This window comes from Lagenorhynchus albirostris, chromosome 11 (genome assembly GCF_949774975.1).
Source record: "Lagenorhynchus albirostris chromosome 11, mLagAlb1.1, whole genome shotgun sequence".
NCBI lineage: Eukaryota > Metazoa > Chordata > Mammalia > Artiodactyla > Delphinidae > Lagenorhynchus > Lagenorhynchus albirostris.
In genome coordinates this window covers 60,512,856-60,791,293 of record NC_083105.1, presented here as the reverse complement: position 1 = coordinate 60,791,293, position 278,438 = coordinate 60,512,856, and the positions used below count along the sequence as shown (strand labels likewise).

At 48.4% G+C, this 278,438-nt stretch overlaps 14 protein-coding genes, 1 non-coding gene and 1 pseudogene across 46 annotated transcripts; 11 read left to right on the top strand and 5 right to left on the bottom strand.

The window, feature by feature from the left end:
• Positions 1-9,280: 9,280 nt before the first annotated feature.
• Positions 9,281-35,820, bottom strand: CSAD (cysteine sulfinic acid decarboxylase). Its single transcript, XM_060166106.1, has 15 exons — positions 35,387-35,820; positions 18,240-18,376; positions 17,830-17,956; positions 17,660-17,750; positions 17,212-17,318; positions 16,630-16,745; positions 16,080-16,159; positions 15,714-15,768; positions 12,068-12,184; positions 11,921-11,985; positions 11,554-11,635; positions 10,934-11,133; positions 10,727-10,778; positions 10,476-10,565; positions 9,281-9,688 (listed from the first exon to the last, which is right to left on the bottom strand). Exons 2-15 carry the CDS (start codon positions 18,363-18,365, stop codon positions 9,515-9,517), a joined length of 1,482 nt encoding a protein of 493 aa, XP_060022089.1. The 5' UTR covers positions 18,366-18,376; positions 35,387-35,820; the 3' UTR covers positions 9,281-9,514.
• Positions 35,821-36,525: 705 nt separating this feature from the next.
• On the top strand, positions 36,526-81,504 carry ZNF740 (zinc finger protein 740). Of its 18 annotated transcripts, XR_009543488.1 has the most exons (8): positions 36,526-36,664; positions 38,628-38,777; positions 39,139-39,228; positions 39,817-39,940; positions 40,246-40,364; positions 42,061-42,120; positions 46,260-46,430; positions 47,002-47,385. XR_009543488.1 is itself a non-coding variant. In XM_060166119.1 (7 exons), exons 1-6 carry the CDS (start codon positions 36,656-36,658, stop codon positions 73,683-73,685), a joined length of 513 nt encoding a protein of 170 aa, XP_060022102.1. In that variant the 5' UTR covers positions 36,526-36,655; the 3' UTR covers positions 73,686-73,725; positions 80,371-80,425. The 18 variants fall into 18 exon arrangements, 14 of the variants coding, with proteins under 14 accessions (XP_060022102.1, XP_060022103.1, XP_060022101.1 ...); XR_009543487.1 differs by lacking the exons at positions 46,260-46,430; positions 47,002-47,385 and adding an exon at positions 63,327-65,829 and having other exon boundaries at positions 40,921-42,120; XR_009543486.1 differs by lacking the exons at positions 46,260-46,430; positions 47,002-47,385 and adding an exon at positions 42,387-44,663 and having other exon boundaries at positions 40,921-42,120.
• On the bottom strand, positions 45,141-56,802 carry ITGB7 (integrin subunit beta 7). Its single transcript, XM_060166105.1, has 15 exons — positions 56,340-56,802; positions 54,580-54,783; positions 52,071-52,272; positions 51,811-51,981; positions 50,646-50,887; positions 49,905-50,063; positions 49,502-49,597; positions 49,272-49,361; positions 48,076-48,228; positions 47,589-47,782; positions 47,013-47,236; positions 46,547-46,766; positions 46,205-46,413; positions 45,729-45,889; positions 45,141-45,450 (listed from the first exon to the last, which is right to left on the bottom strand). Exons 2-15 carry the CDS (start codon positions 54,778-54,780, stop codon positions 45,370-45,372), a joined length of 2,403 nt encoding a protein of 800 aa, XP_060022088.1. The 5' UTR covers positions 54,781-54,783; positions 56,340-56,802; the 3' UTR covers positions 45,141-45,369.
• RARG (retinoic acid receptor gamma) lies at positions 61,240-81,566 on the bottom strand. 4 transcript variants are annotated; one of them, XM_060166107.1, is made up of 9 exons: positions 81,421-81,561; positions 77,060-77,391; positions 66,090-66,238; positions 65,732-65,873; positions 64,903-65,063; positions 64,525-64,701; positions 63,929-64,133; positions 63,376-63,534; positions 61,240-62,528 (listed from the first exon to the last, which is right to left on the bottom strand). In XM_060166107.1, exons 2-9 carry the CDS (start codon positions 77,241-77,243, stop codon positions 62,329-62,331), a joined length of 1,377 nt encoding a protein of 458 aa, XP_060022090.1. In that variant the 5' UTR covers positions 77,244-77,391; positions 81,421-81,561; the 3' UTR covers positions 61,240-62,328. The 4 variants fall into 4 exon arrangements, with proteins under 4 accessions (XP_060022090.1, XP_060022093.1, XP_060022091.1 ...); XM_060166109.1 differs by having other exon boundaries at positions 62,364-62,560; positions 81,421-81,566; XM_060166110.1 differs by lacking the exon at positions 64,525-64,701 and having other exon boundaries at positions 81,421-81,565.
• On the top strand, positions 73,696-94,154 carry LOC132529524 (sperm mitochondrial-associated cysteine-rich protein). 3 transcript variants are annotated; one of them, XM_060166126.1, is made up of 4 exons: positions 73,696-73,725; positions 80,371-80,425; positions 89,358-90,178; positions 91,904-94,154. In XM_060166126.1, exon 3 carries the CDS (start codon positions 89,379-89,381, stop codon positions 89,889-89,891), a length of 513 nt encoding a protein of 170 aa, XP_060022109.1. In that variant the 5' UTR covers positions 73,696-73,725; positions 80,371-80,425; positions 89,358-89,378; the 3' UTR covers positions 89,892-90,178; positions 91,904-94,154. The 3 variants fall into 3 exon arrangements, with proteins under 3 accessions (XP_060022109.1, XP_060022111.1, XP_060022110.1); XM_060166128.1 differs by lacking the exons at positions 73,696-73,725; positions 80,371-80,425 and adding an exon at positions 81,938-82,315; XM_060166127.1 differs by lacking the exons at positions 73,696-73,725; positions 80,371-80,425 and adding an exon at positions 89,066-89,171.
• A 1,236-nt stretch (positions 94,155-95,390) lies between these two features.
• MFSD5 (major facilitator superfamily domain containing 5) lies at positions 95,391-97,804 on the top strand. 3 transcript variants are annotated; one of them, XM_060166101.1, is made up of 2 exons: positions 95,391-95,498; positions 96,198-97,804. In XM_060166101.1, the coding sequence occupies exon 2, from the start codon at positions 96,216-96,218 to the stop codon at positions 97,566-97,568; it is 1,353 nt and encodes a 450-aa protein (XP_060022084.1). In that variant the 5' UTR covers positions 95,391-95,498; positions 96,198-96,215; the 3' UTR covers positions 97,569-97,804. The 3 variants fall into 3 exon arrangements, with proteins under 3 accessions (XP_060022084.1, XP_060022087.1, XP_060022085.1); XM_060166104.1 differs by lacking the exon at positions 95,391-95,498 and adding an exon at positions 95,518-95,598; XM_060166102.1 differs by lacking the exon at positions 95,391-95,498 and adding an exon at positions 95,633-95,826.
• Positions 97,805-104,137: 6,333 nt separating this feature from the next.
• ESPL1 (extra spindle pole bodies like 1, separase) lies at positions 104,138-124,333 on the top strand. Its single transcript, XM_060166097.1, has 30 exons — positions 104,138-104,218; positions 104,401-105,459; positions 105,741-105,845; positions 106,004-106,124; positions 108,087-108,223; positions 109,572-109,765; positions 110,069-110,308; positions 110,532-110,676; positions 110,785-110,923; positions 111,117-111,256; positions 112,202-112,336; positions 113,382-113,501; positions 113,997-114,168; positions 114,561-114,689; positions 114,822-114,978; positions 115,878-115,987; positions 117,050-118,038; positions 118,481-118,862; positions 119,032-119,184; positions 119,557-119,770; positions 119,872-120,062; positions 120,947-121,074; positions 121,199-121,321; positions 122,199-122,354; positions 122,463-122,633; positions 122,759-122,863; positions 123,047-123,162; positions 123,324-123,407; positions 123,576-123,740; positions 124,039-124,333. The coding sequence occupies exons 1-30, from the start codon at positions 104,138-104,140 to the stop codon at positions 124,238-124,240; spliced, it is 6,363 nt and encodes a 2,120-aa protein (XP_060022080.1). The 3' UTR covers positions 124,241-124,333.
• A 1,256-nt stretch (positions 124,334-125,589) lies between these two features.
• PFDN5 (prefoldin subunit 5) lies at positions 125,590-128,940 on the top strand. The gene is made up of 6 exons (XM_060166100.1): positions 125,590-125,746; positions 125,954-126,056; positions 126,368-126,399; positions 127,459-127,533; positions 127,632-127,737; positions 128,737-128,940. Exons 1-6 carry the CDS (start codon positions 125,675-125,677, stop codon positions 128,811-128,813), a joined length of 465 nt encoding a protein of 154 aa, XP_060022083.1. The 5' UTR covers positions 125,590-125,674; the 3' UTR covers positions 128,814-128,940.
• Positions 128,941-129,177: 237 nt separating this feature from the next.
• Positions 129,178-134,956, top strand: MYG1 (MYG1 exonuclease). Of its 2 annotated transcripts, XM_060166098.1 has the most exons (7): positions 129,184-129,448; positions 129,626-129,738; positions 131,742-131,901; positions 133,878-134,030; positions 134,166-134,288; positions 134,406-134,587; positions 134,740-134,956. In XM_060166098.1, the coding sequence occupies exons 1-7, from the start codon at positions 129,227-129,229 to the stop codon at positions 134,936-134,938; spliced, it is 1,152 nt and encodes a 383-aa protein (XP_060022081.1). In that variant the 5' UTR covers positions 129,184-129,226; the 3' UTR covers positions 134,939-134,956. The 2 variants fall into 2 exon arrangements, with proteins under 2 accessions (XP_060022082.1, XP_060022081.1); XM_060166099.1 differs by lacking the exon at positions 134,740-134,956 and having other exon boundaries at positions 129,178-129,448; positions 134,166-134,320; positions 134,406-134,560.
• A 283-nt stretch (positions 134,957-135,239) lies between these two features.
• On the bottom strand, positions 135,240-154,806 carry AAAS (aladin WD repeat nucleoporin). 2 transcript variants are annotated; one of them, XM_060166095.1, is made up of 16 exons: positions 154,589-154,806; positions 146,123-146,250; positions 143,291-143,346; positions 142,887-142,978; positions 142,645-142,691; positions 142,291-142,389; positions 141,826-141,969; positions 137,492-137,612; positions 137,026-137,150; positions 136,778-136,838; positions 136,534-136,624; positions 136,212-136,305; positions 136,057-136,124; positions 135,820-135,901; positions 135,622-135,706; positions 135,240-135,492 (listed from the first exon to the last, which is right to left on the bottom strand). In XM_060166095.1, the coding sequence occupies exons 1-16, from the start codon at positions 154,709-154,711 to the stop codon at positions 135,265-135,267; spliced, it is 1,644 nt and encodes a 547-aa protein (XP_060022078.1). In that variant the 5' UTR covers positions 154,712-154,806; the 3' UTR covers positions 135,240-135,264. The 2 variants fall into 2 exon arrangements, with proteins under 2 accessions (XP_060022078.1, XP_060022079.1); XM_060166096.1 differs by lacking the exon at positions 146,123-146,250 and having other exon boundaries at positions 154,589-154,755.
• Positions 154,807-158,433: 3,627 nt separating this feature from the next.
• Positions 158,434-166,644, bottom strand: SP7 (Sp7 transcription factor). The gene is made up of 3 exons (XM_060165048.1): positions 166,520-166,644; positions 166,005-166,072; positions 158,434-161,314 (listed from the first exon to the last, which is right to left on the bottom strand). Exons 2-3 carry the CDS (start codon positions 166,023-166,025, stop codon positions 160,040-160,042), a joined length of 1,296 nt encoding a protein of 431 aa, XP_060021031.1. The 5' UTR covers positions 166,026-166,072; positions 166,520-166,644; the 3' UTR covers positions 158,434-160,039.
• Positions 166,645-195,858: 29,214 nt separating this feature from the next.
• SP1 (Sp1 transcription factor) lies at positions 195,859-242,569 on the top strand. The gene is made up of 7 exons (XM_060166038.1): positions 195,859-195,874; positions 199,676-199,714; positions 200,783-200,940; positions 201,254-202,769; positions 234,325-234,493; positions 237,272-237,471; positions 238,738-242,569. Exons 2-7 carry the CDS (start codon positions 199,708-199,710, stop codon positions 239,049-239,051), a joined length of 2,364 nt encoding a protein of 787 aa, XP_060022021.1. The 5' UTR covers positions 195,859-195,874; positions 199,676-199,707; the 3' UTR covers positions 239,052-242,569.
• On the top strand, positions 228,784-228,890 carry LOC132530117 (U6 spliceosomal RNA). The gene has a single exon (XR_009543676.1). It is a non-coding gene; the product is annotated as a U6 spliceosomal RNA (small nuclear RNA).
• Positions 242,570-249,724: 7,155 nt separating the features above from the next.
• Positions 249,725-269,726, top strand: AMHR2 (anti-Mullerian hormone receptor type 2). Of its 5 annotated transcripts, none has more exons than XM_060166041.1 (11): positions 249,725-250,484; positions 250,786-250,968; positions 251,273-251,464; positions 251,736-251,810; positions 251,947-252,077; positions 252,193-252,423; positions 253,940-254,054; positions 254,198-254,370; positions 254,560-254,707; positions 254,870-255,006; positions 269,687-269,726. In XM_060166041.1, the coding sequence occupies exons 1-11, from the start codon at positions 250,412-250,414 to the stop codon at positions 269,702-269,704; spliced, it is 1,476 nt and encodes a 491-aa protein (XP_060022024.1). In that variant the 5' UTR covers positions 249,725-250,411; the 3' UTR covers positions 269,705-269,726. The 5 variants fall into 5 exon arrangements, with proteins under 5 accessions (XP_060022024.1, XP_060022025.1, XP_060022022.1 ...); XM_060166042.1 differs by lacking the exon at positions 269,687-269,726 and adding an exon at positions 257,843-260,832; XM_060166039.1 differs by lacking the exon at positions 269,687-269,726 and adding an exon at positions 255,905-257,394.
• LOC132529502 (3-hydroxyisobutyrate dehydrogenase, mitochondrial-like) lies at positions 262,996-264,307 on the top strand (annotated as a pseudogene).
• Positions 269,027-272,640, top strand: PRR13 (proline rich 13). 2 transcript variants are annotated; one of them, XM_060166088.1, is made up of 4 exons: positions 269,027-269,126; positions 269,687-269,725; positions 270,097-270,458; positions 271,966-272,640. In XM_060166088.1, exons 2-4 carry the CDS (start codon positions 269,707-269,709, stop codon positions 272,005-272,007), a joined length of 423 nt encoding a protein of 140 aa, XP_060022071.1. In that variant the 5' UTR covers positions 269,027-269,126; positions 269,687-269,706; the 3' UTR covers positions 272,008-272,640. The 2 variants fall into 2 exon arrangements, with proteins under 2 accessions (XP_060022071.1, XP_060022072.1); XM_060166089.1 differs by having other exon boundaries at positions 269,125-269,204.
• Positions 272,641-278,438: the final 5,798 nt, after the last annotated feature.

Genomic DNA, 278,438 nt, shown 5'->3' with positions numbered 1-278,438 from the left:
GCAACTTGGTTGAAAACCAATTCATCATATATGTATGGATCTATTTATGAACTCTAATTTCTTTTCCATTGATCTATAATTATGCTAATACCACACTGTCTGTTTTTTTTTAAAGGAAGTGGGAAGGAGAAAGGATTATTTATTTATTTATTTATTTATTTTTGGCTGCATTGGGTCTTCGTTGTCGTGTGCGGGCTTTCTCTGGTTGCGGTGCGCGGGCTTCTCATTGCGGTGGCTTCTCTTGTTGCGGAGCACAGGCTCTAGACGCGGGGGCTTCAGTAGTTGTGGCACACGCGCTCAGTAGTTGTGGCGCATGGGCTTAGTTGCTCCGAGGCATGTGGGATCTTCCTGGACCAGGGATCGAACCCGTGTCCCTGCATTGACAGGCGGATTCTTAACCACTGCGCCATAAGGGAAGTCCCACTCTGTCTTGATTACTGCTTGTTATTAAGTCTTGAAATTAGGTAGTATAAGTCCTATTTTTTCTTTTTCAAAGTTGGTTTTGGCTATTCTAGATCACTTGCGTTTCCACATGAATTTTAGAATCAACTGTTAATTTCTACAAAAATCATACTGGGATTTTGATTGAGATTACATTGACTTTCTAGATCAGTTTGGGGAGAACTGACATCTCAGCAATACTGTGTCTTTCAATCCATAAACACGGTATACCTCTCCATTTAAGTCTCGTTTAATTTCTCTTAGCAATGTTTCTAGTTTTCAGTGTATAGAATTTGCACATCGTTCATCAGAGTTGGCCCTAAACATTTCATTTTTTGATGATATTGTAAATGATATTGTCTTTTAATTTCAACTTCCAATAGTTTGTTGCTAGTATATAGAAATACAATTGTTTTCTGCATTTTATATCTTGTGTCTTATAACCTTGCTAAACTAGTTCTAGTAACATTTTTGTAGCTTCATCAGAATGTTCTAAACAGATGATTGTATCACCTGCAAATAAAGACAATTTTACTTTTTCCTTTGCAATCATTATGTCTTTTATTTATTTTTCTTGCCTTATTGCCTGGGTAGAACCTCTAGTACAACTTTAAATAGAATGGGTGAGTGTGGACATCTTTGCCTTGTTCCTGATTTAGAGGGAAAGATGTGTATAGATACATATATACATATATATGAGCTATTTTATCAGCTTTATTCAAATATAATTCACATACCATTCAATGTATCCACATTAAAAGGGTACAAGTTAATAGTTTTAGTACATTCACAGATCTGTGCTACCATCTCCAGAATCCATTAATTTTAGTACATTTTCACCACTGTCTCAAAAAATCCTGTACCCATTCCCCCAATCCCTCCAGCTTTGGGCAGCTGTTTCTAAAGTGACTGCACCAGGTTACAACCCCACCAGAAGTGTATGAGGTTCCAATTTCTCCATACCCTCACCAACACTTGCTATTTCTCTTTTTAATTATAGCCATCTTATTGGGTATGAAGTGGTATCTTGTTGTGGTTTTTATTTGCATTTCCCTGATAATAATGATGTTGAGCATTTTGTCAGTTGCTTATTGGCCATTTATATATCTTCTCTGGAGAAATGTCTATTCAGATCCCTTGCCCATTTTTTAACTGGGTTATTTGTCTTTTATTGCTGAGTTGTAAGAGTTCTTCATCTACTCTAGATATAAGTCCCTTATCAGAGCTGTGACAAAGCGAGAGAGAGGCATGGACATATATACACTACCAAACGTAAGGTAGATAGCTAGTGGGAAGCAGCCACCTAGCACAGGGAGATCAGCTCGGTGCTTTGTGACAGCCTGGAGGGGTGGGATAGGGAGGGTGGGAGGGAGGGAGATGCAAGAGGGAAGAGATATGGGAACATATGTGTATATATATAACTGATTCATTTTGTTGTAAAGCAGAAACTAACACACCATTGTAAAGCAATTATACTCCAATAAAGATTTTTTTTTAAAAAGTCCCTTATCAGATATATGATTTGCAAATATCTTCTTCCATTCTTTGGTTTTCTTTTCACCTTGATGCACAAACTTTGAAGCACAAAAGTTTTAAATTTTGATGAGATTCAATTTAGCTATTCTTTTCTTTGGTTGTGTGTGCTTTGGTGTCATTTGTAAGAAGTATTTGCCTGACCCAACCTCACAAAGATTTACTCCTCTATTTTGTTCCAAGAGTTTTATAGTTTTAGTTCTTACATTTAGTTCCATGATCTATTATGAGTTAATTTTTGTGTATAATGTGACAAAGGGTTTCGACTTTGCATGAGGCTATCCAGTTGTCCCAGAATCGTTTGTTGAAAAGACTATTCTTTCCTCTAATGAATTGTCTTGGCATCCTTGTTGAAAAGCAATTAAGTGGAAATGTGAGCGTTTACTTCTGGATTCTCAGTCTATTCCGTTGACCTGCATGTGTATCCTGTAAACCACATTGTCTTGATTACTATAGCTTTGTAGTAGTCAAAGCTTCCATTGTAATCAAAGTTCCATTCAGGACACGGTACTGTCTCATTGATGTGAGACAGTACTGATGTGTGATGTGAGACAGTACTGACAGTACTGATGTGCCACATACTGATGACAGTATGTGGCAGAAGGGAATAGCACCACAACACCTCCAGTTGACAGTAAAAACATTTAAACCTCTGAGCCAACTTTAAAATGTATGCGATTATAAGTAAAAACTAAAAATATCATGCTACAAACTAAGGAAATGTGCAAGCTCATTATACTGGCACCAGATAATTTGCTAAAAATGAACTTCAGGAATTTTTCAAAACTAGGCCATCAGACTACTGGATTCCTCTAACATGTGGAAACTGGATCTCAAGAACCAAAAAAGTATCAGTCTAGAAAAGAAAGAACAGAATTATTGCATTTGGGGTATAAAATTAAAGAGATGCTGGCGTGTACAAACAAAAGATATTCCTCATTAGAATAAAATACATCTTCTGCTTAAGAGACAGACACTTTTGTGGCCTTGTCAAGAACCTGAGCTTTGCCCAGCCTCAGCTGCCTTATTTGTAAAATACGGCTTTAAAAAATCTACCTAAAGGCCAAGGTTGTACAGATGAGTACCTGTTCTAGCCTTTTACTTGCAAGACCAAAAATTCTATGAAACTTGGAATGCTAATGCTAAACCAGGGTCTGCAAGAGCATTGCCATCTTCATACAATACCCAATCTGCAAGCATCCCAACTCTGTACCTCACCCCCCACCTACCATCCTAGTTTATCAACCCATTCTCTCTGCTGCCCCTGTGCTAGCTCTCAGAGGAGCCGCATTTCCCCCTTTAGAACTCTGGCTTTTTGTTTCCCTTAGCACAGTTATGATGGGTTAGGAGATCCAAAAGGATGTTAGTTTAAATTTTTTAATTACATGAATAGGGACTTCCCTGGTGGCACAGTGGTTAAGAATCCACCTGCCAATGCAAGGGACACGGGTTCGAGCCCTGGTCCGGGAAGATCCCACATGCCGCGGAGCAACTACGCCTGTGCACCACAACTACTGAGCCTGCACTCTAGAGCCCGCGAGCCACAACTACTGAGCTGACGTGCCACAACTACTGAAGCCCGCACTCTTAGAGCCTGTGCTCCACAACGAGAGAAGTCACCGCAATGAGAAGCCTGCGCACTGCAACGAAGAGTAGCTCCCCTCGCTGCAACTAGAGAAAAGCCCGCGCGCAGCACCAAAGACCCGACCCAGCCAAAAATAAATAAATAAATAAAGTACATGAATATATCCAGTACCTATGAACATACCTGGTGCCTAGATTGTGGTTTCTAAACGCCATTCTCCACTAAAAGGAATCAGGGCTCCTTGCTGATTGCAAGAGTGGGCAAAGAAGGGACAAGATTTTTGCTGTGCCAGGAAAAAAGGCAGTGTTTTTTAAAAAAGTCATGTTAAAAGGACATGGGAGTCAGATTAAAGCAGCTCTCTATGGTCAAAACTGGGACAATCTGAGCATTAAAAATAAGTAAGGTTAGAAATGGATTATAAGTTACTTAATAAAACAAGGGTCTGGGACTTCCCCGGTGGTCCAGTGGTTAAGACTCCGCGCTCCCAGTGCAGGGGGTCTGGGTTGGATCCCTGGTTGGGGAACTAAGATCCCACATACCGCAACTAAGCCCGTGCGCCGCAACTAGAGAAGCCCGCGCACTCCAATGAAGACCCCCCGCAGCCAGAAAAGAAGGGTCCATATTGAAAAATATATATGACTAAATGAATAAGGGGAAAGGAGGGCTCTTCTTTATAGTCAAATGCCAAATTATAAAAGTGGAGGGAATGTTGGAGTTAGAAAACCACCATTTGGCAATCGTTATGATAAAAGTTGGTTTGGCAAGCATCGTGAATGGATACTAAGTCTAGATGGGGAAAATATGAAGAGGAACAGGGTATCTGCAAAATCTCAAACTGTCTCCTTACAGATTATTAGCTGCAAAGGGCACAATAATAACCATGCCTTGGAGAAACCAGACACCACCTTGACCACTTTTGACTTTGATCAAAGTTACATCACCAGTAAGGAACAGATGGCCATTGTGGCCGTTGTGATGTGCTTCTCTGAAAAGGATACACGTGACAAGTCATATTGCAGCTTAGAATGCTAACCTGAATCCAGTCGTGAGGAAGCCTCAGGAAAAAACAAACTGATGACCATTCTATAATATAACTGGCTTGTATTCTTTTAAAATGTCAATGTTAATGATAAAGAAAGGCTGAGGAACTATTTTAGAGTAAATAAGACAAGAAGACATGACAACTAAATGCAATACATGATCCTGGACTGGGATCTTGTACTGGAAGGGGAAAATGCCATAAAGAGCATTGTTGGGACAATCAACAACTCTGGAATATAGACTTTATCTATCTACCTATCAATTTATTTATTTATTTAGGCTGCGTCGGGTCTTAGTTGCGGCATGAGGGCTCTTTGTTGTGGCACGGGCTTCTCTCTAGTTGTGGCATGTGGATTTTCTCTCTCTAGTTGTGGTGTGCAGGCTCCAGAGGGTGTGGGCTCTGTAGTTTGCGGCATGCAGGCCCTCTCGTTGAGGCGTGGGAGCTCAGTAGCTGTGGCGCACGGGCTGCCCCGCGGATCTTAGTTCCCCGACCAGGGATCGAACCCGCGTTCCCTGCATTGGAAGGCGGATTCATTACCACTGGACCACCAGGGAAGTCCCTGGAATATGGACTTTAGATGAAAGTATGGTGTCACTGTTAAATTTCCTGAATTTGATCATCATATCATGGTTAAAATAATATTCTTGTCCTTGGGAAATATGCACTAGAGTATTAAGAAATAAAGAGGCATATTGTTTATATCCGACTCTCAAATAGTTCTGAAAAAAATAAGTTATAGTACATACATAATGATAAAGAAAATTTGTCAAAATGTGAAAATTGATAAATTCAGGTAAAGAGTATATAGAAGTTCTTGCAACTTTTCTGTAAGTTTCAAATTATTTCAAAATAAAAAGATTTTTAAAAGGTATATAAAGAGGAGAAATAGCCAACTTAGGACCTAGGGCGCATAAGAACAGTTCCAGGTGTCCAAATTCTGACTTTACTGTTGTTTGCACCCTTTCATCCACTCTCCTAAAAAGACTCTTACCCCAACCTTGCCATACCCAAGGTGCCCCACCCGGCTTTTAGCTTCCCAGCCCTTGGCCTACCACCCTGTGAAGTCACCATTTTCCTTCCCCTGTCATGGGGAGGCTAGCCTCTTGAATACTTTGACCCCTTTAAACAAAAGAAAAAACCCACTCAAACATTGTAATTCACCCAGGTGTTCCCAACGAACTTGCTTCCTGTTTGATGGTAATATGATTTCTCCAGGCCAAGGGCAAGATGGGTGACCGAACCTGTGAATGCCTTCATTCTTCCCGCAAGCAACAGATCCACAGCATACGGTTAATAAAATGGCCCTGATACCCACACACTATGAACTATGTACACCTGTCAACAGAAGCAGACTAGACCCATGGTTAAGAGCCAGAGGAAGATGGTCTGAATTTGGCTTTGACTCACCACTTAAAAGTTGTGTGACTGGGCTTCCCTAGTGGCGCAGTGGTTGAGAGTCCGCCTGCCGATACGGGGGCATGGGTTCGTGCCCTGGTCCGGGAAGATCCCACATGCCGCGGAGCGGCTGGGCCCGTGAGCCATGGCCGCTGAGCCTGCGCGTCCGGAGCCTGTGCTCCGCAACGGGAGAGGCCACAACAGTGAGAGGCCCACGCACCGAGAAAAAAAAAAAAAAAAAGTTGTGTGACTGAGAGCAAGTCAACTAGTACCTGGAGCTCATTAACCATTCACTTAACATTACCCACCTTGTAAGTACAAGACTCCACTTTGGGAAGCAATGATACAAAATCTCTGCTCCCAGAGCTTACATTCTAGCTGAGTGAGACCGGGGCAAGCAGGTGCAGGGGAAGTAAGTAAGTAAGTAAATAAATAAATAAATTATAGTGTATGCCAGATGCTTATACATGCCATGGAGAAAAAAAAGGCAGATGTAACAACAGAGGGTGAAAATGTAATTTTAGATCAACAATTCAAGGAAGGCTTCAATAAGTCAGTGACATCTGAACAAAAATCTAAAGGCAATGAGGGAGCGAATCATGTAGATGGGTGAACACTCAGGCCAAAGGGGCAGCAGGTGCAAAGGGCCTGGAGCAGGGACAGACCTCAGTTGAGGGATGATTGCTTTAGTCTTAGGTGGGCTCTTGGAAGGCAAGACAAGGAATTACGCACAGCAGGAGCTCAGTATATGTTGATGGGAGAGAAAAAGGAAGAGAGAGACTACCATACTATAACCAGAGATTTTGAGATTGAATTTTGGGAATGGAGGAAAAGAAGAATCCGTTTCATAAAGCTGGAGAAAAATAGGTGATTCACTGATTTTACGTCCTGTCTTTCTAGCCTTCTCTTTTTTTAAAAAAAATTTATTTAGTTTTGGCTGCGTTGGGTTTTCATTGCTGCGTGCAGGCTTTGTCTAGTTGCGGCGAGTGGGGGCTACTCTTCGTTGTGGTGCACGGGCTTCTCATTGTGGTGGTTTCTCTTGTTGTGGAGCACGGGATCTAGGTGTGTGGGATTCAGTAGTTGTGGCGCGTGGGCTCAGTAGTTGTGACGCATGGGCTTAGCTGCTCCATGGCATGTGGGATCTTCCCCAACCAGGGATCAAACCCGTGTTTCCTGCATTGGCAGGCGGATTCTTAACCACTGTGCCACCAGGGAAGTCCTCTAGCCTTCTCTCTTTTTTTTTTTTTTTTTTTTGCGTTATGCGGGCCTCTCACTGTTGTGGCCTCTCCCATTGCGGAGCACAGGCTCCGGACGCGCAGGCTCAGCGGCCATGGCTCACGGGCCCAGCCGCTCCGCGGCATGTGGGACCCTCCTGGACCAGGGCACGAACCCATGTCCCCTGCATCGGCAGGCGGACTCTCAACCACTGCGCCACCAGGGAAGCCCCTCTAGCCTTCTCTTAAACATACTTCAGAGATGGAGATGATTCAAGGAATTTGAAGATTTCATTTTTGTTTTGCTTTCTGGCTTTGCTTTGAGCTGAAAAATAAGGACTTTTTTAGTTTGCTTTTACTATGTTTAAGACATTTTTCAGATAAATAGAACTCTTTAAGATTAGGGCTTGGAGCTCAAATTATTAGTACTCTTAAAACAAATTTATTATTTGGAAGAAATTAGATACGATTTATTGCAAGAATAACAAGTTTACAGGGAAATTATTAGTAATTTATGAATAGAAAATATTTTTTCCCCCAAATGGTCAAGAGAATTGGGTTTGAGATTTGGATGTTCTTTTGCTATGGTTTGTATGGTCTGTATTTGCTTCTTCAAATAACTTTGGATGACTCTTACACGACCACGTTATTGTTTTCATAAATGGTATTTTTAGGAATTGGAAATAACAGAAAGTTCTGGTAGACTTGCCACTTGTCCTAAATAACTTGTGTAGCTAAATGCCTCTTTCCCAAAAAGTGACTGAAAAGCAACATCAGACCAGGATTTTAAGTGTTAAATGGATGTTTTTATGTAAGACAGTAGCAATAACAGAAGACATAACAGTGGTTGGTTCCGTTGCTGGGCTTTTTTTTTCAACTTGGTTTCTGTTGTTTAAATTACAGAAGGAACATTCTTACTTTTTTGGTGTGTGTGAAGATTTTTCAAGAGTGATAAGTGGACAAGGTTCTCGTCTCAAGATACAACAAGTGCCCATTTCGTTTTCAGTGTCATTAAAGTATAATTAACTTTTTAAAATTAATTAATTAATTAATTTGGCTGCATCAGGTCTCAGTTGCGGCAGGCGGGCTCCGTAGTTGCGGCTCACCAGCTCTGTAGTTGTGGCAATGTGGGCTCCTTAGTTGTGGCATGTGAACACTTAGTTGCAGCACATATGTGGGATCTAGTTCCCAGGCCTGGGACCAAACCCGGGCCCCCTGCTTTGGGAGCACAGAGTCTTATCCGCTGCACCACCAGGGAAGTCCCAAAGTACAATTAATTTTAGAATAACTCCACTTTTGATCTTTTCTCTCCCACTCAAGATTTTTGGGAAAATTTTTTCCTATTTTTATCCTCTCTTATACCTTTAATTTTTTACAAATTTGCATTCTCCACTATTTTGTTGAAAGATAACAAACTTCACAATATACCAAAATAATACAGCTGAAAATTTAACTTTACTATTTTCCTATTTAAAAGTAATAGAGGGGGGCTTCCCTGGTGGCACAGTGGTTAAGAGTCCGCCCACCAATGCAGAGGACACGGGTTCGAGCCGTGGTCCGGGAAGATCCCACATGCCGTGGAGCAACTAAGCCCGTGCACCACAATTACTGAGCCTGCGATCTAGAGCCCACAAGCCACAACTACTGAGCCCGTATGCCACAACTAGTGAAGCCCGCACGCCTAGAGCCCGTGCTCCGCAACAAGAGAAGCCACCGCAATGAGAAGCCCACGCACCGTAACAAAGAGGGGCCCCCGCTCCCTGCAACTAGAGAAAGCCCGCGCACAGCAACAAAGACCCAACGCAGCCAAAAATAAATTTATAAAATAAAAAGCAATAGATACTCCTTATATCATAAAAGGGGCGCACAAAAGGTATAAAGAAGTTAATTTTCAAATTACCTGTAATCCCATCCCAGAGAAAACTATTAACATTTTGGCATATTACATCTCATCAGTCTTTTCCTATGTATTTTTGAATGCAGCTCAGATATTACCATATATAAAGTCTTATATCCAGCTTTTTCACATAACATTATATTAAAATTATTTTTCTCTTATCTATAAAAATCCTCTTTGTAAACATAATTTTAATGGCAGAGTAATATTCCATCATATGGATATACTATCATTTATTTAAACATTCTCTTAATATCAAATACTTAAAGGAGAGTTAGTGGGTCAAAGCACATAAAAATTAAGACAGCTTTGTTTCCTGGAGAGGTTGTTCTTGAGAACACGGGGAGGGGATACAGGGAGATGGTAAGGGTTGGGGGAGGGGTCCAGGCCAGCAGAGAAGGAGCGGCTCAGAGGTCCTGGCCCAGCCGTTCCAGTTCATTCAGCAGGAAGTCCATATCCGCCCGCGTCAGCGCAGGGTTGGCCACGACCACGCGGAAGAAGTTGCCCCGGGTACCATGGGGCTGGTAGCCAATCATCATGGAGCCCTTCCTCACCATGCGCTCCTTGAGGATTGGGGCCACCTGTGGGAGGAGTGGAGCAACCTTCCAGCTGCAGCCTGGGGTCAGGTGAGGGGCTGGGCTCCCCAACTTGCACCTCCCTCCACCCAGACACCTTCCAGAGACAGCAACTCGTGGCTCGGATCCTGACGTGGCCCCAGTTTACCCTTGCCATCACATCCAGCCCACTGGACCTTCTCTACCTCCTGCATTCTTTCATGTCTCACCATTCTCCACGTTACCACATGGGCCATTTTCTGCTAAATCCTGACTTTTCACTGAATCTCAACACTGCTTTTTCAGTCTAACTTCAAGCCTTCATCATCCTCGACACCTTCTTCTCCCCTCTCTGAATTCCTATAACATTTTTGATGTTTCGTATCATCTGCAGCACCTAGTACCGATCTATCCTTAGCGACCAGGACATACCTCCTGGCCTGACAGGGTTGCTCTGTCCCCAGCATTAGTGAGCAAAACTCCAAGATCTTTCTGCCTCACATCTCTGTCCTGAGCCTGAGCTCCCAGCAGAATGCCCCACACCATGGATCTATGTACTTCACACTGGTGACTTTTCTTGTAATGCCCCTCTCCGTCTTCTTCTTACTTTCCAGAAGCATACCTTATCCCCCATTCCCAGCCTCACAGAAATGAGGACAAGTGGGTGTCGTCTTCCAGTTCACGGTCCCCACCTCAGGAGCAAAGGAACTAGCCAAGGGAACTGCCATGCCACTTACAGCCAGCAGGGGGCGGAAACACACCAGCTGCATCGGTTCCCTAATGGGTTAACCAGAGCAGGGAGGAGGCTGCCTACCGTAGCCAGCCTTTCACCGTAATCCGGACTCCCCTTCTTCTCCCGCAGACTGGGGGGCACGAACCAGAAACACACGTTGACAAATTCAGGCTGGGAGGAATGAGGAAGAGGAAGGTGTGAGCTGAGGAAGGGGGACCGTTCCCCTCTCACTGCCCCTCTTCCCCAACCAGGGCTCTGCTGGGGAAGAGGGGCAGTGAGAGGGGAACGGTGGGGGGGACGGGGGATGAAAAAGAGCACAAGGTCGGTCGTACCTCCATGACCAACTCAAAAGTTTCCCGCTTCTTCAATTCCTCCACCAGGTACCTGTGAACACAGAGTGAGACATCATGGGTGGAGGAGGAAAGGCAGAGATACAGAAACAAAAGCAACCCAGAGAGTGAGTCAAGAGACACTAAGAGCAGGAAAGGGGTGCAGGGCTGGAGCCCAGAGAGGGGAAACGGGACTGCCCCCACTCCTACCGGGCAAGGGCAAAGGCCTGGTCCACACGCCGCTCCAGCCCCTGCCCGCCCTGTGCCTTCCACATGAGCCACAGCTTCAGACAGTCCACGCGGCGGCCACACTGCACCACCTTGTCTCCAGTGTCCAGAGCCACATCGTAGAACTTGTCCTGCTGGAACAGGTAGCTGGCCTGGGACCCGTGGCAGCGCTTGAGCAGGTTCTGTGGAGGGTGAGGAGACAGTCAGACCCACCCTCCCCGCCGAGGTTTCCTCCAGAGCTGCACTGGGCCATTTCTTAGCTCAGTCCACATGCTTCTTTCCCTGGAACCAGGCGGCACTGATGGGACGGCTGCCAGCTGACTGAAACCCTCTCTCTGGGTTTTCTTCCAACACTCAGAGTTCTTCCCAAATGACCCAGGATCCCTCCGATTACGACTTAAGCCGGGAACTTTTTCCTTTGCACGAAGACAGGGGAGTGAGGGAGCCCACTACAGGGGATTAGGGTGGTCACAGATATTCAGCTTCAGATGGCATGGCAAGGAGAACGTGGTAAGGCCAGGAGCTCCTCTCAGGTGGGATAGAAAAGAAGACAAAGGTCCAGGGTGGGAGGTGGCGCCAGGGCGGGGGAGGGGCAGACCCACCGAGGTGTCCCGGAGAAGAAGAGCTGAGCACTGCAGGCCTGCGGAGAGGAGCTTGTGGGGATTCCAGGCCACGGAGTCAGCCCTGGGGTGGGCACAGCAAAGCAGGGTCAGCTGGCTCCCCCTCAAGCTGCCCAACCAGAGCCCCAACCTTTCCAGATCTCCAGTAAGAGGGGCTTCGGTCTAACCCCGGCCCAGCAGAAGAATTTCCAGGTCTGACGTCTGACCTCCCAGCCCCAATCAACCATCTCTCCAATCTCCCTCCTACCAGCCTCCTTCCCCTACCCCCATCTGAGCTCCCTGGTCCAAGACTACTCTCTGGATCAAGGATTTGAAGGGTGAGATTCAGGGCATAGGGGGCTGTATGCACCTCTGGATCCCATTCAGGAGATGTCTATGTGTCTGTGACAGCAGGACACTCCCTCCCCAGGCGGCCTGTGGAGCAAAAGGAACAATGTGGGCTTTGGCCTTGGCCTCAGTTCAGCCCACCCCATCCTCAGGCCTGAGTACCACTCACGTCCACGTGCAGCCATAGTCCATGACGCTGGCTCACGTCTGCAACTGCCTCCAGAGGGTCAAAGGCCCCCAGCACGGTAGTGCCAGAGGTGACACTGACCAGGAATGGCACAGCACCCTGTGGCAAAAATGCAGAGGGAGAAAGAGGCTGTGAAGTCATCTCAAGAGCTACCCAGAGCCTGGTGCTGAGATCCAGCTCTATAAATTCTTCACATGCCTGACCTGGGCCCTTGCAACCTTACGACGTGTTACTGTCCCCTTTAATTTGCAAGTGAGGACACTGAGATTCAGAGGAGTTAAGAAACCTGCCCCCAAGCTGAAACCCAGAGATGGAGTTCAAACCTAGGTCTGTCTGATGGTCTATTTCCAAAGTTCATACTCTTTCAACAAAGTTGAATGTCTTACTGGAAGATCAAAATGCTATTTTAAATATCCTAATAGTACAAAAGTTTATGAGGAACTTGAATTAGTATTCAAAATACTACAACAAAGAAAAGCGCAGGCCCAGATGGCTTCACTGATGAGTTGTACAAAACATTAAAAAAAGAACTGATACCAGCTAGGGCTTCCCTGGTGGCGCAGTGGTTAAGAGTCCGCCTGCCAATGCAGGGGACATGGGTTCGAGCCCTGGTCTGGGAAGATCCCACATGCCGCGGAGCAACTAAGCCTGTGTGCCACAACTACTGAGCTTGCACTCTAGAGCCCGCGAGCCACAACTACTGAAACCCGCGTGCCTAGAGCCCGTGCTCCGCAAGAAGAGAAGCCACCGCAATGAGAAGCCTGCACTGCAGTGAAGAGCAGACCCTGCTTGCCGCAGCTAGAGAAAGCCCGCGGGCAGCAACGAAGACCCAACGCAGCCAAAAATAAACAAATTTAAAATTAATGAATTAAAAAAAAAAAGAATTGATACCAGCTCTTCATCAGCTTCCAAAAAAAAAAAAAAAGAAGAGGAGGGAACACTTCTGAATTCATCCTATGAAGTGATTATACCGATACCAAAACCAGACAAAATATCACAAGAAAACTACAGAATATATCTCTTCTAAATATAGACATAAAAATCTACAAAACACTAGCAAAATAAAATCCGCAACATATAAAAATAATGATACGCCATGACAAAGGGGGATTTGTCCTAAGAGTGCAAGCTTGGTTTAACATCCCAAAATCAATTAATGTAATACATCCTATCAATAGAATGAACGAAAAAAACCCACATCTCAATGTGGTTTATTGATCATCTCAGTAGACACAGAAAAACAGTTGACAAAATCCAACACTCCTTCATGATATAAACACTCAAAAAACTAGGATTTGAAGGGAACTTCCTTAACCTGATAAAGGGCAACTACAAAAACACCCACAGCTAACATCATACTCAATGGCGAAAGACTGAAAGCCTTCCCCCTAAGATCAGGAACAAGACATGGATGTTCACGCTCCTCATTTCTATTCAACATTGTGCTGAGGTTCTAGCAGGGCAATTAGGTAAAAAAAAATAAGAGCCATCCAGATTGGAAAGGAAAAGAGCAAAATTATCTGTATTTACAGATAACATTATATTATACCGAGTAAATCCTAAGGAATCCACTAAAAAAAAACTATTAGAATTAATAAATGAGTTCAGCAAGTTCGCAGGGTACAAGATCAATATTCAAAAATCAGTTGTATTTCTACACATTAGCAGTGAACAATCCAAAAATGGAATTAAGAAAACAATTTCATTTATAAGAACATCAAAAAACAATAAAATACTTAGGAATAAATTCAACAAAAGAAGTGCGAAACATACACTCCGAAAACTACAAAGCACTGTTGAAAGAAATCAAAGAAGACCTAAATAAATGGAGGCATTCCATGTTCATGGATCTACAGATTGAACACATCCCTATCAAAATCCCAGTTGGCTTCTCTGCAGAAATTGACAAGCTGATCCTAAAATTCAAATGGAAATTTAAGGGACCCAGAAAGCCAAAACCATCCTGAAAAAGAACAAAGTTGGAGGACTCACACATCTGATTTCAAAATTTACTACAAAGCTATATGAAGACAATGTGGTCTATAGGATAGACATGCAGATCAATGGAATAGACCGAGAGTCCAGAAATAAATCCTCATGCTTACACTCAATGGATTTTAACAAGGATGCCAAGACAATTCACTGGGGAAAGAACAGTCTTCTCAAAAACCGATGCTGCAACCATTTGCATGTGGAGATATATACATATTTTTTAAATTTATACTTAAATACATAGTTGAGGTATTTTCATGTTAACATATATATTCCCATCTTATTCTTTTAAATGGCTGCATACTACTCCAACAATAACAACAATGGTAGCTAATATTTATATACTGCTTCACTGTTCTAAGTGCTTTACACATAATTTATTTAAGCCTTACAACAACCCTATAAGTTCTATATTATGCTCATTTTACAAAGGAAGAAACTGACACAGATACATCATAATTTATCTATTGATGGATATTTAAATTTTTTTTTTTAATTTTACACTTCGCTCCAGTGCACACAATGCTAAGCACTTGTGATGATGATTTATACACTAATCCTAGCAGCAGGAGACAGAGTCAGTGGATAGATACATTTAAAATGGTATAGGACTTCTCTGGTGGTCCAGTGGCTAAGACTCCGTGCTCCCAATGCAGGGGGCTCGGGTTTGATCTCTGGTCAGGGAACTAGATCCCACATGCCACAACTAAGAGTTCACATGGGACTTCCCTGGTGGCACAGTGGTTAAGAATCTGCCCGCTAATGCGGGGGACATGGGTTCGAGCCCCGGTCCGGGAAGATTCCACATGCCGTGGAGCAACTAAGCCCATGCGCCACAACTACTGAGCCTGCGCTCTAGAGCCCGCGAGGGGGAACCCCATGCCACAACTAGTGAAGACCGCGCGCCTAGAGCCTGTGCTCCACAACGAGAGAAGCCACCACAATGAGAAGCCCGCACACCTCAAAGAAAAGTAGCCCCCTCTCAAAGCAACTAGAGAAAAGCCCGCACGCAGCAACGAAGACCCAATGCAGCCAAAAATACATAAATAAATTTATTTTTTAAAAAAAAGAGTTCACACGCCACAACTAAAAGATCCTGCATGCCACAACTAAGACCCGCAGCAGCCAAATAAATAAATAAATATTTGTAAATAAATAAATAAGTAAATAAAAATGGTATAGATAGTGCTGAAACGCCCTCCAAGACGGCTGCAGCAGCTCCCATGTCCCCTAGTGCGGAGGGGCGTGCAGGGGTCTCCACATCTCCCATTGCTCCAAGTCTGCATTGCTCACCACTGGCCCGCACATCTTCCTGAACCTCCTGCACAGACCCTGCCAGCTCACAGAAACCTTCTGGGCTACACCTCAGGTCCCCAACATCCTCCCTGCGGTGCCCCTTGGGACTCCACTGAGTGACTCAGTCCTACCCCTGCCCTGCGACCCGATACTGCCCATGGGTCTCAGCAGGACTACAGTGCCCTTGCTCCCCAGGCATCCCTTCAGCCCACCAGGGAAACGGGCACAGAGATCAAGGGGAGGGATGAGGGGAGCCTTGAGTAGGCACAGGCCAAAGAACCCTCCAAGAAAGGAACAGAAGGGTCCTGTTCCACTGCCTCAGCACCCCTCACTCACTCACCTCGGCCTCAGCCAGACCGATCTGCCTCTCCAGATCCTCAGGGATCATTTTCCCTCTGGAAAAGAAAACTTAGTGGGTAGGGGAGTAATAGGTTCTCTAGGCTGGGCAGCAGAACTCGAGAGCAGGGTAATGTGCAGTTAGCAATGCAGAGGCCACAGTGTTGATTTTTCCCTAAGAGGGGTAAACAGATCTCAGGGGACAGGGCGGAGACTCTAGCAGGCACTGGTAGACAGCAGAGGCAATTCGGTGGGAACAGCGCAGGGAGAGAAGTCCGCCGGGGTGTGCGCCAGAGGCCAGAGCCCCTGGCAATGAGAAGGCACACGGCGCCAGGCTGGGTCTGAGACATGCAGACAGAAGGACCTTCACCTCTCATCTGCCTTGACCATTCGGACGCTGTCGGTGCCAAGTCCCAGAAAAGCAGCTCCTTTCTTGACAGAGTAATGACACTGTGGAGGAAGGCAGAGGGCAGAGAGGGTGGGGAGGAGAGAGACTGGTCAAACAGATGAGACCCTGTAGGCCAGGGCTTCTGAAATACTCATGGGCCTACAAATCACCAGTGTGTCTGGTTAAAATGCAGATTCATCTTCAGTAGGTCTGGGCTGGGGCCCGAGATTCTGCATTTCTAACAAGCTCCCAGGTGATACTGATGCTGCTGGCCCATGGCCCATACTCTTAGCAGAAAGGGTGTGGACTGTGTACACTGCACTGGATGCCCCTCTGCTACCCCCACACAGAAGGCAAGGTGAACGGGGAGTGTTTACACAGCCCCCTTGGTTGGAAGGAAGCACATCCGCCTGGGGGCAGGCTGGTCTCGGAAGAGATGGGTCTGAGCAGGCAGAGGATCTCACAGGTCTCGGACTCAGCTGGCTGGAGATTAGAATCGGGGAGCCCAGGGTAGGCCTGTGCCTCTTCCCACCTCCTCTGATGTGAAAAGGGCCAGGGGCGGCAGTGCCCTGAGGCCCCTCTGTTTGCAATCCGGGTAGCGCTGATAGCGGGCCAGGTTCACAGCATACATGTTGGAGATGGAGCCACCTGTCACAGGGAAGGGGTGGTGGCAAGAGGGAGGGGCAGTGGGTCAAAACTGGAGCTTGGCTCTCTTGACCTCTCCACCCAGAATAACTGATCAAAGAAGCACAAGTGATTGGCTACCAGGCCACGAGTTCTGAGGGCTCGACAAATGGCACGCTGGTAACCCAGACAGCGGGATCTGCAGATCCCGACTCCCCCTCCTTATCCGGGGCTGATCCCAGGATCCACCACCCCACCCCACCCCACCCCACCCCACCCCCCCGCCAGGACAGCAGGCACTGATGCCATGTATTATTTGGCAAACATGAGGATACGGGGGACTGGGCAGCTTCTCTCTGGTTTGGCCGGAGCCCAGCTGGAGAAGAAACAAAGAAGAATCACCCCTCCCTGCCAGCTTACAGCAAGAGAACAGTGGGGAAGGAGGAACCCTTGAAAAGGCCAAAGAAAGGCCCCCCTCCTGTTTACATACCAGGGCAGAAGACGCCGTCCCCAGAGCTCCAGCCCACCAGGGCCCGGAGTTTCTTCAACACCTCTTCTTCCATGAGGACAAACACGGGGGCGATCTCATATGTGTACCTGCCAGGAGAGGGAATGATGAGAATGGGAAAGAGACAGGGAGAGACTCTGCGAGGAGTTGGAGAGAGGAGGTGGACAGAGTGAGTGAGAGAGGGTCCAAAGAGAGGACTGAGTTGGTGAAAAAGAACAAGGGAGGAAAAGATGAGAAAAAACTGGAGCTGGGAGGCATGAGAAAGCTTGAGAAAGGAAGCCCAAAGGGTACGAGGGGAAAGACTCTGCCAGCAGAGATTCCCAGAAAAGACAGGGGGGCAAGCACCATTCTCCTCTCCTACCCACCGAGTGTATCTCCCACAAACCCAAATCCTTTCGGGGAGGTGCAAGGGGGCCCAGGGATGGCTCACTGGCTGGTGTTGAGGCTCTCAGTGACAATGCGTCCAGCCAGGGCATGAGGGTCCAACCCTGAGAAGAGCTGGTTGAAGAAACGAGGGTGACCTGGAGAAGGGGGACGAGGGCTCAGTGTGGAGCTGGGTACAAATTCTAGACGCGCCTCCCCGCAGGACCCAGGACCTACAGGTCTTCACACTGTAGCGGATCACAACCCGGCAGCGCTCCAGGATCTGCTCCTGTGACTCCCCCTCATTCCGCAGCTCCAGATCCAGAAGCTGCTTCAGCTCCTCTGGCTCCCTCCACTCGCAGACCTAGGAGGAGAAGCGGGAGATTCTGGGGGCGCTGAGGCACCCCGCTGACTGGCTGCCCAAACCACATCTCAGCAGACAGAAGACACCACCAAGCTGCACTTACAGCAAATTAGGAATATTTTCCAAGCAACACATGAACAAGGGTAAATAAACACAGTCTGGCCCAGTATGTAATCCCTGAGGCACGCAGCGAGAGTGATGAATTCTGGGGAGAAGCCTGCACAGAGGAGGAAAGTTCTCAGCCAGGTTTGACGGGCAGGAGGAGGGGGGAGAAAAGACCCACCTTCTCGGAGGCACTGGTCCCTTTCCGAATGACCTCATCCACCACAATCCCAAACACGTCCCGGAGCAAGGCGTCTGCAGCCACGGCGTCCCCATCAAGGGAGAGGAGTGGTTGAGAGTCAGCCATCAGGAGGAAATCTGTGAGCAGAGCAGGAGTTATTCCCTACTCAGTCTGGGGACCCCACCTGGACCCAACCAGCAAGAACTTCAACTCCGTAATGGGCCTAAGGCCTAGCCCCAGGCTTCACTGTACAGATAAGGCAAGTGAGAGCGCCCAGGGAGAGAGCCAGCAGAAACAGGTGGGAAAGAAGTGCTGAGCAGGTAGAAACCAGTGGCCACTGCTCACCAAAGGCACAGGTGAGAAGCTTACCTTTCTGCTCAGGCCTTCGTCCAGGTGAGCTGGAAGCAGGGGACACAACTGGCTTTTTAGAGTGTTAGGACTAGGGCAGCAGAGGGAGCAAGGTATAGGCAGCAGTCACATGGCCATGACATCATTCTCATGACCCATGCCCTGAAGATTTGGGCCAGCAGGTTGAGATAAGTTTCCTGAATAACCATTAGCTGACATGAAGAAGCGGGGAGATGAGATGTAAGGCAAAAACACATGCCACCTTCACTTAGACTGGAGAAGAACAGAGTAATGGTTTAGGCAGGCCTGAGAGGCCGATCTCTTTGCATCCCAACCCCCAGAGTCTTCTCAGAACTGTCCTGATTTCTAAAGCCCTCTTCTCTGAAGAGCAGGAAGAAAAGGAGGCCACACTGAGGAGGCAGACCGTTAAGTATAATCCTGTGCCTTGCAGGTTGAGAGTGCTCAAGAAACAGGGAGTGGCTGTTTGTTTTTCTTTTTGTTTTGTTTTTTTGCAGTACGAGGGCCTCTCACTGTTGTGGCCTCTCCCGCTGCAGAGCACAGGCTCCGGACGCGCAGGCTCAGCGGCCATGGCTCACGGGCCCAGCCTCTCCGCGGCATGTGGGATCTTCCCGGACCGGGGCACGAACCCGTGTCCCCTGCATCGGCAGGCGGACTCTCAACCACTGCGCCACCAGGGAAGCCCGGGAGTGGCTGTTTGAAGTGAGCACCAACTGTGTTCACACCAGGGTGCTGGGGTTGGTGGGTGGGGAGGGGGGATACTGATGCACGTGCAACAGTTACAGCCCAGGGCGCTGGCGAGATGCTGATCCCAAGTGCTATTCAGGAGAAGAGATGGATGAAGGCTGAAGCCTGAGAAGGATCTGCAGTGGGACTGGGGCTGCAACTTGAAAGCAGGCAGGAGAAACAGGACTGGAGAAAGGGAGGAAGAGAGGCATTCAGGGACAGGGGGGAATGCCATGAGCTTACATCAGGAATGAGTATGGCTGATTCTCAGGTCAGCGAAGGTGCCTGGCCGGCTGGAGAGAAGGTCTGCAAGGACGACACGGGAGCAGAGGCAGGGTGGGCAGAGCTGCAGGAGAGATTATGGACAGCCTTGAGTGCCAGCCAGGCCAAGAATCTAGATTTTATCCTGCAGAAAATGGAAAGCCACTGAAAGATTCTGTGGCAAGGATTAATGTGATGAAAACAATGCTCTCAGAAGACCAGTGTATAGCAGATGGATGCAGAAGAATGAACAGGCCATTGCTGTAAACCAGGAAAGAGGTGAGCCACACGTGAATAAGGGTGGTGTCGCTGGGGAAGGACAGGTAGGGGAATATGCAGGCTTAACCACTTGCTGGATTATACTCAATTCAACACTTACGGAATCTACATTGGAGGGGAAGGAAGGGTCAAGGACGACCCTGGGGTTTCAACCCTGGGTGACTGGAAAAATAATGGTGCCCATAAAAGAAATAGGGATGCAGAAAGTGGAGGCTGGATGGAAAGTAGATTGTTATTTCTTGGAAATACTCATCTAAGTGGAGATGTCCAGGGCTACAAATACGCATATGGGAGGAAGTCAGGTCCAGAGCTCTGCTGAGATGCAGGAATGAGAAGCAGACTCGAGAGGTGGGGCACAGCTGAAGCCTTGTGATGGGCTCCATTCCCCAGGGGAGAGAATGCTCACAGAGATGGCCAGGGAGAGAGGGGCAAACACCAAGGCCTGGGGAACCCGCCAAATGTGGGGGTAAGAGGATCCAGGAAACATGGAACGGAAGGAATCTTCCTCTGGTATAATCCACTGTCAGCAGCCACTGGACCCCAAGCTAGTTGAAAACACAGGTCCAAGGGACCCCAGTGGTCCTATCCTTAAACTTCTCCTCAGTAGATTGGGTTTTGGGAAACTAGGGGAACTGACTCAGCCTTGAGAATAAGACTCAATCCTTCATCGGTGCTCACTCTGGCTCCCCTGACAGGTGGCAGCAGTGGGGCGTTTTAGGTGGAAAGGCTAGAAGGAGAGACGCTAATAAAAATAGGCACCATGGAAGTACCTACCACACGCCTCATTCTGTACTTAACATGCATTATTCTCATCTTCACAACGACTGAAGTTAAGTTTATGACACACATTTAAAGATGAGGAAACAGATTTCAGAGACACTACGTATGTAACGTGTCCAGGTCATGCAGCCAGTATGTGGCTGAGCTGGGTCTGGACAAGGGTGTGTGGAGCTCTGAAGACCCCGCCTAAACATCAGGCTCCACCGCCTCATGCGGGCCTCCCTCAGCCTCTGAGCTTGCTTTGGCACAAAGGCTTCTGGGCCAGGAGTGAGTACACCTCAGGGCCTCAGTTTCTGTAAAATAAGGGATTTAAAGAGAGAACCTCCAAGGTATCTGTGGGTGTTCATCAGCTCAGGCTGTTAGATAGGGCAAGCAGGCCAGGGGAGTGGAAAACAGGCTGCAAGGAGGGAACGACTGGTGAAGAAAGAGAGACCCCAGGCTGGAGGAAGGCTTTTCCCAAAGCTCTGAAAAGAGGTCTGCAGGGAAGACTTGGCTCTGTCCACCCGGTCCCTTCTGTATCCATTCCACCAAAGTCACCACTCAGAAATGAAAGGTGGGGACTTCCCTGGTGGCGCAGTGGTTATGAATCTGCCTGCCAATGCAGGGAACACGGGTTCGAGCCCTGGTCTGGGGCTCCACATGCCATGGAGCAACTAAGCCCGCGAGCCACAACTACCGAGCCTGCGTGCCACAACTACTGAAGACCGCGTGCCTAGAGCCCGTGCTCTGCAACAAGAGAAGCCACTGCAATGAGAAGCCCGCGCACCACAACGAAGAGTAGCCCCGCTCACCGCAACTAGACAAAGCCTGCGCATAGCAACAAAGACCCAGTGCAGCCAAAAATAAATAAATTTAATAAATTAAAAAAAAAAAAGGGCTTCCCTGGTGGCGCAGTGGTTGAGAGTCCGCCTGCTGATACAGGGGACACGGGTTCGTGCCCCGGTCCAGGAAGGTCCCACATGCCACGGCGCGGCTGGGCCCGTGAGCCATGGCCGCTGAACCTGCGCATCCGGAGCCTGTGCTCCACAACGGGAGAGGCCACAACAGTGAGAGGCCCGTGTACCGCAAAGAAAAAAAAAAGAAAGAAAGGTGGAGGCAAGGGCTCTGAACACCCCCAGTTTCCTCCAGGGTAAACAAGGAGGTGAGGCATCCCTACCCTCACGCCCCACACAGAATCCTGTCTGGGGACCTGAGAGAGTTTTCCTTTTACAAAGCAAGAAGGACATTAACCCCCAAGATAGAATAATAAAGCAAAGAAACATAAATAAACTTAGGAATACCACTTTCGTCCCTGGCTGAGAAGATGCTGGAAGGACCAAGTAGGGTTTGTTTAAAAATTGACAAGTTTTGTATGGACAGCAAGGGAGGAAAGTGGCAGGGGTGGATGGTGGGATGAACTGGGAGATTGGGATTGACATATATACACTAATATGTATAAAATAGACAACTAATAAGAACCTGCTATATAAAAAAATACATAAAATAAAATTCAAAAATTCAAAAAAAAAATTGACAAGTTTTTCTTACTTCATGGGATCTTTAGTTCATAAACTCCTCCAGCCATCAACTCCCTTGTATCTTTCTTTCCTTCACTTACACAACCTAGATTGTACGGTCTGTTGTTTCAACCACTCTTTGTCCAAAATCCTCAACTCCCTGGCCCTAATGTCCTTCCACCAAATCCACCTGGCAAAACCCCAATCCAACTGGCCAGTCCTTCTCTTACCAAATCCACCAGGACTGCTGAATTCTGCTAGTGAAAACCACCTAACCATTCAAATTGGTTTTGCTATAAATTCATGGTCTCTGTGCTCATTCCAATAAAACACACCAGATTAAATGCATATGTTTACCAATACTCCTTCCTGAAACCCCACTAAATTATATCAGTGGAATTTTAAATTCAGAAGAATAAAGCAGGGCTTCCCTGGTGCCTCAGTGGTTGAGAGTCCACCTGCCGATGCAGGGGACACGGGTTCGTGCCCTGGTCCGGGAAGATCCCACATGCCGCAGAGCGGCTGGGCCCGAGAGCCACGGCCACTGAGCCTGCGCGTCCGGAGCCTGTGCTCCGCAACGGGAGAGGCCACAACAGTGAGAGGCCCGCGTACTGCAAAAAAAAAAAAAAAAAAAAAAAAAAAGAAGAAGAAAGCAGATGGGAGACAAGAGGTGAGAGATGTGAATAACTGTAGAAGATAGAAAGCAGATGAGAAGTGGTAACTGGTTCAGCAAATGCAAAAAGTTAAAGCCACTCTGTCTGCAGAGGGTTATGCCAACAGGATATAAGCTTCTTCTTAGGGCAGAAGCCCAGAAAGGCTCAGGAATTTACAACAGTAGCTACCTGGGAAGCCAGGAGGAAGAAGCACAGCTAAAAACGTGGAAATTAGATGAAAATTTATACAAGGAACATTTAGGCCCTCACTCTTCTCCCCCTGCCCATTCAGCGAGGCAACTCCCCTCTCCTCCACCTAATTCCAAAGAAGCAGGAAGTCTGTTTTCTAGAGAAACTGAAATGGAGCAGCTGGGACTTAGGGATGCCAAGCACAGCAGAAGTTGAGGAGGAGGCACTGTACTGAATACAAGAGGATTAGCGGGAGGTATCCAGTCAAGTCCTTTCTCCCGATCAGTGTTCAGAACCAGTGGCCTGGGGTAAACCTTCCAGGGTCAGGAGACTGGAGGATTCCTCTCTGAAGAAACTGACCTCAATAGCCCTAGAGAAAAGACCTGACACTTATTTCAGTCCTCGCCCAATCACCTAGTCAGTGATGCCCACAAGTCAATAAATACATCCTTTCTATGCACTTGGGCCTTCCAATATGCCTTAGCGCCTCACTCTTCAATGTGAGCAGACAGACAGCCAGGGACTACCCGACACCTGAGGAAAGCCCCTAGTGTGAACCACAGAGGTGAAAACAGACACACTGAAAAAAGGTATTTGGTAAAAGAGGAGAAATGCAAGGAGCAGAAGAAAGCTTCAAAAATTCAGGAAGATGCTGCACTCATAACAAAAAAAAAAGGGGGGGTTTGCTCTCAAAAAGGAACACTCAGAGAACAATGAGAAGCTCTAGGGTTTTAAACATATGACAACTGAAATGGCAGTCAAGAAAATCACACAGGGGCTTCCCTGGTGGCGCAATGGTTGGGAGTCCACCTGCTGATGTGGTTGATGCAGGTTCGTGCCCCAGTCTGGGAGGATCCCACGTACCGCGGAGCGGCACGGCAGTGAGAGGCCCGCGTACCGCAAAAAAAAAAAAAAAAAAGAAAAAAGAAAATCACACAGAAAGAAAAATATAAAGAGATGGGCAACAAAACATAAAAGAACTATAGAAGATCGATCCAAAAGGCCCAAGAGTCAACTAATAGAAGTTTCAGAAAGAGAAGAGGAAAAAGGTGGAAAGAAATAAAAAAAAAAAAAAGCTTTATAGAACAGGATAGATCAAATGGATCCACTGAATGACCAACAGGAAGACAGATGATAATATTGTTTCAGAACAATGGAGGATCCAAAGACTTCCAGAGACAAAACCCAAACCAGATCACAGACAAAGGACAGAGAATCAGACCACATCATATTTCGCCCAACACAGGAGAGAGGTGAAGGGAATTCCCAGGACTGTGATGAAGGTAGTAACCATCTTCAGAGGCAAAAAGCAGCAATGACTCTCTCAACTGGACACACAACACTGCCTGGCAACATTACTATGCTTCTATTGTCGGCTCTATCTCCAACTCTCTGGAAAAATTATTTCAAAAATTTCCCACACCTCTCAAATTATTGACCTATCAACCTTCTCCCTGTTTCCCTCTCATTTCAAATTTCTTATAGAAAATAAAAACCATCCAAACTCACTCAACTTTTTGTCACCTGCACTCTGGATCCCTCTCTGCCTTACTTCAGTATTTATTCATTATCTGGTATATATGTGCCAAGCACTTTGGTGACCACTAGAGGTCACAATGGAGAGCAAAAGACCACAGCCCTGCCCTCCTGAGGTTCACAGTCTAAAGCACAGGTCACAAACTGGAAGACGGAGGGCCAACTGCTACCCATAGACATGGTTTTGTTTGGCTTGCATAGTACATTTTAAAACTTTAAAAAACAATTGTCAATGCCGAAACTTCCAGCTTCTTGTGAAAAAAATCAGAAGATCTAGCAACACTGGGCCTGAATTTTAAGGAGCAACAACCCTGTAGTTGGAGTTCCCCCTTTATTATTGTTATAGTTGTGCATTCATTGGGTTTTCTTTTCAATTTTTAGATTTTTGATTAAGCAACATATTCAGGTAGTTCAAAACCAAAATATATGAAAATATTAATAGTGAAAAGTCTAATTTCTACCCCATTCCATATGCCCCATTCCAGGTAACTATTTTTATTAGTGTCTCAGATAATCTTTCAGAGTTTTTAATGCAAATACTAACAAATGTAAATATATATTATTTTCTCCTTTTTCACATAAAAGCATATAATCCCTGTTGTGCACCTTGCTTTTTTTCAGTTAACAGTATATGAGTGATCATATAGAACGTATAGAACTTCCTCATTCTTATTTTTTAATATAACAGCTTTATTGAGATAACTTACATACTCTAAAACATATCGTTTTAAATTGTACAATTCAGTCCCACCTGGAGTACCAAAAAAATTTTAAATAAAAAATAAATAAATTGTACAATTCAGTGGTTGTTCATGTAGTAACAAAATTGTGCCACCATCATCACTAATTCCAGAACGTTCTCATCCTCACAAAAAGGAACTCCCCATTCTCCCCTCCCCCCACCACTGACAACCACTCATCTTTTTTCTGCCTCTAAAGATCTGCCTATTCTGGACACTTTCACATAAATGGAAACAAACAGTATGTTATCTTCTGTGACTGGCTTCTTTTACTTAGCATAATGTTTTCAAGGTTCATCCATGTTGTAGCATGTATCAGAACTGCATTCCCTTTTATGATCAGATAATATTCCATTGTATGGATATACCACATTTCAAGTATCCATCAATTGATGGACATTTAGGTTGCTTCCACAATTAAGCTATTGTGAATAATGCTGCTATGAACATTAATATACAATTTTTTGTGTGGACATGTTTTCAATTCTCTTGGGTACATACCTGGTAGTGGAATTGCTAGCTCATAAAGTAACTTTACGTTTGACTTTTTGTTGTTGTTGCGCCAGGCCTTAGTAGCAGCTCACAGACTCCTTAGTTGCAGCAGGAGGCCTCCTTAGTTGTGGCATGCGAACTCTTAGTTGCGGCATGTATGTGGGATCTAGTTCCCTGACCAGGGATCGAACCCAGGCCCCCTGCATTGGGAGCGAGGAGTCTTAACCACTGCACCACCAGGGAAGTCCCACATTTAACTCTTTGAGGAACTGCCGAACTGCTTTCCAAAGTGACTACACTATTTTACATTCCCATGAGGGTTCCCATTTCTCCACATCCTTGACAGACTTGTTATTGTCTGTCTTTCTGATTACAGCCATCTGCATTTGTAACTTTGATAAGGATTGCCAACATCCATAGAGGTGACACCAATGTATGAAAGCATCTGTGTTCTCAGCCTCAGTAACAGAGCATGCTGTCAAACTTCTGAATCTTTTTAATTCGAGGAGTAAAAAATATCTTAGTATAGCTTTATTTTGGTTGAACTCCAGTATTAGTCAGTTTTGCTGTGGTAACTAATGACTTCAAAACCCCACCGTCTTGGGACTTCCCTGGTGGTCCAGTGGTTAAGACTCCGTGCTTACACCGCAGGGGGCAAGGGTTCGATCTCTGGTTGGGGAACTAAGATCCTGCAAGCCGTGCACGGTTGGGGGGCAGGGGGGACCACTGCCTTACAACAGAGATTTATTGCTCTTTCAAGGTTTATATTGGTGGTAGGGTTGGCTATAGCTCTGATTCATATGCCTTTATTCCAAGACCCAGGCTGAAGGAATAGCCCCTACTTGGGACACAATGTTCTCACAGAAGAGAAAACCATGCACCAGCTCCTAAAACTTCTGCTCAGACCTAGCATGGAATATCTGGTCAGATCCAGTTGACCAAAGCAAGCCCTGGGGCAGTGGGGTGAGGATGTATATTCCTCCCACAAGGGGGCACTGTAAAGTGCATGACAATGGATGATGATTGGATGACAATCCTCAGAAGAGGACTGGCCACAGGCCCTTAGAATTTTGCATTCTGTTTCACCTCAGTCCACACTAGTCCACCTCACTCATCTGCTTTACCTGCCTGGCCCTGTAGACATCTGAGTTGGACCCATTGGTCTAAGGGGTTCCTCTCCTTCTCCTTCAGGGATACCCTCTTGATTACCCCCGCCCCCCATTTCTCCAACTCTTCTTCCCACTACCTCTTTCTCACAGCATTTTATTTTTTATTTTATTATTTTTTTTGCGGTACGCGGGCCTCTCACTGTTGTGGCCTCTCCCGTTGCGGAGCACAGACTCCTGACGCGCAGGCTCAGCGGCCATGGCTCACGGGCCCAGCCGCTCCGCGGCATGTGGGATCCCCCTGGACCGGTGCACGAACCCGTGTCCCCTGCATCGGCAGGTGGACTCTCAACCACTGCGCCACCAGGGAAGCCCTCTCACAGCATTTTAAATTGTCTAAACCTCTCACAACACATTCCCACTCCAGCCACCTCCTCTTCTCAGCCAACCTTCTTAAAAGAGTTGTCTCCACTCCATCTTCATTTCCTCTCCTCTCACACTTTCCTGAGCCCACCACCATGTAGCTTACACCTTCAATGCCACCAAGAACATCCCTGCCTCCAAATCCAATGGACACATATCATCTTTATCCTACTTGACCCCTCTGGAGCCAACAGACATAGTTTGCCATCCCATCTTGAAACATTTTCTTTCACTGGCTTCCATATGACTACCCCTGACCATTTCTTAGTTCCCTTTGCCTTTTCACCTTCTTCTGGCCCTCCCTCAGGGTTCTATCCCATGGCCTCTTTCATCTGTGTTCTGCACCTCTCCCTGGACAATCTACTCTGTTTCCAGGGCTACATGCTGGTGACTCCTCCATCCCAGACATCTCTCCCCAGCCAAGATCCATGATGTCACCTGCCTAATTTGGAAGTCTCACAGGACTTCACACTCAACAGGTCCAAAAGTGGACTCATTATGAGCCTTTTTCTTGAGGCTCTTTTTCTTGAGTTCCCTGGTTAAGTGAATGGTACCATCTTCTGAAACCTAGATTCTAACTGAGCTCCTGCCTCCTCATCCTTGGCTGATTTTTTTCCTTTTTATTTAGTCTTCAAATGTTATATCTTTATTTCTCATTCAAAACATCAGCAGAAAAAAAAACACAAAACCATCAGCAGAGGGGCTTCCCTGGTGGCACAGTGGTTGAGAGTCCGCCTGCCGATGCAGGGGACACGGGTTCATGCCCCGGTCCGGGAAGATCCCACATGCCGCGGAGAGTCTGGGCCCGTGAGCCATGGCCGCTGAGCCTGCACGTCCGGAGCCTGTGCTCCGCAACGGGAGAGGCCACAACAGTGAGAGGCCCGCGTACAGCACAAAAAAAAAAAAAAAAATCAGAACACTAAAACCTGGATAAAGCTTTTTCTTCTGTGTTATGCTGTAAAATTCTTTTCCTTAAAAGCACTTTAAAGGGAAGTGGTAACTTTACAGTGGAGAAATCTGGTGGACACCACCTTACCCAAGTGATCAAGGCTAACATCACCAGTAATGGGTTGGATGGACATCGTGGGCCTTCCGACGTGAGGTATGGAAAAATGGCAAAAACGCACAACCTGAATTTAAACATGAGGAAACAGATGTTTCTAAATTGACGATCATCCTACAAAACAATGTAGCCTGTAATCTTCAAAACTGTCAATATCATGAAAATCAAAGAAAGATTGAGGAACTGTTCCAGATTGAAGGAAACTAGAGACATTACAACCAAAAGGAATATGTGATCTTAAATAGGCTCCTGGATAAGGAAGAAAAAAACCTGCTGTGAAGAAAGTTACTGGAAGAACTGGTGGAATCTGACAATGAAAGACCTCATAACTATTAGAATTCTTCTATCAGTGCTCCATTTCCTGAACTTGATCATTGCATCGTAGTTATGTAAAAGAATGTTCTTATTCTTAGGAAACGTGCTAAATCATTTAGCAGCAAAGAAGCACTGTATATGCACTTTCAGTTCAGAAAACAATACTGTGTGTATGTACCTACAAGCATTTTAAATTTATTTATTTTATTTATCTTATTTTTGGCTGCATTGGGTCTTTGCTGCTGTGTGCGGGCTTTCTCTACTTGCGGGGAGCGGGGGCTACTCTTCATTGCAGTGTGCGGGCTTCTCATTGCTGTGGCTTCTCTTGTTGCGGAGCATGGGCTCTAGGCACGCATGCTCAGTAGTTGTGGCATGCAGACTCTAGAGCACAGGCTCAGTAGTTGTGGCGCATGGACTTATTGCTCCGCGGCACGTGAGATCTTCCCAGACCAGGGCTCGAACCCGTGTCTCCTGCATTGGCAGGTGGATTCTTAACCCTTACAAGCATTAAAAGAAAGAAACAAAAAACAGCTTTATTGAGATACGATTCACAAACCACAAAACTCACCCTTTTAAAGTGTACAATTCAGTGGTTTTTAGTATATTCACAAAGTTGTGCATCGATCACACTGTCCAGAACATTTTCATCATCCCAAAAAGAAACCCCATAACTGTTAGCAGTCACTCCCCATGCACTTTTTTTAAAAACTGGAAAAGATGGGAAAAGTCTTCAAAATACTAACTGCGGTTATTTCTCAGTATCGGGATTATAGATGATTTTCATTTTCTTATTTACACACTTCTATATTTTTATAATTTTATATGATAATTCCATTGACTTATGTAATTAAAATAAATATTATTTTTAAGCAACGTAAAAGATTAAGGAGGAATGAAGGGGCAACAAGAATTCCAAACTATACAAATTGCCAGGCTCATAAAAAGAAACGAAATTGAGCTACCTGTAATGAGGTGGATAGACCTAGAGTCTGTCATACAGAGCGAAGTAAGTCAGAAAGAGGAAGACAAATACCGTATGCTAACACATATATATGGAATTTTTTAAAAAATGTCATGAAAAACCTAGGGGTAAGACAGGAATAAAGACACAGACCTACTAGAGAATGGACTTGAGGATATGGGGAGGGGGAAGGGTAAGCTGTGACAAAGAGAGAGAGGCATGGACATATATACACTACCAAACGTAAAATAGATAGCTAGTGGGAAGCAGCCACATAGCACAGGGAGATCAGCTCGGTGCTTTGTGACCGCCTGGAGGGGTGGGATAGGGAGGGTGGGAGAGAGGGAGACGCAAGAGGGAAGAGATATGGGAACATATGTATATGTATAACTGATTCACTTTGTTATAAAGCAGAAACTAACACACCATTGTAAAGCAATTATACTCCAATAAAGATGTAAAAAAAAAAAAAAAAAACAAATTGCCAGGCTCAAGGAATGACCCCATTACACCACGTGGTTTCCCAACTCTCCTCAATCAACTCTCATCTAAAAGGTCTACCAGGTGACAAAGGTAGCCACATACTGCTCATTTCTACTATGCAGCCTAACTGGCTCTCAGAGAGAGGAATGAGTTCAGGTAGTTCAACAAACACTGACTATCTAATGCCTGGCACTGCCCCAGGTGTTGTGTCTGCCTTGTTTGCTCCAGCTAACAGGCCAGGAGGGAAGCCAGCACATAAAATAAAGGCTTGCTCCTCACTAAAGAAAGGGAGGGCTGGTTAACTCTGCTCAATTGGCCCAGGGCAACCTTCAAAGAGAAAACATTCCGGCTGTCCTTAAGGCAATAGAGATCTGGTACAGGAAAAGACTAATCGGTAATCATTACAATACTACCTGAAAAAGAGATGGGGTGGGCCTGAGGGGACAGTGTACCAGAGAAGGTGGGGAAGGTCGCCCAGGAGGAGGCCTGCCTGAGGGCAAAGGGATTAGGGCAGTTGCTTCTTAAAGCACTTTCAGCCAGGCTTATTGTGAGAAAGTGAAAACACTGACCTAGCTGTCTACCTATTAACAAACCCCACCGACTCAACACCCACGTTAACAGTGGCTCCAATTCTTATGTGTACAGTGTTTTCCCCTCTTCTAGACTGTAAACTCCTGGGAAGAGAGGTCTAAGTCTTATCTTTCCTTAAGTAAAGCACCAAATATGAAATAGGCATTCAGAAAAATGTTAGTTTTCATCTTTCCCACTCTCCTCTCCCTTCCCCCAAAGTCTTCCACAAACTTGAATAAACTATTTCCAGGTACTGAAAAATGATGCTGCACTACACTTACATTGATATGCATAAACCAAAAATCAGTATTAAAGATAACTTAGAAGATTTGCAAAGGGGTTTTTTTTCTTCGTAAAGCCTTCTCACCTATGATCTCATTTGAGCCTCACAGTACTGCTAGAAATTTGCCTGAAAAAGTATTTATTCACCCTCATTTTCGAGTCAAGGGCTCTTGAGACAAAAAAAAAAGTGAGATTAATTTGTCCAAAATTACAAAGGTGACATGGGAGGAAGCCTAGATCACTGATTTTCTGGCATCTAGGCTAGTACCTCTCCCATTACATTATTGGTCCCTTTTAAGTCTGGCACTACTCACCACACACACACACAAATAAACTGCAGGGACTTCCCTGATGGTGCGGTGGTTAAGAATCCGCCTGCCAATGCAGGGAACACGGGTTCGAGCCCTGGTCCGGGAAGATCCCACATGCCGCGGTGCAACTAAGCCCGTGCGCCACAACTACTGAGCCTGCGCTCTACAGCCCACGAGCCACAACTACTAAGCCCACATGCTGCAACTACTGAAGCCCGCACTCCTAGAGCCCGTGCTCCACAACAAGAGAAGCCATCGCAATGAGAAGCCTGCGTACCACAACAAAGAACAGCCCCCACTGACCACAACTAGAGAAAGCCCGCACACAGCAACGAAGACCCAACCCAGCCAAAAATTAATTAATTTAAAAATAAATAAAGAAAATAAAAATTAAAGAAAATAAACTGCAGCTGAGATAAAGACATAAAACTGAAAACATACAACCATAAAAATACCAGAAGGAGGGCTTCCCTGGTGGCGCAGTGGTTGAGAGTCCGCCTGCCGATGCATGGGACACGGGTTCGTGCCCCGGTCCGGGAAGATCCCACATGCCGCGGAGCAGCTGGGCCCGTGAGCCATGGCCCCTGAGCCTGCACGTCCGGAGCCTGTGCTCCGCAACAGGAGAGGCTCGCATACCGCAAAAAAAAAAAAAAAAACCCCAAAAAAAAAATACCAGAAGGAAGGACAGGGAAATATTTCTATAATCTTGAGGTAGCATATCACAAAAACCCAAAAGCCACAGGCAGATCTGACTACATAAAACTTTTAAAATTCTGTGTAAAGAAAGACACCATTAAAGTGGTTAGGGACTTCCCTGGTGCTCCAGTGGCTAAGACTCTGCGCTCCCAATGCAGCGGGCTGGGGTTCAATCCCTGGTCAGGGAACTAGATCTCGCATGCCACAACTAAAGATCCCGCACGTGGCAACGAAGATCCCACGTGCCACAACTATGACCCAATGCAGCTACATAAATAAATATTTTTTAAATAAATAAAGTGGTTAAAGATGATTTATGGCTTTATTTCCCCTCCCCCACCATTATTTTACCTACTCATTGCTTTCCAAAAACGGTTTTTGTTTTCCTTGCAATTTTTCCTTTCCATGCAGATTTAAAAGTCAGCTTAAGTTCCATGCAAAGTCCTGTTTTAATAAGAATTTAACCTAAAGTAAAAACTGTGTCTCTGCAATATTAAGTCTTCCTATTCACGGACATGGTAAAACTCTCCATCTAATCAAGCCTTTTGGGAATTCTCTGGCAGTCCAGTGGTTAGGACTCAGTGCTTTCACTGCCTTGGCCCAGGTTCGATCCCCGGTCGGGGAACTAAGATCCCGCAAGCCGCGTGGTGCAGCCAAAAATAATAATCAGACCTTTTTTTCTTCCACTAAAATAATCTGATTTTCTTAATGCATAATTTGCAATTTCCTGTTAAATTTACGTCTATAATGTAATATTTTTATTGTGAATGAGAACCTTCTATGACATTTTTATGGTTGATTATTGTTCTCATATCTTTATATAATTTTTGTTTGTTAATCGTATATCTGGCGATGCTGCTGAACTCACTGGTTTTAGTATCTTGTCAACTGATTCTCTTTGTGGATGGATATATCAGGTGAAAATAATGAGTATAAAAATATGAAAATAATAATGACTTTTGAGTGGCCAGTAGCTTTAATAGAATATTAGTTTTGATTGTAAACATTCTTGTTTTGCTCCTATTTTCATAGGAATGTTTCAAATATTTTCCCATAAAGCATAACTTTCACTCTAAGAAAAGTTCAAAGATAAATGAAAAACTAAGAGAAAATATTTTAAAAGCATATGACAAATGAAAAGTTAATATAACATAGAGATTACTACCAATCAATACGAAATAGACAAATGACCTTTTTTTCCTTAACAGGCAAAAGATGTGAACAGGCAGTTTACGAAAACAATTAAAATGGTCAAAAAGCAACAAGAGGGGCTTCCCTGGTGGCGCAGTGGTTGAGAGTCCGCCTGCCGATGCAGGGGACACGGGTTCATGCCCCGGTCCGGGAAGATCCCACATGCCGGCGGAGCGGCTGGGCCCGTGAGCCATGGCCGCTGAGCCTGCGCGTCCGGAGCCTGTGCTCCGCAACGGGAGAGGCCACAACAGTGAGAGGCCCGCGTATTGCAAAAAAAAAAAAAAAAGCAACAAGAGATGCTCAACTTCACTATTAACGACATGCAACTTAAAATAATGAAATTACTATTTTTCACCTATCAAGTTGGCAACTGTACAAAAATTCATAGCATCCAGTATTGCCAAGGTTGTAGGAAATGGGGACATTCACACGTGGCTCTGAGTGTGTAAATTGTTACAAACTTCTGAAATTCAATTTCACAGAATCTATTAAAATTTAAAATGCACATATCCTACCTACGAATCTATCTAGAAAAACAAAAAGAAACTATACTTATACAAAAAAGCTATAAGTAACCTAAATGTTCATCAGGATGGGTCTAGACAAATTAAAATAGTTGGAATACTATGCAACAATTTTTAAAATGTGAAATGACTTAGAAAATGTCTAAAATACACTTGTGTGGTCCATTGTAGGTGCTCAAAAATATGTTTTGGATGAAATAACAAATTTATGAACATAGAAAAAAGCTTGGATGTATATACACCAAACTTGTAAAAGTGACTACCTTCAGGAGCATGGAATAGTAAATGGCAAAATATTTTTTGCCTTTTAATTCTTTTTTTTTTTGTGGGGGGGGGTGGTGCGCGGGCCTCTCACTGCTGTGGCCTCTCCCGTTGCGGAGCACAGGCTCCGGACGCGCAGGCTCAGCGGCCATGGCTCACGGGCCCAGCCGCTCCGCCGGCATGTGGGATCTTCCCGGACCGGGGCACGAACCCGCGTCCCCTGCATCGGCAGGCGGACTCTCAACCACTGCACCACCAGGGAAGCCCATGCCTTTTAATTCTTTTGTGCCATGTGGACTTATTAAAATAAGCATGAGCTAATTTTTTTAAATTAAAGATTTATTTCTGATGATCTCGCTCCATTTTATCTGTTCTATGATGATCCTAAGAGCACAAGGATTTGCTGTCAAAAACTCAAAAAATGGAGCGCTCAGGGAAATTAAATCTGTGTACAAAAGGTAGCTGGCAATTCTTCTTTCATAAATATTTTTTTTCTTTTGGCATCTCTGTTAATTCTCCTAAACTCACAATCTGACACACCTAAATAGAATCGACATTTCCTTCCATCAAGTGCACTAAATGCATAGCCCATCTTTAGCAGAACCCCTCCCTAAAGTTGGGAATAGAATTTAAAGAAAGTCTCAAGTTTTCCTAATGTAGCCGGTCCCACGGGCACCCTGCATCGCTAAGTCTCCAAAGAGATTACATTCTCCTACTGAGGGGAGTCCTATGGCTTTTTCCAGGCGAGGAGGGCAATGTTAGATTGTGGACGGTCTGGAATAAAGGCGGAAGCGATATAGGGAAATCAGAGGCTTCGGGGTGCGCAGACCATGCCAGGGCATCCGTTCTCAGATTGGAGTCGAGTGTACTCGGCAGGAGCGTGCAAAAAAAGTTAACTCCCCTCCCAGCTGACGCGGCGGCCCTCAGAATCTGCAGATCTGGGCCTGATGGAAAGGTCGGGTAAAGATGACCTCGACCGAATTACATGAAAAAGCCTGGTACGAAGTATTCTGGCTTTATTTGGGGCTCCAGGCTCAGAAGCGACAGGGAGAACATCTGGGAGGAAGGGAGAGTGATGGCGGTTCTTCAAGGAGTCCTAAGCAGCTCACCTGGCAAAACCGCTCAACTAACACTCAGCGTACCAACACTTCAGGGCCCTCGTTCCTTCCCTGAATCAACATGGCCGCCGGGGCGCGCCCCTACAACGGCGCAAGCGCCGTACCTCCGATCCTCCCTCTTCCCGTCCTTCCGCGCGCCGGCACCGCCCACTCGCCAGCTGCACTCCCTCGGTGAGCCCTCAGCCTCACCCCCTTTCTGTCTGCCCCCGCCCGTCCAGGGTCGCGAGCCCGGAAGTGGATAATGCTGCTCAGGGGGGAGAGGACGAGGGGGGAAGGAGAAGTGCTTCCGGGGAAACGGGTCCCGGGTTGGTGTTTGTAAACTTGCCTCGGTTCCGGCGGGGGCAGCGGTGGCCACGGGGTTGGCACGGCGTGCTGCGGCCTGGAGGAGGGGCCGCGCGGCCGGGGAGACAGCAGGAGGCCGCGCCTGGCAGGTAGGAGCACGCCCCAGGGAGCGCAGCGTCGTCTGGGCAGACGGCAGCGCTTCAGCAGTTCGCAGGCCGTGGGGCGCCCCGCGGGAAGGGGGAGGGGAGGGGAGGAGGGGCGCGTGGCGAAGGGAGGGCGCTCCCGGGGAGGGGTAGGGGCCGCGCGCACATCACCGTCCGGCCGCGTCACCGGCTGGGCTGAGGGGGCTTGCTCTGAAGGGACGCGGGCGCGAGCACGCACCTTGCGTGCTCCTCGGCTCTCTCCGGGTGCGTGCGGCGGGCGCAGCGGCTGGCTGGCTGGCTGGCTGGCTGGCTGGCTGGCTGGCTGGCGCGAGGGAGGGAAGATGGGAGGGAATGCACAGAGCTGGGCTTCGCCTCCCTGCCTTCCACCTCCGCAGCGAGTTTACGTACCTTCGGGCTGACTCGGAGAATGCGCACGTGTGGGCCGGCCCGGGCACGTACTGCCGGTTCGATTTCTGCCTGCTGCCCAAGCGCCCAGCGATAGCCCCTGAGCTTTTCTCTACCACACTTCTGGTCGCCTTAATAGAGTGCGAGCTTCGCGGGCCGGCCCACTGTACACAAAAGCCCCAGACGACCTCCGCCCCCTTCTTCCAGTTCTAAGATGGCAAAGCCAAGCAGTTGGCCTGCTGCAGTTCCTCCACCAGAGGCCCCAGTTACTTTTGCTCCTGTTAGCTGCCCGGAGACCAGTTTCAACTCATGACCTAGAAAGAAAACTCTGCTTGACTGATGTCTTCTTTTGGAGTTGCACAGAGAGCGCCTGGCAAAAAAAGAGTTCACCTCACTGCAGGTTGTATGGCCTGAGGATGTTGCACCTAACAGCCCCATCTCCCTTTCTGGTTTCAGGTTTCTGAAACAGATCGTGAACTTCATCTAGAGAATTCAGCTGGAAAACCAAGACTGGAAGACTCTTTTTCTTCAGATAGTAAGCAGGAACCAGGCAGAGACCAGGGATTCTTGGAACATCTATCTTCCTTTTGGAGGACACTAAGTTCTGTTTGAAGACAAAGGCAGTTCAGTATGGCAGCAGGACTGAAGGGACACGAAGGAGTTGTTACAGTGATTTGGTGACAGTTCTTCAAACAACAGTGTCTTAAGAAAAGGTGGATCGAGAAACTCGTGAACTTTTGGGTTGCATTAAGTGAGAAATCAGCATGGCTCAGGTAAAAAGCTCTCGAGTCCTCCTCCTTCAAGATCACTGGGAGGCGTGTTTGCAGTTTCACTCTTGAATGCTGCCTTAGTCAACATATTGACCAACCCAGTGAGCGAAGCTCTGTATTAAGCACCAGGGGGAGATCTAGAGGAAGGAAAGGAGACAGGCCACAGCCCCTGCCTTCAGGGAGCTTCCAGTCAAATGAAGGAGGTAGGCTATACTGCATCACAGGCCCTGATGGGACATTTGCAAAGCAACATGTACTCAGTTTACACTTGGTACATTAACTGCTGAGGGGCACGAGGGAGTGAACAGTCTGGTGAATGCTTCATTTGTTTTTTTCAACGGGAATTTAGTGAGCTCCTGTTACATGCAAGGCATTGTGCTGGGAATACAAAGATGAATAAAATTGTCCCTGTCCCCAACAAGCTTCCAGGCTAGTTGGGTTGGGGCAGGGGGAGATGAAGAGACACTCTATTGTTTATCTTTATATTCACAACACCTTGCCTAGTGGCTGGCTAGTAGTAGAGACATAGTGAATCTGTTGATTGAAGGAATGTGCAATAATAGAGGTATGTACACTGAAGGAGAGGAATGATCCTTCTGCTTGGATGAAAAAAGTTGAAGCTGGAAGGATGCATAGGATTTTGCTAGATAAACAAGCAGAACAGGGCATTCAGACAAGGAGAACTGCATGGGCAGAGGCTCAGAGACATGGAAGGATGTGGTGATGTTAGGAGTACGGCAGGTAGTTTGCTAGTTAAGGAGGAAAGGATTTAAGTGGGGCATGGTTAGAGGAATGTGGTAGATAGTGATAGATGGGAACGTTAGGGAAAGGGAGTTGTTTCCTGGGGAAACAAGCAGAGTGACTGAAGGGCCTTTTATGCCTTGCTGAGGAATTAGTCTTTATTCTGTAAGGAATGGGAACTCTCTGAAGAATGCTAAGCAGCAGAGTGACGTCACATCAGTGTATTTGGAAGGTAATTGTCATTGCGGGGATACAGGATGGATTGGAGAGACAGGATGATTTGATAGGTTATTGTAGTTATCTGGGTAGAAAAGCTATATGCAGGCAACCCCAGAGCTGCTCCCAGCTTCCTTCCAGGGACCCTCCCCTACCAGTCTCACCAGGATGGCAGCCTGATTACAGTATAATTGGCTTTCTTCCAGCTGCATGCATAGCTTCCTCCTTTCCATGCAGAGTAGGAGCCCTTCAGTTTCTTCTTCCTTTGTTTGCAGCCCACTTCACAGCATCGTGTTCACTCTTGCTTAAGTCATTTTTAAACTGTATGTATAGCAGGGAATGTGAAAAAATATGGATATGCACACATATAAATGGTGGGCCGGGGTGGAGGAGAGAAATTGTATATTCAACTCCAAAATCCTTCCAAGTGTTTTAATTTTATATCTGTTGTAATTGGCAACATCTAGGGAATTTAAAATCTAAAGGGAGAAATTAATCTAACTTTACTGATAAACATGTTTGTAGGACCCGATAGAATGTACATTTGGCACCAGTGAGGTCTGCCAATCGTAAGTGGGCTCTGTGAAGCTGAGTGTCATCGAGGGAGGAAGAAGGAAGTTCCCCTAGAAATCTCCCGTGTCAGTGGGTCAACAGGAGAGACCCTCATGCCCACACACAAGGCTTAGAAATACTTCAGAGTAATACATAGACACATGCTTTACCCAGCACAGTGCTAATGACACAAGTGTCAATGACAGAAGTGTCAATGACATTGATTATTCACTTGGTCTGTATCTAAATGCTGACAGATGACAAAGTGAGTAGTTCCTGGTGAGGTGAGTTAGGGAGGACTCTTGAAGGAAGCAGGGTTTTGTGGTGAGGAGGGACGCTCCCTAGAGAGAAGCAGCATGTTAGTAGCTGGGTGTGAAAGGTAGTTCTTTAGAAGTTGGCAGTCTGTTTTTGCCCTGCCCTGCCAGGTGACCTGACACCTCATCTCCTTTCAACTTAGGCAAGTCTCCTGGCTTGTGAAGGCCTAGCAGGTGTGAGTTTGGTTCCCACTGCAGCCAGCAAGAAGATGATGCTGAGCCAGATTGCCAGCAAGCAGGCCGAGAATGGAGAGCGGGCAGGTAGCCCTGATATGCTGAGGTGCTCGAGTCAGGTACAGCACTTGAGTCCATTGCGGCACCTGGGGGTCGGGTGGCCCGAGCTCTCTGCCAGAAGATGCCCAGCTTTGATTCCTTAGTGCTTCTATTTAGGGAAGTGGGAAAGGGGATCCAGCTGGGGAATGAATGAATGTGGGTATTTTAGAGGATACAGAAAAGGGTACAGAAAAGGAAGGTCTTTTCTGTACAACAGCTCCTTAAAACCAGGGTACTTGGCGAGGAAATGAATGCGTACTTTCTCTAAACCTTCGGGGCAGGTGATTTACTCTCATTTATAAGTTGTCTCAAAGCAGCTTTTGGCCTCCTGTCTTGTGTTCTGAGATGGACTATAAATTTAGATTTGATTTGTATTCAAAGAGCCACCGAAAAGACAGCGATAAGTCCCGGAGCCGCAAAGACGATGACAGCTTGGCTGAGGCCTCTCATTCAAAAAAGACTGTTAAAAAGGCAGGTAATGGGGAGTTCCCAGCGGTCCGGCGGTTAGGACTGGGCGCTCTCACTGCCGAGGGCGGTCCCTGGTCAGAGACTAAGATCCAAAAGCAGCACGGCCAAAAAAAACAGAAAAGAAAAAGGCAGGTAATGGGGTAACTCCCAAACTGGTCCAGCTTGGGAATAGGGCAGTCCTCCTGTTTCTTCCCTCTCTGGCTCAACCCGGAGCTCTCCCTAGATGTTTTGCTCCCTCATAGCCAGTGAGTGTGTCACCCCGATTCCATCCAGGGACCACTTTGGTAATTGATCTCTGCCCTCTCTGAAACATCCTTGGTAAGGGAAGGAGGGTCAGGGGAGCATGAAATTCTGTGGCAAAGGGGCAGGCCGACTCCCCCTCAGGTCAATTCAGAGTGTTGGGTTTGACGAGGCAGATAGCTTGCACACCCTACCTCCTTCCTTAGAAGGTCTTTTAACTCTAAGGAATATGGGAGATGACAGCATCAGAGAGGTTACTTTGTCCAGCAGTTGGAAATAGACCCAGAGCAGAATGGGGGCAAGAAGAGGGCAGAGGGATAGCCTCATGACATACCTGACTCTTGCCCCCAGGTGGTGGTAGTGGAACAAAATGGTTCTTTTCAAGTAAAGATTCCCAAAAATTTTGTTTGTGAACACTGCTTTGGAGCCTTTAGGAGCAGTTACCACCTCAAGAGGCACATCCTTATTCATACTGGTAAGTCTCTTGCTCACATTCAAAGGGGGAGAATAGTCCATAGTTTGTATTATATTTGCGTGTAGCTCTTGTGGGGTTTATTTTAAGGAATAAGTATTAGAAATACTAATAGAGAAAGAAAGTAAGTGAATGAGGCAGAGACATTGTATGTATCTAGTGTCACTGAGACCAGCAGCTTTGGGGCCCCTTCCCCATTAGGTGTCTGCATATTACTAACAGTTAAAGATTTCTGGGAAAATACCTGGAATGAGGTCCCTGCCATGTATACCTCCTGATGTTCGCTTCTCTCTCTCCACCTGGGCCAGGTGAGAAGCCATTTGAGTGTGACATATGTGATATGCGCTTCATCCAGAAGTACCACCTGGAGCGTCACAAGCGTGTACACAGTGGGGAAAAGCCTTACCAGTGTGAACGGTGTCATCAGGTAAGCTCACGTGTCATCCATTCACGCCCACACACAGACTTTCTTCCCTAAGAACCAGGGCTTGCCGCCATTCCCTGCCTGACAAGGGGCCACCTAGCATTCCTGGCCATGTTAGAGTTAGTACCTCAGGGTGATGTATATCTCTCTGGCCTTATGCAGCTGATCATGGGTAGGGGCCATTAGAATAATTGTAATAATAATAATAGCATTTCTTGGATACTTACTCTGTGCTAGGCACTGTGAGAGCATATCTGACATTACTTTGTTTAACCTTCACATTAACTCCGTGAGGAAGCTGTGTTGTCCTGATTTCACCCATGGGGAAATTGAGGTTTAGAGAGGTTGAGTTTCCCAAGGACACAGCAGATCCAGGACAAGAGACAAACTGAATCGAACTTCAGAGCAGGTGCACTTTGGAGAAAGAGATAAAATCTCTGCCCTGGGAGGTCAATATCTGATCTGTAGAGAATGTAAGAGCCAGGACCAAAATAAGACAAGAACAAGAGATGAGAAACGATAACAACTAACACTTCCTGGATGCTTTGCTGGGTCTCAGGCTTTGCTCCGTGCTCTTAGGTTGAATCTGCAGAACACTAGAATGAAAGCTCCAGGAGGCAGAGACCTTGTCCCTCTGGTTCTCCACTCTGTCCTCAGCCCCAAGAACTGTACCTGCCTTGAGATAGATACTCAATAAATATGTGATAAATGAAGCAGCCACTCTGTGAGTAGGTACCTTTAGCCCATTTTACAGATGAGTGTACAGATTCAGGGCTGTTAGATAACTTGCCCACGGTCACATGGCTACTAAGCACTAGGCCAGAATTGAGACTTCAGAGCTTGCATTCTTAACCACTGTGCACTCATGCCGTCTATGTACGTGCCAAGGGGGTGTAGAATGGGATGTGTGCCTCTCCCGTGTGGGGAAGGCAGCTCTAGCCAATAGTAACTGAGTGAGTTTCTCCTCTCAGGCACTTAACCCTCCCTTTCTTCTCAGTGTTTTTCTCGGACAGATCGATTACTCAGACACAAACGGATGTGCCAAGGGTGCCAGTCCAAGACTTCCGACGGGCAGTTTTCTCTATAGGCGCAAGGGGCCCCGGGTGGTGGGAGTGATCAGAAGATTCTACCGAAGAGCGCACCCCTCTGGTCTGATGGTCCCACCACCACCCCGTCTGTACCTGTCCCCCTCCTGGAGGAGTGGACCCAGGAGACCAGAAGAGTGCATCGGGGACAGCAGGCCCCAGAGCTTCAGCTCTGTAAATAATCTGAGACTATGAGTATCTCGGGGAAGTTCCTTCAGCATTCCTGGGTAGGGAAGCTAGTCCCTGGACCCTTGTCTGAGGTCTTAGGTGGGGACTAAAGGTACAGGACCAAGACTGAAGTGTGGCTCCCACAACCTTGGACTCCAGCTGGCAGCTGAAGTGGAAAAGATCGGGGAGAGGGATTTGTTTGTTCTGTTCTTGTTTTTGTTTATCCAAAAACGATTTCAGCAGGTGCACTGTGGAAACAGGTAATATGGAGGTATAGAGTCCTGGTCAAAGTAGGGACTGTGGCTGGTCCAGCCCTCCCCCAAAATTGAGTTTTTAGTTGCAGTTGATCCTCAATGTTCCACAGCCCTGTACCTCATCTCCTGTTTGAAGGAGAATAGGATCAGGGATGGCAGCTGAGCTTACTTTGGTCTCCTTATACACTGTAGGGACAAAAGGAAGAACAGTGACAGGAGCAGACAAGGGCTGGATCCAAGAAGAGTGGACAGGTACCTCTCATTTCCTTCGGGGAAGAGCAAGAGTTGTGGCCATGGCTGTTGTAATGGCCCATGCCACACTGGTACCTAATGGGGTCAGTTCAAGTGCCTTCTGGAGGAAACTTGGGTGAGAGTGGCCCCTTTCCTTTCTCTCTTTGGGCAGTTGGTCTTGGAGACAGTTTTTGGCTACCTCGCTGATATTGACTCCTAAGCCAGACAGATGTTGAGCAGGAAGTCATGGATGTCAAAGTGGGATCTCTCTCCTTGTGCCCTCTTAGGAGCAACCCAAGACTAGCCCCAAGTTGGGTAACAGCTGTTGAAGAAATGAAAGGAATTTGGTGTCCCCTGACATGACTGTTGGGCAGTGTGAGCTCTTCTCCCTGCCCAAGTCCTATCACTGTATTCAGGTAGAGGAGATAGGGGTCTGGCCTTCAGTCCCAAAGAACAAGGTCTTGGCTTCCTTCTTGATGGCCGTCCCTACCCAACCAAGAACTGCAGGGCGTGGGGATGCTGCGGAGAAAAAACTGAGGAGGAAACCTAACGTAGGTTTTACTCTTAACTGTACTCTTTGCTCCTCTCTGCTCCGACCCCACCACCCTGTCCACCCCCCAAAAAGCGATCGGGGGTGCGGGGTGTGGGTGTGTGGGTGTGTGTGTGGTATGTGAGTGGTTTTGTATGCTTGGAGATGGCATATTATTGAGCCAAACCCTTCTCTAGCCCTCAGCTCAGGGGAGGATGAGCGTAAAGCAGCCTCTCCTGACCACCTCCCCCACCCCAGCAAATCTGAAGGGTGCTTGAGGTCCCAAGAGAAGCTGAAGAACTCAACGTAGGGGACTGGAGGGCTTTGTTCTGGAGGGGTTTTTTAAGATTGATTCCACAGACTGGTGGTTAGGGTGTTTCTAACCCAAATCAGGGCTTGTGAATATGAATTTTCTGAAGTGAAATAAAAACCCTCTTCCTGCTAAGGAAAGGATCCTTATGGGAGGTTCTGGGGTTTGGTTGACTCCCAGGCTGCGGCCTGCCCTGACCTGTGGGGAGGAGGGGTGAGTAATTACGGAAGAATCATGGAGACTTGACTTGGTGAACCTGACCAAGCTGTCTGTGGGGATCTGAGATGGCAATCTCCAGGAAGTGATTTCATTTCCCAGAAAAATGTAGGCAGTAGCAGCAGCAGACTCCTGGCTGTTACCTATTCTGGAGGAAATGGCGGGGTGGGGGTCTCCATACCCCTGAGGTGTGAGGATTTCAGGGAAAAAGAAAGGAGGCGTGACACCCTTTAGATCTTCCCTGACAGCATCCGAGATCCTGTGGGGGAGACGCTGGGGAATGTGTTTGCTACCTGCGCTCTTCTAGCTCTGTGCTGGCACTCCCATTTAATGTGGGCCAGAAACTAGACGCGAGTCCTTGGACCTGCCCTTGGTCCCTGCAAGTAGGGCATCTTTCTGCATGTGAGCCAGCCCCCTCCCTGTTAGAGGGCTCTGCTGGGGGCTGGGATTTGTCTAGGATACATTTAGAAAATTCTGTCCTTCCAAACGCGCTTTTGAAAGTGGGAGGCTTTGCTTCCTGTCACCTGCGGCTAATCTGTTTATGGTTGGGGTGAGTTGGGGTATGTGTGGAGAGAATCACACGAGTGATCTGTGCCCCTGAGTGTGCGAATGTGTGTTTAGGTCCAGATGTGCCCTGGCCCTTTGCAGACCTTGGCTTCCTGCCTGGGTGGGCGGGAGAGAGGGAACTTCTAAGCGAATGTGCAAAGAGCCATACCAGAACCACCCCTGCCGAGGACTGGGTGAGGGGAAACACAGGAGCAGGTGGTCAGCTCAGTTGTCCAGGTGCTGTTGTTCTGGGGCCATGGATGCGTGAGGAGAGAGGAGCTGAGAGTCCAAAGGAGCGATTTAGCGCCCAGGGAGCCCAGGAGTCCCACTTACACCCCAGGGAAATCACAGACCAAGACCGCTGCAAAGGCTCCTGGGCCCAATGTTCCACCCCACTGCTGGGTGGGGTCTAGCACTGGAAAGCCGCCTCAGGTGTGTCTGGAGTGAAGGGAGAGGGAGGTAGGGCCGGCTCTCAGAGACCAGGACACGGGATTCAGGGACCTGGGAAAGAGTAGCGCCAGTTCCTAGGTGGGCTCCTGTACCAGGTCCCACCAGCCCTGCCCTTCCCAGCACCCCAAGTCTTTTCCGTCCACCCCCCCAATAGCCTCTTGTCATCACTTAGCTACTGATTGTGCCCCCATGGCTTGACATTGGAGGGTTAAATGAGGTGTGGAGTCCGCCACAACTTTTAACCCTCTCCCCAGATGTTCTTTGCCTCTATGTGGCCCTGGGGCTTTTATCTTAATCCCTCCTACCCTACCTTTCCTCTCCATCCTCTTTTTTTTTTTTTAATATACTTATTTTGCTATTGGGGGAGGGGAATATCAAATGAACAAGATCACTTTTAAATGGTAGTTTTTATAAAATGTTATAAACTTGTATCTTTTTACCATTAAAGTGCAGTGTATGTTCCTTCGTGATATATTTAGGATATTTAAATAAAAAGAAAATGGGGCTTTTGTACATACTATCTCCTCTTTGGGAAGAATATCCTTGGGAGAAGCTTTTTCACTGGGGCCGAAGTAGTTTTCTTTTTTTCCACCAAGTGTAACCAACCACCCCACGACTTCCAGCACCCTGTAAGCTCCCCTTTGCAGAGAGCAACAAGTAGAATAAATACAGGATATCAGTTCAGAATAAGGAAAAAAAAAAAAACATGCACAGCAGGACAGAATGAGGCCAGACACTAGCAAAGGCAGCGGTTCTCCAAGCATGGTCTCTAGGCCTCCTACGTCAGCATTACTTGAGGATTCAGTAGCCCACCCCAGCCCACTGCTGCTTCTCCCCAGGCAACCCATATCGTGCAGTCTGCTCTGCACTTTAAGTTTGAGAACCTCTCCTTGCCCTCAGTGGCAGGAGGAGGAATGCACAAGAGCCTTCCTGAGGCCCAGGCTCTACAGCCTGCACTGGCCTTGGGGTAAAGCAAACTGACACGTGTGCTCTGAGGTAAGACTCTTTATTGTATACGTGGGGGGTAGCCCCCACTTCTGAGGTAGGGAAGCAAGGTTGCCACAGAAGGTAGTCCCCTCTCGGGTGTCACTCTAAGAATGAAGTATGGGTGACCACTCAGCAGTGGATTAGCCCCCTACCAAGCTGCTGACTGCGAGACCCCATGCCCCAATTCCCTCCACGCCAGAGAAGAGCCCTGCAGTGAGTGTCCCTCCCCACTTCAGAGAGGGGCGCCTTCTGCCTCTTGAAAGCGGGGGTTGACAGTAGTCGTGATGGCGCTCTTGTAGAGAGGATTGTTGTCCTGGGGAAAGAAGTTGGAAGTGATGAGGAAAAGTCCCAGGACTCCGATTTTATCTAGTCCTAAGAGGCCAGCCTAGAACTTGGGCAGGAGGACCCCAGGAGCTGATGGGAATTAGCAGAGGAACCAGAGTAAGCCCACAGAGGGGGGCTAGGCCGGCAGCGGGGCGGCTAAGTAGAACGAGTCAGGGTGGAGGGTGCGACGGTGAGGCAGAAAGCAAAGCCCACCTAACCAGGGGAAGCAAGGAAAACCCCACCCAGTGGGGTAGCGGGCAGCCTCACCTGCTTCCAGTGGAGCTGCTGCTGCTCCTTTTCAAAACGGCTGTATTCTCGGCGGTCGTAGATTTCCACTGAGAGCCGATAAGCCAGGACCAGTCCCAGTCCCACGACCACGATGCCCCCCACACAGCTCAGCACGATGATTTGGGTGTGGTCTGACCCCTCTATGGGAAAGAAACAAGAGACGGCCTAGGAATTGAACACCAGTTACCCACAGCGTGTCCAGCCTCATCCAGCCTCCCCAGACCTGCCTGTCATTGAAAACAAAGGGAACCTCCACAGGGTCCAAGGTTATCTCAGTGCTCAGGGCCTTAGCCTTGTTCGTTTGGTCCAGCACCTGCACTTCTGCCTGGATTCATTAGCTCTGCTTCAACCCCCAGCCTGACTTCCCGTTGTCTTTACCTCCAGAGTTCTGAGGCCCTACCCATTAAACTTCCAGGGTCCCATCTGGCATGTCCACAGCATCCCTGCCCACTTACTTTCCGGGGGTCTCACTCTCAGCATGACCCTGCCTCCGGCTTCATCCTCTGCCAGGAAGAAGAAGAGCTGGTTGTCGTGGGTCCTCTCTTTGCACCAGCCATCATCCAGGATAGGGGCCAAAGCCAGAGTCACGTTGGCATGGGCACACGCCAGGCTGCAATTCACGGCCAGAGGACCAGTCCCAAAGGCGCCACACTCCGCGCAGTCCCTGTCCAGCGGGTGCCAGTAAGTTACCAGCTGGACAGATGTCACCCAAACCACATGCAGAAAGAGCAGGTGGGTGGGAGGGGCTCAACGAGCCCTGTGGCCCTGTTCCCAAGGCGCGAGGCCTGAGGGCTCACCTGTGTCTCTCGCATGGCGTCTTGCAGCCTGAGCACTGATCACATAGGGCACCGTAATAGCCGTCCAAGCACTGGCAGCGGTTGCAGTTGCAGTATCCATGCCCATTGCACAGCCCTCCCTCGGGACTGACACAGTTGTCTGTGTCTCCGCTGCATTCGCATGCTCTGCCCGTGCGATTGGCGTGACAGTGACACACTCCACATTGGCAGCGGCCAAAGCCTGAGGCAGAGCCACGCGCAGGGTGACAGTCATACTCCCCACAGGCATTGGACATCACGTGCCGCCACAGGCTGCCTAGAGCTGACCTGTTCCTGTGCATCCAGATCCCTCTCAAGTGTGCAGGATACCCTCCAACCCCTACACCAGAATCTGATTCCTCCCCTTAGTGCAGAGAAGTTCCCAGAGCCTAAACGCCCTTGGGGAAGCCACTCTGACCCCGTCCTTCTCCCCAAAGTCTCCAGGTACCTCCACAGAGGATTCCCTCATGTCGCTCACAGCTGGCATCATCACATTCGCACAGACGTCCAGAGCTCTGTCCACTGCAGGTGCAGCGTCCACACTGGCACCGTCCCCTCCCACTGCACAGGGGCCCTGTGCCATTGGGGGCTCGGCACCCAGATTCCAGATCCAAGGAGGACAGCTCAGCCTCAGAGCACTCACAGAGTCGACCCAGGTGGCCAGGGACACAGCTGGGAGGGGAAGGCAGGGGAGGGAAAGGGGAGTCATAGATTTTGACCATGCCTTGACCTGCCTTTCCCAGAATCCTCTAAACCCAAGATCTCAAGATAGTTGGAGAGCCGCCAGTGGCTGACAGGAGGCCAGAATATAATGGAGCACCAAGGAGTATAGAGGGGGTCGGGGGGGTGGTTCTGGTGGAGGGGAGGGTTTGGCATTTCTGAGAAGCTTCAGGAGGTGAAAATCAGGGTGGAGTCTTGGGATGTCTAAGAAAAAGATGTCTAGAGACGCCAGTGGGAGGAGGGAAGGCAAGGGAGGAGGAATACAGGGGAGCCATATAGGTGAAGGGAAGCAGGAGGCCCTCACCTGCACACCCCGCATTGTAGGTGCCCCTTGCCGTCACTGCAGTGAGGAGCCTGGAGCTGGGTGTCACTGCAGTTACAGTCACACAGTGTATGCAACTCCACAGTCAGCTCCTCTGAGAAGCCGCGGGCTCGGAACCTCAGCACATGGGGCTCTGGGAGGCAGTGGGTAGCTTGGAGAGTAACCAAAAAATTCACCTGAGGACGGGGCAGGCGGAAATCAAACTAAGATCACGTGCGCTCCTGTATGTGCACGGGCACACACCAAACACACTGGTCATCCAGAGCCCCACTTCCTAGTAAATGAAGGGATAGGGTCGCGCTAACACCCATCTCCTAGAAACACTCCTGAGCAGGCTGCTCGTTAAAGCTCCTCAGAAAGGATGGGTGGAAGGCCACCCCATGCTTTTTGCTTTGCTTCCTGGGCCTGTCCTCCGTCTCTCCCTGCCTGCTCAATTTCCCACTCCCAGCCCCACGCCCTTCCTTCTCACTGTCTGGTTGATTCGGACGTGGTTGCATTGGCCCCTGTCACCAGCCTCATCCTGTCTCTTCTCAGGACCCCCACACTGAGAATCGTAAGAGATGTGGACCCCAGGAGGGAGTAGAGAGCGTTCATGTTCAAGGGTCACAGTGGATGACAGGCTCTGTGGAAAGGGAGAGAGAGAGAGTAACCATGTGAAGGCAGGATTCCAACCCCACCTCATGCCCTCTCCTGCTGTTCCAAATCCTGCCAGAAGCCTGCCCTCAGCCCACCTGGGCACTCCTTCCATTCTGCCCAGTCAGGAGGAGTTTCTGCAGGAAGGACCCGTGATAACCTTGAGTGAGAACACAGAATCCAGAGGCTTCTGAAGCAGCATTTCAGTGCAGCTGCAGCGAAGGCCTGCTGGGGGTCGGGCTGGCCAGCACTGTCAACATGCAGTGGCTGTGTTTTTCAAACCCCAGATCAGGACACATAACCGGTGTGCATCCAAGGTCTAAAGGGCAGATTCTTTCAATTGAGTTTGTCCTGGGAAATTTGATATTGTCTCAGATTTTCTTGCCATGGGTTTGGAACATGGTCCGTCTTATCAAGAAAGCTACAGTCTAGTTGCAGAGATAAGACCTAAACCCAAGAAACCAATTTTTATGGTTCCTTCTACCTGTAAAATTCTATGGTTCCTGTGAAGAGTATCTCCGAATTCTTTATAAGCTTAGTGAAGGCAGTCTCCAGATGTCACATTCTTTATGTACAGACTGACTGGGGGACAAGTGCCAGCCGTTCCATCTGTTATCTCTGTGACCTTGGGCAAGTCACTTAGCCTCTCTGTGTCTGTATCCCCATCGATAAAATTGGAACACTAGTTTCCAAGCAGGGGTTTTAGTGGGATAAATAAGAGAGCAAACAGTGTGTGTACTTGGGACAGTGCTCGGCATGAAATAAAAGCTCAATCAATGTTAATTCCCTTCCTTGCCCAGAGCAGGGCTCCATGCTCTGCACAAATCAGGCACTTAAGGTTTATGAATGCAAGACTGACTGAGTGAATGAGCTATTAATGACAGCCACATGCAAACTGTAGGTAGGAGCTGTGGAGTGTTACACAAAAAGTGATCGTCCCCTTTTAGTTCTGCCACCCCACCTGAGGGTCCCTTTCCATCTTTCCCCAGTGCCCACCCTCCCCCTCCCCCTCCCCCCACGCTGGCCGCTCACATTGTAAGCATCCATGATGAGCTGTACCACATTGCTGGAGTCCTCACTCAGCTCCCCCACTGCGGACTTGGGAATCAGCTTACTCAGCTCCTGCAGCGTGAGGAGTTGAGGGAAATGGTGGGTCACAGCTCTAGGGAAATAAGCTTCTGGGGGTCTGGAAGGAGAATGGGCCTGTGAGGGAAGTGAGAAAGGCTGGGAGTGGGAGGGTTTGGCATTCAGACAGCTCTCACCTGGTAGACAGGCAGTGTGGCACCGGTGACAGCAAAGATGGGCTGGATGTTTGCCGCAGAGAGGGCCTGGGCTACCTGACCCACGGAGGGGTAGTCCTGGAGCAGGGAGTCAGGGCAAGGTGAGCACCCCAAGTCCCCCTCACAACACGCAAGGTACCCTCAACCCAGGAAATGCAGGGTTCCACCAGCTAGAAGAGCCCTGGAGGCTTGGCAAGGAGGGAAGGGCCAGGGAGTGGAGTGACTTGGGTTTGTCTGAGCAGTGGGGGACATGGAGAGAAGGAACTTCTGGGGAAGATGGCAGGGTGGTCATCACCCGTAAGGACAGTGAGGCTGGAGGGTGGGTTCCTGGGAGGAGAGGAGGTGTGGCTCTGCTGGAGCGGGGCAGGTGAGGGTGGCAACTCACAAACTCTGGGCTGCGACTGTAGAGGCCATTGCTGTCCAAGTGGCAGTGCCCGTCGCTGGGCATGAAAATGCCACCTAACTTGCCATCCCCAGCTGTGTGGAATGTGTCATCTGAAGTGAACACCAGTAGCCGGGACACATTTCTCCAGCCAATCTGCTCCTGGAGTGGGGTTGGGGGGTAGGCTGTGCACTTGGGCATGGATGGCCCTTGAGCCACCCCCGCCTGCTCTAGGAGCAAGGATTTGGCCAGCCTTGTTCTGGTCAGTTTGTCCAGCCCCCTGTCTCCAGCTCCCTGCTTCTCCCCAGCCCCTCAAACAGGGTTGCTGCTAGTGGAGGCCGTCTTGTGAATTAGTAAAACACGCCTTGGGACTTCCCTGGCGCTCCAGTGGTTAAGACTTTGCCTTCCAGTGCAGGGGGGTGCAGGTTCCATCCCTGGTTGGGGAGCTAAGATCCCACATGCCTCGTGGCCAAAAAAACCAAAACATAAAACAGAAGCAATATTGTAACAAATTCAAAAAAGACTTTAAAAACGGTCCACATCAAAAAAAAAAAAAAAAGGAAAACATGCCTCTTCCTCAAGACATTTTACTCCAATCCACCAGCAAATTGTCAAAATAGATATGGAAACTACAGAGACTATAATACAAAGACCACCCCCTAGAATTGTGAACTGCATAACCATAGGTGGCCATCTTGGCCCCAAGCAGCCCTTCAGACTCAGGGCCCTTCCCCGTCCCCTCACCTGGCAGAGGGCAGCCTGCAGAATGGCATCAAAGCCACCTTCAGGCGAGTCCAGGTTGCCGGACACGCTCTGGCGTCCCACCTCCCGTTCGAAGGCCTTAGCATCCCGGGTGAGGGGTAGCACATGGTGAAAGCTGAAGGGCGGCTGGCAGCGCTCCAGTCGGGTGGGGCAGGGGTGGCGAAGCTTGGAGGGTACTGTGCTCACGAAGGGCAGCACCATTTTGTCCACGAAGGAACCAAAGCCTGCGAGGAGGAGTCATGAAGACAGTGCCAGAAGTCACTGGACAGCAACAGGATGCGGGGGGGGGGCACTGCTGAGGACTCAGGAGGGGAGTCCCTGGGAAGTGGGGGGCGGGGGGGACAGTCATAGCGGAGGTGATGGGAGAGGGTGCTCCTAGAGGGCCGGGACCCAGAACCCAGCAGGGGCAAAGGGGTGAGAGCACATGTTCAGGGAAGTGGAGGATAGAGATGAGGGCACAGCAGTGGGCAGGCAGGGGGTTGGTTAAAGCTGGGGAAGAATGGACGGGTGTGCGGTGTAGCAGCAGCATAAGATGAAGGAGGGGATCTTGAACAGGAGAGGGATGAGTGCAGAATGCAGAATGTACAGCAGGGATAATGGCATTTAGACCTTGTCCAGGAGACACGGGCCTGAGAAGTGGCACCAGGGCAGTGTCCAGGTGGGTGCGTCTAGGGCACTGTCTGACCCTGGGAGCTGTGTGAACACAGTCTCTCCAAACTGAAGGCCTCAGTTACCCTTCCAGTAAAATGAGGGGTCCTATTGGACAGTCTCTCAAACCCCCTCTAGCTCTGACCTAGAAGATAGATGTCTTTGGGGAGAGATGTCAGGAACCCGTGGCCTGGCCAGGTCCATTAAAAACCGGGAGAGGGCACAGTGAATATTCTGCCCCTTCATTTCTATGCCCCACATAACCGGCTGGCAAAAAAAACTCAGGACAGATACTCACCTGAGTCTCCCTGCTCTTCCCTTGAGAGCATACTTTCACTTAAGTAAACCCTTGCCTTACTTTCTTGAAAAAAACAAAAACAAAAAAACAGGAGAGAGCAGGTGGGGCCCTTGTGTGCCCTAGACATTGGCAGAAGCTAGGGTGGCGGTTGGTTAGAGGCAGAGGGCCGGCAGGTGCGGGGCAGGGCTCCGCTGGGCTCACCAATGCGCACGGAGTGGGTGACTTCCTGCAACCTCACCAGCAGCGCGTGCCCAAGCTGGCGCACGCGCTCCAGGTCGTCCTTCATGGAGTAGCTCAGGTCCATAAGGTAGTACAGGTCCACAGGGTATCCCTCGGCTCGAAGGAAGCGGACCCGGAGCTGCTGGGGCTCTCCTGGGGGTGGAGGTAGTGGGGAGGTAGGTGGGGCGCGGTGGAATCCCAGCCCAGCCCCGGGCCCGGCGGCCCACCACCCCCTAACTCACCTGGCCGCAGCGTGACCCGGACCCGCTGTGGTGCCAGCTGGGTGGCCCCCTCGCCGCGGGTGCCCTGGCTGAGCGGCTCGTCCTGCAGCACCTCCTGCCGGCCGCGGGGCTCCTCCAGCTCCTCCGGGGGGCAGCCCCGGGCCAGCAGCTCCTCTCGAAGGGCACAGCGCCGCACCTCCGCCTCCCCGGACGCCGTGAAGTTCTGCGCCGCAAGGGGAAGCGCGTCGGGACCCTAGTCCCCTGGACCCCTCAGCCCTGCTCCCAGAACCACCCTGGCATCCCGGCCACTTCCAAGCCCTCCCCTGTCAGGCAACTCCCTGGGCCCCCCCCATTCCCTCCCCTCCCTTCCTTCCACAGCTACCCTTTTTTTTGTTTGTTTGTTTTTTGCGGTAAGCGGGCCTCTCCCTGTTGTGGCCTCTCCCGTTGCGGAGCAACAGGCTCCGGACGCACAGGCTCAGCGTCCATGGCTCACGGGCCTAGTCGCTCCGCGGCATGTGGGATCTTCCCGGACCGGGGCACGAACCCATGTCCCCTGCATCGGCAGGCGGACTCTCAACCACTGCGCCACCAGGGAAGCCCCCACAGCTACCCTTGAACGCCGTCCTTTCTTCCTTGTCAGACCCCACTTCCTACAGCACCGCTCCTTCTCCTACCCTTATCTGGATGCCCCCTTTCCCCAGACACCCTACCTCTCCACTCCCCCAGTGCCACAGACTTCCTGTTGAGATCTCAGGGACCTCACTGCCATTAAAAAAGGAGGAGCCTGACCTCCTAGTCCAACCTCCCCTGAATGCTCAGGCCAAAATGGGAAGGGGGTCAGACTAAGACCCACAGTCCCTGGGAAGGGGAAGGATAGGGACAGGAGAGAACCCCCCGCTCCCCCTCAATGTGTCTGGTACCCCTGGCACTGGCTGGGAAGCCACAGGGGAAGGAAATGGTTAGAGTGGCTTCTCAGCTGATCCGGGTGCCAGCCTCTGGTCGGGGGATTGGAGGAGACAGACGTATACCCAGCTGTCCCAAGAGTCCCTGCCTGGCACCTCTGGCCTCTGCCTCCCACTGACTCTGAGTCTTCCCCTTCCCGGCCTCCCAGATTCACTATGTGCCTTTCCCCTGGACCCACTCAGTTTTGTAGCTCTGCCTCCTAGTGACTGCCCCCTCATTTCTTATCTCATCTAACTCTCCATCTTCCTGTGAGAGAGACAGTTCTTCCCCACCCTCCAGTTCAGGCGCCCCTCATGCTCTGCTACACCATGAGCCCTGTCTCTTTAAGGCATAAACAAAAGAACAGCCTGGGGCTTCCTTGGTGGCACAGTGGTTGAGAGTCCGCCTGGCCTGCCGATGCAGGGAACACGGGTTCGTGCCCCGGTCCGGGAAGATCCCACATGCCGCGGAGCGACTGGGCCCATGAGCCATGGCCGCTGAGCCTGCGCGTCCGGAGCCTGTGCGAGAGACCACAACAGTGAGAGGCCCGCGTACCGAAAAGAAAAAAAAAAAAAAAAAGAACAGCCTGGGACTTCCCTGGTGGTCAAGACTCCCTACTTCCAATGGAGGGGGGTGGCACTGGTTTGATCCCTGGTCGGGGAGCTAAGATCCCACGTGCATTGCATGGCCAAAAATAAATTAATTAATTAAAATTTCCCAAAAAATTAAAAAAAAAAAAACAAGAACAGTCTTGTTTGACCAGCCAGGGAGACACCCTCTCCCCAGCATCCTTCTTGTCACTTAGGTAGCTCAAGCCTTTCCCCCAAAGCCCACAGGCTTCCAGCTCCTTCCTTTCTACCCTCCCAGTCACAGGCTGCTACATACCTAGGAACATGCCCCACCCCCAACACAGATCCAGAGACCCAGTCACATACTTTCTGCAGTGGACTGACCCCCAACATGATGATATTTGGAGATGGGGCCTTTGAGAAGGAATTAGGGTTAGATGAGGTCATGAGGGTAGAACCCTCATGATGGGATTAGATCCCTATAAGAAGAGACACCAGAGAGCTTGTCCGCAGCCCATCTGCAAGCCAGAAAGAGAGTTATCACCAGGAACTGAATCAGCTACCACCTTGATCTTGGATTTCACATCCTCCAGAACTGTGAGAAATAAATTTCTGTTGCTTAAGCCCCCTAGTCTGTGGTATTTTGCTATGACAGCCCAAGCTGACAAATACACGTTCTCACATGTACACCCACAAAAGATCCCTCTCCCTATACACAAGCGTGAGTTCCAGCAGGAACATTTGCTTCCTCCAAATTTATGGTCACAAGTGTTCTCCACATATACACAGATACATAGATACAGACATAAACATACATGCGCAGGAACCTCGAGTGCATGTGTATGCACACACACACACTCACACGATCACAGACAGGAGTCCTATGTGCACAAACTCAGTCACACACAGAACTACAGAGTGCACCCAGAAAGTCACACACGTACCCACACAATCACACTCGTGTATCCAGGCTGTACACACACATACACTTGGTTCAAAGGCCACAGGCCCATCTTTACCAGTTGCTTGCACCATGCACAGCTCGGGTGTGAGAGGATGCACTTTTGACAGGAGGGAGCTGGCTGGCAGGACCCTGGTAGGGACAGCCCAGGATCCCCCCATTCGGTGGTCTCCTGTGGGGATGAGATCTTGACGTCCAGTTCACTTTCACCTCTGCTCAGGGCCAGCAGGAAAACAAGGACCATTGACAAAGCCACCATGGTCTGTAATAGGATATAAAGGGGGACATGTGGGTCCTCAGCGAGGGCCCCCAAGCTCTCAGCCCTCTAAACTTAGCCTGTGGTCGTCCCTCTCAAAACTCTACCCCAACTCTTTATCTGTCCCCATAGTTTCACTTCCCCCTGTGGATTCAGCAGTTTCTTCAAAATGGCAGGAAGGGGCAGATCCCAGGCTAGGGTAGGAGCCTTGGAAAAGACCCAACCCTCCTGCATGCAGACTTCATGAGGCCAGAGTGGGCAAAATAGCCTAACTAAGAGTCTGGAGAGTGGACCTGGAGGCACTAAGGTCTGCACACAGGTCTGTTCACCAAGATTCCAAGCCATAGTGGAAAGAGAACCAAACAGGAAACAGACCAAGTCTGGTCCTGCCTCAGTCACTCACTGGCTGGTGTCAAGTCAGATTTTCTCTCTGAGCCTTAGTTTCCACAACCGTAAAGTAAGGGAGTTGAAAAAATAATCTGACAGCCCTTCTAGCTTTCATAACCTTGGATTCTAAAGGAAGAAGGTCAGGGGCTCTAAATAAGGGGGAAAAGTCAGGGATTAGGAATGAGAGGAAATGAAGCTGGAGCAGATGAGGGAGTACGTGCAAGAGGCAGGGAAAGTCAGCTGTAATTAACTGACACGGTAGCAAGAGGAATAAAGATTAGACCATAAGAAGAACTGTCTAAAGGTCTGGGATAATGGAGGAAGGAAGGCCAGGTTTGATAAAAATTTCTCTTTCCTGTACATTGCACAAAGGGGATCTAGGTTAAAAATTTGGATAGGCAATTTATTACCATGCTTCAAAAATCAAAAAGTTAAATCCCAATGGCCGTTTTTATAGAAATGGAAAATCCTAAAATTCACATGGAATTGCATGAATAGCCAAAACAATCTTGAAAAAGAACAAAGTCGGAGGACTCACACTTCTCACTTTGAAAACTTACTACAAAGCCCCAATAATCAAGACAGTGTGGTGTTGGCATAAGGATAGGCAAATAGATCAATGGAATAGAACTGAGAGTTCAGAAATAAATCCATCCCTTATGGTCAGTTGATTTTCAACAAAGATGCCAAACCATTCAATACAGAAAGAATAGTCTTCAACAAATGGTACTGGGATGACCGGATATCCACATGTAAGAGAATGAAGTTGGACTCCTACCTCACAACATATACAAAAATTAACTGAAAATGGACCAAAGACCTAAGTATAAGTTCTTAAAACTATGAAACTCTTAGAAGAAAATATAGGGATAAATCATCATGATTTTGGACTTGACAATGGATTCTTAGCTATGACATCAAAAGCACAAGCAATGAAGGAAAAAATAGATAAATTGGACTTCATCAAAATTTAAAACTTTTATGCATTAAAGGACGCTATCAAGAGAGTGATAAGACAGGCCACAGGATGGGAGAAAATATTTTCAAATCACATATCTGTTAAGTGTTCAGAATATATTAAAGAACTCTAACAACAACAAAGAGAAAAACAACCCAGTTTTAAAATGTGCAAAGGACTTCGATGTTTCTTTAAAGAAGATAGACAAGTGACTAACCACAGATAAAAAGATGCTCAAAACGATTAGTCGTCAGGGGAATGCAAATCAAAACCACGAGATACCACTTCACACCCACTAGAATGGCTGTAATAAAAAAAAATAGAAAATAAGTGTTGAGGACGTGGAGAAAATGGAGCCTTCATACGTTATTGGTGGGAATGTAAAACGGTACAACTGTGGAAGACAGTTTGTTGATTCTTCAAGAAGTTAAAACACAGAATCACCCTAGCACTTGACAATTCCACCCCTAAGGATATCCCTAAAAGAATTGAAGACGGGTGTTTAAACAAACACAAACTTGTGCAATAATGTTCATCGCAGTACCATTCACAGTAGCTAAAAGGTAGAAACAACCCAAATGCCCATCACCTGATCAATGGATGAATAAAATGTGGTATATCCATACAATGAAATATTATTTGGCCATAAAAAGGAATGAAGGACTGATACATGCTACAGCGTTGATGAACCTTGAAAACATTATGTTAAATGAACAAAGGCAGTCATGAACAACCACATATTGTACAACTCCATTGATATGAAATAGCCCGCCTAGACAACTCCATAGAGACAGAAAGTAGCCTAGTGGTTGCCAGGGGTTGGGGAGGAGGGGCGGATGGGGAGTGACTGCTTAATGGGCAGTTTCCTTTTGGAGTGAAGAAAAAGTTCTGGAACTAGATAGCGGTTACGGTTGCACAACACTGTGAATGTACTTAATGCCCCTGAATTGTAACCTAAAATGGTTAAAATTATAAATTTGATGTGTATTTTCCCACAATTTAAAAAACCAAAAAGTTAAGATGATAGAAATCTCCCACTCCTATCCCCCATCCACCCCAGTTTCCACACTTAACTTCAAATAAATAACCATCATTTATTATTATCTTTTGTTGCCTATAATCTTTCTAGAGACTTTTAGTGTATATACAGACTAACATAAACACATATATACTCTTCAAATGATAGAATCAAACAATAGAATTCAACAAATGCTAGAATACTCTACACCCAGTTTTGCATCTTACTTGGTTGGACTAGTTTTCTTGGAGTTCCTGCAACCCAAGAAAATAAAGAACTCCCTTGTTCATTTTTACAGCTATATAGATTTCCATCGCATGGATATGTCATGTTGTATTTAGTCTCTTGTAATGGGAATTTATGTTGTTTCTAATTGTTCACTATTATAAACAACGCTGCAGTGAAAATTCATGGATTTATCATTTCACGTGTGCATGTTGTAGGATAAACCCCTGGAAGAGGATTTGTAGGGTTAATAAATAGGTATCATTTGTAATGCTGGTGAGTAGTGCCAACATAACTGACATGAGCTCCTGAAGGGCTGTGCCCGTTCATGTCCCCATCGACAGTGCATTTGAAAGGCCAGCTAACTCCTTGTCGGGAAGCATCTGCATCCTTCTCAGCCTGGGCCCAGACTTGGTACCAGATGATCTGCACGGGCTGTGGCGAAGGGGTGTGGTGCCAAGTTGCTGACCTCCCCCGTCTTGCTCCCCACCACCTGTGACCTCAGGCGTAGTAGATATATATTTAACAGAGCCTCCACCCTCCTGTGAGAGGCTAGCCCAGGGCTCAGCCTCAGCGTAACCTCAGCCTTGTTGGCTCTGCACGCCTGTGGTCGGCGAGGCTGGGGATGCTGCAGCCCAGTTTTGACTCATCTCTCACAGGTGGGGCTCCGGGCCACACTGTCCCCCAGGATAAGAAAGTCCCAGAGAGTTCAAAGGAGTCACTCATCTCCCCTAAAGGGGGCCCTTGGACTCCCCCCCCCAACCCCCTTCTCCCCTCCCCAGGATACGTGACCTGCCACCTGCTTCTCTTAATCTGTCTCTCCCTTTCTCTGTCTCCCCTTCCTAGTCAGAGATCTGATTCCATCTTGCAGCTACTTTTCTCTTCTCCACTTCTTCACAGTTCTTTGTTTTACTTCCTTTCCCACTCTGATCCTAACCGTAGAATGGCAGAATCTTCTATTTCAACCCCCTCTTTTTACAGATGGAAACCTGAATCCCAGAGTGGTGAGTGACTTGCCCAAGGTCCCCCAGCGAACTACAGCAGAGCAGGGACTGACACAGGCCAGGCCTCCCGCTTTGTTTGCTGCTTTCCTCCCCTCCAACCCGGGCACCATCTTCATGGAAAGTTGTGCCTTCTCCCCACCAGCCCCAATGGGCTCTATCTGATCCCCTTTCTCTTTCCTTCTGGCCTTCCTGTATCTTCGCTTCTCTCCCTCTGGGGTTATCCATTCTCCTGGACTTAATTCTGACTCCAATACATACCCCACTGCCCCCTGAGCAGCTGAGAAAGAGAGCATCTCCCCAACCCATCCAGATCTCCCAAGTCAGGAGGAACCCTCTGCTGCCCACTCAGTGTCACAAGGAGGGGACAGAACTGAGCCGCTGAGCCACAGTCTTCCAGGAGTGTGGGATCTGTGGCCAAGGTACCAACCGGGAGGAGGCCCGAGCCGAGCACAAGGCATCAGGCAGCAGGGATGGCAGCTGGGGAGTAATATTGGGAGAAACTTACCTCGTCATAATCCGTAACACATAGCCGGCAAGCAAATGATAGCACTCATGCATCCCCTACCTCCTTTTTCTCTCTCCAGTCCCACTCTTGGGAAACCAACACAAGAGGGATGGGTGGGGGCAGGGAGGGCTTGTGAGACTGGAGGAGGAAACAGGAACAGGAGATCTTGGGAATGCAGAGGGGTCTTCAGAGCCTTTCTCAAGACTCAGCTGAACCCTGGGTGTCTTCAGGTCAGAGCCCTCTTCCCAGGAGGTTAGGACCAGGTGGGGCCTGGGCGGGTAGGAGAGGAGGCAGGAGAGCTGCTGCCCTGGTACTCACAGGTGCGCGGAGCAGCCCTTCCTCCCTCCGGTGGTAGCAGCAGCCTTTGTGTGCTGATCTGGGAGGCTGCAGAGGAGGAAGTGACACGCCCCAGGGTGGGGGAGACTTGGGGCTGGTGGGGTGACTGACCTAGGAGAAGGTGGAGCAGATAAGGGTGAAATTGGGCCAAGGGAGTTGATGATACAGGGATCTGGACGAAGGAAGCAAGGAAGCTCATCTGTTGAGCACCCATTAGGTACTGGATGTATCATAACGTTACAATTCATTCTCACAGCAGCAACCTCATGACATAGGTGTTAACCTCCCTCCAGCCCCCTAATTTTACAGATATAGAGGCTTAGAAGTACAAAGTATTTTGCCCGAGGTCACATAGTTAGCAACTAGATGGTCTGGATTTAAATCCAGGTCTGCCTGCCTCCCAGATTGATGTTCTATTTTCTCATATAGGAACATGACAGGAAGGAAGAAATATGGAGGCAATAAGTACTGTCGGAGGGGGAAATTAGTGACTATTGTTCATTCTGAAAACCTGGTGCCCACTGTCTTACAGTGTGTGCTTAACTACACGGGCTCTGGAGCCAAACTGCCCAAGTTCAAATCCTAGCTCTGTCACTTACTGGTAGTGGGACCCCAGGTAAATTACTTACCCTTCCTGTGGCTGTTTTCTCATCTGTCAAGTGGAACTCATAGCATTATTGTGAGAATTAAGTGAGATTATTCGTATCAGTTGCTTAGAGGAGAACATGGCACTTACTAAGGGCTCAATAAGAGAGAGAATCGGTGGATGAGAAGTAATGGGGGTGGGAGGCTTTGAAAAATTCAAGGACCAGGCAGCTGGGAAGTCGGAGAGACAGGCACAAGGCCAGGCTCGGAGAATGAAGTTGGGGGGCCAAGGAGCCAAATGGTGCCGGGGCCCGGGACGTGGGTGGGGGAGGCGAACTGCGCAAAGCTGAGCACGGGCATGGCAGCTGGAGCCAGGCAAGGACGAGGCTGCAGGGACAAGAGGCTGAGGCCCACACTTGACCACAGGGAGTTTTGAGAAGGAACTGGATGTGACGTCTGTTCACAGGTCTGTCTCCTCCACCGGCAAGGGACTGACTGAGGGCGTCCTCCTCTGGGTGGGCTCCAGCCACTGGCTCAGACCTCTTGCCCTTCCCCCACAACCAGGGTTGCCATGGCAATGACCCCTCCTTCCCCACAGGCCCTGTGGTTTCCTCTAGAGTTTCTTTCACTTTCTTCTTCTGCTTTCCCCCCTCTCCTCTCCTCCACCACTCCCACATCCTCAACCTCTCTCTCCCACATGCACCGGTCGGGTCATCGGTGAAGACAGCCAGGCGCAGGTAGGCAAGGCACTGTCCCAGGGAAGAAGGTGGGTGGGGGTGGGTGTTAATGGGGAGTCACAGGGGGCAGGGGAAGAGCCCAGGGGCGCAGTGGCAGAGGCCAAAGTCAATGGGGCTGAGGTTGGGGTGTTGCAGAGGTTAAGGCATGCAGGGGCAGGGAGAGGTATTAGGACAGAAGGTAACAGTGGGGTCGTGGAGGGCAAGCAGGGTCACAGGGAGAAGGGTGGGGGCAGAAGGAGTGACTCAGAAGGTGATAGTGGGGTCACAGTGTAGGCGGCTTATGGGGCGAGGGGCTGGCATAAAGCAGAAACACTGTAACTTAGATGTACACCGTGGTTCTTTTCTTCTGGGGCCAGGGACCCTCATGACAACCAATTGAAACTGCATCAACCTCCTCCCCAGAGAAGGGCAGATGTGCATGTATACAGAACTGGGGGTGGGGATAGCCTAAAGACCTCTGAGGCCCAGGATCTTACTAGAGGTTCACAGAGCCCAATCAAAGCTCCAACACCTGGTGATCACGGAGGCCCAGACACTCAGGACAGGGCCCTGTGGACTCCCTTTCCGCCACCTTCCCACCACACCCAACCAGATACATTTCATCCTATTTCTTTAGTTCCCCTAAGAAAGCTGCAAAATCCACCCTCCCCACCCAGTCCCTCTGCAGATCAGCTCATTGCTTCCCCCCTAGAGGGAGCCACATCCCATGAGTTTCCATCACTTTATTTGCAAAAATAGAAAACTCAGCAATATGCGACACAGCGGGGTGGAGGGGAGATGTAAACAGGGGAGGGGACAGCACCCTGACCCCCCCAGAGAAAAAGGGGAGCCAGTGGAAATCTTATTTGGCAGCTAAATACAAACTGGGGATTGGAGGAAGAAGGGAGGGGTCACAGGGGCCCTGGGCTCCCCCTCCCAAGACCCCTGGAGGAAGGGGTCAATTCCAGGGTGTAAACAAAAGCTAATAAATAAATAGAGGCTTCCTCGGGGTCAGGGTGGGATCAGCTAAGCAGTGCCCACCCCCCCCTCCCTGGGCCAAGCTGCTCTGGGGGTCACGGGGGGAAGGCACCAGGGGGAGAGGGATCCCCTGGCCCCTCTGTAGTGTAGGAGGGTTCCTGCCCCATGGCTGAGATGGGGGGCAGGGGGAGCCCAAGGCACATGACAGGACTGGGGGAGGGGCTTGTAACTGAGGGCATAAGGTAAACTCTGGGCCCAAGCAAAGAGGTGCAGAATGGACCTGCCTCTGTCCCTTTCACCCTCTGGCCCCCCACAGAAATGCAGGGCCCGACCGGGCACGAGGACGGGGGCACAGCGGGCAGCGTGCACCCAGCAGGTGCCTTATGCAGCATTAGGCACCAAGGACTGGGGCAAGAGGGTGGGCTCAGCCCTCCCCCTACGCCCCCCCACCTTTGGTCTCTAGTGTTCCTATTTGCTCCCAGAGGCCTAAGCACCCGGCAGAGGAAGGGGCTGTGGAATGGCAGGGTCTTCCTCCTGCCCTGGGGAGCCTGGGACCCTGGTGTCTGAGGGGCAGTGCTGAGATTTTAGAGTCCAAACTCAGGCTCACCCCTCTGCCCTCTCTCCTGGAGGGAACAGGGCAGGCTCCCAAGACTGGAGAGGGAGCCGGTTAGAGCAGGAAGGGGATGAACACGGAGGCACCCCTGGAAACTTTGGCAAAAACAAGGAGCTCAGTGGAAGGGGTGGGGAGAGGGCAGAGCAGGTCCTCCCTCAGTCACTGGTGGTGTCTGGGAGATGGTCAGTCTGCTGCCTGGAGCCCCCAACCCCTGAGACAGGGGAAGTCAGGGGCCCTGGTCAGGGTGGGGGCTGCGGCCCCCTCTGCCCTGGCCCCCAGGAACCTCATCCTCGCTGGAGGCCTTGGGGTGGGGGCCAGGCTGCGAGGACTCGTCCTCAAACATTTCGGGGTTCTCCAGCATTTCTCGGATCAGGGGAGGCATCGGGCCCGGAATCTCCATCTTCAGGGTAATGGCCCTTTCTGCTCCTGCAATGGAGGGACAAGGAGGTTCGGGGGGGCTGAGGTACAGCCCCTAAGGCTGACACCTTAACCTTGCTGGACTGCCCTCTAGCTCCCCTCTGGGGGCTCCCAGCACCGGCCTGCCACCTCTGTCACCCTCTCCCTATTCTAGGGTTCCCGGGGACTGCTCCTCTGCCTGGAGCCTCTGCCTGTCTTCTCTGCCAAGCCTGTTGCCCATCTGTCCCATCCTTTCAGGCTGTCTCCTCAAAAATCACGTGGTGCCCAATTCCAGCCCCACTCCCTGGACCCTGGACCCCCGCCCCCATTGTCCATAGCTTGCCAGTTGTTCCTAGGGCTGTTCTTTTTTTTTTTTTTTTTTTAGGTCTGTTCTTAATAACATTTATAATTAGAACTAATATTTATCAAACACTATCTTCCAGGCATCCTCCTAAACCAGTGTTGTCCAATAGAACTTTCTGTGATGAAGGAAATACCTCCTCTGTCCAGCGCAGGAGTACCTGGCTGCACAGTGTTACTGAGCACTGGAAATGTGGCTACTGCAACGGAGGAACTGAATTTGTAACTCAGTGCAGTTCTAAGCCCATTGTGTGTTAACTCGTTTCATCCTCACAGAACTTAGGAGGTAGCTGTAAGTCTAGCCCAGTTTACAAGCAGAAAAACAATAAAAGAAAAGCACTTGCCCAAGTGTCCCCACTAGCAAGTGGCTGAGCTAGGATGCGGCTGAGCTAGGATGCGGCTGAGCTAGGATGCTCGTGTAGGCTGCCTGGTTCTCACCCACTCTGTTCTTGTCTCTGCCTGACCCAGGAGACCAGCAGCTCCGGGAAGAGAGAGGGGAGGCTCGCGCCCGACTAACCCTTGGTGCTGATGCCCCGGAGGTCAGTGATCTTCATGAGCATCCTCGGGAACATGTAGGGCTGGCTGGGCCGTCGCCGCCGGGCATAGAGCCTCAGGGCTTCCAGCAGCGGCTCCTGAAGCTTGTCCACTTTCTCAGGCTCCTCCAGGTCCATGCGGTCTGGGGGGACAAGCACAGGGGAGTGAGAGAGGAAGAGATGGGGAAGACAGTGACAAGTGGCCCTGCCCTATGGCCCTCCAGGCCCCAAACTTTGACCATGAGCCCCACCCAGGACATCTCCCCTGTTCCAATCCCTTCCCCGCCTCTGGCAAGAGGTTTTCTCTGGTAAATCACTCCTGCCCAGACCTCTATGTCAGCACTGGTATCGGGGGTCTCCTCAGCTCCCCCTGGCTCTTCCCCTCTTCTTGTCCTTTGTTGCAGGCTGCCGGGGAGTCTGTACTGGAGCTGAGGAGTCTGTGGATGGGACCAAGGTCTCCCGCCAGGTGGGAGATCAATCGGGTGTAGGGTGTGGTGGGAAAGCAGTCCGAGCAAACGCCAGGGGGCGCCCCCGCACCTCCGCAGATGAGGCAGATGGCACTGAGCAGCCCTGTCTCTGTATCATCCATCTCCAGTGGCAGGAGCTGCCCAGCAAAGGCAAAGACGAGGTCTGTGAGGGGCCCGAAGCCAGCATTGTGCATCTGGGTCCGGTTCAGGGTCAGCCCGTCAGAGAAGGTCATGGTGTCCTGCTCGGGGGTGTACCTTGTGCAGATCCGCAGCATCTGGAGGTAGGCAGGGGGCAGGGTTAGTGCTGTCTCTGGGAAGGAGCGCTATGGGGACGGGGAAAAGAGGGAATGAGGTGCAGGTGGAAAGTGAGGAGGTTGGGTCCTGAAGGAGGGCCACCTGAAGCTGGCAGGGGGAGCGAGGCAGAGAGATGGAGGGTCTGAAGTTGGGGGAGGGAAGAGAAGTCAGAAGGAGGCAGGGCACCCAGAAGTCTAGGGTCAGATCTCAGGGGCAGAGATTAAGACAAAAAGAGCTTGGGTTTCAAGGAGATCTGGGGAGTCCCAGATTGGAGGGGGGAAGAGAGATAATGAAATCTCTGTGTGGACCAGCTCCTTGGTCTCATATGAGGGTCAGGCTGTGGCAGAAGACAGGCCACGGGTCTTAACTTACTAGGATGTCCAGGCAGGCAGCCTTGAGCAGAGTGATCTGGTCAGCAATGCTGAGCCCCGTAAAGCCGGGCAGCCGTTTGGCAAACTCCACAATCTTGATGATGCACTTGGTGGCTAGCTCGCTGAACTTATCCCACAGCCCCAGATCCAGCTGCACCCGGTGGTCTGCACTGGAGTTCTGCAGGAAGGTCCGGTTAGAACACAAACGAAGGCCTATCCTGGGCGCTGTCTTCTTTCTGCCAATACCCCAGGCTCTCCCTTCTGCATTCGGATGCCCTCCTTGTTTGTCAGCACCGGACCATGGCCTCCAACACAACCCCTACCCGTTCTCCAAAGTCAATGTTCCCCTGCCCTCACTGGGGCCCTGCCCACTCCTCACCGTGGTGTATTTGCCCAGCTGGCAGAGCGAGGGGAAGGTCTCCTGATGGGCTTTGCTGACCTTGGTGATGAGCTCTTCTAACTGGGGGCTCAGCTCATAGCTGTCAAGTGACCCTTCCTCCTTCACCTCTTTCTTCTTCTTGTTCCGATCATTCCGCACAGCTGGGGGGTGGAGGTGCAAGGAGAGGATCAAGACCCTCAGAACCTCCCTCTGGGTATCCCCTCTTACCCTAACTTAATGTGCTCCGGAGCATCCCTTCCCTGGGACCCTGGGCGGGGCCTCAGTTTCCCTGTCTCCTGCACTAGCTCCCATTCCCAGGCTGGCTCTCCCCAGCCCCACCCAGGGCCTGCAGGCCCTGCTCCCTCCCCAGGCCCTTCGGCTCCATCCTGCCCTTCCTGTCACCCTGCAGGAGCTGGGGAGGGGGGGCAGGATATGCAGGCAGCAGGATATCCACTTATAGCCTTGGCAGCACAATGGTGCAGGGGAGGGGGGGCACCCCAGATCCACCTCAGGCTCAGTCCTGGGAGCAGGGGAGGGGACTGGCAAGCCCCCCTAACTTCCCCATGAAACAGGGAATGTGCACCGGTAACCCCCATTCACTCATTCAGAGGAAGGGTTAAGCTCTGAGAAGGGAGAATGGGAAGGGGTGGGGTCTCCTGGGTGAATGGAGCTAATCAAATAGGACTGGCCAGGGAGGAGGCACAGCACTCCAGGGCGGCTGGAGGCTGGACTTGCAGAGGTCAGGAAAGTGGGGGTGGCCAGTGGGAAGAGGGTGGCAACCACAGGCTAGGACAGGAGCACCCCTGCCCAGGCAGGCCTGAGGGCCTACCTTCCTTGGACATGCCGACTTCAAAGCACTTCTGTAGCCGGCAGTACTGGCAACGATTCCGGGTCACCTTGTTGATGATACAGTTTTTGTCGCGGTGACATGTGTACACCATGTTCTTCTGGATGCTGCGGCGGAAGAAGCCCTGGAGTTGGGGGTAAGGGAGGAGGGTCAGTGAAGCAGGATGTTGGGAGTACCAGCCTCTCACAGGCCTTGCAGGCCTGAGCCAATCTATTAACCACCTCTGTGCAAAGCAGCCAGTCCCTCCCACCTCAGAGGGATACCCACCCACACCCAGTGAGTCTCTGATCTCACGCAGGTAACTGGATGCCCAGTGCGCCCGCCTCCAGCACGTACACACCTTGCAGCCTTCACAAGAGCTGACCCCGTAGTGGTAGCCAGAGGACTTGTCATTGCACACGAAGCACGGCTTGTAGACCCGGGGAGGTGGAGGGGGTGAGGGCGAGCTGGGCACCATCTCCTCTGAGCTAGTGCTCTGCGTCTCCACCGCTGTGGGGAAGCAGTGATGTGAGGGTCAGGGAAGAAGGACCCCTCAGATCTCTAGGCATCCTCATCAGATACACACTGCCCCCCCCATTCCCACTTCTTCCTCTGGCTCAGCGGTGACAACACTATCGCCACCACAGTGATTTAAAGTCCCAACAACCCATATACAGCCCCATAGTAAACACGTCCAGAAACCCCTAAACAACCACTACGACCTCCCGGTCTGGCCATCTCCCCCTACAATAATGCCCTACGGGACACTGCTCAATTCTCCAAATTCTAGGTCGAGGCCATCCCAGAAGTTAAATTCTCTGGGCCTCAGTTTCCCCAGCTACAAAGTAGGTGTGTTACGGCCCGTGGCTCTTAACTCTCTAGTCACTCCCTCTCATATCGGGTCCCTGCCGGGTAGTCTCCCTCCTACCCTTCTCCTCCTCACGAGGCCATAGATCTGGGTGTGAGGAGGCCAATTCCAGACCACCTGTGGCTAGCACCTGGCTAAATGGCCAGGAGGTTCAGGAGGCAGAACAGAACCTCGTTTTCTCTCAAGCAGTACAGGGTAGACAATCCTTGAGCTTCTCCCCCTCATATCACCCCCCAAACAATCGCCAGTGTCCTTTTCCCCAGAAACCACGGAGACAGTGGAGGAAATGGGACACAGGTATTGGGAAGGTAGGTTAGGGCACATGCAACAGCCTTATTTTACACCCAAAGAAACTGAGGCCAAGAGAGAGAAGCGACCAGCCCAGTGCCACACTGCCAGTTATGGTGGAGCCAAGGCTCTCAGGTCTTCTAACTAGATCTACGTGACCTGGCCAGGAGTTAGAGAAGTTGGGAAAGGGAGACAGGTATTTGCTCAGATTCTCAGGTCTAGAAGCTGCTGGGGGTGTAGCAAAGCAGAGAAGTCAGGCGACAGTGGGTAAACAGGGCTGATGGGGGAGGGGAGCCATCTCTGGACCCTCTCTGAGCCGTGTCTTCACTCCTAAACTTCCCCTGCAAATACCCAAACACAGCTCAAAAGAGATCTCCGCCCATGCCACGCACAGTGCGGGGGGGGGGGGGGAGGACGCCCTCTGTTTGGCAGGCTGCTGAGTAAACCTCTTCTGGGTGTGTGGCTGATCTTCAGAAGCTTGAAAAAAATCTATAAATTATTCAACCTGTAGGACCAGTTGCCCAAACCTGGAGGGCCTAAGTTAATGCAAGAAAACCCTAAGACCCTCCCTAAGGAGCGTCCCTTGCTTGCACCCACCTCATGAACACCTTCTTCCTTCTAACCTGCTGTAGCCCACCTGGTCAGAAGTCCACCCAGGCCACCCGAAGGACAGAAGGAAGGCCCGGACGCAGGGGTTCCAGGCTAGCTCCACCCTCCCCACAGGAGGAAAGCCCTCCCCACCCCCCGGCACACACAGACACTCAATTAGCATAAGAATCCAGCTGGAGTGAGATTCCCCAATGAAAAAGGAGAGAGGAGGGGAGGAAAGGAGGGTGCCTGGAGTCTATTCAGGACTTGGTGGGAAATCCGGGGTCGGGCCCCGGGGAGGCGGTTGGTGCTGAGAGATGGGGGGTGGGCTGGAATGCCTTTCAGGATGGTCCCGGTGTCCTCTGAGGGCACATGTGCTGCCCACAGGCCAGTGCGTGGGGTGGTGCTCACTCGGCGCTGACGCCCTCCCTGCCCGCAGAGCGCTGCCTCATTTCCTCTCTTGCAAAAGGGCCTGGGTGTGGTCAGACTGGCATGGGCCACTGCCAGCCAATTATTATGAGACTGGGGGTGGCAGGGAGACAGGCCCAGGGGCAGCTTTTCTCATATGTGCGGTACTGCCACCCCTTCTCGGAACCCCTCTGGCGCACTCCCGTCCCTGAACCCTAAAGCGCAGCCCAGTAGCTCTGGTCAGTCTGGGAGCAAAGGGCACAGGAAGGCTAATCGTTGTCACTCCACTGAGATTCCCTTCTCAGCCCTGGGCAGAGACCCCAGCACCGGGGGGATGCTGCTCCTGGCTAAGCAGGGGCCCCTGCAGGGGAGGAGGGGGGTGGCTCTGGGGTTTTCTCCTTTTAAAGCCCAAATTGCTGAAATTGAGGAAATTCCTGGCCAGGCTGTGCGGAGCTTCAAACAAACTCTTTATAACCGGCTGTAAACACTCCCAGCTGCGAGGCCCAGGGCCGAGAAGCCTGGACTCACAATCTGACACACACCTCCTTGGAGACACTCTCACACGTCAACAACACACTGGGCACAAAAGCAGGCACTTTACCAGTGGGCTCCTATACCCCAGCGGGACCCTGGCACAAAAGAACACCCAGGCAGGCGGGCACAGAGGCACACTCACTCCAGCCACACCGTGGAGCTGGATGCACAAGTCATAAGGAGGACACACAACACCCAGCGCTCGCTTCACCGTTGCAAGCGAGAAGCTCTGCCCCCAAACACCCACGGCCTGCCAACGCAGCACCAGGACACCGACGCTGCCAGATACAAACACACCAAAGGACCTCTTTCCTTCCCTGGATTAGACACACAGGTCTAAACTACTTTCTCTCTGAAAGTGTGTGGAGCAGGCCCGAGGCCCACCAAGACCCTAGAGGCCAAAATTGTTGGTCCAAACTGAAATGCAAAAACATACTGCCAGCCAAGTCCCACAGGCTTCCCTGGGCCTGAAAAAGATGGGGTTCCTGCCCAGCCCCCGCAAAAACCCTTCCTGGGAGATTCTCTCCATCTCAGCACCCCTCCCAACATACCCCACGTCCCCATTCTATTGGGCCATGAGAGAAGGTTAAGAATTCACAAGGATTTGGTGCAAGGCAATAGTTCACACTTTCCCCGCCCTTTAAATGCTACGCTTTTCATTCTTGCCCCACCCCACCTCACGGTACTGTTTGCCACCTCCCTCTTCCAGTCTCCCAGTTGTTAAATCTGAGCAGCTCTGCCCTGCAACCAAAAGACCAAAAAAAAAAAAAAAAAAAAGCTTATCTCGTAAACAGCGCTGCCGAGTGCCAAGGAGCGAGGCGCGTTGGCGGGGGCTCAGTGACCCCGCGCGCGCACTCCCAGGGCGCCCGCCGCCCGCCCCTTCCCAGCGTGCCCCCCAGCCCCGCGTCCCCGGGCTCCGAGCGCCGTCCCAGGCCCGGGGAAATTCGGGGGTGTTCCAGGCTCCCCTCCCCACCCCCCCCCACCCCCGCCAGGCACTTCAGCCCGGGCTTCAAAGCCGCCTCTCATCTGGACTTCATTTTTACTGCCTCTCAATCCCCGGCTTTTTATTACCGCTCTGGAAAGGGGTTCCAGGGCCCCAGGCCTGGCATCTCCCATTTCACAGAAAAGGGAAGGTGGATATTTGGGGACCCAGGAGTCCCGCTCCCCCCGCCGCTGCCACCTCCAGGCCACTCCTCACCGTAAGCCCAACTTTTATTGAAACTTTTCGTTTCCTACTGAAGTTGTGGGCTCGAGCCATAGGAAAAAGTGCACACAACCCTATACACATTTCCTAAAATTTCTTTTCTCAATGGGGGAGGGGGACGCCAGAACCCAGCCTGGCCCCGCTTGCGTGCACAACCCCTTACACCCCGCACGCAGCACACACAGAGGGTGCACGCTCGAACACAGCACTTTCCAAAACCGCCCCCGCAGCCACGCAGGGCACACGCCCTCCCGGCCTCAAGTCACAAACATCCCCACACGGGGCCATGCGGACCTGCCAACGCTGGCGGAGGGCGACGCTGCTTGGAGAGACCCTTACGCCCACACCCGCACCGCCTAAGCGAGGCGTTGCACACTCCAGGGATGCACACGCTCTGCAAATAATATTTTTACACTCGCGACTTCCCACATGGACTTTACGAACTCCACTCACGGTCCTGGGTGCCATAACCCTCCCGGGCCACGGACCTGCCGGCACAAACTACCAACGCACCTCGGCCTCTCCCTATCCCCGGGAACTCTGGAGGGTCACCAACCACAGGTCCTAGCTATACACCCACCATAAAAAACACACACACACTCCAAACACTACTGCACACACCCAAAGGAGTCGCTGAGGCCCCCACGTTTAAAGGGCCAGTACCTCTTTCCTACACACCCGGCCCTCACATGGAAAGGGTCAGAATCTCCGCTTGCAACCCAAGTCCACCTTTTACACACGGAACGAGAGAGCCGCTGCCTGTCCCGCACCCCGCACCCCACCCCCAATGTAGGGCTCGGGTACCTACACTGCAGACTGGCGGGTTGCGGCCAGGCAAAAGACTCGAGTCCGGCGAAACAGGAGCTGCCGGTGGCTCTGCGCAGCAAGCCGGCCCCGGGTCCGGCTGCCCCGTACAGCCGTCGCGGACCCGGGGCAAACGTTTCCATGCAGTCGTACATCGCGACCCGGCTTGGAGGGAAGCTGGGTGCTAGAAACACCGAGGACCCGCAGCCGATTCCCCCTCCTCCCCCGGCGGCGCCCCGCTCCTGGAGGGGGGGAGGGGGAGGGCTAGCATAGGGCGCCGGGCTGCATAGGGGGTAAGGGGTGGGCGGGGAAGAAGGGGATCCCCAGCAGGGGAAAGGGACTGGGCGGGGCGCAGAGCCGGGGCTGCCGCTCCAGCCGCTGTCCGCCTCACTCTGGGCGCCTCGGCGGCTAGCACTGGGGAGACGTTTTGTAAAAGCGAAGCCCGGCGGGGTGGGGGGTGGGGCTTGGACCGCTAAGGGGGCCGGGCACCAAGATGAGCAGAGCTGGGAGTGGAAGACACGCACTCGCACCGTGGCGCGCTTGCTTGCTTAGACACACATCCGAGCATGCATTTATCTTGGCAGGCACCACCCATCTGCAAATAGGCAATAGTGCACATGCATGTCTGCACGCGCATAAAATTAGAGGTGTACACACGTTTTTGCAAACACACCTGGCTCGGGAGAACGCTTGCAAGGATTCTCTCTCCACTGCTCGGAGGCTTTGCAAGCTTTTGCACTTAGGCGCGTGCCAAGGTCGGGGATGGGGGAAAGAGTGGAGAAACCGAGCACACTCATTTCCTTTCGAGTTTCCCCTCCCCCCAGCGCTCCTTTTTTTACACAAGTCAGTACAGGCAGGGGTGTCAAGGAGGACTGGGGAGAGGAAACATGTAAGTTCCCTGCGCGCGGCACTTCTCCAGAGCCCAGGGACCTGCACTACCTCCACCCGCTCATTCCCAGGCCTGGCTCCTCCCTCTCCCTCCGCGCGCGCGCTGCAGGGCCGAACATTACATTCCTGCGGCTCGGCGCGCGCGGCCTGCTCCTTCCTTCCCGTCCTCCCACCCCCGGTCGGAGGGCCGGAGCGCGCTCCCGCCGTGAACTCTCCGGGAACCCCCCTCGGGGCGGGTGGCCGGGCGCGCTCACCTCCTCCTGACCCGGCCCCGCCCCACCCCGCCCAGGCCGTAGCCCGCGCCGCCGCGGAGCCCCCCCCCCGCCCCTCCTGCGCAGCCGGAGTCTACCCTTCTTAGGCCGAGGAGTGCTCCCTCCGCCGCGGCCCGGGCCGCCTCCCTCCGAGTCCCCCAAACCCCATCCTGCGGCTGACACTCCCGGAGCTCATCCAATGCCCCTTCCTCGAACCTGACTTCAGCACAAGACTCCCACCCCAAACTGCTCCCGCCGTGCCAGCTGCGCCTCGGACGACACTGCCTTCCTGAGTGCCAGCTCCCCTCCCCCAGAGTCGCTACCGCGCCAGTCGCCCCCAAGTGCCAAGTGCCTCTTCGGCAATAACTGCGCGTCTGGTCGGTAACCGTTCTCAGAGTCATTAAATACCCCCACCAGTGGCAAACTGCCCCTTCTCCCCTTCAGCGCCACACTTAGTGCCCTTCGGATCTCCGAGGGCCGCCCCACTCCTCCCTCGCGGGCCCCTTCCGGGCACTGAGTGCCCTCGACCGGCGGAGAAGGGGGTGGGGGGGGCGGGAGTTGGGCCACGTCAAGAGTTTGCCCTCGCCGAGCCGGGCCGAGTCGGGGACCCTGGCCCCGGGACAGCGCCAGCGGCGGCGACTCCCGGAAACCGCCCCCTTCCCCGCGCCCCGCCCGCCGCCCGGCCGCCCGGCCGCCCGGCGGGCCGGCCCAGCCGGCTCTGTCAGCGCCGCTCACAAGGGGAGTGCCGGGGGAGCGGGAGAGGCGCCCGGCCCGGCCCCTTCCCCCTCCCGGCGGCGGTGGCTGGGCCAGGGCGGGGCGCGCTTTTCTAAGAATCTGTTGTACCGGGTGGGGGGCGCACTGGGGTGCCGCAGGAGTGGGGCGCCAGTTTGGAAGAATAAAGAGCAGGAAGGGGTGCCAGAGTAGGCGAGGGAAGGGAAGGCAGGCGCGGAGGAGGGGCCGGGGTGGCTGCCGGGGACTGAAAGGGGCAGGGCTGGGAAGGAGGGCCTGGTTGGCGGATGGGGGGCCGCGGGGTGGCAGGGCCGACTCGGGGGACTCGTAGCAGGGATGAAGAGGGAATGCATTGCTCTTTCCAGTCCAGCCTGAGCTCCCTGTTCTTGCCCCCAACCCCAAATACCCCATTTCTGACTCCAGCCATCCCCCACAAAAAGAAAAAAGGGGTGACAGACTTCTGAATCAGAACATGGCCAGTGGCAAAAAAAAGTCAATTAAGTGCAAAGTGGGGAGTACCCCCAAAACAAGGGGAGAAGACAGCCCTGATTAGTCAACTGTAGGCTGTCAGTCCCCCCCACCCTTCCCCCTCCGAAATCTGAAAGGTCCCAATTAAGTCAGGCCTGCCTGGTTGGTAATTAGAACCAGAAGTGGCCAGGCCACGGGGAGGGGGGTTGGGAGTGGGGCACAGGAGGAGTGGGGGGAGGGCTCCAGGAAGTCATGAGTTCTCAATAGCCCCCTTTTCTCTCCACCAGATGCACCCCACTCCTCATCACCCCATCTGGGTGTGCTTCCCAGGCATTGCAGGGAGAGGGGGCCTTAGGAGGGACCAGGCATTGGGGTGTCAGGCCCACCCTAACCTCCAACCCCGACCCCCCATTCTAGACAGTCTTAGCCTTGAGGAGAAGGTAAGAGGATGGGGGAATCTAGTGCCCCCTCTTTTCCCCAAAGTCCCCCCAGCCCTTATTGCAGCAATTAGACCCATTAGCCTTCTAGCATTTCATGGGAACCAGATGTTCTCCACCAGCCTGGTGGGAGTATGAGGGGGGGCTGCTGCCTGACTCACCCCCTTCCCTGTGATCCCCACCACCAAGGCGCACCCCTCCCAGCTAGAGCCCCACAAAGTCATGGCCCCAGAGGCAAGGAGAAATGTACCCCTCCCCCACTAATGAAGCCCTTCTCACTGAATCTGGTGTGGTCACCCCTCAGAGCCTCTACCACCCTGGCAAGGATGAATTTGGCCAACAAGAGGCTGTGCGGGGAGGAACAGCTAACCCCTTCATCCCTCCTTTCCTCCCCTCCTGCCACCTTCTGGAAGGGGCTTGAGGATAACTGGCTCTGAATTCCTCAAGCTAAATTCTCCTTTTCTTCCAGAACCTTCCCTCAAAAAACTGAAGTTGGGGCATTTCAAAGCAAAGGAGGCCCCACCCCAAGGGTAAGTCCTAACTTAGGAGTCCCACCTGAAGGGCAATAGGAGGGGTCTCTGGAGGAGGGGGCAGCAGTGGAGCGAAGGAATAGGGAGGTGTGAATGAGGGACGGGCCCCAAAGCAGGAGTGCTGGGCAGGATGGGGGCTGGGACCGGGGAGGGGGCCAGGAGAGGGGGGTGCAGCCTGGGCCCCAGCGGCGGCGGCTTGCCCAGCTCCCCCCGCCAGAGAGGTTTCCTGTTGCAATCAAAGCCCCGTTTGTGTCGGCCTGGAGCTGGAGCCCGAGCCTGAGCAGGAGAGACCAGGGAGGGGAGGGGAAGGAGGCAGTCGGCTGGGTTTTTTTCCTGGAGGAGGCCTCGCTGCCGCCTGCTCACCACCGGTACCGCCTGCTTAACAAGGCCCTTTGCCTCTCCCGGAGTCTGGGTTCTCTCTGTGTCTGCGCCTTTCAGCCTGTGTTATTTCCCTCTCATCTCGTTTAGGTCTCTGAGTCTCTCTTTTTCAGTTTCTTTTAAGTAGAACTCTTTTTCTTCCTGTGCCAGCCTGCTCTCAGTTTCTCCATGTGACTTAGTATATGGTGCAGCCTGGGCTCCTTTGCCCAGAGACACTGTCACCAAGTTCAGAGGACAAGCAGAGCTAGGTCCTCAGGACACCAGCTATCTCCTCAAGAGGGGGAGGAGGGCAAGGCTTCCCTTCCCTCCCATCACACTCTGTTCCCTGCAGTCCCGATAAAACAAACATACAACTCACCAGTGTTCATAAACATGCAGATACACGAGGACACAGATAGCAGGGTTTTATGCATGTGTGTGAGCAAGCACACCCAAACCTGTGTGCGTGTGTGTACAAACACACACAGAGACACACACACACCCCTCCGCTTTCCCACGCACACAGGCCTGTGCTGCCCCGGCGGCCATAGGTGCTCCCCTTCCCACTCCCCTCCTCCACCATGAGGTTCTGAGACGCCTGCCTTAACCACTCAGGCCCCTAGAGCACCCCAACAGATGGAGCAAGGCTGCCCTTCTCAACATGGATGTCTCCAAGGTGCTAGGGACCCAGCAGTAGGATTCAGGAGCCAGCCCCAGGGAGAAGTTCCAGACTCCTTCAGGGACCACCCCCACTCCCTCCCACAGATCAGGGGAGAGAGGCTGAAGAGAGAGACCCAGACTGCAGGTGAGTGTGGCTTTGGCATCAGAGTTAGGCCTCCAATCCCCCTCCATTAGATGTCCCAGCCAAAAAGGGACAGCAGGGCAGAGAAGTGAGAGAATACGCTTTCCCCCTTCAGCCACTGTCCCACTGCGGGAGGCCTCCCAGACTCCAGGATCCCCTCCTCTCCCCACTGGTCCCTCTTATTCACCACTAGGTGCTGCGTGCCCCACTCCCATGCAAGCTGTCTGGACCCAGGCCTTCCCCTCCTCCCCACTCCACTGCCCCCTCTCTGCCCAGGCCTGTCCCCCTGCTGCCAGCCGCACCCTCCCCAGCTACCTGCCCTGGTTCTGGCTCCTCCCTGGGATTTCTTCTTTCAGCCCCTCCTCCTGCAGGGCGACCTTTGGGGATGCAGCCTAGTCTGACCGCTTCCCCTACCTTGACCTCACTTTGAACCCTGACCTTGGTCTCAGTGTGTCCAGGGCACAGGGGCACATGGAGAACTTCACTGGGGACTGGCTGCTGGCTCTCGGCATTCTCCCCGCCACCACTCTCTCTACTCTGCCTCCTCACTCACGCTCCCTTAGCTGCCTCAGGAACTCTGGAAAATCAAGTCCCAAGATATTGAGTTGTACTGCCCTCTGCAAGAAGTACATTCATGTGGGGAGAGTGGTTCCCTCCCACCCCACAGACCCTGGGACAGATTCTTGGGGTGCAAATGAGGTAGGGGAAGCCCAGCTGAGGTTTCCAGAAAGGGGGGCTTTGTGCTCTCTCGTTCACCTGCGTGCCACCCAAATAACCCCTGTTGGACTACAGACAGGCCACCGGCCGGCCTCACCAAACCCCAGACACACCGTCAGCAGCCCTATGAAATACTGCCTCACTCTTCACACTGACTCTTTGTTGCAACCCTGGAATTCTGTATGTGAGCAGCGTCTCAGGGCCATGCTGTGCACACACAACTGCATATGGCCTCTCACACACGCACACACCTTCTCTAGATGAGCAAGCTCTTTCCAGCAGAGCTGCCAGCCAGGCCTAGTCACCCCTTCACACACACACACACACACACACACACACACACACACACACACACACACACACACACACACACACACACACACACACACACACACACACACACACACTCTGAGTGCTCCTAAAGGCAGGCCCCTTCTCTCCACCTCTCTCTCTCTCTCTCAGCTTATGGAGCTATAAAGGATGTCTTTATCTTCTGGTCTTTTCTTTTCCCTCTCTCTTTCTCTCTCTCTGGAACTGCCCCTCTCTCTATCACCTCCCCTTCTATCCAGGTGGAGGCTTCTCTGTACCAGCTCCCACATTGAGGCCAGCATCCCAGCCTTCCAGCTCATGGGCACCCACGCCTGTAATGGCCTAGCGAGGAGGAACAGCTACCAAGTGGAAGGAGAGGGGATCCAGAGGGATGAAGGGAGGCCTAAGGCTTGCTGCTGTCAGCACTCAAAGGCTTCACCCAAAGAGGGCAGGCCTGAGGGACAAGTAGGGATCTGCACAGCATGTGGGTACCGTGCCAGACCTAGAGAGAGGGGAGGAGTCCACAACCCACATGGCTGGAGGAGAGGATGCTTCTGGAACACCCCCTGCACCTCCCCGGATTACTTATGGTACAAGAGCTACCTTCTTTGCGGCTGTTTCCACCCTCCCCAGAACCAAGAGGGAAGTTTCCTGACCCTACACATCTTTGGGCACCTGGCACTAGGCTCCATTCCTCTTTTTGCAGGCTCCCCCTAATTCAGAACAATTTTACCTCTTGATCACAGAGTTGGGTATTGGCCTCCCAGACTCCTCCACTTCACAGCCTGGCTCCCCACACCCCGCACTGCAGGCAGGCAGCAGCCTCAGACTTCACCAGACCCACCCTTGGCTGCCCATACAAAGGGGTTCTCCCTGCTAGTTGAGTCATTCGGGAGGCAACTGCAGAGCCCCAAATTTTAGGCGTTCTACTTTCCCATTCTAGTTGCACAGGAGAACTCTCATTTGCAAGCACGTCCATTGGCTCCACATCCAAACCCCCTCGTGGCTACCCCTGTCGCCTCCTCCATTAGATCAAACCCCCAGCCCTGCCTGTCTTCCTAACTGGGACACCAATTTTCTCTATCATCCACCCACGAAATGCCCTCCTGTTTCCACTTGCCCTCATCCCCCAAGATCCCTGAGACTCACACAGAGAGGCCATCTCCTTGGGGAGGTCAGGCTGGCCCAAGCCCCGGAAGCTAGGACTCAGCATCTCGAAAGGTGGAGACCCCCTGAGTGCCCCTGGGAAGGCGAAGGGGAAGCCAGCCCCTGGGTAGCCAGAGCCAGGCCCCAGGGCACCAGGCGTAAAGAGTCGCTCCTTATTGGTGGCCATGGCAGCTGCAGTGTGGGAGGCTGAATCCCCTGGGGTCTGCAGTGGGCGGGGTACTTCTTCAGCCACAGCCCCCGCCCATGCCCACTGCCCTGGCCTGGGAGGCTCCGTGCCCGCCCTGCTTGGCCTGCTCACTGGGTCTCCAAGGCTCCTAAGGAGAAAGAAAGGAAAAGGAGGGATGAGAGAATGATCGCTCTGAGGTTCCAAGCCCCATGGCCCTCTCCCAGCTGGAGTCTTTTCCCTCCTTGCTGCCCTCTGCCACACAGTAGGGGAGGCAGGGCAGGTGCTGATGCAGGCTCAGAGAAACTCTCCTGGAAGGGTAACTTGACTTTCCAAGGTGAATCACGGTCTTCAAACTCCTGGCAGAGAGGACTCCTAGGCTAAGAAGTGACCATTACACACCACCATGGGCTGGACACTAGATTTAACCCTCACATCAACCCTGTGACGTAGGAATTAAGATTCCCATTTCACAGATGAGGAAACTGAGGTTTAGGGACTAGTTTAAGGTCACATGGCTGTAAAGAGTAGAGCCAAGATTCAAACTCTCTACCATCCTGGAGAAAGCAAACATATCTGTTTTAACATTTTTGTTAAAAAATGTTACACCTCTCTGGAACACAGACTCTGGAGCCAGACTACCTGAATTGATCCCCACCACTTGCCAGCTGCAGGACCTTGGATGTATTAGTGTTACTTAATCTCTCTGGGCCTCAGTTCCCTCCTTTGTCAATTGGGAATCATAATAAGCCTCACTTCATAAGGTTATTAGGAGGCTTAAATAATTTACCATATGTAAAGTGTCTAGAATAATATAGGGCATATACTAAATGCTATATAAATGTCTCCGGTTCTTTCTCTTTGTACCTTCTCTTCCTCCATACCTCTCTTTTAATTTGCATTTCCTTTCTTTCCACCTTCCTCAATACTCCCTCTCCCGGTTTCCCCTTGCAATTCTGTCTCTGTCTCCAATTATCCCTCACTCCCTAACCTTTCCTCAAATCCACAGAGGTTAATGGAAGCCCCGCTGTGTCCCAGGTATGATGCTAAGAAGCTCCTCTCCCTGTCCTTAGTTTACTTTGCTTCTCCATCTCTTCTCTCTCTTTCCTGAGCCCTCTGCTTATAGGAAGCCCTCCCTACATCCTCCCCTCCCTCAAATGTAACCTGACCTCAGAGGTTTTTAACCTGAGCCCAAGGGAGGGGGAGGGGAAGGAGGGAAAGAGGAAGTGGGAATCCCAGGGCCAGGCAGGTGGTTCCTCTCCTGATGCTCTGACATGGGAAAGGTAGGATTTCCCAGGAGCCTCAGAACTACCCACCTGTCTAGGGAGTTAGGGGCTGGGGAAGGAGAGTCACCCCAGCCTGGAGGCCTCCTCTACCAGCCAGAACCATAATGGACTAGATGAAGAAGGACAGAGAAGGACCGAGAGAGAGTGAAACACAGAGTCCTTGGGGTGGGCAGGCCCAGAAGTAGGTGACGGGTATTTTGCATCTCTTTCCATCAGTCTTTGCTTCTAAGATCAATATCGCTCCGTCTTTGTACCTCTGCTTTTTTTCTTCCTTCCTTTTCTATCTCTCATCTGCCTTGGCCTTCAAGCTCCTGAGGGTAAACTGGATGGAGGTTACAGGAACTCAGACCCCAAGCCACCACCCTTCACTCAGTCCCTCACTAGCCACCACCCAGCTCCCCAGCACCCTGACTCTTCAGCCCAGTGTCTCCCCAAGCCCTAAAAGTCTGAGCTATGAGCCCCCAGGATCCCCCTCCTTTACCTTCCCCTATTCCCTGAAGTCCTTGTCCCAGGTTAAGCCCAGGTAGAGCCAGGCGTCCGGGCCCCTGAGGCCCCTGGGCCATAGCTCAACAGGCTGGGCCACATTCCAGGTGGATTAACCCCTCCAATGCTAAGGATGAGAAGCTACTAGAGGTCCCCCCCACCCCATCTTCCCCAGACTGGCTTAGACTGAGAACCCGGCTCTGGGCTCCAGCACTCACTACCTTTGCTTCTCACCTGCGGGTGGGAAACAGAGACCTGGGGGTGGGGCAGGAGGACTTCGAGGGTCCCGGAGAGGGATGCTCGGGCTCCTGGTCCTTACGGAGGAATGAAGCTGTGAGGGAGCCAAGCTCTCCCTGGCCTTCCTCTTATTTTGCCTCAGAGAAGGAACTTGAGAGTTGAGTGAACAGAGGAAGGGGACAGAGACGCATCCCACTTCTGAGCCTTGGTTTTCTGCCTTGGCTAGGAAGGGAAGGGGAGGGTCCTAAGTCCTGGGTAGAGGAAGGGACCAAGGAATTGAAGACAGTGGTACACAGTGTAAAAGGAAATCCTGAACTAGGGACCCAGAGGTCTTGGTACTTTGGGGGACCTGAGGGAGGGAGAATGTACTTCTTTCCTCCCAAGATGCCACCTCAGACTGAGGGGGGCTGACCAGGGGAAAGGGGCCCTTGAGAAGTTGCTTCTCTTCGAGCTGAGGTGGAGTTGAGGGGAGGGCATGGATGAAGGGGGATGCTGGATGGAGGCGGTGGGAGTGGGGGGGCGTCTCTCTGCCGTCCTGCCCGCTCCAGAGCCTGGAACAAAGCTGCCCTTGTCGGCTGCACTCCACCCGCTGCCCCCCTCCCCTCTGTATAAACACGACCACCTTTTTCCATGACCCCATCCCCAGCCTGGGCAGAGAACCCGGGCATCCTCTGCTCTAGCCTGGGCCCCCAGCCTGCTCCCCGGGAGGCAACAGTGGGCTGGGTTTCCCTGGCCTCGTGCCACCCTTGGGGGAGTCCAGACCCTTGAGTCTCCACCTCCCATTACCAGGTGCCTTCCCTCTACCTCACTGGCCCCAGGGAGGGGCAGTACCCAGGAGGCAGGCAGGCAAGGCCGGTGGAATGTGTGTGGGCATCAGAGGGCATGGGTAGGGTGGGGCAGAGGGGGGAACTGGAGGTGCCAGTTGGGTGGCTTTCTGAGCCAGGGGGTGGGGGTGTGCCGGGACGGGGGTGTGTGCCCTGTGCTGCCTATTAGGCTCTAAGCCACGGCGTGTGTGTACATGTGTGTGTGAGTGTGTGTTTCCCTATTTGGGATACCCAAGCTCCAGACACCCTTCACACACTGCCTCCTGCCCCCTTCCCTGTCCTCTATCTTCTCGCCTCCAGGATATGGGACACTGCCTGTGGTCCTCAACCCCCAGTCAGCATCTGAGGAGTGATGGTAAGGGGTAAGGGCAGGAGCCTCAGACCTGAGGACTCGGACGGCAGAGGACTCCCTCTGCCCTGGATGTGGGCCCTGAAGGGGCACAGTCATCTCAGGTTCTTGCCCTACGGGCCCCTCCTCGGGCTCCCTTGCCCACCACCCCACCTCACCCCCTGCCCAACCCTGCATACTCTTACTCTCTGGCCACCTGCAGAGATTCCCTCCTACAAACTGGGTCAGGTTGAGGGAACTGGGCTGTAAGTGCTAGAGACAGTGAGGCAGCGTCAGTGAGGCTCCAGGACTGGAACTCCCAGGTCCCTGCCCCAGTCTCCCTGTTCTTCCTTTGTACCATTCGGGCTCCCCTCAAGAATACTCCAGAGGAGCCCCCGACCTTGGCTGGAGGGAGCCCGGACTCACACCCAAGGTTGCGGATATGAGAGGGAATCCTGCACTGCGGTTCAAGGCAACTTCACAGACCCCTATCCCATCCATTTGTCTCTCCAAACTGCTGGACCCAGACGGCCAGAATCACTTGCCTCTGGACCTTTTCCTCGCCCTTCTGTTGTCCAAGCTGTGGCATTCCACTAGGGAAGGATCAGCGCGGACCAGAAATCCTCCCCTCGGATTCCCCAGGGAAAGCCTCAGGGGAGGCGGATGGTGGACCTTCCCCGCAGGAGGGGACCCTATCTGCCCTCACACTCCAGGCACAAACATAGGATAGAAGGCCCCTGGCTGAAGACTCTTCCCTCAAAGCTCTCCCCGACTACTCACCGCAGTGAAGGGTGGATAAAGCCCAGCCCAGCCCAGCCTGTCTAAAATCTTCCCCATTCCCTTCCCACATCAGGGCTGACCCCCAAGTCGGGGCAGGAAGTCCCCCTCCACCCCTGCGGATAGCCGGACCAGCGCGGGGAGGAACTGAGCCGGCGTGGCTCCCGGCGCCCCCGCCCCCGGCCCACCTCGCCGGAGGACCCGGGCGTCCGCGGCGGCCGAGCCTGCTTCCCCGCCTGACTCACCTGGAGGGGGAGGGAGGGGGAAGGGAGGCCGCCGAGCCCCGAGGTCCCGGCGTCGGGCGGTCGCGGGGATAGAGCGTCGCAGTGGCAGGGGCTCTCGGTGATGGGGGGCTCTGGGGGGGCACAGACTCTAGGCTGGGACGGTCCCGGGGCCTCTCGGAGCCCGCCCGCCCACGTGACCGCCCCAAAATATCCGACACATTTTCTCCCAAACCGCACACTGACTCTGCAGGCGGGGACACGGAAAATATTTTCTTTCTTTTTCTCCCTCCCCACCCCCCCACATCCCTCCCAGCCTGGCTCCCTCCTCCCTCTCCCGCCCTCGCTCCTCCCTCCCCTGCCGCCTGCCCCTGCCCGGCTCCCTCCTCGGTGCCCTGGGGCTGGGGGGCGGGGGGGGGCGGCGGGGTGGGTGGGAGGGGGGCTGGGCGGGGCGGGCCAGGACGCCTGGGTCTCTGTCCCGCCCATTTGCTGGGCTACTTTGGCTCCGTCCCCGGGAGGCCGGGCAAGGCTGGCAGAAGAGGTCAGTGTCCTGGGCCCATGATGCTACCCTTTCTCTCTGGCACTTTTCCCCTTCCTGCCATTTGGGGGGACTGGTTGAGTCCTCTGGCCGGGCTGTGGTTCACGGAAGCCAGTTTCCGTACCTCTGCTGGGTAGGCAGTGGGGGGCTGTATCCACGTCCCCCCCAAGGGGTGGAGTGACCGCGCAGGGATATGCCAGAGCGGATGCCACTGTCTTTACCCTTCGCTTAGCCTTCACCTGCAGGTCAAAGTAGGCTCCACTTCCGCTTGCCTACCCCAGCCTGTCCTTTGGTCCCAAGAGCAAACTGGTTGAACTAGTGGAGGTTGTGCGGATGCTAAGTCCCGGGCTTCAAGACCTCTTCCCTGTCACCCTGCCTTGAGTAAGCTTGGGCTAGGGCTTCTGGGTCCCTGGCTGCCTACATTTAGGCTGGGGTGGAGGGCAAGGGGAACTGTAGCTGGGAGTGGAAGGAGCCTGGGGCTGGGTGTGAGGGGGAAAGCCCAAGTCGGGGGGTGTGTCTGCCTTACCTAGAGCCTGCCTGCCTGCCTGCCTGCTGGATGCACCACAGATGTTGTTGACTCCAGCCGCGCGCGCGTGTGCGTGTGCGTGTGCGTGTGCGTGTGTGTGTGCAGGCACGCGCAACCAGTGTCAGTGTCAGGGTCTGATGGGGACATTTCTCTGACTTCAATGTGACCACCACAGACTCTCAGTCCTAGAGTAGGAACCCCGGGGCGTCAGCGTCCATTCTACTGAGGGCAGAGCAAGAGAAGAGTCCAAGCTCTATACATGGAGCTCCAACATTCCTACAGGAGCTAGGGTGGGAGAGAGAAAGTGGAGAAGGGCAGCAGTAGCAGTGGGGGCTGGACTCGGCTGGAGAGATGCGCCCAAGGGACCTTCCCCAGCAACAGTTCTGGGGTGGCCAGCACTGGGGACACTGAGTCTTGGTCATGTCACGTTTCCCATACCGGAATCACTTTGCTCTGTCCTCACTGCCACCCTAGGGACCAGGTAGCCTCCCTCCGGGGAAAGGGAAAGGCCACTTCTGGTAGCCAGAGTCAGGCGAAGGGGAGAGGAAAGAGGGGCCTGCTGTGGCTCTCTCAGGAGAACAGGAGCCGTTGATGGGGTGCAGACAAGGCCCTCCCTTTCACACTGGGGGTGGGAAGAGCCGGGAACAGGTACTCCAGGGTCCCGTCCCCAGGTGGCCTGGCTGCTGTTGACTTTGCTTGGTTACCCTGGGAGCAGCTCTCAGCACTGTGAGAGGGGCGGGTGTCGGAGAGTTGGACCGAGGCGTTCAGGCTGGGGTGGGATGGCACTCAGCCTTTGTGGCAGGGATCCCTGTCAGGAGCCTGCGAAGTTAACCCCTCCTGCCCTGGTGGTGGTGGTAGCTGGCGGAAGGAGGGCGGGCCTAGCTGCGGTTCGTGAGTGTGGCCCTAATTCCCCTTCCCTCTCCCAGCACATCTGCACTTGGTTTACAGTGAATGAGTCTCCTGTCCTCATGAACCGGGTGAGAGCACCACTCCCTCCCTGGCCCCTGGCCGGGCATCCTGACACAGAACCAGACACCACCCACCCCTGGAACGCTCTCCCTGCTGGGTAGCCCTTTCTCAACTCTTCCCCTTCTCCTTCTTAGAGGGGCTCAGGGTCTGGTCCCCCAGAGCTAGAGCTCTGAGACTATGCAGCCGGGGTAGCAAACGGGGCCCGGGAAGCTAACGGGGGACAAAACTCTTGGGTAGCCTGGAAAGAGAGAGCGGGTCTGGAATTCCATCTGTCTCTGCCTTCCTCTTTGTCTTGGTTTGTCTGTCTGTCTGCCTCTGTCTTTGTCTCTGGTGGGTGTTTGTCCATCTGTCTTGGTAACTGTGGCTCCGCCCTTCTGGCAGCCTGTACGGTCCCCAGCCAACGACAGCAGCCAGGGGGCGATGCCCAGGAAGACCCGCCCTGTGCCGGCCCCTCCCCTCGGGATTGCCTCGCCTCCGCCCCCGCCTCTCCCCAGGACCCAATGACTGGGGTCTGTGGGCTGCAGCGGTTTGGAAGTCAAACCAAACAGGCAGACTGGGGAGCAGAGAAGAGGGGCATTGTGAGGGGTTCAGATTCTTCTCTCCATCTTGCATTGCCGCCTGTGCTCTGTCCAGGGATTCTCGGAGGAAGCTGGAGAAGGGGGTCTCCCACTCTGGAAACTGGTAGCGAGAGCTCCCCTCATTTCTCTTTCTCTTGGGTCATCCCCAGTTCTAGGCTTTGCTCTGTTTGTGGTTGCTTCACTTGGTCACCCTGGCAACTTGGAGAAAATGATATCTTGGGGGCCCTAGGACCAGGCTTCCTTTGCTCCCTTCATCACGAAGACCAAAAGGAGAGATTGTGAGGAGAGGAAAAGGATCCACACATCTGTCCCAGCTGCCCTGATTTACCGTATTGCCCGCCCCTAGTTTTCACCCTTGCCGGCTCCCCATCAGCATCAGGACGCTGAACAGGCAACTTCCCCATGCCCAGGCTGGTACTGGGAGGATGTCCTAGGCCACGCTCAGAGGTGGCTGGCAGATGTCTTTGGGAGGTGGGGGGAGCTATGTTACAACCCCCAAGGACATCATTACGGCACAGAAGTACCATCGGGGCTTGGAGACCAGAGGCACCCAGGGAGAGCGTGAGGAAAACATGTACAACATGTGTCTTCTTTCCCTTCCTCCCCTCCTCTCCCACCTCCTCCCCCTAGGCCTGCTCCGTGCCGAGGCTGGTGCCAGCCTTGCCCTGGGTGCTTGCTCAGTTCCACCCCTTGTATCAGGCCTATGTTGCTGCTTGCCAGTTTGTTGGTTCTCCTGGTGAATGAGTTTGTGTGTGGAAGATACTTACCAGCCTCAGAGCTGCCCAGATCCCCACATAGAATAAGGCCTTGATTTTGAAACACAGCATTTTAGGACTGGCCTAAACAACTCTAGGAATTTCTTCCCTGAACATGCACCATTCATTAATTCAACGAATCTTCATTAAGCATCCGCTATATGCCAAGCACTGTGCTAGGCCCTGGGTATGGTCTCTGCCCTTGCGGGCTTATAGTCTGGTAGAGGAGTCAGACATGAAATAAATCACCCACAAAATTGCAAGTGACAACCAGCGTGGAGAGGTATAAGGTGCTGTGAGAATGGATAGTAGAAGAGTCTTTTCCCCCAGCCAAGGAGATTAGAAAAGAGTTTTGCGGGGGGGTGGGGAGGCAGTAGAGAGAAGGGAGGGCAGCAGAAGAGTATGTGCAAAGGCCCTGGAATCAGGGTCCTGGCTCCCAGCCACCCTGCTCCCCCAGAAAGAAGAAGGTCCCTCCTCAACTGGATTTTGATATGCTACAAGGGAGGGATGGTAAGCACCTCCTAATGGCCAAAGCAGGCCCCTGGGACACCTGGTGATCCTGCCCTGGAATGATTCCACCCATTCCTTCATCTCTTCCTCCAGAAAGGGAAACAGAGGCACAGATAGGGAGGAGGAATCCACACGCATAGGCCCGAGATTACATAGAGAAAACAAGGCCGCACATTGTTGGCAAATCCCTCAGGGTGAGGGATTCCTGAGTTTGCCTGGCTGGAGCCTCACCAGATAGAAAACCCTTCTACTCTGATCTGTTTGACCGTGCACCCTCCCCCTCTGGGATACAGCCCTGACCTGCTCCACTCCCTGGAATGAGGAGCATGTCTGCTTCCACAGTTGCCCGGAGTTTGTGAGCTGACTGCTCCAGGTGGCGGCCAGGCCCGGTGTGGGTGGGTGCAGCAGTCCGTTTTGTACAGAACCTCCATCCCGGGTTATGGGGTTATCTCTCCTCTGTCCACTGGGAGGCTTCCAGCCCCTCCTGCCCAGACACGGAGGTTCCAAGCTTCTTCCTTTCTGAAGAAAAGGGATGGAGGGTCCTTTGGAGGAGGGAGCAGGCTTCTTGTGGCCATGCCTCCTCCGGAGCTGGCAAAGAGGTCATGGGACCAATGGGGTTAAGTTCCAGCCCTGCTCTGACCCGTTTTCCTCCCTGTGCCCACATGCCCTGGGGCCAGGGTGTTGGGTGGGGCGGGCCTGGCACCCCTGCACCCACACCTGGGACTTCTCCTGGATGGAAACTCCCAGAACCCTGGTGTCCTACCTCCTCTGCCAGCTCCCACCAACAGCCTGGGTTCTGTTCACTTACAGTGGGATCTCCCTGTCTGCCAGCTCTCCTCCAGACTACATCTCCGCCTTAGCCCTGAGGGGCCCTGAGGATGTGGGCCCACTTTCTGGGACCATATTTGATGTCTGGCTGCCCTTTCTAGTGAACCCCTTCGAAGAAAAGATGTGGGGCTGGGGGGAGGGTGTTGGGAAGCTATCCTTCGTTGACCATCTCTATGTGCCAGGCGTTGTGCTAGGGCATGTACGTTACTCATTTAATCCACAAAGCGGTCCAGAGAAGTAGCAGTTATTATCAACCCCATCACAGGGGAGGGAGCTGAGAACCAGAGAGGTTAAGCAGCTTGCCCAATAGCATCACACAGCTAGCACATAGCAGAGCTAAGATGGGAACCTAGGTCTTGGTGGTCCTGAGGTCTCTTCACCACGACAGGCTTCCTCCTCTTCTGCAGCTGCCCACCTCTCCATGAGATGAGAGACTTGGAAAAAATCAGTTCAGTTCAATCCAACTCAGAAAACAGTTATTGAGCATCTGCTGTATGCCAGGCCCGGACAGGTGCCAGACCAGTGACAGGGAAGGTTGCTGACTCGAGGTCTAGTGGGAAAGATAGGTGTATGAACTCGGCAGTATCTAACTTCAGCATAATGATTTGAATGAGGCGGCATGGAGTGGAGAAAGAAACAGTACTTCTATTTTCTCTTTCTGAAAGAGTAAAGAAATATATTATGAACAGGGTACAGAATAAATTGGAATAAAGCGAATACCTACTCAGCTGGCATCCAGGTCAAGAAATAGAGTACTTCCTGCTCCAGAAGTTCCCATGTGACTCTCCCATCATCCCCTCCCTCCCTTAAGAAGTAACCACCATCCTGACTTTTGTGATAATTATTTCCTTCTTTTTCTTTATAGGATTAGCACCTATGTATGCATCCCTAATCAATATTACTTAATTTTGCCTGTTTTTGAGGTTTATATAAACGGAATGACACTGTATTACCCTTTTGTGTCGTACTTATTTTGCTCAACTTCTTGTTTGTGAGAGAGATCCAAACTGTTGCACATAACTGTCTTTTTTATTGTTACAGAGCATTCAGTTGCTTGAATATACCACAGTTAATTGTTTTATTCTACTGTTGGTGAAAGTTTGAGTTGTTTCCAGTCTGGGCTATCATAATGCCACTAAGAACATTCTTGTGTGTGTTTCCCAGTACATACATGCAAGAGTTTTTCTAGGCCGTAAAACTAAGAGTCAAAATGTATGTACAGGAAATCTCAATTTTTACCAGATAATGCCAAACTGTTTTCCAAAATGGTTGTATCAGTTACACAGGAAGCAGAACGTTCTAACCAGGGGCAGGTGGAGGATCAAGAAGACCCATACACCTTTCTTACCTAAAACTCTCAGTGGTCTTCTCTTTTCCTTGGAATAAGATCCAAGTCACTGCCGTGGCTCCCAGGGCCTCTACCTGGCTCTCTGCCTGTGCCATCTGACTCTCCCCTTTGCTCTTTGTACTTGCTGTCCCCCGTCTCTGGAATGTTCTTCCACTAGCTATCTCCATGGCTCTCTCCCTCACTTTCTTCAGGTCCTTGCTAAAATGTCACTTCTCACTGGCGCTTTCCCCGACCACTGAATCTTCTATTGCAACCTCCAGCCCTCCTTATACCCTTCTCAGCTTTAGTTTTCTTCGTAGTCCAGCCACCTGGGTTCCATTCAGCCTCAAGCAGCTCTCCCCTGGTCGGCCAGCATTTTTTTTTTTTTTTTTTTTTTGCCACGTGGCATGCAGGTTGGAAACTCAGAGTCTTAACCACTGGACTACCAGGGAAGTTCCTGCCAGTGCTTTTAGCTCCTCCCAAACCCTTAAGGGCCATCATAGTTGACTGTTTGGGTGCTGTCTAGCTGCCCCTCCTGAAGGGTCCACCTCTCTGAGTCATCACATCACCCTGTTTTCTTGTTGTTGTTGTTTTGTTTTTGCAGTACACGGGCCTCTCACTGTTGTGGCCTCTCCCGTTGCGGAGCACAGGCTCCGGACGCGCAGGCTCTGTGGCCATGGCTCACGGGCCCAGCCGCTCCGCGGCACGTGGGATCTTCCCGGACCGGGGCAGGAACCTGTGTCCCCTGCATCAGCAGGCGGACTCTCAACCACTGCGCCACCAGGGAAGCCCCCACCCTGTTGTTTTTCATAGCCGTTCCCTTGCTCTGAAGTAAGCTAATGTATTTGTTTGTTTACCTGTTTGGTTTTTGTCTCCACCCTGCCCCACCCCTCACTTTAAAGTAAGCTGTCTTGCTCTGTCCCATGGCCAGTGCCTGCTGCATGTCAGGCCCTCAAATAATAATTGTCCAGGCTGGTTGTCAGGCTCCCAGAGACAGCCAGCCCCTCCCCCAACCCTCACACCTGGGATTTGCCCTGTCTGGAAACTCCCAGAACCTAGGCTTCCTCCCTCCCCTGCCAGCTCCCACCAACATCCTGGCTCAGTCTCAGAGTCTCAGAGCATCTGCCGGTGCTGTTGCTGCTTCCGGACGGCTCCTCTAGGGACCATATGGGAGCCTGAAGCAGCCGTTCTGGCCTTCAGGGCTGGAGAGTGATGGGCAGGTGTCAGGTGCCTGGAGGTCAAGAAATACTTTTTTTTTTATTTTAATTAATTAATTTATTTATTTTTGGCTGCATTGGGTCTTCGTTGCAGTGCGCGGGCTTCTCATTGTGGTGGTTTCTCTTGTTGCAGAGCATGGGCTCTATGCGCACGGGCTTCAGTAGTTGTGGTATGCAGGCTCTAGAGTACAGGCTCAGTAGTTGTGGCTCGCGGGCTCTAGAGCGCAGGCTCAGTAGTTGTGGCACATGGGCTTGGTTGCTCCGCAGCATGTGGGATCCTCCCGGACCAGGGCTCGAACCCGTGTCCCCTGCATTGGCAGGCGGATTCTTAACCACTGTGCCACCAGGGAAGTTCCCAAGAAATACTTTCTGATTGAATAAAGGGGAAGACTTCAGAGATGATGGGACCTCGCCAGGTGGAGAAAAGAGAAAGGGCACTGGGAGCAGAAGGAAGAGTGGAAACAAAGGACTGGAGGCATGAAAGTGCACATGCTATTTGGAGGATGTGCTCTGGTCTGGTGCCCTTGGTAGGTTCTCAGTGGAGGGGAGGGGAGCAGGCAGGCCGGGAAGTGGAGGGCTAGCTGGGGAAGTCTGAGCTGCTGCAGGCTCAGAGAGGCTCAGCAGTGGCTTAAGTTTAATCCTGCCCACACCCCTGCTCCCCACTGTCCCCCCTCTGACACCACCCCTGCCCTCCCCTTCACCCAACCCCCCAGCCTGGCCGCTCCTGCAGCTGAATGGACTTCTCTCTGGGCCTACGTTTGGGGCCTCGGAACAAGAAGGCCAGCCACCAACATCCCCCTCCACCCTCCGGGCACGGCCCACCAGCTGCCTCCCCTTGTCTGTCCTGCCCCCCCTCTCCCTGTGCCTGCCCCTGCCCTGGCTGTCCGCCTCCCACCTGCTCCTGCACTACCTATCCCTATTATGCAGCTCCCTGCCCCTCCTGTCCCGGCCTCCCTGGCCCACCCTGTACCTGCCCCTGCCCTCCCTGCCCTGCCTGTCCGCCCTTGACTTGTCCCCTCAGTTCCTGCAGCCCCTGCTCTGCTCCGCATTTGACCTGCTGCCACCCCTCTCCCTGCCCCATGTACCCTTGCTCCAGGGGTCAAGCCGCCTGTTCCAGCTCCTGCTTGGGCTGCAGTGACAGCTGTGGCCGTGGCCGGGGGGCTGCCCGGGGACCTCCAGGCTCCGCCGGCCGCTGCAGCTGCTGCTTCAGGGGACACCGCACCTCTCGACACTGTCTGATAGTCTAGCTGGGCTGTTGCCCCTTGAGAGATTGCCAGTCTTCCAGGACACTTCTGCAGCTGCTTCCTCAGGGAGGAGGCAGAAGCTCTGGAGGACGGAGAAGGATCAGCTGGACCCCTCACCCAGGCAGGGAGAGGAGGCTGGCTGCTGAGATCCCCCGGCCTCCTCCTCAGTCCCGGGACGTCTGCTTTGAAGCTAGTTTCTGGGCGTGCTCTCACTGGTTCCAGAACCTCCTCTTCCGCAACTTCTGGAATGGAAAGTGTTCTTCTCAGAGCCTCTCCCACGGCCCCTGAAGGTGAGCAAGTTGGCCATTTTCCCCTCTGGTCACCCTCCCCTGGAGACCCGTCCTGGCTCATCTTCTCTGCAGTTTGCGTGGATGAGATGGATTCTTCCTCTAGAGGCGACAGGGGATCCTTTGTCCAGGGACCACTTTTCTTGCCCTGTGGACCTCCACCCATATCCCTAAATGACCCAAGAATCTCTGAATCCCTTACCTCTCATCATGAGCCTGGTAAGGAAGGTCAACGGCTCTTGGACCAGAAGAAGAGGCTGAGCAGAGAATTCTTGGTTCCTCCCTCCCCTTGGATATCATGACATCCTTCATGGTCCTTTGCTTCTAGGAACCTGGCGCTCTCACCTGGATGTCTTATCTCTCAAATCTCTGAGTGCTCGCCCAGCCCGCATGACCTCAATCTTCCAGCAATAATCCCACCTGTTACATCCATGCTCATCTGGCAGGGGGATGATGGAAGCTGGGAACCCTTGACTCAGGTTCCCAGTGATCCCGTTCACACATAGCTAGTCATAAGTCCCCTGTCCCTGCGGGTGGGGTTGGGGCTGGGGGTTTGGAGAAGCCACCAAGAGGAAGCTGGAAGTGATAGACCTTGGCATCTGCGTGGGACTGGATCTTAAGCTGAGAGCCCCTAAGCACCCCTCCACATTCCCCAAGTTCTCTGACGCTGGTCTGTTTCAGTCTTCTCTTTCTCAACCTCCTTCTCTGGAACCCTTTGTTCTTTCCTTTCTATCTCTGTTTATCCTTCTGCTTATCTTTCCTTCTAGCTTTCTACACCACTCTCTCCATTTTTGTTTCCTTGTTTCTATCACCTGGACTTTCTGCCTTCACCTAACTTGTATCTCTACATCTGTTTCCCCCACTCGTCCCTCCCTTTCCCCATCCAATTTAAAATCTTGTTTTCTTCCTTTTTTTTTTTAAATAAATTTTTTTTTGGCTGCGTTGGATCTTCGTTGTGGGCTTTCTCTAGTTGTGGAGAGCAGGGGCTACTCTTCGTTGCAGTGCGTGGGCTCTAGGCACAGGGGCTTCAGTAGTTGTGGCTCGGGCTCTAGAGCTCAGGCTCAATAGTTGAGCTCAGGCTTTAGAGCGCAGGCTCAGTAGTTTCAGCACATGGGCTTAGTTGCTACACCGCATGTGGGATCTTCCTGGACTAGGGATCAAACCCACGTCCCCTGCATTGGGACCACTGCGGTACCAGGGAAGTTCCTCTTCCTTGGTCTTTTGATTCACCTCCTGCCTCTCTCCTTTGTCCTATTCTGCTTCTGGGTGCAAGTCATTCTCGATCTCTTCCATTTCTATTTCCCTTTCTGTCTTTGTTCCTGTCTTCTGGGTCCAGCTGTTTTTCAATTCCTACCTCTCTTTCTGCCTCCCCAAAATCTGGTTTTTTTTCTCTCTCTCTCTCTCTCTCTGGGTCCTGCAGCTGCCTGCACACCAGGCCTATGTCATGCCCATCTCATTGCTGCCCAAGGGCCAGGACACCAAGTCCTCCATTGTCCAGCTGTCCCCCAAACACCCCATGCCCTGGAATGAGTGAGGGCTGGACAGAGCTACCAGAATAGACCCTTCTTCCCCTGCCCACTGTCCAGGCCATCCATCCCTACTCAGCTCTAAGCCCAAAACTTTTAAAAAATGAAGTTTTTCTCCCAGCTTCATATTCTGAAAATTGGCAACCAGAAAGAAAAAGAATTATGCATTTATGCTGCCTGTCCTGTGTAACTTATATTTCAGGGTGGCCAAATAGCTCTAAGTGGTGGAGAAAACTTCTTACTTACAGAAGAACTCCAGCTAATGTAGAAGGAATATGGAATTAGAAAAATCACCATTTTGCAACCCCTTAATGAAATAATTGATCAAAGCAAGAATCGTCAATGGATGAAACCAAGGATGGTGGTTGATGGAGAACTTTACAATGGAGGAATAAGGCTGTCACTACCTGACCCCACTGATGAATCTTAGCATCGCTAAAAATGGCACAACCACATGCCGTGTACCTCCTGATGTGATGCAATCTGAAGCACTCAGCACCACCTGTGAAGGACTCTTGCCAAACAAAGAAACAAACAAAAAAACTGAACATGATTCTAATCAAACCTCTAGAGCTAACCTCCATTTAATGAGAAATATGGGGGGTGGAGGAACAAATTAAATGACAAAACAAGGAAGTGAGAAAACATATCCAGAACGTGGGACATTCTAAAGGAGATCTGACTGGATTTCTTCAACTAGTCAATGGCTGGTGGTGGTGGTGGGGAGACCTTGTTTGGTTCCTGATTGGGACCACCCAATTGTAAAGAGACATTTTTAGACTGCTGGAAACATTTAATTATGAACTGAGTACTTACAATGCCAAGGAATCTGTGTTGATTTTGTTAAATGTGAAAATGGCTTTGAGGTTATGTAGGAAAAGGTCCGTATTTCAGATGCACACCGAGTATGGAGTGAAGTGATGTATTTAATTTTAAGTATTTTGGCAAACGAAAAAAGAAAGAAAGGAGGAGAAGAAACAAAGGGACAAAAATCAATATTGTTGAATTAAGTATATAGGGTTTCATAGAACTATGCTCTCTACCTTTATGTATGTTTGAACATTTTCATAACAGAGGTTTTAAATGATGCTCCTCTGGTAAGCATGGTTCCTAGTAATTCCCAGAGCATCCTCCCCACCTGCCCTGAAAGCCAGACTTCCCCTGTGACTCCCCACACAGAGACCCCAGCCCTCCTTGCCCTCTACTAGGAGTGTGTCCTAGAGATGGAATTGCACTCCCAGGCTGTCCTTTATCCCCTTCAGTCCCCTGCTGCTCAGCTGACACATTTCCCAGCTGTGCTTCACAGCCTCGAGGGGCCAGGGGAACCTTAAAGAGTTAACATATTTTGAATAGGTCCTACAATAAAAGTAATCCAAAATAATGTAATCTTCCTTAAAGTCTCTCTTTGTCAGGTGCTTCTGAGCAAAATGCACCTCAATAATGGAGAGCACTGGCCTCCATCCTGGAAAGCAGAAGACAAAGCACGTAAGGCCATCCTGTCCCACTCCCTGACTTCATTCAGGATGACCTCCTCCCTCAAAGAAAAGACCACCAGGAACTGAGAGACTGGGTGTCAGGAGTTCGAGGGGTTTCAGTCCAGGATCAGAATAGAAGGCCATTTCGATCCCTTATGCCCTCACTCACTGAATGACCTTGGGAAATGATGATTTTTGAGTCTTCGTGTTTCTAGACAAATGCATGGGAACCAATACCTTTTCTACTCTCTAGAAGTTTGCCAGTTAGGGATAAAGGCAACTTGGAACTTGTAGGATATAAATCTCAGCTGTTTACTTTATCATAAGAAAGTATTTCTCAAGTTATAATTCCAGATCCTCCCACCCTCTACCCTCCAAACTTTAGTATAAAGAAAAACCAACAGGGGCTTCCCTGGTGGCGCAGTGGTTGAGAATCTGCCTGCCAATGCAGGGTACACGGGTTTGAGCCCTGGTCTGGGAGGATCCCACGTGCCGTGGAGCAACTAGGCCCATGAGCCACAACTGCTGAGCCTGCGCGTCTGGAACTTCTGCTGTGCAACGAGAGAGGCCGCGACAGTGAGAGGCCTGCGCACCGCGATGAAGGGTGGCCCCCGCTTGCTGCAACTACAGAAAGTCCACGCACAGAAACGAAGACCCAACGCAGCCAAAAATAAATAAATTTTTTTTAAAAAGAAAACCAACATTTGCTAATCACCTGTGCAGGTGGGTGAACCCATTTAATCTTCTTAGAAATCATGAGTGTGGAACTGGAAAGATCTGGGTCCCAGTTCTGACTCTACCTCTTACCATGTGACTCTAGTCATGTTACTTAACCTTTCCAATTCTGAAGGATAATCACAGTAACTACCTAAAGGGTTGTTGTGACAGTTAAACAATTCATCTACAGCAGTTGGCCCAGGACTTCTTAAGACAGAACTTAGGTACATAATAACTGTTTGATAAGTGTTAGCAGCTAATAAAGACCAGCACTTTTTAGAGTAGTTTACACGTATTGACTTATTCATTCATTTATTCATCAAATATTTATTGAATGTTTTTATGTACCATTAACCATTTTAAGTACTGGGAATACAAGTGAACAAAACAGATGAAAATCTGTAGGGAGAAGAAATAGTAACTAAGCAAAATATATAGCGTGCCAGATGGTGTTAAGTGCTATGGAGAAAATGCAGCAAAGGAGAATAGAGAGTTGGTAGGGAAGCAGGTAGATTACTGTGGCAGAGGTGGTGGTGTTTTTTCAAACAGGTTGGCCAAGCAAGGCCTCTCTGATAAGGTGACACTTGAAGACAGAACTGCAGGGGCTGAGGGAGGGAACCATGTGGATATCTGGGAGAAGAACCAGAACTTTACAGGGTACAGTGTGCAAAGGCCCTGGCGGTAGACAGTATAGATGGAGAAGGCGTAGGAAGGAGAATGGTAGGAGATAAGGTCAGAGATGTAGCAGTGGAACAGGGGACAGAGGGTTTTGTAGGCCATTATAGTGATTTTGGATTTTATGCTTTGTGAGATGGGAAGCCATTGGAGGGTTTTGAGGAGATAATACTAGGCTGGAAAGAGTTTAAATAACCTTTCCAAGGTAACACAGCTGGTAAGTGGCAGAGGGTGGGCATCCGGCTCCAAGGCTGAAATTCTTAACCCTTAACTGCCACTGAACTTCAGCCTTTTTTCTTTGGGCGCTGCCCTCCTATGACTGCCGACCAAGAAACTGGGACACTGAGAAGTCATATGGCTTGCCCGAGGCCACAGGGCTGGGATTTGAGCCTTGGCCGTCTGCAAACCAAAGTCCAAGTCCTTTACACCACACTGCCTCCCTCAGGTGTCTGGGCCATACTGACTTCTGGCCTGGAGGTCACTACTCTGGGAGAGGAGGGAAGCGAGGAGCCTGTCTCGGCTTGGGGCGGCGATGTTCCTCAAGAAGCTCGAGCGCCAGCTCTGCGGTACTGCTGGCATTTTCCCAGACACAGCTGCGCTCCCTAACCCAGGGCACGGACGAAGAGACAGAAACTGTGTCTTTACTTCCAGGGGGCCCCGTAGGTATCCAGGAGTCGAAGGAGCGGGTGTCACGGGAGGGCAGCGGACAGGGCCAAACCCGGAGCAGCGACCACCACCGCCTCCCGTTGAGCCCCAGCAGGCGTCCGGAGCTCAGCGCCCCGGTTGGGGCAAGAGGGCGGAGTAGGGGCGGGGTTTGAGCGCCGCGCCCCCGTCACGTGACGGGACCCATCATGGCTGCGGCCAGAGGGCTCCCAGGCTCCCGGAAGCAGGCTGTGAGGGGCGGGCGCGCTGGGGGAACCCGAGCCGGAGGTAGAGCGGGCAGAGCGGGCAGAGCGGGCAGGGCGGGCAGGGCGGCCGGGCGGCCTGGAGCCGGGCGTGTCCGGAGCGTCCCCGCAGACCGGGGCAGCAGGTGAAATGGTGTCTGGGCGAGGCGCGAGCGGATGTGGCGGCGCTGGGCAGGGACTAGGGGGCGCATTGTGTGTGTGTGGGGGGGGTGCCCTGACCTGGAGGAGGGAGAATCTGAGATGCACGCGCGTGACCCAGAAGCAACTCGAGAGGCCCGCGCGGGCGGTGGGGATGCCCGGGACAGATGACGAGACATTGAGGGCAAAAACGGGCTCCCCAAAGAGGATGGGAGGTAACAGAAGCAAGTATTGTATGCATAAGCTACTGTGGGAGAGGGCAGCAGCCCCTTAACTGCAGGGCTGGGATTAGTGAAGGAACTCCCTCTCTGCTATACCAGGCAAGGATGGGGCGAATGCTCAATCTTCTCCCCTCTCCCACCCCTTCCCTGCCGCACAGTGTCCTTGGAGACCGCGCTGGTGGGCCACTCCTGCCACCCACCCAGCTGGTCCTTCTGGTCTGAGCTCCGGGGGAGTGGAGTTGAGGGGTGGGGAAGTGCAGGTGGCAGTGGGGGTTGGGTGGAGCTGCCTTCTGCTTAGACACGCAGCTCCTTGACGGCGCTATCCGGGCAATGGATGTGACTCTGAAGCCCCGTTCTCTCCCTAGGTCTTCCGGGGGCCGGCCATGCTGGTGACTGCCTACCTTGCCTTTGTGGTCCTCCTGGCCTCCTGCCTGGGGTTGGAGCTGTCAAGATGCCGGGCTAAGCCCTCTGGAAGAGCCTGCAGCAATCCCTCCTTCCTTCGGTTTCAACTGGACTTCTATCAGGTCTACTTCCTGGCCCTGGCGGCTGACTGGCTCCAGGCCCCCTACCTCTATAAACTCTATCAACATTACCACTTCCTGGAGGGACAAATCGCCATCCTCTATGTCTGCGGCCTTGCCTCCACAGTCCTTTTTGGACTGGTGGCCTCCTCCCTTGTGGATTGGCTGGGTCGCAAGAAGTCTTGTGTCCTCTTCTCCCTCACTTACTCTCTCTGCTGCCTAACCAAACTCTCTCAGGACTACTTTGTGCTGCTGGTGGGCCGAGCACTTGGTGGGCTGTCCACAGCCCTGCTCTTCTCGGCCTTTGAGGCCTGGTACATCCACGAGCATGTGGAACGGCATGACTTCCCCGCAGAGTGGATCCCGGCTACCTTTGCCCGAGCTGCCTTCTGGAATCACGTGCTGGCTGTAGTGGCAGGTGTGGCAGCTGAGGCCGTGGCCTGCTGGATGGGCCTGGGGCCTGTGGCACCCTTTGTGGCTGCCATCCCTCTCTTGGCTCTGGCTGGGGCCTTGGCCCTCCGTAACTGGGGAGAGAACTATGGTCGGCAGCGTGCCTTCCCCAGGACCTGTGCTGGGGGTCTGCGCTGTCTCCTGTCGGACCGTCGTGTGCTGCTGCTAGGCACCATTCAGGCCCTGTTTGAGAGTGTCATCTTCATCTTTGTCTTCCTCTGGACGCCTGTGCTGGACCCACATGGGGCCCCGCTGGGCATCATCTTCTCCAGCTTCATGGCAGCCAGCCTGCTCGGCTCTTCTCTGTACCGCATCGCTACCTCCAAGAGGTACCACCTTCAGCCCATGCACCTAGTCTCCCTCGCTGTCCTCATCGTCGTCTTCTCCCTCTTCATGTTGACCTTCTCTACCAGCCCAGGTCAGGAAAGTCCAGTGGAGTCCTTTATAGCCTTCCTCCTTATCGAGTTAGCCTGTGGGCTGTACTTTCCCAGCATGGGCTTCCTGCGGAGAAAAGTGATCCCTGAGACAGAGCAAGCTGGTGTCCTCAACTGGTTCCGGGTGCCCCTGCACTTACTGGCCTGCTTGGGGCTTCTGGTCCTCCATGACAGCGATCGCAAAACGGGCACTCGGAACATGTTCAGCATCTGCTCCGCCGTTATGGTGATGGCTTTGCTGGCGGTGGTGGGGCTCTTCACCGTGGTCAGGCATGATGCTGAGCTGCGGGTGCCCTCACCCACCGGGGAGCCCTATGCCCCTGAGCTCTAATCCTGTTCCAGGACGAGGGAGCTGGGATGGACCCTTGAATCTCACCTCTCCAGGGCTGTACAGATCTCTCTGTGACTTTGCGACTGTCTGGCCCCTCATCCTGTCCTGGGGCCCCTCCTGCCAGTGCTTTGGGTTGGGAAGCACATGGGGGTGATGGCCCAGAAAGAAGATGCCAAAAGTTGCCTCTGTGTCACTCTCTTCCCCCTTTCTACTTAAAAATAAACACTTTTAATTGATCATCGATTTGATTTACTCATCCTCACCTGTACCCACCTCAGTAGTTCTGATGAGACGGCAGCTGGAGGTTGTGAGGTGAGAGGTGGGGTTACCAGCAGAAGGTTTGTAGTTCTAGCCTCTCTAAGACTGCCTCCAGGGCTGCCCTGGTGGCGCAGTGGTTGAGAGTCCGCCTGCTGATGCAGGGGACGCGGGTTCGTGCCCCGGTCTGGGAAGATCCCACATGCCGCGGAGCGGCTGGGCCCGTGAGCCATGGCCGCTGAGCCTGCGCATCTGGAGCCTGTGCTCCGCAACGGGAGAGGCCACAACAGTGAGAGGCCCGCGTACCGCAAAAAAAAAAAGAAAAAAGAGCCTAAGACTGCCTCCAGCTTAAACTGAGAGCTGTGGAATTGCCTCTCAACAGAAATGGGTGGGAAATGCCTGAGGCCCCTAGATCCTCTATATCTTGTTACTCTGGGGTCAGGCACCCTCCCCGGTTGCCAAGCAAACACCTTGCTCCACATCCAGGGTGAGGTAGTCTCTGGAGCCTATGGGGTGGATGCCCATGCCACTGAGCAAAGATTCCAGGGGCTTGAGCTGCGTCTGTGACCACCCCTTGGGGCAAATCCGGAGGCTTCCTTCAGGAGCAAGCTTGCAGCTCAGCACATGTGTGCTGTCTGCCTTCTGCCTCTGCGGCTGTAGAGGCACCATTTGTCCAGCGTCACCGGGGTCCACCAGCTCCTGTATCCTTGCATGAAACCCAAGTGAAGGGCTGCCAGGGAGAGAGAGCAGTGAATGGATGAGGGACTGGGATCTTGTCTGTACCTGACTCTTCCCCACCCAGAGTGAGTGAGGGTGAGGGAGCCATCAGGGCAGGAAACAGTACCAGTGGGAACACCAGTTCTGTGAGCCCCTCCCTGCCTCACCTCCGATTGTATCTGCCTTTCCTCCTCCCACCCAAACCTGGGCTTCTCAGGGGAAGCAGAGCCAGCAGTTAAGAAGGGTGGGGATGGAGGGAGGGTAGGCCCAAGGGTGTGTCCTGGAATGTGCTTGAGGTGGGCATGAGGGACCTACCTGTCTGGAAAAAAGGTTGATGACCTTTCCGTGGGTCCTAGACTACTTCCCAGACAGGAAGACGCAAGACTTTCCAAGAGCTGCAGGTCCAAACCTGTGTGGCGAGATAGTATCACCTGGTGTAGGAGGAATGTGGGGTGGATGTGCTCCTGCAGGGTGAGGCCAAGGGGGAGGGAAGAGTGGTGGTCTCAGGTCCCTAGTCAGACAAGGGAAAAAACACATTCCCCCACCCAGCCTGTAGGGAATAGAAGTTGAGGTTAAGTATGAAAAAACAGATATCTTTTCCTTCCCCCATCTTGAGGCTAAAACAGAGTCTGCTGCAGTGACTCCACTTCCCCTTTCTGCCCTGTGGAGCTGGACCTCGATGTACTTTAGTTATTTGTAGACTTTCCGTCTCTCTCTACCACAGTATGATCTCCTTGAAGACAGGAGGAAATTGTGTCCTATTTGCCCTTGCCTCCCCCATATATACACACAAGTGGGGGCTTGGCCCGTGGCTGTGCTCAGTAAATGTCTGGAGAGGAGACAGGCTAGCTCACACGTGGCTTTTCAAGAGCCGCCCATTTGGGAAATCTATTAGACTAGAATCCAGAGCCTAGTTAATGATTTGTTGTTTTGGATGACAGTAATTGTTTACTGATGGAAGCATGAGGGGGCCCCATATTCCTAAGTGATAGGGAAATGGGGGGGTAGAGGAGACAGACTAATGAGTTTCCCTTAGCTTTGTCCCTGCTGAGCTTTCTTCAAAGGAGCTGGTAGCAGATAGAGTGGGGAGGGTTCTTCTTGTCAAGACTCATCGGGTGTGAAGAGCTCACAGGCATCTTAGAGATTGTCCAGTCAGCCTTAAACATATTTTTATTGAGCACCTACTATATGCCATGCACTGTATTGCTAGGTGCTGGTGAAATTTTTTACCCAAGAGGAAAACCCACTTAAAGGGCATGTAGCAAGTGGATGGCAAAGCCAAGGCCAAACCTTGCCTCCTGCTGTCTGCGCAGTACCCCTTCTATATGGCATGTACTGACTCTGTCCCCTGGGTCTTCACCTACCTGCCTTTCCCCCTCTAGCCCTCTTCCCTCCTCCTGAGCCCTGTCCCTGGAGAAGGGCAAGAGTGTGGGAGCACTTAGCCGTGGCCACCTGGCCCACCTTTGGATATTTACCCATATGGGGCAAATGAGGGATTGCTTCACCAGGCGCATGCTGCCTGCAAAACGCCGCTTGTGATGCCTTGCTGAGAGGCAGCAGAGGGAACTGGTGAAGAGCATGGAGTCAGAGCCTGACTGCCTGGGTTCAACTTTGTGCCTCAGTTTCCTCATCTATAAAATGGGGATGATGGTGTAGTTTCTACTCCTAGGGCTCATGTGAGGATTAAATTAAGCACTTAGAGCAGCAGTTGGCCCCCAGTGTAAGTACTATATAAGTGTTTGCTTTCATATTTTATTGTTTAACTTTTTCAATCCAGCTGAGCCTAGCCAGATTTGGGTGTGAGAATGAGTGGATGGGACTGTAATGGGGTGTAGGACTTTCCAACCCATCCCAGTGGTTGGGTGATTCCCAGCAGTGTTTATCCTTGGTCCCGGCCCAGAGAGCAGGATCAAGCTATCTGAGAAGCCTTCTACTTTGGGGTATGTGAGCAGCTGAGGAGGGTGTCAGTGTGTTCCACTTGAACTCATTTCCTCTTCCTCAAGTGGGAAGGTCAGCTTGGTGTCAGACTTGATACACACCACCATCTTTCACTAAGAGAGGCTCCTGATTTTCTGACTTTCCATCCAGCTGGATATATAATTATTTTATTTGGAGCATTTAAGTGATCCTGAGGAGAACAGAAACAGCCCAAGGAACCAGGAGCCAATGGACAAGAAGGCAGGAGGACTGGGTCATGAGGACAGTACTGCGTTCTGAGGCTGGAGAATGACCTCTTCCTGGAAATTCAGTCCCTGCTCAGGGAGGGGAATGGCTACCCCCAGTGAATAGCCATGACCCTTTGGCTGGGTCTAGGTTCCACTCCCCAACACACTTTCCCTAACCCCAATCCTGTGGTTCTCCTTGTTGCTTTTATTATTTTTTGCCACCACTTCCCCACAGAACCACAGAATAGAATTATTAGACAAACAAAAGTTTGTCATGCTTGGGATCAGACCTAATGTTATAAAAATACGTCACGTTTGCTTTAATAATTTTTTTTTTTTTGCGATATGCGGGCCTCTCACTGTTGCGGCCTCTCCCGTTGTGGAGCACAGGCTCCAGACGCGCAGGCTTAGCGGCCATGGCTCATGGGTCCAGCCGCTCCGCGGCATGTGGGATCTTCCCGGACCAGGGCACGAACCCGTGTCCCCTGCATCGGCAGGGGGACTCTCAACCACTGTGCCACCAGGGAAGCCCAATAATTATTTTTAACAATAAAGTAATATGGGCTCATTGTAAAAGAGTCAAATGCAAATACAGAAATATATATTTAATATAAATATGTGAATGTAAATACATGTGTATATAATGTTAAAATACATATATTTATATTGATGTATAAATATATTACAAATATAAATACATATAGAAATATAAAATGTAAAAAATGATAGGCTCCCTTAAGCCTGCTCTTCATACCACTGTTAAATGTTTATAGTCTAGTGCATAGAATGCTTTTTAATAAAAATGAATCATAGCTTTCATGTTGCAACTTGTTTGTTTTTTACATAAAAGTATATCTTGTTTTTTACATAAAAGTATATCTTGGTTTTCTCTTTTTAAAACGATTGAAATCCATAGGAAGACTATAACAATCACTCATGTATCTCTGGCATCTTCATATGTCATTATATATAAAACACGCCTTTTAACGGCTGCGAAGCCTCATTGGGCCTTTGGAAAGCATTTCATATCTGTTCTAGTTGAGGCTGGCAGAATCGCTGGCAGGGAGCGAGGCTAGATGTTACTACCCCATTTCACAGATTAATAATAAATTCAGCTGGGACTAGAACCTGGCTCCTCTGTCCAAACTCAAGTTGAAAGCTCTTTTCACTGTCCCGTACTGTCTCTGTAAACATCAGGGATTCAAGTGAGGGATTGAATTATGTGACTCAAATTCACATTGGTCAGCACTTTTTTTTTTCAGTTTTATCATAGTTCTTTTTTTTTTTTTAATGTGGACCGTTTAATTAATTAATTTTGGCTGCACCGGGTCTTAGTTGTGGCATATCTTTGCTGCCGCATGCGGGATCTTTAGTTGCCTTATGCAGACTCTTAGTCGCAGCATGCATGCGGGATCTAGTTCCCCCATCAGGGATCGAACCTGGGCACCCTGCATTGGGAGTGAGGAGTCTTACCCACTGGTCCACCAGGGAAGTCCCTTGTCAGCACTTTTTGATCTCTATAGAACTTCCTTCTTGTTAGAAGTAGAAGACGCATAAAAAAAGGATGTTTTAGGGCTTCCCTGGTGGCGCAGTGGTTGAGAATATGCCTGCTAATGCAGGGGACACGGGTTCGAGCCCTGGTCTGGGAGGATCCCACATGGCGCGGAGCAACTAGGCCCGTGAGCCACAACTACTAAGCCTGCGCATCTGGAGCCTGTGCTCTGCAACAAGAGAGGCTGCGATAGTGAGAGTCCCGCGCACCGCGATGAAGAGTGGCCCTCGCTTGCCACAACTAGAGAAACCTCTCGCACAGAAACAAAGATCCAACACAGCAAAAATAAATAATTAAATTAATAAACTCCTACCCCCAACATCTTCTTTAAAAAAAAAAAAAAAGGATGTTTTCTGCCCTTGAGGAGAATCAAGTAGATATACATAGGGAAAAAGTCCTAGAACACTGTCAAAGCACTGACTGCTAAGGAGTAAGCAAGATGAAATGAGTACTGAGAGAACTGATGTATCATACACATTTAGCCCCTGCAGCAATATTACCATTACAACGCTGAGATTCTTCGTCATTGCTTTTTTTTGTTGTTTGTTTTTAAATAGTCTTCCCTGCTAGATTCTCAGCTCCTAAAAGAGGTTGATGATGATGAAGAAAACCAATAATAGAGAAGGATGAGTTAATAGAGTTCATCAGGGAAAAGCTAACTGGAAGACCCAAAGTTCTGAACTGAATTCTTTGGAGGAAGGGAAGAGAAGCAGAGCCAAGTGAACGTGTATCTTTGGGGAAGTAGTAGTACTTACCGAATATAAGCCATTAAAAACTGCGAAATATCCCAGTGAATGAGTTTCCCGTCGTAACTCACAGCTTCCACCCCACCCCTCTACCCTCCATCCCCCATCAAGAAGATCCTCTGTCTTCCTCAAACAATCCAACTGATGCAAGGAGCAAGGCTGGAAGGCAGAGAGAGCTGGAAGTCGCCACAGTACTCATGTCAGTGGCCCCGGAAAACTATATTTTTAAAGAATTCCATGAAAGGGTATACCCTTTTCTCCTAGTAACCCAAACCGCGAGTTTCCAAGTAAGTTCTTTTTGTTATCTAACCTATTTCCCTTGTCTGCAAATTTAAACTCTTTCCGAGCTCTGAAGATAAAGGGGAGGAGAAGGAGGCAGGGGACTGGCCTTCACAATAGCAGCTAAGCTACACGTAGCTGAGGAAGTCGGCCCCGACTAGAAAATGTGGAAAAACCCGCATTCCCGAAAGGCTTTCGCCCTCATAGCGGCTAAACCCCGCCGGCCGGCGTCACGTGAGGACGCAGCGCGGCGAGTAAACTACAACTCCCAGCGCGCCTCGCGGCCCGCCGACGTTACGTATCTCTCGCTGATTGGTCGCTGGGCATATTTGAAAGGAGGGGCTGGCGCGGAAAACGAAGGATACATTTTGGATCCTTGCGGAGTACTCAGTCTAGTGGGTAAGTCCTGCCTCTGGGAAGAAGCACTATCTCTGGGACGGAAGGCCTGGAGGTACTCGTGAACGCATGTATGCGCCGAGGTGAATGGGGCCCCAGCGCTGACTTGAGGAAGAGGCCGGGCGTCTCTACGAGGTAGGGTCGGGAGACCTCGGGACGTCCTGGTGGTTCTGAAGAGCTCGGTGGAGGCCTCCGGTGTGGGGCGTTGGTTGGTGGGACGGGTAGTGAGGCTGGGGATAGGCTGGGAGGAAGGAATAGCAGAAGCGTCGGTTTATAACGGGAGCCCGGCGTCTTGGCATGTATGTTTTTCCAATAGGATTTCTGATGGGATTTTTTGCCCCCACCCCCACCCCCCGCCTTCCGCGGCCTTCAAGCCCTTCTCCCGCCCTTCATTTAGCTCCTTTACAAATCTTCTCCGCCTTCCCTAATCCGTTTTCCTTCCCCTAGTCCCGCGGCACCATGAGGAGCTTCAAAGGAGTCAACTTTGGGACTCTGCTAAGAAGTCCAAAGGAGGCTGAAGAGCTGCTGCCTGACTTGAAGGTGGGAGTGCTGTCTGGCTGTGGATACACCTGGCTTACCAAGCTGAGCTGTTTTGTTTTTTGACTTATTTGAAGAGACAGATTAGTAGGAGATCCACTCTTGAGCCATCTCATTTCTAGTTTCTTTCCCTATCTTTTTTTTTCTCCTTTGGTAGCCTCATTCACATCTTCTTCTCCTCCTAGGAGTTCCTGTCCAAGCTTCCACCTGATTCTCCCAGCTGCCGATCTGATGCCGAGAGGAGGCAAGCTTGTGATGCCATCCTGAGGGCTTGCAACCAGCAGCTGACTGTCAAGCTGGCTTGCCCTAGGCACCTGGGGAGCCTGCTGGAGCTGGCAGAGGTGGCTTGCGATGGCTACTTGATGTCTACACCCCAGCGCCCACCCCTCTACCTGGAACGAATTCTCTTCATCTTTCTGCGGAACACTGCTGCACAGGGAATCCCAGAGGCCACACTCCGAGTCGCTCAGCCCCTCCATACCTGCTTGGTGCAGTGTTCTCGACAAGCTGCTCCCCAGGACTATGAGGCTGTGGCTCGGGGCAGCTTTTCTCTGCTTTGGAAGGGGGCAGAAGCCCTGGTGGAGCGGCAGGCTGCATTGTCAGCTCGGCTAAAGGCCTTGAGCTTTCTAGTACTCTTGGAGGATGAAAGTACCCCTTGTGAGGTTCCCCACTTTGCTTCTCCCACAGCCTGTCGAGTGGTAGCTGCCAATCAGCTATTTGAAGGCAGTGGGCATGGTCTGAATGAAGCAGATGCTGATTTCCTAGGTGACCTGCTCTCCAGGCATGTGATCAGAGCTTTGGTGGGAGAGGGAGGGGGCTCTCCTGGTCCTCTTTCCCCGCAGAGGGCCCTCTGTCTCTTGGAGCTCACCCTGGAACACTGCCGTCGCCTCTGCTGGGGCCACCACCACGCCAGAGCCACGAGGGCAGTGGAGAAGGCCTACGATTACCTGAGGAGCACCAGTCTGGCCCCCAGCCTCCAGCTTTGCCAGCTGGCAGTTGAACTTCAGCAGGTTGGCGAGGGAGGACCCCAGGCGGTGGCCAAGCTTCTGCTCAAGGCATCAGCTGTCCTGAAGAACAGCATGGAGGCGCCGTCACCCGCACTGCGGGCATTGTGTGACAGCTGCCAGTTCTTCCTCTCAGTCCTGGAGCGAGGCACCAAGGGGCACTATGGACCTGATGCCATTCTGGGCCTCTTTGCTTTTCTTGGAAGCTACTGTTGCCTCATCCGGCAGCTGCAGGATGGCGTGAGTTAAGGACCTAGAGGTAGGGTGGGAATGTGGTTCTGTGGACTCCATCGGGCTAGGGTCTTGGGTAAGATCTGGAAGCCCTGGCTCCCGCCTTGGTAAGCTGCTCTCTGGACCATGCCTGCCAGCCAGCAAGCAGCCTCGTATACGCTGAGAGGGCAGTGGCCCATCCTGATGTCCTTCTTCCTACTCCCCGGCTGTCTCAGCTCTCCAGGGCTCTGGGCCAGTCTTCAGCTTGGAGCTCCCTGTCCCTCAAACCAAGCTCCCCCTTCCTTCCTTAGGTCTGTGGGGACTCCGCCAAGCAACTGCAGGCTTTGGTTCAGATGCACTTTCAGGGACTTCACCTCTACACTACGGTGGTTTATGACTTTGCCCAAGGCTGTCAGGTACCATCTGGAATCAAAAAACCTGGACAGGTCCTAGGGTCTGGAGTTGCTTGACTGCCCTCAGTAGAGCTTTGGGGTTGCTTTGGCTTTGGACACGAGGTGGGGTGGACATCACCTTAGACCTATTATGTTTCCTCTCACCTTTTTTGTCCCTTCAGGAAGGTGATTTGGCTGACCTGGCCCAGCTAGTGGAAAGTTGCAAATCTACTGTTGTCTGGATGATGGAGGCCTTACAGGGCCTGTCAGGCCGAGAGCTGACTGACTACCTGGGGATGACTGGTTAGTGTCCTAGGGCCCAGATACAGGGTTCTTGGGAGGGTCATCGCTTGTTAGGCAGGCAAGTAGCAGTAGCTGGATAGTTCTGTGGGACCTCCCTATGGCTTAGGGAGGCAGTGAGAAAGATATTTATAAGGATCTCTGTATTTAACAGCAGGAGAGAAGTGATGAGGCTCATTTATCATAGCAGATGTGAATTTTTTTCTCATTGGCTTTGAAATCTGACTTGGTATTTGTTTCATGAAAATGTAGAACATTTATAACTTAATTTTTTTAAAACCAGGTAGAACATTCACATGATTCAAAATACAAATTGCACAAAAGGGCGTACAGCGAAAAGTCCCTCTACTGTGCTTAATCCTAGTCACCCAAGTCCCACTCTGCAGAGGCAGCTAATATGGTCAATTCTTATGTATCCCTCTAGAGATATACTGTGTATATCTACTATATGTATATATACTATGTATATGTATATATTAACCAACAGGCATGAATATTTCTCCCCACTCTTTTTATTGAAATATACATACAGGAAAATACAAAGATCATAAGCAGACAGCTTGATGGATTTTTACAAAGTGAGCTTGGTTTGTAACCAACATCTAGGTCAAGTAACAGAGCATGACATAGACACCTGAGAAAACCCCTCTTTGTGCCCCCTTCTGGTCCCCACACCCCAACAGTAACCACTAACTATCCTAACAGCATCAATTAGTTTTACCTGTTTTGTATTTCATAATAAATTTCCCCCTCAGTTTTACAAAAAGCATAACCCTTTAGTTTGAATCATATAAATCTAATGAGTTCAGTCACTAGAAGGTTTTGGAGCGTTTTTCATATTCATATTATCAGGTTGAACCTGGCCACAGGTCATCAGGAGTCACAAAAATTAATAGTATGAAAATTCTTCCCACAGAGTATTGATATTGAAGACCTTTATTTTCTCCCAGCCATCTACATCGATAGCCAAGAAGCTGCCTAAACTAGAACTTAGGAAAATTGTATTCATTCAGTGAATATTTATTGAGTACCTACTATGTGCTAAGCACTGTTCTGAGTACTTAGATATGTCAGTAAATAAAACAAAGATCTCTGCTCTCATGAAGCCACATTCTGGTTGGGGGAGAAAGACCATAAACAGTAGAATAATTGAAGTACAACATGTTAGAAAGTGATCAGAAATATGGAGGGAAAGGAAAAGTAGAGCAGGAAAAGAAAGGGAATTAGGAGGTCAGGGCAGGTGAGGGGGGGCAAATTACCATTTAAACAGGTGGTCAGGGACTTCCCTGGCGGTCCAGTCGTTGGAACTCCACACTTCCAGTGCAGGGGGTGTGGGTTCAAATCCCCGGTTGGGGAACTAAGATCCCACATGCCACGTGGCCAAAAAAAAAAAAAAAAAAAAAGGTGGTCCGAGTAGGCCTCTTGGAGAGGGTGACATGAGCACAGCCTGGAGGGTGTGAGGGAATTGACCATGTGGAAAACTGGGAAAGGACGTCCCCTGGCAGAGGAAACAGCCAGTGTCAAGGCCCTACAGCAGGAGAGGGGCTGGCGTGTTCAAGGACTAGCAGGGAGGCTACTGTGGCTTCAGTAGAATGAGGGAAGGAGAGGGAAGTAAAGGATAGGCCAGAGCGTTTCCCCCAAAATGCTGACCTTTGGAGCAAGATGAGGACAGAGATTGGCATGTGAGGAGAGACAGGCCCTGTGTGGGGATGAGGACTTGGCTCTTGTAAAACAAGTGCAGAGAGGCTGGCTGGTGTGGGGTTACCTTCCTGGAATGGAGGGCATGGGCTGACTTGGAGCATGAAGGGGAGAGCTGTCACGTTCTCATTCCCTAGCGATGGGGGTGCCTGGCTGATCTGGGGACTGCTGAGCTGACCACAGGTTTAGCATCTCTCTGCTGCCCCTCCAACAGCAGAGGGCTGTGGAACCATTCCTGCGGTCAGCTGTCGTCTCTCTCCCCTGCAGCCTCTTACACCAGTAACCTGGCCTACAACTTCTATAGTCACAAGCTTTATGCCGAGGCCTGTGCCATCTCCGAGCCCCTCTGTCAGCACCTGGGCTTGGCAAAGCCAGACACCTATCCTGAGGTGCCTCCTGAGAAGGTATGAGGGCAGGAGGGAGGTTATATTGAAGGGAGGAGGGGCTCGAGTAGCGTGAAAGGGCCTGGCCAGGACCCTGCCTTGGAATAAAGAGTTAGGAGCTGCATGTTGGCAGCAGTACCTGGGGCAGTGTTTCCCGGACCTCACCTGTACTGTTATTTAATTTTTTTGATTCATTCACTTTTTTTTTTTTAATCTCACCACGCCTTCATGTTTACTTTTTTTTTTTTTTTTTGATTCACTTTTTATATTTAGCCTTGTCCTGGGCCAGTGGTTTTCAACCTGACTAGACATTAGAATCACCTGAGTGAACCAAAAAAAAAAAATTCTAAAGCCTGTCCCAAGCTAATTGCTTCAGAATCTCTGGCACTGGAGCCCAGGCATCTGGATATTTTTCTTAAAGTTCCTCTACGTGGTCCTTTGGGCAACCAGAGTGAGAACCACTGTCATAAAGCAGGAATACCCATGAAATGATGGGTTGGCAAGACGGGTCAGAGAGCGCCTTGGGTTTCGTTTGATGAGCCTCTCGATTTAAGTGGAGGCCTGGTATCGGATTGGTATCTTGGGCTTCTCGGCATCACTGTGGCGAATAAACAGAAGGAAAGGACAACACCAGGCACCCAGGCGGCTCTAGCAGCCCAGGCAGGAAAGGGTGGGTGTCTGAACTGAAACAGCTTCCCAAGGGATGGAAAGAAGTGGGTGAGTGCAAGAAGTCAAGGATTAACCTGGAAAGTGACTGGTGTGAGCGAGGGAGAAGGAAGAGGCCAAGATGGTCTCGCCTTTCCAACTCAGGAGAAGGTGGTGATTTGCTGAGAAGGGTCAGGAGGGGCTTCCCTGGTGGCACAGTGGTTGAGAGTCTGCCTGCTAATGCAGGGGACACGGGTTCGAGCCCCGGTCTGGGAAGATCCCACGTGCCGCGGAGCAACTGGGCCCGTGAACCACAACTACTGAGCCTGCGCGTCTGGAGCCTGTGCTCCGCAACAAGAGAGGCCGCGATAGTGAGAGGCCCGCGCACCGCGATGAAGAGTGGCCCCCGCTTGGCACAACTAGAGAAAGCCCTCGCACAAGAAACGAAGACCCAACACAGCATAAATAAATAAATTAATAAACTCCTAACCCCCAACATCTTCTAATAAAAAAAAAAAAAGGCGCAGGTTTGCAGGGGTGTGGGTGACGGATATATGGGTGGGATGGGTCGAAGCCTCAGGTTGAGAGCACCCAGATATTTAGTTGTTAGGTGTCTGTGGGGCGGGCTTGGGGGCAGGAGGACCCTGAGCACACACATCCTCCCCCATGGTACAGACTCCTTGCTTCCTCTCTCCAGTTTGGTCTGTTTTCTTCCTCTGGTCAGTTGCACAGATGCTTCCGGCTGCACGTAGAGAGTTTGAAGAAACTGGGTAAACAGGCCCAGGGCTGCAAGATGGTGACTTTGTGGCTGGCAGCCCTGCAGCCCTGTGGCCCCAAACACATGACTGAGCCAGTCACCTTCTGGGTCCGGGTCAAGATGGATGCAGCCAGAGCCGGAGACAAGGAGCTACAGCTGAAGTGAGTTGGTGGGGAGGGGACAACCATTTTTATCCCCTGGAGAGGGCTGCTTTGGCACTCATGGTCACATTCATCCTCATGTCTGAAAAAGGCACTGTTTCCTCCATTCATCATTATGGATTGAGTGCCGACTGTGTGCCAGCCACTGTGCTGGGTAGCTGGGGGGACAGCGGTGACAGGCAATTGCTCTTGCTTTCCCCACTGGAAACTGAGCTCTCAGCAAGCTGAGGCGGGGACTCCTTGGCCTGGGGCAGAGGCGCCGTGCTTCATGGGCTCCCCGGTGCTGAGCCTGCCCTCTCTCAGGACGCTGCGAGACAGCCTGAGTGGCTGGGACCCAGAGACCCTGGCCGTCCTGCTCAGGGAGGAGCTGCGGACCTACAAGGCGGTGCGGGCCAACACGGGGCAGGAACGTTTCAATGTCATCTGCGACCTGCTAGAGCTGAGCCCCGAGGAAACTCCGGCCGGGGCCTGGGCCCGAGCCACCCACCTGGTGGAACTGGCTCAGGTGCTCTGCTATCACGACTTTGCCCAGCAGACCGACTGGTGAGGAGGAAGGCCTGGGAAGGCCACTCTTGCTTCTTGCCCTAGCTCCTCTTACCCTTCCTGCAGCCCGTTTCCCTCTCCACGTCCCTGAGCACTCCCTTGAGTCTGTGGTCATGGGAACTCAATTCAAAGGATGAGGCCAGCTGTGCTGCAGAAGGCCCTTCCCAGGACAGCGTGGCAGGCACTCACAGTAGCCTGGCTTAAGTGCGTCTTCTCCCTGTAGCTCTGCCTTGGATGCCATCCGGGAAGCCCTGCAGCTTCTGGAGTCTGTGAGGCCCGAGGCCCAGGCCGAGGATCGGCTTCTGGATGATAAAGCACAGGCCCTGCTGTGGCTCTACATCTGTACCCTGGAGGCCAAAATGCAGGAGGTGAGCATGGCTGCTGTGGGGTTGAGCAGGACTGGATACAGGGCTTATTTTCCCTGGGCCCCAGTAGGCTCGTGACAACCGTGTTTTCACCCTGGTCGCCCCATCCAGGGTATTGAGCGGGATCGGAGGGCCCAGGCCCCTCGTAACCTGGAGGAGTTTGAAGTCAATGACCTGAACTATGAAGATAAACTCCAGGAAGATCGTTTCCTATACAGTAACATTGCCTTCAACCTGGCTGCAGATGCTGGTGAGGACCGTGAACGTAGTGTGGTGGGATGGGGCCTCCTCTGTGGCTTCCTGTGGGTGCCCCAGGTGTGAGGGAGGCTGCCCTGTGGAGTGGAAGGCGGGCACAAGGGCAGAGGCCATTATGGGGAAGAGGACCACCTTTCCCCAGATGCCCACACTGAGAGAATGGCTGGTCCCTTTCTTCTGACTTACAGCTCAGTCCACATGCCTGGACCAAGCCCTGGCCCTGTGGAAGGAGGTGCTTACAAAGGGGCAGGCCCCCGCTGTGCGGTGTCTGCAGCAGACAGCAGCCTCCCTACAGATCCTAGCGGCCCTCTATCAGCTGGTGGCAAAGGTAACGGGGCAGGGCATTGACACGGGCCAGAAACCCAGCTCCTTCACCTTCTTTGGCCTGTGTCCTTGCTGAGAAGTCATGTCATCCAGTGTGGGCTGTGTCACCAGTCTCCCTGAGTTAAATCCAGGCTCCAGCGTTTACTAGTACATGACCTTAAACAAGTTGCTTAACCTTCCAAGCCCATTTCCTTATTTCTAAAATGAGGGTAATAATACTACTAACTCATAGCCTTGTTAGCATTCAGTGAGATAATGCGTGAAAGATGGTGTGTGTAAACGGAATACTCAAACGGTAGCCATAATTATTGGTAATTGTCAGATAATTTGAGACCTGTATACTCAGAAAAAATACATAAATGCCTACAGATACAATTTTACATTTTTACATGCAATGTCAGGTTTCAAGGACTCCCTGAAGCTCTTCCCTGGACCCCATGTTAGGAACCTCTGAAAAAGGACGTTGCACATAGAGGATCTTTGTCACTGTGGGCATTAGCTCATATTCCTAGCAGGAGGAGCCTGGGAAGCTGCCTGAGCCCTAGATTTGAGTCTCGGCTCTACCACATACGTGTTATGTGAACTTAGACAGGCAGCTTAACATATGTTAACCTATTAGTTTCCTCGTCTGTAAGATTAGGGTTAGGGTTGCTCTGAAAATAAAGTGAGCTGGCACGGTGCCTGGCACGTAGCAAACGCTCAGGAAATCCTGGCTATTGAAGACAACTGGCGTGTGGGCTTTCAAACAAGTGAGGGGGTAGGAGGGTTTGCAGACGCCCTCGCTGCTCTCCTCTCCGGCTCCCTGAGGATGGCCAGTGGTTGCTCCGTCTGGTGGCCACATTCCAGCCAGGCCCTCAGGTCAGACCAAGGTCCCAAAGGGCTGGAGAGGAGGGGCTAGAAATGAAGGCTGAGCACGAGCTGGGTAAATGTGCTGCTCCTGGCCTCCCAGCCCCTGCGAGCTCTGGAGGTCTTCCTGCTCATACGGATCGTCTCCCAGAGACTGGAGGACCACGCGAAGGCAGCCGGCTCCTCCTGCCACGTCACCCAGCTCCTCCTGACACTCGGCTGTCCCAGCTACGCCCAGGTGAGTGCCCAGCCGCGCTAGCCTGGGGCTGCAGGGGGACCTGGCTTCGGTGACCCAGCTGTCCTCTGAGAAGGTAGGCTACTGAAGGAGTGGCTTCTCTGCCTTCCGTGCCACATTTGGCTGAAGGATGGTAAAGTGTGGAGTGGTTGGGACGCAGCTGGGGGAGAGGAGGCATCTTTCTCCATCCCACTGCCAAACCAACTGTTCATTCAGTCTTACCTAGTCTGCACTGGCAATACGCTGCTAATCCGGGGTTTCCCAGCCATTTCTGTTGTCCCAGTTGATGCTTCTTGTTCACTTAGGGCTGTTAACAATGTATTCTAACTGGTCTCCTGGCCTCCAGTTCCTCCCTTTTCCACTCCGGCTACTAGCGGCATCATGTTAGGCACAGATCTGATCTTATCTCTTTTCCTGCTTAAAGGATTACATTGGCTTCTCCGCTACCTGAGGGATACTGTCCAGATCCTTTACTCTGGATTGCACACCTTCTATATTCTGGTTCACTCTTTGTCTCGCCGCTCCACACCATGAACTTTATGCTAATCTGTACCACTTACTTTATATTCCTCATACGTACCCCGCTGTCTTTGGTTGTGGTAGACCCTTCACCCTAAATGCACCCTCGCCCCAACTTTATTTTCCTTCAGCAAACCCATACTTCCTTTTCAAGGTCTAGCTCAGTTGTCTCCTTCATAAAGCATTTTATATGTCCCCTTCTTCAAGGGTAAAATCAACCACTTTCCCTGGGTCCTGGGTGCCCACGCCCCCCCCCCCGCCCCCGCATTGCAAGCTATTGCATGGAAGGGCCTGCTTACAGCTTATCCAGCTTTGTCTCTCTGGCTTAGTGGTTAACAGAAAGGTACTAAATGAGCATTTTAGTGAGTGAGAGAATAATTCCTACGTAGACTACAATATTTGAAATAATTTAATATTTAATTGGACACGGTCAACATTTTGCTTGCAGATGCTTTAATCTGCTTTAATTTGGAGAGTCCGGCTGCCTCTCCTCACCAGCATGCTCACGCACCCCCGATTGCTTCCTCAGTTGTACCTGGAAGAGGCAGAATCAAGTCTGAAGCTTCTGGATCGCACCACAGATACATGCCTGCTCCTTTCCCTGACCTGTGACCTCCTGCGAAGTCAACTCTACTGTGCTTGCCAGAAGGTGCTTCTCACTTTCTTGATCCCCGAAGGTCTTGGGTATGGGAAGGATTTTAGGATTCTCCAGATAACCTGTCTGGCTCCTGAGGCTTCCCTGGAGCTGGGGAGAATGTTCATGGCCCCGAGGAGCAGAAACATCTCGCCTTGCCCTCTCCCGTGGATCGTCCACGTGTGCTTCTCTAGGAGCCATTCCATCCTTTTCATCCTTTTCCAGCTCCCTCTGGGGCCAGGGGGAAAGTCTGTCCCGTGACTAGAAACTGGGATGACACTGGCGCCCTCGACTGGATATCCAGTGGGATCCAAAAGGCTGGGCTTCCTCACACACTAGCTGTGTGACTTGGCTGAGTCTCCTGCCCTTTCAGGCTCTGGTTTGCTCTCCAGCTTTTATCATCTGAAAAGCAGGGGTTTGGGCTACGTGATCCGTAGGGGCACCTTGAGCTCTGAATTGCCGATCCTGCCTCACTCACTGCTCTCCTCCGCCCCTGCCCCCTCCCCCCAGGTGGCTGAGGGTGCCTCTCTGCTGCTGTCTGTGCTTCGGGACCCTGCCCTCCAGAGGCCATCCAAGGCCTGGTACCTGCTGCGCGTCCAGGCCTTGCAGCTTGTGGCAGTCTACCTGAGCCTCTCATCAGGCAGCCTCTCGGCCTCCCTGTGGGAGCAGCTCTGTGCCCAAGGTGAAAGAAGAGGGTGGATGGCCCTCCTTGTGTGGTTTGTCTGCTGTCAGCTCTTCTCTGCCCTCGTCCCCTCTGCTGTCCAGCTGCGTGGATGAGCCTAACTAGAAGCTGCCCAGAGCAGGCCTGGGATAGCAGATGAGTTTCAGTTTGCTTGCTGACTCTAACTGACTGCTCAGTGACTGCCCTGAACACGACACTGACAAGGGTTCTGAGACTCCATGTGGCCTCGGGGGAGAGAGTTCTGTGATTGATTAGCTCTGTCTGCCTTGAGTGTGGAGGGAGAGGGTGAGAGCATGCTTCGCATTTGCTTTCTTACTGTTTGAAGGTGGTGGAAGTTCTGGCCACATCATCTCCCTTCTTGTCACTCCCCCCTTCCCCCCACGCTTGCGCAGGCTGGCAGACACCTGAGATAGCGCTCATCGACGCCCACAAGCTCCTCCGAAGCATCATCCTCCTGCTCATGGGCAGCGATGTGCTCTCGGCTCAGAAGACAGCTGTGGAGACACCATTTCTGGACTACGGTAAGTCCGAGGGGAGAGCTAAGGTGGAAGGAACAGGCTAGATGGCGGGGCTGGCAGTTATGTCTGCAGAGGATCCAGGCTGCGGGTCCTGGTTCCACATGATGATGGTCTCGTCTCTCTCCTTTGCTACAGGTGAAAATCTGGTACAAAAATGGCAGGTTCTTACTGAGGTGCTAAGCTGCTCGGAGAAGCTGGTCTCCCGCCTGGTCCACCTGGGTAGTGTGAGCGAAGCCAAAGCCTTTTGCTTGGAGGCCCTGAAACTTACAACAAAGCTGCAGATACCGCGCCAGTGAGTACAGGGCCCAAGAGGATGCCGATTCCCAAACCTGAGTGCCTACGACCTTGACCGTGGGTTCCCAAACTGTTCCACAGATTAACATGTTATATTTGGACGGGTTGGTGGAAGAATGCATTCCATGGCGAACAAGTGGGAAATGCTGAGTTAATCAAGATTAGATGTTTTCATTTCCTGTAGGACTTACCATGTCCTCCAGTATGCTAACACACATTATCAATCTCCAGAAGGGAGATCTAGTATACAATGTTTCCCTAAATCTCTTCGCCTGGAGGATCCTTTTGGTGAGGAGTTCGGTCTGGGAAATCCTGTCCTCAGGCACGAGGGTGAGTTGGTTTGAGAGATGAGTGTAGAGGGTTTTTGTCAGGGAGTGCCTGAAGTCAGCCTTAGGAATTAAAGGCCTTCTGGACACTGGAAAAGACTGTGATGGCTCTGCCTGGGAAAGGGGCAGAAAGACTCTCTAGGAGGGCTCCCTTGGTGGTGCAGTGGTTAAGAATCTGCCTGCCACTACAAGGGACATGGGTTCGAGCCCTGGTCCAGGAAGATCCCACATGCCGCGGGGCAACTAAGCCCGTGCGTCACAACCACTGAGCCTGTGCTCTAGAGCCCGCGAGCCACAGCTACTGAGCCCACATACCACAACTACTGAAGCCTGTGTGCCTAGAGCCCGTGCTCCGCAACAAGAGAAGCCATGACAATGAGAAGCCCGTGCACCGCAATGAAGAGTAGCCCCCGCTCACTGCAACTAGAGAAAGCCGGCGCATGGCAACAAAGACCCAACACAGCCAAAAATACAAACAAACAAATAAATAAATAAATTTATTTTTTAAAAAAAGACTCTCCAGGAAAACAAAGGATTCCACTAATGGGTCGTCATCTTCTCTCCCAACCAGGTGTGCCCTGTTCCTGGTGCTGAAGGGGGAGCTGGAGCTGGCGCGCAATGACATCGACCTCTGTCAGTCGGACCTGCAGCAGGTTCTGTTCTTGCTCGAGTCTTGCACAGGTGAGCAGCCCGGCCCCTATGCCCGTGGGTGGTGGTGAGAGTGATGCACGCACCGCAACACAGCTTTACATGTCAAGGTTAGGTTCTCTTCTAAATCAGACTGACTTCTGTCCCAGGGCAAAGCTCCCTTCACTTCAGTCAGACCATTGGTGTCCCTCCTTCAGATGGGCTGTCCAGGACTACCTTACCTGCTTCTAGTTTTCAGTGCTTTTATATATATATATATATATATATATACATACATACACACACACACACACACACACACACGTATAGATACATACATATGTATATATATTTTTGTTGTTGTTGTTGTTTTTCTGGGGTTTTTTTTGTTTTTTTTGCCTGTGCCATGCAGCTTGCGGGATCTTAGTTCCTGGAGCAGGGATTGAACCCGGGCCCCTGCAGTGAAAGCACTGAGTCCTAACCACTGGACTGCCAGGGAATTCCCAGTACTAATATATTTTAATTTAAATAAAATTGAATATTCAGTGCCTTAGGTACTCGCCACACTTCCTGTGTTCAGTAGCCGCACATGTGGCTACTGTATGGGGCAGCACAAATGTAGCATCCTCAGAAGGACTTAAGCTAATAATAAAATATTGTATCTATGGTGCTTTTTTTTTTCCTTATCAACCACTTTTACCTGTAGTATTTCACTGGACCCACACAAAATCCTGGAAAGTTGAGTTGGGAACATAGAGTTTTTTCATTTGTAAACTCAGAAAATTGAGAAATTCAATGTTTGAGGCCAGGATCATGGGGCTAGTCAGGGGCCAGAGACAGGATTAAGACTTGGGCCTCGGGGTGCCGGCCTTCTGGCCTGAGCCATGCAGCCTTCTGAGCTGCAGATACGGGGGCTCTGTGGGCTGTGCTGATGCATTGTTAGAAGGGCAGAAAATGTTAGGATTTTATTGAAAAAATAGCAAGGATGCTAATATTTAGTATGTTAGTACAGTAACGTATATGAACAGTTAGTAGGTCGTTGGCCGCTGAGGTAGCTCAGGACACACTGGTATCATTTCTCCCAGTTTTGTAATTCTTTTTCCACTCTTCCCTCAGAGTTTGTCGGACTAGCGCAACACCCAGACTCTGTGAAGAAGGTCCACTTGCAGAAGGGGAAGCAGCGGGCCTGGGTGCCCCATCCTCCAGAGCTTCCAGAGGAAGAGCTTGTTCTAAGAGGCCCTGACCTGGAGCTGGTGGCCACCGTGGCCAAGGAGCCTGGCCCTGTAGCACCTTCTACTAACTCCTCCCCAATCCTGAAAACAAAGCCCCAGCCCAGCCCTGGCTTCCTGACCCATTTGCCCACTTGTGACTGCTCCCTCTGTGCCTGCCCTGTCCTCTCAGCAGTCTGTCTGCGCTGGGTGTTGATCACAGCGGGCGCGAGGCTGGCCATGGGCCATCAGGCCCAGGGCCTGGATCTGCTGCAGGTTGTGCTGAAGTGTTGCCCCGCAGCCAGTGAGCGCCTCACCCAAGCTCTACAAGCTTCCCTGAATCACAAAGCACCCCCCTCTCCTGTCCTGGGCCTCTTCGATGAGATCTCGGCTCAGGCATACGCACAGCTGACACTGGAGGGGCTGAGCCAGCCGTCAAACAAGAGCCTGGGGAAGATCCTGGAGTTGGGGCTAAAGTTTGTGGTGGCTCGGATACCCCACCTGGAGCCCTGGCGAGCCCACCTGCTCTTGGTTCAGGCCCTTGCAAAGCTGGCTAGCCTCAGCTGCTGCACTCCTCGACTTTTTGCGAGCTCCTGGGGCTGGCAGCCACCATCAGTAAAGACCCCTGCAGGCTCAGAACACTCTAAGCCTTGGAGCCAAAAACATTGTGGACGAAGACGCCAGCAAGAGGTCTCTGCTACCCTGCCGCTCTCAAATACCTCTCTGAAAGGTCTGGAAGGTGGAGGACCACCCTGTACACCTAAGCCCCCAGGCCGGGTCAGGCAGGGTGGCCCTCGTGTCCCCTTCACTGTGTTTGAGGAAGTCCTCCTTACAAAGAGCAAGCCTGAGGTTCCCAAGGCCCCCAGGGTACAACAGAGGTCCCAGACACGCCTCAAGGTGAGATGGGACTGTGGCTAGGTGGTACTGGTGTTGAGTGGGGGTGATCCTGCAGAAGAGTTCTGCAGAGCAGGTGTCTCTGGAATAGCTTCCTAGGGCTGGCGGGGGTTGGGGTGGGGAACCTTAAGCTCTCCTGTTACTGCAGGACCCCTACATCTTCCACAGCAAGACCTAGTTCAAGTCCATCTTTGTTTCAGACAGAAGGGACTTTTCTTCACTCTATACGGTTCCTTTCCCTTTTCATCCTCCTTATCTTCTCTTCCTTCCTCCTCTCCCTCCTTCCACAACCCAGGGTTACTGCCCCTGGTTGAGTGTGGCCTAATACCTGGGAGGTTGATTCTTAAATCTTCCCCAAGGGCCTCTATGATGGCGCTTCCACAGCGCCACCTGCTGGCGGACAATGTCTTGTCATTTGGCCCTTCTCCCTTTCCCACCATCCTAGGTGAACTTCAGTGATGACAGTGACCTGGAAGACCCTGTCTCAGTTGGGGCACGGCTTGCAGAGGGACCCAAGGGACGGGGCACTGCTTCCCGGGGCTGCGGCCGGGGCCGGGGCCGGGGCCGGGCCAGGAAGGGCCCGAGCGTGAAGACAAACTCGGTGGCCGCCCAAGGCAGTGCCCCTGGGCACCCTGGCCTCAGTGGTAGAAGCCGGAGGGTCAAGAAGCTGGCATCAGGACATTGTGAGGAGCTGGGCCCCGAGATGATGAGGACCATCCTTGAGGAGGAACTGACTGACAAGCAGATGGAAATGAGCTTTGAGATCCTCAGGGGCCCTGATGGGGAAGACTCAGCCTCAGGTATGATGGCAAGGGTGGAAAATAGAGGTCCATGATTTTTTGGGGTTGCCCTGGGGCCAAAACATGAGAAATAACTGGTGCCAAAGATGGAACAGGAAGAAAGTTCTTTTGCTGGCTCTGGGACCAGACCCTAGAAGGGAGAGCAAAGGGGATGGCAGGAAGAGGGAACTCTACAGGAAAGTCGTGTTGTCACGAGCCCCAGCTCCAGGGCTCGATTCATCCATAGGAGAATGTGAGGTGTTGAGACGGGATGCCAGCAAAGAAGAGCTGCCCGTCCGGGGCCCAGACAAGGAGAGAGACAAGGATCTTGGTCCTCTGCTCCGACTCCCCTCGGCCCCCGTAGCCGTCAGTAAGTATGCTGACCACAAAGGTGTGATCACTTGATCCCAGTGCCTTTCCATTACTGTCCTTGGTTCTGGTTTTGGACCATCTGGATCTGGCAGCCTTTGAACCTGGGTTTGAATCCTAGCACTCTTTGTCTACTAGCTGAACTCTAGTCACTCCACCTCTCTGAGCTTCAATTTACTTAACCGTAAGGTGGAATTTGGGGAGGATGGAGAGAGTTGATGCATGTAAACTGCGTAGCTCCCCACTTGGCACACTGCCCTTCATAAGTGGTAGCTGCTGTTTTCCACGTGGGAGAGGAGACAGACACTCATTCTTGGAAAGTTCCTATCAGTTAGGAAGTCGGGGATTCATCGGTGTCTTGACCTTCCTCTAGGTCTCTCTATCCTGGATTCCATCTGTGACTCACTAAGCATTGCTTTCCGTGGGGTCAGTCACTGCCCTCCTAGTGGGCTCTACGCTCACCTCTGCCGCCTCCTGGCCTTGTGCCTGGGCCACCGGGATCCCTACGCCACTGCCTGCCTTGTCACCGAGTCTGTCTCCATCACCTGTCGCCACCAGCTGCTCATCCACCTCCACAGGCAGCTCAGGTGAGTGCCCACCATCCCTAAGGCTTGTGCTGGGACAGACTGGGGGGAGTGGTCCAGACTTTGAAGGAGGCAGAACTCACCCCCTCTTGTGTTGCCTGCAGCAAGGCCCAGAAGCACCGAGGATCGCTTGAAATAGCAGAGCAGCTGCAGGGGCTGAACCTCCAGGAGAGACCTGGAGACATACCCCTGGCCCGCATCCAGCGCCTCTTTTCCTTCAGAGCATCGGGATCTGGCCACTTCCCCCAGCCTGAGAAGGAGAGTTTCCAGGAGCGCCTGGCTCTGATCCCCAGTGGTATGGCGGCAGGCATCAGTGCCTCTGCTGTTCTTTTATTCATCTTCTTAGGGAAGAGTTGGGTGAAGGAGTTTAAGGCATTAGTTAGTTCACACACACGTTTATGATCCTTACGGAAGGATCATAAATTTTCCATTGATTAGACATTTTGTACCTCTCACCAAACAGACATACCTTAAATCTAGAAGTCTTTCTTTTTTCTAATTTATTTATTTATTTATTTATTTATTTATTTATTTTTGGCTGTGTTGGGTCTTCGTTTCTGTGCGAGGGCTTTCTCCAGTTGCGGCGAGCGGGGGCCACTCTTCATCGCGGTGCGCGGGCCTCTCACTGTCGCGGCCTCTCCCGTTGTGGAGCACAGGCTCCAGACGCGCAGGCTCAGTAGTTGTGGCTCACGGGCCTAGTTGCTCCACGGCATGTGGGATCTTCCCAGACCAAGGCTCGAACCCGTGTCCCCTGCATTGGCAGGCAGATTCCGAACCACTGCGCCACGGGGAAGCCCCTCTTTTTTTTTTTTTTTGAATCTCAATTTGAGTTACCAGCAAATTCAGTGTTTTTCTTTCTTTAGGGGTAAGTTGGTTCAAGTGTCATGGGTCTTCCTATGCTAACACGAAACATGTTCACGGATGATTTGAGTGCCTCACTGTATGTGGGGAGTGGTGGGGGGTAGTGGTTGTTAGTTTCTGTAGGGACACAAATAAATACAAAACATGGTCTCTGACTACAGGGAGCTGTTAGGGTAAGGGAGAGCACCTTTGAACTCCAGTGGCCAGGGAAATCTTCTAGGAGTTGTCTTGAGTGATGGACAGGGATTGCATGCAGAAGACAGGGAAGGGAATTCTTTGTAACAGCTGAAATAACTCTGGGCACGTCCTGTGTGTCAGGGGTGACCGTGTGTGTGTTGGCCCTGGCCACCCTCCAGCCTGGAACCATGGGTGACACCCTCCTGCTGACCCGGCTGGAAAAAGACAATCCCCCAGTCACTGTGCAGATCCCCACTGCCCAGAACAAGGTAGGTTTTCTGGGCTGGGGAGCAAAGTTGGGCTGGGGCAGGCTTCTGGTCAAGCTGTGGCTGGGGGATGGAGAGATGGTGGTCACGTGGACAAGCAGAACTCTTACAACCCCATCTCCCTCAGCTTTCTGTGAGTTCAGCCCTGAAAGAGTTTGATGCCATCCAGAAGGAACAGAAAGAGAACAGCAGCTGTACTGACAAGCGGGAATGGTGGACGGGGCGGCTGGAACTGGACCGCAGGATGGAGGTGTGTGTCCCCAGCGTGGGGTGGGATCGGCCTGCCCTAGGAATATCTTCTCTCTCAGGGGTCCCAGGTTCTTGCTGAGCCACCTCAAGTCCTTTCTGGAAGTGTAGGCCTAAATAAAAAGTTATGTCACTTGGGAAGCACTTTAAACAAGAGTCTGAGACTGGAAGGGGTTATGGCAATGGAATGTTTAAAGATAAGTACAAAAAAAGAAGTTAAGCCCAAGTATCAGCCTCCCGACCACAGCTTTCATTTCACTTCCTGGCTTTAGCTTTTGCCCACCTGTTCGTATTTGTCAAAACGTAGTGTGATTTATTACAAATCATCTTTTTTTTAAAGATATATAGATATATATATATATATTTTTTTTTTTTTGGCTGTGTTGGGTCTTCATTGCTGCACGCGGGCTTTCTCTAGTTGCTGCAAGCGGGGGCTACTCTTTGTTGTGCTGCGCGGGCTTCTCGTTGCGGTGGCTTCTCTTGTTGCGGAGCATGGGCTCTAGGCGCACAGGCTTCAGTAGTTGTGGCTCGTGGGCTCTGGAGCGCAGGCCCAGTAGTTTTGGCGCACGGGCTTAGTTCCTCCACGGCATGTGGGATCTTCCCAGACCAGGGCTCGAACCCGTGTCCCCTGCATTGTCAGGCAGATTCTTAACTGTTGCACCACCAGGGAAGTCCCCCTACAAATCGTCTTATCTATACTCCCCCAGAGTCTCAACAAATGAAAAAATGTTTCTCGCTTCTTGCCTTTTATGACTGGCAGTAGGATAAGTTAAGGCACATCCACTTATTGGAAGACCCATTTCCTCGTCTCCAACATGTCGGTGCCTGTGGGGAAAGAAACTCAGCTTCCTTTCTGACTGACAGCTCTGTTCTGCATTCAGGTTCTCACCACTTCCCTAGAGAAGTATGTGCTGGGCTGCTGGCGGAGGCTGTTGCTGCCATCCAGTGAGGACCCCGGCCCTGCCCAGGAGGCCTCCCGTCTACAAGAATTGCTGCAGGAATGTGGCTGGAAGTATCCTGACCCCACTCTGCTGAAAGTGAGTTGAGCAATCAGGGAAGGGGAAGAAGGTAGCCTTAACTTTCCCACCTGCCACTGAGGGTGGAGATGGGAGCTATGGTACTCAATGACCACTGTTCCCCTGCAGATCATGCTCAGCGGTGCCAGTACCCTCACCCCACAGGACGTTCAGGCCCTGGCTTATGGGCTGTGCCCAGCCCTGCCAGAACGAGCCCAAGAGCTCCTGAGTGAGGCAGTAGAGCGTCTACAGGGTCAGACGGTACCAAGCAGTAGGCATCTTGTCTTGGTGCTGGACAAGGTAAGGAGCCAGGGGCCGGAGGGGCAGCGCCTGGTGGGCAGTGGGTAGCTACTCGCCGCCATGCCCTTTCTGACTCCTGTGTACCCCTGGCTCAGGACAGTAACCTCTGAGTGCTCTTTGCCCAGGACCTACAGAAGCTCCCATGGGAGAGCATGCCCAGCCTCCGGGCCCTGCCTGTCACTCGGCTGCCCTCCTTCCGATTCCTACTCAGCTACTCCATCATCAAAGAGGTGCGGGGTTCAGGGAGTGGGGACTGGGGGTGATTGGGGACTGGGCAAGAAAAGGTAGAGAAACCTGGGAAGAGAAGAAGGAGGTCTTAGGAATGGATCAGCTGTGGAAAGGGGCTTGGGGTTTGTGGGAGCTTGGGCCCTTGGGCCAGACCAGGATTCTGATCACCACTGTCTCCCCATCAGTCCGGGGCCTCGTCGGTGCTGAGCCAAGGTGTGGATCCTCGCAGTACCTTCTACGTCCTGAATCCCCACAATAACCTGTCAAGCACAGAGGAGCAATTCCGAGCTCATTTTAGCAGGTCAGCGGGAGAAGAGTAAGAAGCAGGGTGGGGAGGGGTAGCACAACACAGGGGCAAATGTCCTTTTCTCCAGAATCAAATGTTGCAGCCCACGTTCTCCCTACTGTTCCTTCTGCCCTCTTTGCCCCATAACCCTTCTTACTCCTACCTTTTCCCTGTAGTGAAGCTGGCTGGAAAGGGGTGGTCGGGGAGGTGCCGAGCCCAGAACAGGTGCAGGCGGCCCTGGCGGAGCGTGACTTGTACATGTGAGTGCTCAGGGCAGGGAGGTGGGGGGAGGGACAGTCCCACAGGGTGGGTATCACCACGGTTTGCTCTGGGGCTTTGGAGCCCCTGACTGGCTCAGGACACCTCTGGAGACACAGCAGAGGCCTGGCCCTGCTAGGTCAGGCTCATCTCGCCTCCTTCTGCCTCAGCTATGCAGGGCATGGGGCTGGTGCCCGCTTCCTGGATGGGCAGGCTGTCCTGCGGCTGAGCTGCCGGGCGGTGGCCCTGCTGTTCGGCTGCAGCAGTGCAGCCCTGGCTGTGCACGGAAACCTGGAGGGGGCTGGCATCGTGCTCAAGTATATCATGGCTGGCTGGTGAGTCTCGAGGGGCAAAGTCCATCCTAGGTCCCCATCCCAAGTGCTTTCCCAGGTCTGAACCCTAAATCCTTCCTCTTTTGTGCCCCACCTCCTTCCTCCCACCCTACTTCCCTGGCATACCTGGGCCCTTAACCCTTTGCCATCCTCTATCCTCCTCCTGGAACTATGGGTCGATTTCCTCATTGGCTTAATCCCTCTCAACTCACTCACCACCACCACCACCACCACCAGTCGTGTTTTCCTAGGTGTTCTGTTTTAGACCCTTACTTTGTATTTCTTCCTTCTCTTTTCCCAGCCCCCTGTTTCTAGGTAACCTCTGGGATGTGACTGACCGTGACATTGACCGCTACACAGAGGCTTTGCTGCAGGGCTGGCTTGGAGCAGGCCCAGGAGCCCCACTTCTGTACTATGTCAGCCAGGCCCGCCAGGCTCCCCGACTCAAGTATCTTATTGGGGCTGCACCTGTAGCCTATGGCTTGCCTGTCTCCCTGCAGTGACCCCCTTGGAGCTCTCCTGTTGCTGATAGAAGCCATGTGACTGTTCTACCTCCAAACTTAGATTTGGCCCTTACGATAAATATTTTAAATGATTTTCCCCAGTGTTTTATATGCAACATTTCCTTTTGATTTAATTTTTAATATAATAAAGATACATCACTTAAACCCTGTTTTGTGTAGTTCCTCTGAGAACATTTGAAGATAAGACTATTGCTGGCTTCCTACTGTGTAGTACTATAAATAGATAAGAATAGCTTGCAGGAGTTCAAGTCTGAGAGTCTTGGGAAGAAAGGCAAAACCAACAGACAAAGCTGGGCCTGTCTTGGCCTCAGCAGACAAAGCTGAAGGAGAGAGGGGCATCAAAATGCTATTAAGTGGGGACAAAGGCCCAAGGAAAGGTAGAGACAGATCCATTGAGAGTGTCTTGGCCAGGTACCCTCATGTCTATCCTGTCTTCCTGCCCTCAGGTATCCTGGGAGTGACACAAGTTTAATGCCTCAGTTGCTTTGCCCCCCTCCTAAGCGGATGTTATAGGCTGCTGTCCTTTCCCCACAAACAGCTGTTACACTTGTTAGTGCCATGCACTTTAGCAGCAGATTCTGGGGGGTTCTGATGCTGATGTACGGTTTATCTCTCCAACTAGATTAAGTTCAGAAGTACGTATCTTTTTTTTTTTTTTTTTTTTTTTTGGCGGTACGCGGGCCTCTCACTGCTGTGGCCCCTCCCGTTGCGGAGCACAGGCTCCGGATGCGCAGGCTCAGCGGCCATGGCTCACGGGCCCAGCCGCTCCGCGGCACGTGGGATCTTCCTGGTCCGGGGCACGAACCCGTGTCCCCTACATCGGCAGGCGGACCCTCAACCACTGCGCCACCAGGGAAGCCCCCAGAAGTACGTATCTTAACACTCTTATGTATCCCTCACTTCTAGCACATGGTAATTTAGCACACTGCACTGATTAATAAACCCACTGCTGTACTTTTTAGTTGATAACGGGCCTCCTTTGTGTTCTCTCCACCGCCAGACTCCCGCTTCATCTGCCCAAAGCATTCCTTTCACAGTGCTACTCCCCCCGACTCGGAGAACTTCACAGGCTTCCTCCTTGCCTGTTGTCACTAGATTTATACCACCTACGTGGAGTAGCATACATTGCTTTACAACGCTGTGGTTATGGTTAGGTTCCTTGAGCGTAGTTCCTGTTTGCTACAACTTGACTACGCTAGGCTTGGGACGTTGTGAGAAAATAAAGTGCCTCCACCCTTTCTCTTCCAATGGGAGTCACAGAGACTAACCAGCCTTTCCTTCCCTTCCGGGACGGAGGACCATAGAGACGTCTGGCGCAGCGAGGCCTCCCGACGCAGCCATCGAGATGCACAGAGGATGGCTAGAGCGTTGCTCGCCCGGCCGGCTTCAGCTTCATAAGTCGTCCTTCCCAGCATGGCGCAGTCGGTTAATATCACCGAGCTGACTCTGCCGCAGCTAGAAATGCTCAAGAACCAGCTGGACCAGGTGGGGATGGGCCCCAGAGACACCGCTTTGCCGCGTCACATCCCTCCCCACCACGGGTACTCCCTCGCCCCACTCCATTCCTCCCCAGCTGGGGAGGCTTCCCTTCCCAGGCGAAACCGCCACGCGGTGCCAGGACCCGCCCCTTCTCCGGCTGTGCCCCCTTCTCCCGCCAGCCCTCACACTGACCCTTATTCTCATCCTCTGTAGGAAGTGGAGTTCTTGTCCACGTCCATTGCCCAGCTCAAGGTGGTACAGACCAAGTATGTGGAAGCCAAGGACTGTCTGAACGTGCTGAACAAAAGCAACGAGGGTACGGGGTAGGCGTGTGAAGGCAACCTGGGGGATGTTGCGAGCCGGCTTCTCTCTTCCCGCCTCCTAATTCAGTTTTCCTTACCTGAGACGAGAGAGCAGTCCATCATGTATTGTATACTAGCTACGGGAGCCCTTTGCATGTTGCTTACCTAGAATTGAAATGTCCAGGACATTCTTCTGCTCCTGTTGTCCCTATTTCCGTCCTTTTTGTACAGTCTCTAGGTGCTGTGCCGTGTTGAAACTCCCTTTAATGTCTAAACGTTGGAGCTGCCAACCTCCCCCATTTGTTTGTCTTAATTGCTTTCACAGGGAAAGAATTACTGGTCCCACTGACGAGTTCTGTATCCTTTCTGCAGGAACTGCTACCCTGCCCTCGCCTTTTCTCCTCACACCTAACCTGCCAAGAAGGACGGGAGGTTTTAATTACTCCAGAGTGCTCGGATGGTTCTGAGAGTACTATTATACACGCTTCCTAGCTCTGCTCTCTAACCCGGAGCCAACATCCAGCTAATGCTTTGTGAGCACCCAGGTGTATGTAGAATTGAGGTGTGATTATTTCCCTTTGCTGTTTGAGGATATAACCTAATAGGGAAGTAAAACTGGTGGTTTACAGTTCTACTAATAACTTAGAAAACATAAGCAATTAGAAGAGAGGATACAGAAACAAGGGTGTTGGTTCTGTTTATTAATCCTCAATTTTAGTTCAACTGTGGCTCTTATTCCTAAACTGTTGTTACTAAGAAACCTGGATTGTGTCTACCTGTTGAATGTTTTACTTGAGTGAGCAAGTTATGACAATAGGCACCTGTAAACTGTACCAGAGAACTGACAGGCTGAAAGGGAAACACAGGAATAGCAGTGTAGTAGGGATTGCTTAAATAATGAACATTAAATTCATCAGGAATTAGCTAATTCATGTTTGGGAGTGTTAAAGGGAAAGTGAGGCTGCCTTTTCACTCAACTACTCAACAGCAACAGGAAAAAAATCACTCTAGTCTTTCTGGAAGGGCTAATGGGAAGAACTGCAAGAACTGCTTGGAAGGTGGCAGATGGGATGAGGGCAGGATCAGCATATGTGATTTTCTCCATAAGGAACCAACTTCCCTGTCTCTCTGCATTTGGAGTTTGTAGGCCTCCAGATTATTTGGTCCTTGGGCCATATAGCTTTTTATTTTTAAATTTTTGTGGCTGCACCCCGAGGCTTGCCGGATCTTAGTTCCCCAACCAGGAATCAAACCTGGGCCCCGGCAGTGAAAGTGCCAAGTCCTAACCACTGGACCGCCAGGGAATTCCTGCCTTCTAGCTTTTTAGAAAGAAGGGCCTTAGGAGGTCAAGCACACTAGCTGACAGGGAATCATGACTCATGCTGGGCTAGTTTTCCCTTAATCCTTGCTTCTCAGATGTATGTCCCTGGGAAGCTGCATGATGTGGAACACGTGCTCATCGATGTGGGAACTGGCTACTATGTAGAGAAGGTGAGTGGAAGGAAGCATATGGATGCCTCTCTGAAGGGGAGTTCTAGAGTGCAGAATGGGGTCTCCTCTTAACCCCTCATTCACCTCTGACCTTGCAGACGGCTGAGGATGCTAGGGACTTCTTCAAGAGGAAGATAGACTTTCTCACCAAGCAAATGGAGAAAATCCAGCCAGCTCTGCAGGAGAAGCATGCCATGAAACAGGGTAAGCTTGGCCTTGGGCACCTCTTTGAACCCTTTCTACAGCCATAATAAACAGGGATTGCACTGTGATCCATGGGGATGTCCCCTTTGCTGGATTAAAACCATGGTTTTCTCTTTGGCGTCTTGATGTGTTATTCTTTAGATTCTGTGCAATATATACCCACTATTTATAGATTCCTGGATTCCGTGCTTGAGAAATTTACAGAAAGGGAATCATGTCTTTGTTTTTGTGTTTGAGTTCCTATTTAGTGTGGATGGGATGAGGGAGAAGATGCATGTAAATGAACACCCGGCAAAGAAATATAGCCCTAACTAGCTAACTGCTAGCAATTACAGCCCTGGCTGCACATTAAGAATCACCCAGAGAGTTTAAAAAGAGAACCTGGGCCCACTCCAAACCAACTGCAGTTGACCCTTGAACAGTGTGCGGGTTAGGGGTGCCAACCCTTGGTGAAGTAGAAGGAAATCGGCATATAACTTTACAGTCTGCCGTCCATATCCTCCGTTCCGCATTGCACATTCAACCAGTCGTGGATCATGTAGTACTGTAGAATTTACCATTGAAAAAAAAAAAACCCCGAATAAGTGGACCTGCACAGTTCAAACCCCTGTTGTTCAAGGATCAACCGTAAGTCAATGGGGGGGCGGGGGTGGCAGGGATTCCAGGGAACAATGTTTTTTTAAAAGCTCCCCAGGTGATTCTGTTATACAGTCAGGATTGAGAACCACTGTTCTAAAGGCAGACATCTTTTCCACGTTATTTTCTGGTTATATCTGACTCATTTGAATACTGTATTTTGTTCGTTTTTATATCCCAGTGGTTTTCATATTTACTGACACATTTTAGACTCTAAATTTGTGTTGTGTGTGCCCTCCACAGTGGATCACTGTGTTAAAAGTTTTATTAACTGTAGTTGGTTGTCTCCCTGTCACTTTTCCTTAACTCTGGGTTCTCCCCTTTAGTTCCTGACCAGGGTCTGACTCTTCTTTTTTCCCACAGCTGTCATGGAGATGATGAGCCAGAAAATTCAGCAGCTCACAGCCCTGGGAGCACCTCAGGCTACCGCCAAGGCCTGAGAGCTTGTTTCAGAAATCGGACATAGGGCGCCTGCTTCAGGGGCCTGGGACTTTGTGGGCGTGGTTTCCTGCAATGCGGGAAGAGGAGGGTCTTGTGTTTAATGCTAATAAATGCGCCAGCTGGGCAGAGTGTTGGTCTTTTCTTGCATTAGGCAAGGGACTGGTGATGAGATGGGAGGGCGGTGGTGAGAGGGTTTGCCCCTCCCGGAGCCTGATAAGCAGGGGTGATACAGTGCTCATCTTGGAGGCTCCACCCGGGGCCCTTCGAGGAGCGGGGGTCGAAATTCTGTGCCGGGCGGCGCGCCCTCCCTTTGCGGCCGGTTGTCGTGGAAACGGCCGGCAAGAGGAAGTGGGGGCTGCCCGGGCGCTTTCTCTTCCGGGTCGGCCTCCTGCCTCCCCACAGGGGAAGCTGCATGGGTCACCGCTTCCTGCGCGGTTGTCTACCTCTGCTGCTGCTGCTGCTGCCGCCACCCCGCCGAAGCCCGCATCTCAAGCGCAGCCTGGAGTCCGTCCCACTCTCCAAACGACCCCGCAGCCACCTCATGGCCCCGCCCCGAATCGGGACGCACAACGGCACTTTCCACTGCGATGAGACGCTGGCGTGCGCGTTGCTGCGCCTCCTGCCCGAGTACCGGGTACGGGCAGCGCAAACTGACCGGGGGGCTGCCGGCGAGTCTCCGGGGCAAATCGCGTCCCCCTAACGGGGTCCCGCCCGAGAAACCCTCCTCCCCTCCCCGGCTCCCTGGAAGCCCAACATTAATCCCCTACCCGTGCGACCCCGGCAGCCTCTTCACCTCCTGTGTCCCCTGCAGGATGCAGAGATTGTGCGGACCCGGGACCCCGAGAAACTGGCTTCTTGTGACATCGTGGTAGACGTGGGTGGCGAGTACGACCCTCAGAGACACCGATATGACCATCACCAGAGGTGGGTTCCCACTACCATTTCTTTAAGTTTCCTTGACTCTTCTCAGTGCTCCAGTCTACTGCCGTGGTCCGCGTCAGCGAAGGGAACCGCCTCATCCTGGAAAGCAAACTCTTGAGCCCCATGGGACTACCGTCTTCCGTGCTTCCAGCTCTCCACCTGCTCTGCACCCATCTAGCTGGCCTTGGGCCTCCCTTGGCCCAGGTCAGTCCCTGGGCCCCTTCCAACTCACCTCCTTCTTTGGCTCAGTCAGGCTTTTCTCCCACCAGCCCCATCGTCACCCCAGTGAATACCCCAGCTGGGATTAATCCAGTCATGTGCCCTTGCTGCCCCACCTCAGACTGCTGGGCCCACACGATTGTGGTGGGTGGTGATAGTTGAGGTGTGTGTTGTCTTCCTTTGTCGTTGACACTCTTCCACTGGGAAATCAGTCTTAATCCGAGGGTAGCCCATTATCCACAGTACCATTCCAGTCCTTCTCCCCTCTCCTCAAGCCCCTGCCTCATCAAACTACCTTAGTGAGTGATCCTGTCTCTTCCCTTTAAAGAAAGTCGAGCTTTTCCTGCATGGACAGCCTCAGTTTCTCACTCCTGAACAGCTCCCTTCTCCCAACTCAGGAGACATTGTTTCCTTCTGCTTGCCCCTTTTCCAGTGTATCATTTTATGCTCTGGGGCTTCACATGGCAGGGTTTCTAGTTCTTGCCTACAGCAAGGAACTCTGCTTAAGCATCTCCCATCTTGAAAACAAAGAAGGGAAAAAAAACCCAAACCCTACCTCATATACACCACGCTGTATAAAGTGGTTATTTCCGAGGTTTTATATTGTTTTAAGTCTGTTTCTCTCCCTCTCTCTCTCTCCTTCCCTCGCTATTTCTCTCCCTTTTTTTCCAAATACACGTATTACTTTCATAAATGATGTCGGGAGGGAATGCTCCCGGTATTTACAGCCTAATCTCTCACCCTTACTTCTCAGCCACTCTTCAGAAGAAGAGCTGACCCTGGCTGCACATTCCATTCATCCATCCTTTCATTTATTCATTCATTCAGCCAGTTCTCTCCCAGTCTCTCTACTGGAAATGCTTGTGGAAAGGGCACCAGTGACCTCAACACCAAGCTAAGGTTGCTGGTTGAGGGTCTCACCTTAACCTCTTTGTGGCACTTGACATTATTTAGGTTTTTTTTTTTTTTGGCTGCACTGGGTCTTCGTTGCTGCACGCGGGCTTTCTCTAGTTGCAATGAGCAGGGGCTACTCTTCGTTGCGGTGCATGGGCTTCTCATTGCGGTGGCTTCTCTTGTTGAGGAGCACGGGCTCTAGGTGTGCAGGCTTCATTAGTTGTGGCTCGTGGGCTCTAGAGTGCAGGCTTAGTAGTTGTGGCGCATGGGCTTAGTTGCTCTGTGGCATGTGGGATCTTCCCGGACCAGGGCTCGAACCCGTGTCTCCTGCATTGGCAGGCGGACTCTTAACCACTGCACCACCAGGGAAGCCCCATGGGTGTTCATTTTATGTTTTATATTCCAGAAATGTTAAATATATTCTTTTATGTGTCAAACACTGCATAATTTTTTTAAAAAGTATATAAAATAGGCATTTCTTTCAGAAATGACCTGAATGCTCTCTTCCTGAACCCTTTCCTCCCTCTTGCCTTTTCCTGGTTTATAACTCGCTAGAGCATTCCCTTGGTTGTTTGTGCGTGTGTGTCCACCTTAGGTGGATGAACTTGAAGGCAGGGACAGGTCTTAGTTTTTTCATCTCTAATGTCTACAACACAAAGCCTGACTTGTGGTAAGCATTTAGTTAACCATTGTCGAATGAATGCATGAATGGAGACTCCAAACTCAAGTCCATGTTGACCCCAGAGGACAAGCCAAAGCCTTCCCAGCTGGGCTTTCTCCCGACTCCCATAGCGTTCCCCAGCCGCCCCACCCCACTGTGCCTGCACGTGCACACGACACTGGGGGTGAGCCGGGGCAGCTCTGCCTCAGCCCCACCTCCCTGTGCTCCTCAGGTCTTTCACGGAGACCATGAGCTCCCTGTCCCCTGGGAAGCCGTGGCAGACCAAGCTGAGCAGTGCGGGACTCATCTATCTGCACTTCGGGCACAAGCTGCTGGCCCAGTTGCTGGTTACTAGCGAAGAGGACAGCGTGGTGGGCACCCTCTATGACAAGGTGGGGACTCGAGGACAGAGATGCCCCCCACATGCGTCTCCACCAGGCGGGCCGGAGTGGCACTCAGGATTGGGCTCGGGTCGGGGTTCCTGACCTGTGCTGGCCCACTGCTCTCTCCCTCAGCCAGGCCCACCTTCTCACAGGGGAATGGTTAATCTCTTCCTGCCTCCATCCTGGGGTGCTTGTGAGAAGTGGATGAGGTAATGTATGGGGAAGGGCTTTCTTTGCATGACCTGACATACGTACGTTCTTCAACAAATTGGTAATAGAGGAGGCTGCTTATGTTTGGAAGCATATGGCTGAGGTTCTGGCTGCCCTGAAGGTGGAGGGCAGCATATCTCGGGCACCACTGTATTCACTGGAGGCACACTGAGTTGGGAAACTGGGAAGGGATTGATTATGAAAACCTCTTCAGGTTCCACCAGCGCCCCCTGCAGGCAGCTCAGCAGGTGCCTGTGGTTGGCGAGCGTCCCTGGTGTGCATGTTGGATCGATGATTCTGAGGACTCCTACTTGACCCCACTAATGTGAAGTTCACAGCAAGTCAAACTGCAGGTGCAGTCAACTCTGTTTTTTGCAGATAGGCTGTTGAGTTCAGTTCTCTGATCCAAAACTGAAGAAATATGAACGATAAATTGGAGCTTCTGGAATACTAAGGTTTTAGACTGCCTGGGTCAATTTTCCCTTCTACTGCTAAGGGTTTTCTAAGCAATTGAACTAAATTATGCCCAAGGTTTTTTTGTTTTATTTATTTTTATTGAGGATAGTTGACGTACAATATTGTATGTTTCGGGTATAACTACATAGTGATTCACAATTTTTGAAGATTGTATTCCATTTATAGTTATTATAAAATATTGGCTGTATTCCCCGTGCCATACAGTATAGTATGTCCTTATAGCTTTTTTTTTTTTTTTTTTTTTTTTGCGGTACACAGGCCCCTCACTATCGTGGCCTCTCTGGTTGCGGAGCACAGGCTCTAGACGCGCAGGCTCAGCGGCCATGGCTCACGGGCCCAGACGCTCCGCGGCATGTGGGATCTTCCCAGACCGGGGCATGAACCCGTGTCCCCTGCATCGGCAGGCGGACTCTCAACCACTGCGCCACCAAGGAAGCCCCATCCTACCATTTCTTTAGCCTCAGGAGATGCAGCAGCTGCTGATGCCACGTGGCACATCATGGGCTTCCCTGGGACCACATCCCAGCCCTGATGTCTAGTCCAGTACTCATCTTCTTTGGCTGCGTTGGGTCTTTGTTGCTGCACACAGGCTTTCTCTAGTTGCAGCAAGCAGGGGCTACTCTTCGTTGCAGTGCACGGGCTTCTCAGTGCGGTAGCTTCTGTTGTTGTGGAGCACAGGCTCTAGGCACGCGGGCTTCAGTAGTTGTGGCACATGGGCTCAGTAGTTGTGGCTCGCAGGCTCTAGAGCGCAGGCGCAGTAGTTGTGGATCGTGGGCTTAGTTGCTCTACGGCATGTGGGATCCTCCCAGACCAGGGCTTGAACCTTGTCCCCTGCACTGGCAGGCGGATTCTTAACCACTGCACCACCAGGGGAGCCCTCCTCCTGTACCTCTTAACTGGATCAGTGAATAGCCTGCTCAGCTCACCTGGCGCTTTACACCCCCAGGCCATGAGGATCCACTCCCACAGAACCCCTCGTGGAACTCTAGACTTTTCCTTGTTCAGAAGGCAGCAGCCCCCTCCCCACACAGGCTGGCCTTGGCTCAGGCTTTGAGCGGTAGTAGAGCACTGGATTAGAAATCAGGTGATCTGAATTCCAGCCCCAGCACTGTATGCGCTCTGACCTTTAGCCAGCTGCTGAACTCCCCAATTCCCCCCTTCCTCATCCAGTTAATGTTGGGAGATCCTTGCAGGGCTGTAGTGAAGATTAAAGACTGTGTATGCACAAACTTTGAGGCCTGTGAAGCTTTATGCAAATGGTAGGCGCCCTCCAGAGCATTTCTCCTGTGCTGCCTTAGATGTACGAGAACTTCGTGGAGGAGGTGGATGCGGTGGACAACGGCATCTCTCAGTGGGAGGAGGGAGAGCCTCGGTACGCGGTGACCACTACGCTGAGCGCCCGGGTTGCTCGGCTTAATCCCACCTGGAACCAGCCCAACCAAGACACTGAGGTGAGGACGACCGTGGGGAAGAAACGGTGAGGCTCGTGAGAACCTCGGGAAAATGAGAGAGGCTGTCCCGTCAGGCCCTAGCAGAGTTAGCAGTTTGGGCCAGCACTGTGGTTCTAATTCCCATGTGATTCCCAGGCCGGATTCAAGCGTGCAATGGACCTGGTTCGAGAGGAGTTTCTGCAGAGACTAGACTTCTACCAGCACAGCTGGCTGCCAGCCCGGGCCCTGGTGGAAGAGGCCCTGGCCCAGCGGTTCCAGGTACTGGCCTGGGAGGAGGCACTGTGGCTCAGGTTAGTGATTCCTGGTGGGCTGCTGGCCAACAGGGGCTCCCACTCCTACCCTAAACCTTCTATCCCTGCTCCACTTCCTTTTCAGGTGGACCCAAGTGGGGAGATAATAGAACTGGTGAAGGGTGGATGCCCCTGGAAGGAGCACCTCTACCACCTGGAATCGGGGCTGTCCCCCCCGGGGACCATCGCCTTTGTTATCTACACGGACCAGGCTGGACAGTGGCGGGTACAGTGTGTGCCTAAGGAGCTGCATTCATTCCAGAGCAGGTGAGGCCCTAGGGGACCGCCCTGCAGCCCTTCAGGCCTGTTTCAACCCTATCAGAGGAGGAGGCCACTAACCTAGGCTTCTGCTCCCCCTCTCCCAGTTCCTCAAGGCCTCCATTTGCTCCCACCAACTCCCTCTTTCTGCTTTCTCATAGGCTGCCCCTGCCAGAGCCATGGCGGGGTCTTCGGGATGCGGCCCTGGACCAGGTCAGTGGCATTCCTGGCTGTGTCTTTGTCCACACCAGTGGCTTCATTGGTGGGCACCGTACCCGAGAGGGTGCCCTGAGCATGGCCCGTGCCACCTTGGCCCAGCGCCCAGCACCTACGCCTCCCACAAATTCCCTAGTCCAATAAAATCTCTTCTGTCTCATACTGACGAAGTATTTCTCCATTACTGCCCTGTATCATTCTGGGAACTTGCTGAAACTTGGGAAAAGTACATCTGTGATGTGCCAGAGCCTGTGCTAGGTATTTTCGCAGCTTTGCTTTCCAAATCGTTTGGAAACTCTCCAGTTTCTAAGGGTAAGTAACTTGACCAAATTCACAAGAAATGACTAAAAAGTGAAAGAGCCAAGATCTTAACCCAAAGTCCACGGCTTCTTCTTCTTCAGTATACCCCAATGTTGGGTAAAGATAAGAGTCTCATAATCGAATGGAAAACAAAAAAAGGACACTTTTTATTATTGAATGCGGGAGTGAGGGGAGTGGGGCCGACCAAGGGGTGGCCCTGGGAGAGGGTCCCAAGGGGCAGAGGTTGGGGACGTCTCAGTAAAGAGGGGCAGATCATGAATAGAGCCTCCGCCCCCAGCTGGGGGCTCTTGAGTTCGGCCAAGCACTGGGCTAAAACGTGGAAACTGGGCATTGACAAAGTACAGAGGGATGTGGGCGATCCGGCCCGTGGACCAGCACTGCAGAGAGAGGGGAAAGCAAAGTCTGACCAGTCTGAGCCCAAAGAAGGCCATACAGCAGAGCCACACAGCAGCTGCAGCCCTTGCTCCTCAGCCCACTCCTGCAACCACAGCAGCTGGCCTACTCACCACGCTGAGCAGAGCTCCTTTGTTGAAGGAAGGATGGAAAGTGATGAGCTGGGCCTGGGCTCCTGGTTCCCCCTGGACAGCGCCACTAGGGGCAGAAGGAAAGGTGAGCAGGCTGCTGGAGGCAGAAGGCAGGTGTAGAGGGTATGGGTTTGGTATGGGAGGCCGGGGGGGGGGGGACCACACCTGCCCAGCACCTACCAAGGAAGTAGCTCAAACACAGGGCTGTTTCGAGTGCGAAAAAGGAGGATGACTGGTTTACCATTCTGGACCCGTGGATTTCCTGTAAGAAGTGGATACAGGGATAGGAAGGAACTCTGGAGGCAGAATCCCAGGGCAGGGGCAGGGGCAGAGAAGAACTGCAGCCAGGGCCTGGAAACAGTCAATTAATGGGAAGATGGTGCGGCCGGAGCAAAGGCCTCCCTCCCCTCCTCTTACCTTTCATGAGCACAGCCAGCCGCTCCCCACTTGGGTCCCAGACCATGGAGTGAGCCTCTCCCCCAAGCCTATGGGTCAGAACAGCAGGTTGGGAGGGCTCAGCGTGGTCCCTCCCAGCTTTGTCTCACTGCCCCTCCCTCGCCCACCCAGCTCACCTTTCCTCTCCATCTGGTGTCTGTACTGTCGTCTCAGACAGATCTGCCACAATCGTAGCTGACTTCGCGCCTCCAACGCACCCCTTTCGCTCACCTGCGGATCAGGGCAGAGGCTCTTAAGGACAAGAAAGGGGCCTCCCACTGGCCCCTGCCTCCTCTCCGTCACAGGCATCAACACCTCTCAAGGCTCCCAAGCTTATTCCTTTTTTTTTTTCCCCAAGTTTCTTCCCTTTATCCTTCAGAGCAGCATATTCCAGATGGTTCCTGTCTCCCTCCGACTACCCCAGATGTTGTGCATCCAGAAGTGTTTCCCTGGACTCACCACAACGTTCTGGGAACGACAAGGAGTAAATCAATGGTTCCCCCAACACAGTGAACAGCAGGCGGTTTCCATCAGGACTCCAGCAGCCAGTCTGGGGTCAGGGAGCAAAAGGCAGGGAAAGAGTGGTCTATGGGAATACAGGAGGGAAGCACACGAGGAAGAGAAGTAGAGGAGGTGGGGGGACACGCCTGGGGGAGCAGGGCCCACCTCCGCCCCCGCTCCTGAGACGCACAGTCCCTCCTACCTGACATCGCCCTGATAGGGTAGGCCACCGCTCACAAGTCCACATCTGGGCCTCCCAGACTCTGTGCCAAAGAGAGGCAGGTCACAGCTTAGGAACTCTAGGTGTCACAGCCTGGACTTCCCTTCCTGTCAGTCCCACATTCAGGTGAATGGGAACGCGGACAGAAGGTTGTGGCACTCACAGTTCCAGGAGCCTAGTGCCTTTCTCTAGGTCGTTCCTGCCCCCCTCCCCGCCCTCCCCCTACTCACCGAAAGAGAGCTGAAGGAGTGGTAGCCAGGACTTTGCTGCCATCCGGGGACCAGAGCAGGTTGGTAACCCCACCTCCCCGAAACCAGGGAAGGGGAACACAGGTCTCTGTTGAGACATCCCATACCTAGGAGAAAGGGGAAGAGAGTGAGACGGGGGAGACTCAAGCATCCCTACCATCCCACGGGGGGCCGCCCTTCCTTAAGGTACAAAGAACCAGAGGGGAGGACGTGGGAAAGGGACAGTTAAAACAGGAGGAAATAGGGTTATGTCTATACTGACAGCAGGCAGAAATCTACATCTGAGGAGTCAGGCTGGTGCAGCGCCTTCCCCTGGATATGTTTAAGATTGAATGGACAGCTGTTCCTCTCCTTCCCCCAGGGTATTTCCCACCACCAGGCAAAGAAAGCTCTCTCGTCAAGTCTGGGGTGGCTGAAATGACCAGAAGAGGCGTGGGGACCAACTCACCAGGATGGCAGCGTCCACAGGTGAAGCTGAGAGTAGCCGACCCCCACTGGGGGCCCAGGCCAAGCTGGTGACAGGCGTGTGCCCAGGGTGAGAGAGCACTTGGGCACAGCCGGAAGAGGGTCTGCCGAGGGGAAACGGGGTGTGGAGTTAGAAGACAACAGGAAGGAAGCCCATGATTCTATTCCCCTGCCTCCTCCTGCTAAAACTTCCCAATCCCAATGGCCCCTCTGAGTTCAAATCCAGGTTGGGGAAAATGAATAAGGATCATGGAAGTTAAAGAAAAAGAAGGAAGGAAGGGCAGTCACTATCAGGAGGTCCAGAAAGGAAAACAGGTGAAAGGGACAAAAAAGCCTGAACGAGACAAAAACTTTTGACCAGTAAAGCTAGAAGGTACTGGGCTGGGGAGATGCATGTTCTGCTCTAGATGAGAGCCCTCTCCCCACAGGACCATCCTGCCTGGAGCATGGGATAATCCATGCCATCACTTCAAGGTTCCAATCTCTTCTCTTCCTACAGTTATCCACCACTCTCCAGGATTCAGCCTGTGCTCCTAACTCTGTCTTTCTGCCTTCCCTTGTCAGAATCAGCTTCCCTCCCCGGCGCTCCCACATCATTTTCTCCTCATCAAAGACGGCGCACGTGGCAAACCCCCCCCCCCACTAAACTGGGAACTAGTTGAGGGGCCCCGGCTGTGTCCGTCAGCTCTGTATCTCCAGAGCCACATTCTTGGCCTGACAGGTACAGGCTACTAGCCAAATTAATGCCACCTTGTCCTTTCTCCTCCCAACTATACCCCCCTTAAGCTCTAATGAGATCTTAGGTCACCAGTCTACAACTAACTCTCTTAACTTTACAATACATCAGTTTACAGAGATCCATCTCATTCTTTTCAGTGGCCCCACTGCATTCCACTGAATAGATGAACTACAATTTACTCAGGCCACCACAAATGGATATTTCAGCTGTTACAAACGGTACTGCAAAAAATATTCCCTATATCTTTATGTACTCGTCATTATTTGTGTAGAATAGAGTATTAAAGTGGAATTGCAGGTAAAAAAAGGCTTGAACCTTTCAAAAGATAAATATGCCAACAAATATATTCTGAAAAGTTTGTACCACAATATACTCTACCTGTAGTTTTCCTAGTCTTGCTAGTATTGGATATTATCAAACATTTCAACTTTAATAATACTAGCATACTGGGAACTCCCTGGTGGTCCAGTGGTCAGGACTCCACGCTCTCACTGCTGAGGGCCAGGGTTCAATCCCCAGTCAGGGAACTAAGACCCCACAAGCCTGACGGTGCAGCCAAAAAAATAATACTTATCATACTATAATTCTGAATGGGCCAAAAAGCATTCTATACATTCTTCTAGTCCTTTTATTTATTTATTTTTACATTTAGTTCTTTTGTCTGCTTGGAATTTATTTGTATATAAAATGTAAAGCAAGGACAAACTGTATTGTTTTCTAAATAGATAGCCAATTATGCCAAAACCACTAAAAAAAAAAAAAAAAAAACTACTCTATTGCAATGCAAATCCAAATTCATCATATATTAAATTTCCATAAATTCTTAGATCTGTTCCTGAATGTTGTTCTGTTACACTGATCTGTTTGATCTTATGCCAATAACTTTCTGTTACTATAACTTCATAAAATATTTCAATACCTGGTAGGGCAAATCTCCTCTCAATATGCTTCCTTTTCAAACTTTTCTTGGCAATCCTTCCACATTTATTCTTTCATAAAAACTCTATTATTTTGTCCAGTTCACAAAAACAAACAAAAACCAGCAGAATTCTGATGGGAAATACACTTAATCTGACATCTTCATGATTAAATTTTCCTACCCAGGAATATAACACATCCCTCCATTAATTAAGCTCTTGTTTAATATTCTTCAACCACTTTCTTCAGATGTCTAACAGATTAAATAAATTTAACAATTTATTCCTAGTAATCTATAGTAATTGTTGTACCTGTTGTAAATAGAACATATTTTCCATTGTAATTTCTCAACTGATTATTGTTGGTACCAAGGGAAGCTATTACATTTTCAGTTTCTTGGATCCAGTTACCTTACTACTTAAATTTCTTATTAGATTAAATAGGTTTTTTTGGTTGAATCTCTTGTCTTATCTAGGTTTAAAATCATATCATCAAATAAAAATAATTTTCTCTTCTTTCACAAGACTTTACCATGTTTCCTTTTCTTGTCTTAACTGCCCTCAAAAGAACCTCCACAAATAATGTTGGTTAATAATGGTGGTAATGACATCTCTGTCTTTATCTTGACATTACTGGAAATACCTTTAGTATTTCCTATTTCACTGTTCAATATGGTAGCCACTGATTTTGCATATATACTCTTTATCTTTAGGTTGTCTCTTTGTATTCCTGTTTATGTATTCAGCTGAATGTCTGCTTATTGAGAAGGGCATTTATTTATAGAAACACTTTCCTCCTTTAATTTGCAAATGTAACAATCATTTTAATAGACTTCCTAATGGTGAATAGTTTTTAATTTCTGGAATATTCTACTTGGTTACGATTTTTTTTTAAATATGCTTTTGGACTCTATTTGCTAATATTTTATTAAGCATTTTAAAATCTATGCTCAGGGGAGTTCCCTGACAGTCCAGTGGTTAGGACTTCATGCTTTCACTGCCAAGGGCGCAGGTTCAGTCCCTGGTCAGTATATCAAATACATAACTAAAGATCTACTGTATAGCACAGGGAACTCTACTCAATACTCTGTAATGGCCTATATGGAAAAGAATCTAAAAAAAGAGTGGATATATGTATATGTATAACTGATTCACTTTGCTGTACAGCAGAAACTAACACAACATTGTAAATTGACTATACTGCAATAAAAATTTAAAACAAAAAAAAACCCTGGTCGGGGAACTAAGATCCCGCAAGCCACGAGGCATGGTGAGGAAGTAAAGTAAGGAAGGAGGGAAGGAGGGAAGTAAGTAAATAAATAAATAAAATCTATGCTCAAATATTTTCTTTCTTATACCACCTATTGTCAGGTTAGGTTACATTAGGTTTATGGAAATAAATCAGGATGGGGACTTCCCTCATGGTCCAGTGGTTAAGAATACACCTTCCAACTCAGGGGACGTGGGTTCGAGCCCTGGTCAGGGAACTAAGATCTCACATGCTGTGGGGCAACCAAGCCCGTGTGCTCTAGAGCCTGTGTGCCACAACTAGAGAGCCCATGCACTGCAATGAAAGATCCCGCATGCCACAACAAAGATTCCGAGTGCCACAACTAAAGACCTGCACAGCCAAATAAATAATATATATATATATTTTAAAAAAGATTTGTATAAAAAGAAATAAATCAGGATTGATCCTGGGACAGAAAGAGGACATTAATGAGAAAACTGGTGAAATTAGAACAAAGTTTGGAGTTTAGTTAATAACAATGTACAAATGTCAGTTTCTTAGTTTTGACAAATCTAACATGGTTATATCAGACGTTAACGATGATGTGAAAGGTATACCAAAACTCTACTATCTTTGCAGCTTTTCTAAAAATCTAAAATTATGCACAAAGTTTATTAAAAGGAAAATAAATCAGGAGGCTTTCCAAATTTTTTATGATCTGGATTAGTTCAGATAACATGGAGATTATCTTTTCTTTGACAATTAGATAGAACTCTCATAAAACCATCTCAGCCTGGCATCTTTTTTTAGGGGTAGAGCTCATCCGTTTTAATTGCTTCTACAGTCCACTTTGATAACATATATTTTGCTAGACAAACATTTCCTTTAGGTTTTCAAATCTGTTAGTCTAAACTTATATATAATATGCTCAATAATTCTATTTTCTTCCATATTTGCGGTTATCTCTCCTTTCCCATTTTGAAAATAGTGTACTTTGATTTTCTATTTTACCTTATTAAGGCTGGCCAAAAGGTTTTCTTCTTTATTCATAATTTAAAGAACCAGTTTCTGGTTTTATATTTAGTTAGTCCTCATGGGGATTTTTTCCAATTTCATCGGTTTCAGCTTTTATCCATATTAATTCCCTTCCCCCTTTCCTTTAAACCTACATCTGGCAGTCCTCTGAAAGAGACAGTCTTTCCAATCCATGATCCATAGGTACAAACTCCCCACAATCCCAGAAGCCCCCAGTTCTGTCCCTTTCTCTAGATTAGATCTTCTCAGCACCTCCACCTTGGCCTTAGGTCTGCTTCTCCCGTAGCCCTGGGAAGTGCTGTGAGGAAAAAGAACTTCTCCTTCCAGACCTCCTCACCACCCCAGCATGGCCACGACCCTCAGGCCAAGGTAAGAGAGAGACAGCTGGGACTCACCGGGTAGACAAGGACGTGGGGTCCAGGGTCCAGATGAGAATGCAGCTCTGGCAGGCCACAGCCAAGACGGAGGCACTGAGGGGCTTCCAGGCCAGGGCCGCCACATTTCGCTGCAGCCGGTGCTTCAGGGAGGGGACTATAGTGCTGGGGTGAAAGGGGAGGGGATGGGGTCAAAGCAGGGACACTAAGGCGCAGCGACCTGAGTTGTGGTTGAGGAGGGAAATCCAGAGAGAAAGCTGATCATCCAGGGCCTGCGGGTATTGTGGGACAGAGGACAGGATAAAGACTGGATCTGGAAAGAGGACGCATCCAGTTGTGGGGCCTCCCTGACCCCAGTTCTGGAAGGAGCCATGGACCAGGCCCAGGAACTGCAGGACTCCCTGGGCACCAAGGCTGGAGAAGGAAGTGGGGACTGACCGATGGAGACTGAAGACTCCGAGTCCACCCAGCGTGCCCCACACATACCTGTTGGCATTATACACACGGATGGAGTCATCTAGCAGGGCCACCGCAAACTTGTTGGTGTGTGGGTGCCACGCAAAGACCCTCAAGCAGCAGCTGGACCTGGGGCAGGAGTGAGGGTGAGGAGTCCCGACCTGCACCTCGCCATTCCCGGCCCAGAGCTCGGGTTCCCTTCTGTGTGAGGACACTATTATTTTTCACTGCTTTTCTTTCTTTTTGGGGGCGGTAGGAGGGAGAATGTGGGGAGCAGTCAGGAAAGGGGTATGAGGAGTCTCTGCCTTGATTTCCCTCTCCCCAGAAGAAGTTCCAAGGTTCAAGACTTGCTTCCCACAATAGCTCCAGAGCTTGTACACTCACCAGTTTGTGACTTGAGCGAATTCAGCAATCAGATCTTCACTCCTGAGCTGTAATAACAAAGCGGATAGAGGTTGCACTGGGAAAAAAGGAGCTTATCCCCTCGATGCTCCCACAGGGGAGCTGCACCATTCATACCCTCTGCAGTCTTCTCATCACACCCTGACCCTAAAACATAGGAAGTGGAGAGGGGGTGGGAGTGGGGGAGCAGCAGCCAGGGAGGGCCGGGGGGAAGCCAAACTTACAGACAGATGGGGAAACAGAGACCCATGGAGGGAGGAGGCCCATCGACAGAGTGCCAGGGCCCAGCTGGATGCCGTCTTCACCCACTCAAACACTGTGGGGTTGAGAAAGCAGCTGTGATTAAACCATTCACAGGGTTCTCACTGGGCACCCTCCTAGGTGAGGGACGAGCAAGGGCAAGCACTCCCCAGATCCTTCCACCCAACAAGTGCTCCGGACACCCACTCTATGGTATGGGGGTAGGTAGAGGGGAAGAGAAGATGGTACCAGCAGAGTCAAATGGGCTGGGAAATACAGGGCTAAAGGGAAAGGCGCTGGGCCAACAGGTATTGGGATGAATTAGGGGGAATATGGACGGGAGATGGCAACCATAAAACTAGAGAAGGCTAGAGGTAAACACACTTACCCTCCTCCTCTGAGTCTGCAATTTCATTCAGCACACCAAAAAGTCCCACATCACGCCTGAACAGGAGAGGGAGCTGTGAGTCACTCTGATCCCTTCAGTCTGCTCTCTAAGTTCATCTATTTATTCACTCAATAAACATGTATTAAAAATAACACTCACACTTAATGAGTGACAACTATGACATGTACTTTATATAGTCATTTCATTGTACCCATGAGAGGACAATATATAAATTGTCCACCAGTGAGGCAACTAAGGCTCAGAGCTCTTTCAGGGCTTTGTGCACAGATCAAGGAGTCAAGACTTGCCCTAAGGGACTTCCCTGGTGGCACAGTGGTTAAGAATCCATCTGCCAATGCAGGGGACACGGGTTCAAGCCCTGGTCCAGGAAGATCCCACATGCCGCGGAGCAACTAAGCCCGTGCGCCACAACTACTGAGCCTGTGCTCTAGAGCCTGCGAGCCACAACTACTGAGCCCGAGTGCCTAGAGCCCGTGCTCCGCAACAAGAGAAGCCGCTGCAATGAGAAGCCCATGCACTGCAACGAAGAGTTGCCCCCGCTCACTGCAACTAGAGAAAACTCACACGCAGCAACAAAGACCCAACGCAGCCAAAAATAAATTTTATAGATTTAGAAAAAATAGATCGATTGATAAACAATAGATTTATAAAAAATAATAAAATAAATTTACGAAACAAATTATTAAAAAAAAAAAAAGACTTGCCCTAAGATAGTGAATGGAAAGCCACAGAAAGAGTTTAAGCTGAGGAATAAACTGATCACACTGGCATTTTAGAAAGATCAGTCTGGCTGCAGATTAGAGGGGAAAAAGAATGGAGAGAAAGAAATGGGTTAAGAGGCTACTTCAGGAATCTAGAAGAAAGGCCAAAGTGGCCTGAACCACTGGGGATGGCGAAAAGACAGATTTGAGTGCTCGAGGAAGTAGAATGGACAGGATTTGAGGACTAATTAGACATTAGTAAGGGAAAGAGCAATATCAAGGGAAACACGCAGGTGATAATTATAGCATCTAATACTGCTTACACTGTGCCAGGGCTGGGCTAGATGCGTCACATGCATCATCTAATTCAGCCTTTATCACAGCCCTACAAAATAGGTATTGTTATCATCAGCATTTTTAGATGAGAGAACAGAGAGTGTGAAGAGGTTAATTATCAAAGGTGAACTAAGTAGGAAATAGCAGAGTCAGGATTCAACCTGTCTGCCTGCCCCAGAGCCTACATTCAAACCACTTGCTTCTATATGACTAGGAAGGCTATTCCTTGAGATGAAAATCACAAGGAAGAAGCCAGGTTAGAGAGGAAAATGAAGAGATTGATTTTGAACAAGCTGAGTGTATGAAGCCTGTGGAATATCTCTAACCGAGGGTGTTGGGCAGACAAGTGAACACCCAGGTGTGGAGCATCAATCACAAGTCCAGCCTAGGGGCACCAACATTTAAGAGAAAGCAGGAGGCTTCCCTGGTGGCGCAGTGGTTGAAAGTCCGCCTGCCGATGCAGGGGACGCGGGTTCGTGCCCCGGTCCGGGAAGATCCCACATGCCGCGGAGCGGCTGGGCCCATGAGCCACGGCCGCTGAGCCTGCGCGTCCGGAGCCTGTGCTCCGCAACGGGAGAGGCCACAACAGTGCGAGGCCCGCGTACCTCATTAAAAAAAAAAAAAAAGAGAGCAGGAAGAGAAGCAGCAGCTAGAGAGGCAGAAAGTGAGAAAGCACCCAGGACTGAATGGCTTTTCAGACCATGACTTGATGTTTAGCTGCACTCAAGGAGACATGCAAATTAAACTGTAATGCAATATCAAATATCAAAGCTTGATAGCACATGTGTTAGGAAACAGGCACTCTCATACACTGTGTTTGTTTTGTTGATGTTTTTTAATTTTTTTTTTTTTTTTTTTTTTGCGGTACGCGGGCCTCTCACTGTTGTGGCCTCTCCCGCTGCGGAGCACAGGCTCCGGACGCGCAGGCTCAGCGGCCGTGGCTCACGGGCCCAGCCGCTCCACGCCATGTGGGATCTTCCCGGACCGGGACACGAACCCATGTCCCCCACATCGGCAGGCGGACTCTCAACCACTGCACCACCAGGGAAGCCCTGTTTTTTAATTTTTATTGGAGTACAGTTGTCTCATACACTGGTGGTAGGTCTGTAAATATGTACAATTTAAACAGAGGACTATATGGCAATAGCTCATGAAATTACAAATGAACATACCCTTTGAACCCAGCTACTTCACTTGTAGGAATTCATCCTACATATGATGATGATGATAATAATAAGAATAATAGCTAACTCTTGATGGGATTAATATGGGCCAGGCACTGTTCTAAGTGTTTTACTCATTTAATCATCACTACAACCTTGTAAGATAGGCTCCCTTTTACAGATGAAATTGAGGGACAGAGTGATTAAGTAACTTGACCAAGGTCACACAGCTAAAAAGTGGCACAGCCAGGAATTCAATCCAGGCTTCACTCCTACATGTGCAAAATGAATGACCTATGTATGAGATTATTCGCTGCAACCTTATACCTAACCTTGCTGAGCTTCAAGTAAAGGCTCAGAAAGTAATAATGACATAAGGAGGGAACAGGTTCACAGAATTAAACCAAAAAGGAAAGCAAGTCACTGGAGTTGAAATGGAACTACTGTTGCACAGCCTTGACTTCCATAAAAAGGACTGATAATTTGATATGCTGAATGATACACAGCTCTGAGCTAGAGAGGGCTGGGAGGCCAAGGCAGAGGGGGTGGTGACCTCATTGCCTCCAGGATCTGCAGACCACTGGCCCAAGAGACCCTTTGCCATGTCTCACCAAATGTTGATGCATCTCTTCCACACTTGTTCCCGGTGGTGGATGAAGGCCGTTCTTGTGCCATGGTCCAACCTCCCAGGGGTCTTCAGGGGATCCTTAGTAAGGTTTAGGACAGGAAGATTGATCCACTAGAGCCAGAAATGAGGTATGACAGTGAGTCAGTCTCTTCCCTAATCTCTACTGAACTTCCTGCCATCTCCAACCCTCGGCAGGGCTGAGGGTAAGAGGCTCCAGAGACCTGTTTCCCATTTCCACAAATATAACACTTGTGGAGAGGGGCGGAGTCAAGATGGCATACTAGAAGGATGTGGAATTCGTGTCTCCTCACAACTAGGGCACCTACCAGGCACCGCTGGGGAACCATGGACACCTAAGGGGACAGGAGTAACCCCCAGCAACCAGTTGCTTCAACTATAGTTTTATTTTTCCTAATATATTTTTTATCTTTCTAATTTTATTTTGTTTCTTATTCTTTGATATTGTACTGCTCCTTTTTCTCTTTCTTTTTTTTTTTTTTTACCATGCCACGAAGCTTGCAAGACCCTGGTTCCCAGGCCAGAGGTCGGGCCCGAGCTCCTGTGCTGGGAGCTCCGAATCCAAACCGCTGGACTAACAAAGAACCTCAGGACCCAGGGAATATTAATCAGAGTGAGGCCTCCCGGAGGTCCTCATCTCGGCACCAAGACCCATCTCTATCCAACTGCCTGCAAACTCCAGTGCTGGACGTCTCAGGCCAAACAACCAGTAAGACAGGAATACAGCACCACCATCAAAAAGAGAAAGAAAAAAAAAAAGAAACAACAAAAAAAATACTTTACAGGGCTTCCCTGGTGGCGTAGTGGTTGAGAATCTGCCTGCTAATGCAGGGGACACGGGTTTGAGCCCTGGTCTGGGAGGATCCCACATGCCACAGAGCAACTAGGCCCGTGAGCCACAACAACTGAGCCTGCATGTCTGGAGCCTGTGCTCCGCAACAAGAGAGGCCACAACAGTGAGATGCCCGCACACCGCGATGAAGAGTGGCCCCGCTTGCCACAACTAGAGAAAGCCCTCATACAGAAACGATGACGTAACACAGCAAAAATACAATAAATTAATTAATAAACTCCTACTCCCAACATCTTCTTTAAAAAAAAAAAAAAGTTACAGACAAAGGAGCAAGGTAAAAACCTACAAGACCAAATAAATGAAGATGAAATAGGCAACCTACCTGAAAAAGAATTCAGAGTAATGATAGTAAAGATGATCCAAAATCTTGGAAACAGAATGGAAAAAATACAAGAAACATTTAACAAGGATCTAGAAGAACTAAAGAGCAAACAAACAGTGATGAACAACACAATTACTGAAATTAAAAATACTCTAGGGGGGGCTTCCCTGGTGGCGCAGTGGTTGAGAGTCCGCCTGCTGATGCAGGGGACACGGGTTCGTGCCCCGGTCCGGGAAGATCCCACATGCTGTGGAGCAACTAAGCACGTGTGCCATGGCCGCTGAGCCTGCGCGTCCAGAGCCCGTGCTCGGCAATGGGAGAGGCCACAACAGTGAGAGGGCTGCGTACCGCAAAAAAAAAAAAAAAAAAATACTCTAGGGGCTGGACTTCCCTGGTGGCGCAGTGGTTAAGAATCCACCTGCCAATGCAGGGGACACGGGTTCTAGCCCTGGCCTGGGAAGATTCCACATGCTGCAGAGCAACTAAGCCCGTGTGCCACAACTGCTGAGCCTGTGCTCTAGAGCCCACCAGCCACAACTACTGAAGCCCGTGTGCCACAACTACTGAAGCCTGTGCACCTAGAGCCTGTGCTCCACAACAAGAGAAGCCACTGCAATAAGAAGCCCGTGCACTGCAATGAAGAGTAGTGCCCTCTCACTGCAACTAGAGAAAGCCCGCACGCAGCAACAAAGACGCAACGCAGCCAAAAATAAATATATTAATTAATTAAAAAAAAATACTCTAGGGGCTTCCCTGGTGGCGCAGTGGTTGAGAATCCACCTGCCAATGCAGGGGACATGGGCTCGACCTCTGGTCCGGGAAGATCCCACATGCCGCGGAGCAACTAAGCCCGTGCACCACAACTACTGAGCTTGTGCTCTAGAGCCCATGAGCCACAACTACTGGACCTGCGTGCTGCAAACTACTGAAACCCATGCGCCTAGAGCCCATGCTCCACAATGAGAGAAGCCACCGCAATGAGAAGCCTGTGCACTGCAACGAAGAGTAGCCCCTGCTCGCTGCAACTAGAGAAAGCCTGTGCACAGCAACGAAGACCCAACACAGCCAAAAATAAATAAATTAATTAAATATATTAAAAAAAATACTCCAGAAGGAATCAATAACAGAATAACTGAGGCAGAAGAATGGATAAGTGAGCTGGAAGATAAAATGGTGGAAATAACTGCCAGGGAGCAGAATAAAGAGAAAAAAGAATGCAAAGAACTGAGGACGGTCTCAGAGACCTCTGGGACAACATAAACGCACCAACATTCGAATTATAGGGGTGCCAGAAGAAGAAGAGAAAAAGAAAGAGGCTGAGAAAATATCTGAAGAGATTATACTTGAAAATTTCCCTAACATGGGAAAGGAAACAGTCGATTAAGTCTGGGAAGCACAGAGAGTACCATACAGGATAAACCCAAAGAGAAACACAACGAGACAAATATTAATGAAACTATCAAAAATTAAATACAAGAAAAAATACTAAAAACAGCAAGGGAAAAGCAACAAATAACATACAAGGGAATCCCCATAAGGTTAACAGCTGATTTTTCAGCAGAAACTCTGCAAGCCAGAAGGGGGTGGCAGGACATATTTAAAGTGATGAAAGGGAAAAACCTACAAACAAGATTACTCTACTCAGCAAGGATCTCATTCAGATTCAATGGAGAAATTAAAACCTTTACAGATAAGCAAAAGGTAAGAGAATTCAGCACCACCAAACCAGCACAAATGCTAAAGGAACTTCTCTAGGCAGGAAACACAAGAGAAGGAAAAGACCTACAAAAACAAACCCTAAACAATTAAGAACATGGTAATAGGAACATACATATTGATAATTACCTTAAACGTAAATGGATTAAATGTTCCAACCAAAAGACATAGACTGGCTGAATGGATACAAAAACAAGACCCATACATATGCTGTCTACAAAAGACCCACTTCAGACCTAGGGACACATACAGACTGAAAGTGAAGGGATGGAAAAAGATATTCCATGCAAATAGAAATCAAAAGAAAGCTAGAATAGCAATCCTCATATCAGACAAAATAGACTTTAAAACAAAGACTAGGGGCTTCCCTGGCGGTGCAGTGGTTAAGAACCTGCCTGCCAATGCAGGGGATATGGGTTTGAGCCCTGGTCCAGGAAGATTCCCACATGCCGTGGAGCAACAAGGCCCATGCACCACAACTACTGAGCCTGCGCTCTAGAGCCTGCAAACCACAACTACTGAAGCCTGCACACCGCAACTACTGAAGACCACGTGCCTAGAGCCCGTGCTCTGCAACAAGAGAAGCCGCTGCAATGAGAAGCCCGCACACCACAACGAAGAGTAGCCCCCGCTCGCCACAACTAGAGAAAGCCTGCGTGCAGCAACGAAGACCCAATGCAGCCAAAAATAAATTAAAACAAAAAAAACAAACACTATTACAAGAGACAAAGAAGGACACTACATAATGATCAATGGATCAATCCAAGAAGAAGATATAACAATTGTAAATATTTATGCACCCAACATAGGAGCACCTCAATACATAAGGCAAATGCTAACAGCCATAAAAGGGGAAATAGTAACACAATAATAGTAGGGGACTTTAACACCTGACTTTTACCAATGGACAGATCATCCAAAATGAAAATAAATAAGGAAACACAAGCTTTAAATGATACATTAAACAAGATGGACTTAATTGGTATTTATAGGACACTGCATCCAAAAACAACAGAATACACTTTCTTCTCAAGTGCTCATGGAACATTCTCCAGGATAGATCATATTCTGGGTCACAAATCAAGCCTTGGTAAATTTAAGAAAACTGAAATCGTATCAAGTATCTTTTCCGACCACAACGTTATGAGACTAGATATCAACTACAGGAAAAATTTAAAAATACAAACACGTGGAGGCTAAATAATATGCTACTAAATAACCGAGAGACCACAGAAGAAATCAAAGAGGAAATCAAAAAATACCTAGAAACAAATGACAATGAAAACACAACAACCCAAAACATATGGGATGCAGCAAAAGCAGTTCTAAGAGGGAAGTTTACAGCAATACAACCTTACCTCAAGAAACAAGAAAAATCTCAAATAAAGAACCTAATCTTACACCTAAAGCAATTAGAGGAAGAAGAACCAAAAAAAACCTCAAAGTTAGCAGAAGGAAAGAAATCATAAAGATCAGATCAGAAATAAATGAAAAAGAAATGAAGGAAACAATAGCAAAGATCAAGAAAACTAAAAACTGGTTCTTTGAGAAGATAAACAAAATTGATAAACCATTAGCCTGACTCATCAAGAAAAAAAGGGAGACGACTCAAATCAACAGAATTAGAATGAAAAAGGAGAAGTAACAACTGATGCTGCAGAAATACAAAGGATCATGAGAGATTACTACAAGCAACTATATACCAATAAAATGGACAACCTGGAAGAAATGGACAAATTCTTAGAAAAGCACAACCTTCTGAGACTGAACCAGGAAGAAACAGAAAATATAAACAGACCAATCACAAGCACTGAAATTGAAACTGCGATTAAAAAACTTCCAACAAACAAAAGCCCAGGACCAGATGGCTTCACAGGCGAATTCTATCAAACATTTAGAGAAGAGATAACACCTATCCTTCTCAAACTCTTCCAACATATAGCAGAGGGAGGAACACTCCCAAACTCATTCTATGAGGCCACCATCACCCTGATACCAAACCAGACAAAGATGTCACAAAATAAGAAAACTACAGGCCAATATCTCTGATGAACACAGATGCAAAAATCCTCAACAAAATACTAGCAAACAGAATCCAACAGCACATTAAAAGGTTCAAACACCATGATCAAGTGGGGTTTATCTCAGGAATGCAAGGATTCTTCAATATACACAAATTAGTCAATGTGATACATCACATTAACAAAATGAAGGATAAAAACCACATGATAGTCTCAATAGATGCAGAAAAAGCTTTTGACAAAATTCAACACCCATTTATGATAAAAACTCTCCAGAAAGTAGGCATAGAGGGAACCTACCTCAACATAATAAAGGCCATATATGACAAACCCACAGCCAACATTGTTCTCAATGGTGAAAAATTGAAACCATTTCTTCTCAGATCAGAAACAAGACAAGGCTGCCCACCTTCACCACCATTATTCAACATAGTTTTGGAAGTTTTAGCCACAGCAATCAGAGAAGAAACAGAAATAAAAGGAATCCAAATCGGAAAAGAAGAAGTAAAACTGTCACTGTTTGCAGATGACATGATACTATATAGAGAGAATCCTAAAGATGCTACCAGAAAACTACTACTAATCAATGAATGTGGTAGAGTAGCAGGATACAAAATTAATGCAGAGAAATCTCTTGCATTCCTATAAACTGATGACGAAAAATCTGAGAGAGAAATTAAGGAAACACTCCCATTTACCACTGCAACAAAAAGAATAAAATACCTAGGAATAAACCTACCTAAGGAGACAAAAGACCTGTATTCAGAAATCTATAAGACACTGATGAAAGAAATTAAAGATGATACAAACAGATGGAGAGATATACCATGTTCTTGGATTGGAAGAATCAACATTGTGAAAATGACTATACTACCCAAATCAATCTACAGATTCAATGCAATCCCTATCAAATTACCAATGGCATTTTTCACACAACTAGAACAGAAAATTGCACAATTTGTAGGGAAACACAAAAGACCAAAGCCAAAGCAATCTTGAGAAAGAAAAATGGAGCTGGACAAATCAGGCTTCCGGACTTCAGATTATAGTACAAAGCTACAGTAATCAAGACAGTATGATACTGGCACAAAAACAGAAATACAGATCAATGGAACAGGACAGAAAGCCCAGAGACAAACCCATGCACATATGGTCACCTTATCTTTGAGAAAGGAGGCAAGAATATACAATGGAGAAAAGACAGCCTCTTCAATAAGTGGTGCTGGGAAAACTGGACAGCTACATGTAAAGGAATAAAATTAAAACACTTCCTAACACCATACACAAAAATAAACTCAAAATGGATTAAAGACCTAAATGTAAGGCCAGACACTATAAAACCCTTAGAGGAAAACATAGGCAGAACACTCTATGACATAAATCACAGCAAGATCCTTTTTGACCCACCTCCTAAAGAAATGGAAATAAAAACAAAAATAAACAAATGGAACCTAATGAAACTTAAAAGCTTTTGCTCAGCAAAGGAAACCATAAACAAGACGAAAAGACAACCCTCAGAATGGGAGAAAATATTTGCAAACGAAGCAACTTACAAAGGATTAATCTCCAAAATATACAAGCAGTTCATGCAGCTCAATATCAAAAAAAAACAAACAACCCAATCCAAAAATGGGCAGAAGACCTAAATAGACATTTCTCCAAAGAAGGTATACAGATTGCCAACAAACACATGAAAAGATGCTCAACATCACTAATCATTAGAGAAATACAAATCAAAACTACAATGAGGTATCACCTCACACCAGTCAGAATGGCCATCATCAAAAAATCTACAACAATAAATGCTGGAGAGGGTATGGAGAAAAGGGAACCCTCTTGCACTGTTGGTGGGAATGTAAATTGATACAGCTAGTATGGAGAACAGTATGGCGGTTCCTTAAAAAACTAAAAATAGAACTACCATATGACCAGCAATCCCACTACTGGGCATACACCCTGAGAAAACCATAATTCAAAAAGAGTCATGTAACACAATGTTCATTGCAGCACTATTTACAATAGCCAGGACCTGGAAGCAACCTAAGTGTCCATCGACAGATGAACGGATAAAGAAGATGTGGGCTTCCCTGGTGGCGGCAGTGGTTAAGAATCTACCTGCCAATGCAGGAGACACGGGTTCAAGCCCTGGTCCGGGAAGATCCCACATGTCGCGGAGCAACTAAGTCCGTGAGCCACAACTTCTGAGCCTGCGCTCTAGAGCTTGCGTGCCACAACTACTGAAGCCCGCATGCCACAACTACTGAAGCCCAGGCACCTATAGCCCATGCTCTGCAACAAGAGAAGCTACCACAATGAGAAGCCCATGCACCGCAACGAAGAGTAGCTCCCGCTCGCCACAACTAGAGAAAGCCCGTGCACAGCAACGAAGACCCAATGCAGCCAAAAATAAAATAATAAATTAAATAAAATTTAAAAAATAATAAAGATGTGGCATATATATATATATAAAATGGAATATTACTCAGCCATAAAAAGAAACGAAATTGAGTTATTTGTAGTGAGGTGGATGGACCCAGAGTCTGTCATACAGAGTGAAGTAAGTCAGAAAGAGAAAAACAAATACCGTATGCGAACATATATATAATCTAAAAAAAAAAAAAAGATTCTGATGAACCTAGGGGCAGGACAGGAATAAAGACACAGATGTAGAGAATGGACTTGAGGACACAGGGAGGGGGAAGGGTAAGCTGGGACGAAGTGAGAGAGCAACATTAACATATATACACTACCAAATGTAAAACAGATAGCTAGTGGGAAGAAGCTGCATAGCACAGGGTGATCAGCTTGGTGCTTTGCGACCACCTAGAGGGGTGGGATAAGGAGGGTGGGAGGGAGACGCAAGAGGGAGGGGATATGGGGATATATGTATGCATATAGCTGATTCACTTCGTTATACAGCAGAAACTAACACAACGTTGTAAAGCAATTATACTCCAATAAGTATGTTAAAGGAAAAAGAAAAAAATATATATATATAACACTTGTGGGACAGGGAAACAGGTCTTAGCTCCCTTATCTGTAAAACTAGAATAATATTTCATAGGGTTGCTGTGATTAAATCACATTATTAAAACATTTGTGGAGAACACCTGACTCAGAGCCTTTCTTCCAAGCAAACGCTCAATAAATGTAAGTTTCTCTTCCTTTTCCTTCCCAGAAACACCACAGGAAAAAACTCCCCAGGTTGTGCCTTCCCAGTTCTCCCAGATTCTGTACCAACTTTTCAGAAGTCCTCCTGCACCCTCACATCCCCTAGATTCGCCCTCACTCTCCGTTCCCACTAGGCCCGCACCACAGCCCCTCAGCATCCCTTATCCTCCAATCCCAGCTCTTAAATACATCCCAGTCCTTCTATTCTTCTCCAGCCTGAGCCAGGCTATTTCCAATACTCCAGTCTGGGGACCTCGACCCCGCCCCTATCACGTTGCCTCTGCTCCCCCATTCTCTCCGACTCTGCCCCCCACGCCTGTAGGTCTCCTCCCTCCTCGCCCTGACCACCTGGCCCCGGAAGTCGGGAGGCGGACTCTCATAGCTACTGCCCGTCACCAGCTCGTTATTGTGCTCGTATAGGGTGACTTGTCCCCTAGGCGGCGGCGGAGGGAACAACGCCAGGGAGCACATCCTGCCGGTCCCGAAGACGTCCGGACTGAGCAAACTCCCGGATCCCGCTCCGCCGACTCTTAGTTCCCTGGCTAGATTAGGATGCGTACGGGTTGTCGCCTGGGACAAACTGCTATGCAAAGCTCAACGGAAGTGAATGGAAGAGTAACGGAGAAGAAGGACGCATGCGCAGTCCGGGACAGACTTCCGGCGTCCTCGCGCGCCGCCTGGCGGCCAGAGGGGGCCGGTGTAAACACGTCCGTAGGGCAGACCACTATTTAAGGGTCGGAGCGTTTTTTTTGTTTCCTGTGAGACTGCTGTTTTTCCCAGTTCCGAATTCCTCAACACGCTCTCCTACTCACTCTCAGCACTCGAAAAGTCCAAAATAAGCCACGTTCAGGGCAGTACCCAATTAAACTCTCCCAGGATTGTGTCAGGGGCAGCTGGCTGGAAAGTTGAGGGAAAGCCTCCGGAAGGCGGAAAGTCAGGCGGGAGGCCTTGGGAGGGAGAGTGCAGTGCCCGCCGGAACCTAGAGCCCACGGGGTTAGGCCTCCTAGAAGGAAAAGTGGGAACAGTTGGGAAATTAACATTTCCTGAGCACTTATTATGGTAAGTGCTTGTATAATCTTTACAACAACTCCATGAGATGGGTACTGTTATATCACCATAAGGAAAGAGGCACAGGGAGATCGGACCTAAAAATACCAAAACCTGTATAAGGCATTCTGACTACAGAATGAAAGTGAGATTGAGAGGAGAGGGGCAAAAACAAGTAAAGAGGATTAAGAGGTACAAACTACAAGGTATTAAATAAATAAATTACAACGATGTAATGTACAGCACGGGAATATTGCCAATATTTTATAACTTTGTATGGAGTATAATCTATAAAAATATCAAATCATTGTGTTGTACACCTGAAACTAATATAATATCGTAAATCAATTTTTTTTTTTTTTTTTTTTTTTTTTTTGCGGTACGCGGGCCTCTCACCGCTGTGGCCTCTCCCGTTGCGGAGCACAGGCTCCGGACGCGTAGGCTCAGCAGCCATGGCTCACGGGCCCAGCCGCTCCGCGGCACATGGGATCTTCCCGGACCGGGGCACGAACCCTTGTCCCCTGCATCGGCAGGCGGACTCTCAACCACTGCGCCACCAGGGAAGCCCGTAAATCAATTTTTTAAAACAAGTGAGATTGATCTTATTCTAACTCCAAAGGATGGAACTGGAACTGGAATCTAATGCAGAATGGGGGCTCCTCTTCTTACAGCTGTGTGGCTTTGGGAAAATCGTTGAATTCTTTGAGACTCAGCTCCCTCACTTGCAGTGTCCTAACTATTATACATGGCTGTTTCCCATACAAAGTAATGGAAACAAAGCCATTTAATAAACTGTAAAGTGCTAAGCAGATATTGGAGATGAATAGCCCTAACTCTGCCATGAACTAGGTGACCTTGGGCATTGGTTCATTCATTTAACAGATGTTAATGAGCAATTCCAAGGACCAAGCTCTGGGGACCCAGAACTGTATAAGGCATACAGTTCCCCATCCCCAAGAGCAGCCAGTCTCATTGGATACTATAGGAGACATTCTGGTTTAACATTCTCGGATTCTATATCTGCCCCTCCTTTCTACATGAAAAGTTCCCCCAAGAGTTATTCCCGGGTCAGAAAACCAGGGGCTCCAAAACGTTAATGGACATAGGAATCATCTGAGGATCTTGTTAAAATGCAAATTCTGGGGTGGAGCTCTGAACTTGTAGTTCCAAAAAGCCCGCAGGTGATACTGCACAGACAACTCTTTAAGTAGCCCGTCCCCCCATTTAATTAGTTCACTGTCACTTGGGAAGTCACAGAAAACTTAAAGAGCAGATTATTAAAACTGGGGATAGTTTGGAGAAATTGGCTGGGAAAGCTCTCCTTGAGACGGGGAAGCAGGACAGGTTTGAAGGAAAAGTGGGAGTCCGTGACTGACAGACTGGTGGAGAGCAGTGAGAAGCCACCCACAAATTTTTTGTTTGTATCATCCAACCCCAGATACCCCAAGAACTCACTACAGCCTGGGACTATGACTTCCACCCTCCCTTGAATGAAGCCTGATTTTCACCAACAGACTGTGTTATAATTATCAGTTAGGTGCCTGCCTCTTACCCTGTAATGTGACCTGGAGAGAAGGAACAGTGCTCTGTGTCTTCATACTCCACAACCGCCTCCCCCATACAGCTTATTTAAGGTTTGCTGAATGGTTTTTCACAATTTGCAGATTCTTGGGAGGCTGAAGTCCAGGCCTAGCGCACTCCCCACTAACTTCACCAGGGGGCGCGGCGGCCCTGGCGACACAGTGACTGTGACCCACCGCCCCAGGGGCTCAGAGCGCTCGGCGGGCAGTCTCCACCGGGGCCCCTCCCTACGACCTGGGCGGGAAACCGAGGCAGCGTCCTGGCCACTGCCCGAAACTTCTAAAATGGGGCCCCCCACTTTGGGAGGCGGGAGGCATCGCGGGAGCCTGGGTGCCTGGACCTCGGCCCGCCGCCCCTTCCTGGGCGCGCCGAAGCCCGGCGCCCCGGCGCGGGGCCGGTAACCAGGCGCACATGGCCCGCCCGGCCCTGTTTGTCCTGGCAGCGCGCCGCCGCTATTTGAGGCGGTTTTTATCTCCCAGAAACCAGCAAAACCCCAAGCGGAGTCTAAGGAAGATGAAAGGAGCCGAGGGACCGGGGAGGGGAGGACCGCGAGGCTGCGGCGGGCGGGAGCTGGCACCGGACAGGCGGAGGCCGGGAGGCGAGAGGGCCAGGCCCTGGGGGGTCCCGAGGAGCCGGCCCCGCGGGGTGGGCGCCGAGCCCGGGGGTCCACTTCGGGCCGCCCACTCTCGCAGCCCCGCGCCCAGGCGTCTCCCGCCCCTCTCAGCCGCTCTTCCGCCGCGGCCCCCGGCCGGCCGGAGGGTCCTCGGAACTCGGATCCTTCTTCAAAGCGCCTTTGAAGCGCGGAGCCCCGCCCAAGGGCAGGAGATTTCGCACCTGGACGGGGGCGGGGTGGGGAGGGGACCGGCAGCCCGAGCACCGCCTGGGACCTGCCGACCCCTCCCCCGCTCTAGCGCGGAGCGCCTCTCCCGAGCCCGCAGGGGGCACCGGCGGACGGGGGCGCCGCCCGCAGTCGGGCCCAGGCTGGGGGAGCGGCTCGTGCGCCCCTCCGCCCGGCGGGGGAGCCGTAGGGGGCGGAGGCCGCACAAAGCCCTATTGTGGCTGGGGTCTGGCCGCGACAGAGTGGCTTTTGTTCCTCCGCTGAGTCCGTGGCGGGCACGACTGATTGCAGGCCCGGGGCCGGGGGCGGGTTACGTGCCAGGCGGGTCCACCCGCGGTAGCCGCACCTCGCCCGGCCCGGGCCGCGCCGTAGTCCGCACGGCGACCGCGGGGCCGGCGCGCCGCCCGGCTGCTGTCCAGGCTGTGTCCGCTGGTGCCGAGCCCGAGACAGAGCCGGGTGAAGAAAACCTCTTCGCCTTCCCAACTCCGCAGAGAGCTCTGGGCTGGGCGGTCAAAAACTGACCCCCGCCGCAGGGCCGGGCCGCCGAAGTATTCTACCCCGGGCGTAACGTGCAAACAGGCACGACAGTGCCCGCGGGGACTCCCCAGTTTGCCAACCAGAAATCCTGTGGCTCACTCTTCTCCCCTCCTCTTCCTCTTTTCTCACCAGGACAAAATTTTAAATCGAATTTTTTATTTATTAAATTAAAAAAAAAAAAAGACTCCATGAGGGCATGATCCCTTCCCTTCCACAATATTACCCTCTCCCCAAGCTCCGGCGGCTTTAAACCTTTAACTTGGGGCCTTGAGGGAGCAAGAGATAGAAAAGGAGGATCCAAAGTCACAGGAAAGGCATTCAAAGGCACGAAGCGGCTTTAAAAGTCACTGGAGGTGGAGTTGGGAGCATCGGAAGTCCCAGGTTGGGGGCCTGTGGACGCACCCCCAAGTCAGCTTGGGAACCTCTGTCCTCCTAGCTCTATAAATTCTTCTTTCTCATGGCTTCTAGGCACCAGCCTAGCACAGTGCCTTGCACAGAGTAGGCACTCAATAAATACTTGATTTTCTTGATCTGATCCCAGAGAAAGCCTTCCCCACCTATTCTTCTAGAGAGACACCTCCAAACCAGTGTCCTCCTCCGGTTAAGTGGGCTTCCCCAAAGAGCATGTCTAAGATGGCAGCTGCAAGCTCTCTGTTACCATGGCAACAAGGGATTAGCCTGATGGGGTCATGGTGTCAGGGGAGGGGCAGTGGAAGAACCTGCTCTGGGGTCAAGGGAGCTGGGGTACATTCCAGTCCTCCCCTCCATAGGACTTGAGGTTTCACAGCTTCTGGCCAGGGCTGGAAATATTAGGGATCCCCTAATTGTGAGATACCCCATTAACTCTTTTAACAGAGATCTAGCTAATCAACCCTATTAGCAGAGATTCCATTACGAGAAACACCATTAACTGAGACCCTGATGATAGAAATTCTATTAACAAGATCTCACTATCACTTTTTCTAGACAGGGATGCATTTGGCTAAAATTTCCATAGCAGAAATGGACCCGCTTCCCTCCCCAGCTCACTCTACCTGACCTGTCATCATAACTTAGATAAATAGAATTATTATTATTACTATTCATTTCTCTTGGAACATAGGGGTTAAATATACAGGCCTGGGGGCAGCCTCCCTGACCCTGGGGTCACCCCATCTTTGGGATCAGATCCCCACTGGTCTGCCCCCCTCTTGGCACCCTGCTCCCTGCCAGGTCACTTACCCCAATCCCCCAACTCTGGTCCCTAATGAAGAGGCCACCAGGGGGCAATAAATTATTATCATCATCATCATCATTGTGTTTGTAAAAAGGAAGAATGCTCTGGAGCATGGAAGGCAATGGACTACGAAGTCCACTGAGGAGACTGGAGCCTGGAAGCTAAGGGATAGTGGTAAATAAGCTTGGGAAGCAGAAAAGATGCATGTCAAGGAGTTAGTGAGATGGAGAAATAAAGTGTTGGGAGCCCAAATGGAGAGAAAATGAGTTGGTGTGGTAAGAGCAGAGGAGAGAGATACTGAGCAGTGGTGAGGAAAGAGCTTCAGAAGCCCTGAGAGCAGAAATCAGGCAAGAGGTGAGGGCCTAAGATGAGAGTTTGCGGAAGGGGCCCATGGCAAGGGGGAGGAAGTGAGAGGAGGAGGCATGCGAGGAGATACCCAGGCCCAGAATGATGGGGGGAGAGATGGAGCGAGTCCCAAAGGGCAGCATGCATGGGGCAAAGGGAGTGAGGGGCAAGCAGTGGTCCACAGAGCCAGGAGAGACTGGCAAGGCAGCCCAGGGGCTGGAAACCTCCACTCGGCTCAGATCTCCAGCAGGTTGCTCTGCTCTGGGCTGCCTTCAGGGACTTTTTCTGCGGGTGCCGGTGAGGCCGGAGGTCGGGGCGTCTGATTGGCCTCTTCTTCCCCGGCGCTGCGGCCCTCCCCCAGCTCCTTGGGGCCGCTGGGTGGGGGTCCTGGGCCTGGCTCGCCGTGGGTGCGTTGGTGTTTGCTCAGGTGGTCGCTTCGGGTAAAGCGCTTGGAGCAGAGCAGGCAGGTGAACTTCTTCTCCCGGGTGTGAGTGCGCACGTGGCGCTCCAGCTCGTCCGAACGCGTGAACCTCTTGCCGCAGAAGAGCCAGTTGCAGACGAAGGGCCTCTCGCCCGTGTGCCAGCGCAGGTGGGCCTTCAGATGGGAGGCCTTGCCATACACTTTGCCGCAGCCCGGAATGTGGCAGCTGTGGATCGGCTTCTTCCGCAGCCCGGCCGCCGCGGCGCCCAGGCGCTCTAGCTCCTGGCAGTTGGGGCAGTCGCAGGAGGAGCGCCCTGCTCCACTGCCCCCGTAGCCAGCACTGCCCCCTGTGCCTGCACCCCGAGGGGGTTTGGCTCCACCACTCCCCTCCAGCTGCCCGCTGTTGCCCACCGCCTTGGGTTTATAGACATCTTGGGGCAAGACATGCTGGGGCCCTGGCTGCAGGAGGTGGGGAGCTGGGTAGGGGGCAGGATTAAGGGGGGCAAAGTCGGATGGGTAGGTGGACAGCTGGGGGTTCAGTGGAGGCTGAGCAGGGCCTGTGGGTAGTGTCCCTTGCAGCCCATCACCCTGGCCCTGCCCGCCACCTAGCCAGTTGCCCCCAGGGTGCATGTCCCACCAAGGAGTAGGAGCATTGCCAGGGCCTGGTGAGATGCCTGCGTGGATGCCTGCCTTGTACCAGGAGCCATAGGGGTGTGCCATGTCCAGAGAGGTGTAGACACTGGGCAGGCAGTCAGAAGAGCTGTGCCCCTTGGGCACTAGTAGCCCAGGGTCCTGGGTGCCCGTGGGCCCAGGGAATGAGTGGGAAAAGGGAGGGTAGTCATTGGCATAGCCCGAGGTGGGTGCTGGAGGACTGCCTGCAGGTGAGAGGAGCCCATTGGTGCTTGAAAAGGGGGCTGGGTAGGCATCGCCCATGGTTTTGGGGGCCGAAAGGTCACTGCCCAGAGAGTATGGCTTCTTTGTGCCTGCTTTGCCCAGTGTCGCTGAGTCCCGCAGAGGGCTGGAGCCACCAAATTTGCTGCACGCCGCTGTCAGCATGGCCAGGGGACTGCAGCCATAATGAGCTTCCTCCTGTGGAGAGAGGGAAGCAGTGTTTAGGGGCAGAGGAGGACACACGAAGGACTGTGCACCCCAGAGACTTGGACAGCAGAAGAAAGGGGTCAAGGAAGAGTTGAAGAGGATGGGGAATCAGAGGTGGTGAGGGGCGGCACCGAGGACTGGGGCCCAGGGCAGAGCTCAGATGGAATCTGGAAAAAGAGCAAAGGACCGAGACAGCGGCCTAACACCCAACCCAGCAGGCAGGAAGCAGAGCTCCCTGTGGTGCTGGGGGTGTGTGCAAGGGCCTCTGAGGAACGGGAGACGCTTCTTAAATAGCCATGAGAAGAGCTGGGGATAGAGGCAGCACTTGGGTGCGGTGAGAATTAGAGATCCTGACCCCTGGAAATGGGTTGGGAGCAGAGGCCGTGGTCGGGGACTTGGAGAGGAAAGATGAGGCTGAAAAGGCAGCCTGGGAAGAAGGTGAAGTCGTAGGGGACTGTAGCTCCCCGCGTTCCAGATTTTCCCAGCTTGACCCCTTATTCACTTCCTGTCTCTGCTTGGTCTCCTGAATAAGGCAGTGGCCTGGTCTCCCCGAAGCGGCGTCCTCATGTCCTTGGTAAGGAATCTCTTTCTCTTGGCAGGGACCCTGGGGCTGGGGAGCAAGAGGAAGCGAGGGCAGAGACACTGGGACATTGAGAGGGAACAGGGCTGCCGCCAAGCCAGGACTGTGGCTGAGGCAAGAATGTCTTTCAAGCGGGCATTGGGCACCTCCTGCTTTGTGGAGCCAGCTGGTACCCCTTTGGGAGGGCTGGGAGAGCTGAAGTCCTCACGCCCCTGCAGGGCAGGGAACTGGGGTGGCTAAGATACTAGCTCACAGCCACACACCCCCATGCCTCAGTGTACCCTAACACACAGAGGCCACAGAGCTCGTCTCTCTTCACCCCTCCAGCGCAGGGAGTGAAGGAAGATGCATGTAGATACGGGGCATGGGAGTCTTTTAGAAACACACACAATGCCCTTCGTGCCCATCGTGCTGCTGCTACCAGGCCAAACCACTCTGAGATCACCATCTCTCAGGAGCTCATGGTACCCCTCCCTGAGTCAGACTTGGGACGCCCTCCTGGGCGATGGATGCCCTCCCGGATCCCAGGCTGGCATAGATAGGCATCCATTACTGAGAATCCCACCAAAAAAAAAGATGCCCTCAAAAGCTGACCCCGTACAGTTCCTTGACTGGGGCCCTCAAAAACTGAAAAAGAACCCGAGAATCCAGGGGTCCCAGACCTGCCTGCTAGCTCCCAGCACGTGGTATGTGCTGTATGTGCCCGTGACACCGATCCTAGAGGTAGATCTGGGGTCTAAAGGTTGCAGTGAGGGGTGTGTGCAGTCGCCAGTCTTGCACTGTTCCGCAAATGCAAACCTACTGCTCCCCCTGTCTAGTTACCTCTCTCTGAGGTCCTGTTGACCCCATGGACTACCAGATTTGAGCCACTGAAAGCGTCCTCAAACCTGGCAGAAGCCCTGCATCCTGCCCAGCCAGGATTTCCCTGGAGCCTCTCATCTCCCAAGCAGAGGGTAGGTAAGGAAGGGTAGCTGATGGGGCAGGAGGCAAAGCCTAGCAGAAAGGACAGGTAAAGACGTGGAGTTCAAAGGAGAGAGGCAAGAGACCCAGAGACACCTGGAGCAGAGGACACTGCAGGGTGAAGAGCTGACGTAAAAGCCCGCAGGGGGGAAAATGAAAACAGAGGGGCAGCTGGCCCTCAGGGGCAGAAATGGGCAGGGACCCAAAAGAGAAGAAAGCAAAAAAAACGACAAAAGGGACGGAGAGAGAAGAAAGCAAAATAAACAAAGACAGAGAGGTGATGGAAAGAGACTGGGCAAGGAAGGCACAGGAAAACAGAGGAAAAGAAAGGAGGGAGAAAAAAGAAAAGGGGGAGGGGGAGGAGGAAGGCAGATTTCCTACCTAAGAGAAAACCCCCAGGGCGCTGGGCCCCAGAAAACCCCCAGACCATGCCACTCCTCCCTCCTTCTCCCCCTGACCACCCCCTCCCCCTCTGCCTGCCCGGCCCGGCTCCGTTGGTTTCCCTGCGGTCGGTTTATTTTTAAAAACGCCGACGCCGTCCCCCCCGCCCGGCCCTCACACTGTGGCCACAGGGGCCTCAGCCAAGCCCAGGGACCCCACCCAGCCGTGGGGAGGGAAGGAGGGGTGAAAGAAGGCCAGCAGCCCCAGGCCAACGGGAGACCCCAGCACTGGGGAGCGGAGGCCCCCAGGGCCCCCGAGGGCAGGGAAGGGGGAGCAAGGCGCCAGCCCACTCAGACGGTTCTGGAGTTCCTGGAGGCCAAGAGCTGGGCACCTGGCTAAGTTTCACCACAGCCTCGGTTTCCTTCTCTTGCTGCGTGGGCTCTTCTGAGAACTGGGGAGAGGGTCCTGGTTCAAGATTCTAAATACTCGTCCACGACCTCACACCGGGGGCCCAGGAGCCCACCTTCCAGTTCCTCTCACTTCCACCCACCATCCATTGAAAACAATGACAACCACAAGAAAACAGCCTTCAGGTACTGAAGGGAGAGTCTGTGGAGAAGGAACAAGACAAGGAGCTGTCCCAGCTCTCTCACTCACACAGGGAGGAGAGCCCCCTCTTTCCGCTGACCTCCCACGGGAATGTTCACTGGACATCTGAGCGTTGACTGGCCGTAGGTTCTGGGCACCCAAGGTCGCAGTTTCCACTTCTCCACTCTCCACCTCCTCCCAAGTTGCTTAGTTTTCCCACCTTCCAAGTGTCCATCCCCAGGTAGCCCCCACCCCCATTTCTCCCTCCACCCTGTTCCTCTGCATCTCGCTCAGCCCAGGTGAGCCTTCCATCAAGCTCTCCTCTCTGAAACCTCAAGTTCTTCCCACTGCCAAAGAGGGCTTCCGGATGGGGGCGGGAGAAGAAGGTTGAGGGCCCAGGCGCCCCCCAGAATAGGTGAAAGAGACAGAGACTAGAAACCTTGGTGTTGGGGGCATCTCCAGCTCACGGGGAGTGAGGGACATGAAAGCCCAGTTTCCATGACACACTCCTCTTGCCAAGTGCTACCCCAATCCCGTGTCTTTTCAACAGGCCTTTGGCCCAGCCGCTCCTGCAGGCACCAGTGCCACGCTGGCAACTCTGACATGAAGCCCACGCCCACTGACACTGCCCCTGCCTTGGGTGAACCCAGGATTTCCATGCACCTTAGTCCTCCAGCTTCCTCAAGACCAACCCCAGTGTTTCAATGATATGGTTCAACGGAGAGTGTCCTGGGGGTGAGCGATCTGCCTCCTTGCAGCAGGGGGTAGAGCACAGCACCTGAGGCCCCCTGACTGGGTTATGGTGTCCATCCCATTGCATTGCATGCCATTCCCTCAGACTCAGTCACAAACTCGCTATCCACCAGACTTACACACACCATTCCCCACTTGGACTAACAGACGCTCAGGTGCCCCAGCTTATACACACACACCCCTGTGCTCCCACAAAGCCAGCCACGCGTGCGGGTGTGCGGCTTTACATCCTGACACTTACATGCAGGCCAGTGAACGCAGGTGTTAAAAGGCTCCCAGTCTATCTCACACACACCTCTCCTGCAGGCTGCATGAGTCGGCTTCCTGTCTGGCCCATCACCCCTTGGACCTGAGCTAGTGCACCGGGAGTAGAGATGGGGCCTTCAGAGGGGCCCAGGAATACAAAAGGTCAAGGCTACTGCTGGGAGTTGATCTTTGGGGAGGCCTCTGTGGTCCCAAATTCCTGCGGAGGGACCCGGAAAGCAGAGGTGGTGACAGAGACACAGAGTCAGAGACCCAGAAGCTAGGAGAACTCAGGACATTCAAACAGGCTCTGAGTGACCCTGAGTCCCCCTTTCCAACTATGTGCCATGAGTCTCCCAGAAGCCCCGGCAGAGTCAGACATTTCTCAAGCCCCCAACCCCTGACCCCCATGGTACCCTAGTTCCCTCCATCCCCAGTGCCAGAGGCAAGGGATGCTGGGGTCCCGGCCTGGAGGGGAAGTGGCTCAGTCCGCCCTGGAGCCTCCCACTCCCAAAATAGAGCTGAGTTTGTCTTTGGCTGAAAGCTAAATATTTGTGAGCCGGGCAGGCGGCCTCAGACCCTGGCCCTCCTCCTTGGTTGCCTCCCAGGCCTGGGCCCAGTTCCTCTGGTCAGCCCCCCACATGCAGGGACTGCCTTCTCCCTTCTCTCATTGCCCACCTCCTCTCCTACGAGCCCAGAAGCCCAGCCCCCTCCCCACCTACAAACCAGACAGGACACTGCCTAGGATGACTCCCGAGAGCCAGGACCCCCAAGGAACCATGTACTCACTGCTACTCTGTGCTCACTCAGCCAGTCCTCTGGCCTTCTTTCTCTCCCCCTGTCTGCTACCAGCTTCTCTCTCTCCCAGTCCTCTCTCCTCAGCCCCCAACTCCTTTCTCCATCCCTTTTCCACTCCTCAGAGTTGGTGTGCTTGGCTGACCTTAGGGGTCCATGCCTTCTTCTAAGCTAATCCCCTCTCATCCTCCTGTGACTGTTCTCTGACCCCTGGCCCTGCTCTCTCCTCCCTTCTCCTGCCCCCTGCTCCTCACTCCTCTGACCCCTGGAAGTGACAAGCACCACGGCAACTGTCTGTGTGAGTTGGGAGGTGGGAAGTGGACAGGAATTAGGACCATTAAGATCATGGCTGGTGTCCTGGGGGTCGGAGGGGGCAGTTACCTCAAGCAGGGAGGACGCCATCCTGAGGCTGGGGAACGGGTCCCAGGGAGCCAGGCAGATGGAGAGAGCTGAGCCGGAGACAGAGGGAGAGGGAGAGGGAGGGAGAATGGGAGAATGGGAGAGAAGAGATCTAAAGTTAGAAGGGACTGGGGGTAGGGGCTGGGGGGGGCTGCTCTCTGTCTGTAGGGATCCACCCTCTAATTACAGCTTTCCCAGCGGAGAAGGCTCCGGATCCAATGAGCAGGGCGAGAGAGGGAGGCAGAGGGTCCACATTTCCTGCTCCAGTTGCTGAGCTCCCCAAAGAAGGGATCTGGGCGGGAGAGGAGAAACGGGGCTCCCAGAGAAGGGCTGGAAGCAGGAGCGGGTAGGGACAGAGCAAGTTGTCAGGATGTGCTGGGGGGTGCTGAGGGCAAAGCGGAGGGACGGCGGGCCCAGGTGTCCCACACCCTGCCCCCAGCGATCCCATCAGCATCTGTGGGAACCCCTCCCAGACACAGCTCCCCAGTGTCCTGTACCTGGGGGATCTGGGGCTGGGTGTCCTGGGTCTCTCCTCCCTGGAGGTCTGGCACTGGGAGTGCTGGCAAGGGGTCGCCTGAGGGTCCTGGGAGGGCTTCGCTCCTCTCCTAGGCCAGCTCCACTCCTGTTGCCACTCAGGCTCTGATCCTAGAATCCTACTTTGACTCCAGAGTCCTGGCTGCTGGTCGGCGGGTGGCGGGGCTGCTCCTGCTGCTTCTGCTGCCGCCGCTGCTGCTGCCGCCGCTGCTGCCGCTGAGGGAAGGAACAGGAGGGAAAAGGAACAAACCCCAAACCACTAATTAGAGATCCAGGGGGGGGGATGGGGGATTGGGGACGACACTCACACAGAGAGACTGGAGCACACTGACATACACGCTCATGGACAAACACAGGATGATACGTGTGCACGTCCACACGCACAGTGTTATGCACCCGGGCACAGCCACCACCGTCGTGAATGAACAGAGACAAACTCACACAAATGATCACAGTGACATGGCTGGAGGCACACAAGCCACACACACACCCGGGCTGACCACAGAGATGCTTGCTTCCCCAGTCACCCACCTCGAGAGCAGGAGTGCAGTGTGTACGTGTGTTGTGAAAGCCAGGAGGGGGAGTGCGCTCTGAGGTGGAGGCTTCCGCTGCCCAGGCTTTTAGGGTCACCGAGGTAGGTTCCAGAGCAAGGCCTGGAGGTGGGGGAGAGCTTGGCACAGGTTTGGGGCTCACCAATCTTCCTCCCAATGCCTGACTTTCACTCTTGGGAAGTGGCACCTAGGCCTGCCTCACTTTGTGGGGCAGAAGCTAGATCTTCTGGTTCTGAGAAAATTTAAGGCAGGCAGGAGTGAGGGTAAGGGCAGGAGGTCATTGGGTCAACTCATCCAAGCCTGAGCCTAGCCTCTTTGGATTAGCCCCCCCAAAGGGAGGCCCTAGCCTCCATTGTTCCTTGCCAGTTACCATCCCTAGGCCCTTCTTGGCCACACATCAAATCTCCATCCTTTGATGCAGTGATCAAAGTGATCACTCATGATCTTCTCTTGAGTGATCATGCTTTCCAGGAGGGAGTGCCTGGTTCCCTTTCTCATTGTCATGCATCAGTTCCCTCTGCAGCAGGAAGAATTGAAGTTAGAGCTTAGGCAGGACTTCCCAACTTTGACTTCTCATCAAAATGGGGAAGAAAAGAAAGTCAACCAGTTGGAAGAGGGAAATTCAAAAAGTCTATGAACTGAAACCTGGGCCCTAAGGTAAGTTTATGGGAGAGAGAGGACTGGGCAGCCAAGTGGTAGAGCCAGCATCTCTCCCACGGAGGCGCCGAGCCAGCTGGGGTTGTTTTGCAAGTTCTTCCCCAACACACCCCTCTCCCGCTCTCGGCCCTGCCCATCAGAGGAATGGAGCCTGGTCCTTACCCCGCAACCCCTTCCCTCACTCCCTAACCAGTCCCCTCACTTTCTCTTCCTGGGTGCCTACTTCCGGGCTCCTTTTACTCTCCCAGCTCAGCTCCTCAAGGCAAAGGTAGGGAGCGGGCAGGAGCAGCTGGACCTCCAGGGAGGGTTAACTGCAGTTTAACCAGCGGGCAGGATCAAAGTTCAGGGGAGGAGGGGGCGGGGGTGGGGGTGGGGGGAGCAGTTCGGGATTCCAGCCCCATGATTTAATTTCCCCCAAGGAAGCCTGGGGGCCCAACTTTTGAGGAGAGGGTTAGGGAACCAGGGTGACTGGCAGACACCAGTCTCCCAGGAAAAGAAGCAAAAGAAGAAACACAGAAAGACTGAGAGGCATACAGCGCAAATGAAACAATCCAAGAAAATCAGAAGAGAAGCGAGGGATATAACAGGGAGAGAAGAGAGGAAAACAGAAGACCAGTATGTGGCTTAAAAAAAGACAGAGAGCAGAAAAAATGAAAAAAAAGGAAAAGAAATAGGCCCAGAGGAACAAAGATGAGGAGACAATGGCTTCAGAAGGACAGGACAGCGGAGGCAGAGGGTCAAAACGGCCAGGCAGGTGGGGGGCAGGGATGGAGTATAAATAGTGCATAATTGTGTCCGATGATTACACGGGCCACCCCACCCGTCTGCCCAAGAGGAAGTGCCCGTGGTGGGGTGTCCCATGACCTCGAAGTCTCCCCCTGGTGGGGGGTGCTTCTGAGCCTGAGGTGTCAGATGGATTTCTGGGCGCCCACGCGAGCGGGCTCAGAAGTTGGGGAGGAAAAGGGGAAGCTTTGGAGGAATTACTGCACCACCAGCAGAAAGCCAGACACTTTCAGATCAGGCAAGCAACTGAGGCAGAGGAGCAAAGTCTAGACTCCAGAGAAGAGATGGCAGGTGAGAGAGGGGTTGGGGAGGAAAGGAAGAAACTAAAGGGGAAAAGGAGGCAGGATGAAAGGAGGTGGGGGGTTGAGGAGAGGAGATGGGGGCAGGGGTGGTCAGCCTTCTCCACTTCCTTTGGGGATCTGGATCCCTAATCCTACCTGGGAAGGAGCAGGGGTGCTAGGGAAGGACAAGGAAGAAGCAGGGTCCCCAGCAAGATGTGAGCCAGGGCCCCTGATGTGCCGACCCCAGTAGGAGAGTCCCTGGACACAGCGCCCCCTCCCAAGAGTCTGCGCCAAAGCCAGGCAGAGGGGCTGCCTGAAGCCCCCAGCTGCCTCCCTCAGGACCCTGGGTTCTGGCTTCTTCCACACCCTTGTTTAAGATAGTCCTGCAGCCCAGCTGAGGCCCTGCTATTCCTGGGCCCAGACCCCCGCCCCCTTCCCAGTGCCCCCAGAGGCTGGGGTCAACAACTGGGAGCGCTGACCAAGGACCTGCCTCCACCCTCGCAGGCCTCCCTCAGCCCAGCCTCCCAGGGGGTGGGGCAGCCAGGCAGAGGCGCCATGTGGCAGGGGCGGGTAGAGGCTGCGGCTCTGGTCCTTCCAGTATAAACCCCCTAGGCATCTGGTTTCTATCCACCACCCCCCACCACCCTGGGGGCCCCTCAGCCTCCGCCCATGGCCACCCAGACGCTGAGCTCCAGAGATGGACGCCCCTGAAGGAAGGGGTGGGATGGTGCCTTTCTGATCTTTCAACCCCAGGACTGGGCTGAACCACAGGGACCGCTCCCTTCCCTCCCTCCCTCGCCTAAAAGAATCAGGGTGGGATTTCTAGGTTAGAGGGGGTTGAATCTGGAACCTGCCTCAGTTCTCTTTAGCTGTTTTTGGAAAGGTCAGTGAGGGTGGAGAGAGAGTGAACACTGGGGAGAGATGTCTACCTCCCTCCTCCTCAGGGAAGCGACCTCCTTCCACCCCACTGCCCTCCGCCCACCATCCTAGGCTGGGCTTCCTCTGAGAGCCCCAATCCAGAGGGACTCCTAACTCTTCCTTTGTTGTTATGAGTTTGGCTACCCTAGAGAGAGTCACCAGCAAACAGCGAACAAAGCCCTGAGATACAGATCAACACGTTCTCTAATACGTACCTAATGAGTGACACACTTTCAGATACACTCTTGCACACATGCTGAATTATGAACATACATACACTCTGCAGGCATCCACCCTGACACACACGGATATAAATACATACGATATACAGATGATGCTTACGCCAAGACACTGACCCTAACCTCCAATCACAAAAATGCACTCACACCAGCATACATACATGCAGATGGACTCACAGTTAGCTACAATACCCCGCAGGGACTCACACAGACTCACGTCAATACATACATTTACAGATATGGCAAATATCACAGACATACATACAGGTCTAACATCACAGGCTTACAGCTCTAGAAATCCCGGAGGTCTCCTAGAGGGGATTTAGGAACGCCTTCCTACAAGAATCTGGGCATAAGGGTGATGTGACGGGCACTGCTAGTCCTACAAATTGTTGCCTGCAATTCCTACTAGTGTAGTGTACCTTTGGGGACTCGCTGATCCTTTATTCTCCATATCCACCAGAGTTCAGAGACCCAGATGGTCCTAGCAAACTCCCTGGCCCTGGGGAACCCCGGCATCCCCACCCCCACCCAGACCCCCCCTGCTCTGCGGCCCCGCTGACTCATCTCTCCCTCTGTGGAGCTCCCCAACCACAGGGGCCTGGAAGAGAAGCTTGGAAAGTTGCACTCATGTCCCGGGCCCCTGGTCTGGCCACTACCCCCCCATGCACCCAGGCCCAACCCTTGTCTCCAGTGGAGACACTAGTGACAGAGAACACAGAGGGGACAGGAAAGAAGAAGGCACCCAGAGTCAGGGAAACAGAAAGACAAAGGGAGAGACACAGGGGGAAACAGAGATGGTGGGACTACAGATAAGAGACCTTGAGGGACAGCTGCTAATCTGAGAGGGTCCGCCAAAAGTAACAGGGCTGGTGACCAGGGAAACTTGCTCCTTGGGTGGGGGGAAGATCCACTCATGACCTTGGGATTTGGACACTGCTCGGTGCCTTGACATTCTGAGACTAGGCTCAGGGAGCTTGGGGAAGATAATCCCGTTCTGGATGGCAAAGCTGAGGACACAGGGAAGAAGGGAAGCTTTTAGGAGGCCAGCAACCTCTGTATAGGACAGCTTGAAAAAGGAGCTCCCCACTCTAATGTTCACATAAGCACATTTAGGTATGTGTGATACCTCAGCTCCCTCCCTCTCTGCTGCGTCTCCCCTTCGCTTCTTCCAGTGCCTGGGCTAAAAGGCAGGACTCCTGGTGCTGGCCCTGGTTCCCCTCTGCTCTGAGCCTCAGTCTCCTTAGTTGACATTTGAGCCCTGAGATAATATAGCAGTTCCAGGGGAGGCAGATCAAGAATCAGAAAAAGTGCTCTGGGAGGGGGAGGAAGAAGCAGGGATGGCCAGGGACAAAGAGGGAAATGGATGGAAGGGTAACACTGAGAGGCCTGATGCTGGAACAGAGGAACCTGCACTGGGTAGGCGTTTCAAAAGGATCAGCATGGAATTAAGACTCTGGTCATCTCGGTCATCTCTAGCAAATGCCTCTTTGTAAGAATGATACCCTGGAATCTGATGCATGAAATATATTACTGTCTTTAAACAAAGAGACCTTGGGGTGTCAGGGTCCTCATCACATTTTCTATCCTTAGCAATGGGGCTAAACAACCCAAGGCAACAGTCCTTCAAAATCTTAGACACACTCCACCCCAATCCCCTGATTTCTCTGACCTGCTTAGATTCTTCTTAGAAGAACAGTTTTTTAAGACGTAGACTAGGGCTTCCCTAGTGGCGCAGTGGTTGAGAGTCCACCTGCCGATGCAGGGGACACGGGTTCGTGCCCCGGTCCGGGAGGATCCCATATGCCGCGGAGCAGCTGGGCCCGTGAGCCATGGCCGCTGAGCCTGCGCGTCCGGAGCCTGTGCTCCGCAACAGGAGAGGCCACAACAGTGAGAGGCCCACGTACCACACACACACACACAAAAGATATAGACTAGACCCGAAGAACATTCTTTCATTCAACAAATGCTCAGCAAGCACCTACTTTGTGCCACGCATGCAGAGCTAGGCTCAGGCTTGCAACCACGAACAATACAGACCCAGTCCTTTGCCTCACAAACCAGCAACCAACGTAGAGTGGAAAGTATCTTAAGAGAATAAGTACTAGATGTTACTGGAGACAAAAAAATGAATCTAAGCCAGTGTTGGGAGAATCAAGGAAGGCTTCCTGGAAGCAGGGATGACTAGGTAAAGAAACTGAAGGATGAATAGGAATCAGCCAGGTGAAGAGAGGAAGAGTGTTACATGCAGGGGGAAGAGTGTATGCAAAGGCCCAGACGTCTGAGGGATTAATGACATTTTAAGGTGCTGAGAGTTGAGTGTGACTAGAGCACAGACAGTAGGGGCTGATGGAGAAGGTCTGATCAGCAGTGCAAGGGATCTGAACTAGATACTCAGGGCAACATATGGGAATATTTGTATTTCAGAAAGATGACCCTGGCTGCATAGAAGAGAATGGACTAGGGACTCAGAGCCCGGCAGTTCTGGGCAAATCAGCTGTTTACTATGGTGTAAGGTTGGGCAAGCTGTTTAACCTTTGATGCCTTGGATTCTTCTTCTTTAGAATGGGGAAACGTAATATAGCAACCTCCCAGGGTTGTTATAAGGATTAGGAATAATACATGTGGAACTCTTACCACAGGGTTTGGCACTTAGTAGTTGTTCCATAAATGGTGCCTAATAGTATTGTCAGAGTTTGAAGGAGGGCAAAATCAGAGGCAAGACCAGTTTACAGTGGCAGCCCAGGCAAGAGGTGAGAAGGTGTGGCCTGCAGCAGCAAAGGGGGTGAGTAAAACTCAATGGAAAGGTGATATATAGGAGGTGGTATAGACAAGATTTGGTGATTGATTGGATGTGAGAAGTGAGGAAGACCAAGCAGTCAAGGATGACTTCTCTTGATAAGTGTGTTGGTGTGGGCACGAGCACACAGGACGTGCGGGCACGTGAGAGGTATCTATTCAGTTCTGAAAATGGCCCCTTGACAGCCAGCTGCTGGGTCGGGTCAACAGAGTGAAGGACCATGCTGCATCCGAGGACCTGGCCTCCAGCCTCCCAGGAGAACCCCCAACACACACACTCTGCCTTAACCCCTCTTTAACTATTTCCTTTTCCCTTCTTCACCCATCCCTCCCTCCCTCCCCTCCCCTCCCACCCACCCCACCCCCCTTCTCCTCTCCTACGAAGAAACTCTCTGTAAGTTCAAAGTCTGCACAGGCCATGCTTCTCCATCCTTCTTTTTTCCTCTGCCCGGGTTAATGAGAGTCTTGGGGGCTCAGCCACCGCCATTCCTCCCCACACACCCTCAGTCGGACGCCCCCCGCTGGATCCCAAAGCAATCACTGCTTGACTTTCTAGGCGGGGAGATTTGAGGCCGGGCGAGCGGTAAGGCTAAGGCAAGACTGGCACTCTCAGACCTAGCTCTAGCTGTTGCGCGGATGGGTGCCCCGGGACCAGCAGATCGCGAGGTCTGGGACCTCCCCAGCCGCCTCACGCAGTCTGGGCTGGGCTCGGGGCGGCCGGAGACGTCGCCTCTCAGCCGTGCCTCAGTGTCCCCGCGCGCGGCCGGGAGGCGGAGGGGCGGGCCGGCCGGGGGCAGGGGGCGGGGCGCGGGCGGGGCCGGCCGGGCCGGGCGCCCGGGCAGGAGGCAGCTGCATATCTGCGGTCCCGACCACAATTGCTGGGAGTCGCGTCCCGGAGACTGGCGGCGCTGACTCTGCCCGCTGCGGCCGCCGCGCCGATTAGAGCCCGAGAGAGAGCGCCAACCGGGGGGAGGGGGGAGGAGGCGGCGGCGGGGAGCTGTGTGCCCCTTTCCTCTCAGCCGCAGCCAGTGCCCCCCAGCGGCCCCGCCCAGTCCTTTCTCCACCGCCTGAACCTAGGGCGGGAGTCCTGCCTCCCCAGCCCAGGCGTCCTCCTCTGGACCCTGCAGGGCCCGAGGTCCCCAAGGCGCTAACATCCCGTTGACCCCAGGCTGCCAGCCTCTCGTGCTCTTTCTCTTCCTCATCCACCCAAAGACGAGTCTGAATCTCAGGACTCCCCCATTCCTCAACCCCCAGCTCCCCACAAGCACTCTCTAGGCAAAAGTAGTTCCAAGCAAAGAAGGGGTCAGACACTCGAGAGGACAGGCATTCAGGGACCAGAGCACCTCCTGCTGGCTGGCCCGAAGCCCCGCGCCCCTCCCCCTCCAGCTGTGACCTCCAGCTGTGGTGGTTGGGAAGAGCTGGCCTCTTTGATCTAGGAGCGTGGCCACCCCCTCCAGGCGCCCCATTAACCTCCATTATCCCAATTAGGCAGCCCTCCCAGTCCTGGATCCAAGCTTCAAAGCCCCCTCAGTGAGGAGAAGGGGCTGAATCCTATGCCCCCTCCTCCCCCACCCCATCAAGCCACACCACTTTCAGACAAGACCCAGGTGTCCTGGTCCCCAGCTTGGGTAAGTGCTGGCAGGGCCAGAAAAGGGATCTCCAGGGACCACCCAGATCCCAATCCTTAAACTTCACTAGAAAGAGACAAGAAAGGGAACCCTCTCGCTGGCTTTCAGTTTTCCTGCATTAAAGGATTTAGGTAGCAGCATCCAGGTTCCTGGCTGACCTGAGCTTCCCATCAGTTTATCCTGCTTTATCCAATGGAGAGGGGAGCCAAGAGCCACCCCCTCCTCCCTTAATCCTATCTCAACACTCCCCCCCTCCCTCCTGGAACAATTTCCGCTGGGGGAGCCTGAGCAGGGCCCAGCACAGTGGCCGCTTCCTGGAACATTTTCCTGTATCCGAAACCGCGGCTCCCTCCCCAGGGACCCGTTGATCAAGGCCAGATGGGACCAGGGATGGGGGAGGAGGGGAGGGAGCCAGGCTCTCACCATCACCCCCTCCCAACACACATGCACACCACAGGGAGCCCCTGCCCCGACACACAAAGGCACACACCACATGCCACAGTCACACTCCCATGGGTATTCATGGCGACACTGACAACCACGAGGGCCAGGTCTTAGAAGGAGACATACATGGAAGTCAGATAAGTACATTCAGCACACACGTGGGTGATCACACTCTCTCCTCAGTCCCTCACTCCTTTAAAGTCTCCTTGGGCCTTGGGCCTTCCCTGCCAGCTAAGGAGACCTTAGGAATCCAAGAATACGGGGTAGGAAAGCAGGCAGGCCTTACTTAACAGAGGTGAGGGGACAGACCGAGACATTTAGGGCTGCCTGTGCCCTGCCAGGCAGCGCCCACAACCCCATTCCATTTCTGGATGGTTCTCAGGCCTGACCCCTCTTTCCAGGGTCTTGAGAGCTGGGGTAGAGGAAGACTGCAATGCTCCCCCTCAGTGCTACCCTCAGAGCACTTTCTAGCTACTTCCAAATTCCTGCAGAAGAAGCATATGGTGTCCAGCGGACTCAGTCATGGCAGTCAGGAGACAGAGAGAGGGCAAGAATGTGCAGCTCCAGGAGCCTGGGGATCTGGGGATCTGTGGCTCATTGGTGACAGCCCACCCTCCACCCCCCACCTCTGCTCCCCCTTGATCCCTTCTGTCTCAGCCAGATTGAGAAGAAGAGCATGGGAATTGTACCCCCAGCTCGGCTCTTTTAGTTTTTCTTATTAAAGTATAGTTGATGTAAAATATTATGTAAGTTACAGGTGTACAATATAGTGCTTCACAATTTTTAAAGGTTACATTCCATTTATAGTCATTATAAAATATTGGTTATATTCCCAATATATCCTTGTAGCTTATTTTATACATAATAGTTTGTACCTCTTAATCCCTTACTCCTATATTGCCCCTCCCCCTTTCCCTCTCCCCACCGGTAACCACTAGTGAGTATGTTCCTTTTTTGTTATATTCAATTCAGCCTATTCTTTAGCCTTATCCTCTTCTGTCCACTGCCTTTCCAGTTCAGGGGCCTAATTCTTACATCCTGCGTGTTTGTCTTTTGCCGGGAAAGGTACAGATTTGGGCATGGATACAAAATGGGACAGAGCATTGAAAAAGCTGAGGATGGAGAGACATAGTCTGCTGTTTTCTGGAACATCTCACTGGTTTAAGGGAAATATCTGAAGTTTTAAAGTTCTGAAAACTCTAGGATATAAGGTCACCGTGGAGGGATGAGGAAATGTGATAATCATAGGAAGAACCAAAGCTAATCAGCCTGGCCAAAAGTCATTATGTTCTTTCCACAGTCGTGTGGCCTAGTTAGAAGGCATATCCTCCTCTTTCGCAAGCTCACCTGAGGAGGGGATGCCTCAAGCCATCTTTATTCACTTGTTTAATGGTTTACCTCTCCACTATCTAGAAGTCCTCTTTTGGTATAACTACCATCTTCCATCTACCTTTTTAGCTTGCAACTTCTTTTTCTAGCTCCAGTATAAAAGCCTACTAATCAATTTAGTAATCAATAGGATTTACTGAGTGGACCCTTAGGTGAAATATTATACAGAAAATGCTACACAGGACTCCCAGTGCTTGCCCTTTAGGATCTTAACAACCTGGGTAGGGCAAAAAAATAAATAAATAAAATTTAAAAAAACCCCAAGGACCATATTTGAAAGCATAGATGACCCACTTTACCTCTCATTGCGTCCGTTTCCTCATCTGAAAATAAACGAATTTGGCTACATCTAATTGAGAACCACTGACTTCAGTGAGTGTTAAGGTTCCTTTCTGATTCATCTCAGGAATGCTAGAATAGGTCTTTAATAACGGAAGTCATGAATAAAGAGCATGTTAATATGTTAAACAAGAAAAGTCACATCATCAATTTAATAGATGCTAAGAAGACATTTGACAAAATTCAAAATGGCAATTCTTGGGACTTACCTGGTGGCGCAGTGGTTAAGAATCCGCCTGCCAATTCAGGGGACACGGGTTCGAGCCCTGGTCCGGGAAGATCCCACATGCCGCAGAGCAACTAAGCCCGTGTGCCACAACTACTGAGCCTGTGCTCTAGACCCTGCGAGCCACAACTACTGAGTCTGCGTACCACAACTACTGAAGCCTGTGCAAGAGAAGCCATTGCAGTGAGAAGCCTGAGGACCACAATGAATAGCCCCTGCTCGCCACAACTAAATAAAGCCCACACAGCACAAAGACCCAATGCAGCCATAAATAAATAAATATTAAAAAAACAAAAAAACCCGGCTACTCTTAATTTTTTATTTTATTTATTTATTTTGCCATGTGGCATGTGGGATCCTAGTTCCCAGACCAGGGGTCCAACCTGCACCCCCTGGAGTGGAAGCATGGAGTCTTAACCACTGGACCGCCAGAAAAGTCCCAAAATGGCTATTCTTGTTTTTTTTTTTAAATATGTATTTATTTATTTATTGGTTGTGTTGGGTGTTAGTTGTGGCAGGCGGGCTCCTTAGCTGCAGCTCATAGTCTCCTTAGTTGCGGCTCATGGGCTCCTTAGTTGTGGCATGTGAACTCTTAGTTGTGGCATGCATGTTGTATCTAGTTCCCTGACCAGGGATCAAACCCGGGGCCCTTGCATTGGGAGCACGGAGTCTTGTCCGCTGTGCCACCAGGGAAGGCTCCAAAATGGCTATTCTTTTTTTATTTATTTATTTATTTTATTTATTTATTTTTGGCTGCGTTGGGTCTTCGTTGCTGCATGCGGGCTTTCTCTAGTTGCGGCAAGAGGGGGCTACTCTTCATTGTGGCACGTGGGCTCAGTAGTTGTGGCTCACGGGCTCTAGAGTGCAGGCTCAGTAGTTGCGGCGCACAGGCTTAGTTGCTCCGTGGCACGTGGGATCTTTCCGGACCAGGGCTCGAACCTGTGTCCCCTGCATTGGCAGGCAGATTCTTAACCACTGCGCCACGGGAAGTCTCCCAAAATGGCTATTCTTAAAAAAAGTTTTTTAAAAGGATAAAAAAAAAGATTCTCCAATAAAACTTTTTTAAAAAAGGAAAATGGTTATTCTTAATAAAAACCACTTTAAAAAAACAGTATTCAGCAAATGGTGGGGATTATTAGTATCTTGGTTCCTTCTAGCTCTAAAGTTCTAGGGATTTGAGATCCTTTCTTGGAACTGAAATCAGGTTTCTTGGAGTGCGGAGGGAGGGTTCTGACTTGCAAAGAGAAAACTAAAGATGCAGAGAGATAGGCAGGTAGGTATTAGGCACCCAGCAAGGCTGTGACAGGGACTTCCCTGGCAGTCCAGTGGTTAAGACTCCATTCTTCCACTGCAGGGTACACGGGTTTGATCCCTGGTCGGGGAATTAAGATCCTGCATGCTGAGCGTTGAGGCGCACACACACACACACACACACACACACACACACACACACACACACAAAAGGCTGTGACAAAGTAGAGATGGTCTCCCAAGAGTCCTGACAACAGGCCAGTCAGGGATGCATTTCAGGTGAAGACAACAAGCCAATCATTGATTGTTATCTCTTATTATCTCCCAGGTTCCACAGGGTCCCAGTGAAGACAAACATGTATAAAATACAATAACCCTCGCCCTCAAGTAGTTCATAGGCTTAAATTAGGAAGATTCTCTTTTCCAAAGGAGAGTCCACGGTGTGCTACCTTGGTACCCAGCAGTACCCAGTAGTTCTTAGTACACAGGGCAGCAAAGCAGGGACACTAAAATAAACAGAAAATTTGATATAATTTGTTATTTCATATTAAAAAATAAAAGCATTGGGCTTCCCTGGTGGCGCAGTGGTTGAGAGTCCACCTGCCGATGCAGGGGATGCGTGTTCGTGCCCCAGGCCCGGGAAGATCCCACATGCCGCGGAGCGACTGGGCCGCTGAGCCATGGCCGCTGAGCCTCTGCATCCGGAGCCTGTGCTCCGCAACGGGAGAGGCCACAACAGTGAGAGGCCCGCGTACCGCAAAAAAAATTAAGAAATAAAAAAAATAAAAGCATTAAAGTAGTCATCATAAGAGAAGTCAGTTTTGTGTCACATCGTTGCTTGCACTTATCACTTTCAGTATTGTTTCTATCTTGAAGCCCTTATGCTAGGGATGAGCATCACAATCTTTTCGGAGCTTAGGATCTTTAAGAGTCTTAACTCCATCCAGCTCAGTTCCGTGTGTTCTGCAAATGGGAAGGGATTCCAGAGAAAGAAAAACCCCTGGAGAGAAGGGCAGTGTGCAAACAACTTCTATTTTCAGACAAGACCTTCCCTAGAGCCTCAGCTCTGAAAGAAGGGTGAGCAAGGCTGCTCAGTACCACCAGGTGGCAGGAGTGAGCTACCCAAGGACTCCACCTATATCACCCACTCTCCAGGGCTTGTTCCTGGGCCAGAGTGTTGGCACCTTTTGCAGGCGACAATGCAATGGCAGACCTGCCAGTGCCGAGGTAAGGGCTGGGGTGGGAAGAATCCTCAGAGGGTTATGGTACTGATTCTGTGCCTTCCCCCAGCCTTGACTCAGAGAAGGCATGACCCCTGTCAAAGGTAAAACTGTCCAGACTCGTAGGCCAGAATTCAACAAGCAAGGGTCTATTTTCTGTCCCACCCACCAGCCTACCAGCCTTTTACGGACATTTCCTGAGCATCTACTGTGTGCCAGGTACGTGTTAGAAGGGTCCATAATAGAATTTAACACGAAGTGTGCAATCTAGTGGAAGAAACCTGGTAAACAGCCATGCTCTTATGACATAGAGGCAGTTTGGAGTAGTAAAGTGCACTGTCTTGGAAGTCAGACAGACTAAGGTGTGAACTCAAGCTCCACCACTTGCCAGTTGTGCAAACTCTGTGAGCCTCAGTCTCCTTGTCTGTAAAATGGGGGTAAATTACTCTCATAGAAGACCAAAAAGATGTTAGGTAAAAATTCACTCCCAGATGACTTCCCTGATGACGCAGTGGTTAAGAATCAACCTACCAATGCAGCAGACATGGGTTTGATCCCTGATCCAGGAAGATCCCACATGACGTGGAGCAACTAAGCCCATGCGCTGCAACTACTGAGCCCACGTGCCGCAACTACTGAAGCCCATGCTTCTAGAGCCTGTGCTCCACAACAAGAGAAGCCCCCACTCACAGCAACTAGAGAAAGCCTGTGCACAGCAACGAAGACCCAACACAGCCAAAAATAAAATAGATAATTTTTTTTAAAAAGAAGTGGATTTATTTAGAGAGATACACATTCCATGGGGAGAATGAGGTCTGTCTCAAAAGGCGAGAATGGTCTTGGGAGGAACACACTCCACAGAGAGAGCGTGGGCCATCTCAGTAGGTGAGAAGCCTGGAAATATGGCCTGGTTAGTTTTTATGGACTGGGTAATTTCACAGGCTAATGAGTGGGAGGATTATTCCAACTATTTGGGGGAAGGGGCGTAGATTTCCAGGAACTGGGCCATGGCCCACCTTTGGCCTTTTATGGTTGGCCTCAGAACTGTCATGGCATTGTTGGGTGTGTCATTTAGCATGCTAATGTATTCCAATGAGCATATAATGAGGCTCAAGGTCTACTGGAAGTTGAATCTTCCGCCATCCTGGACCCAGTTTTTTGTCATGTCCTATGGCTATGTCATTCTTTTAAAGGTTGTGCCCTGCCCCCTTCCCTCCTGCTTCACTATGAACCAAAGACTCTGACTAACTTATTGACTCTTTGCACCTAGATTGAAAAACAAATTCTATGTTCCAGACTCTCATTTCCCCATCCAAAATCCTTCAAAAGTTCTCCATAATCTAGAAGATAAAGTCCAAGGCTCTCTGTGTCTAGAACTTATGTCCAGCAATACTTAGCTGTTTTGCCTTTACTCTCTCTCTGGAATATCCTTATAAATCTGTGGTTTTCAACTCTAGCTTCATATTGGAATGACTTTATGAGCTTTAAAAATGTATAGATGCAGAGAAAGACAAATACTGTATGTTTTCACTTATACATGGAATCTAAAAAACAAAACAAGAAAATATAATAGAACAGAAACAGACTCACAGACACAGAGAACAAACTAGTGGTTACCAGAGGTGAAGGAGACTAAGACGTACAAACTCTCAGTTATGAAATAAATAAGTCATAGGATTTTAATGCACAGCCCAGAGAATGTAGTATGTATAGATGTCTGAGCCTCAATCAACCCCAAAAGTACTTGGTTTAGTTGGACTGGAGTGGGGCCATGTATGAGTGTTTTTTAAAAGATCTGCAGGTAGGGACTTCCCTGGTGGCACAGTGGTTAAGAATCTCCCTGCCAATGTAGGGGACACGGGTTCGAGCCCTGGTCCGGGAAGATCCCACTTGCCGCGGAGCAACTGAGCCCGTATACCACAACTACTGAGCCTGCATGCCACAACTACTGAAGCCCGTGAGCCTAGAGCCTGTGCTCCTCAACAAGAGAAGCCACCGCAACGAGAAGCCCGCGCACCAAAACAAAGAGTGTCTCCTGCTCACCACAACTAGAGAAAGCCTGCATGCAACAACAAAAACCCAATGTGGCCACAAATCAAATAAACAAATAAATAAGTTTTATAAAAAGAATAGAACTTCATTAAAAAAAAAAAAAGATGCACAGGTAGGTTAGGAATCATGATCTCCTGCTCAGTTCAGGCATTTCCAAGCTGGATTAGGGTCTCCTTATGTGTTTACTCTATCACTGTGCAATTTCTGTTATCTGATTATCTGAACATTTCATCTCAGCCTAGTGGGACTGATTGAGCCTTTTATATTTTACTCTTCTGCTTCAAATCTTTTAATGGCTTCCATTACCCCCAAGATAAAATCCAGACTTCTTAATGAATTCTACAATTCCTCCCACTCCTGGCTTACCTTTAATGCATTCATCCATTCAACCTTTATCAAGTGTCTATTATGAGCCAAGCGCAGTGGAGACAGTGGAGACAAGGAGGCAAATAAGAGCAGCATGGTCTTCTCTCTTGTGGAGCTTATAATCTGGGGGGAAGGCAAAAGTTGAATGAGTAATTACAGGGTTATACAGAACTTATGGCTGTTTCAGGAGTTGGGGAAGGAAGGCGTCCCAGAGGAGTTGAGTTAAACTGAGTCCAGAAAGGTGATTGGCAGTTAGGTGGGGGTGGAGGGTGACAGGAGCGCTCCAGGCAGATGGAGCAGCATAAGTAAGGACAATGGCTTGGGGAAGATCATGGCATGTTGGAAGAACTGAAAACATATATGGACGAGAAGGAGGAAATGGTGGCCAAACTTGAAGACCAGATGACTCAGAGCCTTATAAGCCAAGTTAAGGTTGGGGGACTTTATCCCAAGGGTGCCGTAAAGCTTTGGAAATGTTTAAGCAGGGGAGTGTAATAAAATCACATGAAATTTTAAAAAATATATTTATTTATTTATTCTGGCTGCGCCAGGTCTTAGCTGCGGTACTCAGGATCTCCGTTGCAGCATGCGGGATTTTAGTTGCTGGCATGCGGACTTCTTAGTTGTGGCATGCACGTGGGATCTAGTTCCCCGACCAGGGATTGAACCCAGGCCCTCTGCATTGGGAGCGTGGAGTCCTACCCACTGGACCACCAGGGAAGTCCCTGAAATTTTTAAAGAAGGCTCTCAGTGGGTATACAGTGGACCAAAGACTGGAGTTAGATGTTCCCAAATCTCATCAGCCTCTCCTCTGCAGATAATATTTTGGAGTCTTTTACTGATGGTTAAATTCATCTCCTGTGACTAGTTTGTGTTAACTAAATAATGGAAATGTGACTGTATTTACAAACTCCTGGGGATGGCAGTAGAATTCCTCACTGTTGTTGGATCATTCAGTAAACACTAAGTTACAGGTTATTTTGTGCCCGGCACAGGTCTACGTGCCGGGGATACAAAGGTACAAAAAGAAAGATTTGATCTGTTAAAAAATAAGTTCTGACAGAGTTTTTCAAATATCAAATATAAGAGAAAGCTTATTTTAAAAGTCTCTTAGGTATTTTCAACGGTTTCTAAATTATCTGTAGGAAGCTCTGACTTACTTGTGTAGAGTTTGATATATGTATCCACCATTAAATCCAAATCGTGTTTTATGTCAAAATTTATGTTAAACAAAGCCAAGTTATTTGACCTTTGGTCTGTCAAAGTGTTCCTCAGGTATGCTTTGAGACACTTTCGCCCATTTTCATAGCACAGCAACAACCAGATGTGGAACAATAATGGCAGGCTCGTCTATTCAAACTTTAACTGTAACTTGTTTCTTTAACTTCATTTGATAAAGACAAAATCTACATTGAAATCCTTGTTTGGCGAGTCCACACGTTTCTCTTACAGTCTGATAATTTTCTTAACTGTCCCTTACAGATTTTTTTTTTTTTTTTGCGGTACATGGGCCTCTCACTGCTGTGGCCTTTTCCGTTGCAGAGCACAGGATCCGGATGCACAGGCTCAGCGGCCATGGCTCACGGGCCCAGCCGCTCCGCGGCATGTGGAATTCTCCCGGACCGGGGCACGAACCCGTGTCATCTGCATCGGCAGGCGGACTCTCAACCACTGCGCCACCAGGGAAGCCCTCCCTTAGAGATTTTTAACAGCATACTTAAAACTCCTACTATTCAAAGGTCAGTCATGAGCTTCATTGTAACGTTTTATAAAATGTATTCCTTCCTCCTATACCTCCTCAAAATTTATTCCTTCAAAGAACTGATAACTCAATACCTGACAGTTGGACCCACAGTGATAAATGTTATGTCTAAAATGACTTTAATACAATTCCAAAGTGCCATTAGCAGAGATCACATAGAATGTAACATGGTACTTTCAATGCTATCTTCTGGAAGAACAGTTAGGTCTCCAAAGCACGGGAGTTCAAACAGGCCATTTCAACAGGCAGATTATCAATGACTAATGTACTCAATGGGAGGTGACAACTGATTTGACTGTTTTCTTCTGTCTTTTTCCATGACGGTATCTACTGCCTCATCTTGATTTACAAGCAAAGCCTAGAAAACCTACAAAAATAAGACTTTTGTGGTTTATCTAGGAATAATACAGAAAAGTTGTTATTTTTGATGAAGAAAATCAGTTTTGTATAGTTTATTTCAACCTAAATAAAATGTGAATTTTGTTAAAATAAAAAAAGTTCTGCCGCATAGATCACAATAACAAAGTTAAAAGGCAACTGACAGAAGAAAATACTTCCAATACTTTTTAAAAAGGGTTAGTATCTAGTATTTACGTATATTTAAAAATAGGGTCTTCCCTCGTGGCACAGTGGTTAAGAATCCGCCTGCCAATGCAGGGGACACGGGTTCGAGCTCCAATCCGGGAAGATCCCACATGCCGCGGAGCAACTAAGCCTGTGTGCCATAACTACTGAGCCTGAGCTCTAGAGCCCACGAGCCACGATTACTGAAACTCATGTGCCACAGCTACTGAAGCCTGGGTGCCTAGAGCTCCGCAACAAATGAAGCCACTGCAATGAGAAGCCCGCGCACCACAAGGAGGAGTAGCCCCCACTTGCCGCAACTAGACAAAGCCCGCACTCAGCAATGAAGACCCAATGCAGCCAATAAATAAATTAAATAAATCTATAAATAAAAATGTAAAATAGTACAGCAATTTTAGAAAACATTTTGGCAGTTTCTTATAAAGTTAAACATATATTTGCCATAATACTACTAAGTAATAATAGGGAATAAGCTACTGATATACCCAGCAGTGTGGAAGAATCTCAGAAACATTATGTTGAGGGAAAAAAGCTAGAGCAAAACAAAAAGTACATACCAAATACTGTCTGATTATATTTCTGAAAACACAAATCTAATTCTTTTTTTTTTTTTTGCGGTACGCGGGCCTCTCACTGTTGTGGCCTCTCCCGTTGCGGAGCACAGGCTCCAGACCCGCAGGCTCAGCGGCCATGGCTCACGGGCCCAGCCGCTCCACAGCATGTGGGATCTTCCCAGACCGGGGCACGAACCCCTGCATCGGCAGGCGGACTCTCAACCACTGCGCCACCAGGGAAGCCCACAAATCTAATTCTTTTCCAGAATCAAATCTAGAATTCAGAAAACAGGTCAGGGACTTCCCTGGTGGCACAGTGGTGAAGAATCCACCTGCCTACTGATGAACCTAGTGGCAGGGCAGGAATAAAGACGTAGACATAGGGCTTCCCTGGTGGCGCAGTGGTTGGGAGTCTGCCTGCCGATGCAGGGGACACGGGTTCGTGCCCCGGTCCGGGAGGATCCCACGTGCCGTGGAGCGGCTGGGCCTGTGAGCCATGGCTGCTGAGCCTGCACGTCTGGAGCCTGTGCTCCGCAACGGGAGAGGCCACAGCAGTGAGAGGCCCGCGTACCGCATGAGGACACGGCGTGGAGGGGGGAGGGGAGAGCTGGGGAGAAGTGAGAGTAGCATCGACATATATACAGTACCAAATGTAAAATAGTCAGCTAGTGGGAAGCAGAAGCTTAGCACAGGGAGATCAGCTCTGTACTTTGTGATGACCTAGAGGGGTGGGGTAGGAAGGGTGCAGGGGAGGCTCAAGAGGGAGGGGATATGGGGATATATGTATGCATATGGCCGATTCACTTTGTTGTACAACAGAAACTAATACAGTATTGTGAAGCAATTATAATCCAGTAAAGAGGTATTAAAAAAAAAAGAATCCACCTGCCAATGCAGGGGACACGGGTTCTATCCCTGGTCCGGGAAGATCCCACCTGCCTCGGAGTAACTAAGCTCGCGAGTCACAACTAATGAGCCGGCATGCCACAACTACTGAAGCCTGCGCGCCTAGATCCTGTCTTCCACAAGAGAAGCCACCGCAATGAGAAGCACGTGCACCACAGCAAAGAGTAGCCCCCACTCGCTGCAAGTAGAGAAAGCCTGGGCGCAGCAACAAAGACCCAAGGCAGCCAAAAAAAAAAAAAACAAAACACAAAAAACTGGGGGCTGAGGTGGGGGAGGGTTTGGCATGGATTCTTTGGGGGGATGGGTCACAGGGAACTTTTTAGGGTAATGTTTTATATCTTTATTTATTTATTTATTTTTGGCTGTGTTTGGTCTTCGTTGCTGCGTGCGGGTTTTCCCTAGTTGTGGCGAGCAGGGGCTACTTGTCCTTGCAGCGCGCGGGCTTCTCGTTGTGGTGGCTTCTCTCGTTGTGGAGCACAGGATCTAGGCGCGCGGGCTTCAGTAGTTGTGGCACACGGGCTCAGTAGTTGTGGCTTGCGGGCTCTAGAGCACAGGCTCAGTAGTTGTGCTGCATGGCCTTAGTTGCTCCGCGACAAATGGGATCTTCCCGAACCAGGGCTCAAATCCGTGTCCCCTGCCTTGGCAGGCGGATTCTTAACCACTGTGCCACCAGGGAAGTCTGTAATGTTTTATATCTTGATTGTTGTGATAGTTACACGTGTATATATATATTCGTCTAAACTCATCAAAATGTACATTTAAAATGGGTACATTTTATTGTGTAAAAATTATACCTCACTAAAGTTGACTGCCTTTGATCTCAAAAACAAACAAAAAGACAATGGACAGGGAGAAAATATTTGACATATTTTTAACAAAGAATTAATATCTAATACACATAAAGAGCTTAAGCCAAACGATTCAATAGAAAAATGGACAAAGGACATGAAAGGACAATTCATAGAGGACAAAATACAAATGGACACACTTGTCCTCATAAATCTCAATTAATCAGAAAACAACAAATTTCAATAATGGAATTGTTAGATTGAGAACAACTTTTTTTTTTTTTAATTTTTTTGGCCTCACCGCATTCGTGATCTTAGTTCCCCGACTAGGGATCAAACCCGTGCCCCCTTCATTGGAAGCGTGGAGTGCTAACCATTGGACCACCAGGGAAGTCCCAAAAACAGTTTTAAAAATTGGAGGGACTTCCCTGGTGGTGCAGTCGTTAAGAATCCGCCTGCCAATGCAGGGGACACGGGTTCGAGCCCTGGTCATGGAAGATCCCACATGCCGCGGAGCAGCTGAGCCCGTGAGCCACAAATACTGAGCCCACGTGCCACAACTACTGAAGCCCGCGTGCCCTAAAGCTGGTGCTCCTCAGAGCCGGTGCTCCTCAACAGGAGAGGCCACTGCAATGAGAAGCCCGCGCACGGCAAGAAAGAGTGGCCCCTCGCTCACCGCAACTGGAGAAAGCCTGTGCGCAGCACTGAAGACCCAATGCAGCCAAAAATAAACAAATTAAAAAAAAAAATGGAGAGAATTCAGGGAAACTATCACTTTCACAGTGTTGGTATTAGTGTAACTGGAGATATTTCTGGAAGATAATTTGGCAGTGTATCAAAATTTTAAATATGTATGATCTTGACTCTGCAATTCCACCTAAAAATCTATACCGATAATACTGATATGTACTTAACCGTGTGTTGGGATTCCTACCATACCTCAACCATTCCACCCAGTAAATACTCTTATTTCCTCATTTTATAGATAAGGTAAGGAAGGAAAGGACGTTAAGTGACTTGCCCAAGGTCATATAGCTAGTAGGTGACAGAGTCAGGATTTACACCTGTCTCCAGAATCTGTGGTCTTTTTTTTTTTTTTAACATCTTTATTGGGGTATAATTGAGAATCTGTGCTCTTAACCACTATGCTATACAGCTCTCCACTGTCTCTTAAATGCCATACATGGGCATAAGTATATAAATACAAAGATGTTTGCTCCAGAAGAGTTTGAAAAATTAAGAAAGAATGAAATAACCTAATGAAATATCTTCAGCATATTTTGTTAAGTAAAAAAAAAAGCAAGTTATAGAATAATACTTACTTAGTTACATAAAAAATACCACCAACAAAGAATATATGTGAACGTAGCAAGTAAGCTTAAAAGAGCAAACTTTTTTTCTATTTTGTTCACTGTTGTGTCTTTACTGTCACACCAGAACAGTCAGTGCCTTCCCTACTCCAATATAAAATAAAAAGTTTTTTTTAAAAAAATAAAGACCTCTGACCTAAACCAACAACAACAATGACAACAACAACAAAAGCAGAACAGTCAGTGCCTGGCACATAACAGACGTTGAGTAAATATCTGTTGGATGTATATAAATATATGTAAACGCGTAGAAAAGGGATTGAAGAACTGCAGACCAAACTATGAACTGGTGAAGGTGGTTCCCTACCTTGGAAGAAGAGAGAATGGTGTGTGTGGGGTAGGTTAATGATGGGAGATGTGCACATACTCACTAAACTTCTGACTGTTCCAAATCTTATACAAACACAGGATGTTCATGTGTTACTTGGGTAGTAAAAACAAAAACCAAGCAGATTAAAAAAAAAAAATCCCACAACAAAAGCAAAAAAGACTGACCACATTTCCATTTAATTTCTCTACAACTCTTCCAGGTGAGTAATAATATTTTCATTTTATAGATGAGGCAATTAAGGCTCAGAGAGATTAAGTAACTTGCTTCAAGTTGCACAGTTTCTAAGCCTGGATGTGAACTTTGACCTGTGGCTCCGTGAACCAGGTTTACTTCTCTCCACTGTATTTATAAATGTGCAGACAAGTAAGTGCAACAAAGTGTTGAAGGCTGCAAGATGGAAAACAGCAGAGGTTGTATCAGATTGCAACTGGGGGCACCACGTGGAGAAGTGTGGCCAATTCTACAGAGAAGGGAATATTTCTGGAAAGGATTCCAGGGATGAAGCTTGATCTAAGACTTGAAAAGTGAGTTCTTTTTTTTTTTTTTGGCTGCACCATGTGGCTTGTGGGATCTTAGTTCCCCGACCAGGGATTGAACCCAGGCCCTGGGCAATGAGAGCACAGAGTCCTAACCACTGGACCTGGACCGCCAGGGAATTCCTGAAAAGTGAGTTCTTGAACTACTACGGGGAAGGGCACCCCAGGCATTCACCTGTATGTGTATCAGTAGGATGTCATGGAGAAAACCATTTGGTCTATTTTATGAGTGATAAGTAGTTGAGTGGGCATGGCTGGAGCTTTGCTCGCTAGGTGAAAGGTAAGTCCTGGAAAGACTTGATTTGATTTGTACCAGAAGATAAGCTATGTCTTATCAGTGAGATAAGACTCCCTGGGGCCTATTTTGAAGAGGGTCAACCTAGAGACAAGAAATGAATTGTTTATAGTAACAAGTAAACAATGTTGGGTTCACCTGCCTAAGGGATGAATCTGAAAGATGTTTGCGGAATAAGACTGATGGGACTCAATGACTGATTACTGCTATGAGTGGGGAGGATAGGCGTCTAAGAGAGAGAGTAAAAGTTTGTTGGGGAGAAAACTGGTCACAAGGTCACTTAAAAAGGGATCCCTTTGGGAATTCCCTAGCAGTCCAGTGGTTAGGACTCTGTGCTCTCACTGCCGAGGGCCCAGGTTCAATCCCTGGTAGGGGAAATAAGATCTCACAAGCTGCACAGCGAGGCCAAAAAAAAAAAAAAAGGAGGGGGATCCCTTGTGTATGTATCTCCTTCATTGCATGTAAGACAGGATATTATAATTAGCTGAGTATGAGTCAGCCTCCTCTACTAAGCCAGGAGTTCCTTGAGGAAGGAGCGTGTCTCCTTCGTCTCATCTTCCTCAGTGCCTAGAGCCCTATCTTGCACAGAACATGTTCAACAACGAATAAAAGTGCACGGCAGAGAGATTGGCTTTGGTCTGAGGTGGGGGATAAAAGTATTTTTAAATTTTTAGCCACGTGGCTTACAGGATCCCTGACCAGGGATCAAACGTGGGCCCCTGGCAGTGAATGTGGGCCCCGGCAGTGAAAGTGGGGAGTCTTAACCAGTGGACACACCAGGAATTCCCTGGGGGGGGATAAACAATCACACAAGTTGGGAGGAAGGAAGTTCTCCAGCTTACTGTCTCCCTCCTCAGCCTTGGTCAGAAGCCTGCCCCAGGGGAGATTGCTCCCATTTCCCCTAAATCCTTTACTTCTCTGAGTTAGCAACATGGTGTGATAGATGCTGACTAGCTCAGACATGGGTGACTGCAGTGTGGAGAAGAGTGTCTCCCCAAAATTCTACTACCACCACGCAGAAACGGATTCTAAAAGCGTGCCATAGGAGAAGCCTCGTACTTCTACTCCCCTCCTCTAAATCACCAAACCTTGAGCTGTATGGCAAGTGGTGGCATGTCTTTGGCACTATGCCATAGGCTGATGTGGCAAGGGGAGAAGAGGAGAGAACAGCCAAGAAGGTGTAAACTCCAGCAGAAAGGAAAGGAGGCCATGGGCCTGAGACTCGAGATGTAAAAGGAGAAATGAGCCAGTGGGAATTTTAATTATTATTATTTAATTTTTAAACTATATTATTAAAAAATCATTTAAATCGGAATGGAGGACTTCCCTGGTGGCGCAGTGGTTAAGAATCCACCTGCCAATGCAGGGGACACGGGTTCGAGCCCTGATCCCGGAAGATCCCACATGCCGTGGAGCAAATAAGGTCGTGCACCACAAGTACCGAGCCTGTGCGCTAGAGCCTGCAAGCCACAACTACTGAGCCTGCGTGCCACAACTAGTGAAGCCCACGCACCTAGAGCCCATGCTCCACAACAAGAGAGGCCACCACAATGAGAAGCCCGTGCACCACAGCGAAGAGTAGTCCCCACTCGCCGCAACTAGAGGAACCCCATGCGCAGCAACAAAGACCCAATGCAGCTGAAGATAATAAATAAATAAATAAAATTAAAAAAAAAAGAGTATCCCTTGCTCCCCGCAACTAGAGAAAGCCCACGCACAGCAACAAAGACCCAAAACAGCCAAAAATAAAAATAAATTAATTAATTTTAAAAAAATCTGAAGGGAGAGGAAAATGAATCTGATATAACTGTCATCTGGACTTAACAATTATTAATATTTGGAGGGTGGGGCCAAAAAACAATTATTGATATTTGCCACATTTAGGTCAGTTATTCATTCATTTATCTACTTATTTATTTATTTTTTGGCTGCACCGTGCAGCTTGTGGGATCCTAGTTCCCCAACCAGGGATCAAACCCACGCCCCCGGCAGTGGAGGCACACAGTCCTAAGCACTGGAGAGCCAGGGCATTCCCCCAGTTATTCTTTTTTTAAGCATTTTAATATAATTTACAGACATTTTGAGTTAAACCCTTACATATTAACAATTATTCCTTAATATCATCTAATACCCAGTCCATATTCAAATTTTCCCAGCTGTCCCCAAAAGGTCTTTTTATTGTTGCTGTTTTGTTCAAAATAGGATCGTGTTGCATGTGACTGTTTTGCCTCTTAAGTCTCCTTTAAGCAAGAGCAGCTCTTCCTCCTCCTTTTCCACGCCACTGATGTGTTATTTTATTTTATTTACTTTTGACTGCATTGGGTCTTCGTTGCTGTGCGCGGGCTTTCTCTAGTTGCAGCAAGCGGGGGCTACTCTTCATTGCGGTGTGCAGGCTTCTCATTGCAGTGGCTTCTCTTGTTGCAGAGCATGGGCTCTAGGCGCACAGGCTTCAGTAGTTGTGGCACGTGGGCTCAGTAGTTGTGGCTCACGGGCTCTAGAGCGCAGGCTCAGCAGCTGTGGTGCACTGGCTTAGTTGCTCCGTGGCATGTGGGATCTTCCCAGATCAGGGCTCGAACCCGTGTCTCCTGCATTGGCAGGCGAATTCTTTTTTTTTTTTATTTTTTTATACAGCAGGTTCTTACTAGTTATCCATTTTATACATATTAGCATATATATGTCAATCCCAATCTCACAATTCATCCCACCACCATCTCCCCCCACCCCCCACCGCCACTTTCCCCCCTTGGTGTCCATTCGTTTGTTCTCTACATCTGTGTCCCTATTTCTGGCAGGCAGATTCTTAACCACTGCATCACCAGGGAAGCCCTGACCTGTTCTTTTTTTTTGGCCGTGCCTAGCACGTGGGATCTTAGTTCCCTGACCAGGGATCAAACCCTCACCCCCTGCATTGCAAATGTAGAGTCTTAACCACTGGACTGCCAGGAAAGTCCTCCATTGACTTGTTGAAGAAATAGTCAGTTACCCTGTAGAATGACCTACCTTTTGGATTTTTCTGATTAGTTTCTTTGTGTTTTGACTTACCTTGTTCCTCCAGTCCCCATATTTTCTGGAAACTGGAGATTAGATCTAAAGACTTCCTTAGATTCAGGTTCGATATTCTTGGAAAGAATATTTGTTAGGTGATGCAGTGTTCTTCATATTGCCTTATATCAGGGCCACATAATGCACATATGTGCACATGGCTGGTGGTCTGGTGTCCTGTGTTTTTGAAGCTGCTGGAGGAAGCTAAGCCCGAGGGGATCTAGGCGGTTAACCACCTCTGGACCTGGAGGCTGAGCTCTGACTGGGCTCCAGCCTCTGTGGCTGCTGGCCTTAGCAGCACGGTGTGGGTTGAGGTCAGGGAGGAGGCACTCAGAGAAGCATCAGCTTGATGTTGGCAGCTTGGACTGGCTCAGTCCTTTGGCAGGATTGAGCAGAGGGTCCTGGGACAGAGATACCACAACGGCAGCAGTGCCTCCTTTCAGCCCTGTGTGCACCTTGTAGGAATGAGGAGACTAACCAGGCAAAATTCCCCAGGACTGGGGGGGGGAGACAAACCATTTCAAGACCTGTTCACCGTGTCCTGCACTCTCCACTGTGGAGATCAGGAAGCCTTCCTCTTCCAATCTGGGACCTTTGGCGGTTGGACTGATGGTGGTGAGGCTCAGAGAAAATTCCTGACTCTGCTGGCTCAATTTTTCTTGTACTCTGGCTTCCAGTTTCTGCCTTAAATACTCTTTGATTGATGTTAAACTTTAGAATGTCAGTGCTAGAAGAAGCCTGTGGGTCACCTGGACTAGCCCCTCACTGAAGAATCCTCATTCTCCCTCATCTTTCTTAGAAATAGCTGCATGTAAGATGGTGAGATCAGGATGTTACCATGTATTTCCCCAGCTTCAGTCATTCATACTCCACCTTCTTTTTCTTTTTTTTAACATTTTTATTGAAGTCTAGTTAATTTACAATGTTGTGTTAGTTTCAAGTGTACAGCAAAGTGATTCTGTTATATATATATTCTTTTTCAGATTCGTTTCCATTATTGGTTATTAAAAGATATTGAGTATAGTTCCCTGTGCTATACAGTAGGTCCTTGTTATTTACCTATTTTATATATAGCAGTGTGTATATGTTAATCCCAAACTCCTAATTTATCCTCACCACCTCCACCCACCCACTATCCCCTTTGGTAACTGTAAGTTTGTTTTCTATGTCTGTGAGTCTATTTCTGTTTTGTAAATAAGTTCATTTGTATCATTTTTTTTAGATTCCACATACAAGTGATATTATATGATATTTGTCTTTCTCTATTTGACTTATTCCACTTAATATGATAATTTCTAGGTCCATCCATCACACTCCACCTTCCTATTTTTACCACAATCAGGCTTCCCTTGTTCCGTAATATACCATTACTTTTTTTTTTTTTTTTTTGCGGTATGCTGGCCTCTCACTGTTGTGGCCTCTCCCATTGCCGAGCACAGGCTCCGGACGCACAGGCTCAGCGGCCATGGCTCACGGGCCCAGCCCCTCCGCGGCATGTGGGATCTTCCTGGACCAGGGCACGAACCCGTGTCCCCTGCATCGGCAGGTGGACTCTCAACCACTGCGCCACCAGGGAAGCCCTACCATTACTTTTTTTTTTTTTAAATATTTATTTATTTGGCTGCGCCGGGTCTTAGTTGCGGCATGCGGGATCTTTGTTTCCGAGTGCGGGATCTTCCTTGCGGCATGCAGGATCTAGTTCCCTGACCAGGGATCATACCCAGGCCCCGTGCATTGGGAATGCGGAGTCTTAACCATTGGACCGCCAGGGAAGTCCCTATACCATTACTTTTTTCTTCACCCTAACAATAACATCTGTGAAATGATAGGTTTGGTATGTAGTTCAATTTCTTTCTAAAAATTTATTAGGGACTTCCCTGGTGGCACAATGGTTAAGAATCCACCTGCCAGTGCAGGGGACATGGGCTCGATCCCTGGTCTGGGAAGATCCCACATGCCGCAGAGCAACTAGCCACCTGCGCCACAACTACTGAGCCCGCATGCCACAACTACTGAAGCTTGGCGCCTGGAGCCCGTGCTCCACAACAAGAGAAGCCACTGCAATGAGAAGCCCGCGCACCACAACGAAGAGTAGCCCCAGCTCGCCGCAACTAGAGAAAGCCCGCGCGCAGCAATGAAGACCTGCAGCCAAAAATAAATAAATAAAATACAATAAATGTATAAAAAATAATAAAATAAAAATAAAAATTTATTCAAAGAACACATACAGAAATGTTCAATGCCACCACACTTTCGGAAATGCTGGAGTAGAATTGTTATCAGAGAGTCCCACCTACCTCTGCCTTGAGACCTTGGCTGGACACACTTCTCAAGTTCTAAATTTATTTCCCAATCAGTAAGAAAGAGACACTATACTATCTACAAGTATTAGTTACTAGTCTTGTGAGTGGCTGAAGGTAAGTTCTTCCTGGAAGACACCCAGGGACTTTTGTCCAGACACCTCTGATCACCTACAGTGGTGGGGGAGGGGAGGGCAGAGAGAAGGCAGGACACGGTAAGGGTTACCTCTAGGCTGGGCATCGGCCTCAGGGCAGCGCTGGGAAAACCTCTCTTGGTGGCAAAAGCCTGTGAAGCGCCTGCCCTCTCCACCATCTCCCTGGGCACCTCAAGAAGGTACGAACATGGTGTTCCAGGGCCTTTCCCCCACAGGAACCACCCACTCTCCTGGGGGAACAGTGAAAACTTCCGGGAGAAAAGAGGAGTCAGGTGTCAGGCCTCTACGAACTTCAGCTGGCTTTTCGGGCTCAAGGGAGGGAGGGCAAAGCAGGAAGGAGGGGTATAGCGCTTGGGGAGAGCCAGCTGGTCCACCGCTAGCCGGAAACTGGGGGTGGAGAGGCCCCGGCCCGGCCCACACCAGTGTCCCAGCTCTAGGCTGGGCCTGAGAGGCCGGCAAACCCCACCCCACTCCTCTGGGCACCTCGTGGCCCAGGCAGGTTTGTTTATGAATCCAGCTCCCTCCACCCCCAGCCCGGCCCTCTGCCCGCCCTCAGGGTGGCCCCAGTACCGTGGGAGGGGGAAACCGGGCCAGCCCCCGCCGGCGCCCCTCCGGTACCCTCCCCTTTCCTCCTCTAGCCTCTGCTGTGGGTGCCCCGGCAGGGCAGGTCCTTTTTATAGACCTGTTGAACCAGTCGGGGCCATTCTCCTTTCTGGGAGTGGGAAGCTGGGGGTGGTGCAGCTCTCTTCTCAGCTCTGGACTCCGGAGGGGTCTCAGGGCTTCTTCCCCAGGAGAGGAAGGAGAAAAGGAAACTGCTTCATTTTTGGTTAAAAGAGGAAGTTTTGTTTTGTTTTGAATGCTGAACTGCCAGGCAGTACCCCAGTCACCCTGGGGGTGCAGAGGTCCGGGTGGCGGTGGCGATGGGGGTGACTGGTGAGGGTAACTTGGCAGTAAGCACAGGCTTCCTTCCAGGTCTGGTGAGCTGAGGAGCCTGAGGGGGTTGGATATTTGAGGGAGGGAAATGTTTTGATTATGTGTTTGTTTTCAGCTGGAGTCCCTAGGGGTCAGATTTAAATGTTCAGTGAAGCTCTCTGCTTGTTCACTGTGGGGTCCAGGCTCCTCTCTGAGCCTCCCTGGTGACTCCAACTTGCCTCCTCTAGCTGTCAAGAATGCAGATGGATCGTGTCTCTCAGCAGTTTCTATTCCTCTTTCCCACCATGCCTGAAACCACCTCTACTTTTATTTGCCAAAGGGTCTTAAAGGTGCAGGGACCATCAGCTGGGGTTACAGTCAGGCCTGTCTTCTTGCAGTCTTCTTCAGAAAAGAGAATATTCCAGAAGTTTGGGCCAGAGTTCAGCTCCAACAATAACTAAATTGTGTTCTTGACTATGCCTCCCAACTCTCAGACAGAAAACCCCTCCCCGGTTCCCCCAGCCTTTCTTCCTCGTCCAGGACCTTCAGGACCACCAGAACCACTAGTTGCCGGACTGGAAGAAGGCCTTCCAAGTACCAGGCAGAGTCTAGGCAGGGATGAACCGTGATGGATCTCAGGTAAGGAAACAAAGCCGGCAAAGATGCAGAATGAGTCATTTTAAATAATAATAATAGTAAAGAATATCTGTAGCCTGTCTCGGATTTTTCATCAACATTTTCATCTGGGCTTCTCAAACAGAAAGAAACCCCTTCTTGTTAGAGTTCTTCTTAGTTACTTGCCTTTGCAGGGTCCTGAAAAGACTGAAGGGCGTGTTGTGATGATCCATTTAGCTTCTCCAAGTCACCATTGCCTTGCAAATGACTTGAGCGTGCATGATGTGAAATATCTAGGCTTGTTTTCCTGTTCAGAGAGCTAGAATGTAAAGGTTTATAAGACCGTTGAGACTTAATTTTCTTGTCAGGGACTATTTTTCTTTCCTACACTCCTTTATCCTAGAGAAGGTAGGACAGGTAAATGAAATTTTAGTCAGTGTGTTTTGTTCTTAACAGCTGTAGTTGAGGGCTTACTGAGAGGGAGGTTACAATGATGGTATAAAAGGAGAATTTTGAATCATTTGTGTATTTTAATTTGTAAAATGTTCCCGCTACCAGATTGCTAAGTGGGAAATTGCTAGAATCAAAGAGCAGCTTCAAAATCAGTTTTAGGGCTTCCCTGGTGGTGCAGTGGTTGAGAGTCCGCCTGCCGATGCAGGGGACACGGGTTCGTGCCCCGGTCCGGGAAGATCCCACATGCCGCGGAGCAGTCCGTGCGCCACAGCTACTGAGCCTGCACTCTAGAGCCACGACTACCGAAGCCCGTGCGCCTAGACCCTGTGCTCCACAACAAGAGAAGCCACCACAATGAGAAGCCCATGCACCGCAACAAAGAGTAACCCCCGCTCGCCGCAACTAGAGAAAGACTGCACACAGCAACGAAGACCCAACGCAGCCAAAAATATATAAATTAATTAATTAAAAAAAATTAAATTTGTTCAGGTTTTCACAGATGAATTGGACAAGATGGATCATGTCCATATGCTCTCAGGAACTATCAATAAACAAGCTTATGTCGAGGACATCCCTCACTAGCCAGGATCTGAATTCTGTCTTGTCCTGGAGAAGCAAGGAGAGAGTATTGTGAAAAGGATGGTGGCTCTTGAATTTCTGAGTCTAAATCTAGGCCGTTTTTCTCAATACGTGGAATAAAATCAAACCCTAGTCCCCATTTCAGGTTTAGACTAGCTTAGAATTGCTGGAAAAAACACAAGCGTTGGAACTAAACAAAACAGTCATAATTTAACTGAAGTATCTGAGCCTCAGGTTTCTCATCTGTAGAAGAGGATGACAATTTCTTAAATTGGTTGAAAGGATTAGACAAAGCACGTGAAACTTCAGAGGGCTGCTCCACGTTGTTAGTTCCTCCTCCCTCCCCCCCAGCAAGTTTGGGTGTGGTCCTTTGCTAAATACACTAAACAGCTCTTGGAATCTCCAGAGCTTGGTTTACAAAGATGAGTAATACGGCTTCTTCCCTCCAGGAAGTTTCTTTCCTTCTGGAAGTTTCTTCTCTCCAATTTCTTCCCTAAGTGTTTCTTAAACTCTGATTTAGGGACTAATCACCTGAAAGAGCTATTTAAGAATGCATATTCTCATGCCCCACTCTAGAGAATCTCATTTATTAGGTCTGAGATGGGGTCTAGGAATCCACCTTTTTAAAAAAGCAGTCCAGAGGATACCAGTAAAGACTCTGATATTATATTTTGAGAAACTTTGACCTAGGGAGAGATGCTATTAATGGAAATGTGATGTTTTATAGGAGTATGATACCATTTGAGCTGTTCTGGAAGTATGGGCAGGATTTTTTTCAGGAGTTAGAAGGTAACAATAAAAAGCTTTTTAAAAACTAAATAAATTTGGGACTTCCCTGGCCATCCAGTGGTTAAGACTCCACCTTACATGCAGGGTGTGCATGTTCATTCTCTGGTCAGGGAACTAAGCTCTCACGTGCAGTGGGGTGTGGCCAAAAAAGTATTTTTTTATTAAGCCCATTTTTATAAATGGTTATACAAGGCATTGCTTTATTCACGTAAGAATTTATAGAAGACTTTTTGTGGGACTATTCTGGGTTGGAATATGGCAGTACAACCTATTAGCTTTGTGATCTTGGGCAAGTTACTTCCCAGCCTCAATTTCTTCACTTATAAAATACATAATATCTCTAATACTAATATCTTCCTTATGAGAATGACATAAGGAATGCAAGACGCCTAGCTGACCTAGGCACCTAACACTATAGGCTTTCACCTTCAGGCCTTGCCCAAAACAGCAAGAGGTCTCAGTTTTGGGGGAATCCAGACTTCAAAACGTGACACTATCAAGTGCTGAATTGCAGATAATGAAGTGCCAACATATAACATACAAGTGAGAAAGAGAATGACCTTGTCATGTTATTGACAAACCACCCAGGCTGCCTCCACCAAAACTAGGATACAGGAGAGGCAGAATGGGAGACCAGAAATTCAGGTGTCTCTGGAAAGATCTCCTTTAACCTTTGTAGTTGCAAAAAGCAGGAACTCTATCTTGCTAGCTTGCTTTTTGCTTAGACTGTATTTACAATTAAAGGGGGCGGGGGGGAAGTGGCTTACAGAATCTTGACTCTGGGAAGTTCTCCAACATGCTTTAGTCTTCAAAGGGAAGCTCTTGAAAAGTTAACCCGCCTTAAGTAGCTAGCACCTCTGTCTGGGGGGGATTTAATAAAAGGGCGTTTGCTGCAGTCACAAAGACCGTTCAAATTGGTCAGCACATTATTAACTGAATGTGTGAACACCCTCCCCAGATTTCGTTGCGCTTGTATCTACAGGGCTTACACCACATTCAGAGGCATCCGCTTGCCTGTCCGCCCACCCGGGGGAGAGTGAGACTTGAGAAGTACTTTTAAGAGCGGTTACATTAAGACTCAGACGAGCCCTGGTGTCAAGGCAGACCTACGTGCCGAGTAGCTCGGCCCTGACACTTGTTGAGCTGCACGGTTCCGCTGAAGCGTTGCTACCTAATCACAGAGAAGACGTTCCCTGAGGAGGGCCAAAATGGCGACGGACTCCTCCTGGCACAGCCCTGTTCCCTCCCGGCTCTAGTAACGCCCATTGGTTAAGTTGGAGGCGGTGCCAGGCTCCCCCCGCCGCCTCATTGGACTGAATGACTGAGGGAGACGCCAATTCTCCTCTGCCCACTCCAAGTTCCTGCCCTCAGAGCTCACGCGGCGTTCAATTGGCTTTTATTCACGTCAACTTGCGTCCTATCGTGTCTCTTTTCAGTGTTAATCCAATCATAACTTTCCTGGCTGCCCGCCTGATTTCTGACTGGTTTTGATCAGTTTCATCCTATCCCATTCCTGTCTACTTCTTACCTCCTCCCACCAGGACTTTGCCCAGGCACGTCCAGGGTTCTGGTTGGTTGTTGTTCTGTCAGTCCAATGAAAGCTCTTCCTATCCCTACCTCTCAGGGAGCCCGCCGGGCAGTTGACTGGCTTCTTTTCAAGCCTATCAACTCTAGTTCCCGCCCACCTTCACTTCCTGCGTCTTTCATTGGCCTTTAAAACTGAGAGAGCGCTCTTTTTGGGCGGACACCTCGCACGCAACTTTGTCTTGCACGCCTTAAGAGTACAAGCGAGTCTTACCATTGGGCAATCTACCCGTCTTTTTTCTGCAAGTCCCTCCTTTCTCCCTCCCTCATTGGGCGGGGCAGCAGTGAAGGGGCGGGGCCTAGGCCGGGCTTGTGGCGCGCTGCTCCCTCCTCCTTACCCCCCCCTCCCTGTCCGGTCCGGGTTCGCTTGCCTCGTCAGCGTCCGCGTTTTTCCTGGCCCCCCCCAACCCCCCCGGACAGGACCCCCTTGAGCTCGTCCCTCGGCTGCCACCATGAGCGGTAAGGATGAGTCCACTCCAAGCTTAGGGGTGGGAGGGGAGTGAGGGGGCGCGCGCGAGGGCCGACCGGGCGGTCCCCGCCGTAGGGGGGACGGGCGGGAGGCGGCGGCGGCGGCCTTGGTCCCGCCCGGGGCGGAGGGAAGGGAGGGAGAAGGGGCAGTGGCGGGGCCTCCGCGGAGGAGGGGGATGGGCCACCCGCCCCGGGGGAGGGGGCAGCGTGGCCTCGCCCGCCCCCTGCCCGCCCCGGCCACGGGGGACGGGCCTTACCCCCCACTACTCGGCCGCTCGCCTGAGGCTCCTCCTGCCGGGGGCTGGAGCCGCGGGGGCGGCCCGAGCAGTGCAGGCCCCGCCCGGGCCAACCGCCTCCCTGGTCCGCCCTCTGGTCGCCGCCGGCCCCAGGGCCCTCCCCCACCCCCCGGCCGTAGATTACCCCTCCCCCCGCAATTACCCCTCCCCCCTACCGTCCCGCCCTTTCCACGCCCCTCACCCCGAAACCGCCCTTTCACTCTAGGGCCCGCCCTGTAGCCGCCCCGAAACGCCTGATTTCTAACGCCTGGACCTCTTTAGCCCCTTACTAGTATTCACAGATGTTTCCCCACTCAAACTTTTTATCTGTTCTTTTCCCCTTTCTCTTCCTTTCCTCTTGTTACTTTTTACACGTGAATTTTTCTTTTTCCTTACCTCCTTTGACCCTACTTTTAGCTCGCTTTCCATCCACTCACGTGTTGTTTTGTGCCTTACCTATCCTTTTTTTCCCCAGGATACTTTTAAACTCTTTCAACATGCCCACCGACCTTCACATTTCCTATATCAAAAGCACCTTTTCAGTGTTTTATGAGTTTAATTTTGTGCAAGGGAGAGTCGAGGCCCAGTTTTGGCACCACCTAGCCTAGTTTACATCCTACTGGTCCTACAACTGTTTCTTCTCCCCCAATCCTTTTTTTTGTCTTAATACTGGCGCCTTTCACCTTCCTGTTAGTCATTTCTGCTTCATCACAGCCTCCTTTACCCTTCCTCACTTTACCCTTCTCCTTTCTCGAACTTTAAGTTATTTTCAAATTCTTTTTAGACCAAGATCACTCCATGGATGAAATGACAGCTGTGGTGAAGATTGAAAAAGGAGTTGGTGGCAATAATGGGGGCAATGGTAATGGTGGTGGTGCCTTTTCTCAGGCTCGAAGCAGCAGCACAGGCAGTAGCAGCAGCAGTGGAGGAGGAGGAGGGCAGGTAAGTGATGATCTGGACAGAGTGGGGAAGGTGTTGAGAGGATGTAAATATTCATAGATGATTGTCTGTCTTTTCATAGGAAAATTTTTAAGAAAGGGCTGAACTTTTATAGATAGGGAAGTAAGCACAGAGAGACAAGTAGCTTGGAGATCCCCCCAAATGAGAATTTCAGCAGTATAGATAGGTCAGCTTTTTGTTTGGGTTTTTTTTGTTGTTGTTGTTGTTTTGCTGTTTATATTTTGTGTACTACCCCCTGGGCTGGCAGATGGGTGTCGCTAAAGTAACTCCTTTCCTCTCCTTTATTTCTGGCCAGGAATCCCAGCCATCCCCTTTGGCCCTCCTGGCAGCAACTTGCAGCAGAATTGAGTCACCCAATGAAAACAGCAACAACTCCCAGGGCCCAAGCCAGTCAGGGGGCACAGGTGAGCTTGACCTCACAGCCACACAACTTTCCCAGGGTGCCAATGGCTGGCAGATCATCTCTTCCTCCTCTGGGGCTACCCCTACCTCGAAGGAACAGAGTGGCAGCAGTACCAATGGCAACAATGGCAGTGAGTCTTCCAAGAATCGCACGGTCTCTGGTGGGCAGTATGTTGTGGCTGCCACCTCCAACCTACAGAACCAGCAAGTCCTGACAGGACTGCCTGGAGTGATGCCTAATATTCAGTATCAAGTAATCCCACAGTTCCAGACCGTTGATGGGCAACAGCTGCAGTTTGCTGCCACTGGGGCCCAAGTGCAGCAGGATGGTTCAGGTCAGATACAGATCATACCAGGTGCAAACCAACAGATCATCACAAATCGAGGAAGTGGAGGCAACATCATTGCTGCTATGCCAAACCTACTCCAGCAGGCTGTCCCCCTCCAAGGCCTGGCTAATAATGTACTCTCAGGACAGACTCAGTATGTGACCAATGTACCAGTGGCCCTGAATGGGAATATTACCTTGCTACCTGTCAACAGCGTTTCTGCAGCTACCTTGACTCCTAGCTCTCAGGCAGTCACGATCAGCAGCTCTGGGTCCCAGGAGAGTGGCTCACAGCCTGTCACCTCAGGGACTGCCATCAGTTCTGCCAGTTTGGTATCATCACAAGCCAGTTCCAGCTCCTTTTTCACCAATGCCAATAGCTACTCAACAACTACTACCACCAGCAACATGGGAATTATGAACTTTACCACCAGCGGATCAGCAGGGACCAACTCTCAAAGCCAGACACCGCAGAGGGTCAGTGGGCTGCAGGGATCTGATGCTCTGAACATCCAGCAGAACCAGACATCTGGAGGCTCACTGCAAGCAAGTCAACAAAAAGAGGGAGAGCAAAACCACCAGACGCAGCAACAACAACAAATTCTCATCCAGCCTCAACTAGTTCAAGGGGGACAGGCCCTCCAGGCCCTCCAAGCAGCCCCACTGTCAGGGCAGACCTTTACAACTCAAGCTATCTCCCAGGAAACCCTCCAGAACCTTCAGCTTCAGGCTGTTCCAAACTCTGGCCCTATCATCATCCGGACACCAACAGTGGGGCCCAATGGACAGGTCAGTTGGCAGACTCTTCAGCTGCAGAACCTCCAAGTTCAGAACCCACAGGCCCAGACAATCACCTTGGCCCCAATGCAGGGTGTTTCCTTGGGGCAGACCAGCAGCAGCAGTACCACCCTTACACCTATTGCCTCAGCTGCTTCCATCCCTGCTGGCACAGTCACTGTGAATGCTGCTCAACTCTCCTCCATGCCTGGCCTCCAGACCATTAACCTCAGTGCATTGGGTGCTTCAGGAATCCAGGTGCACCAGCTTCCAAGCCTGCCCTTGGCTATAGCAAATGCCTCAGGTAAGGCTTGAAATCTTTTGTATTTATCTCCAGAGCTACTTAGCATCCCAGCTGAAACTATTGAGTCTAAAGAAGGGAGTAGAATCTTTTGAGGGTAACACTTTCTTGAGGGCAAGTCAGTTAGAGAAATAGCAATGATTCTAAGTCATTTGGAACTGACTTAATGGAACCTTTTTTTCTTTTCCTCAGTTAACCTGATGAGAAAGGAGCCCTTCTGGGCAATGTCCCTGGGGTCTCTGTACTTTCAGTGCCTTTGGTGCTACAGAACAAGGGTCGGCAAACTTTTTCTGTAAAGGGCCAGACAGTAAATATTTTAGGCCTTGTGGGCCACGTGTGGTTTCAGTTACATGTACTTTTTTGTTTGGTTTTTGCAACACTTTAAAAATATAAAACCATTCTTACCAGTGAGGGCTTTATTTGGCCTGAGGGCTCACCCCTGCGGGGATAGGAATTGGTTATAAACTTAACCTATTTGTAGGGCAGTTATTAAATCATCAGATACTTCTTATGAACTGTAAGCAAGGGAAAAGTGATGGATTCCAAAGGACTTTTCAACAAAATAAGTTCCCTGGTTAATCTTTAGTTAACCAGAAGAGCGTACCCTCTGAGCAAGCAAGGTTTAATTTTTTCAACTCCTACTTACCTTGAAAGTACTTATGTGTATTTTTAATAAGCTTCTTAGGTGATTCTTTTTTTGTTTAATTTATTTTTTGTTTCTTAGGCTTCCTAGGTGATTCTCATACTTCCTATATTAGAGAGCCACTTCCTAGTCTGCTTTGAAAGTAGTGTGTGGTTGAGAAGGGAGGGGCGAGAAAGGGAGTGGGGACCAGAATGGAGTTGGGGAGGTGGAGCTGAGAGGAGTTGGGAATAAGGAGAACTTTGAAGGGGAAAGAGTCGTCAGGGAAGAGGTATATATTGGAATGTATGTTGAATCAGTTGATGCTACTATTCAGTCATTTATTTTGAACTATGTTCACTAGTATTGGTTAATTTGAAATTTAAAACATTTATTTTAAAAGGTGAAAGTTAGTTTATTTAGAATTTATCATTTTAAATTCCATGGTGATGGAGCTAATCTTTAATAAAGCACATTAGGATACATACACATTTTTATATTCTGGCGTGATATATACAAGTTATGATGGGAAATAGTTTAATACCACCAAACTTCTACTTCTGTTGGAATATGTGTGGGTTTATTAACTGTTTACTTTTATTATAGAGTTCTCATTCCGTTTAGACTGGTTCTTATGTAAGAGAGGATAACAAATAGGCAACCATATTTCCTGCCTCTTGCAGTTTAGGAAAATCTGTGCTGGGGAGGTCTGCTCAAGTTCCCTGCTTTCTCACAGTCTTGTAGTGTGTTTAAAATTAGTACATTTTGAGCCTTAACAGACAGTAATTTTCTTAGTGAATTGGAGATCTTGGAATAGAAAGTTAGAGCTGGAAGGGACCTGAGAAAATCGTCTCATACAACTGCCTTATTTTCTAGATGAGTACTTTGAGATACTGGGAAGCACTTAAGTGATGAGACTACTTGCTGTTAGTTCTAGTCTGGGGCATTCATTACCTGTTCGTTTTAACTTGGGACATGAGAAATCCTTTAGACTGTTTAAAATGTTTCGGAAAAGATATTTTTGTTTCTTTGAAATTTAAGGCTCTAGAGCTGGCAAGTTTTTTATAGGCTAAAAATTATGGGAGTAGAAATGGGAAAAGTTTAATAAAAACTGAACCCAACAGCCTGGAAAATTAGACACTTTCTGGGTAATCTACATTTGTGTGTTTGTTTTCTCTTTGCTCTTAGGTGGTTGTATCCAGCAGTTTTGCTCTTCTAAGGAAAGCAAAACTGAGATTGTTCTAGTTAGTAATAATTTGGATCCTTTCAATTTTTAAACGGTTTATAACTTCAGCTCTAAGGAACAGTTCTGAGACACTTTCATTGCTAAATCATGCTCTGGGGAAGTCTGCCATTTACTATGTCATAAGATAGGGCTACCGACCTAGCTGTTACTGATGGTCTCTGAGCTCTAGAAAATGCATGCCTTTATGTAAGGTAGCAGCAGTTTGACATTCACTAAGGAGAGAATGAGGCTCTGAAAGGCCATTTTGTGAGAGTTGAGATTGCTTTATTAATAGTGGTTTCTGAAGATACATGTTTCTTTCTGGTTAGTCATACTTGTGCAACATTTTTTTCCCCTTCAATTGATCTGACTTCAGCCTTAATGAAAGATAATAAAGTCATTTCCTGGAAGCTTAGTGCTCCTTAGCTGTTGTGCGGCTGCTACAAAGTGTCTCATATATAGTTATTTCTGATATATGGTTTTTCTGGTATATAGTTATTTTATTAGAAAAACTCAACCTCTTGGCAGTATGATGTAGTGGAAAGAGCTTTGGATATGAAATCATGTTGTAAGCTACAAGATACAGAGAGGTAGGTAGATAGCACTCTGCAAAGTGAGACATTATTATTACATGGTTGTGGAAGACTGCAGGTTAGTATGTTTACTTTTCTTTTCTTTTTTTTTCTTTTTTTTTTTTTTGGCCACACTGCACAGCTTGTTGGGATCCTAGTTACCCAACCAGGGATCTAAGGAACCCATCCCCCTTCCCCCCCACTGCCCCCCAGCAGTGGAGGCAAGGAGTCCCAACCACTGGACTGCCAGGGAATTCCCACATTTATTAGTTTTTAAAGGTAACGTTTAAAAATCTTCTAAGCTCTCATTTTGACTTTCACTATGTTTGTTTGCTTGAATATACAGGCAAAGGCACAAACTTAGAACCAAATAAGCCCGCTGTCTCTGTATTCCTGTTTTTCACAGCTCTGCCCCTGGTGGGTGGTAGTGAAGAAGAGACCACCCAGTAAACTGAGTTTAGTTTCCAGACAGTGAAATGATCTATAGGCTCTTAGTTTTTGTTGTTTTTTAAGTTAGCAGCTTTTTTTTTAAATCAACACCCTTTCCCCTTTATCAGCACCCTTTTCCCTTTCATTTTCTAGTCATATGCTCAAAGATCTTGGTTTTTTGTTTTTTTTTGTTTTTTTTTAAGCTTAAAGCTTCAGATTTTTTCTCAGCCACTGCTAAATCCAGAAAACTCTTCCCCCAGGTTGAGGAGGGGCCTGGTTTTGAAAGACTTAGTTTGGATGACTTTGTGGGAGTTCTGCCTAATAAAGAGTACAGGGGTGGGCTTTGGCAAGAGAATAGAGCACATTTCCTTGATGGCTATAATACACTCAAGAAGCAAATTTCAGGCACTAAAAATAAAAATTTCACATCTGCTCAGTTTTATCGGGGTCAGGAAAATGTCTCCTCTTAGAAGTTAAGTTGAATGCGATACCAGAGTTGGTTTGCCAAGTGTCGCTAAACTTGGGGTCAGATTGCTGAGACCTAATTTGTTAAGAGAGTTGTATTTTAGACTAGTTCATTTGAACATTAGTGATAAGTAGGTTTAGAGGATTTAAATGTGTTCAAAATTAACATTCTAGTGCAAAAGGTCATACAAGAGAATTTTCTATTTTAAAATAATAATACTCTTATCAAATATAAATGTTTCGGCGTCATTTGTTGTATCTAGTATTATATTTGATTCTTAGTGTGATTTTTTAAGTGCTTTTTAAACGAGTTCAGTTTAAGTAGAAAAGGTCTCCTTTAAAACGTAGGTGCCTTGATTGATTTGAAAAGACTGAGAAGGCAGTCTTGAGACCTTTTCAATTGCTCCTATTTATTCATTCCAGTGGCTTTCTGTCAATGACGTCATTGTTAAATCCTGTTGCATTGTGTAATGTGGCCATTTTAGTTCTCAATTAAATAACGAGCACAAGGGTGCCTAGTGTTTCAGAAAAATTTAGTATCTGTTCTCATATCTCCCTTTCCCTTTAATTGTTCTACTTTGTAAAGTAGCATATAAATGTTGGCACTAAAAATTTAGTTCTGCTCATTCCTTGCTTCTGATTGTTTTGTTTTCCCTCCTTGAAAATGTTTTAAATGTAAGATGAACATCTGTAGAAAAGCTTTATTACATAACGCTTTGTAAGTTACTGGTTGGGTGTCTGTAAACATTAATAGATAATAATTAGTTGAAAATTTTCAATTTGCTGTTTAATTGAAAAACAGGGCATATTTTTCATATTTCATACAGAAGGGATATCACAATAGTACTATACCTTTCTGTAACATTTAGCATTATTATACAGGCCCTGGTGTTCTGAAGCATTATTTAAAAGGTATATGCCACACTATGACTACATTGTTAATACTATTCTAGGTTTTAAGAATTGGGCCCCTTAAAAGACCCTGAAAAAGTTTCTGAAGAAATTTTTTTTCTTCAGAGTTGGTTGCAAATCTGGGCTGTAATTTGAATTTATACTTTTCCTTCCAGTGTTTTTTAATTTTAATTATTTATTTATTTTAAAAATATTCGTTTATTTATTTGGCTGCTCCCAGTCTTAGTTGCGGCACGGATCTCTGTTGTGGTGTGCAGGATCTTTAGTTGCAGCATGTATGCGGGATCTAGTTCCCTGACCAGGGATCGAACTTGGGCCTCCTGCACTGGGAGCATGGAGTCTTAACCACTGGACCACCGGGGAAGTCCCTCACTCCAGTGTGTGTGAAACTCTGAGTGGCTTATGGAAACTGCATAGTATAACTCGTTTGATAAGTTGGGCATGCCTGTCTAATTTACTATGAATCCTTCTCACCCTATATCTGTGTGTAAAATAAATAATGATTTCAAAGAAGCGGTTAAAATATAAAATACCCAGGTCAAGACAAAGACTTGCCCATTACAAGATGAGAGAACTCAGTTAAAAATCTACATCTCTGAAAAAAAAAAAAAAAATCTACATCTCTGAAGGAATTCCCTGGTGGTCCAGTGGTTAGGACTCGGCTCTTTTCACTGCTATGGGCCTGGGTTCAGTCTCTGGTCAGGGAACTGAGATCCTGCAAGCCGCACGGTGAGGCCAAAACAAAAGAAAAACAAAACAAAAAATCTACATCTCTGAAAAAAAAATTTGAAACGTTTTCACAGGAAAGCAAATATTTGCTGCAAATAATCTAAGTAAGGTTAAATGCTATTGAGATGGATCATTTCAGATTATTCCATATGTTCTTCATTAACTTGACCCTGTTTGGATTGCTTAGAAGGGGGGTGAGGATCCTCTCCAATTCCCTCCTTTTTTTAAAAAAAAAAATTTATTTGGTTGTGCTGGGTCTTAGTTGCAGCAGGCGGGTTCCTTAGCTGCAGTTCGTGGGCTCCTTAGTTACGGCATGCATGTGGAATCTAGTTCCCCGACCAGGGATCGAGCCCGGGCCCCCTGCATTGGGAGCATGGAGTCTTAGCCACTGTGCCACCAAGGAAGTGCCTCCAATACCCTCCTTTTGGAAACCTAAGGTGTAGAAAGATTCAGTGACTTGCCAAAGGTCACTGACAAAATTTACAGAGTGATAGAGGTCTTCTGACTTCAGATCAGTATCCTTTCCATTACACTACTACTCTCTCTTTTTTTTAAATAAATTTATTTGTTTATTTTTGGCTGCGTTGGGTCTTTGTTGCCGCATGCGGGCTTTCTGTAGTTTCGGTGACCGGGGGCTACTCTTCATTGTGGTGCACGTGCTTCTCATTGCAGTGGCTTCTCTTGTTGCAGAGCATGGGCTCTAGGCACACGGGCTTCAGTAGTTGTGGCTCGTGGGCTGTAGAGCGCAGGCTTAGTAGTTGTGGTACACAGGCTTAGTTGCTCCGTGGCATGTGGGATCTTCCCAGACCAGGGCTCAAACCCGTGTCCCCTGCAATGGCAGGCGGATTCTTAACCACTGCGCCACCAGGGAAGTCTGAATTTTAGCAAAATTTATTGAGCATTTATTGTGTGTCAGATGTGTTAGGCTCTTGGAATTCATTGAAACAGGTATGTTCCCGGGCCTTCTTGGAGCTCCAGTTGCTGTTGCGTTATAGTTACCTACACTTAGTGCAACGAGAAGCCCGCGCACCGCAATGAAGAGTAGCCCCTGCTCATCGCAACTAGAGAAAAGCCCATGCACAGCAACAAAGACCCAACGCAGCCAAAAATAAAATAAATTTATTTAAAAAAAAAAATAAAAATGCTGTCATGTCCTTTAATACTTGTTTTTACTTTTATTTATAATTTTGGCTCAGGTTTGTAAAAGAAGATGCATGGAAAGAGAAAAGAGATTTGTATATATATATTGTGATGTACTTAATGATATTTTTGCTTGGTTGCTGTTAAATCCCTAGCATTTATGTAGTTTTAGGAAAAATTGATTAAAACGAAAGAATATGAAAAGTAATATAGATATTTTTAAATAATTATTTTTAATTGTGGTAAAAACCACATAACATAAAATATACCATCTTAACCATTTTTAAGTGTACATACAGTTCAGTGATATCAAGTATATTCATATTGTTATGCAACAGATCTCCAAAACTTTTTCATCTTACAAAACTGAAACACTACCTATACCTATTAAAATCCTATTTCCCCCTCTTCCCAGCCCCTTGCAGCCGTACAAAGTGGGTTCTACTTTGTATTTCTATGAATTTGACTACCTTAGATATCTCATGTAAGTGGAATCATAGGGTATTTGTCTTTTTGCAACAAGCTTATTTCATCTAGCATAATGTCTTGTGAGCTCATCCGTATTGTAGCATGTGACAGGATTTCCTTCCTTTTTAATGCTGAATAATATTCCATTGTATGTATATACTACATTTTCTTTATCCGTTCATCTGTGATGGCCACTTGGCTTTCTTCCACCTCTTGGCAATTGTGAATAGTGTGGCTGTGACTTGGGTGTGCAAATATCTCTTTAAGATCCTGCTTTCAGTTCTTTTGGATATATACCCAGAAGTAGGATTGCTGGATCATATGGTAATTCTATTTTTTTTAATTTTTAATTTTTTCATTTATTTATTTATTTCTGGCCGTGCCGTGCGGCTTGCGGGGATCTCAGTTCTGCGACCAGTGATTGAACCTGGGCCCTGGCAGTGAAAGCGCCAAGTCCTAACCAGCGGAACGTCAGGGAACTCCCAAGTAATTCTGTTTTTAATTTTCTGAGGAAATGTATTTTGTAGCTTTGCTTTTAGCTTCTATAAACAAAGATTTTCAAAAACTACATTTCCATACTATGTTTTCAGTTAGAACTACATTTTAAGCTTTTTTGTCTGATTATAAGATTATTTCCAGATAAGATTATTTACAGATTTCCTATAAGATTATTTCCAGATTTTGTAATCTAATGGAGCAAGATCATTAATACACTATAGCTGATATCCAGCTGCTTTTACATTATTTAAATACGGATATTTGTAATGTAAGATGCTTAAAATGGAGCTCAAGGATTGAGATTTGAGACAGGAATTATTACCGTTTAAGATTGCACATGAAAAATTGTCATGATAGGGAATTCCCTGGCGGTCCAGTGGTTAGGACTCCAAGCTTCCACTGCAGGGGGCGTGGGTTTGATTCCTGGTCAGGGAACTAATATCCCACAAGCTATGCGGCACGGCAAAAAAAAAAAGGGAAAAAAATTGTCATGATATACAATGTTTTTTTTTTAATTTTAATTTTATTATTTTTATTTTATTTTATTTTAATAAATTTATTTTATTTATTTATTTTTGGCTGCATTGGGTCTTTGTTGCTGCGCGTGGGCTTTCTCTAGTTGTGGCGAGCAGGGGCTACTCTTCATTGCAGTGCGCAAGCTTCTCATTGCAGTGGCTTCTCTTGTTGCCAAGCACAGGCTCTCGGTGCGCGGGCTTAGTAGTTGCGGCTCGCGGGCTCTAGAGCACAGGCTCAATAGTTGTGGTGCATGGTTTAGTTGTTCCATGGCATGTGGAATCTTCCCAGACCAGGAATCGAACCCATGTCCCCTGCATTGGCAGGTGGATTCTTAACCACTGTGCCACCAGGGAAGTCCTGATTTTATTATTTTTTTAATACAGCAGGTACAATGTTGTTGTTTTTTTTTTTTTTAAGGGAAATTGGGGCCGGATTGTGAAGGGTCGTTTATTATGCATTTCTTTTTTATATTTATTTTATTTATTTATTATTTTTGGCTGTGTTGGGTCTTCGCTGCTACACGCGAGCTTTCTCTAGTTACCTGAGCGGGGGCTACTCTTCGCGATGCGCAGGCTTCTCACTGCGGTGGCTTCTCTTGTTGCAGAGCACGGGCTTTAGGCATGTGATCTTCGGTAGTTGTGGTACGCAGGCTCTAGAGCGCAGGCTCGGTAGTTGTAGTGCATTGGCTTAGTTGCTCCGCGGCATGTGGGATCTTCCTGGACCAGGGCTTGAACCTGTGTCCCCTGCATTGGCAGGTGGATTCTCAACCACTGCGCCACCAGGGAAGTCCCCACATTGTATTATTTTTAACTGAAATGTGAAATTCAGATGCACCCAGACTTAAATTACTGATGGTTCTTTGATTTATTCCTGAAAACATTCTGATGAATAATTGACTTAAGTCTTAAAATTTTATTGCAATAACCAGAATGGAGACGTTATAAAGTATTATCATATTACATTATCTAGATGGGTTTTACCATAAAAATTTAAGAAATAGGCATTTAAACTTTAAGAAATAGGCACATGTAATAAGGGTTACATGAAATAGGCACTTTCATTTCCCGTACTTCTTTACTAGCGTTGAAAATTTTTACTCCATGGACTGTTTGGTTTTAATCATAGCTTTGCTTGCAAAGGAGTTTGATGCTGTTTAAAAGTGGTACCACCCAAGAAATTGGTCCCTTTCCAAAAAGCTAAGCATCAAACTTAAACAAACCTTTCATTTTTTTAGCTCCATAAAGCGTCAGTATTATAGATAGTATTGTCCAGAATGATTCTCTTAATGAGAATGTTACTGAAGGACTACTAATGTTGCATCATCTGAAGACCCCCTCATAAAAGCAAGGTATCCCAGGACCACAGTAGAGCAGATGGTTTGGAGATACCTGGCATTGTGCTCAGCATGCTCTACAATATTGTACCTAGAGAAAACAAAAATATAAAGGCTATGTTTGGAAAACATGAGCTTCTGTTCAGAAGTCAAGTTCTAAGGCTTTTCTAGTTCTGGTTCAAAACCACCATCAGGCCCATGCAGCTGCCTTCTGAAACCTGAAATGGAGGCTGAAAATGAAAGCTACTGCTGCACATGAATGGTTCTGTTTATAAATGAGTCACATTGTGTCATGTCTCCTGTTTTCTTATACCACCTCCACACCACCCCCATTTCTATTCCCAACCTCCCGTGAGATGTTGGTACTATGAACAAACACAGGCACTCGCTAAAGAGTACTGTTTTTTCTTTTTTTTCCTGTTTGCTATGCTGCTGTTAGGAGGGAAAATGAAATGACTCTTTGAAAGTACAATATAAAAATCCACAAAATTGTTGGGAGATTGGGAACAGTTGTTGGGAAAAGTTTTTCTACTTGGTTAGTACTCTTCTGGATGGGAAGTTATAGATGACTGACTGTTAAGTGGGATCTTAAAGCCAAAATACTGCGGTTTGTTTTTTGTTTTAAATACTGTTTTTGCAGATGAACAAGTCTCACATCCTGTGTAGTATAAGATTGAACAGTTTAGCTGGACGAAATAACTCCAGCTCTGAAACTAGAAGTAATTGAAAATTCTTTGTGAAAGAAAAAGAAAGTTTGCCCTGAATGAGATATTCAGTGTAGACAGGGGAGTGATACACTAGGATCCAAATCATAACTTTGCTTCTTACTGGCTATGTGACTTAGGGGAAGTTCTTCATCCGCTATGAGCTGAGGTTTCTTTATCTGTAAAAGAGAGTTAGTATTAATATTTACCCCCATGGGATTATTAAGCTTAAATGAGGTAGAGAACATGTGAGAGCACATAATAGGTGCTCAACACATATTAGTGCCCACCTCTCAATAAAAGTTCTGTCTTCCATCCATTTAAGAGTAGGATTTTAATCACTTAGTTGAAGGCAGCTCTTTCAAGTTGTTGTGTCTAGACCTTCACGTTCTTTCTCACCCATTATGTTTCTTGTCCATTGGTGTAGTCATTGAACTACCACAACTGCCAAAGGAAGTAAATTCCAACCAGTATGCTTTGTTCTTTCATAAACCATTCTAGTAAAAACAGTAGTTGACAGTAGAGGTTTTTAAGATTACCCGTGGATTTTCTGTTTCTTCATCTCTCGTTGGCCTGGTTGTGAACTTGATAGACAGTTTGCTAGAAAAACATTCTCCTTGATGAACACTTTGTTGACACTTCATATAATGATAATTAGGTTTCTCAATTTCTGTTTCAATGAATCATTTTTCTGTCCCTATTTTCTTAAGAGTTGTTTGGTTTTCTGTACATTAAAACAATTTTATTTTTTCCTTTTACCTTTCTAGAACTTGGTTTTACTCAATCACTTTTACTTCCTTTTGTAATCTCAGCTAATTCCTGTCTCACCTATCTCACCCCCACCCCCCGAGAAAAAACTCAACACTTCAAAAATGATTGTGAAATAATTTACGACATCTAGGCAGGTGTAAAGGATAATACAGTGGATATTCTTTTACCCATATCCCAGGTCACAAAATGGTACATTATAAATATTATTAAAGCTCACAAGATTTGTCTGCCCTTCTAAAATTTTTTAAAATTGCTGCTGAACTGTATGTTTTATCAAGTAATGGTTGTGTGTGTAAACTCACTTGTTTTAATCTTCTATCGCAAAAGGAAAGTAAAAAATTGAGAAACTGGTTAGGTCTGAACCGACTCAATTTAGTGATTTTGGAATTTCTTGACTTCTATTCATCTAAGAACAAGGATAATTATAGCTGCTCAGTTCTTTCTGGTGATGTAAATTCACAGATGTACAAATACATACAAACAAATATCTAAGACATTTGTTAGCTGCTCTTTGTACAGTTTTAGGTATGTCAGTGTTTTAGATCTTAAATGCCTGAAGGGCAGGAACCACCTCTGTTTTTCTTTATACAGAGCATGTTTGGTACCATAAACATATAGGTGCAGAATACATGATCTAAAGGGAGAATACTGGTTACGCACACTGCTATGTAAATTACAGTTTCATTGTGGGAAATGGGGAAATTCAAAGCATTCACTTTATAAATATCTATAGAGCTAAAATTAGAAAACTTACCTTTGAGGATAGGAAAAAATTTTTTTATTTTTTTGGCCATGCTGCGTGGCTTATGAGGTCTCAGTTCCCGAGGGATTGAACCCAGGCCAAGGCAGTGAAAGCCCAGAATCCTAACCACTAGGCCACCAGGTAACTCCCTAAATATATTTTTAAGTAACCTGTTTAAGTGATATTGGTAAAAACATTAAACAATGCAAATAATACTGAAAGTAAAATAAATATTATTCAAATAATAATGAAAGTAAAGTAAAAATTTATTGAACATTAACTATCCAAAGAAAATCACTGTTGAAATTTTGGTGATCATCCTTGCAGATATCTTTTTGTACCTTTGTGTACAATTTACAAAGAAGTCTGCATATTGTTTTATGAAGTAGAATCATACTGTTCACAATTCTCCATAATCTTATATTTACTGAATAGAATATCATAAACATATTTTCCATAAATAATAATAAATATACATCTACATCATCATTTTAAATGATTGTATGGGAATTCCTTAGTATGTTTGTACTAGGATATGCTTAACCCTACTGATATACTTTTTTTCTAAAATTTCACTGTCATAAGTAATGTTCTGGTGAATATTGTTGTTTATACTTTTTAGATTAAAATTTTGTAAGTGAGCAATTCTACTTCTAGGTATATTTCTAGGAGAAATGAAAACGTACATCCACACAGAAACTTGTACACAGATGTTTGTAGCAGCACTATTCATAATACCCAAAAGGTGGAAACAACCTAAATGTCCAATGGATAAACAGAAGTAGTATATCCATTTGATGAAATATTATTCAACCATAAAAAGAAATGAAGTAGTGTTACATGCTACAATGTGAGTGAACCTGGAGTTAAGTGAAAGAAGCCAGACCAAAAAAGGTCACATATTGTATGATTCCATTTATATGAAATATCTAGAATAGGAAAATCCATAGAGACAGTGATTGCCAGAAGATGGGGTGAGGGGAGAATGGGCAGTGATTCGTTAATGGACAGAGGGGCTTTTCTAGGGTGATGAAAGTTTTGAAAATAGAGGGAGGTGGTAGTCGCACAACATCGTGAATGCACTAAATGCCACCTAATTGTACACTTTTTTTTTTTTTTGCTGTACGCGGGCCCTCACTGTTGTGGCTTCTCCGATTGCGGAGCACAGGCTCCGGATGCGCAGGCTCAGCGGCCATGGCTCACGGGCCCAGCCGCTCCGCGGCATGTGGGATCTTTCCGGACCGGGGCACGAACCCGTGTCCCCTGCATCAGCAGGCGGACTCTCAACCAGTGCGCCACCAGGAAAGTCCGACACTTTGTTTTAATAATTCTTCCTTTATGAAAGTTTTAATATTTTCCCTTATTACTACTTAAAATTTTTTTTTCCTAGTCTCTTATTCTTTCAGATGAATTGGACATATTTTGTCAGGTTCCCCTAATAAAATCTTTTGGAATTTTTATTTTGATTGACTCATACTATACTTTCATTATTTTCTTATTGATCCTACACATTTCTTGCTAACTTTAAGCTTCGTATTGTATAGTTTTCGTTGCTCTTGCAAATAGGATCTTTTCTTCCATTTTATTTCTAACTGGCTCTTATTTGTATATAGGAAACCTATTGACTTATTGTGTGTTAATTTTAAAATGGCTGTATTACAATCTTATTGCTTTCAATAATTGTTAGTGACTTTCTTTAGTGATTTTTAGTTATTTTCCAGGTATACTGTCATGTCATCTACAAATAATTTTACCTACTCCTTTTTAATATTTGTACCTCATTTCATTCTTGTCTTTTTAAATAAGAGTCACAATAGTAGGGATCCTTGTTTTATATTTCACTTTCAGAGGGGTGATTTTAAATTACTGCATATTATATCAAGTTGTTTGCCACAGTTTATTTCTCTTTTGTCAAATACTCAGGCAGTTTCAAGATTTCCTGTATTTTAAATATAGAATATAATAGAACATATAGTTTTCTCATTTTATTTATTTATTTATGGCTGCGTTGGGTCTTCATTGCTGCATGTGGGCTTTTCTCTAGTTGCAGCTAGCTAGCGGGGGCTACTCTTCATTGTGGTGCGCAGGTTTCTCGTTGCACTTCTCTTGTTGTGGAGCACGGGCTCTAGGCGCACGGGCTTCAGTAGTTGTGGCATGCGGGCTCAGCTGCTCTGCGGCATGTGGGATCTTCCAGGACCAGGGCTCAAAGCCGTGTCCCCTGCATTGGTAGGCGGATTCTTAACCACTGCACCACCAGGGAAGTCCAGTTTTCTCATTTTAAATCATTTTCTTAGAATAAGTCCTCAAGAGTATGTTAGCTGATTCATTTATTACATAATCAGTATTAAAAGAACAGAACAGAAAACTCAGAATACGTTAAATAAAATGCATACATCTGAATTATTCATTGCCATATTAAGCAAAAGTTGAAGGATACCAGTTTAGGAAAAGGAATTCACAAATGCATAGATGAACATCTGTATATTTTCATGGAGTAGCATTTCCATCTTTTATTCTTTTGTCATACTGTCATTGACAGTTTAAAGCTGTGATGTGTTTCTGTAACACTAGATATAAATAGAGTATCTGCTTAGTATTTATCTAGTAAACTGGACAAATTAAGACAAGGAGAAGTCTAATTCTCATATTAAAAAGTTACCTTGGGGTTTATGCTTGGGAGGTTTAAAATGTCAGCTGGGGGCTTCCCTGGTGGCGCAGTGGTTGGGAGTCGGCCTGCCAGTGCGGGGCACACGGGTTCGAGCCCTGGTTTGGGAAGATCCCACATGCCGCGGAGCAACTAAGCCCGTGAGCCACAACTACTGAGCCTGCGTGCCGCAACTACTGAAGCCCGTGTACCTAGAGCCCATGCTCCGCTAGAAGATAAGCCACCACAGTGAGAAGCCGATGCACTGCAACGAGGAGTAGCCCCCACTCGCCACAACTACTAGAGAAAGCCCATGTGCAGCAACGAAGACCCAACGCAGCCAAAAATAAATATAAGTTAAATAAGTAAATTTAAATAAATAAATAAAAGGTGGCTTCTTGAAAAACAAAAAAATGTCAGCTGTACTGTATCAGATTATATAATTGCACTGTGGGTATAAACTTAGAGAGCCCTATCATTAAAAGGTACCCAATATGTAAGTGCCTATTTACATTGTCACTTCAGGGATCTCAGGATGGTATGGATCTGAAGAGTTAACTTCTTTTTTTTTTTTTTGGCCCCGCCAAGTGGCATGTGGGATCTTAGTTCCCCAACCAGGGATCGAACCTGCATCCATCCCCTGCATTGGAAGCTCAGAGTCTTAACCACTGGACCTCCAGGGAAGTCCCCTGAAGAGTTACTTCTTAGTATTAATTCAGATTTTTATGCTTAATGTTACTGTATTATGATTATAAATATATAAAGTTTATTTGTGCAAATAAATAGTAATTGAGGGGAAGATGAAAAGGATAATAATAGTTAATTTGTTGTGATGGTAGAATTTGGGATATTTTCACCCCCTTTTTGGTTTTCATTACTGTTAATAGTACTATAAATATTTTTTAGACTGTTATTTACAGAACATGATAGATGGCTACTATTATTCATTTTTCTTCAGGCCCTACTAGAGAAATTAATTTGGTTTTGTTAGCGAAAGCCTCTAGTATACTTGAGTGTGAGGTACTTATCTTTACTATGTACATCTCTACTTTGCTTCAGCATTCTTTCATGCTTTATCATCAAACAGCATCTCCTTGCTACATTTTATCTAGGAAAATTTCTGAAAACGTGAAATTTTATCCACAGCTTCTTTCTCCTTTCAGAAGTATACAGTGTATTCAAAACAGTTATTTCTGCATTACTAATCAACCCCAGGCTATTTTTAATGGGAATTATGTATAATTTGAAGAGTTCGATATGATTATCCTTTTTCAGTGGTAAATCCAGTGGTTAGAAACAAAATATTAGATTACTGTGCATTTTATTCTTTGTTTTATAGTATTTATTGCTGCTGTTTTAAACACTAATGATACAATTTGGTGTTACAACTCTCCTAGATAAATTCAAAAGAACATACTGTGGGTAGTAATGGTACATGTGTAGATGGGAGGAAAAAAACATTAAAAGTCACATTTAGCCTTTTTATTTTCTTAATATACGGTGACTTACTGAGTACCTCCTAAGTGCCAGGAACAGTGCTAGGTATGCTGTATTTTAATTTTTATTAGTTATCCCAGTATCCTTTTTGCCGTTGAGGAAAGTAAGGCTCAGAGAGGTTCCTTGGCTGATCAGTGGTGAAACCAGGATTCATATCTAAGTTTGTCCAACTGCACCATTATAGTGCATTACAGTGTATGTAATGGCCCTTATTAATTTTAATCATCAGAGGCTCTCAGTAATTTAAAATGTCAGTTGAATATGAACAGTTCGAAAGTCAGTCAAGGGAATTCCCTGGTGGTCCAGTGGTTAGGATTGTGTTCATCTCTCCTTTAATCAGGGAAGTGATAGAGGCATGAAATAAGTCCAAAATTAATTTTTCTCATTCTCCTATTTATTGTATCACTTTCGTGTTCTTACTAAACCAAATGACTGTATTCTCTCTTTTTTTAAAAAAGGGTGTCTTTTAAAATTTTTTATTATTTTTTAAATTCTTATTAAAATTTTTTTTTGGCTGGGCCGTGTGACTTGCAGTAGCACGGCCCAGCCAAAAAAAAATTTTAATAAGAATTTAAAACTTAGTTCCCTGACTGGGGATTGAACCTGGGCTCTCAGCAGTAAGAGCACAGAGTCCTAACCACTGTACCAGCAGAGAATTCCCAACTATATTCTCTTAAGCTTTATGCTCCTTCTCACAGCTTTCCTCTGGTATATATTATATATTTAAATGAATTTTAAATCATAACAGTCTGAATAATAATAGGTAATTATAGCTAGTTTGCGAGGGATGTTAAAGTGAGTCCCTTTCCCAGGAAATTATCACTATGGTGAGAGCTGGCAGAAAGATAAGGCAATTTTAGTTCATTTCTCTGTCTTGAAAAACAATTTTCACTATGGAATGATGTTGACAGAGATAGGAAGTAAGTGAAAGTCTTGGAATTTATAAGAATTTTGGTATGTTACTAATGATCAAATTTTCAAATCCTTAGTTTTCTTGGACATGAAAAATAAGGAAATGTGTACCTTTGGATTGACGATGGATAATGTAAAACCAGAGAGTGTTTAGTTAAGGAAGCATTACCAAAACTGGGGGAAAAAAATGTAGTTTTGATGGAGACACATCTGAATTACAATTCTTCAAATGGTCCCATTTAAAATTTGTGCGTACACTGCACGCCTTTCCCCTCTTTTTTTCTTCCTCCTCAACACTTCCCTGGGAGGGTGGGCTTTTAAAACACCTATCACTTAGTTACAGCGACACCTACTGGTGAGAGCCTTTGCAATCATTGTGCTGATTGCCCTGTACTTTGGGAAGACTGCAGTTTCTGCAATGTGAAGAACCAATTTTTAAAAAACGCTGTAATGGAGATTGACATATGTACACTATTGACACTATGTATAAAATAGATAACTAATGAGAACTTGCTGTATAGCACAAGGCACTCTACTCAGTGCTCTGCAGTGACCTAAATGGGAAGGAAATCCAAAAAAGAGGGGATATATGTATACGTATAGCTGATTCACTTTGCTGTACAGTAGAAACTAACACAATACTGTAAAGCAACTATACTCCAATTAAAAAAAAAAGTTCTACATTGATAATTTCAGGTCCACTTAAAAAATAAAAAATAAAATAAATTAAAAAAAAATAGGGACTTCCCTGGTGGTCCAAGTGGCTAAGACTCCATGCTCCCAAAGCAGGGGCCCTGGGTTCAGTTCCTGGTCAGGGAACTAGGTCCCACATGCTGAAACTAAGAGTTCACATGCCGCAACTAAAAGATCCCGAATGTGGCAATGAAGATCCTGAGTGCTGCAACTAAAGACCCAGTGCAGCCAAATATATTGAAACAAACAAACAAACCAAAAAAAACACTGTAAAACACTGTTAATATACCAAAAAGTGGGGAGATGCATAGGCTGATTTTTGTTTTCACTGTGTCGGTGTTTTTAATGATAAAAGTTGTATAATTACACTATAGAAAATATGAGAAGGAGAAAGGGGAAAAAGAAAACTAATAGCACTTCCCATTACAGTCACCAATTTGGTGTTTGCTCTATTCTATATAAATTTTAATGTATGTATTGGGTTGGCCACAAAGTTCGTTCGGATTTTTCTGTAACATCCTATGGAAAAACCCTAACGAACTTTGCAGCCAACCTAGTGTTTCTTTAGCATAGCTTTTTTTCTTAGTATGCATGTAATGTGTTTCTTCGTTTGTTTGGTAATATAGCATAAGCATATTGTCTAAATTGTTATACTTTAATTAATCATAAATTTTACTGACTGCCTAGTAGTCCATCAGGTTACCTGAACAGTTTATTTACATTTTAATTCATTTCTTCTATTGCTGTTGTAAATAATTTGATGAGTGTCTGTTCAAATGACTTTTTCCATAGTTGGATTTTTTTCAATGATGAGCATTTTTATGGACTCTGACCTTTCCCCAAATAAGTTATGTTTTTGCTTATTAGTGAGGTTGAATATTTTTCCTTCTTGTTTGTTTATTATTTTTTATTTTTGGTTGCATTGGATCTTTGTTGCTGTGCGCAGGCTTTCTCTAGTTGAAGCGAGCGGGCGCAACTGTTTGTTGTGGTGTGCAGGCTTCTCATTGCGGTGGCTTATCTTGTTGTGGAGCACAGGCTCTAGGTGCGCAGGCTTCAGTAGTTGTGGCACAGGGGCTCAGTAGTTGTGGCTCGCAGGCTCTAGAGCACAGGCTCAGTAGTTGTGGTGCACAGGCTTAGTTGCTCCACGGCATGTGGGATCTTCCCGGACCGGGGCTCGAACCCATGTCCCCTGCATTGGCAGGCAGGTTCTTTTTTTTTTTTTAATTTATTTATTTATTTCTTTTTGGCTGCATTGGGTCTCGTTGCTGTGTGCTGGCTTTCTCTAGTTGTGGTGAGCGGGGGCTACTCTTCGCTGCGGTGCCTGAGCCTCTCATTGCGGTGGCTTGTCTTGTTGCAGAGCAGCGGCTCTAGGCGCACGGGCTTCAGTAGTTGTGGCTCACGGGCTCTAGAGCGCAGGCTCAGTAGATCTCACATATCGCGGGCTTATTTGCTCCGGGACATGTGGGATCTTCCTGGACCAGGTCTCGAACCCATGTGCCCTGCATTGGCAGGCGGATTCTTAATCACTGTGCCACCAGGGAAGCCCTCCTTCTGCTTGTTTACAGATTATACCAGTTGATTTGTCTACTGGCATGATAATATTTTTAGGAACTTGCCTGAGCTCTTTTTTTAAATAAAGAAATTCATTTGCTGAAAATAACTTCCTCAAGTTCTTACTGGCTTTTTCTAATACAGAAGCTTTTTATTTTTGTATGTCAAATGAACTGATCTTTTCTTTTGTGGTTTCTTTAATGAATTCAAAAAATCATAACATAGATCTCTACGGTCTATGCCTTATAAAAGTTTTTGTCTTTTAATCATTTATTTTTGGCTGCATTGGGTCTTCATTGCTGCGCGCGGGCTTTTCTCTAGTTGCAGCGAGTGGGGGCTACTCTTTGTTGCGGAGCATGAGCTCTAGAGTGCAGGCTCCGTAGTTGTGGCTCACGGGCTTAGTTGCTCCACGGCATGTGGAATCTTCCCGGACTAGGGCTCGAACCCGAGTCCCCTGCATTGGCTGGTGGATTCTTAACCACTGTGCCACCAGGGAAGTCCCTAAAAGTTTGATAATTGTTTTCTTTTCATATTTAAATATATGTGTGTGTGTGTATTTAACTCCCCTCCCTCCCTTTATTTTTCATTCTGTTTAATATGAAAAATATAAAGAAGTCAACCCATCATTTAAAGAAACCAATATTAGTGTTTTTAAATTTTTTTCCAGTCTTTCTTTCCAGACATTTTTGTAAACATTGTACTTTATCTGCCCAGAATTATTTTTGAAGTGTGACAAGGGTGTGATATTGTAACTTCAATATCTAAAGTTACTTTGAACATATGGTTTGTCTCTCAGCTTCCTGACATCCAGAGCAAAAAAGGCAGCTAGAGATACCTTTTTCTGTCTTGCGTTTTATCTCACTAGAGTTTGGGTCCTTGACTGTAGAACCTAAATTTAGTGTGTGGCACACAACAGAGATGAAATAAAGATTTATTGTATTAAAATAAATAAAAAATAAATATTTTCTGTCTCCCTATTCCTGTGGTACCCCTCATCCCTGACAGTGTAGGTTTTTTCTTTTCACTTTTCCCCTTTGAACCTTTTCTTTTTTCCTTCCTTCCTTTTTTAAAAAAGAACTTTTTGAACTATAGTTTGCTTTTTAAAACAGCTTTATTGAGCTATAATTCATATACTCTATAATTCACCCATTTAAAACGTACAGTTCAGTGGATTTTAGTATATTCACAGAATTGTGCAACTACCACCACAATTCGAATTTAAGAACATTTTCATCACCCCAAAAAGAAACACCACTTGACCCATTAGCTATCATGCCCCATTCTCGTTCCTCATCCCCAGTCCAAGACAGTCACTAATCTACTTGCCATCTCTATGTACTTGCCAGTTCTGAATGTTTCTTATAGATGAAATCATACAATATATGGTCTTTTGGGATTGGCTTCTTTCACTTAGCGTAATGTTTTCAAGGTTCATTCATGTTGTAGCATGTATCAGTACTTCATTCTTTTTTATTGCCAAATAATATTTCATTGTGTGGGTATACCGATTTTTGTTTATCCATTCATCAGTTGATATACATTTGGGTTGTCTCTGCTTTTTGGCTATTATGACTAATGCTGCTTTGAGCATTTGTGTACAAGTTTTTGTGTGGACATGTTTTTATATCTCTTGATTATATACCTAGGAGTGAATTTACTGGGTTATTCAGTTTTTGGTTTTGTTTTTGTTTTTTTGGCTGCACTGCACAGCTTGTGGGATCTTAGTTCCCTGACCAGGGATCAAACCCCGGTTCCCTGCAGTGGAAGCACGGAGTCGTAACCACTGGACTGCCAGGGAATTCCCTGGGTTATTTAGTTTTAATGAGTCCCTTAGTCTGGATCTTCAAAAAATCTTTAAAAATGCTTGTTGCCTGTCTTTTGTTCATATCCCTGGCAGTCTTGCTGTTTTCAGTTATATCCCAGAAACTTTGAAGTTCCCTGTATTCAGCCGCTTAAATCCTGCTTTCTTTTAAATCCTAAATACTTTTTTTTTTTTTTTTTTTTGCGGTACATGGGCCTCTCACTGTTGTGGCCTTTCCCATTGCGGAGCACAGGCTCCGGACGGGCAGGCTCAGCGGCCATGGCTCACGGGCCCAGCCGCTTCACGGCATGTGGGATCTTCCCGGACCGGAGCACAAACCTGTGTCCCCTGCATCGGCAGGCGGACTCTCAACCACTGCGCCACCAGGGAAGCCCCTAAATACTTTTTTTATCCATGCCTTACTCTTTACTGGAACCACTGCCCTACTTTAGACCTTTATTATCTCTCACCATTATCTAATGAAATAGCCCAGAATATTCCACTATTTTCTTTCTAATAGTCCCCCTCCCAACTCTAATACTTCTCTTATTAGAGTGTTTTATTAGTACTTTAATATACAAATTATAGGACAGATATTATACTTGTTGATTTCATTTTGTGTCTTCCCAGTGAGATAATGAAGCTGGGAAGCTCTATAATGGCCAGGATTATATCTATCGCCAGAGCTTGATACAATATCTGGTACGTGTCCTTATTCCTAGAGGTATACTTGCTGGGTTAAACATTAGTCACTTATATCTTACAGACTTGGTCTATATTGACTTGGTCTATATAGACTTGGTCTATATAGACACTCTATCTTATAGACTTGGTCTGTATTGCCAACATGCCCTACACACACTGTGCTGTTTCCCTGACATATGCTTTTGTGCAGTCATGCTACTAGCAGTTGTATGAAAGTGCTTATCTCTCCATACTCTATCTACCATCACCTTTTTAAAAAATCAGTCATTTAAATATCTGTCTTGCATCTAATAATATCATCTGTTCTGAAGTTCATCTCTCCACCTACATCTTCTCTACTCCACCATCATCCCACACTCCACTACATTCCTTTATGCTGCCCATAGTCTTCCCTGTGCCTGGGATGCCCTTCCCTTGCCAACATTTTTCACTTGGCTAACTCCTATGCATTCTTTGAAGTTTGGCCCAAATCTCAGTTCCTTTAGGAAGCAAGCCTTCTCTGAAATTCCAGACTGGAGAAATTACCCTTTTCAATTCTGGAACATCTTTTGGATGGCTTTTACTGTAACGTTCGTATCATTATTTTGAAATTATCTGTTTCTCTCTTTAGTGAACTACAAGCTTTTCAACAATGAGAACTATTTCTTTGAATCTTTGGAGCTTTGTATAGTACCTGGAGCAATAGACAGTAAATAATTGATAAACATTTCTACAGATTGCCTTTAGGAAGTCCACATGGTGGTAAAAGGCAGTATAGGGATAAGCTCTTAAGTAAGTTTATATGTAGTAAAGCCTATAACTTATACATGCGTGTGTGTGTGTGTGTGTAAAATATGTTGTAATTTTAAAACAGGAAAGATTCAATGTGTAATAAATAAGTTTAGAAGCCAGGTGTATATATGGATTTTTATAGAGCACAAGTTACCGGTGAATTAGCAAGGGCTTGCATTCTGGAGCAGAAGGAAATAAATTTCTGTTGCCCATTCTCTATTCTTATGTGGTCTAGTTTAATACAAAATTATCATCAGAATTTTTTGTTACATGCTTACCCACTTACGGCATAGTTCTGGGAGTTGGACAAAGAAAATTAAAGACTCTCATCAATTTGAGTCACACAAAATAGTGACACAGAATACTGGTAGAACATACTGAGATACAGATTGCAGTCAAGAAAAATTTCTATGCCCAATGTAGTCATGACTCACATTAAGAAAACATAATTCCCTTTTTCTTTTTTCCTTTTTTTTTTTGTAGTTAGGGAATGCATTTAGCTGTATGTACTAGAAAACCTATTGCAGTGGCTTGACCAGATAGGGGTTTATTTTTCTCATATAATATGAAATCTGGAGATAGTGAGTCCAAAGTTGGTGTGGCATCTCCAGGTAACAGTAGGAACCCCTGCCACGTTTACTTTTGCCTTAGTGTGGGACAATTGCCATGCTTGCAGCTACTCCACTGTGGGTCATTGTGACCTTTCCAGACAGGATAAAGGAGGAAGCAAGCCTAGTTGTTCCCAATTAAAGAGGTTTCCTGAAAGTCTTATCCAGCAATTTTGTTTTATACCTGATTGACCAAGACCTTGTTACTTGGCCACTCCTGATCTGCAAGGGAATCTGGGAAGGAGAATATTTTTAACCTGGCACACTGTTACCCTGAACAAAAATCAGGTGGCTTTTAGGCAGAAAGAAAGAGAGATTGAAAACTGGGAACAAGAATTAGTATCTGCTGGGACTTCCCTGGTGATCCAGTGGTTAACACTCCGCACTAACAATGCAGGGAGCGTAGGTTTGATCCCTGGTCAGGGAACTAAGATCCCACATGCTGCGCAGAGCAGCCAAAAAAAAAAAGAATTAGTATCTGCTATTGAGTGCCATAGCCTAGTGCACATACATATACATACCACTGACCACACATAGAGCATGAGGAGTCCACCTAAATAATTATTTTAGATGAATGACTCTTTGTTTCTTTTATTTTTAAAAATTTATTTATTTTATTTATTATTTATTTTGGGCTGCGTTGGGTCTTTGTTGCTGCGCGCGGGCTTTCTCTAGTTGAAAGGGGACTACTCTTTGTTGCAGTGCACGGGCTTCTCATCGTGGTGGCTTCTCTTGTTGCGGAGCACGGGCTCTAGGCGCACAGGCTTCAGTAGTTGTGGCTCGCGGGCTCTAGAGCGCAGGCTCAGTAGTTGTGGCGCACGGGCTTAGTTGCTCTGCGCCATGTGGGATCTTCCTGGACCAGGGCTTGAACCCGTGTCCCCTGCATTGGCAGGTGGATTCTTAACCACTGCGCCACCAGGGAAGCCCTCTTTTTTTATTTTAAAACTTTCAAAAGATTATTTACTGAAAATTGTGGGAACATAATGGCGGCCAGTTTTTTAAATCTTCCTGGATCTTCCTCCTAAAAACAGAGTATGTTGATATCATGTACCTCTTAATATGATGTGATAAGAAGGGCATTTCACTTATGTGGTATTCTTCTCCAAGACCCATAACTCCAGTCTAATGAGAAAACATCAGACAAATCCGAATTGAGGGACATTCTACAAAATACCAACCAGTATTCTTCAAAACTGTCAAGGTCATGAAAGACTGAGACACTGTCACAGATCGGAGGAGCCTAAGGACACGTGATAATTAAATGCAATGTGGTATTGTGATAGGATCCTGGTAGAGAGTAAGGACATTAGTGAAAAACTGGTGAAATCCAAGTAAAGTCTACAGTTTAGTTACTAGTATTATACCAATATTAATTTATTGGTTTTGACTAATGTACCTTGGTTATGTAAGATGTTAACATTAAAGGAAGAAGAATATACAAGAACTTTCTGAAGTATCTTTGTAATGTTTCTATCAATCTAAAATTGTTCCAAAACAAAAAAAATTACAATAGCTAGAGAAACTAGGACAGCAAAACCAAAAACTTTACAATCAAACCTTGTATCTGCAGTGAACTGTAGATCTTTGATTGTTGGCATTTGTGAAGGGAAGGAAGCAGAGGGAAGGCAACAGGGTTTCTGATGGCCCTGAGAACAGGAGAACCTCTAAATCACCAACAGGTATTCATTGGAGAAACATCTAGAATAGTAACTGACTCTGGGAAGGGGTTCTGCCCTTAGAGGGTGTGTAGGAGGGAATGGAGATAAACTGTGGCAACTTTTGAAATTAACAAACTGAAGTTCTAATGCAAAACTGCACTGAGAGAAACTTCTAGGGGTAGAATCCACTTTGAGCAAGACAGGAACAAAGAAAAGGACAAGGTAAAAGTCAGAGAAAGAGCAGAGGGTAGAAAGAAGGAAGAGTTGTATGTTTTTTGTTTTGTGTTTTGTTTGTTAGTCACTTTTCAAAAATAAGAGAAAATCTCTAAAGCCATGAAGCTTAGAAAAACCCATCCTGGCTCATACCCCTTCCTCACAAAATTACAGGAAAACTCACTTAAGTTTAAAAATGAGTTTGAATCCATGTACAACTACTATTAGCAAAAGATAGCAATAGCAACAACAGAAAGAAGCAGAAAAACTCCCTAAGGCAGTGGAAGGCTCCTGGAAAGACATGCTCACCAAACAGATGAAAATTGAAAATGAGCTAATTTAGGAAATGATGGAAGTTTACCTTCAATTTAGGAAAATATCAGAATTGAGGTGATTGGAGAAAAGGAGAATTTGAAAAGAGAACTGATGGACCACACAAAAAAATTAGAAATAAGAGGAAAAAATCATTTCAGAAATAAAGATGAAAATAAAAGGAACATCAAATAATGACAACAAATATGACTCAAAAAACACAAAATAAAGCAATTAATTTGTTATATTTAATAGAAGGAGGGAAGCTTTTAAAATAAAAGAAAGCAAAAAAAGAAGGACTTCCCTGGTGGCACAGTGGTTAAGAATCCACCTGCTAATGCAGGGGACATGGGTTCGATCCCCGGTCCAGGAAGATCCCACATGCTGCAGAGCAAATAAGTTCATGTGCCACAACTACTGAGCCCGCGCCCTAGAGCCTGTGAGGCACAACTACTGAAGACTGCATGCTTAGAGCCCCTGCTCTGCAACAAGAGAAGCCACCGCAGTGAGCACACATGCCGCAACGAAGGATAGCCCCCGCTCACCACAACTAGAGAAAAGAGCCCGCGCACAGCAACGAAGACCCAACTCAGCCATAAATAAATAAAAATAAATTACAAAAAAAAGAAGTAAAGGAGTTTGAGAAGAAATGATACGAAATATAGGCAAGGAGGAACCAACATTCATCTTAACTAAGTTCCTGAGGAAGAAAACAACCAAATGCATGGGACAGAAAGAAAACTTTCCCAAAATGTGCCTGGGAGGGACTTCCCTGGTGGCACAGTGGTTAAGAATCCACCTGCCAATATAGGGGACACGGGTTCGAGCTCTGGTCCAGGAAGATCCCACATGCTGTGGAGCAACTAAGCCCACAAGCCACAGCTACTGAGCATGTGCTCTTGGGTCCACAAGCCACAACTATTGAGCCCATGTGCCACAACTATTGAAGCCTGTGCACCTAGAGCCCATGCCCTGCAACAAAAGAAGCCACCGCAAAGAGAAGCCCACACGTCACAACAAAGAGTAGCCCCTGCTTGCCGCAGCTAGAGAAAGCCGGCACACAGCAAAGACCCAATGCAGGCAAATAATTTAAATAAATAAATAAATTTATTTTAAAAATTTAAAAATGTGCCTGGGGAAATCGACCCAGAATGGCCAACACTGAGACATAGTCTATTAAAACTGGTGGACTTTAAAGAAAAATGACATTTGGGCATCCTAGCAAAAAAAGACCTAATCACTTACAAATGAAGGAAAATGGATTTTCACTAGACTTTTTGACAGCATGTTTAGTGTTATAATGCAATGGATTAACATTTAAGAGAATCAAGGAAATAAAACAACAACCAAGAATTTTCTGTTCGGACAAATAGACCTCCAAGTATAAAGATCACTAACATGTAAGAATAAAGGAAAGAGTGTTCACATGATCCCTTCCTGTGGAATCTACTAGAGCTTCAAATAGTTAAAATGACTAGAGGACCAGATTACGGTACCTGAATACTAATTTCCCATGAGAAGAAACTAGGGTGCTCGCTTCGGCAGCACATATACTAAAATTGGAATGATACAGAGAAGATTAGCATGGCCCCTGCGCAAGGATGACACGCAAATTCGTGAAGCGTTCCATATTTTTAAAAAAAAAAAAAAAGAAAAAAAAAAAGAAACTAGGAATACTTGAAGAAATAGCTGATTCTAGATCTAGAGCAGAAAATTAATATCAAATGTGAGACATCTTGTCAAAGAACAAAGGAGCCAACTTGATGTTTCTGTGGCCAAGTGCAGGATAGCTTGAGCATCAGTAAGGATAATAACTGCAGTGGATAGAAGCATCAAATATGTTTAAATCCATGAGTTCATATCAATGCAAAAAAGACTGACTATGGGGGGGGCTTAAGGGAACTACTTGAGGTGGTGGAAATATTCTGTATCATGCTTTATTAGTGGTTACATTACTTACTGTATACATTTGCCTAAAGCATAGTTTCTCAACCTCAGCACTATTGACATTTTGATCCAGGTAATTATTTGGGGGGGGAGGAGCAAAGCTGTCCTATGCATTGTAGAATATTTAGCAGCACTAGATGCCAAACATGAAAATCAAAAATGCCTATATTGTCAGATGTCTCCTGGGGAGTATAATGGTGCCAGTTTGAGAACCCTGGTCTAAACTTACTAAAAGGGTGAATTTTTATTGTATGTGAATTGTATCTCAGGAAACTTGATTTTTAAGAAAAGGAGAACTCATTAGTCACTTTTTTTTTTTTTTTCCCCGTACGTGGGCCTCTCACTGTTGTGGCCTCTCCCGTTGCGGAGCACAGGCTCCAGACGCGCAGGCTCAGCGGCCATGGCTCACGGGCCCAGCCATCATCCCGGACCGGGGCACGAACCTGTGTCCCCTCCATCGGCAGGCGGACTCTCAACCACTGCGCCACCAGGGAAGCCCCGTTAGTCACTTTTTAAGGAGTCTAGGAAACCAACTCATTATTTTAAAAACTACTAATTGACAGAATCAAGCATTTATCTTATCTCTTTTACATTAGACTGTACTTCAAGAGTAACCAAATAGTCAATATAGGTAGGGATGGATTTATGGGTCATTTATATATATCACTCCCAGTTGTCAGTTTTTGTGCCATTAAAGGTATGATTCTTCTATTCCTTTTTCTCTAATTTTCTACCTCTAATATACTTTGTTTGGACTGGGAAACTAGATTAATAAAATTATTATTGTTTAGAAATATAAAGGAGAATTCCCTGACAGTCCAGGGGTTAGGAATTTCACTACTGGGGGCTTTGGTTCAATCCCTGGATCCTTATGTATTGTGAATCATCTATTTCTGTTACTAGAGACTTTTTTTTTTTTTAATGCAGCACCAGGTCTTAGTTGCAACATGTGGGGTCTTAGTTGCAGCATGTGGGCTCTTACTTGTGGAATGTGGGATCTAGTTCCCCAACCAGGGATCGAACCCGGGCCCCCAGCATTGGGAGCACAGAGTCTTACCCACTGGACCACCAGGGAAGTCCTTAGAGATGTTTTTATTTCTTGATTTGGGGACATATTCTGGATACCTGTTCCTCACGCATAAGTGGTGTTACCAATATTCTGTTTCAACATGGCTGAAAAGACACAAACACTTTGTGGTCTGAGATATGCTTCTTTGAGTTAAATCTGTTGTGTAAATTGAAACATATTCAGAAAACCCAGTGTGTGTTTAATATAGGTATAGTTTTAAAGTTTTAGTCTTACTGTATTAATACTTACTGAATTAAAGTTAAAGAACACAGTGTTCCCAAAATCATTTCAGAAAGCAGATAAATAGGGAAGTGTATGGGAACCACCCTTCTGAAAATTACTGAGGAGGTTCTTATTTCATCTTATTTTAGTATTACCCAAGTTTTTTCTCAGAGAAGAATAGGGTGTTTGACTTACCATGTGGTGGTCTTGAAAGTTCATGACTTCAGCACACTTCTTCACTTTGAGGAAACTAAAAAAGTGTGTAACTACCATAGCTATTTCAGAAACTGATGCTAGAGGCAACCACTGGGTTGGGCAAGACTGTCATTAAACTGTGCCTTTGGTTTACTAGTTATTTTAATCATGGAAAGGAAAATCCATAATTTATTTCATTGCTTAACCAGTGCCACATTTTAAGATAAAACTGTTCTTTTTCTAAAACTGTTATTAAAAGAGGCAGGAAACAGATTTTGGTCTGATGTTGATGCTTTGTTGACATTTTATCCGTTCTTTTTGTTAAATGAAATTCAAAATTGTTCATTTTATCTAAGCCCATTCTCAGTTTTCTTATTTTAAAAAAATTTGAAATCATTGTGGGGGTCCAGGAGGATGTTAATTTTTGACTGTCCATTTCATAAGAATTTGAAAAGAGGGTTAGAGATTTAGTTTTAGTAGTCCTGATATCTCAGTATTTCTCTGTGTTCCTATTTAGTGTATTATGCCTATCTTGAATATTATTCTTATGTTTCAATAAAATGGAGAAAGATTTGCCTCTTTCCAGTTGATTGGGACAAGGGAGAACTTTGGGGATTAATGAATTGCTTCTCAAATTTTAATGGAGTTAGGTTAGCTTGGAAAATAGATCAAAGAAGATGATCTGCTGATATACACCACAGTTTTGTCTTATTTCTAAAGACTTATTATAGATAGCTGGATCTACAGTTTTATAAATTTCTCTTCTGAAGGTAATTTTTGGTAGGTAACCACTGGCAATACTAACTAGCATCCTGTCTTGTCTGCTGAGCTGTTTGGCTTATTTTAAAGGATAAATTCTCCATCCCCACTAGGGGGAGTTTCCACTCAGTAACACATACAATTTGAAGGTGGAATGATTATGTGAAATACTGGTGTATCTTATTCCATGATTTCTCACTATCTTTTTTCCACAAGATATTTTCCTAATAGTAATAGCTACAATGTATTGAATGTTTGCTATGTGACAGATACTATGCTAAGCGCCCTACATGTATTATTTCATTTGTTTTTCACAATAACTTTATGAGATTGTTAAGATGTCATCCCAATTTTACTGATGGAGAAATTGATAACTAGAGAAGTTACTCGATCACTGCCAGAAAAGCAAATCAAATCATAGTGTAGGGGCTCTTATCTAGGATCTGTCTTACTTCAAAACTTGTTCTTAACCTGTACTCCAGTACTTCCCAGTTTTAGTTCTGCCAGTATCATGAAAATCTCAAAATATTCAAATTAAATTTATTTTAATGCAATAAGCTGGTGCTTAGAAGTGGTAGAGTGAGAAAGAAAGTACAAAGAGAGCTGCTTATTAGGTATTGTGACTCGAAATTACGTTGATGAGCTGAAAAGAGTTGAAATTAGGTACAGAAGTAAAGTTAAGAGCCTAGGTTTCTAGATGTTAAGTCTGACCTACCCCGTTTATTTAGTTTCCTTCTTTATAAAATAGATAAAACAAAGCTGGCCATTTCAACACTCTCCAATTATTGGAATCTTAAATATGAATAGAGTCATTAACTTATGTACAAGGTGCTTTCATAGGTGAATGCTTATTGATAGATTTGAAAGCTTGAAAAGAATGTTATGTATTCCTTTAAAACATTGCTTCTGTCTATTGGCCTAGAGCGGCGGTGTTTGAAAATGTCAAGTGTGACCCATTAGTAACCCATAAAATCGATATACTGGGTCATGACCAGCATTAAGGAAAAAAAATTTAAATAGAGTCTAGAAAATTTCAGAATACCCTGCTTATCATAAGGGTAAGCATTTTTTGTGAAACTTGTTTCAGTTACATGTTTATGTACTAGGTCACAGTGTCATATATATATTTTAACTGTGGGTTGCAAGTTTAAAAAGTTTGAGAAACACTGGCCTGGAGCTTTGTAGCATTTATCTATTTTAATTTAACCAGGACAGAAATTATAGTGATTCATACAGATTTATCTTTATTTATTTTTTAAAAAATAATTTTAGTTATTTTTGGCTGCTTTGGGACTGTTGCTACACGTGGGCTTTCTCTAGTTGCGGCATGCGGGCGGGGGCTGCTCTTCATTGCAGTGCACGGGTTTCTCATTGTGGTGGCTTCTCTTGTTGCAGAGCACAGGCTCTAGGCACGCAGGCTTCAGTAGTTGTGGCACGTGGGCTCAGTAGTTGTGGCTCGCGGACTCTAGAGGGCAGGCTCAGTAACTGTGGCACACGGGCTTAGTTGCTCCACAGCATGTGGGATCTTTCCGGACCAGGGATTGAACCCGTGTCCCCTGCATTGCCAGGTGGATTCTTAACCACTGTGCCACCAGGGAAGTCCACAAATTTATCTTTAAAAGGAAATGACATCAAGTAACATAATAGATTGTATGCACGATATTTTCTTCCTTTTTGTAGCATTCTGAAAAGCATCCAATCCCAAACCGAAACTTTCCTGGGGTGTATATCTAGCTACACAGAATTAACTTAGAGGACCTTCCGTGGCAGTTCAGTGGTTAAGACTGTGCTTCCACTGCAAGGGGCGTGGGTTCAGTCCCTGGTTGGGGAACTAAGATTCTGTCATGCTGCGCAGCATGGCCAAAAGAAAAAAAAGAAAAAATTAACTTTGACCTCAGCTCTTTCCTTTTCTCTTTGTGTTAAAATTTATAATGTACATGTACTATTTCCCGCTGAATATTCAGCACAATTTTTTGCTCATTTTAGGAAGTTTCCTCTTTCCGGTTTTGTATGTTTTCTAGTTTGGAATCCCTTGAAGTCTTATTTTTAGTCACTTCCATTTGGTTGGTTCCATAGCACTTTAGTTCTGGGAATGAATAAGAGATTTGTTGTACATCTTTCTATAACAGTACAGAACTTTATCTCATTCTTTTTAATACACGTATAGTAGTCCATTGCATAAGTTTATCGTAATTTACTTAACTAGTTCCTCACTGGTGTACATTTTGATTTTTTTCCGTTTTTGTTGTTAAAGAGCTACAGAAAACATTACTGTCACATATCTTTGTGTACTCGTGAATATATCCATAGGACATTGCTGATTCAAAGTGAAATTTCTTTGAAGATGTGCACTTAAATTTTTAATAATATTGCCAAATTGGCCTTCAAAAAGGTTGTACTGAGAATTCCCTGGTGGTCCAGTGGTTAGGACTCTGCACTTCCACTGCTGAGGGCGCAGGTTCAGTCTCTCGTTGGGGAACTAATATCCTGCAAGCTGCATGGCACAGCAAAAAAAAGAGTTTGTACTAATTTATCACCACCTGTATATAAAAATGCCCGTTTCCCTGTATCCTTTGCCAATTCTGTGCATTATTAGAGTTTTAACTTTTTGTAACCTGGTAGGTGAAAAATTACAAGTCTATTATAAATAGAGTTGCATTTTAAAAATTGAGTGAGAATGAGCATGTTTTCATAGACTTATTGGCTCTTTGTCTCTTCAACTCTGATTCTTGAGATTTCAAGTTTGGGCAGTATCAGTGAATGTGACTTCAAAGTTTTGAAGAAATGGTGCTGTAAAAGTGAAGTGTCACTGAGATGCCTGCGACTGTGACGACTTCCCCTACTTCCCACCTTGACCCTTTTACTCGCTTAATTTCAGGTGATCATGGAGCTCAGCTTGGCCTCCATGGGGCTGGTGGTGATGGAATACATGATGACCCAACAGGTGGAGAGGAAGGAGAGAACAGCCCAGATCCCCAACCCCAAGCTGGTCGGAGGACCCGGCGGGAAGCATGCACCTGCCCCTACTGTAAAGATAGTGAAGGAAGGTAAGTTGACTCAGCCAATCTCTTAAGAGTATAAAGAAGAAAAATTAATAGACTTGGAGGTAAAAAGAAAGGGTTATTTTTAAAAATTTTTAAGTGTTGGCAGTGTTGCAAAGGGATCAGAGACAGCACAGTGCTTTTGATTAGATTATATATGGGGTCTTGGTTCCAGCTCTGATCCTTTTCAACTCTTTTTTTTTTAAATAAATTTATTTATTTAGTTTTGGCTGTGTTGGGTCTTCGTTGCTGCACGCGGGCTTTCTCTAGTTGTGGCGAGTGGGGTTTACTCTTTGTTGTGGTGCACAGGCTTCTCATTGCGGTGGCTTCTCTTGTTGAGGAGCATGGGCTCTAGGTGCACGGGCTTCAGTAGTTGTGGCTCGCAGGCTCTAGAGCGCAGGCTCAGTAGTTGTGGCGCACGGGCTTAGCTGCTCTGCGGCATGTGGGATCTTTCCGGACCAAGGCTCGAACCCGTGTCTCCTGCATTGGCAGGCGGATGCTTAACCACTGCTCCACCAGGGAAGTCCCCTAACAAGATAGCTTATAAAACAGCCTGGCAAAGAAAAAGAAACACACCTACTGTAATGATTTTTTACAGTGGCTGTGTGAAAATCATGAGTTTTCCATAATCTTTTTTTCTCTCAAAATTGATAAAAATACTTATTCTGGGTAGAAAATTCTTCCATCAAGGAATCTAATATGTCCTACAGAAGAGAATTCTGACGAATTTTCTCATTAGTGTACTGGCTATTCAGTATTATCTCTGGAGAGCTCCAAGTTACTTTTTTTCAAGTCACTGATTTTGAAAGAGAATAGAAAGTCACATAGTTTTTTATAAATTTATTTATTTATTGGCTGCATTGGGTCTTTTTTTAAAAATAAATTTATTTTATTTTTGGCTGAGTTGGGTCTTCGTTGCTGTGCGTGGGCTTTTCTCTAGTTGCGGCAAGCGGGGGCTACTCTTCGTTGTGGTGCGCAGGCTTCTCATCGCGGTGGCTTCTCTTGTAGCAGAGCACGGGCTCTAGGCACGCGGTCTTCAGTAGTTGTGGTGCACAGGCTCAGTTGCTCCACGGCATGTGTGATCTTCCCGGACCAGGGCTCAAACCCATGTCCCCTGCAATGGCAGGCGGATTCTTAACCACTGTGCCACCAGGAAAGCCCCTGCCTTGGGTCTTCGTTGCTGCACGGGGGCTTTCTCTAGTTGCAGCGAGCGGGGGCTACTCTTCATTGTGTTGCGCGGGCTTCTCATTGCAGTGGCTTCTCTTGTTGTGGAGCACAGGCTCCAGGCATGCGGGCTTCAGTAGTTGTGGCTCGTGGGCTCCATAGCGCCGGCTCAGTAGTTGTGGCACACAGGCTTAGTTGCTCCGTGGCATGTGGGGTCTTCCTGGACCAGGACTCGAACCCATGTCCCCTGCAATGGCAGGTAGATTCTTAACCACTGCACCATCAGGGAAGCCCAAAAGTCACATAGTTTTTTAAATGCCTTTGAAAAAAATCTGTTAAAGTTTTGTTCCATTAAAAATAAGCACAAAAATAAGAAATGTACCAAAACAAGAAATAATTTGAATTCTTTGTAGGTTACCCTATATTACAGGAAAAACTTGAATCAAAAGCACTTGAGTACAATAGAGTTTCCCTCTCACAAAGCTTAAAGTGGATTTAAGTTTTTGAAGGAAATTCTGTGATTTCTACCTAAGTATGATTTCATTTCTGTTAGTGTTGGTTTCCCCCTCCCCATGCCCCACTAATATGTGCTGTTAAAACCCAAGAAAAATCCCTCTTGGAAGTCTCCCCAGTGCCCACTAATGGTTCACACATGGTACAAATTGGTTTGGCAAAAACATTTCAGAGCTGATTTCCTGAGAGGAGCTTAGGATTTGCTCCATATAGGGAATATTTTTTTTTACATACCTTGAATTAGTTAGGGTCCTTATTTCCCCTCTTTTGACTTTTATCCATCCCATCATCCTTTTCCACTGAAGTCTCTGATATTGCTGTCTTTTCAGTTTCTGTGTTTGTTTGTTTTAAATTATTTTTGGCTGCCTTGGGTCTTGGTTGCTGCGCAGGCTTTCTCTAGTTGCGGTGAGCAGGGGCTACTCTTCATTGCGGTGCGTGGGCTTCTCATAGCAGTGGATTCTCTTGTCGCGGAGCGTGGGCTCTCAGCACATGGGCTTCAGTAGTTGTGGCTTGTGGGCTGTAGAGCGCAGGCTCAGTAGTTGTGGTGCACGGGTTTAGTTCCTCCGCGGCGCGTGGGATCTTCCTCGAACCTGTGTCCCCTGCATTGGCAGGTGGATTCTTAACCAGTGTGCCACCAGGGAAGCCCTCTTTTAAGCTTTTAATCTTTACTGTTTGGCTCTTGACCTTTATTCTAGGAGAAAAGTTCTATAGTTGTAAAATATTATGTTTTCGTTAAAGTTCTCCACCAAGTGCTTAAATGGAGAGACGCTTTGTTCATTAAGTAAGTTCCCAGCCAAAAATATCACCATGTCACCATATTCACAGTAGTTCTCATGGAAAATGCTTGTATTGAGACTTAACTTCCAGAAAAATATAAGAAAATGCCTCTCACATTTCACAAGTCACCTTGAGAATGATTATCTCTTCAAACATCAAACATCGAGTCAACTAAAGATTTATCTTTTGATACTAAAGAGAGGGCTTTTTTTTTTTTAAATAAAAGTTTGGATTAGTTTTGAGTGGATCCAGTAATTATGATGTATACTTTGTGATTCTTTCATTTTTGTCTCTAGAATGAATGATGAATAGTTGTGTTCTCGCTTCCAGGGGCTCTGGGGATCCTGGCAAGAAGAAACAGCACATTTGCCATATGCAAGGCTGTGGCAAAGTATATGGCAAGACCTCACACCTACGGGCACACTTGCGCTGGCATACAGGCGAGAGGCCATTCATGTGTACCTGGTCATACTGTGGGAAGCGCTTCACACGTTCGGACGAGTTACAGAGGCACAAACGCACACACACAGGTGAGCAGGAACTTGGGGAAGGGAGAGGTAGTAATAGACCAGAATAAAAAGACACAAAATAGCACCGTGCTCTAACCCAATCCTCCTCATTGGGGTTGAAACCTGGGTGCCTCCAAGATGCCGGCTTACCACTCTTCCCCCATGGACCCTGACACCACACTCATTGGAATCATGGCACTGTTGCCTATCAGAAGTCACTTCAAAGGACCCACTCCTAGAGAGACAGAAGATACAGATATTGTGGATGAAGCTATCTGTTACTTCAAGGCCAATGTCTTCTTCAAAAACTATGAAATTAAGAATGAAGCTGATAGGATCTTGATATATATAACTCTTTACATTTCTCAGTGTCTAAAGAAACTCAGAAAATTGCAATTCTAAAAGCCAAGGCGAGAAAGAAATGTATACGCTGGGAATCACTAATTTTCCCATTCCTGGAGAGCCTGGTTTTCCACTTAATGCAATTTACGCCAAACCTGCAAACAAACAGGAAGATGAAGTGATGAGGGCCTGCTTACAACAGCTGAGGCAAGAGACTGGACTGAGACTTTGTGAGAAAGTTTTTGACCCTCAGGAAGATAAACATAGCAAGTGGTGGACTTGCTTTGCAAAGAGACAGTTCATGAACAAGAGTCTTTCAGGACCTGGACAGTAAAGGGTGCCTTGGGAAGACACTGTCTCCACAGCTATGGGCAGCATTTACAGCAAGATGTACACAGTTCTTTGCCTTTATTTTGTAAAGTTTTATACAGAGGAGAGAAGAGAGCGTGTCTTTACTAAAAGAGCTCTTTATCAAGAATTTGGGGTTGGGGGGCGATTTGAAATTTCCGCAGTATTAAGCTGATGCTTAATGAGTAATAATAAAGAAATTTCTAACATTTCAAGTCAAAAAAAGAAAAAGACACAAAATATATCTATGAAATAACTAAAATTTCTGAGCAACTTATGTTTGAAACTGATTGTATGGATCATGAATGGAATTGGAGTTAATCTGGAAAACCCTTAAGAAGGAAGGAGCTAGCTTTTGAGTGGGATTTTGAAGGTCCTGCCTTACTTTTCTGCTATACTCCTTCCTTTCTGAGTATTCCCCAGCCTTTAACTTATTTTTTGTTCCCCCAAAAGGCAAAAGATAGTCACCAGGTTTTTCTTGTTTGTAATCACCTTCTAGGACTAGCTTTATTCTGCCTTATATAGTTTGAAAGCAGTGAATTGGACAAGGCTTCCTGAGATGTGAGTTTCTCATCTTCTTTCTCTTCCTTTACCTAGGTGAGAAGAAATTTGCCTGCCCTGAGTGTCCCAAGCGCTTCATGAGGAGTGACCACCTGTCAAAGCATATTAAGACCCACCAGAATAAGAAGGGAGGCCCAGGTGTAGCCCTAAGTGTGGGCACTTTGCCCCTGGACAGTGGGGCAGGTTCAGAAGGCAGCGGCACTTCCACCCCTTCGGCCCTCATCACCACCAACATGGTAGCCATGGAGGCCATCTGTCCAGAGGGTATTGCCCGTCTTGCCAACAGTGGCATCAACGTCATGCAGGTGGCAGATCTGCAGTCCATTAATATCAGTGGCAATGGCTTCTGAGATCAGGCACCCGGGGCCAGAGACATATGGGCCATACCCATCAACCCTGGGATGCAAGGTAGCATGGGTCCAAGAGACATGTGGGAGAGAGAGAGCCGTGAGGCATTAAAAATGCATGGTGGTGGGAAGAATTGGGGGAGGGATACAAGAGAAGAGATGGGGTCCTGGCATCCACCTGTATCATCAGTACCTCCTTGAAGTGGGAAACATTAGTGAAAATTCTGTTGGTGCCACCCTTTGATGAGCATTTGTTTGACCCCAAACAGTTTCTTAACACTTCTTACCCCAGTCTCCACTTCCTGCATTTCCCTTCTCAGCTCCCCCATGATGGATCCCCCCTTTCCTAAAGCCATCATGCCTTGATAAATATATATGATCATTGAAATACTTTTTAACAAAAAGCAGATTCTATATTATATATATATATATATATATAAAAGATATATAGAGATGCATTTGCAGGGGTTGGCTGGGAGGAGGAAGGAGACCATTCTGTGACCAAAATAACTTGGTCATTTTTTTTTTATATTGCCTTATTTCCTTATGGCTGAGCCTTGTTGTGACACATCAAGATTTTCTATAGATGTTGTCTTGGCTTCCCACCAGATTAAGCATTTATATGCTCTGCTTTTAGTTTATATATACATACATAATGTTTTCCTTTCTTAATTTTGTCTTTTAATTTGGGATCAGCTTCTTGCACTCCTTCCTTGACTCAACCATTTCTGTCTCCCCTTCTCTTACCTGATCACTTCATGCTTTGTTTTTGGTAGTGGTCCCTGGATGAGGCACTTCTGTCATTCTTTTAAAGTCCCTAGTCCCAGCAGCAGAATAGAGTAGCCTTGAAGCTCAGGCAAATGCTTGAGGTAGCTGTGAAGAGAGTGTTCAAAATACTACTGACGCAGGCACCCTCTTGGCGCTGGAGAGTCAAAGGCACCTCTCTCTTCATTAGCTGCTCTAAGCATCAAGAATCAGAAGTCCTTCTACGAAATTGTACAAGAGACCCTTTGAAGGTTATAATCTGGGATCAGTTTATATAAACTGTGAAAAGATGGTCAAATAATAGGTAGGGGCTTTCAATAGGAAAATGATGTGCTCAGAAGCGGAAGTGACTCAAGTAGTCCAGTTCAGGAGTTAGTGGATTATTTGGACCTTTGTACAACTGTCTTCCAAGGTAGCTCTCAGCTTTGATGTGTGGGCTTCTGAGTTCACATTCTGAAAGGAAATACACTTCCTCTTTTGAACATCCCCAGTAGTTTCTTTCCCGTTACGTTATTAAGGAGCATCAGCCAATGAACCTGTTCTGGGTTTCCATTCTGCAAAACTCCAGAGCATGGACCAGTGGCAAGGCAGTGGTTCTTTGATCTTTTCCCTTAACTCTTCCTTGGGTGGTTCCTAAGGGGAAAGGAAGCACACACGATCATGGGAATGATAGCCCAGAACAAAAAGAAATCTTGTCTTACCACTGTGGTTTATAGGAGAGATCAGGAAAAAACATCCTGCTTTCTCCGTGGCCTGATTGCTGAAGAGACTGATCCAAAAATTATAGCGGCAGGGAACTCTTAGTGCATTTGGCACTGAGATTTAAATGCAACCAGAGTTGTCCTCAAGGCCCAGCCATTAAAACATTGTCTCTCTCGACCTTCTGGTATCTTGTCAGAGAGCTTTTCACTGTGAGGAAGTGTGGAAATGGCTGTGTGTATGTGTGTAATCTGTTAGGTTGGGGATAGGTTTTCTGTTAGCCAATACTATAAGAGACCTGCAATAAAAAATTACCCTAATCTGATAGAAAGTGAAGTGTTTGTGTATGACTGTGTGTGAATGTGTGTTTGTGCCTGTATATATCTACACACAGATGAGAAATTAATATTTGAAATTGTTGGAAAATAAATTCAGATCAAATGCCTTTCAGGCCCATTACCTAGAAATCTATCTTAAAACCTGGGTATGTTCCTGAGGTCATTTCTTTGCTTTTGCTAAATTAGTTACAATTATGAATGGGGGATATTCTACTGCACTTTTAAAAGAAGAAACTATTTTTGTGTTTGAAAGTGAAACCAACATCCGGATTTATAGCAGAGTCCTAGTTCCTTTCATGAATCTATTTACCTTGACTACAAATAGATGATGCTATAATTCTACTATATATTTTATATAAAATCTATCCGAATTAGGGTTTGGGTAAGTTTGTGTTGTTGTTTAACCTGAAATACAATAACTTAACATTCTAAACAAAAGTTTACTTCATTTGGTCCTTTCTCTGCAGACTTAATACTGTTTTTAACACAGGAAGTATTGCAAGGAACTTTTCCCCAGATCAAATTCTATTAATACTGTAGCAGTTATCCATGCCCAGAAGTATCCATGCCCAGAAGTAGAAGTTATCCATGCCCAGCCACTTATCGCACCCTTTGTTCCCTCTGAAAGGCAGAACTCAGAACCTGTTATTTTATGTCTGTAATCATGTTCATAGGCATCTTCTGGAGAAAAGGGGCAGGATAACTCACTGAAGTGTGTAGTATTTTGCTAGAGCATTTCAAGGAATGGAATCTTCCCCAGTATGAAGTTATTAGATATAAACTAGCTTAATGATGCTGAAGCCTACAAGCTTTTAGAAGGTTATTTGATGATGTTTTTCTCTGGAATGGAATGCTGGTTTACCCTCAACTCCATTCATTAGCACGAGTGAATTTATATCCAGTTCTTTCCACTTGCCCTATTTCCTTCTCACCAAGGAAGCTCCAGATCCAGTATCTTGTTTGGCCCTAAAACTGAAGCAGCTTCTGCTTTTGTCTCCCAGCAGCAGTAAGTCACTCAGTCTTTTCCACAGGAAGTTAGGAGCCCACATTCCTTGAGTCAGGAGTTTATTGATGAAAGTCCCTTTCCCTAAACTTTTTGCCAGAAGAAATTAATGTAACTGACAGGCTATTGATTCTAAATTTTTTTCAAGAGTTGCTTTTTTATTTAACCTTTTAATGACCAAATCTTGTGGGGTGCGGGGTGCCCAGAGGAGTGGTAATATTATTCCCTTGTCCGTTCAGGTTGCCCAGTCACATTTATCTGCTTATCATTTGACTGTCTGACTTTTTACCCAGAGCAGTAACAGCCCACACCATCTTCCTTCAGGGACTTCCCAACTGGCACCCTGTTTGTGGGTGCTATGCAGAATGCAATTTAACAGACATTTCTCAGAGTTCAGAATAGATAGAACTCTTGATCCCAGAAAGTATAGACTGAAGTGTGGGGTAAAGATTATGATTGGGGGAGGGTTAGAGACAAAGGCTGTAAATTACTATGGCTGATTGATTTTATTTCTACTATATACATATATATATTTTTTGCTTTTGTATATCCTATATAGGAAACTAAGCATTGTATTTTTTTAACAAATCTGAGAAAGCACTATGAACTGCAGATGTTTGACTTCAGAATATATTTTGTATTGTTAATATCTTCACATTGTGTGAATACTGGAAGCTGCAGATCTTTGCTAGGACGCAATAAATTTATATACCTTTTGAGGGGTTCTTCTGAGGGTATTAATCAGGCCCCTTTTGTGCTTTGGGGGAGCCCTGGTGCTAGTTACTTAAAGTTTTCATTCAATTGTAAGTACCCTGATGCCTTTTGGACCTTGGGATCAGATCAAAGGAGTTCTGATCCAGGTACCAAGGAAATGAGGATAGTCTAGCTGCCTCAAGTGAGGGGCCCTTTGCATAACTCTCCTTTCCCCTATTCAAAGCTGAGTAGCCTCTTGGAGTTGGGAGGAGAAATGTGAAATCTCAGAGTTTCATCTCCCTTAGAAGAGAGCCAGTAACTTATGTGCAAGGATGAAAGGTGGCAGCAGTAGCTTTGGGGAAAGGGAGGAGGATATGGCACTTCTCCAATCCCGGGAAACATTGCTTTTGAAAACTGCTGATAAAGTATGGGTAGGTTATTACTTTTGTTTAGGAGCCTGTGTGCTCTGTGGTGCCTCTCTTGGCTCTACTCCTGGGGTACAGACCTCATCTAGGAGGATGAGCAGACCAGCTTTGAGGTTGACCTGTTTCTTTTCTTTGTCTGCCTTCCCTAAACACCAGCCCCCAGGAGGACATGAAGCAGCCTTAAGCTTAAATTCCTACTCCCTCTTCCAGATTTAGCTCACTTGCCTTAGATTGGAGTCTGGGAAAGGGAAAAAAATGGGAGTCCCTGGCTTTATTCCCCTCCTAGGTCTTCTCTAGTTTGACTTCCCCGAACCCAAAAAGATTTCCTCCCCAATGTTCATTTGAGGGAAATGAGTATTTTGTCCCATTTTCTCCTTTCCTCATTATCAAACAACCCCAGCCTTCCATGTCCCTGCTGAGCAAGAAGAGGCATGGTGATTGTCCCTCAGCTCCCTTCAGTATCCGAAAAAAAGCATAACATAAGGGGCTGAGGCTGCCTGTGGTGAGGACCTTGTTGATACCTCTCCTGGGGTGTGTGTTTTCCTCTTTCTCACCTTCAGGAATTACACTGTGCCTTCTCCACAGAGGAATGGGATTCTCTACCCAGACCCCCACTTTCCCAGCAGCTGCTCTTGAACAGTGTGCACAAGGGCAAGTCTTCATATTTCTGATCACTGCTTTCTCCCAGTGGCATCCCATAGCTTTCACCTAGAGTCTAGGGCACAAAGATTTTGGGAAAACATGCTGAGGTTGACCTGAGGAGACCAGGTCTACACACACCAATGGCAGCTGCTCCAGGGCCTGCTTCCTCTTCCCGAGTCTCTCCTCCTCTGGGAGGGAGGGGCAGTGCTCCAGTCTCTGGTGCCTAAAACAAGTTTATTTCTCTCTCTTAACACTGTCAATAACCAGTCTCCATACCACTGTTGCCTTTTTTAAATCTCTTAATAATCTCATGCTGTGTTTGTTGTTGGTTCCAATCCGATTATCACCGGGGCTGTGTGGGGAAATAACTTTTAAATGCTCTCTCATCTCTCTTGCTCTTTTTTCTCCTTGATCTTGTGTATGTATGATGCTAATCTCTTGTCTTAATTTCTTCCTGCTCTTTTGTATCTTCCTTTCTTGTCTCTCCCCCTACCTTTTGTCTCTGGGTGTTTTGGGGCTTTTTTTTTTTTTTTTTCCTTTTTGTACAAAGATTAGTTCAATGTAGTCTGTAGCTCCTTTGTAAACCAATTAAAAAAAGTTTTTTTAATAAAAAGCCATGTCTCTGGTGTGTTGAGAGGGTTGGGAATGGGGAGAATATGGTTATAACTTCATATACTAAACCCAACAAAGGTTTCCAGCTACACTGTTGTTACATACATGTTAATCAGTGCAGTTGTCCAACACTTAACTCCCGGGTAAAGAGTTTCATGACCAAATCAGTGTGCCACGACTACATAGAAATGTGGAGGACCTAGAGGAACAGGGGCAGGCCCAACTTTTTTTTTATTTAGCTTTTTATTCGAAATACTTTTAAGTTCAAAGGAAAGTTGCAAAGATGGTACAGAGGGTTTCTATATGCCCCTTCCCGAGTTTTCTCCATTGTTAACATTGTCATGGTACATTGTCAAAATTAAGAAACTGACACTGGTACATTACTTGAGCTAAATCTCAGGCTTTATGGGCTTCATCCATTGTTGGCCTTTTTCTGTTCCAGGGTCTATTGCAGGATACCACATTGCGTTTAGTTGATATGTCTCCCTAGTCTTCTCTGTGACAGTTTCTTAGTCTTCTCTTGTTCTTCGTGACCTTGACAGTCTTTGGGAGTATTGGCCATGTTCTGTAGAATATCCCCCAGTCTGAATTTGTCTGATCTTTTTCTCATTATTAGACTGAGCTTACAGGGTTTTTTAAAAAAATACGTGCACAGGTGAAATGCCCTTCTCATCACATCCTATCAAGGAGTATGTGATAACCACGTGACATTACTGATGTTAAAACCTTCAACACCTGGTTTAGGTAGTGTTTGCTTGGTTTCTCCACTGTTTCTCTTTCCCTATTCTTTGCAAGTAAGTCTAGGCCACCGTTAATGGGGTTGGTGGGAATTAAGCTTCTGTGAGGAAACTGTCTCTTCTCCATTAATTTAAACTAGCATGTACTCATGTATATTTATTTTATAGGCGGGTGGTTATAATCCAATTATACACTATTTTGATGGAATTGTCCCAGCTTTGGACATTGGGAGTGCTTTCAAGTTGACTTCTGTGTCCCCTTGATATGGCTACATCCATTTATTTTTTTGAGCACTTTCTTTCTTTCTGATACACAAGATGCTTCAGGCTCATATTGTATTTTCCCTGCCCCAGCCCTAGATCAGCCATTTCTCCAAGGAGCCTTTGTGCTTTTTATTGGAGAATGGTATTTAGAAACCAAGATCTAGCTCCAACACATTTTACGTTTAGTTAATACCAACCTGTGTCTCAAATGATTGAATCTGGATCATGGCCCCTTGAAACTGAAATTGAAGTTATTTTGACAGCCTTTCCCATTTCCCATCAGCCTATACCTTTACTTCCCTTCCTACCTATCTAAGAATCCTTGGTTGCTTGTTTATATATAGCCACCAGCATTCTTGATTATTTTTGGTCATTTGATTCCCTATGTCAGTTTTGTCAATCAGCCAGCCAGTTGATTTCCTTATGTAGCCATTAGCAATATAACATTTTAATATTTGACTTTATTGGAGGTTTTTTTGGGGGGAGTGTTTATTTTTTGGCTTTGGAGCCATAAGTGGGCCTTTAATAGTTGTGCCAGCTATTCAGTCAGTAAACATTTATTGAGCCCTTACTGTGTGCTAGGTTGAGGATAAAAAATGAAATAAGACAAGCCCCGTTAACAAGTACCATAGTCTGGTGAGTGAGACATACCATTAATTGCAAATTTCCTCAGACTTTCCCTCTCTTCCGTCTAACAAACATGTAGGTACTCACCAGTGCCAGTTTACCCCCTTCTCTCTTCTGAGAGAAATATTTTTCCTTTGCAAGGCCAACCCTGCCACTTGTGCTCTCAACCTTGTTTTCTTTAACTTCTTTTCTTTGTTTCGATAGTATTTTCTCCTTTTATCTTCAGTGTCTCCTGGGTCCCCTTTTATCAGCCTATAAACATGTTAAAATCTGCCTCCCTGCCCCCCACCCCCCATTTTGAAAAACCTGTGCTTCCTCTTCAAGCTGCTGATCTGATTCTTAACATTTCCAAAGTTAGTGAAAGTAGTTTACATTTAATTTTTCTTTTATTCACCTCTCAGTCCACTTTTTTAAGCACCTATTGTTTACCAAATTTTTTCTTATCAATACCAGCGCCCTGGTTGCCTGCTCACGTGGTCTTTCAGTCCTTAGCCTCTTAGACCTCTTTGCAACAGTGTGTGTCTTAGTGCTTTCTTCCCACTGAGTGTGAAACTGAGGCACTTCTGGTTTTCCTTTAACCTTTCTATTTGTTTTAGTCTCCTTCATAGCCACTTCTTCCTCTGTCCCTGAAATACTGCTGTTCCCCATCCTGGGTCCTTTCCTTACTCTTCACCCCTAAACAAGTTGCATCCATTCTTTATCTATTACATACATTTTGATGACTCCCAAATCAAAATGCCTCACTTTTTTCTCATCCTGGCAGCCTGCTTAGTGGACATTTCCATCTGGATGTCCCACAGATAACTCAAACTCTACATGTAAGAAAGAAAAACAATCCTTTGTGTTCCTCACCTCACTTAACAATATTACTACTCCTTGATCACTTATGCTTGAAACCTCAGAATCATCTCTTTTTTAAAATATTTATGTGGCTGCATCGGGTCTTAGTTGCGGCATCGGGATCTTTCGTTGCAGCACTCGCGGGCTTCTTTCTAGTTGTGGCACAAGGGTTCCAGAGCTTGCGCGCTCCGTAGTTGCAGCATCCAGTCTTAGTTTACCCGCAGTATGTGGGATCTTGGTTCCCCACCAGGGATCGAACCCGTGTCATTGGAAGGTGGATTCTTAACCACTGAACCACGAGGGAATTCCCCCATTCCCCTCAGAATCATCTTTTAATTCTGCCTTTCATCTACCAACATTCATTTGATTACCAATCCTGTCAATTAGCAATACTGTGTATCTCGGTACTTCCCTGGTGGCGCAGTGGTTAAAAATCTGCCTGCCAATTCAGGGGACACAGGTTCGAGCCCTGGTCCGGGAAGATCCCACATGCCGTGGGGCAGCTGAGCCCAAGCACCACAACTGCTGAGCCTGCGCTGTAGAGCCCGCGAGCCGCAACTAGTGAAGCCCACGCGCCTAGAGCCCGTGCTCTGAAACAAGAGAAGCCACTGCAATAAGACCGTGCACTGCAATGAAAAGTAGCCCTCGCTCGCCGCAACTAGAGAAAAGCCCACACGCAGCCCAAAATAAATAAATAAATAAATACAGTGTATCTCAATTATTTCCCTCTTTTATTTATCTATTTTTTGGGGGGTTGGGGTTGTGGATTTTTTTTTTTTTGGTCTCGCCGAGCGGCTTGCAGGATCTTAGTTTCTTGACCAGGGATCACACCTGGGGCCCCCTGCAGTGGAAGCGTGGAGTCCTAACCACTGGACCTCCAGGGAATTCCCTCCCTCTTTTTTTTAAATTTCCATTGTCCTAGTACTCACCCTGGCTACTGCTTAGGTCTTGTAAGTGATCTCCCTTCTTCTAGTCTCCCTGAGCCTCAGTCATCCATCTTCCACTTTGCCACCAGACCCCTGCGTAAAATCCTTTGCTTTCAGGAAAAGTCTACACTTTCCAGTCTGGTCCCAGTCTATCTCTAGTCACGATTTTCTGCTTCATATCTCATACCCCTTTTTCCTGCTCAATCTCCCCTGACCCCAACACACCACCATACACACTTTATGTTCATACCTTTATTCTTGCTGCCTTTATTTTTGCTGTTCCCTTGGTCTGTAATAATCAGCCTCCTTTTATTTTCAGTGTGTTTACCTTGAGACAATTTAAATATCGCTTTTGCTGTGAAACCTCTGGGCACTTTTCTTCCCTTGTCTTCTATTCCCTGAACAGAATTAGCTTGTTTGATCTTTCTGCTTGTATAGCTCCTTGTTCATACCCCTAGCTTGACACAGTTTTCTGGTTGCTTATTGATATATTTTCCTGCCTTTCTAGACTATGAGTTCCTGGAGGGCAGGAATCACATGTACCTTTGTAGGTCCAGCACTTAATGGAACACCTTTTTAAGACTAGGACCTAATATTTTATAAATTGAATAAACAACTCACTTTAGCCTTGTCATCAGTGGGGTCAAAGGCAAATTATTGGGCCACTGCAGACTTTAATCAGGGGATCCTAATGAAGAGCTTTGTGTATATGGAATCCAGGAAGCCTTTCTTCTATGCTGAAGTTCTCTCTCAGGACCTTCCTAATCCCCCAGCTCTCAAATCCTTACCCCTTCTCTCACCACCTCAACTTTAAACTCTGACTGCCAGTTCCTGTAAACCTGACTGGAACGTTTCTGTCTTGAGAGTAGTTATCCAAGGCTTTGGGTGAGGAGACTCTGCCTTCCTGCCTGATCCTTACCTTGCTCTCCTCTGGAGGAGAGTCTCCTAAGACACTCCTGACACAAGAAACTATTTTACCTTCAACTCCTCCCCTCAGTCCCAGACTTACTGATCTGGGAGCTGGTGAAGGAAGATAGTTGTAACTAAGTACAACATTCCACCTCACTGGACTCCCAAAAGGACCCAGGAGGGGATGGGCAGCTATCCAGCAGCCTCTAAGCCCTGGTCATTCCTCTAGCTGCTGCTTCACACTACTGGAGCTTTCACCCTCTCATGCAGCCTCCCTGGGAGAAAGCCTCCAGAATCAAAGAGTACTCAGGCCCTCAGCCCTGATCTAAGCCAGACCATCCCCAGAAAGGGTTTCCAGGCAGCCACCAGGGGAACAGAAGGTTAGGAAAACGGAACCAGTCTCCTCTGGCTCTAATTCTTATGGGAGGCAGCTGCTCTGTAGTTTCCCTTATTCTGATCAGTAATCTGGTGGAGTTGGACACCTCCTGTCTCTCGACTGCAGCACAAGCTATAGACCTCTCTCCTTACATCTCCATGCTGACATTCCCTCTACATACCCTGTGCCCTCTCTCCACATTTTACAGTTTGTGCAGCTTAATAGATATTGGAGATGTACTATGGATATTAGTCATCAGAGGATGCCCTTTCTGCCCCCTCACTATGTCCCCGAGTTTCTCCTATGTCTGCTGACCTCTGGTGGTGATAGTTTGAACTGTATCTTTTTCTAGTTAGTGGCCTGCTCACAGGTATTGATGCACATTTTCTCAATCTGTATTTTCTTTCCGGCATCATGGCATAAGTGCAAAGAACAGGGCCTGGGCTTTAGAGTCAGACTTAACAAGGTCCAAATCCTAGCTGTGCTATTTCCTAGCAGAGTGACCTTGGGCAAGTTACCTAAATTCAGCTTTCTTACCTATAAAGTGAAAATAATGATAACTAGCTCAATGGGAGAATTAGATGAGATGATTGTAAAATTCAGAGCCCTAGCTGTGCCCTAGCACGTAGGTGGTCAATAAAAGTTTGTTACCTTTTCAATAATGGTGATGTGTTTAGTGTGTGACTCAATGTGATTTTTAAAAAATTTTGATGACAGGGCTTCCCTGGGGGCACAGTGGTTGAGAGTCCGTCCGCCTGCCAATGCAGGGGACGTGGGTTCGTGCCCCGGTCCGGGAAGATCCCACATGCCGTGAAGCGGCTGGGCCCGTGAGCCATGGCCGCTGAGCCTGCGGGTCCGGAGTCTGTGCTCCACAACGGGAGAGGCCACGACAGTGAGAGGCCCGCGTATCGCAAAACAAAAAATTTTGATGACATAAAATTTACCAACATACCTATTTTCAATGTGATTTTTTAAAAACTCTGAGTAATTTTATACAACCGCTTTTCTGACTCTTGAGTTTGGAAAATGAGGTCAACTCTAGTATAGGCTGTGAAGCCTCTTTGTGCCCAGGGAACTGCAGATCTGAGCCCGGAAAATAAGGGCTAGAAAGGCTCTTGGGCACAGCTGAATGGGTCTGAGCACTTGACCTCTCTTTGGTTTCCAGCCTGGGAAGGGCTGACAGGATCCAGCATTTTGTCCTAGGGTCAGCAAAGGGCAGAGGTTTGAAATTAGGCATTGCTGGGTTCTCAGCGGGACCACTAAGGCGCCCTCCTCCCACTTTACAGAGGAAAGAGGAGGTGGCTGAAGAGAGGAAGACGTGAGATTGGTTCTCTGCTGCTCCCTCTCTCTCCCTGCTTCTCCCCACACCCATCCTCTCCCCCTCAGCAGCCGTCTCCCCCACAGAGACTGGGAAGAGGGAGGGGGCGGAGTTGGGGACTGAAGGATCAGAAGCCCCACGGTGCCCGCATCTGAAGGAAGCTCTGGCCAGGGGCAGCTGTGTTGGCTCATGCTCCCCACCTCCCACTGCAAGATGCTGGGGATTCTGGGGCTTTGGGCACTGCTTCCCACAGCTGTGCAAGGTAAGTGTCTACAGGGGGGAGCAGGGTCCTTCCACCTACCCATTAAAGGAGGGGGCACTTGAAGCAGCAGCCACGCCTTTGGAAGAGTGGTGATGGGGTGGGCAAGTGAAGGTGATGGGTACAGCTATGGGTCCCCTTGGTGGGGGTCAGGTTCCAGGCCTCTGCTGACCCTGTTTCCTCCTGTGGCTTTACGAGGCTGGCCCTGGGATATAAAACATGTTTTGTCTCTCTTTGGCTGCTGTTTTTGCCCCTGCATTCACTCTCATCTCGAACCCTCCCCTCTCCTTACCCTGGGCCGCAGCACCCCCAGGCAGGCGGACCTGTGTGTTCTTTGAGGCCCCTGGAGTGCGGGGAAGCACCAAGAATCTGGGGAAGCTGCTAGATGCAGGACCAGGGCCCCCCAGGGTTATCCGCTGCCTCTACAGCCGCTGCTGCTTTGGGATCTGGAACCTGACCCAAGACCAGGCACAGGTGGAGATGCAAGGTGAGTGGCATAGCACATGGCAGGCGATAGCCAGTGGGGGAGAGAGGCACATCCTGCGGGGGGCGGGGGTGGCAGCTGAGGAGAGGAGTAGAAAGGGAATGCGTGGAGGGAAAGAAAAGCCCGTAAGAGATGGAAGGGACGCCTCTGATAGAGAAGGGACCCCCTCCGTGTTCCCAGACCCCGTTATGCTCACTCGTACCCTCTTTCTCTCTCTTCTCTCTCTCTCTCTCTCTCTCTCTCTCTCTCTCTCTCTCTCTCTCTCTCGCCCCCTTTCTCTCCTCTTCTCCCAATCCCATCCCATCAGGATGCCGAGACAGTGATGAGCCAGGCTGTGAGTCCCCCCACTGTGATCCGAGCCCCCGAGCCCATCCTAGTCCCAGCTTTACTCTCTTCACCTGCTCCTGTGGCACTGACTTCTGCAATGCCAATTACAGCCATCTGCCTCGTCTGGGGAGCCCTGGGACACCTGGTTCCCAGGGTCCCAAGGCCATCCCAGGTAGCCACCCAGGATGCTGGAGCCAGGTGGGGGCTGGAGCCCAGGTTAGAATGAGAGGTAGAACCAGGGCCAATTCTCACCCTACCCCCCATCCCAAGCGTTCCTCCTCCTGGCCTTGAGAAGTTGGTTGCCCTGGTGACTGGGAGATAAAGGGGCTTGTGACCAGGGTGGGGGCGGGTGGAGAAGCAACTTCTCTGAGGAGCGGGAGAGGAGCAGAGAGCACGATTTGGGGCAGGGCTCATCCAGCCCGCGTTCTTGCTTTAACGTCCAGGCGAGTCCATCTGGACGGCACTGGTGCTGCTGGGGCTGCTCCTTCTCCTGCTGCTGCTGAGCAACATCATCTTGGGTACTAATCTGCCCCACCCCTCCCTTGTGACCCCAACACACTGTCCCAGCGCCCTGACCCCCATCACTTCCCATAAAGCCCCCTTCCCAGTCTCCATACCCATGCACCCCGGCCCTAAGGCTCTTCTCTGCCTCAGCCCTGCTACAACGGAAGGCCTGCCCAGTGCACGGTGGGCCAGAGCCAGGGCCAGAGCCGGAGCCAGAGCCACACTCAGGCAGGGACTGGAGTGCCGAGCTGCCGGAGCTGCCCGAGCTGTGCTTCTCCCAGGTGCCCGGGGAGGGTGGGCGGCGGGCTCCTCTGGGCGCTCTCGGAGGGTGTGCTGGGGAGGAAGCCTGGCTCTTCTCCTAGCTGGGGCCCACACCCAGCACCATGTCCTCACCAGGTAATCCGGGAAGGAGGTCACGCAGTGGTGTGGGCCGGGCGGCTGCAAGGCAAGCTGGTAGCCATCAAGGCCTTCCCCCTGAGGGCTGTGGCCCAGTTCCAAGCTGAGAGAGCGTTGTACGGGCTGCCGGGCCTACGGCATGACCACATTGTCCGCTTGATCACCGCCAGCAGGGGCAGCCCTGGTCCCCTGCCCTGTGGGCCCCTGCTGGTACTGGAACTACACCCCAAGGTGAGTGCTGAGGAGTGCATGTGTGTGTGTGTGCCTGTGTGTGGGAAGGTGTCGGGGCGGGGGTGCTGTGTCCACGCTTATTCTTTTGCTTTATTCTTATTGTTTAGATTTCCTTTTCTGTAGAACATTAAAAGTGATTTGTATTGTTTTTACCTTTTATTATTATAAGCAGTACTTGCTAACGTTTTTGACTTACATTGACAAGAAAAGGGAGAAATCAAAACAATTCGTATTCCCAACCTCAAGGAAAACCATTGTTAAAGAATTACCTCCAGGCATTCAACTAATGTTTATGAACTATATGTCGCACTTCCTGTGCTAGGAAAAACACACCCAGTCCCTGCCTTTCCAGATTTTATAGAGTAGTAGGGAAGCAGAAATGGATCAAGCAAACACAAAAAGATGTGTAAAATGTCAAGTGCGTTAAGTGCGGAAAGAAAAGGTATTACAAGAGGGACTTCCCTGGTGGCGCAGTGGGTAAGAGTCTGCGCTCCCAATGCAGGGGGCCTGGGTTCGATCCCTGGCCAGGGAACTAGATCCCTGTGTACTGCAAATAAGAATCTTCATGCCACAAGTAAGAAGTCCCGTGCTGCAGCTAAGGAGCCCGCAAGATGCAGCTAAAGGAGCCCACCTGCCACAACTAAGACCCGGTGCAACCAAATAAGTAAATATTAAAAAAAAAAAAAAAAGTAAAGGTACTATAAGAGAGGATGAAGAGGAATCGGTAGGCAGGGGCCAGACCACACTGGCCTTGTGGGCCTGCTAAGGACGTGGGACTTTATCAGCACCTGTAATTCCTTCACCTCTGAAATCTTGAATTCTGGCAAGTCCCTTCTTTGACCAATGTACCTCACTGCCTAGCTCGAAAATCACTGCTTTATTAGTTTTGTTTGTTTGTTTACCTTTCCTGGCACACTGAAAGTGCTCAGTAATGTTTGCAGAATGAGGGACTCTATTGCTCCTTTCCCTCCAATTCCCAGTTGCTCCCTGCCAGCTGCTCTCCTACCCAACGGCTCTCCCCATCCGCGCTCGGCTACAGGGTGACACCTCAGGCCAGGTGGTTCGCGAGGGTGCTCCGCCTAACCCGCTCTGCCTCTTCTGTTTCTGTCTTTACCCCAAGTCCTGTGAGGCAGTATGAGGTGGCTAAAGGTGAGTGATGCTGGAGTCAGACTGCTGAGGGTCAAGCTCTGCTACTCTCTTGCCCAGGGAGTTCCAGCAAACTCCTTATCTGTAAAACAGGAGTGACAGGAGTACCTACCTCCCAGGGTTGTAGTGAGGGCTACAGGAGGCCTGGCACGCCGTTAAGTGCTCCGGACACTTGAACTAGAGCTACTGTTTTTCCTGTCAATCCAACTGATGCATGTGCTCACTCCTCCACTGCCTGCTGCCTTGCCCTGGGTGTGTCGGTGTGTAAGTCTGCTGGGAGATGCAGGGGGATCAATTGATCTCTGCTCCCTGGGCTGGATCAGCCACCTCCAGCTTTGTGTGTCCCTCTCTTCTCTCTGCTTCTCCCCAGGGTTCCCTGTGCCACTACTTGGCCCAGCACACCAGTGACTGGGGAAGTTCCCTGCGGATGGCACTGTCCCTGGCTCAGGGCCTGGCGTTTCTCCATGAGGAACGCTGGCAGGATGGTGGGTGAGCTGGGGGGCAGGAAGCCATGGGAGTCAGGAGCCACACCGCTGTTTCTGATTTTCCCTTAGCTTGGAGGGGAAGGATTGGGTCAAAAAGAGAGAGGAAGAAGATTCATGTCCCTTCAACCTGGCTTCTCCCACAGGTCAATATAAACCAGGTATCGCCCACCGGGATCTGAGCAGCCAGAATGTGCTCATTCGGGACGATGGGTCATGCGCCATTGGAGACCTGGGCCTCGCCTTGGTGCTCCCTGGCCTTGCCCAGCCCCCAACCTGGGCTCCTACTCAACCCCGAGGCCCAGCTGCCATCATGGAGGTCAGTACTCTGGATAAGGGTGAGCCCCAGGATGCTGGTGGTGGTGCTGATGAAGATGTGACAACAGTGCGGCAGCACCTATAGCACGTGGGACGTTGCTGAGTCTAGCTGGGGGGTTGTTGCGTGGACCATTGTGTGGTGAGGAGTGCCGTGGTGATGATTGTTGGCCCTCCATGCCTTGCTGTCTAGGCTGGCACCCAGAGGTACATGGCACCGGAGCTCTTGGACAAGACTCTGGACCTACAGGACTGGGGCACGGCCCTCCGGCGAGCTGATGTTTACTCTCTGGCTCTGCTCCTGTGGGAGATCATGAGCCGCTGCCCAGATTTGAGACCCGGTAAGGTTGGATGTGACAGTGGCCTCACTCCCCTCATGCCCCACCCACCCATTCCAGACCCATCTACCTCCCGACCCAGGAGGCTCTTCCCTTCTTCCTCTTGGCCATTCCGCAAGAAGGCACCCCCTCGGGTTAGCTGACACCCCCTGTGCCTCTTCCCAGACAGCAGAACACCACCCTTCCAACTGGCCTATGAGGCAGAACTGGGTAGCACCCCTACCACCTGTGAGCTGTGGACCTTGGCAGTGGAGGAGAGAAGGCGCCCTCACATCCCATCCACCTGGTGCTGCTTTGCCACAGTAAGAGGCCACAGGCTGGTGGGCTGGGGACCTGCAGAGTCCTGGCACGGGCTTCAAGGACTTGTCCACCAGGACCAGCCCACCTACTCCTATCCCCTCTCATCTCCCACCCTCCTGGCTCATGTTCAGCTGGAGCAGGGCAAACTTGCTCTGAACCTCAGTTCATCCCCTTCCACCGTAAGTCTCACACAGCCCATTCCTGAGTCACACCCCTTCCTCTTGCTCAGTCTTGCTTTGTTCTTCTCTCTTCTCTCCATCATCAGTTTGCCCTGTTCCTCAGTTCCTTCCTCCAGGAAGCCCTCCTTGGCTTTGCTTCTGCCCTGAGCTCTGCCCCCAAGATGGCTCCTCTCCTAGTACACTGGAGCCCAACATTTAATCCAATAATTCCTCATTTTGTCCTACACATCTGTGTTTCTGCCATGACCCAATAAAAGCCAGAACTAAGTATAAAGGGTTAAAACAGTGGCCTAATAGTGAAATTTCAGGGTTTCTGAGGAAAATAGTTTCCTAACAGGAAGCCCATTCTTCTGCTACCTGATCTGAAGTTTCCCACTGCACAAGTGTCTGTTGGGTTAGATAACAAAGGCCCAGGCATTGTTTGTAGAAGACCCTGATTGCCTGAGAGGAAGGAGAGTAATTTCCCATCAGCACGGTAAGCCATTAATTAACCTGAATTAGCTCCTCAGAGGAAAAGGTGGACTCTTTGGAGAGAACCTGTCTCATAGGGAACAAGATGCAAAGGGCTGGATTTCAGTGAAGGGGAGGAAGAAGGCTCCAGGAAGGATCAGAAGAAGAGTGTTGAGAACAGGGCCATGATAGATACCTTTTAACCCTGGGGCCACTCATGGGGCCACTCAGGATCCTGGGGTAAAGCCTGCCTCCTGGTCATTCTTCCCAGGACCCTGGTGGCCTGAGAGAACTCCTGGAGGACTGCTGGGATGCAGACCCAGAAGCACGGCTGACAGCTGAGTGTGTACAGCAGCGCCTGGCTTCCCTGGCCCTTCCTCAGGAGGCCCACCCCTTCCCACAGGGCTGTCCACATGGCTGCCCAGAAGACCGTCTCTCCAGTCCTCCTCCCTGCCATTCTCCCTCGTAGGCCTCAGCTGGGTGTCTGCCACTTGAGTGTTCAGCAAGGCCCTTGTTCCAGAAATCCTCAACCTGCCTGTACCAGTTCTCATGTGTAAATATGCAGTTTATGTAGAGTCGGTGTACATGGAAACATAAATATGGTGATCAGATGCCTGTCTGCTCTGCCTCGCCACGGCCTTTCCTACTTGTCAAATGCTTGGATGGATCCTTCCCTGGGTATCCAATCCACTGCTTCTGAACAGTGACTGGTGTGGGGAGGGGTGTGCACAGGAAAGAGATAAAGTCAGCTTCCCTGACTCTATGTCCTGGTCCTGAGGCCTTCCTCCCTTCCAGTGATCCTGCATTCCTGTCTCTCTCCTTTTCCTTCTCTTTCATAAGCCCTTATTTGGTGGGATCTCACACTGGCACTGGGAAAAGGATGAGAAAGATGAAATTGCTGCTCTGAAACTGCTCCGAGATCCACAGCTCATTTTGTTGGCCACCCATACAGTGTCCTGGGGCAGTATCCTCTCCTGAGGCTTGAGTGGGGAGGCCTCACAGAGCACAGGATGCTTGAGATGTGTCTTGAAGACCAGGAGTTTTCCAGGAGTGTTGGAGCAGTAGCGCATTTCTGGCCCAGTGAGCTGTACTGTCATGTGGTGCAGTAAGAAACTGCAAGGAGGACTTCCCTGGTGGCACAGGGGTTAAGAATCCACCTGCCAATGCGGGGGATAGGGGTTCAATCCCTGGTCCGGGAAGATCCCACATGCCACAGAGCAACAAAGCCCGTGTACCACAACTACTGAAGCCCATGTGCCTAGAGCCCGTGCTCTGCAACAAAGAGAAACCACCGCACCGCAACGAAGAATAGCCCCTGCTCGCTGCAACCAGAGAAAGCCCACGCGCAGCAACAAAGACCCAACGCAGCCAAAAAAAAAAAAAGATCTTAAGGGAATTGAGGGAATGCAGGAACAAAGGAAAAGCTGTCAAGAAACAATAGTTCAGGGATAAAACAGAGTCCTAATTCCTCCTCAAGGGGTATATATAACAATCTGGTAAGTTCTGCAGGCTCCCACCAAGGTGGAGAATGGAATGAAGATGTTCACCTTTTCTGACACTCATGACTTCAATCAACTAAAGCTGGACTCTGTCAACCTTTGCCCCACTTCTATGCTGAATTTTCCTCTGCTCAAGCCCCTTCATGAATATGCATGTACCCTTAGCTTAAAAATTCCCCAATTTTGCTGTTCAGGGAAACACTGCTTTGGGACAGATTCCCAGTGTTCTCCTTACTTGCTGCAAGCAATAAATCCTTCCATCTTCTTCCTTCTTCTTTAGCTTGGTTGTGTCTTTTGGCTTGACACCTACCAAGAGGTGAACCCAGTTTTCAGGTAACAAGAGGTCATTCTCTCAACCACTACACTGTACTAAGTGAACTGTCCTATCTAGGGTCAATGTCTCCTCATGTAAACTTGAACCCCTCTTTTCCTGGTCACAGGAAATTTGCTCCTTCAGTTATCCCTTCTTTCTCCAGCAAAAGCATTTTTTCTCTCTACTGGATTATTCACATCAGTTTACAAACATGATTTAAACTCTCCCATCTTAAAAAGCCCTTCCCAGACTGCCCATCCTCTTTTTTTTTTCGCCCATTCTCTTATGATTACTGCTCCATTTCTCTGCTTCTTGTTTACCAACACTCCTTGGAAGAATTGCTTTTATTTACTGCCTCCACCTTCTCACGTTTCGTTCTCTTCTCAATTCGTTGCAGGCAAAATTTCAGCCCTAGAATGTAATTAAAACCACTCTTAGGGCTTCCCTGGTGGCGCAGTGGTTGAGAGTCCGCCTGCCGATGCAGGGGACACGGGTTCGAGCCCTGGTCCGGGAAGATCCCACATGCCGTGGAGCAACTAGGCCCGTGAGCCACAACTACTGAGCCTGCGCGTCTGGAGCCTGTGCTCCGCAACAAGAGAGGCCGTGATAGTGAGAGGCCCGCGCGCCGCGATGAAGAGTGGCCCCTGCTTGCCACAACTAGAGAAAGCCCTCGCACAGAAACGAAGACCCAACACAGCAAAAAAATAAAATAAATTAATTAGTAAACTCCTACCCCCAACATCTTAAAAAAAAACCAAAAACCACTCTTAAAAAGTTCACTATTCTTGGGACTTCCCTGGTGACGCAGTGGTTAAGAATCCACCTGCCAATGCAGGGGACACGGGTTCGATCCCTGGTCCGGGAAGACCCCACATGCCGCGAAGCAACTAAGCCCCGCAAGCCACAACTACTGAGCCCGCATGCCGCAGCTACTGAAGCCCACACACCTAGAGCCCCCATGCTCCACAACAGGAGAAGCCACCGCAGTGAGAAGCCCGTGCACTGCAACGAAGAGTAGGCCCTGATCGCTGCAGCTAGAGAAAACCCACGCGCAGCAACGAAGACCCAACGCAGCCAAAATAAATAAATAAACGAATAAATAAATTTATTTTTAAAAGTTCACTATTCGTGCAAAATCCAATGGCCAGTTCTCAGTCTGCATCCTACATAATTTATCAGCAGCATTTGAACATTTGATAGTTCCCTCCTTGAATCTTTTCTTCACACTTTCCTCTGATTTTCCACTTCCTCACTGAAGAAGGGGAAAATCTGTATCCTTTCTTATCCTTTGCTCATTCCTCTTCTCTTGCCAGTTTCTAAATATTGGCAGGCCTGAGGCCACGGGCTGGGCCCTCTTTTCTACTCTGGCTACCCCTGCTCCCTGGCTGAGCTTATCTGGCTCCTTGAATTTTAAAAAATTTTTATTTGTTAAAAATATTTATTTATTTATTTTTGGCGGTGTCAGGTCTTAGTTGTGGCACACGGGCTCTTTGTTGCAGTGCGAGGGCTTCCCTCTAGTTGTGGCACGTGGGCTCCAGAGTGCTTGGGCTCAGTAGTTGCGGCACATGGGCTCTCTAGTTGTGGTGCACAGGTTCTGTAGTTGTGGCACATGGGCTCCAGAGTGCATGGGCTCCAGAGCATGCAGACTTTCTAGTTGTGGCGCATGGGCTCAGTAGTTGTGGCGTGCGGGCTTAGTTGCTCCACAGCATGTGGGTTCTTAGTTCCCCGACCAGAAATTGAACCTGTGTCCCCTGCATTGGAAAGTGGATTCTTAACCACCGGACCACCAGGGAAGTCCCTATCTGGCTCCTTTATTTGTTTATTTATTTATTTACTTATTTTTATTGGAGTATAATTGCTTTACAATGTTGTGTTAGTTTCTGCTGTACAATGAAGTGAATCAGCTTTATGTATACCTATATCCCCTCCCTCTTGGACCTCCCTCCCACACCCCCATCCCACCCATCTAGGTCATCACAGAGCACTGAGCTGAGCTTCCTGTGCTTTATAGCATGTTCCCACTAGCTATTTTACGCATGGTAGTGTATATATGTCAATCCTAATCTCCTAATTTGTCCCACCCTCTCCTTTCCCCGCCGTGTCCACATGTCCATTCTCTATGTCTGCGTCTCTATTCCCGCCCTGCAAATAGGTTCATCTGTACCATTTTTCTAGATTCCACATATATGCATTAATATACGATATTTGTTTTTCTCTTTCTGGCTTACTGGCTCCTTTAGATACCTTGATAACTCTCGATTTTTTTCTCTTCAGACAAGACCTCTCCCTGAGCGCCAGACTGCCAAATCCAACTGCCTTCTTAACACTTCCACTTGGATATCTGATAGCCATCCTAAACTTAACTTTGTCCAAAAGTACTCACATCTGCTCCTCCCCCATCTTATTTCAGTAAATGACACAACTATTTCCTAGTTGCTCAATATTCTTGGGTTCATCCTTCATTTCTCTGTTTCTTTCACCTCTACCTCCAGTCCAAATCTGCTAAGCTCTACCTTAAAAAAAAATACCTGGTAAATCAACTATACTTCAATTAAAAAAAAAAAAAATACCCAGAGTCTGACCCCTCCTGATCATCTCTACAACTTCCATCCAAGCCACCACCATTCCTTCTCTGGAATACAGTAGTAGCCTCCTAACTGGGTTCTCTGCTTCCACTTTAACCATTTCTCCCTATTTTGCTCTTTCACCACACAGTAGCCAGAATAATAATAATAATTACTATTATTATTATTTTACCATTTTAACCACTTTTAAGCGTACAGTACAGTGACATTAAATACATTCACTCTGTTGTGCAACTGTGATCATCGTCCTCCAGAACTTTTTCATCTTTTTAAACTTAAATTCTTTGCCTATTAAACAATCAATCTCCATTCCCCACTGCCTCCAGTCCCTGCTGATTACTTTCCGTCTCTATGAATTTGACTACTCTAGGTACTTCATATAAGTGGAATCATACAGCATTTGTCTTTTTGTGCCTGGCTTAATTCACTCAGCATAATATCTTCAAGGTTCATCCATAGTGTAGCATGTGTCAGACTCTCCTTCCTTTTTAGGGCTGAATACTATTCCATTGTATGCATATACCACATTTTGTTTATCCATTCATCTGTTGATGGACATTTGGGTTGTTTCCATCTTTGGGCTGTTATGAATAATGCTTCTATAAACATTGGTTTACAGAATGACTTTTTTAAAATGAAAATCAGATCATGTCATTCCTCTGCTCATAACCCTCCAGAGGCTTCCATTCACACTTAGAATAAAATCTAAACTCTTTCCCATGGCTTACAAGGATCTGTAAATACTGGCACCACAGCTCCTCCCCTTATTTCAATTAATTTTTCTACATAGTACACATCACTATCTGACATTTTATTATATATTTATTTATATTCTGCCTCTCCCACCAAGTTATTACCTCGATGAAGGCAAGGATTTTTTCTCTGTGTTTTCACTCTATCCCTAGTGCTTAGAACAGTACCTGGATAGATTGAGAAATATTTGTTGAATGAATGAATGACAGAAGCATGGTAAATCATTAATGATTTCATGAATCAGAGAAATGAGCTTTACAAGCATTATTTAAATGCTTTTTAAATAATCTGCGTTTAGGGAATTCCCTGACAGTCAAGTGGTTAGGACTCTGTGCTTCCACAGCAGGGGTCACGGGTTCCATCCCTGGTCAGGGAACTAATATCCCACAAGCTGCTTGGAGTGGGAAAAAAAAAATAAATCTGAGTTTAAATCTGAGGAAGAATTTCCCAACTAGCAGGTAGGTGAAGAGAGGTATGGAGGATATTGGCAACCTATGAGGGTCCTGAAGAGAGGTTAAAATCATCCTAGTCTAACAGTAAAAGTTCTTAATATTAACAAGAATCATGATAGTAATACATGGTAGTATATAGTAAGTACTTATTATGTGACAGACACACGATTATCTCATCACAACCCTATGAGGTAGGTACCATTGCCGCTGTTTTACAAATGAGGGAATTGAGGTTAAATAACTTATTCAAGGTCACACAATAAGTGTCAAAGTCAGGATTTGAATCCAAGTCTCTCTAACTCCAGAACCACCTTGCTCTATTCCTCTTTGTCCATTTGTTCATTCATTCATTCATGTAGTTATTTATTTAACAGTGTATTCATTTATACCATCCTATGTACCAGGCACTGTGTGAACTGTTAAGTGTCCTTACTTTCAAGAAGCTTACAGTCTAATGTAGGAAGCTAACATTAAGTAATTACTGATTCATGTCTAATTATAAACTGAGATAGGTGTGCTAAAGGAAAGACAAGATTCGACTAGAGGCTGCAACAAAGGAGTTTTACCTGACGAGGGTGTCAAGGAGGCTTCCCTGAAGAAGTGATCCTGGAGCTGAGAGCTGATGAATGAGCAGGATTTAATTAGGCAAAGTGGAGAGAGATGGGGAGAGCATTCCAGGCTGCAGAAGCAGCAAGTGCAAAGGCCCTCCTGCAAATGGAACCAAGATCTTCTGGAGGGATGAAAGAAGCCTAGGGGCTGAAGAGCAGAAAGCCAGGGGTGAGTAGTATGAGAGGAGACCAGCAAGGTAGCAGGGCCAGACCACTGCAGACATTGCAGTAATAAGATTTTGAGTATTTTTTTGTTGGACAAGTTGGAGGAAACAGACACTCATGTATTGCTGGTGAGAATGTAAATAAATATAACCTCTATGGAGGGTAATTCATCAGTATCTATAAAAAAGTAAAAATATGTAAAATGACATATTTGTCAGGTTATTTGTTGCAGCATTGTTTTTAGTAGCAGAAGATGGAAAATAACACAAATATCTTTTGACTGGTTAAATTGATTATGGTACGTCATACAAAAGAATCAAATAGGGTTGTGAAAAAGACTGAAGACACACTGTGCTGACTGGTATGGAAACATCCCCAAGATATATTAAGTGGGGGGAAAGTTGCAAATTAAACTCTGCATAGTTTGCTGTTTGTATACTTAAAAGAGGGGATATAAATTTATATCAGTATTTGCTTGATTGTAATGAAGAAACTGTGGAAGTATATATAAGAAACCAGTTATGTGGTTGTGTGGGCTATGTGGGTTGGGGGAGGCTGGGTAAAGGAGAACAAGAGCGGGAGGGAGACTTTTCACTTTCTACCTCTTGGTCCTTTTTGGTTTTCAAAGCATGTGAACATATTACCTATTCAACAAAAATGAATACGTACATGTAAAAATACTTTCCACCTTTGTCTTAAGGATAATGCAAAGCCGTTGAAGAATCTTAAGCAGTAGGGTGATGTCACAGTTGGCTTTAGAAAACAATTTCTGAGGTGGGAGAATGAATTAGAAGAGGGCCAGAGTGGATGCTGACAGGACATTTAATGAAACACCACTTCGTACCCACTAGCATGGCTACACTAATAAAGACAGACAGCAACAAGTGCTGGTGCAGATGTGGGGTAATTGGAACACTTATACATTGCTGGTGGGGGTATAAAATGGTGTGGCTATTTTGGAAAGTAGTCTGGCAGTTCCTCAAAAAAGTTAAACATACAGTTACCGTATTACCTAGCAATTCCTCTCTTAAGTAAATACCCAACAGAATTGAAAACATATGGTGGTTGCACGCATCCCCACGCACCCTCACAGTCAGTGGATGAGCCGGGGCAGCAAGGCAGCCTCCTTACAGCTCTGTGGAGGACCTCGGGCCTCCCTACTGGAGCCGCTGGCAGGGGCCAGCCTTGCAGCGGTGTGTTCTAGGTCAATGGCTTCTAAGATTCCAGCTGGATTCACTGGACTAGGCAAATGGGGCATCCAATGGCAAAAAAACTCATGAAACATGGCTATCCGCTTGTTATTTATGATGTGTTCCCTGATGCATGCAAAGAATTTCTCGATGCAGGTATACAGGTAGTGTCTTCCCCAGCAGATGTAGCCAAAAAAGCTGACGGAATTATTACAGTGTTGCCCACCAGTATCAGTGCAATAGAAGCTCATTCTGGAGCAAATGGAATTCCAACAAAAGTGAAGAAAGGCTCACTATTAATAGACTCCAGTACTATTGATCCTACAGTTTCGAAAGAATTGGCCAAAAAGTTGAGAAAATGGGAGCAATTTTCATGGATGCCCCTGTTTCTGGTGGTGTGGGAGCTGCTCAGTCTGGGAACATAATGCTTATGGTGGGAGGAGTCACAGATGAATTTGCTGCTGCCCAAGAGTTGCTGGGGTACAAGGGCTCCAATGTGGTGCATTGGGAGCCCTTGGGACTGGGCAGGCTGTGAGGATCGGCTACAACACGCTGCTGGTATGGATGGTATGATTGGAACTGCTGATGCTATGAATCTGGGAATCAGGTTGGGGCTTGACCCAAAACCATTGGCTAAAATCCTATATGTGAGCTCAGGACAGCTTTGGTCAAGTGATACTTATAATCCCATACCTGGCATGATTCACGGAGTTCCCTTGCCTGATAACTATCAGGGTGGATTCAGAACAACACTCATGACTAAGGATCCGGGCTTAGCACAAGACTCTGTGGTTAGCACAAAGAGCCCAATCATTCTGGGCAGTCAAGCCCATCAGATCTACAGGATGATGTATGTGAAGGGCTACTCAGAAAAAGCCTGCTCATCTGTGTTCCAGTTTCTACAGAGGAGGAGACATTCTGAGTTTGCCCTTTGGCGGTGGACACTGTTGGAAACCAGAGTCTATCTTGGAACCTCCTTATAGCTTGCTCCACAAGTAAATGGGTCTGTCTGCTTTTGATTGTCTTGGTCACAGTAAACCCTGGGATTTTTCACCCATTTTTAACTGCTTATTCTTTTTTTTTTTTTTTTTTTTTTTTTTTTTGCGGTACGCGGGCCTCTCATTGTTGTGGCCTCTCCCGTTGCGGAGCGCAGGTTCCAGACGCGCAGGCCCCAGACGCGCAGGCCCAGCGGCCATGGCTCACGGGCCCAGCCGCTCCACGGCATGTGGGATCCTCCCGGACCGGGGCACGAAGCCGTGTCCCCTGCATCGGCAGGCGGACTCTCGACCACTGTGCCACCAGGGAAGCCCTTTTTTTTTTTTAATCCATTTAGCAAACATATAATATCTGAAATTTTTTTTTCTGTTAGCTTCTGATGGTCCCTGCTAACTAGCTGACTGACCTTTTTCAAAAATTTGATCCCTGAGCATCTTTAACTAAATAGTTGCATATTTCAACCAGGATATTATTTACTCCAACTTACAAATAAAACCACATTTTTTTTAAAAGGATAAAACATATTTTAGGGGAACAAAAATAAACTGGTGTGAAGAAAGGACTTATAGAAAAGGGAAGTATAGTGAATTACTACCTGTGTCCCTCAGAAAGTTTGTCCTGTTAACCAAGTGGTGGTATTCTTGCATTACTGAGGTTACTAATTTATTTTCTAGGAGTTGATAAAGCAAGAGAACGCCTTGCTGCATGGTATATAATTTGGACTCTGTTACATTTATCTTGGTGTGTCTCTCTTGTAACAACTCCCAATACTCAGCGAACTTGTTTTTTATATTTTTGTTTCCTTGTACATTCTTTTTTTTTTTTTTAGCAATTTTATTTATTTATTTATTTTTGGCTGTGTTGGTTTTTCGTTGCTGCATGGGCTTTCTCTAGTTGCAGTGAGTGGGAGCTACTCTTCATTGCGGCACCCAGGCTTCTCATTGAGGTGGCTTCTGTTGTTGCGGAGCACGGGCTCTAGGCGCACAGGCTTCAGTAGTTGTGGCTTGTGGGCTCTGCAGTTGTGGCTCGCAGGCTCTAGAGCGCAGGCTCAGTAGTTGTGGTGCGCGGGCTTACTTGCTCTGCCGCATGTGGGATCTTCCCGGACCAGGGCTCGACACTGTGTCCCCTAGCATTGGACAGTGGATTCTTAACCACTGCGCCACCAGGGCAGTCCTCCTTGTACATTCTTACTACATGTTTTTTGACTTCAAAAAAATGACATTAAAAAAAAAAAGAATGACATCTTTAGAACTATTTCAGAGCCAAGGATGATATGTGTTTTAGGTAATTATTACATTATTCTAAATATAACCATATAATTTTGAATTCAAATACATTTCTATGCTGATAATAAAAAACACATATGGATGCACAAATTTGTACATGAATGTTCATAGCAGTGATATATATAATAGGCAAAACGTAAAAACAATTCAAATGTCCATCAGCTGATGAATGGATAAACTAAATGTGGTATATCCAAACAGTGGCATATTATTCAGTATTTCCTTCATAAAAAAGAACGAACTACTGATTCTTACTACAACATGGATGAACCCTGAAATATTATGCAAAGTGAAAGAAGCCAGTCACGATAGGCCACATGTTGTACAATTTTCCGTTTGTATAAAACAGGAGAATTTATAAATTGATTAGTGGTTGCTAAGGGCTTGGGCGGAATGGGGGAGAGGTAGGGAGAGGAATGAGGATTCACTACTAATGGGGTGTGGAATTATTTTAAGGGGGACAAAAAATGTTCTAAAATTAAATAATGGCAATGGTTGCACAAGCTCAGAATATGCTAAAAACTATTGAACTGTATCCTTTAAATGAGTGAATTGTATGGTATATGAACTATATTTCAATAAAGCTGCTTTAAAAAAGAAATAGTTTTAAATATTTAAATTCTAAGAGGCATCATGCCCATATAAACACATCAATAGTTTCTTTCAAACTCAATGATCTTACAAGGAAGAAGTAACTCAGATATAAATTGCGTTAAAAACAAAAACAGTGCCAGTCCCAATTCATCTCAAATATTTAGCACAAACCTGATATAAAAATATATCAATATGTACTATGGTTATGTAAAACATAATATTGTATGTCAACTGTATTTCAATAAAATATATATAACAAAAAAATTTTAATTAAAAAATTAAAAATTGGGACTTCCAGGCTTCCCTGGTGGTGCAATGGTTGAGAGTCCGCCTGCCGTTGCAGGGGACACAGGTTCGTGCCCCGGTCCGGGAAGATCCCACATGCCGCGGAGCGGCTGGGCCCGTGAGCCATGGCCGCTGAGCCTGCGCGTCCGGAGCCAGTGCTCCGCAATGGGAGAGGCCACAGCAGTGAGAGGCCCGCGTACAGCAAAAAAAAAAAAAAAAAATTGGGACTTCCCTGGTGGTCCAGTTGTTGACTCTGTGCTCTCAATGCAGAGGGCCTGGGTTCATTCCCTGGTCAGGAAACTAGATCCCACATATCTCAACTAAGAGTCTACATGCTGCAGCTAAGAGTTCACATGCCGCAACTAAAGATCCCACATGCTACAATGAAGATCCCATGCACTGCAACTAAGACCCAGTGCAACCAAATAAATAAATAAATATCTAAAAAAATAAAAAATCTATCAAAAATTTTAGTTCAAGATGACAAACTCAGTATAAAATTTATCTTCAGATTTTTTGTAGCTCACAAATTTGGGATGTAATGTTTTCATTATGGTTGAGTTCAAAGTATTTAATTTCCATCATGTATTATACTTTGACCCAAAGTTATTTGCAAGACTTTTTTTTTAACTTCCAAATGTATGTTTGTGTTGCTGAATGCACACAAGCTCCTGTGCCTGACGCACAGTGAGGCCAAACCAGAACATTGGAGTTTGGAGCAGAGAAAGGTTTATTGCAGGACTGAGCAAGGAGAACCAGTGGTTTGTGCTCAAAAGACCCAAATTTTTTGATGTTTTTCAGGGAGGAGTTTTTATAGGCAAAGTTTGGGGCGAGGCCTGCAGGACATGTGACTTTCTTCTAATTGGTTGGTGGTGAGGTAACTGAGATGGTATTCCAGGAATCTTGTGCTCAGCTGGAATTTACCATCCTCCAACTGGGTGGGGGTCTTAGTTTTCACAGAATAACTCAAAAATATATTGTTACGTATATCCCTTTGTTACAGATGAGGGTTCTTGGCCTCCCTAATCAATAGAAATTGATCAGAGGTCAGACAAGAAATTCAGGCAAGACTTTACTGGGGTCCCTGCTACAGCAGGGGGGAGCAAGAATGTACAACAGGTTCCCTCTCTGGCTCGCTCCCTGAGGGGTGGGTGGTGAGCTTGTTCCTTATGTGGGGTGAGGGTAGGGGTGTGTCCAGGGGTCGGGTTGGAGGGGTGGCTTAGGTGTTTTGCCCACCCCTTAGGTGGTGGTGTGTGCAGGGGGCATGCGCAGTACCCTGCATTTGCTGCAGGCTCTTCAAAAGTGGCAGTTGGGTTTTTGGTCTCTTTTGTATCTTTTGTCCAGAATTTGCCCCAACTGTGCATGCACATTATTTTTAGTCCCGTACAGTCTCTTTGTATTTTGTTGCTCGAGGAGAGGTGGGTCCAGGTGCAAAAACTGCAGCACTGCAGCAAAGGGTCCCAGGTCCCAGCCTGTCTCACCTTCAGGAGAAACCAGGACCCTGCTTTATTGATGCACTATTGTTTTTTGACTGTTCACCCTTTGTTTCTGCATTCCCTCCCTTCCCTAATTAGCAACTGTTTGAATCTGCCCTTTGGAACTCAGGGAAGGTCTAGGAGGCTAAACCCTTTTTCCTACAAACTAGAAAAGGGGACACCGAAAGACTTTTGTACCCGTGAGGGCCCCACAGGGTCCTGCTCGGTTTCATTTGTATTTATATTTTATGTTGAGGTCAAAGAATACAGTATATAATACACAATTCTCTGAAATTTGAATTATATTAGTTGAGACCAATTTTTAAAAATGTTTTATGTATGCTTAAGAAGGATAAGTATTTTTAAATTTTGGGTGTATGGTTCTATATATATTCATTAAATCAAGCTTGTTAATTGTGTTATTAAAAAAAATAGAGGCCATTGCTGCAATCCAGTTGAGAGATGATGGTAGGCTGGGAGCAGAGACGATGGAGAGAAGTGTAGTGATTCTAGATTTATTTGGGAAACAAAACGGACCCTTCCTGAAGTTGGAAGCAGATGCGGGGGAAAGGTGAAGGAAAGAGAGAGCCATCAGGACGACTTCTTGGTTTCTGGTTTATGCAATTTGACAGATGGCGGAGCTATGCAATTGAGATAGAGAATCCTAGGAGAGATTAGAAATCTCTGTATTTTCCCCAAGAATGTTTTCTTATTTCCTGTGGGGACTAAGAGGGAGGCCGCAATATTGAGGCTTGGGGTGAGATTTAGCAGCTCTCCGCCCTTCCTTAAGCGCTCCATCCATATATATATATATATATATATATATATATATATATGTCTGTATACTGCTTATCACAGTATATTCATATTACAAGGTGTGGCGCCCACTGGACTAAGGGCTCAGAGGTCAAGGGTTGAGTTTCCCCAAGGCACTCAAGGACTTCGCCCAGAAACGGGCCCCGCCCTCTCCTAGCCGGTTTCTCCTAGCCCCGCCCCCAGGAATTTCCGGCCCGCCCGCTCCTCTGTACTGCCGCGTCCTGAAGCGCCTGGCTCCGCCCCTACCTCAAATGCTGCCTTCGAGCCTAGAGTGATTGACGACTATGTTCTCCAATCGTAATGCTGAATGACCACATAGTACCAATCAGGCGGTAGCAGAGGCGGATGCTGAAGCTTAAAGTGGGAGGGTGACCAGGAAGTGAGAGTGGAGGCTGAAAGGAGGAGTCCGCCCAAGCAGTGGGGTAGAGGTGACTGGACGCCTGGATTCCTCAGTTTCCTCCTTCTTCCATTCCTGGGTGAGGGGGTCCCTTCGCAGCTGGGAGCCAGGATCTGTATTTGCCTTTTTTAATGTGGGAGGGGGTATGTCTAGCCATGTAAGTGTTTGAGAATCTTTCCTGAGCCGCCTACCTCCTTTCGCCTCAAGGCAGGTCCTTTTCTTAGCCTGGGGTGGGGGTCCTGTCCCCCGTCACTCTTCTCCGGGAGCGGTTAAGTTGTTTAAGATCCCTTCGCAGCTTATAGGTGGCTAAAGTCTTCCGGACTCGGTCTCTGAGTGATGGGGATAGCGAGATTCGCGGAGTCTGCCCCTCTCCGGAGGACTTAGAAACCTCCAGCCGCGGCCAGAGCTAGTGGAAGGTGGAGGGGCCCTGGGAGCAAGGTTCCTGTGGTTAGGGAACTAGGAATAGAATAGGTGTTGGGGGCGAAGGAACGGGTGGAAAGAAACATTTCTTCTGTGGAGGTCTTGGTAGTTCTCTGAGAGGCTGTTGCGGAGCGGGAGGCGTTGGAGTTGAGCTTGGTCTCTAAAACCCCTGCCCATTTCTGGGCCGTCAGCTTCTTGCCTTCATTTGTTTCTCCTCAGGCTGGAAGAAATAGCTGAACATGTGGAATCCCAATGCCGGTAGGTGTTTGGGGGATCTCCTTTCTTGCTCCAACCCCTTTTCAGAAGGGCCACAACAGAAGGTTTCTGTGTCAGTTTCTCCTCCACCTCTCCCCGAACCCGCAAAAGCAAAGTCCTCAGTCCATAGCTGACCGATGTTCTCATCCTTCCCTAGAGTTCACTGCCTCCCTTTCTCCCCCACCCTGCCAGGGACGTTACCTTTTATCTCTCTTACGTAAGTTTGTCTCCCCTACCCTCCATTTTCTTTCCTCACCTTTCTGTTTGCCTTTAACTATTGAGTGAGAAACGAAATCCTCTTCTTTTTGTTGTTGTTTGTTGTCAGAGGTTCTGGGCAGTTCTAATCTTAATTGATTCTTTGCTTCTTCCACCAGGGCAGCAAGGGCCATATCCACACCCCCCTAACGTCGGGTACCCTGGAGGTTGCAATCCTGCCCATCCACCACCTGCCACCCCTACCTTTCCTCCAGGCCCCTTTCCCACTCCCCCAGGAGCACCCCAGGGGAATCCAGCCTTTCCCCCTGGTGGGCCCTGTCACCCTGTGCCACCGGGGTATCCAGGATGCCAACCCTCAGGTCCCTACCCCCCTCCATACCCACCACCTGCCCCTGGCATGTGTCCTGTGAATCCATTGGCTCCTGGCATGGTAGGACCAGGAATGATGATTGACAAGAAGATGCAAAAGAAAATGAGAAAAGCTCATAAAAAGAAGCAGAAACACCACAAACATGGCAAGGTCAGTGCCCTCTGGATCCTGGCTAGTAAGGGGTGCCCCCTCAGAGGGACTAGAGAGGCAGTGGGTGGGCAAGGAAGGAGGATTCGAAGTCTGAGGACATGGGGCAGCGATTGTGTAAAGGATTCCCACTGGGAAGAATCTGATAATCTTGATAATCTTGAGAAGAATTATTAGGCTAATTAGGTCTTCTATCTGGGAGGGGCTAGGCTGAGCCTTAGAATGGATATCAGAATCAAAAGCCTTTCTAATTTGCCTTTCTCTTCCCGGAATTCCACCCCTCCCCACCCCATGTTTGTTTTAGCAGGTTGGACACACCCACTGAGGTGGTCAAATGTCAAGCAATAGAGTCAGTCCTTTGACAAAGCAAAATCTTATATAATAATTAACAGATAATAATCTGGCCCTAGTTCCTGGAGTTTCTTTCTCTCCTTCAGTATTCTCAGGGTGTTGTGGTAATTACGTGGGCCTTATTGTCCTACTGTCTGGCAGGGAAACAGGACAAGAGCAGTCAGTGACTCTCAGCCTCAAATAAAGCCCTGAGTTTCATGCTCAGCCCCAAGGCTAAGTATCCTGTATGCTCACTGCTGAAGGAAATCCTTGCTTTTGCTGTTTAAGGGACAGTCTGGTTCAAGACTCCTGACCTTCTTAGAAAGCAAAGGGCACTTGGGTGGAGATGTAGGGCACCAAAGAATGTCCCATGGAGTGATCAGAGTTCATCTGGGTCTGATGATATCTCCTTTCCCTTTTCCCCTTGTAGCATTCCAGAGGAGTGTTAATTAGCAAGGGTAAAAGTAGCTCTCAGGACAATTCTGGAAGTGTTGAACCAACCTCGATCTTGAGGAGGCCTTAATTTACATTTTTCTGCCTAGCATTTATTTGCCTTATGGCTTTGGGTGCTAATCCTAGTTCTGGATCTTTGGTAGAAGTCTGAGGAGAAGGAAAGGTGAGATTGAATGGAGAGACTAAAAAATGTTTTTTATGACAGTTGTTGATGGGAGTATGCATGTGTAGAACCTTGACTAGGACTCTCCCAGCTTTCTCTCCCGCCTTCCTCACTTTCTCCCAGTTGGGACTTAGGAAGAAGTAGAGACAGATGCACACACAGCTGCTGATTCTACTCACTTTTCTTAGACTCATAGCCACTAGGAATGTCCATGCAGCTAATCATTATTATAAGGTAGCAGCTGTTTCCCTGCACTGTACTATGCTTGTGCCTATAATTTATTCCTTGCCTAGGCATTGGCTTAGGTAAAGAAAATTGGAAATTTGCTCCAAATGCAATAACTTCTGTGCAGTGATTTAGGATGGTTTCATCCATTCCTGTATGCTCACTGCTGAAGGAAATCCTTGTTTTTGCTGTTTAAGGGACAGTCTGGTTCAAGACTCCTGACCTTCTTAGAAAGCAAAGGGCACTTGGGTGGAGGTGTAGGGCACCAAAGAATGTCCCATGGAGTGATCAAAGTTCATCTGGGTCTGATGGTATCTCCTTTCCCCTTTCCCCTTGCAGCATTCCTCCTCCTCCTCCTCTTCCAGCAGTGACTCTGACTGAACACAGGGCCTGGACCCTTCCCTCAAGTCTCTCCAGTTCTGCTCTCCCATCAAGCTTCAGATGCCATCTTGTACTGGGGGAAATTAGCCCTTGTGTCCCTCCCCCCGCCACCCCTGCAATCTAAGCCTCACTCTGCTGTTCAACCCTAACTGGCTAGGGAAAATGGGAAAAGAATTGCCATGGGTTAGCAAAGGCCATCTTCCCACTGCTTGGATAGAACTTTTAGCTGGTGAATTTTGCAGGAGAACTATTTTTTGAAAATGGTGAGATTTGAGCTAAATGCTGCAGACAAGTCTAAGATCTGTAAAATGTGATTTCTTTACTTTCTTTTGTAATACTCATGATTGGGGAGATGCTGTGGAAATTTAATTATGGAAAGGAAAAAGCAACCTGTACCTTTCTTGTAATTGTGGCATGCTTGGATGATTTAGTGGCAAATAAACATTTCCCAGCAGGCGGTTTATTGATTGCACTCACTACAAGGCTGCTGGGAAGTGGAGTCCATTTGGCTGATGAGCTCTGACTGCCATTTTGGAAACTGATCTCTACTCCTTAGCTCAGGATGCTATCTCAGGTCCTCCTCTCACTCTCCAACTCTCAGTCCAAATAAAGCTGTTTCTCCTGGTCTCTGTTCACCTGTGCCATTACCGTGGTTGGGTCTAGCACATTCTACTACTTTCGCCTTCCACGGACCCTTTAAAGTGCATCAGTTTCATGGTAAGGAACCAGAGCGTCATCAGGAAGACAGCATACTGTCCTTACATGTCTCTAGTGGGAGGATCCTTCAGAATTGGTTCAGGCTTAGTGGAATGAATCTTTACTGTCTTCCATTTGATGAATGGATATAGGTCTTTAGCATAAGTTTTCATATCTGCTACCAAGGTTCTCAACCCTGGCTGCCCATCAGCTATCAGAGAGTGATTTAGGGCTTTGCCTGAAAGACTCTTGATAAGGATGGGGCCCGGCAAATCAGGATTTTTAAAACACTGTGGGTGATTCTGCTGGATAGCTAGAACTGAGGGCCACTGATTTACCAAGTGCCATACATGGTATTACACATCGGGTTCTCAAAGATCTGTTGAGTAGAGGAAAAAGACATCTAAGAGAACTAATTAGTACAGATGCTATAAAATGCCAGAGAGATATAAACCTAGAAATAATTGGGAAGTGAAGGAGTCGTCAAAGATGACTTCACAGGGAAAGTGACGTTTGACCTTTAGGGCTGTGAGTGGAGAAACATGAGTACACAAAAAAATGAAAGAATAGATCTACCAAGTGGATGGCAGAGAAGGACTGGGAAAGGCATGTGCTTAGGTACAGGGTCTAAAGCTCCATAGCATGTTTGGGAATCACAGGTATCCCAATGGAGCTAGATTAATTCCCTGGAAATTATTATTTAGGAAATACTGTGTTCTGGGTGTTGAGGTACAAAGATGAATAAGACAGTCCCTGCTCTTCATGGCCTGCAAGAGCTAAGGGAGCAGATAGATATGTGAATATGTGAATAGGTTATTATAATACAGTAAAAGGGACCACAACAGAGACAGGGATCAAGCAGTGGGGGAGCAAAGGAAGGAGTGACAGTGCCAGTGGGAAATGAGTGAGGTCCTGGCTGGGCCTCAGGATGCGTAGGAGGTTCCTAGTTGATAAATAACATCAGCTAACACCAAGCATTTATCATGTGCCAGGCACTAAGTGCTGTACATTTATAACTTGTGTTAATCTTCCCAGCAACTCTGTGAGGTAGGTACTCTGCTTCCATTTTGTGGAAGAAGAAAACTTAAGTCAGGATTCGAACTCGGGCAGTGTGGCTCCTGTGTCTATGCTTTTAACCCAGTGGATTTCAGGCAGAAGAAGCAGTTTTGCAGAGGCACAGAGTTGTAAAAAGGCGTGGGATGAAAGTTCAAGAATTCCTGAGCCTGAGATACCATATGGGAGCCTGAAAGCAGGAAATGAGGCTCTAGATGGGTCTAGAGGAAGGAGTGGACTTGAGAGATTTTACTGAGGTGGAACCCACAGGGCTTAGGGATTGAGTGTGGGGCTTGAACAGGGAAGGAGTGTTTTTAGTTGGCTGGATTGCATCTACCACTTGTCCCTGGGGTGAGTTATATGAAATAAATGCTTAAAATAAATATAGTAGAGCTAGCTTCTAATTTTATTAGGATATCCAAGACCAAGGCCTGTTTTCCAGTGTCCTGGATTTGGGGGCCATTCTAATGGTTTTTTCCCAATCATACTTCGTTTTTATTTACTCATCAGCTCTTCCTTTTCGAGGAGGAGAGGGAGATGTGGGCACAGGGAGATTGTGAGGTGAAAGAGAAACAGATGTTGACAAGCAAACCACAAATTAAGGAGAGATAATGAGAAGTGGCTCAAGGGGGAAAACACAAAGAGAAACAAAGAAATTAGGGAGAAAATTCACTGACCTCCTTCCCCAGTTTTAACCATGGACAGCCCAATTCCCCTTCCTGGCTTTTCTAAGTCACATGCACAACACCTTGCTGTTTTGCTATTGTTGTTTCTCAAAAGTCTATTAACTTTTTTTTTTTTATATTCCTACTAGCAATGTATGAGCAATCCATTTTTCCAAATCCTTGCCAGCATTTGGTGTTGTCACTAGTTTTTATTTTAGCCATTTTTATAAGTTTTTTTCTTTAATTAATTAATTTATTTTTGGCTGTGTTGGGTCTTCATTTCTGTGCGAGGGCTTTCTCTAGTTGCGGCGAGCAGGGGCCACTCCTCATCGCGGTGCACGGGCCTCTCACTGCTGTGGCCTCTCCCGTTGCGGAGCACAGGCTCCGGACGCGCAGGCTCAGCGGCCAGGGCTCACAGGCCCAGCCGCTCCGCGGCATGTGGGATCTTCCCAGACTGGGGTTCGAACCCGTGTCCCCTGCATTGGCAGGCGGATTCTCAACCACTGCGCCACCAGGGAAGCCCCTATTAACTTTTTGAAAGCTAAAAGTAATACATGTACTTGGGGGAAAATTGTAACATTTTTAATAGGATGCTCGGTGAAAAGTAAGGTTCTCTTCTCATCCCAGATTTCCAGCTTCCTCCCCAAAGGCAACCACGACTACCAAATTCTTTTGTAAATTTCCAGAGCTATTCTGAACATAGTTAAATATCCCCTCCCTTTCTATTTCTACTTTACATTGTTCCTATTGCCCCTACCCTGACTTTATATCAAATGGGAGCATAGTACAGGCCCTCTTTTGGACCTAACATTTTCCCATTTAATTATCTATTTTGGAGTTGATTCCATATCAGTATGTGTATGTGTGTGTGTGTGGATAACATTGTTTTAACAGCATTTCATTCAACCAATCTTTTATTGCTGGAATTTTAGAATGTTTTCAACTTTGCTATACATTTAACTGCTGTGGGGAGCGTTTTGGTACATATATCTTTGCCAGAGGTTGAAAAATTGGATGCTTACAGCTATATCTGGCCATGGACTTTTTTTTTTTTTGAGGGACCACTCTCTGTGTTAATTATCAGACATTTTCAATAAAGTTTCAGATTTCAAGCTGGAAACTCTAGCACCACTGCGCCACCAGGGAAGTCCCCCTGTTGCCTTTCATTAGGCCAGTTACATTACTTGCCTGGCTCCCGAGAGCACTAGGTTGGTGCGCCGTGTTTTGTGCATCAGTATAAGACTCTAAAGATGGTGGTTCTCACATGTTTTTGTCTTAGGCCCAATGTCCATGAGAGGATCTGGGATTCTGCCATTCTTTTCTTACTAGGAACTAAGTATAGTAAGATTTCCACACAAGTAATTGAAAATGGGAAAGGATAGGAAACCCATTAGGTCTATTAATAAAATCCAGGGCTTCCCTGGTGGCGCAGTGGTTGAGAGTCCGCCTGCCGATGCAGGGGACATGGGTTCGTGCCCCAGTCCGGGAAGATCCCACGTGCCGCGGATCGGCTAGGCCCGTGAGCCATGGCCGCTGAGTCTGCGTGCCTGGAGCCTGTGCTCTGCAACGGGAGAGGCCACAACAGTGAGAGGCCCGCGTACAGCAAAAAAAAAAAAAAAAAAATCCAAATTGACACTGTAGCTTTGGGGACTGTTAAGTCATAGGATGAGTCTTCAGTTTGCTGTCTTTTCGGAATCATTTCCCTGTTTCAGGTTGTTTTGTAGCTGTAGGCAAGTTCACTCACTTGACTAATTTGGTTCCACTTCTGAGAAGAATTTATTGATTCATAAAATTATCAAGTGTTGCTATTGGATGCATCTTTTTCAAAGCTGGCTGCAACTGTTGGCCAGTCCCAGCAGAAGCCATGTTATTGTTAGTAGAGTTATGTTGTATTATTTTATCAACTTTTAATTTGATCTTTGTTTTGCGCCCATTATTAGAGATGATTTCACAGATAGCCACTCACTTTCACCCCAGCTCTTAGAGCCCCTGGGGTGTAAATGACCCAACTGCAAAATCTTGAGGTTAATCTGACCTTCAGCCCAGGCCTCACAGTAAGCCTGCTCCTTGGTTTGCTTTTTTCTGAGTGTCCTAACATTTTCCTACCTCCTTTGCTCTCTGTCAGTATTTGCTCTGCCCCTTGCCTTTGCCAAATGACAGACTTCTTTTTATGTCTATCTCACGTTGTTCCTAATGCCCACCCATCATTTGGAGGGTGGAAGGAAAGGCATTGGAGACCCCAAGCCTTATTTTCCACTTCAGAAAGCTATCTCTTTTCAGATAATTCCACTGAATTGGGGTTGTCCAATAATACTTGACTAATATTAAGGCCAGAACTGACACCTGAAGAACTCAAACAAGGGTAAATAATAACCCTGTAGTAGCTGTCTCTTTCAATATCCTTCTTTTTATTTTGTTTTATTCCCTTCCAGGGCTCTTCTCTATTTTTTAAACAAAAGTTTTAATTTGGAAATTTACAGATATATACAGGAGTAGAGAAAGCAGTTTAATGAACTCCTATTTCCCATAACCTAGCCTCAATAATTATCAACACTTTGCCAATCTTGTTCCATTCCACATCATATTTTTTCCAATTTTTATTATGAAAATTATTATTATTTTGGGGGGGCACACCACGGGGCTTACAGGATCTTAGTTCCCCTATCAGGGAATGAACCCAGGCCATGGCAGTGAAAGTGCAGAGACCTAACCACTGGACCGCCAGGGAATTCCCTGAAAATTATTTTTTAAAAGTTTGAAGAACAGTACAATGATCACCCATAAACCTACCACCTACACTCAACAACTGTTAACATTTTACCAAGTTTGCTTCATTTATATACCTATGTGAACCATTTGAAAGTCTGTTTCATGCATCATGACCCTTCACCCTTAAATATTTCATCATGTACCTCTTAAAACAGCATTTCTCCTGCATAACCACAATTCCATTATCACACTTAAGAAAACTAACAACACCTCCTAAAATTTGCTAATGTTCAGTTCATGTTTGAATTTCCTCAGTTGTCTCCGAAATGTCTTATATAGCTGTTTTTCTTCTTAAAAAAACAGGATCCAAACAAGATCCACACATTACATTTGATTATCATTCTTTTAAATTTCTCCTCTTTTCCCTCCCGTTCCTTTTCCTCCTCTCTTTCTTTTCGAAGAGAACAGCCTAGTTGTCTTGTAGAATGTCCTGGATTCTGGATTTGCTGATTATCTCCTTGATGTGTTTAACTTTTTCCTTTATCCCTTGTAAATTTCCTGTAAATTGCAAATCGGGTCTGAAGGCTTGATTATATTAAGATTAAACACTTGACAAGAATACTTAATAGATGATGCTATGTACTTATTGCATCTCACCAAGGACTATGTCAAAGTTGTACTATTAGTGATGCAAAGTTTGATCACTTGGGTAAGGTGGTGACTATATGATGTTTCGATTTAAAATTTTCGGGTTTCTTTCTTCTTTTTCAAATAGTCCATGTGATATTTGGCACCAGGATAACATCCTGCTCCCTAACAAACTTTCCCTTAGAGTTTTGATGATTGATGGCACTTGCTTGAATCAATTATTTCATTTTGGGTTGGAGAATAAATGGTGATTTTCTAACTTTTTTATTTCCCTACATTCATTATATGGAACTCTTGAAAAAAGTTTTCCCTTATCGACTAGAGATGAACTACAGTTCTTCCTAAAAGAAAGGGTAAATGCTTAAATCTTTCCTTTTAATTACCAATTTTCAGAGTAAGTTGGTGTAAAAGTGACCTCCAATGTGGCAAATTAGCTTTTTTTCTCTTTCTGAGTATCACTATAGACTACTGGGTTTTCCCGGCTCTTGTCAGTTTCTCCTCACACATCCCATTTTCCCCTGTTTCCTTTATCCATGGCGACTGCCAACTCTCTCCGCACTTACGCCTGGGCTTTCCAGCCAGCCCGCTAGGGGACACTAGTTTCCTCCCTGCCCCCCCCACGCTGCCGCTCTATCATGAACTTCGCCGTCTGCTACCAGT

Coding starts and splice junctions, on each gene's coding strand:
- CSAD (XM_060166106.1), bottom strand. CDS start 18,365: ATGGCTGACTCTCAACCACTCCTCTCCCTTGATGGGGACGCCGTGGCT. Junction 16,746..17,211: donor GGACGGCGTCTTCTGCCCTG/GTATGTAAACAG, acceptor TCCCTGTGACAG/GTGGCTCCATCTCCAACATG. Junction 11,134..11,553: donor TTCTTCTCCGGGACACCTCG/GTGGGTCTGCCC, acceptor CACCCTCCACAG/AACCTGCTCAAGCGCTGCCA.
- ZNF740 (XM_060166111.1), top strand. Junction 39,229..39,816: donor CAAAAAAGACTGTTAAAAAG/GCAGGTAATGGG, acceptor TCTTGCCCCCAG/GTGGTGGTAGTGGAACAAAA. Junction 39,941..40,245: donor GCACATCCTTATTCATACTG/GTAAGTCTCTTG, acceptor CACCTGGGCCAG/GTGAGAAGCCATTTGAGTGT.
- ITGB7 (XM_060166105.1), bottom strand. CDS start 54,780: ATGGTGGCTTTGTCAATGGTCCTTGTTTTCCTGCTGGCCCTGAGCAGA. Junction 48,229..49,271: donor TCATCATGGATGCTTACAAT/GTGAGCGGCCAG, acceptor CCCTTTCCACAG/AGCCTGTCATCCACTGTGAC. Junction 46,414..46,546: donor ACGCCATGCGAGAGACACAG/GTGAGCCCTCAG, acceptor CCCGCTGGACAG/GGACTGCGCGGAGTGTGGCG.
- RARG (XM_060166107.1), bottom strand. CDS start 77,243: ATGGCCACCAATAAGGAGCGACTCTTTACGCCTGGTGCCCTGGGGCCT. Junction 65,064..65,731: donor AGTCGGCATGTCCAAGGAAG/GTAGGCCCTCAG, acceptor TCCACCCCCCAG/CTGTGCGGAATGATCGGAAC. Junction 62,529..63,375: donor CCGGGGCATCAGCACCAAGG/GTTAGTCGGGCG, acceptor CCTCCATTGCAG/GAGCAGAAAGGGCCATTACC.
- LOC132529524 (XM_060166126.1), top strand. CDS start 89,379: ATGGACTTCTCTCTGGGCCTACGTTTGGGGCCTCGGAACAAGAAGGCC.
- MFSD5 (XM_060166101.1), top strand. CDS start 96,216: ATGCTGGTGACTGCCTACCTTGCCTTTGTGGTCCTCCTGGCCTCCTGC.
- ESPL1 (XM_060166097.1), top strand. CDS start 104,138: ATGAGGAGCTTCAAAGGAGTCAACTTTGGGACTCTGCTAAGAAGTCCA. Junction 110,309..110,531: donor TTTGCCCAGCAGACCGACTG/GTGAGGAGGAAG, acceptor TTCTCCCTGTAG/CTCTGCCTTGGATGCCATCC. Junction 122,355..122,462: donor CTGACCCCACTCTGCTGAAA/GTGAGTTGAGCA, acceptor GTTCCCCTGCAG/ATCATGCTCAGCGGTGCCAG.
- PFDN5 (XM_060166100.1), top strand. CDS start 125,675: ATGGCGCAGTCGGTTAATATCACCGAGCTGACTCTGCCGCAGCTAGAA. Junction 125,747..125,953: donor TCAAGAACCAGCTGGACCAG/GTGGGGATGGGC, acceptor CATCCTCTGTAG/GAAGTGGAGTTCTTGTCCAC. Junction 126,057..126,367: donor GCTGAACAAAAGCAACGAGG/GTACGGGGTAGG, acceptor TTGCTTTCACAG/GGAAAGAATTACTGGTCCCA.
- MYG1 (XM_060166098.1), top strand. CDS start 129,227: ATGGGTCACCGCTTCCTGCGCGGTTGTCTACCTCTGCTGCTGCTGCTG. Junction 129,449..129,625: donor GCCTCCTGCCCGAGTACCGG/GTACGGGCAGCG, acceptor TGTCCCCTGCAG/GATGCAGAGATTGTGCGGAC. Junction 134,588..134,739: donor CTGCATTCATTCCAGAGCAG/GTGAGGCCCTAG, acceptor GCTTTCTCATAG/GCTGCCCCTGCCAGAGCCAT.
- AAAS (XM_060166095.1), bottom strand. CDS start 154,711: ATGTGCTCCCTGGCGTTGTTCCCTCCGCCGCCGCCTAGGGGACAAGTC. Junction 146,251..154,588: donor CTCCCGACTTCCGGGGCCAG/GTGGTCAGGGCG, acceptor TTCTGGCTCTAG/TGGATCAATCTTCCTGTCCT. Junction 142,390..142,644: donor TTCGCTCAAGTCACAAACTG/GTGAGTGTACAA, acceptor CTCCTGCCCCAG/GTCCAGCTGCTGCTTGAGGG.
- SP7 (XM_060165048.1), bottom strand. CDS start 166,025: ATGGCGTCCTCCCTGCTTGAG. Junction 161,315..166,004: donor TGGCGTCCTCCCTGCTTGAG/GTAACTGCCCCC, acceptor CTCTCTCCACAG/GAGGAAGCTCATTATGGCTG.
- SP1 (XM_060166038.1), top strand. Junction 200,941..201,253: donor GTGGAGGAGGAGGAGGGCAG/GTAAGTGATGAT, acceptor ATTTCTGGCCAG/GAATCCCAGCCATCCCCTTT. Junction 237,472..238,737: donor GCACAAACGCACACACACAG/GTGAGCAGGAAC, acceptor TCCTTTACCTAG/GTGAGAAGAAATTTGCCTGC.
- AMHR2 (XM_060166039.1), top strand. CDS start 250,412: ATGCTCCCCACCTCCCACTGCAAGATGCTGGGGATTCTGGGGCTTTGG. Junction 251,465..251,735: donor GGGTCCCAAGGCCATCCCAG/GTAGCCACCCAG, acceptor TTTAACGTCCAG/GCGAGTCCATCTGGACGGCA. Junction 255,007..255,904: donor CCTGGTGCTGCTTTGCCACA/GTAAGAGGCCAC, acceptor CATTCTTCCCAG/GACCCTGGTGGCCTGAGAGA.
- PRR13 (XM_060166088.1), top strand. Junction 270,459..271,965: donor AACACCACAAACATGGCAAG/GTCAGTGCCCTC, acceptor TTCCCCTTGCAG/CATTCCTCCTCCTCCTCCTC.